This window comes from Patella vulgata, chromosome 5 (assembly GCF_932274485.2).
Source record: "Patella vulgata chromosome 5, xgPatVulg1.2, whole genome shotgun sequence".
Lineage (NCBI taxonomy): Eukaryota > Metazoa > Mollusca > Gastropoda > Patellidae > Patella > Patella vulgata.
In genome coordinates this window covers 4,179,705-4,444,877 of record NC_065883.2, presented here as the reverse complement: position 1 = coordinate 4,444,877, position 265,173 = coordinate 4,179,705, and the positions used below count along the sequence as shown (strand labels likewise).

The 265,173-nt window shown below is 37.6% G+C and overlaps 9 protein-coding genes across 11 annotated transcripts in view; 6 read left to right on the top strand and 3 right to left on the bottom strand.

The window, feature by feature from the left end:
* The first annotated feature begins 23,592 nt into the window (after positions 1-23,592).
* LOC130012958 (von Willebrand factor D and EGF domain-containing protein-like) lies at positions 23,593-121,325 on the top strand. The gene is made up of 20 exons (XM_056101214.1): positions 23,593-23,731; positions 24,711-24,893; positions 32,358-32,528; positions 33,745-33,762; positions 34,224-34,353; positions 46,266-46,386; positions 46,727-46,813; positions 55,863-56,204; positions 56,756-56,841; positions 59,065-59,131; positions 90,854-91,051; positions 92,416-92,621; positions 108,701-108,971; positions 110,219-110,368; positions 111,237-111,420; positions 112,033-112,223; positions 116,028-116,276; positions 116,956-117,055; positions 118,853-118,958; positions 119,486-121,325. Exons 1-20 carry the CDS (start codon positions 23,605-23,607, stop codon positions 119,643-119,645), a joined length of 3,147 nt encoding a protein of 1,048 aa, XP_055957189.1. The 5' UTR covers positions 23,593-23,604; the 3' UTR covers positions 119,646-121,325.
* Positions 121,326-124,693: 3,368 nt separating this feature from the next.
* Positions 124,694-140,928, bottom strand: LOC126822604 (multiple epidermal growth factor-like domains protein 6). The gene is made up of 7 exons (XM_056101448.1): positions 140,803-140,928; positions 133,644-133,802; positions 132,405-132,644; positions 130,286-130,702; positions 129,152-129,400; positions 128,839-128,938; positions 124,694-125,878 (listed from the first exon to the last, which is right to left on the bottom strand). The coding sequence occupies exons 1-5, from the start codon at positions 140,876-140,878 to the stop codon at positions 129,360-129,362; spliced, it is 933 nt and encodes a 310-aa protein (XP_055957423.1). The 5' UTR covers positions 140,879-140,928; the 3' UTR covers positions 124,694-125,878; positions 128,839-128,938; positions 129,152-129,359.
* A 2,533-nt stretch (positions 140,929-143,461) lies between these two features.
* LOC126822581 (uncharacterized) lies at positions 143,462-166,670 on the bottom strand. The gene is made up of 12 exons (XM_050551541.2): positions 166,523-166,670; positions 162,156-162,387; positions 158,475-158,678; positions 156,330-156,457; positions 154,021-154,153; positions 153,176-153,352; positions 151,028-151,224; positions 150,086-150,209; positions 149,260-149,556; positions 148,299-148,424; positions 147,544-147,701; positions 143,462-145,125 (listed from the first exon to the last, which is right to left on the bottom strand). The coding sequence occupies exons 1-12, from the start codon at positions 166,651-166,653 to the stop codon at positions 144,987-144,989; spliced, it is 2,046 nt and encodes a 681-aa protein (XP_050407498.2). The 5' UTR covers positions 166,654-166,670; the 3' UTR covers positions 143,462-144,986.
* Positions 166,671-171,258: 4,588 nt separating this feature from the next.
* On the top strand, positions 171,259-182,360 carry LOC126822598 (carbohydrate sulfotransferase 4). Its single transcript, XM_050551568.2, has 5 exons — positions 171,259-171,402; positions 175,375-175,462; positions 176,481-176,582; positions 177,910-178,129; positions 180,526-182,360. Exons 2-5 carry the CDS (start codon positions 175,384-175,386, stop codon positions 181,307-181,309), a joined length of 1,185 nt encoding a protein of 394 aa, XP_050407525.2. The 5' UTR covers positions 171,259-171,402; positions 175,375-175,383; the 3' UTR covers positions 181,310-182,360.
* A 14,290-nt stretch (positions 182,361-196,650) lies between these two features.
* Positions 196,651-201,945, bottom strand: LOC126822596 (carbohydrate sulfotransferase 4). Its single transcript, XM_050551565.2, has 4 exons — positions 201,891-201,945; positions 199,686-199,786; positions 197,975-198,281; positions 196,651-197,696 (listed from the first exon to the last, which is right to left on the bottom strand). The coding sequence occupies exons 1-4, from the start codon at positions 201,923-201,925 to the stop codon at positions 196,883-196,885; spliced, it is 1,257 nt and encodes a 418-aa protein (XP_050407522.2). The 5' UTR covers positions 201,926-201,945; the 3' UTR covers positions 196,651-196,882.
* Positions 201,946-203,710: 1,765 nt separating this feature from the next.
* LOC126822589 (carbohydrate sulfotransferase 4) lies at positions 203,711-209,051 on the top strand. The gene is made up of 4 exons (XM_050551554.2): positions 203,711-203,800; positions 204,645-205,037; positions 206,437-206,680; positions 207,879-209,051. Exons 1-4 carry the CDS (start codon positions 203,713-203,715, stop codon positions 208,672-208,674), a joined length of 1,521 nt encoding a protein of 506 aa, XP_050407511.2. The 5' UTR covers positions 203,711-203,712; the 3' UTR covers positions 208,675-209,051.
* A 3,657-nt stretch (positions 209,052-212,708) lies between these two features.
* LOC126822599 (carbohydrate sulfotransferase 1) lies at positions 212,709-227,462 on the top strand. Of its 3 annotated transcripts, XM_050551569.2 has the most exons (4): positions 212,709-213,330; positions 221,465-221,557; positions 223,257-223,458; positions 225,396-227,462. In XM_050551569.2, exons 2-4 carry the CDS (start codon positions 221,473-221,475, stop codon positions 226,210-226,212), a joined length of 1,104 nt encoding a protein of 367 aa, XP_050407526.2. In that variant the 5' UTR covers positions 212,709-213,330; positions 221,465-221,472; the 3' UTR covers positions 226,213-227,462. The 3 variants fall into 3 exon arrangements, with proteins under 3 accessions (XP_050407526.2, XP_050407527.2, XP_055957172.1); XM_050551570.2 differs by lacking the exon at positions 221,465-221,557 and having other exon boundaries at positions 212,716-213,330; XM_056101197.1 differs by lacking the exon at positions 212,709-213,330 and having other exon boundaries at positions 220,979-221,557.
* Positions 227,463-238,819: 11,357 nt separating this feature from the next.
* Positions 238,820-245,501, top strand: LOC126822597 (carbohydrate sulfotransferase 1). The gene is made up of 5 exons (XM_050551566.2): positions 238,820-239,032; positions 239,899-240,013; positions 241,147-241,236; positions 242,344-242,569; positions 244,668-245,501. Exons 2-5 carry the CDS (start codon positions 239,914-239,916, stop codon positions 245,464-245,466), a joined length of 1,215 nt encoding a protein of 404 aa, XP_050407523.2. The 5' UTR covers positions 238,820-239,032; positions 239,899-239,913; the 3' UTR covers positions 245,467-245,501.
* An 18,729-nt stretch (positions 245,502-264,230) lies between these two features.
* Positions 264,231-265,173, top strand: part of LOC126822585 (uncharacterized) — a 2,821-nt gene continuing 1,878 nt past the window's right edge. Inside the window, exon 1 of the mRNA XM_050551547.2 lies at positions 264,231-265,173. This exon is cut by the window's right edge and continues 1,878 nt beyond it. Coding sequence (XP_050407504.2) covers positions 264,282-265,173 — 892 coding nt within the window. The 5' untranslated portion in view covers positions 264,231-264,281.

Here is a 265,173-nt window from a genome sequence, read left to right as displayed (position 1 = left end):
AAATTAACAAAAAACATTTTAGGTGGTATCCTATAATAACTACTTTTGCGCGGATTCGGGGGAAGGGGAAGTCTGTAGGAATTCGCAGTACTATGTGCGGAAAAAAATTGACCACATTTCTCGCATAACAATAATTCTCATTAATATATAACATTATTTACAGTGGGGATGTGTACATCAGCAGTGGAAGACAACGCGGCAATGAAAAATGCCAGAAGGCTGTCATTGTGCAATAAACATATTCTGACATATCCCATTAGAACCTGTGTAACTTACGCGTTTGAGGTTTTATGATCGAAAGGACATACTTATTACAAAACTCCTAAAAATTCGAAATAGGAATTATGTATTGCTTAAATGTGTCGTTAAGCAAAATGGGCAGTAAAAACCATAAATAGTATATCGTTAAAATCAGCCTACTCTTCGACGAATTCAAACTTACAAGGGTTATTTACGTGCACTTTTATCGTCCTATCTGATCAACTGAGGTTTTTCCCTGTCCTGTATCGCGTTTATCGGCTGGAAATGCAAAAAATTAAGTGGCCATCACGGGGATCGAACCCGTGACCGCCTGGTTAATTCAATTAAATTCGTACCACCCTACGCTCGACCAGAATCCGTTCGGGTCTTAAGTAGAATTGACCCACTCACTAACTACTAGGGCTAGCCGAAAATTTCTAAGCTTATCTACGAAAGACATGTACAAAGTTGATGGCTTCCATTTATTTTCAGGTTGTTCACACTTTTGCCGACGATGTTGCAAGGCCTGGATGTCGATCAGGTAGAAATTTTCAGAATTAAAACATGGTTCAATTTTATTTCAAGAATTCGCTTACGCGTAGAGGGGTTTAGCTGTTGGACAGGCGAATCTACTCCTTGTTGCGCACAATGGGGAATCGAAACCGCGCTATTTGACTGAATTACAGACCTTATGAATTAATGGGTACTCGTTAAAGCATCCTCTCTACCCCCTCTAGAAAAGGGTATGAACAATACTCTGGTATAAGTGAGCGGATAACACAGATACACGTGACTAATTAGTGTGTGTTTTTCTTGCTTCCATCAGCATGCCAATTTAATCACTTCTCTTCGTGTACATTTTATCGCATTTATTTATTGCATTTAGATGATATTTTGGATTGTGAAATACAATTTAAATTGAAATAAATAAACCAGAAATTTAGAAACCGACAAATTATTCTTCCTTGAAGGGATTCGGAACAATATGTGTTAGAAAGAATTCCCCAACCACTGCTGATAAATTGACGTTTACATTAATGCCAATAGATCAGTCATGGAGTTTCGATTCATAAGTGAGTCCAAGGTTATTTTGAATATACTGTACACCGTCTGTCTACGAAAGGACAAAAACATTGCAAGGGTGTAACGTTGATTGTTTTCTTCAGTCTTTCTTTCCCCAGCATAACCTCAGTCTCGTGATTTATCCTACACTTAGATAATAATAAAGTATTATATATTATTCAAAAAAAGTAGGGGATATTCAGAAACAATACAAAACCAGATACACCGTAAAAAGTGAAAATAGACGTTTTTGATTTTTGTCTTAATAATGAGTAATTGCTCCACCAATCATCAGACATTCAGCAATTCGTCCTGGCATGCTCCTAATCAACCGTCCAATCACGATTTGGGGCAGTCTGACCAACTCCTCTTGCAGTGCCACGGCCAATTCTTGCAGTGTTGTTTGTAGACGTTGACATCGACGAACACGTCCCCGGTCATGTCCCAGACATGCTCTATAGGGGAAAGGTCAGGACTCATGGCTGGCCAAGGCATATGGATAATATGGTGACGCTTGAGGTAGTCATTCACGACACGAGCGCGGTGGGCACGGGCATTATCATCTTGGGAGATGAAACGTCCACCTGCACGTTGCGCAAAGGGCAGAACTATCAGTGCCAGGATGTGGTCACGGTAGTACACACCAGTGACCCTTAATTGAACAATATGCAAGTCCGTTCTGCAAGTCATGGTGATTCCTCCCAACCATAACAGACCCACGCCCGATTCTGTCATGCTGTCTGACGTTAACGTTAGCATGACGCCCATTTACACGCCTTCAAACGCGAACACGCCTATCGGTGAAATCCAGAGTAAATCTGGACTCATCTGAGAACATTGCACGCGCCCATCGACGATTACCCCAATTTCTACGCTGCCTACACCATTGACGCCTGTTTGCCATGTGCTGGCGAGTTAATTGAGGCACAACACGCTGCATGTAGCCGATTTCTAATCGTTTGGGGTGTAACTCAAATTCCTGTAACTTGGTACAAGTTTACAGAAAGCTGATTGGCCGCTTGTCCTCGATTTCGCAGGACCTGTGTACGAATGTAACGATCCTGGGCTTGTGTAGTGGCTCTAGGACGACATGAACGAGGTCTATCATCAGCATTGTGTGTTTGTTTGTACCGGTTCCACAGTGCTGATCACAGACTGTGACACATTAAGCATGTTGGCTACTGCTCGCTGTGTAGAACCCATCTGAAGCATGCCAATAGCACGTAGACATTCATCATTTTGAAGACGTCTCATTAAACGTAGCACACTAAAGCAAAGATACACTAAACAGTAAATCTTATGCAAGAACTGATAGGAAAGCAAACATGAATGGGATAAACCAGCACGCGGCAGTTTTCATCAATCCTTCTTTGAAGTGGCAAATTTGACAATGAACCCCTCCCACGTGTATGTCGCTATTGCGTGTCGCATGTGAAGCTCAGTGATTCTGTTGGGGCGATACGTTCTTCATCTGTGAACATACTCTCAAAGCATGTCAAGTGTCCATGACTATTTATCATGACACAACCTGCATAGGTATTTGCATTTCAATATCACCTACTTTTTATGAAGAGTCAATAAAAAAGACAAAAAAAACCCCAAAACAAAAAAACCGTAACATAAAAAAATCACCACAACGCTATATATCACATGTGACATCATGCGCAAAGCAGTTGGTATTGCATTACATCCTGGTTTGTATATGTATCAAACACGTGATTCCTAATAGACATTTTTTTATGCGCGACCTAAGGCTCGCTTTACCAATATACACGTAGTATAATAAATTATAACCAGAATTTGCTATGGTAATTTAACGAATCAGATTTATAGAATTATTAGATACGTTTTACCACGAGGCCTGATTTACTGATTATTTAACAAAAGAATTTTGAAATCGGGGACCCCTAACTCCTCTTTACATGACTCCTGAAAGTTCATATCCCTATCTTTTCGTCAGAAAGCTGTTTTTGACGTAGAACCCATATATTGTGTGGTACCTTTTTATAGGTTTTTAGTGACGGTGACTTCGATGTTATTTTCGAGAATAAAATATGGTGGAAATTGCAAATGGCGAACAATATGGCCTCTATTTTCTTTGTACCCTGTGCTTATACCGTATATATATATATATATAATTTTCCTAAGTTTACATTTAGTGTCAACGACAATATGAACTGTGACACACAAAAAAAATCTCATTTATGTCTTGACTTACAATGGGTGTCTAAATTTTTACATAGGTGAGACGTCCACGCATCTACGGGATAGAGTACGCAACCATCGACGGGATTGTAATATTGAAAATGGGCCCTTATTTGTAAATAGACATATTTTTAAATGTGTCCAACACCTACATGTAAAATTCAAAATTTTCCCTTTTTATAAAAGTCGACGACACCACGAAAAGGAAATTAATGGAAAACCATTTTATTAAAAAAATACGTTCCTCAACTTAATAGTCAATAAGTAACAATTTTCTTAAATTTATCCCATGATTATCGTCCACTCATTGTTCCTAAATTGAACCCTTATACTGCAGATTAACACACGTGTGTACATGTTTTCTATTAGTTAGCGATATACTATGTAACCATAGACAATGGTAACTATAGCCAATTAAAACCACAGTATTACTATGTAAATATGTATAAATATACTATACTGTCCATCTCTATACAATGACATTATTTATGAATAATCCCAAGACGGACGAAAAGTACTTTAAAATGTTATTAAACCAGCGTTGAAATCAGTTTGTGTCGGCATACCTTTTATCTTTTCATCATTTACTGTGAAACAAAGTAGTGCAGCTTTGCGGTTGTGCTAATAATTTTGGATATATATATTATATACTCAGCCAAATTAAAAACTTAACACTCGGGATTTTTGGGACTAGATTTTTAATATTTGGTTTAAGGCAACTATTTTAGTGTTATGTTGTGCACAGACGACCTTGACATCAACAGAAAGCACGAATACGTCTCGCCGAAAGTCCTTGACATTGATAACGTTCGTGATATCACAGTACCCCCCAAAATGAAATTCACAGACTTGGAGAACAATTGGAATAAAGTGTTTAGTTACGGGTGTGGCCTCCTCTAGCGTCTCGTACTGCCACACAACGTCTTCTCATGGATCTCAGAACATTAGTAAACACTACCCGAGGAAAACGTCGCCACTGCTCAGCAAGAGCATGTTGAAGGTCCTGCAACGTCAGTGGTGGATTCACTTGCTGACGAACACGTCGACCCAGTTCGCCCAGATGTGTTTAATAGGATTAAGGTCGGGGCTAAGCGACGGCCAATCCAGGACTTGGACACCGGCATTTCTTAAAAAATTGTGGGTAGCAATTGCTGTATGGGGTCGAGCATTGTCTTGTTGAAACGTTAGTCCAGGCCCATGTCTCTGCATAAACGGAAGAAGAACAGGTTGCAAAATCTGATCCCTGTACTGGACAGCATTTAAGTTCCCTTGGACAACAACATGAGGAGAACGTCCATGACGCTGCCGCCACCAAACCGGTCAACTTCTCTGACGCATTCTTGAGCGTAACGTTCACCTCGTCTGCGGTACACTCGGGCCCTGCCATCGGCAAATCTCAAAGTGAATCGAGATTCGTCACTAAAGACAACCGAATTCCACTGTCTTGAGTAAATCTTATGTGTCTTGTGGCCCACACAAGTCGGTTACGGCGATGAAGAGGTGTCAATATTGGTCCATTATAGGGCCTCCGAGCTCGAAGACCAACAGCCTGCAAGCGATTTCGAACAGTTTGTGCAGTTACCCTTCCACCAAACATCTCTCTACTTGTGGAGGTTGCAGTGGCAAATCTGTTTCTAAGATGACGTAATCGTATTGCTTGATCTTCCTGGAGTGACGTCACACGTGGCGCTCCCGCCCTTGGGCGGTCGGCAATAGTTCCAGTTTGAAGCATTCTCATTCTAAGATTAATTATTGTCTGGCTTGAACAATTAAAGGCTCTTGCAACAGTGACCACAGACTGACCAGCATAGAGCTTACCTATAGCACGTAGACGTTCTACATTTGAAAGGCGCGGCATTTTCTAACAAAGATGAAAATAACAATTTTAATTTGTTTTTCCAGTTCAAGTTACGTGTGCGTGTTCAGTTTAAGCAAACTTGCATCGATTGACCTCACGAGTTTGTGTTTGCGCGTGTTTTTCATCTTTATATGCTCAAAAGTCACGTGATCCACGTGACTTTACAATTTTATGAAATTAAAGGCTTCTTACTACTTACTATCGTTAGAAACACTTTAAAATTTATTTGACTTACCAGAAAAAAAAAATTTGTTGGAATTCATCATTTAATTTGGCTGAGTATATATAGCTTGTGATATAACGTTTTAAAATACTTTTTCGATTCTGCATACGCCTATGAATCTGCCCACTTTTGTATCGAATTCCAACTGCCAAGGGATTTTTACGTGCACGCCAATATGTACACGGGACCTCTGGTTTACGTTCCTTCCCAATGGCTATACGTTGTCCCTTGCCAGGCCCTCTGTCCTGCACCACAGACAAGAGGGAACCACACCGGAAAATCCAGATTAACTTTCTCGGCCAATGCAGGGATCGAACGCCTGACCTCCAGGTTAGCGAGCCAACGTCCTACCCACTGAGCCACTGTTCCCCCCCTCCCCCCGAAGATTAAATCATTTAATAAACATTATTATGTACCGAATATATACATAACTTTCGTCGAGTTTCGAAGGCAAGGCGAGATAAGGTGAAGTCAAGCGCCTGGTGGAAATTCATTAGAATAGAAATTATATTAAAATTTACTTGCGTGATAATTATAAATATTATAAAATATAAAATATGGTTCGGGTGGGAATTAAAATGTTTTCAGGTGAAAAATTACGAAAGCGTATAGGGGTCGTGCAAAATTTTGTAGAAGACCTCGAGATCCTGCGATCCTGTGAAACTTTCTCGAGATGTCAATTTAATGTTCTCGAAATCCCCTAATAATTTTCTCGAGAATCTCCCATCCAGAGTTAATGTTCTCGGGATCTTGCCATCCTGTGTAAATTTTCTCGAGATCTCGGGTATTTTTATGTGTGCGCGTAGTTTTCAGCGCCACACAACCTGTCGTTTCGGAGCCCCCCCCCCCCCCCACTGTCCCGAAAACCTTAATAGCACGATAGAGCCTACAGTTTTGAACGGATTTGTTTCAAATTTAGTGTAAAGCATTGGGGCCATGAGAGGACGGTCCATGTCGCTTCTAGCGCACCTTATCGTTCTAGAGTTATTCCCTTTGTCCGAGGGGATCACGCGGCTAAGTGGGTAAGACGCTGGCTCGCTAGCCTGGATGTCGGGTGTTCGATCCCTGCATTGGCCGAGAAAGTTCATCCAGATTTTCCGGCGTGGTTCCCCCTTGTCAGTGATGCAAGACGGAGGGCCTGACAAGGACAGCTGTCTAGTCCTACGGATGAGACGAAAAAACCGAGGTCTGGTGTATGTATTGAAATGCACTTAAAAGATCCCCTGGCAGTTGGAATTCGATATAAGAGTAGGCGATAGTGCCGCTGCCCGGACAACATTTCCCCCATAGCACACTGTATGGCGTATGCCCGTCTTCATTAGCCCATTATAGGAGCAGAACAGTAGGACGTTAAACCCCATTTCATTTCATTTCCCCATATCCGAAAAACTTGTTCACGAAATAGAGGTTATAACAGTTTTAACTGATTTTGTTTTTCAAATGTGGTGTGAAGCACTAGGACCTTTCGATTTTCAGTAGTCCGCAAACTTCTGTTCGAGAGTTACCCTCTTTGTATTTCTTTCAACTATGTGACGATGAGAGGACCAACCCTATCGATATTCAGCATTCTGTGACCTTCTGTTCCTTAATATACCCCCTCCCCGCCCGCTCCCTGAAAGCCTTGTTCACGCCATAGAGGCTTCACTTTTAAAATTTTGTGTGAAGCTTTGGGGTCATGAACTTTATAGATATTCAATGGTTAGCCATCTTCCGTTCCGGAGTTATACTCTCCATTCTTTGAAAACCTTGTTTTTAACGGATTTTCGAAATTCAGTGTTCCGCGACAAGGATGACCCTTGTTAATTTTCAGCAATATAAGGTTTTCTGTCCCAGAGATATAACAAGCACGTGCACACGATAGAGATTAAATTTCTTGAAGAATGCTAGATCCTTATTCAATTTATTAAACAACCAAGTTTTCCTTTCGAATAATCTGCTGTAGAGACATAGATGTTCGTGGGCGTATCTCTACACTTTGCGTGGCTATCGTTCAAAGAGGAACCCTATATATGTTCGGCGGAACAATGAACATTATTGATTTGCAGCGATCCCTGGCGTTTTGTTATGGCGGAATTCCTATTTTCCGGTAAACCTTGTGAACGGGTTAGAGCCCAGAGGTTTTCAAGATTTTCCATTTAAAACCAGCTCCGAAGTATTTGTGCCACACGACAATAAACTCTGCGTCTAGTTTTATTCTAAAACAAAATATGGTCTGAAAACCATGCAAAACATGACATTTTCTATTAAACGTCGCCCAAACATAAAATTGAAATAATTTAACAAGCATGTCTGTAACTCAAAGCTAACGTAGTAGGGTTTTGAATTTCATATTTGGTGTGAAGTATTTGGGCCAAAGGACGATGAACCCTATCGATTTTAATCATATTTCAAATTTAGTGTAAATCATGGGTACCCTATCGATTGTCCGTTTATTCTTTCATTAGTTAGCAGATTTCCTTTGTAACAAATGTTAGAGTATTTTTTTTATCAAATTTGGTGCGAAGTATTGGGCCAATGGTTGCATCACAACGTGGAGACACTTCAATATAAGGTTTCATATTAACTCGGGATCTCGAGAAAATTTACCCAGTATCTCAATATCTCGAGAACATTAACTCGAATTCTCGAGAAAATTTACACAGGATGTCAATATCTCAGGAAAATTATCAGGGGATTTCGAGAACATTAAATTGAGATCTCGAGAAATTACCAGGTGATCACGGGATTTCGAGAAAGTATACTATTCAAAAAAAGTAGGGGATATTTGATTTTGGGGGCATAATACTAAAATATGCAAATGACTACGAAAAAAGTCACTATAGAACCTAACAGAAAAAACATTTCCAGTTACATGTGACGCCCAAACGCACCAATAGCTACCGCATGGAATGCAGGTGATGCTTGGGATCATCATGGGGGTTCAACCCAAGATTTGCACGACTCTGACTTTGAATGTTACAGTCATTGTGCAATTGAATTCCAGGGTGGAAACATCAGTTTAATTGTTTTAGTGACCAGAAAACAAATTTTGATATGCGTCGGCTTACCCAAAATGAAAGGTTACGTGCCCTTGGCATGCTACAGATCGGCACAACACAGGCGGTTGTGGCGCGGACGATGAATGTTTCTCAGTCTGTCATAAGCAGGCTATGGTCCAGATACCGTGATACACAATCTGTACAGGACAGACCACGCTCAGGTCGACCAAGGGCGACAACTCAAGCCCAGGATCGATTTATCCGTACCTTGGCCTTGAGAAATCGTGTCATCACAGCAAATCAGATCAGCGCTCGTCTTCAAACAGACACTGGTGTGAGAGTGAGTGGCCAGACGATTTGGAATCGACTGCATAGGGGTCACCTTCGCGCCCGACGTCCTCGCGTGATCCCTTGTTTGAGAGATCATCACATTCAGGCAAGACGTCGTTGGTGTAGGGATCGTCAACACTGGGATAATCGACGCTGGAGCAATGTGATGTTTTCAGATGAGTCAAGGTTCACTGTTGATTTTTTGGACAGACGTAGGAGGGTGTGGCGTCGTCGAAACGAGCGCTTCCAAGACGTTAACGTCATCAGACATGATCGATTTGGGGGTGGTTCTGTTATGGTGTGGGGAGGCATCACTGTTGCTGGAAGAACGGCTTTACATGTTGTTGCAGGGCGTGTTACAGGCCAGTACTACCGGGACAACATCTTGGCAGTCCATGTTGTGCCGTTCGCACGACGTCATGGCCGCCGTTTCATCTTCCAGGATGACAACGCAAGATGTCACAGGGCCAGGATCGTTACAGGTTACCTCCAACAACAGAACATCACCACATTACCTTGGCCAGCACTGAGTCCCGACCTCTCCCCCATCGAGCATGTCTGGGACATGCTTGGACAGAGGTTACGTCAACGTCAACAACGCCCTGCCAATGTCCAAGAACTTGCTGCTGCGTTGCAACAGGAATGGGACAATCTGGACCAAAATGACCTTAGACGTCTCATTAGGAGTATGCCACGTCGGATCAATGCTTGTTTGGCAAACAGAGGAGGATTTACCCGTTACTGACTTGGTTGTGATGCTGTGGTAACTTTGCTGTTTGACCCCGGGTATCATTTTACCCTTATAATGGTCAGTCTGTGCCTTACTTAGTCTAACGATCATTTGGAATAAATCGATGAATGTGAACTTCATTTAATTTTGTCATTTGTTTCTTCGTCAGTTTCATTAGGTGACTTTAATAACACTTAAAAATCAAATATCCCCTACTTTTTTTGAATAGTATATCACAGGATCTCGAGATCTTCTAAAAAAAATTTGCATGACCCCTATACGCTTCCGATGGAAAATTACTCAGGTGAATATTTACCGTAGAAATTATCTATAAAATAAATTATATTACAAATGATTTGGTTGGAAATTATAAAAAAAACGAACAAATTAATATTTAAATTGACTTGGGTGAAAATTATAAAAAAAAAATTATATTAAAATTGACTTTGTGTGAAAATTATAAAATAAACCCAACAAATTATATTAAATTTGATTTGGGTGAATATTAAAAAAAAATAAATTACATTATTTTTCATGTCCCTTATCAGCCACCGTACCTTTCATTTGATTTCAGTGAAACACGAAACTACAGCCTTGTTGCAGCTTGATACCAGATCTGGGTAGGCTACCCGTACACGAGGCAACACATTATTTCTAGTATTTGTAACCAAATACCCGCATATGGAGAGAATTTTGTTTTTATCTCTGGGGACTTTTTGAAAATGAAACACGATCGATCTCGGTTTGGTATGCACACTAATGTGCTACAGATATATTTATATCGTGGTTTATTTTATTGGGGGGTTTTATGTTATGGGTATACTTCCTGGTCTGGTTTGGCACAAGCCAATCAAAACGGCATATTATTTATAATCCCACTAACTGTGAGATACATGGTTTGTAATATTAACATAACCCTATACAAAAACAAATCATTGAACCGTTGTATATTATGGTATATTATGAACCTATGATTGAGGAAGATACCAATTTAGTCGTGTGGTAATTTTGTGTAAGTTTGCCTTTGCTTTATGTCAAGGAATTCCCCCAGTGACGTATGTAAATCATCACTCGTGTTACATTTTAGTTTTATTTACCATTACGCCTTAAAGGGATGTCGCTAATCAATACCACTGTTCTGCTTAGTATTGTCAAAATAACTGGCCACAAATGGGAGTTTAGGGTCTCTTGTCCAACGTAGGGCTTCTAGGGAAGTGGAACGGAGTGTCGAGAAAGAAGGAACAAATACAGAATTGGCAGTTTTAGGCAAAAAAGAACCTTATACGTGGAAAATGTGCACATGATTATTATGCTCCATTCCAAAGCCGTATATAGATAAAGTTGCAACAACTGTGAAGCCAAAAATTTCTCATGACGTCATGAAAATATGACGTCAAGTGTACAAAGACGCCATCTTGGGTCCTAAGTATATGCACCTACTCACTATCTATTTTATGTCCTATCATCCTGTTGCGTCGTGGTTGGCTGCTTCCGACAGTGATGTAGATAGATGTCATAGAATTCCTCGAAAAAGAGATAAAACATACATTTTTTAAACGAAAAGTATAGTTGGACAAACTATTATTGTTCTATCCTGAAATTCATGAAATTCCATGATGTTTTGGTCTGGAGCCATTCCGGATTGTGTGTCAGTTTTCGGTATTCGATCTTTAAATGTATCATCAAATTTTCGAAAATAGCAATGTCTTTAAATTGACTAATAGATAAACTTTTAAAATCAGTGCAACTTAAAATCAGTGTAATTTAAATAAAAGGTGTCTAGCGTGACACGTGTTTCGGGCATATGTTTCATCAGTGACATGTGATACGACAAATCGCCTCGAGCTATTCCACACATCTTAACATTTATCAGCTTTTTTCAATCTATAAAAGCCTAAATTCCTACAAAATGTTTTGTTTAGTCAAGTGAAACAAGAAAATGCATAGGCTAAATGGAACAATAGAACAAGTGCAACTTAATTTCGACAAATACGTAAAACTATGAAATAAGATACCTTTATGATATGATTCAACTGAAAGGTCCTCTAAATGCAACACGGATATATAATATCTACATTCAAGTTAAACGAACTGCATCTATTTATTTTAAGTCTTGTATCATGCTGAATAAAATATATGATTTATTGTCATTAAAGGATCTATGGGTGGCTGGTTAAAAATGTGTAACTAAAAACTTTGATATTATCTTTATTGCCAACATTTCAATGTACGTAGAACTTTCGACGCCAAGTCTATTGCATCTAGATATTTAAAGCGCGTTAACAATATATGTAATTTCTGGATTAATATACCACATATTACAAGTCATACCCAACGGAAAGAAATGTCGATTAATTAAAATTCCACCATTTTAGATTTCATTTTGTCAAATTCGATTTTTCGACAAATTTCGCTTGCATAACCACTCTGTTTGAGGAATTTAAAAATGAATTATTTATTCTCCCACCACTGAAAGACACTGCACTGAAAAAACACTCGTGTTGAATCAACACAAACTTGTGCTGTTTTCAACACAAGTAAGGTGTCTCTATTTAACAACACAAACGTGTGTTGAGACAACACAAACTTGTGTTGAAACAACACAAACCTGTGTTAAATGTTGAAACAACACAAAACTTGTGTTAAAATTTATCAAACAACACAAACTTGTATTGAAACTTGTGTGAAAATCTACACAATACTTGTGTTGAAACTTGTGTTGAAATTTCTGAAACTTGTGTTGAAATTTCTGAAACTTGTGTTGAAATTTCTGAAACTTGTATGGTTTCATACAAACTTGTGTATAACCACCAAAAACAAATCATTGAACCGTTGTATATTATGGTATATAATATAAGAAGGAACAAATACAGAATTGGCAGTTTTAGGCAAAAAAGAAAACAAACTTGTGCTGTTTTCAACACAAGTAAGGTGTCTCTATTTAACAACACAAACGTGTGTTGAGACAACAATTTATATCCAGTATAGCAATCTTTCCCATGCAGCCCCCCCCCACCCGCCCCCGTTTGCTCTGTTTAACCTGTAAAGTTAGATAAATGAGGTAACAATATTTTTTTTTGTTAAATTAATATTTATTCATAAAATGATAGGAAAAAGTAAATTAATACCACCAAATCAAAACTAAATAGACATTTGAAATGTTTACAGAAAAAAAACAGAGATATAATTCTAATACTAATAAAATTGTGTTATATATTGCTTCCCCCCCCCCCCCCCATCACAAAATACAAAATAGCTGTTTAAATTTTTCTTTACCCTAAAACAAGAACTGACAAATAGAAAGATCCCTACCCCATACCCCAAAAATATATAATTCAAATATATCTAAATTAATAACATCCAAACCAAGCCCTAATAAAATTAATTATGCACTAAATTGAAATACTTTCAGAAACTGAAAAGTGCTACAAAGTAATATTACAAGTGATTTGTGAGGCATCTAGAAATAACTAGCATACCCAGAAAACTAACAAAAGAAAAATGCACTATTTTGCAGGAGTAATAAAATGATGTAAAACCTTTTCCTTATTAAAAAAAAAACAACAAACAAAATGAATATTTTGTACATAAAAGGAGCAAAACATCACGAGTACAGGATTGAAATATAAAAATATCAGAGAAAATCGCAAATATTAAATAATATGTAAAAAATATATACAAACAATCACAAGTCAAAAGCCAGGAGGACCCACTGTGGTTCAGTAAGTATAAGGCATTGGCCGAGAAATTTCAACTGGATTTTCCGGCATAGTTCCCACATGTCGGTAGTGTAGCACATGACAAGGGGTAATTGGGTACAAGCCCGGAATTAAAACTACCCCCACTGCGTTCACTTTTAAGAATCCTTGACAATTGAATTATCTGACTCAATGACAGACCTTCTGGTCCAATGTGCGCGTGTTAACCATTCGCCCCCCCCCCCCGGGTTCCCTTTAAACAACCCTAGACAGTTGAAATATTTGATATAAGAGTAGGTTGTAGGGCAGAACCACCCTAATAACACGGAAAAGTAGTATATTAAACCCTATTTCATTTCATAAGCAAGGGAAAGTCACCTTAATGTAGGTCAAGGTTTTTTGTAATTCTGGGTATATTTGATCTACATTTGGTTTCTAGATAATGCCTATTAAATACTTTATGATTTCCGACCAAATTGTAAGTGATTTATACGTCACTTTACTTTCTATATTATACATAAATTTCTGAAGAGAATTAAAATCTAATTGTGCTTGGGAAGAATATTTAACATTAAAAACAAAAAATAAATATTCAAAAATTGGGTCAAATGCGTTCTTTTCCAGAATTATAAAATAAATTGATGCTTGTGATCTCTTGTTGTTATACATTAAATACTGTTCCAGCCTAAAAAATAAAAAGTAGGCAACAATGTTTAAATAAACAATTTATTTTGCCACATCGAGACTGAGTCTCCATTTTGTTTCAACTTTGGGTAACACTTATTGTATCCAGTAACAGACCCAGGCAGATTATTATGCTCAAATCAAATGGGTTAGAAGTCAGAAAAAAGTCTTGAGATTTGGGACTGAATTCTCATAATAGGTCAACTATTCACCCGGTTCATACATGTACTGTGTCTCCAAATCTAGATTCGCTACTACATCATGGCAGCACCTATTTACTTGGCAATGTCTAATTATTTTTGGGCCCATTCATATTTTATATCCATCGACAACTAATTGGATATTACCTTTTAAAGTCTATTGAAATCTATTTGAAAAGTAAAATATTGTCCATCATTTGTATACAGCTCTTTAATAACTAGATTACCAAGCAAGTGCATAGAACTAGTTGATGATTAACAAGCCAACAGTGAGGCTGATGTCCCCCGCCGAAATAGGAAAATAATTAGAGAGTTATTGTGTTCCAAAGTCTCAGCAAATCAAATTGCTTATCGCTCTGCTTAATCTGAGCAGAAAATGCTCATTATCGATCTTAGTCAAGGTATTACTGTAATGAAACTATACACCAAGTTTCATCACTCTCACTTAATTAGAACTAAAGTTATAGTGTCCCAAAGCATCAACCAATCAAATTGTTTATCTCTGCTTACCCTAAGCGGAACGGACAGACAAACAGACAGACGGACGAACCCATTTTAATAGTTCCCTGCTTTCTTTGAAAGGCGGGGGACAATAAGCATGAACATTTACTCAATTCGAAGATCAACCAATCAAATTGTTTATCTCTGCTTACCATAAGCGGAACGGACAGACAGACAAACAGACAGACGGACGAACCCATTTTAATAGTTCCCTGCTTTCTTCGAAAGGCGGGGGACAATCAAAGTAGGAGAGTTATTGTTTTCCAAAGTCTCGACCAATCAAATTGCGTATCGCTCTGCTTACCCTGAGCAGAAAATGCTCATTATCAAACTTAGTCAAGGTATTACTGTAATGAAACTATACACCAAGTTTCATCAATCTCACTTAATTAGAACTAAAGTTATCGTGTCCCAAAGCATCAACCAATCAAATTGCTTATCTCTGCTTACCCTAAGCTGAAAATGCTCATCTTCGAACTCCATCAAGGCATTGACCTAATCAACACATACACCAAGTTTGAACATTCTAGCTCAATTAGGAAGAGAGTCATCGTGCCCCAAAGTATCAACCAATCAAATTGCTTATCTCTGCTTACCCTAAGCGGAAAATGCTCATCTTCGAACTCCATCAAGGCATTGACCTAATAAACACATACACCAAGTTTGAACATTCTAGCTCAATTAAAAGTTATCGTGTCCCAAAGCATCAACCAATCAAATTGCTTATCTCTGCTTACCCTAAGCGGAAAATGCTCATCTTCGAACTCCATCAAGGCATTGACCTAATCAACACATACACCAAGTTTGAACATTCTAGCCCAATTAGGAAGAGAGTTATCGTGTCCCAAAGCATCAACCAATCAAATTGCTTATCTCTGCTTACCCTAAGCGGAAAATGCTCATCTTCGAACTCCATCAAGGCATTGACCTAATAAACACATACACCAAGTTTGAACATTCTAGCTCAATTAAAAGTTATCGTGTCCCAAAGCATCAACCAATCAAATTGCTTATCTCTGCTTACCCTAAGCGGAAAATGCTCATCTTCGAACTCCATCAAGGCATTGACCTAATCAACACATACACCAAGTTTGAACATTCTAGCCCAATTAGGAAGAGAGTTATCGTGTCCCAAAGCATCAACCAATCAAATTGCTTATCTCTGCTTACCCTAAGCGGAAAATGCTCATCTTCGAACTCCATCAAGGCATTGACCTAATAAACACATACACCAAGTTTGAACATTCTAGCTCAATTAGGAAGAGAGTTATTGTGTCCCAAAAAGTGTGACGGACAGACAGACGGACAGACAGAAGGACAGACAGACGGACAGACAGACAGACAGACAGACAGACGGACGAACCCATTTTAATAGTCCCCTGCTTTCTTCGAAAGGCGGGGGACAAAAATACAAATATGTATGTTACTGACATTTTGCCTGATTATCAAGCTCTGTGAGAAAAAGTTTCCACAATATGAATAGCCCTTTCCAACTGTCTTGATCATTGTGATGTAGTAAACTGAGAAAAAAAAACATACTATGTTTTAGTTGACATAAATCGACTCGACAGTTAAAAGATGAAAGTTTTAATTTAATAACATTGTATTGTAATGTGTTGGTTTGCTTTGTCACAGATGAGAAATGAAATGGAGTTTAACGTCCTACTGTTCTGCTCCTAAACTGGGCTAATGAAGACGGGCATACGCCATACAGTGTGCTATGAGGGAAATTTTGCCCGGGCAGCGGCGCTACAGCCTACTCTTATATCGAATTCCAACTGCCAAGGGATCTTTTACGTGCACGCCAACATGTACACAGACCTCGGTTTTTCGTCCCTTCCGAACGACTAGACAGCTGTTCTTGGAAGGCCCTCCGTCCTGCGTCACTGACAAGGGGAAACCACTCTGGAAAATCTGGATGAACTTTCTCGACCAATACAGGGATCGAACAACCGACCTCCAGGCTAGCGAGCCATCGTCGTACCCACTTAGTCACGTGATCCCCGTCACAGATGAGACAGAATGAAAAAAATGACATGAAATGGGGTTTGGCGCCCTACTGTTCAGCTCCGACTGGGCTAATGAAGTTGGGCATATGCCATACAGTGTGCTACGCGAGAAATGTTGCCGGGTACCGTGATCCTAAGGCCTACTCTTGTATCAAATTCTAACTGCCAGGGAATCTTTTAAATGCATGCTAACGTGTACACGGGACCACGTTTTTTTGTTCAATCTGAACGACTAGACAGATGTCCTTGTAAGACTCTCCATACTACATCGGGAGCAAACCCGCGACCTTAAAATATGCGAGCCAGTGTCTAACCCACTTGGCCACCATGGCTCCCCACAGATGGGACAGTCATATCTACATGTATCTGGATATAAGTAAGATTGCCTGTGTACATACATGTACGTGTACAGTTTTACTATACTAAACTGAATTTTATATTTCAAAATAATAAAATGAAATGGAGGTTTATGTCAAATCAGCTCCAACCGGGCTATATTGTGCCAAACACATTATTGTGAGATTCTAAAATACCATAACAACAATCTTTTCTATTAGAATAGAACACCCACCCTCCAAAAACACCTATGAGAAATTATAGGTGCCCAAATCACCATTTCTTCAGCTCTTTCTTTTCCCATATTTGTTTTTTTTGACTTATTTGATTATAATCTTTGATTTACTATGGCATCTAATATTGAAACTGAAAGATATGAATACCTGACATATAATTAACTGTTTTAGATACCTTAGCATATACAAACTGTGTGATATCAAATTGAAACTAAAATATCTATCTAAAACCATTTGAATCCCGAAGATCTTACCCAAGACGTGAAAATCCGTTTTAATAACCCTTGTTTGTCATGTGACTGTGCATTTACGAATGGGGGCATGGTAGTTGGAATTTGTTGGCTGTAGCACCCATGTCACAGTTCGACTGCCAGTTTGCGATACCCTTAATTTTTTTGTTCTGTGCAGTCCCCATTGTTAATTTTTAGAAAATCCTTTTTTTCTAGTAAAGCGGTTGACATACTACCCGAATAATGCGTCCGAATCGTTTGCCCAAATCAATTGGCACAGAATTGCGGATGAATGAGTGGACACTCTAGACGAATCCTTTGTCAAATTCACCACTCGATTGCATCACCTTTTACGTCACATGATTTAACATATGTCTTCAAACAAACACGTGACTTCTCGATATGAATGAGTGGTGATTGGCTAATAAATTCTAAAATCAGACGAATACAATTCCGCCAAATATTACAAACATACATCTTTGTTTCGGGCGAATGTCAGTGGACACACTAGGTGAATTTTATCGCTGATTGATTCAGCCGAATCCTTTGGCTAGTTTGTCCAGCACTGACGATTTAAGTCTGTACTATCTTTATATGCAAATATAATAGTTGAAAGAGGCTATAGGCGTACTTTCTTTATATGCAAATATCATATTCGAAATAGGCCATACTATTACGTCATTCCCCGCTTGAATGTGACTAGGAATAGGGTCGCCTGTCCAGCCTTGTTGGTTTTCTCCTGTTCCTCCGGTTTCCTCCTTTTGCTAAATACTCCTAGAGTGTATTCGAAACAGTTTTCCGGTGCGGAGAACGGACGGAGAATGGATTCTTGTCGCACTTGAGCAGCCTGGAATGCGTTCGCTAACGCGTTCCCGTTCTCAAATCCCACACTACCTCCTTAGCTGGTGTAAGGCGAGAACAAACATGGTCGACCCGTCGATAACTGCCGAGAATACAGCATAATGAGTGCATTTATTAATTTAAAAGTTTAATACCGTTCGAAAATTGGATGTAGTATGTGGCCAGTATAACATCAAGTAAGATAGGTTGCCAGGCAACGAAACATACGCCCACAGCCTGCGCGGTCAACAGGGATTGTCGCATATTCATTCTTTTGTAGGTAATGGGGGCATTTACAAGAAAATGTCATACAAGATTGTAATTTTTGTCGTTTGTGGGTTAACAAAGGTTCTACAAACCGAAACAAGGGCCTTAATTGTTGAATATTGACAGATTTTTTTTTGTTTTTTGTTTTACTAATTTAAATAATGCATACAAATTTCATACAGATCGGATGATAATTTTGTTGTTCGCGCGTTCACAAGGTTCGACAAAGTGAAACAAGGGCCACAACTCTAGACGTAATTCACGGAAATTGCAGAAATTTAATAGGCGTCTTCGTTTCACTAATTCAAATGATGCAAATGAATTTCACAAAGTGAAACAAGGGTCATAACTCCAGAAGAAACTAACGGACGGGAGAGACGATAATATGCGACCACATTTCCATGTGGGCGTATCAAAAGGCGATGTAATCGTCACCGGAAGAATTGAAAAGGAGTAAAACGGAGTCATAATTTATCAAAATTATGCTTAATAGCGAAGTCAGTACTAAACAAGTTATCGTAACAGATTGTATAAATTTAATTCATCTTGTTACCATGGATACCGTTCTCTCATGTTCGAGACTCATGAAAGTGTTCTCATGTTCTTCCGCCGTTCTCGAACCTGTGCGAACACTGTTTCGAATACACCCCTACGCGCAAGCAAATCATTCAAATAAAACTGAACAATATTTTAGTCTCGAAATTACCTAGCACTAGTAAGTATAAAGGATCTATCCGACAAACTCTAACACCAACTCTAGGTTTATGCAGAATTAATATAACACAACATGCACAGATGGCAATAGAATGAGACGAGTGCTCAGGAAAAGGGCGGAAACGGAAGAATACTACCTGACCTACTTGATTCTAGGACATATATATAGCATGGACCTACTTGATTCGACCAATTTAATACAAGAACATGAATGGCATAGTTTGTGTCAAGTGAATTTAGTGAACTTTAAACCCCATTTCCTCTCCCTCTCTCTACAGAGATAAATACTTTTCGTGTTACATACAATAGCAATTATTGGGCATTATTAAATAAAATATATTAAAAGGAAATGAAATTTTGTTACCTGGTTTTCTTTGTGGAGTACATGCTAACATCAATGACTGGGGAAACAAATAACGAAACTATAGTTGGTGGTTTCTTGCAATTATAATATATATCATTTCATTTTTGTATTTAATATTTATATGCATAAAAGTTGTATTTTATTTTTAATTTTACTAACTGTGATATTGTTTTTATTTATGCATATAATGTTTTTCTGTGATATAATTTAGCCTGTCTTGTAATATTAACCATATGGTTGGCGCAATATAGCCCGGTTGGAGCTGACGTGTCATAAAACCACATTTCATTTCATTTCAATTCCACATTTTGACCATTTTCTGGATGTCAATGATCCGTTTCCCTGGATAGTATTCGCCCCAGAATTCTCATTCTCATCCAAATTTAACATTTCAGGTCTACATCTCAAAACCTGGTGACCTCCTGGACTGGCTTTAGTAGAACGATGATGTATATCAATTTCATCCCTGATCTCTATGACACCTGTGGTGGAAGTGGAGGGCAAATCGTAATCAGTTTGGGTTCCAGCCCCGAGGACCTCTGTAAACTTTGTTTTTTGGTGATGACTTCATTTCCGAGCTTGAAAAGGACGCCCTTGTGTTTATCATGACCTCTCATATTGGAAGATAACATAAATGGCATGTGTGTTGACGGTTGTGCATATCTCTTGGTCAGGAAAGTTGTAGGCACCATCGCTATTGTAAATCATTTGACAAGCCAGCGTGAACAGGGAGACCTATGATTGGTCAGCAATGTATCAGATTCCATACTGGGAGTGGGGGTGAAAAAACTGTTGTAGTGTTACATAATCAGATTATTTCAACTTACTTATCCTGCGGAAATACAGCTATATAGGAGATATTTTGAAATTTATAGGCACTGCATGTTTCAACATTTTAGATTTGACCACAATTTGGCACTTGAACCTATGTTATACAGAGAAAAACTGCGTGGTTTTCGATGAAAGTGTTAAAAGTCTAATATTGCATCATGATTACTGTTTTAAAGTATTTTCGTGTTTGATTTATATTGAATTCATTTCATCTTTTTGAAGAATGCATTTATGTTCAAAAATAAAAATGTTCTGTGGAATTCAAAATTCATGTGCTTCTAAATTATCAGATTCCAATAGGGGAGTGGGGATGAAAAAAGCTGTTGTAGTGTTACATAATCAGATTATTTCAACTTACTTATCCTATGGAAATACAGCTATATAGGAGATATTTTAAAATTCAAAGGCACTGCATGTTTCAACATCTTCTTAGATTTGACCACAATTTGGCACTTGAAACTACGTTAACAGAGAAAAACTGTGTGGTTTTCGATGAAAGTGTTAAAAAGTATAATATTGCATCATGATTACTGTTTTTAAGTATTTTCGTGTGGAATTCAAAATTCATGTGCTTTTAAATTATCAGATTCCAAACTGGGGAGTGGGGATGAAAAAAGCTGTTGTAGTGTTACATAATCAGATTATTTCAACTTACTTATCCTATGGAAATACAGCTATATAGGAGATATTTTAAAATTCATAGGCACTGCATGTTTCAACATCTTAGATTTGACCACAATTTGGCACTTGAAATTACGTTAACAGAGAAAAACTGTGTGGTTTTCGATGAAAGTGTTAAAAAGTCTAATATTGCATCATGATTACTGTTTTAAAGTATTTTCGTGTTTGATTTATACTTATCCTATGGAAATACAGCGATAAAGGAGATATATTTTAAAATTCATAGGCACTGCATGTTTCAACATCTTAGATTTGACCACAATTTGGCACTTGAAACTACGTTAACAGAGAAAAACTTTGTGGTTTTCGATGAAAGTGTTAAAAAGTCTAATATTGCATCATGATTACTGTTTTAAAGTATTTTCGTGTTTGATTTATATTGAATTTATCTCATCTTTTTACAGAATGCATTTATTTTCAAAAATAAAAATGTTTTGTTTAATTCAAAATTCATGTGCTTTTAAATTTCTGTCTGAAATTCCGCAGTTTTCTGATGTATTATAGTGTTTGCAGAATGCCGCACAGCTCATCTGAAAATGCATAGATTTTCATAATCATTGGCCAGGGCATTGCATATATGTTTTTTTATTAGATAACAAATGATTTGTTTAAACTGCAGAAACATGTGAGTTATATAGGACTAAGCCTAGTAATTATTTCCCCTTATTTCATGATGGACGAATGTAGTGCGGGTTATAAATAGACAATTTTTCCCTTATTTTTTTCTCCCCTCTTCCTGCATTTTTGTGTTGACATTTTGGTCTAGAAGTGGAGAAAAGGGATCAAATTTGCAATTTCATAGCAGTTTAGGGTAATACTGATGATATTACAGCGGAGTGATAGGGGGTTTAAAGTGTCTTTCTGCAGAGCAATCATTGTGTCGGAAGTGAGATTTTCACCCCAGTCAACATCAAATCCCCCGTAGCAAAAAATGTATAGCTTGTGATATAACGTTTTAAAATACTTTTTCGATTCTGCATACTCTTATGAATCTGCATGAATCTTAACTTATGAATCAAACTTCTTTTGGCCACCCAATATGGCGGAAATTCAAGATAAACTAGGTACATCAACTATGAAAGAAAGACCTAGCAGATCGATGTAGAACTTTTGAAGTGCCAAACAAAAAGATGGTCATAGATAAAATGATGTACCAAACATCAGAGAATTATGGACTGTTGGACTTTATTTAACATTTACACAGTTACAAGAAAAACGTCTTGAAACAGTATCAAGAATAGGACGGTATTAGACCCTGCACCACAGTTGACATTTTTAAGAAACAAATTGAAAACAAATTCATAGAAGCATTTCATATTAAGAGTCATTCCACGAGAAAACCATGCGGAAGGTGGGGGTCGGCAGATCAAGTTCATCTCTGGGGCATTTTATGGACTCCTCAAGACTACTTCACAGCCAGGAGGGCCGATCTCAAAATTTCACCTATATTGAGAAACAGTCTCTGGGTGATTTTTGGCCAATTTTGCCATTTTTCAAGTCATTTTTGGTCAATTTTCATCCACCTATTGTAGCGAATCTAGGGTTTGGATGGAAATGGTGGTGATTGGTGATGTTAGTGGGGGTCTTCTTGTGCCCCAGTGTGAAGACCATAAATTCGCATCTATTCCCTGGGAGTAATGCTCAGCAAAATTGTAACATATGGCGACTAAAACCGAAAATATACACCTGCGAAAATTAGCTCTATTTTCTTTGATGCGGGGGTAGGTCAAAATATCGGAATGGTTTTATGCACAGCTCGACACACTCTATTGATATAAACAATAAAATCTCTGTCACCTCTCTCCAATCAATGCGAAATAATAAGTCAAAGTTGGTGAATTTTCTCTATTGTAATCTCTCATTCTCTATGAAATGGCCAACTACTTTCCTTCAGGGTAAGCTGATCATTGCTCCCAGAGAATAGATGCGACTTCATGGTCTTCACACAGGGGCACAGGAAGACTCCCACTAACATCACCAGTCACCACCATTTTCACCCAAACACTAGACTCGCCACAATAGGTGGCTGAAAATTGGCCAAATATGACCTGAAAAATGTCAAAATTGGCCAAAAATCACCTAGAGGCTGTTTCTCAATAACGGTGAAATTTTGACATCGGCCCTTCTGGCTGTGAAGTAGTTAAGGGGAGTCCATAAAATCCCCCGGGGATGAACTCGATCTGCCGAAGCCCCCATCTTACCGATTCTGCATGGTTTTCTCATGGAATGACTCTTAATGTTTTCTAAGCATGTATTATTTTGTTTTTCACAGCCTTACTTTTCACATTGTAGGAGGAGCGAACGTATATCATTAATGTCCTATCGACAATCTTCGCTCAACTGAATCAAGTGACATTAGCATATTGAATGTTATATGCGGAGCTTAAATGCTCGTATTTCATTTAGTGAACACGACAGATAAGGACATGGATACATTCTTTAAGATGTTGCTATATTTTATAGGTTTAACAACATTATGGACAAAGACAAACTGTTCTACTACAGAAAAACCAGGTAAGGTAGTAAAATTTATCTTCGAAAACTGGGGAAAGGTTTTTGGGTGACGACCTTAACCCAAGATATACCAGTTATGGCCACCGGGGGTAACGCACATAAAACAGTTCACTGATTTCTGAATTATCCAACATCTGGACCGAGAAAAAGATTTCGGTTGTTAGACTGAACAACATCAGATGACCAGTGTAAATATTTGGGAATTATACATTTGGCAGATAATGTTTCTCGGGATTTTCCGGTTTCCCCATGTCAGTGGTGCAGGGCGGGGGGCCTAACAAGGCCAGTAGTCTAGTAGCTCGGTGGGACGAAAAACCGAGGTCCCGTGTACACACTTGCGTACACGTGAAGGAACCATTGACAGCTGGAATTCGAATTAAGGGCAAAATGTTCCCCATAGCATAGTCTATGGTGTATTCCCAGCGCCGAACAATAAGACGTTAAATCCCATTTCATATGATTTCAATTCACTTCACTAATGCTAGCTTCCCATTGTCGTGTTATGCGTTACGATAGGATTGTAACACGAGCGGGAGATCTTCCTTTGTTCTTTTCGTTGAATAATCAGATTTTTTTCCCGCTACTAATCTTACTGGAGCGTCACTGTGCAATAACTAGACATTTTCAGTGTTATTGCATACTTTTGCTGGTTTACACTAGGTTTAGTAGAAATCATCTAGAGAAGTGGGATGGGTTTTCTGTGCAATAACAGAAAGCATGTTGAGCAGGTGTCAATGTCATTTATAGCAAGCTTCATTCGTTAACAGGTTTAACACCTCGGCCTACAGGTTAAACCTGTTAACTCATGAAAGCCGTGCTATAAATATAACTTGTCCCTGTTCAATACGATCAACACGATTGTTGCAATTGACCTCAATATAACATATAATAATACCTGACAGGATCACCACGATTACTCCACGATTAAAACCACAAACATTAGTTTGGTTCAAATTATGCTAGAATGCATTCGTTTCAGATCCGTGCATCACTGCCTCGCCGTTTCCTCATGTCCAGAATAGATCAACTACGTACAATAAAACCTTTAATATTAATGATAGATTCATAACTCCTGGTTGGTATGGAACGCGGGGTTTATCAATACCCCACACACCTCCCGAATACAAGCATTGTGGTACAAAATATCCCATATATCTAAAAGGTAAGTCTTATTATATAAAGTTTCATGTAAAACGAAGTAGGAGAGAGATAGAGAGAGGGGGGGGGGAGAAACTATTTCGGAACTAACATGTGGTTCAATTAATTTTAATTCAATAAAACACTTTAGCGGTGGAAAGGAACCGGAGATACCCACGAGATTGGAAAGGCACCCCTACTCCTTGCCACTTACAAACGGAGAATCGAAACCACGCCACTTGACTCAATGACAGACCTTATGACGCAACGTTCACGTGTTAACCATTCAGCCACCCCTATTCCAGGGTGGTAAGCTGCCACTGGTTGCTCTTATTGCTGTCATTTATCATCTAGCGAATAATCTGGCGCGTATTATCCCAAATAGCTTCGTTATGGTCTTTTAATGCCAAATGCGAATCGTTGACATGTTTAACCAGCGGCTGCCAGGCAGGATACGCCCACATTTTTGAGAGATGGATAGAGAACTAGCTACAAAAGTGATTTGTCCTACAATCAAGGGCCATAATTCATGAAGTTACAATTCGATATGCGCAAGTATCGAAAGGAACCAAGATCTTTGGGTTATAAACATGCATTTCAAGTTTCATCAAAATCAGATTAAAATTGTAACCTCTACAGGGTCCACAACCTTGAAATACCATATTTTTACACCTTTCGCGTACAAGCGGCGGCCACTTTGTCCGGCAGTTTTGGTTTGATTTTCAGGAAATTTGAACTCAACCTTTATTATGGTGTTACGGTGATATATTCAAACGATTTTTAAAATCAGATAATAAGTGTGACCTTCAGAGGGACCGCAAGCTAAAAGAGGTGATTTTTCGTATAATCAGGGGCCATAATTCATGAAGTTACGATCCGATATGCGACAATATGGAAAGGAACCAAGATCTTTAGGTTATAAACATGCATTTCAAGTTTACACCTTTCGCGTACAAGCGGCGGCCACTTTGTCCGGCAGTTTTGGTTTGATTTTCAGGAAATTTGAACTCAACTTTTATTATGGTGTTACGGTGATATATTCAAACGATTTTTAAAATCAGATAATAAGTGTGACCTTCAGAGGGACCGCAAGCTAAAAGAGGTGATTTTTCGTATAATCAGGGGCCATAATTCATGAAGTTACGATCCGATATGCGACAATATGGAAAGGAACCAAGATCTTTAGGTTATAAACATGCATTTCAAGTTTCATCAAAATCGAATTAAAATTGCGACCTCTACAGGGTCCACAACTTTGACATATACCATAGTTTTACACTATTCGCGTACAAGCGGCGGCCATTTTGTCCGATTTTAGTCCGATTTTCACGACATTTGAACTCAACCTTCATTACGGTGTAACGGTGATATAATCAAACGTTTTTTTAAATTGGATAATAATTGTGACCTCCAGAGGGTCCACAAGCTAAAAACGTGATTTTTCGTACAATCAGGGACCATAATTCAGGAAGTTACGGTCCGATATGCGCGAATGTCGAAAGGAACCAAGATCTTTGGGTTATAAACTTACATTTCAAGTTTCAACAAAATCGAATAAAAATTGTGACCTCTATAGGGTCCTCAACCTTGATATACCATATTTTTACGTTATTTGAGAACGAACGGCAGCCATTTTGTATGTCAATTTTTGGCCGATTTTCACGAAATTCGAATTCAGCCGTCCCTAGGGTGTAACGGTGATATAATAATACGTTTTTTTTTAATTGGATAAAAATTATGACCTCTATAGGGTCCACAAACTAAAAACGCGATTTTACGTACAATTAGGGGCTATAATTCAGGAAGTTACAGTCCGATATGCGCGAATATTGAAAGGAACCCAGATCTCTGGGTTATAATCTTACATTTCAAGGTTCAACAAAATCGGATAAAAATTGTGACCTCTATAGGGTCCACAACCTTGATATACCATATTTTTACGCTATTTGAGAACGAAGGGCGGCCATTTTGTCTGTCAGTTTTGGGCCGATTTTCACGAAATTCTAACTCAGCCGTCCTTAGGGTGTGACAAGAACAGCTGTCTAGTCGTTCAGATTGGATGAAAAGCTGACGTCTCGTGTACACATTGGCGTGCACGTAAAAGATCCCTTGAGAGTTGGAATTCGATAGGCCTATGTATAGGAGTCGGCCGTATAGTGCCGCTGTCAGGGCAAAATTTCCCTCATAGCACACTATATGGAATGCCCGTTTTCATTGGCCCAGTTCGGAGCAGTAGGACGTTAAACCCCATTTTATTTCATTTCAGTATAGGCCTACCGTATGTTTGAATGTTTTGACAAGATTTATTTAGCCTAAATTACAATGTTTTGAGAAGGATTTGAAGCAAAATTATGACAAATTAATTAGTTTGAATATGTGTTTAGTCCTATTATAATACCATAAATCACCCAGTTTGTACACAGGAATGTATCTTTAAATAGGCATAGGTACATGTACTATTGGATTGCTATGATAATATTAAACAAAGTCTCGGATACGTCCAATTAAATGGCATGGGTGCTAAATATTTAAGAACAGATTTTTATTGACTCATCTTAAACAGGTAAACACAATATCAATATGCATTGCACATCTTCATAACATCACAACAATATTCATAAAATTTAGGTTACCGGTACAATAATTTACATACCTGTAATTAATTAAGAAATAGATAGATATGGTATATCAAGGTTGTGGACCCTCTAGAGACCACAGTTTTTATCCAATTTGGATGAAACTTTAAATATATGTTTTTATCATTAAGATCTTGGTTTCTTTTGATAATTATTAACATTAGTGTTACTTTGCTCTTATTTTTTGAAAAAATTTTCACAAGTTGATTTCCTTTATTTTGTTAATGTAGAATGGTAACGAACTGCTCTTTTCATTTTCTTTGTTTTGTTTGTTTCGTTTGAATTTGATTTATCTGTTTAGTTTTTGATTGTTTAATTTTTGTTAATGAAGTTGATTCTTTTAAACTTCGTTTTTATTTTTGAACTCTACTTGGTGTAGGTGTTCATCAGGTAATACCTCGACTGAGTTCAATATTGAGATTAGCCGGTTGATTTGTTGGATATAAACCTTTGAATAATAGCGCCTAACAGGCAGCTGTGTTTAATTATGTTCTCCTGATTTTGATTGTTTCTGTGTGTTTGAAGTATATGTTTGTGATATGCGCTTAGAAACACTTCACGTGTAATGAAGCGCTATATAAATCGAACAATAATAATAATAATAATAATAACGGTGATATAATAATACGGTTTTTTAAATCGGACAAAAATGATGACCTCTATAGGGTCCACAAGCTAAAAACACGATTTTTCGTACAATCAGGGGCCATAAATCAGGAAGTTACCGACCGATATGCACGAATATCGAAAGGAACCGAGATCTTTGGGTTATAAGCATACATTTCAAGTTTAAACCAAATCGGATAAAAATTGTGACCTCTACAGTGTTCACAAGCTAAAAATGTGATTTTTCGTACAATCAGGGGCCATAATCCATGAAGTTACAGTCCGATACATGCCAATATCGAAGATCTTTGGGTGATAAACCTATATTTCAAGTTTCATTGAAATCGGATAAAAATTGTGACCTGTAGACTGTTCACAAACAATTGTGGACGGACGTCCGGACGGACGGACGGACAGGGGCGACGACAATATACGTCCACATGAAAATGTGGGCGTATAAAAACATGCGACTGGCATGTAGGATATGCCCACATTTTGCAAAAGATGGACGGAGAACAGGGACAATCAACAGGGCTTATCCGCTCATTGTCCTAACGCTTATTTTCCCAAATTGCTTCATTATGGTCTTTTAATGCCAAACGCGAAGAGGTGACGTATTTAAAAACAAGTGGCTAGCATGTATTTTTCAAGAGATGTACAGAAAACAGGGAAAATCAATAGGGCTCATCTGCTTATTGTCCCAATGCTTCAAATCGTATTTGAAACAGGGCTGTATTTCAACCGTTGTTTAAATCGGATAAAACTTAACACCTGTACAGTGTCCACTAGCAATTGTGAACAAACACACTGACGGATGTATAAAAGTGATAGTTTAACGGATTACTTAAACTGCAGGCTAATGACATAACTTAATCCAGTTCTGACAGTTAACCAAAATAATAATTTTTTATACGCCCACATATCATAAATGAGGATGTCTGGGCAGTGGATTCACATACAAAATGCTATTTCTCCTTGTTTTTTGACATTGGCGAATCGATATTCAAACTTGAATCTCAAAAAAGCAGATTTAATGGATGTATATCTACAGAATGTCTCCAAAACACATTTGATGAACTCGTTTTCCTAATGCCAACGAAAGATATCATAAATGAGGATGCCTAAGCAGTGGATTCACATGAAAACTGCTCTTTCTACTGTTTTTTTTTAATATTGACGAATCTCGAAAAGCAGATCTGATGGATGAATATCTACAGAATGTCTCCAAAACAGATTTGATTAAATCCTTTTTTCTAAAACATATCATAAATGAGGATTCCTGAGTACTGGATTCATATAAAAAAAAATGCTATTTCTCCTTAATTTTTAAAATTGGCGAATGTCTTCAAACTTGAATCGAAAAAAAAAAAAAATTTGATGGATGTATATCTACAGAATGTCAATAAAACACATTTGATTCAATCAGTTTTCTATAACGAACTAAAGATGTCATAAATGAGGATGGAGACTTGAATCTCAAAAAAGCAGATTGATCTATGTATAGCTACAACATATCTCCAAAACACCTTTTACTAAATTAGAGCAGTTTTTATGTCAACCAACTGCTCAGACATCCTCATTTATGATATCTTTAGTTCGTTTTAGAATACTTAATATTTCATCCAATGTGTTTTGGAGACATTCTGTAGATATACATCCATTATATCTGCTTTTTTGAGATTCGCCAATATCGGAAATCCAGTTAGTTGTTTTTCGTTATTCGCCAATATCGAAGTTCACCAATAACGACAAACGAACATCGAGCTTAATATTCAGCGTTTGTGGCCTTTCGTTCCTGAATACCCCCCCCCCCCCCACCTCCACCTTTCTCCGGAAACCTCGTGAACGGGGTAGCGGACAAACACTATCAACTCAGCTTCCGTCACCCAGCTCTCCATTCCGTAAACGTCGTGAACGTAATTTGGTGTACAGCATTGGCAACCTCTCGTTCCAAAGCCTCACACCCCTTTCCGACTTCCGTGTTTGAAATTGTTTTGAAAAGGTTAGGGATGAACACTGATGATTTTTAGCATCCCAGAGACATATTACCTGTCCAGAAAAGCTTGTGAACAAGATGGAAATCAGATTCCGTGAAGGCATAAGAGAACAGTGGGGTTTAACGTCCACTCGACAAATACTTCGCTTGTGCGTGGATGTCTTTAGTAGTGGGAGGACACTGGGGGACCGGGAGAAAACCCACCATGGTAGAAAAGGCGACCCTACACCTTGTCACATACAAGCAAGGAATCGAAACCACGACACTTGACTTAATGGCAGACTTTATCATCTAATGCGCAGGAGTTAAACTGTTAAAACGTATTGTCTGTTGACACATTACTGTATTTGTACAGCGTGAATAGTTTGAGACCAATAACGTTATCGATAAACCCGACAGAGAAAGAAAATCTACCGTATAGTGTCGCTCTGAAACTATTGCGCATTAGTAAAAACTGAACTTCTGAAAATTCTTCAAACTTGTTTTGTTGAACTGTTTGGTTTGTGTTGTAGATGTGTGTAGCGAGACCTATAGCTGCGTTTAGCAATGGTAAATGTTTTAAATTGATCTTTTTCGTCGAACCTTAACACCACGAGGTCCCATAAACTCTACTATTCTCTTGTAAATGTCCCATATTCTAACATAGTCGAATTCTAAGAACATCGATATAACCATTGTGCCTGGGTAAAAATTGAAAATTGGCATCTGGCGTAGGGGTAAAGAGTGGTGCATAATTTGGGTGCATTCCATTAGAAATGTCTAGTGAAGCCGTTAGATAATAAGGTCTGTAATTGAGTCACGTTGCGTGGTTTCGATTCCACACTTGGTACAATATCTTATAATTTTAAGGATTTACAGTAGTTTGTGACCAGATTCACATACCGTGTCAGGCGGTCATTTAGCTATTTCGAAAACCAAAAAAAAAAAAAAAAAATAAACAATATGAACGTTTTGAGGTTGACGATTTTTATACGCCCACATTCTCATATCGTCGCCCCTGTCCATCGGTTCTTTCATATTTTATTTGTGGACACTCAACAGGTCACAATTTTTATCCAATTTTGACCAAACTTGAAATCATGGATATGGCCACTGACTGTACGACAAATCGAGGATTTAGCTTGTGGGCTTTCTAGAGGTCACAACCGTTCAAATATATCACCATTACACCACAATGACGGTGGAGTTTGAATCTTATAAAAAAAACGGACCGAAATTTATGGACAAAATGTTATTCCAATTTATGGACAAAATGTTATTTGATGAAACTGAAAATGTATGTTTATAATTTGCTTCCTTTCGATATGGGCCCATATCGGACTGTAAACTTCCTGGATTATGCCCCCTCATTGTATGCAAAATTGCGTTTCTAGCTTTAAATCCTCTAGAGGTCTCAATTTTTTTATCCGAATTTTAACCTTTAAATTTTCGTTACCTGTTGATATTAACGCATGCCGGACCGTACGATTCTGGATTATGGTCCCTTATTGTACGAACATCGCTTTTTTAGCTTGTTGTCTGCTCATCTCTTACAAAATGTGGACATGTCTTGTATGGCTTGTTAGGAACTTACGAAGGATAAGGTTATATAGATCGATATCATATTATTTGCCACGTGATATAATGTAAAGTGAAGAAATGTCAGGTTTATCACTAAGTGTTAGCCAATTTAATTTAAAAAGAAGAAATGGCATACACGGTTGATTTATTAGGACTTAAAATACAGATGTGACGTCATCCTTTGATGTTGGCGTACCATTATTTCCAATAATGTACGGGCAAGTTGCCAATCGTACATTATCTATACTAGATGAAATATTGGTCTCGCGTGACGTATTTCATTGAAAAGCACATGCGGGATAGTGTCTGTATTTTAAGTTGTTTAATGGTCTCGAGCTAAAAACATTGCGTAATATAGTGAAACAACACTCGGCTTAAGCCTCGTGAAGTATCAAATATTACTTAATGTTTCGCTCTCCACCATTAAACCATACATACCCATTTAGAAATTTGTTCAAATTCTATCCGTTCTCCCGCCAGTATGACGTCATGTTGTCCAAGGTGACCCAAACTCGGTCATTTCGTTACTAACATATGGTTCAATTTATTTTCAATAATTCGAGATTGATTATGACCCTACTCCTTGTCACGTACAAGCGGAGAAGAAGCCACGCCACTTGACTTGATGACACTTGTGATTTCACGCGCACGCGTTTTGCTAAGTTCATAATAATAAATTTGATTTCAACAGATAGACCATTGCATAATACTACACAGATACAGACTATTGGTACCTACATTCGCCGTTCAGCAGACGTGTATAACGTTACGGGTCCGGGCATCAATGTGAAAGTATGTTCTCCATTTTTATTGGTATTTAAATTGGTTCGTACAGGAGTCGAACAGACCGGATATTGCATTGGTAAGTGTGTATTTTAGCAAGGTTTATGAATAACTTACATTAAGAAATATGTTTTAATAATTCAGTGTCAATGCATTGATTTATATTCGGATAAATAATGAGTGACGCAGTTTCGTTATCTAGACAGTGGGAAGCACCGGTAGCCAGTTCTGGCTTACCTTATACGAATAATAATATGTGGTCATTGTGAAATAGGACTTGTGGCATTTCTGAAAATAATTGTGGATAAATTATTTTACAGGATTTTTAAAAAGACTATAGAAAAATTAATTGACAATTGTATTGAAAATAGACCTGGGACCTCGAAAATATAGCCTTTTCGTCGACGTTTTGGTCTAGAACCGAAGAAGAGCGTTTGAATATACATTATCTGACACAGTTTTCATCACAGTGGGTTAGTTCCCGAAGGAAAATCCGGGGAATGCTTGAATTTATCCTAACATGACACCACCAATGCTTCATACCAAATTTGAAAAGAGTCCGCTACAAACTAGCCTGGTTTCGGCAAACTGGGGAGGGCGAGGTGGTGGTGGTGGAGTAAATCCGAAACGGGAGGTTTAATCCTCTCAAGACCTAAGTGCTTCTCACAAAAGTTGAAAAAGAAATATGTTAGACATTCCGCCTTATGAACGCTTTGCAGGCTACAGTACGTAAATTTGGCGTGAGGCAGTGGGCAAATGAGAGAACAACACTTCTCGATATTCAGCGTTCCGCGAGCTTCTGTCCCGAGTTCTCATTTTGCCGAAACACCTAGGTGGTGTGAAACATTGTGGTCATGCCTCGACGTACCCTATCAAGATTCAGCTGCGTCGTCCTGCTCCCCCCCCCCATTCCATTTGCATGAAACTTTATGGACGCAATAGAGGATACAATTCTTTTCAAGTTTGGTGTGAATCATTGGAGTCATTAAAGAACGAAGCGTGTCAATATTCAGCGTTATAGAGTTACGTCCCTTTAAAAAATAAAAAAAAAATAAAAAAGACTTGTGGGCATAATCAAGGCTTTCCGTGGTCATCGTTTCACCTTGAGTTTATATTTCCCTCTCATAAAAGGTTTAAAACATCCAATCGAAACTTGTGATTTCTCGTTTTGACGTTATCATCCGCTCCATCCAGAAAATATTGGCAACAAGCTAAAGGTCTTCCGGGTTTAAGAAGTTCGCGATTGTTGCGTTTTTTAAATAAACAACAAACGATAAATCGTACCTTTATTTCAGGCACCCTAGAAGGCGGTGGTAAGTTTTTCTTGATTTATCAAAATCCAGATCATAACAGCTCGACACGAACTAGTCTTTTTGGGACTAACAAATGGTTCAATTTTATTTCAATAATTCGCTCGCGCTCATGGACTTTAGCAGTGGGAGGAAACCGGAGGACCCGGAGAAAACCAACGAGGTGGGGCAGGCGACCCTACTCTTTATCACTTACAAGCGGGTAATCTAAACCACGCCAGTTGGCTAAATGAGATACCTTATGATTTCACGCCCATGCGTTAAACCACTAGTCCCACCAACCCCCCTATACATGATTGACGTGTGACATGATCGTAAACAATATATAATATATTGTAAAACATTCTAAATTAATGTCCTTACTTGATCGAGTCCATCAACAGTTTCTTTAGAACATTCTACAGATTAGTATAGACCATTTTGTTTCATTCCATACGATTATCTATAGATGCATTGTTTTTAAGATATACCTGATTTTAAAACCGCACCTACTGTCACCTATGATCAAGATGTGGTGGCATCTGAGGCACAATTCCGGTTCTCCTGCAACTTCCCCGAACCTACAAACGACGTATTATTTTATCAAGCACACTGGTACGTACTTATTGATACAATCACTATAATATTGTGTATCCTACATTACATGGTATGGGTGTGTGTGTGTTCGGGGGGGAGGGGGGTCCAACGATTGCCATAAAGATAATGCAGCGGGGGAATCACATCTTCGGTTTCCATTGTGGTATGGTTGACAGCCGTAGTCTACCTTCTCAGGGTTTTGAAAATAGCAATATATTTGGTGTAACGGGGGTTCGTTTGTCAGCCATGTCCAGGCCAATGTTGATGTTCACTCATACCCCTCGCAGAGTTTCGTTTGATTAATTATAACTAATACCATTCAACACTGGTGGATTTGGTGGTTAACAATCAATCGCGATTTATTTATGTTAACGTAAATGTGTATGATAAAAATCGAAAATACATTACATCACAACACCTAAATTTCGTTCGTTGATGTTTATCGTATCCCTGAAATTTACATGGTCTGCTTCTAAACTGCCGCCGAACTAATACAACAGTATTCTTATCCTGACGACTAATGATAAGTTCCACTCTTTTCCATCCTTGATATTCATTATGAACGGTTGACCAGAGAATAGCAGAATATTGCAGAAAAACATATTGTATGACAAATGGGGATATCAAAAATAGCTGCAACATTAACCATTGGGTAATTGTCACATGTAAAGGCTGTTTATTATCTGCTGGACCAGGGAGAATAATATATTCTTCTCTGAAACGCCGGACAGTTGATTTATGCTGATGTGACTAATGGGGATGAAGATAGCATACAAAAATAAATTGAGCATTTTAGCGACTACAGACCTACACACTAATAATAACTGCAATAAGTTGTTCCGATACTGCTCGCAGTGTTTCATTTGATTCGAGCTAATCCCACTTAACACTGCTGTAATGAGGGCAAATTTCCGTTCCAAATTGTGACCGGTCAGTAGTCCATGTAACAACCAAGAGCTAACTCCGAAACAATATCATTATGCTTTAAACAGAGCTCCAAATTGGACCAAATATGTTTACATAACGTTAAGTCATGACTCACGATTATATTACGCCCAATTAACCAGTGCATAGAATATTGGAGAAGAACTAATTGAGTGACAAACGAGGCTATGTAAACGAATACAATGTAAACAATACTGTTTGGCGGCAAACAATATTTTCACCGTTTTAATACCTTAAATCACTGTCCAAATGTTTAGGTAAGAACACAGATTAAACGAAGGGCTGTCATGTTGCTGTACTTGGGATAGATTTAATTGAACGGGAAGAATAGACACACTTCCTCAAAAGCTCGGGCCATTGCTTTCGGAATATGAGTTGTTCCAGATATCCATGAATCCTTCATATATTGCACTATATAATAATGTATTCCGCCGTATGACAACACGTATCAAGATTCTATTTTGAGTCATGTGTTGGACTTGCGCACTCAAATTCAGAATTATTGCTATTTTGGACAAATTGTTTAAACACTGAGAAATAGGGCATCGGGTGTGTATCATATAGACAGCAACTTCCCAGTCACTACTTTGTTATGGAAGACCATTAGCTCTTTATTCGGTCTTCTTGATTCTTAGTTCTTAATTCATAGTACACTAAAATTAAAATTTGTATCCTAAACTCAATATTTGTTTCACAAATCAGACATTTATCATATCAGATTTGTAAATGATATTTTTGTTTGATTTAAAGATACATTATGGGAGATTAGATAAAGAGCTGACAGCTCTCATTATAATAGTTAACAACTAGATAATGTAAACGGAATTTGCTGAAAATTTCAGTCAAATTGATCCACGATGAACCGCGATTTTGAGCGATTGAAATTTCGGCCTAGCCTCGATCATCATTACTAAAGTCGGTAGGATAAAAAACATAGTCTTGATTATCCACTTCATGATTTAATAATGAACGGAAGTCGAACAGCAAATTGGAACATAATCAAATAAAGATCGCAGCCTAGCGATTCCATTTAGATAACATTTCAGGACTAAAGAAAGACCTACAATATGCAGATTTAGCTCTTGCATAATGTATGTTTAATTGTATTTTAATATAAAGATAATTTAATAAAAAAATAGTCTACATTTACATTTCATCATAGACATACAACGAAAAACAAATCTCGAACAACAAATTTCCAAATACAAATCTTGCAAAACATTTCTCCAAAACAATTTCTCCAAAACCATTTCTCGAAATTCGTCGAACGGGAACATTATGCCGACATGAGCCGAAATCAACCTGGCATACAATAGGTCACCATATAATAATGGAGAACCAAACAAGCATACAATAAGAAAAATCGCTCGAGGACAGTGACTATGGCTAATCCATAGAGTTATGTTTCTATATATATATATTGGTTAATTTGATCGAACATTAAATAAAATAAATTGAAAGTAGTCTATTTTTAGTAATTAGGTTTAAAAAATTTTATAGCGACAGATTTCTTTGGACAAACGAAAGGGTTTTTTATTTTTTCTAAATCATATAATCATGAATGTGCCAGTAAATAACTAATACTCGTGTATTCAAAGAGCGACAGAAAAATACTTTCCGGTGATGCATTACAGGATAACTGGAATCGTGTATTAAGACCCGTATTTTGACTTTTGAATATCCTCCCCACTCACTCAACAGAGTTCAGACGATCTAAATTTTATCTGCTTTAACAAGGTACGTATATATGAATATGTCAGAAAATATTTTAAAATTTTGAAAAGGCATTTGGACCTTTTTAATGGTATACATCCCGATTTCTTGTATCTTGTGTTATGACCCGTATTTTGACGTTAAATACCCCACACCCTCCTCATTTAATACAGGTTAGTGCCATTCAAATTTGTTCTGTTTTCAAGGTATATAAATATAAATGTGCCAGAAAATAATTTACATTTTGTAGCAAGCAATAAATATACTTTCCAGTAGTATATTTTTATAAGCCCTCATTTTCATGTGGACGTATTATATATGCCGTCGCTCCTGTCCGTCCGTCCGTCCACAATTTGTTTGTGGACATTCTACAAGTCACAATTGTTATCCGATTTTGACGAAACTTGAGATATAGGTCTATCTCCCAACGATCTCGGTTCTTGTCCATATTGGCATGTATCTGACCATGGATTATGGCCCCTGATTGTTCGAAAAATCACGCTTTTAGCTTGTGGACACTCTAGATGTCACAATTTTCACCCGATTTTGATAAAACTTGAAATGCATGTTTATAACCCAAAGATCTTGGTTCCCTGCGATATTCGCGCATATCGGATCGTAACTCCCTGACATATGGCCCCTGATTGTACGAAAAATCGCGTTTTTAGCTTGTGGTCCCTCTAGAGGTCACAATTACTATCCGATTTAAACAAAAACGTGTGAATATATCACCGTTACACACTAAGATCTTGGTTCCTTTTGATAATCTCGCATATCCGAACGCAACTTCCTGGATTATGGCCCCTGATCGTATGACAAATTGCATTTCTAGCATGTGGATTCTCTAGAGATTACAATTTTTTTCCGATTTTAAAAACCGTTCAAATATATCACCATTCCACCAAATTGAAGGTTGGATGCGAATTTCGAGAAAATCAAAATGAAACTGCCAGACAAAATGGTCGCTCTTTGTACGCAAATTATGTATATAAGTATATGTAATATAAATGTTGTAGATCCTCTAGAGGTCACAATTTTGATCCGATTTTGATGAAACTTAAAGCAAATCTTTATATCCCAAAGATCTCAGCCCCTTTTGATATTTGCGCATTTCAGACTATAACTTTCTGAATTATGGCCCCTGATTATACAAAAAATCGCTTTGTTTTTAGCTTGTTCTCTATCCATCTCTTGCAAACCGTGGGCGTATCTTGCCTGGCAGCCGCTGGTTTTTTTTTATTAAGATCCGGGTTTTTTTGACATAATAAAGTTTAGTACCGTGAAACTTTGATCTTTGTTCAAGGTATGTAAATATAAATGTGCCAGACAATAACTTGTAAAGCTGTACAGTACTAAATTCAATTAAGTGAAGGGGGAGGGTTGTGGGGTCTTAAATGTCAACATACGGACCACTACGTAATTCCAGATATCACACTGAATACCACCGAAAAGAAATTTCATTTAACTTTTCAAAAATGTAAATTATATTCTGACACATTTAAATTTACATAGGCCTACTTTGAAAAGGGTATTAAAGTTGAGGTGTTTTAAATACATTACTTATTCCATGGAACATTCATGATTACATGATTTAGAAGAGATAAGACGCTCTTTCGTGTGAGAAGTGTTTTCGGAGAACTGTTTTGCAAGATTTGTATTTGGAAATTTGTTGTTCTAGATTTGTTTTTCGTTGTATGTCTGATGAAATGTAAATGTATGCTATTTTTTTATTTTCTAAAATAAATTTTATGTTAAAGGAGCTACATCTTTAATGTTTGGGACCTAGAAATTGACACAAATGGGTCGCAACGCATATAATAATGTAATATGAATGTATATAAACTGATTTACATTCAATCGTTTCCGTTTTTACTCTAATTTCAAATCAGTTATGTTCGGCGAAATACGTCAGAAGTCTCAATCTGGTTGTTGCAGTCTACATAGTATTCATTGCGCACGCTCTGCAGATAGGAATATGCCGTCACCGTTTGACATGACTTGTGGAATATGTCTAGCCTCGTTCTTCGAGTCCCTTGTTAGAAATGGGATTGAAACGCATTATGGTATACGATTCGTGTACCAATGGTAAAATGTTTATTTTGTCTTGAATATTTGACATCAGAAAACCATCTTTTCCCGGTAAGATTACAACATCAATGTTGATTTAAATTGACAAATAATTCGCGTTTTCAATGTCGAAGACTTTGGATGATATTGAGTTAGAGACTTAGCTACTTTAATATTAAACTGCAATTGAATTAAACAAAAATATAATTTACAAATCTGTATGACAAATGTCTCATTTATAAAACAAATATTGACTTTAAGATACAAATGTTAATTTTAGTGTACAAATGTCGAAATACGATAACAAATGACGAAATAAGAATTAGGGACTATGAATTAAGAACACTGAATAAAGAGGTGTTTTGACTTCCATACTTCACAGCCATGTCCAAGAAGTGATGGGTGATTCTTTAGTCTGCGATGCAGAAAGATGTAGGATTACTAGTTAGCTATTTTGACTTTTTGCCTTATCTATCGCTATCTAGTGGTAAACGCGTGGTACACAATACCACTTGTATGCTTCGGAATTAGGACATTCATAGGCTTTTAAAAAGAGTATTGGCATTCAAGGCCCAGCACTGTTGGCCAACAATCTTTGGTGCATTAAAATTTGCCAACAACCCTACCTACATAATCAGAACTGTCCATCCCCATGGGTTTTCCTCCGGGTTCTCCTGTTACCTCCCAACGCTAGGGAATTATGTAAATAAATTTGAAGCATATGGTAATCCCAAACTTACATAGTTTCTCTCTTCGTCTTTACAATACCCATGCCAGCTGTCAGTCAACGCAGAACTGTCCATCCACATGGGGCTTTCTCTGGTTACACATACCCCTTCTGTCTCTTCCTTTCTACCAAAACATTATCAGTTTAATTCTACATTTAAATAGACCTAGGCCTAATCTGCTGAAGTTTGAAGTAACCAAGTCTGTAAGATAGAATACATGATTAGTATTAATGTTGTGCAAATTCTGATACTAAATGTTTAAGGCTGTCATTAATAACAATTACGGTATCCAGTTTCGTAAATGTGCCAACTCTCCTAAATATATATGTACAGTCATACTGCATTGCCTACAATTAAATATGAGCTGGTAGCCTAATTTTAGTTATATGTATATATATTCTATAACAATAATTTAAACAATGCGTTAAATTTTCTACTTGTTGGGTAAAAACGGTTATGAACTCGTATCTAAACTTTTTATCAACCAAAGGGGGTCACAACTACAACTGAACTAACTCACAATCTAAATGCGCCGTTATCTTTGTATTTGTACTGTGTGCTGTAAACACCACGCTCTCTTATAACATAATTTCAAATCTGGATTGGACATCAATTTTATTCTATCAACATTATTACAATGTTAGAACATCGAGAGACCCTTCTCTTGTGAGCTTCCCAGCTCCACACTGATTTGTCTTAAAACCCCAGCTAATTTATACCAAACTTTGATATCTTAAGAAGTTAATTAAAACGTGCATATACATACATTATTGATATTAACTATATAAAATAAAGAACTACACAATGAATAACAAATTGAATGCTGGTGATGCTGCAGTCAACAAACGGCCAACCTAATATAATCATATTGATTTTGGTGACACAGCGGGTTAGCGATCGGACAAGTATTGTTTAACTTGAACTCCCTCACCCTGTTTCAATTCCTCCCCTTGTTAATAGTTTGTGAAACAAACAAAAAAAACATAACCACCCAATCCTTGAAAAGTATATAGCAAACATATATATATAATATAATATGTATAAGTTGTATTTGAAAAGTTCTTCTGAAAAATTGTCATAATGTCGATCCAATTTTAACACATTAATAGTTCACAATATACACTAACCAGCTACGGAATATAAAACAATAAAACACACATAACAGCCACCACAGGATCCACAAACAACAAAAAAAAATTATCAGCACAAAAGAAAAACGTTTCATGTTCTGTCAGGAAATATTTATATTCCTATAATTCGAACAGCTATTATCGTCCATAGTTTATCCATTTTCTTCTTAATTTAAAGTTAAAGAAGGGTAAATTGATCTTTCCTTTGGTGGTGCAGAGGTAACATCTTCTCCTTTCAGCGTAATTTCGCCTTCGGTCTTCGCCGACACCATCTTGGTCAGAGCAGAATACGTTGCTCTGACATCTTTGTTATTTTCGTATATCTTGGCTGTTTTTTCATTTCGGTTTTTTATACATTTTACTAGTAATTAAATAGTAAGTAATCATATTGAAAATACACAACAATTAAAAATAAAACCCCCAAAAAACCAATTAAATTAAAGAATTTATAGCTAATACTAAAAATAGGGTCTTGTCAAATTGCTTTTACTTGAGATAATCGATCATGAATATTTTGAACACATATAATTATCTTCAATAAGATAGTTTCTGTTTTATAAAGCATCAAATTTTCAACTGATTTATCTTCCTATACAAAACAAACGACAATACAAACTAAAATTCTACCGTAACGCTCTTAACCTGAGCTAACCCTTTCACTGAGGGTAATACACATTTAAAAAATCTACCATAATGCTCTTACTTGAGCTAACCCTACCTTTGAGGGTACATATTCCACTCTTTTAGGAATTCAATATAAATACGTCCCATTAATAGTCGGGAAAAATATACATGTATACATAAAAACATATTTATAGGAAGATAAAACATTAATTTTGGGATTGTCTCTCTAATCAAAAACCGAAAATTAACGGAAGACGTCTTAAGCATTTTACAAAAATCTTTGAGACAAGCACAAAACAGTTCAATTCTTTTAAGAATACATATTTATTCTATTTCTTTTAACTAAATATTTCTCATATTATGCCGAAAGATGTGTTCAAAATTAAACAAAAATCAATTATATTCTTTTAAAGCAAAACGACTCACCTTTATACTACTAATATTTTACATTTTAACGATTTACAGTTAATTTGATTCTTGTTTTTTTTCTTTCATGGCCATGCAGTCCTCTTTTCTTCTGTGTCCGTACCATCCTGTCTTTCTCGCGTAAAATTATACTAAAAACATTCGCCTCCATTTCTGCATTTGCTGTTGTTATTTTCATAACTGGATATTATTCAGCTATCACCGCCTTCTGCATGTTTTCGTACAACCTCAGTTGTTCGCTGGACACGGTCACCAAGCTTATGTTTATAACATAATTTCAAATCTGGATTGGACATCAATTTTATTCTATCAACATTATTACAATGTTAGAACATCGAGAGACCCTTCTCTTGTGAGCTTCCCAGCTCCACACTGATTTGTCTTAAAACCTCAGCTAATTTATACCAAACTTTGATATCTTAAGAAGTTAATTAAAACGTGCATATACATATATTATTGATATTAACTATATAAAATAAAGAACTACACAATGAATATCATATTGAATGCTGGTGATACTGCGGTCAACAAACGGCCAACCTAATATAATCATATTGATTTTGGTGACACAGCGGGTTAGCGATCGGACAAGTATTGTTTAACTTGAACTCCCTCACCCTGTTACACTCTTCCGGCCATAGTCGTGCTTAACATGCCAAAATCAACAGTATATCACATGACCCGTGCATTCGCACAACACTACACTACGGCAGGTTTCTTTTTTTTTAAAGTTTTTTTTGTTCTCTTGGGGGCGGGGGGGTCGACTGTTTTGAGTTCGTTTTCTCTCTTTTTTTCGTGCTCTTTTTACTCGGTATCAATCCACGCACAGCGCCGCATAAATACCGTTCCGTGATCATTGATCCTTTATTTGTAAATATGTATATAGATGTGATTACCAATATTATTGTAAATATCTATATTATTTTCCAACGTATGTAAATGCTCAAAATTATTTTCAATGTACATCACCAAGTAATTACGTTTATGTGTGTCTTTCTGTTGTTTATATTTTTGTCTGTTGTTTGTTATTTTTTCATTATGTCCCAAATATTATATTTATGACCCTCTTAGTCTCTGGTGATATCGAAAGCAATCCTGGCCCTCCCCGCAACTATTCTATCGTCCATCTGAATATAAGGAGCGTCCGTCACAAAGTTGATACTTTAGCAGCTGAACTCTCCGAAAAATTTGACGTTATTCTTTTAACCGAGTCATGGCTTGATAAATCAGTAGACAAAAGTACATTATTACTAAGTTCTTTCCACGCACCTATAAGAAATGACAGGACGTACGGACAGGGTGGGGGTGTTGTGGCTTACATACGGGACACACTTTCTGTGAAAAGAAGACCTGACCTGGAAGTCAACGGTACAGAGTGCATATGGTTACAATTAAATACCCCAAATAAAACTATTTTAATAGGAACTTTTTATAGACCTCCAAATTCTACTGCCGAACAAAACAATAAAATTTTTGATTCGATTGCTAAGTCAATATGCCATAATGTCGATAATTGTTTTATATTTGGCGATTTTAGTATTGATTCATTATCTCTAAATATTTTCAATTCGAAACTTATGGCTCAAGATTCAACACCACCAAAAACCTTTTCGTTTGGATCCCGCACAAACCAAATTATTCATTCTAAACTGCGTCTCTCTTGCAGCAATCTAAACGGCCATAAAATTTTTACGTCACATTTCTGACAATCCATCCTGTAATTGTGGACATCAATTTGACGACACCGAAATAAAACAATAAATAATTTATCGACTAGTCATCGAAACACTACTGTTTTATTGTACGGAATTGACGACGTGGAAGACTCACTCAATATTTTTAAAACTGTCCATTCGTTTTTTGAAATCACCAGACGGTTCCAGGGACAACTATAAACACTCAATGTAAATATATTCTCACTATAATCATACTTGCACGTGTACATTGATTATTAATTTCTAAAATGTAAATACATGTATCTATATCTGACAGGGAGGGGGGGGGGTAATATAGGCTATGCCTGTTCCCCAATCCCTATTCAGATACAAATCTGAATAAAATATTGCTTATAAAAAAGGCCCAGCACATTTAAGGGTTTAATAGATGTTATTGTACAAAATCTGCCTTTTTGAATGGCTGAATGGATTTATCTGAAATGTTGTAAGGATTACCCTGAGATTATAAAGATAAGAGTCTGTGTGAAAATATTTGAAGAATTTGGATAGATATTGGTATAAATGCTACTTAGTTTGCGGTTGTTTAGATATAGGTGCAAAGACACCTTGATTGTTTCTAGAAAATTTGGCAGGTATGTTGATTGGGGAGAGGGGGGGGGGGTGCTTGCCCAGATCCGTGTTCATCGAAAGGAGCAAGAAATGGGATTATTTCATCGATTTTACATATTTGAAATGTTTTGTTTTTTCTCTCAGTAGTAGGCCCTTTTATTCAGTATATCCGATCTTCATTAGCCCAGTCGGAGCTAAAGCCCATTTCATTTCAATTTATTGAGTACTAGCAGGATACCCGCCTTCACTCGGGGGTCATAACTCCGAAACCGGAAGTGGTAGACTAACGCCACCTGGCCTATGTTACTCCCCGGTCCGAGCTACCCCTATACCCCAAATTTCAGACTCGGGGCAGACCTAGTGTAGCCGCCGACCCCGAACAGAGACAGACAAACGACAGTCTCAAATATTAGTATAGAAGATAGATGGGATTGGCGGTCGTGTCATATAATGGCCCCAGCATAATCATATCCCTGTAGAAATGGGCACTGTGAAGAGACATTTTTAGACATTGTGGACTTCGTGATTCTCCTCAAACTCATGGTGAATTGCAACTAAATTTTGAACCTATTGCGAGGACCATGCGGGAGCAGCTTTTTATGGAACATTTTGAATTTAAATATTTCAAAAAATATTTCTCTTATAAGCTGTTTCTGCATAATCCTGGCATTAGATTCTGAATTTAGCTGCACTCCATCATGAGTTTTATGAGAATCACCACAACCCCCACCCCCACGCACCGCATCATCCTTTTCCCGCAAGTGCACACCGCTGGTCCATTTCCAACCCAGCTGAACAAACCAGGGCGCGGTTCCTAGAAAATTCTTTAAGTAAGCACACAATCGTGCTTCACTTTTTCTTACATAAGAAACTTATAAAAATACCGTCCCTAGAAAAACCTCAAGACCATTCGTACGTAAGCGCAAGTCAAGTATAAGTCTAAGCACATTGTGACTGGTAAAGTTTACCATAAACTGAAACTACGACGCCCTTTAACGTCATTAAAACAACTTTGGTATGCGAATTACGTCATAAATTTGTCGTCTGCTTCATTGACGTCATGGTTGATTTAGATGCATTTGACATGTCCCCTATACACATATAAAATGTGCCACAAGATAAATAACGCAGACACATACAAACTAACTGAATAATTGTGGGAGCGCCTGATCTAAAAGTAGTCGGTGTGTTCTTAATTTCTTTTGGAGAAGGATTTTCTCTGTCTTGTAATTGTCTCTTTGGTATCAAAAGGTGTCGTAAATGCCGTCGAATAACTCTACGGTCAGCCATCTCTTTGAATCAGAAACAGACTTTAGGTTGGTAAGCAAGCCATATACCTTGCTTGGGACTTGTGCTTAGATTGACTATGTTTAAGAACGAAGTTGTGCTTAAGTTTTTTCTTGGAACGCATCATAACGTTCTTGTGCTTACAATGAAGTCTACTTAAAATCTAAGCACAAGAACGTGCTTAAGAATTTTCTAGGAATCGGGCCCTGGACAAGCATCACACAATCAACATACCTCCCAAACTTTGTTGAAGAGGAGTCAAAAATTTGCTCAATCAAGGGGCTGTTTCACCCAAACTATGGGTTCGAGCAAATGCATTCAATTACTTTCAGACAAACTCTTATATTTATAATATTAGGGTGATCCTTACAATATTTCACGGAAATCCATTCATCCATTATGAAAAAAAGCAAATTGTGTATGATAACTTCTATTTGATCCTTAATTGTGTTAGGACTTCAGTACGTAGACAATGGCCCAATTTCGAAGCGGTCATTATTATTTAAAAAAATAATATTCAGTAACTTTAATGTAAGTTGCTATTGGTATTGAAAGAATACATTTCGCGCCAATTTCTGTCACCATTTTGGATTTTGGCCTCTATTTTGAATCCACCATTTGTGAGATGATTCGGAAACTGTCCAGAGTGAATCGGATGGCCAACAAAACCTATAAAATGATATATTACACCACAAGGTTTGACGCTTGTTGCTGTTTTTATCCAGGTACGTGAACAACCGATTTATATACAGTTCACCTTTAGCTGCTTATGCTGATCCGGCCAACGAACGAGTTCTGACAGAAGCTAAACTACGGGAACAGCGTGTGGTCACGGTTGGCTTTGATGTAAGATTGGATTATAATATATTTACATCTACCAAAATAAGTAAAATGCAACCTAATTAAAATACCTTGAATAATAGCATTATAATTACAGTAATTCACACAACCACCTTTGTCCTTAAATGAAACCATTATTGGTAGGGTTTGGCCATATTAAATTCACACCAATCAAGAGTAAAATCAATTTTTGTTCATGCTCCTACTCCACTACAGAACGGGCAAATAATTATGTGTTCCCTTAACTTGACATGGCATTATGAACTCTTGCGCTGTTTCTGTAAACCACCTGGTACCGATTCCCATAATATTTTTTATTACAATTTAATATTATTTTTCGTTCAAGATTTATTGTGAAATTAGAGCAGGCAGAGGCGTCAACGGACCGGCAGGAATTCCATCTACGAGTAAACCAATATTTATTGGAATAGAGGTTAGTTCCATCCTGTTAATTTCTATATATATGTCGACCAATTGTGATGTATGACAGTAGGAAAAAAGTGTCTTGTGAGATCATTAAATTTTCATGAATTTTGTTTTATTAAATGTTAATTATGTGACATAATGGTACGAACAACGCGCCAATCGTACATTATTTTACATAGATGAAATAGTAACTCACGTAAAGAATTCATTGAAATGCAGTGAGAGATAGTTTCTGTATTTTAACTTTCTACTATTCTGCTCCGGCAGGGCTAAAGCAGACAGTCATGCCCCGTACAGTGTGCTATGAGGAATATTTTGCCGGAACAGAGGCGCTACGGCCTACTTTTATATCAAATTCCATCTGCCAAGAGGTTTTTTACTTGCATGCGAATGTGTACAAGGGACCGCCGTTTTTCGTATCATCCGAACGACTATATATGGCTTCAAAGAAGGGGAAAGTCGGAGCGGCCTAAAAAAAAATCATCATATAAGTTTCAGTCTCATCTCCTGTAATACATGCAAACGTTGGTTTCATTCCACATGTGCACATATTAAAGAGCTACTTCCGGCCTAGCGAAAGGCAGGTTACTTTTCGTGTGGACTTTGTGCCTTTAGTGTTGACTCTACTTTCAACTTTGATGGATAATTACTTATGTGAGCAGATTACTACGAGTTTCATTTGAAATTTTAACTCTTGTAATCCCCGAGTGAAAGATTAAGATATTAGCCATAAAGTTTAGCTGGATTATATCCGTATGACGCTACCGAAGCACACTCGCAGAAGGGTCTCTGGATAGAATGAAGAAATTATCTCACCGCCTGCTTTTTAGAGAACATTTAAGGCCATGAAAGTGTCAAAATTTTACCGAGCAGTCACAAAAAGACATACACGGCCGTTTCGGCGTTGATAGGGGCCGGTTGTGGAAACATGGACTTTTAAAGTTACTCTACTCGTCCTGATTTTAATTATGGATGCAATATTCAGGCGAACCGATCAACTTTCAAGTCTATCATAGTACACCACTGATGATCTGTGGCCCATTATGATATGTGGCCCAGTTCACCAGTGATGGATCAGTGTGGACCAGTCTACCACTGAATGTCTATTGTATCATAGTCCACAACTGATGGTATGTGTGTCCCAGTTCACCACAGATGGTATGTGTGTTCCAGGCTACCACTGATGGTATGTGTGTTAGTCCTCCACTGATAGTATGTGTGTCCCAGGCCACCACTGATGGAAGTAAATGAAATGAAATGGGGTTTAACGTCCTACTCCGATGGGTTACTGAAGACAGGCATACGCTATGAGGGCCATGGTGTGGACTAGCGGCACCACGGGCTACTCTTATATCGAATCCCATATCTTATACGTGCACGCCAATGTGTACACAGGACCTCTGTTTTTCATGCCATCCGAACGACTATACGTTGTTCCTTGTTCGGTCCCCTGATCTGCATCACTGACATCTCGATGAACAGTCTCGGCCAGTGCAAGGTTCGAACACGCTACCTCTACGTTAATCAGCCAACGTCCGACCCGCTGAGCCACAGTAGCTGCCAACCACTGGTATTTTGTGTGTCCCAATGCATCAATGATGGTCTGTGTGTTGCAGTCCACTACTGTTGGTCTATGTCCAAGTCCACCACTGGTGGTCATTGCGTCCCAGTCCACCACTGATGGTCTGTCGCCCAGTCCTCAAATGATGGCCTGTGTTCCATTCCACCACTAATGGTAGGTGGGCCAGTCCACCGCTGGTGGTCTGTGGCCCAGTCGACCAATGATGGTCTGTGTGTCCCTGTACACAACTGATGGTCTGTTGCCCAGTGCACCACCGAAGGTATGTCTGCCGTAATCCGCCACTAATGGTCTGTCTTTGATTGTCTATTATGTCATAGTTTACCACTGATGATCTATTGTGTCATATCCAGTGCACTAAGGCCTAAGTTGATTTTGAAAGTTGATCAGTTCGCCTGAATATAAAATTTAAATCAGGGTGAGTAGGTTAACTTTAAAAGTCCATATTTCCACAACAGGGACGCTTATCAGCGCTGAAACAGACATATTTGTCTTTCTTGACTGTTCTATAAGATTTTGACACTTTGATGGTCCACTGACCCGTTTGCGAGCGTGCTTCGCCAGCGTCATACGGACTTAATCCAGCTAAATTGTATGGCTAATATATGAAATATTCACTCGGGGATTACAAGAGTTAAAATTTCAAATGAAACTCGTAGTAATCTACTCATCTGGGTAATGATCCATTATAGTTGAAAGTAAAGTTATCACTAAAGGCACAAAGTCCACGCGAAAAATAACATGCCTTTCCCCAGGCCGGAAAGTCTTCAATATTTACCCATGTAGAATGAAACCAATGTTGTATTTATACAGTGAATAAAGTCCTGATCCCTTATACATTTTTTCTGCATGTAGGGCATGATCTTTTACCAGGATCAAACTCATACTAATTTGATGAACTTTTAAGCTGCTCCGACTTTCCTCTCCTTTTGTTTGTTACTAAAAGAACAAACGCCACCGAAGACTGCTTACAACTTGCATTGGGATGCTTTATACAGAAAATGACGTGCTGAATGGTGTAAACGGGAGAAATTATCGTCTGAAAAACACTTACCTATGACCCACCTAGAGTGCCCCACAGTTTTTATAAGTGGCCTAGCTTGTCACCTGACCAACCTACAGTGCCCCATAAGTCTTATGCGGGACCTATTGTGATCCATGACCAATCAAGTGTCACACTATATTTATGTATGGCATAGCGTGACCCATAACACGGTAACATGCATAGTGTGTAGAACCTATCTCTAAGTATTGATTAACTGGCCTATGTGTTAGAATATCTATATATGAAGTAGAAAGGGTTCATTGTGGTTACTATTCATGGGAATTCGTGAGAAATATACGTGTTGTCAGTAGTCGCTAAAACCCGTCAGTATTTGTACCGTACGTCAGTATTCCTATAAATGGTCAGTAATAATCAAAAGGTGAGTATTTAAGTCAATTGGTTAGTATTCCTTACTTGTGCCAGTATGTAAAAATAACGTGAGTAATTAAACAAACGTGAGTTAAGCCGATCATATCACTAGTCAGGCGCATGCGGGAGAAATTGACAAAAGCGTGACTAATTAAGAAACCGTCACTATTTGAGGTCTACGTCACTATCAGAGTGAAACCGCCAGTTATCTTTGATGTGCGTCAGTAACTGGACCCAACGCCAGTAGAGCGTGAAATCGTTAACTATATAAATTTCTGGCGAGTATTGTTAGTGAGTATCGTCGCTTATAAATTATTAATTAACTATTTACTAATATTTACGAATCGGGAAATGTTTTTAAACAATAATAGATGGCATTCAACAATAGGAATATTTGTCGGCTATTTCGATTACCGCCGTAGTCTGCAGAATGCGGCGCAATGGGTAGTGTTATTTAATTTACAATTTATATTTATTCTCGTTATATAACATGCGGATTGGCACATGTTTGGGACTTGCGGCACTTTGATTTCTGTATGGATTAAATTTGGAATCAATGTATGGATTAAATTGTTAAAAAAAGATCAACACCAATCTGTTTTCTCTAATTTGATTGAAACAGATAATATGATAGCAGATAACAGAAATAATGAATTTCATATACGTACATACAAGCTGAAATTCTGATCACTGAACAATCGTGTGAATATCTATATACATGTACATTATTATTGGTATCTTCAGATTTGCAACATATTACAAACCGATTCCTGTTTTAAAATAAAAACCAATATAATTCAAACGTCAACACGACCATTTCAAAAATAATTGTCCGTGTCAAGGCGACTGCAGTTCGATTGCTTTATTTACAAAGATAACTGATAGGGTTCATATTGCAAATAGAGTGTCAACCATTTTTATGTGTGACCTAGACTGACCCATGACCCATGTCACGGTGCCCCACATCTTATGCGGGACCTGTTGTGATCAACACCAATCTGTTTTCTCTAATTTGATTGAAACAGATAATATGATAGCAGATAACAGAAATAATGAATTTCATATACATACATACAAGCTGAAATTCTGAGCACTGAACAATCGTGTGAATATCTATATACATGTACATTATTATTGGTATCTTCAAATTTGCAACATATTACAAACCGATTCCTGATAAAAAAAAACAAAAAAAAACAACATATAATTCAAACGTCAACCCGACCATTTCAAGAATTGTCTGTGTGAAGGCGACTGCAGCTCGGTTGCTTCATTTAAAAAGATAACTGATATTAAACTATACAATTGACTGAGCTATTCAGGTTTCATATTGGAAATATTTTGGTGTCAAGGCAACTGGAGTTCGGTTGCTTTATTTAAAAAGATAACCAATATTAAACTATAAAATTGACTGAGCTATATCCGTTTGAGGAAAAGCATGTTCTAAAAAAAAATCACATAGCAACCACGCCATATATTTGTTAATTTTTGTTTAATATTTCTCTCGGTGTTAAAATTTAGAGCGAAAAAGAACAGTCCATACATTAGTAATGTAGGTCTTGTATATTAAACTTTTATGGGAATAATTTTTTTCTAATCTCAGAAGATTAAGAATGTTGATTGGGTAATCGAGCTAAACGTATCTTCTGTGACCTTCGTAACATGACTCAATTAAAATAAGGTTTTGCGTGTACGATAGGTCTACTTTTATTTTCAGGTACCGGAATGGTATCAGAATCCGAACCCCAGATAGGGTAATGAACGTAGCCATGATACCACAATGGGCCGCGCCGGGTGTCTGGACTTAAAATTGGGATTATCGGTAATTCATAAACTAGAGATTCACGGCTTCACAACGATGCCAAGTATTACTTAAGGAGACTGATCGGTCGGCCCTCTGCATTGTCTATTTTTGAAATATAGTAAGAATGGCCAGCTCTTTATCTTAATCTTAGTATTGAACATGCTTTACGTTTCAATATTCCAAACCCACTGGTTGACGGCTATCTTAAAATTTTGTGGTTTAGTTAACAGGAATAGAGATGAGATAGAGCGCGGCCATTGCTCCGACGATGGTAATCTTTATGAGGAAAAGATTGTCACAACAATGAAAACGCAAGAAAGGAAATGCTTAATGTCCTGCGCTTATGAAGACTGTCATATGCCATACAGTGTGGCGGTACTATGGCCTACTCTTATATTGAATTCCAACTGCCAATTGACCTTTTACGTGCACGCCAATGTATGCACAGGATCTTGGTTTTTTGTCGCCCCGAACGACAAGACAGCCGTCCTTCACTACAGACAAGGGGGAATCACGCCCGAAAATCCAGATGAACTTTCTCGACTATTCATGCATCGAACACGCGACCTCCTCCCTGTCTAGCGAGCCAGCGTCTTTATTTTTATCTTACCCACTTAGCCACCATGGCTCTCTGAAACATACAGGAGCGAATTTACGAACAAGTGTACGTAGAAGTAAAACGGTGATTTATTTTGTGGAAGAGTTGCAAAATTGATTACAGCTCACAGGAAACTAAAATTTTGTAATGTGGAATCGTTTTACTATTATGTAAGAAAAGAAAATATGAATTCAAAGAACTATATTAACTTTCGTTTTTTATCCGCGCCTCTCTTGCACGCGTACCAAGATGATAAATTGTGGAAACTCTCTCTCCCTGTCTGGATAGCCATAACGTGGATGGGTATGCTGTGGCGGTCTTCATTTGATTTTATGAATTGTTTTTATTGAATGAATGATGTTTTCAAAGGGTAATAAAATTTACTGCCATCCCGTCAGGTAGCAGATGTTTGTGCGTAGAACGTTTGGCAGTTCAAGTTATGATTTTTTGTATTTCAATCTTTAATAATTATTCTTTTAAAGTAAATAAAATAAAGTGTCAAACGAACGATTTGTTACCCCGTCGGGTAGCGCATTCATGCGTAGAACGTTTTGCATTGTATATTATACCATATAATATGTTATTACTATTTTCATCGTTATAAATATTTTTTAAAAATTGTTATAAAAGCTAATTTCTCAAAGGTAAAAAGATATTTACATTTAAACGGACATCGTTTTCTCAGGCATATTTCTGACAGCCCAACATGCGATTGTGGTCAAGCCTTTGAAGACTCTGAACATTTTCTTTTAATTTGTCCCTTACGTTCAGATGCACGATCTGCAACAATATCAAAACTTCCAAAACTTTATCAAAATTCTCAAAATTTATTATTCGGAACTGAAGACAGGAACAATTCTGAAGAAATTTTTTCGGCAGTACATAACTTCCTCGACATCTCCCAAATATTTTGAAAATTCGGTATGTAAATTTATGAAATATAAAGATTCTGATTGTGGTTTGTACATATCGTGTATATAGTGTATATAGCCATCTTATATTTAAACCGTTTACTTTACTTTACTTTACTTTTCATTATATATTTATGTTTGTACTTTTATGGAGAGGGGGTATATAGGCTTTTGCCTGTTCTCCAATCCAGTTTCTGTCAATAGATATTGTTTAGAAAAAAAAATATTTACATGACTATTCTGTTCTCATATATTCAGCTTACATATTTGTTTCAGTAAAAGCAGTGAAAATATATTTACTTTGTTCTTTCTTAACCATTAGGTGTCATCCCAAATTGAATCCATACAGATATCAAAACATAATAATCAAGAGGCTAAACTCGATTACCCAATCAACATTCTTAATCTCCTGATATAACACCAAGGTGCTAATTAAGTGGTGAGATTAACAGAATTTATTCCCATAAAAGTTCAATATACAAGACCTACATTACTAATGTATGGACTATTCTCTTTCGTTCTAAATTATAACACCGAGAGAAATATCAAACAGAAATTAACAAATATATGGCGTGGTTGTTATGTGATTTTCTTTTAGAATATAACGATATCTTTAACTTGCTTTTCCTCGAACAACCTCAAACGGATATAGCTCAGTCAATTTTTTAGTTTAATATTAGTTATCTTTTTAAATAAAGCAACCGAACTCCAGTTGCCTTGACACCAAAATATTTCCAATATGAACCCTGAATAGCTCAGTCAATTGTATAGTTTAATATCAGTTATCTTTTTAAATGAATCAACCGAGCTGCAGTCGCCTTCACACAGACAATTCTTGAAATGGTCGGGTTGACGTTTGAATTATATGTTTTTTTATTTTTTTTTTTTTTAATCAGGAATCGGTTTGTAATATGTTGCAAATTTGAAGATACCAATAATAATGTACATGTATATAGATATTCACACGATTGTTCAGTGCTCAGAATTTCAGCTTGTATGTATGTATATGAAATTCATTATTTCTGTTATCTGCTATCATATTATCTGTTTCAATAAAATTAGTGAAAACAGATTTGTGTTGATCTTTTTTTTAACCATTAGTTGTGATTCCAAATTTAATCCATACAGAGATTCCAAATTTAATCCATACAGATATCAAAGTGCCGCAAGTCCCAGAACATGTGCCAATCCGCATGTTATATAACGAAAATAAATATAAATTGTAAATTAAATAACACTTCACATTGCTCCGTATTCTGCAGACTACGGCGGTAATCGAAATCGCCGAAAAATACTCCTAGTGTTGGCTGCCATCCATTATTGTTTAAAAACATTTCCCGATTCGAGAATATTAGTAAATAATTAAATAATAATTTATTCAGAATGTAGCGACGATACTCACTAACAATTCGTTCGTTCGTTCGTTCGTTTCTGGGGTTTTACGTCCACTTCCACCTAAGGTGATATCGTAGACAAACACTAACAATGATGATGAGTTAGTTGTATTTTACGTCCGCTTCCACCGAGGTGATATCGCAGACACTAACAATGATGATGATGGGTTAGTTGTATTTTACGTCCGCTTCCACCGAGGTGATATCGCAGACAATACTCGCCAGAAATTTATATAGTTAACGATTTCACGCTCTACTGGCGTCGGATCCAGTTACTGACGCACATCAAAGATAACTGACGGTTCACTCTGATAGTGACGTAGACCTCAAATAGTGACGGATTCTTAATTAGTCACGCTTTCGTCAATTTCTACCGCACGCGCCTGACTAGTGATATGATCGGCTTAACTCACGTTTGTTTAATTACTCACGTTATTTTTACATACTGACGCAAGTAAAGAAAACTAACCAATTGATTTAAATACTCGACTTATGATTATTACTGACCATTTATAGGAATACTGGCAGACGGTACAAATACTGACGGGTTTAAGCGACTACTGACAACACGTATATTTCTCACGAATTTCCATGAATAGTAACCACAATGAACCCTTTCTACTTCATATATAGATATTCTAACACATAGGCCAGTTAGTCAATACTTAGAGATAGGTTCTACACACTATGTACCCAGCAATGTAACCCAGCTAGAGTGTCAACCATTTTTATGTGTGACCTAGACTGACCCATGACCCATGTCACGGTGCCCCACATCTTATGCGGGACCTGTTGTGATCCATGACCAACCTAGTAGGAGCAGAACCAGTATGACGTTAAACCCCATTTTATTTCATTTCATTTCTTGGTTAAAAGCAACCAACATAAACTATACCATAGCATTAATGAACGAATGAGGTAACAATCTTGGTACTAATTCGAATACATGTACACCGAAGCTGTCCATCTGAATGTTATCTGAAGGTTGTATCCTACTCACTGTTTGTAAGGAACCCTGTCTGGAATGGTCTTATATATATATATATGACCTGTTCGCTAAACAAATGACAGATAGTTACTTTAATGAAATTAAATTGATATAACTTACACGCTGATGGGCGATTACACCCACTTGTGCTCTTTTTGGGTTCCCATGTTTTCATTTAACATATATGCACCCTTCCGTAGTCAGTCCGATAAATACAGGGCCTAAAATAGCTATATAATTTCATCTGAATTACTTGAGGTACCACTCGTGAAATTGAAACTGGCCTCGGATGGTTATTCAGCCCCCGAAGCTTATTTATATATTTCTGAACCATTGATGTTACAACTTATACAAAATATGCTTTGCAGGTTTTGACGCCCACGATTACCGTTACAGAGGGTAAATCTGGCGAGATCCGTATAAAAGCTACAGCAAAGATAGGATGTCCTGATAGTGATTGCACATATGGTGTCATAGCGAATATACCAATAGGGACTGATACCTGCTCTCCAACAGTTCGTTCAGATACGGCTTGTGGGGTGAAAATTAATCCTGACAAATGGGAACAGATTTACAGTATCAAGGTTACTGGTTCAATTACTGAAGGTGAATATCGGCAACAGACCAATGTTATGAAAATCACACTTCGTTCCCCAGTTCAGTACTTTGGACACCCAATATGGGGAAATTATACTTTAGCTCCGGTTACGGTAAGTCCTTTTATTTTACAATTCAAGTGGGACAGACGTTCTAGTGTTAAATCATACATGCAGATATAGTCAAATCAGACAAATCGTTACATATTTATTTGAAGGTCGTGATATTGAGAAATGTCTCGTTCACTTCTTGCATCTGAACAGTTTTATTCCATAAAAGTAAATTTTGCTGCTCTTCAATTAAACTACCACGTGAATTATTTGTTATAACTAGATTGTTCTAACGTTAATTTCTTCTCTTTATTACTTAAATTTCTCTGATAGTTTGACTGAACATAATGAGCAGGTGGTGTAGGTTGGTAACTTATCGTGGAGTTACTACCCCTAACAGCAATTCGTTCTCCCAATAAGAGTTTCAGAAGATTTTTTATTATAGCTTGGTGTAGATCTACTGACCAGATCATGAACTTATTTAAAAAGGGTGGCAGGATTATGTATCTAAGATGTATTTAACATCATGTACAAAAGTTATGTCAAAATGTACTTTTCGGCATCCATCTGCTGTTCGATATAAATATTGGATTAATTGCTGTTGCCTTTTGTAGGTGAATGTAATAAAAGACACGAAGGCTATAGAAGGGAGGAAATGCGTTGTATCTGGTGATCCGCATGTTGTAACTTTCGGTAACAGGTAACGTTTTATATACTGATTAGATACGTAGATCTATTGTCGTCATTTCACTTAATCATGTCTTGTTCGTCGCTCTGTTCGATGATAAAAACGCAGCAATCAATCACTAAAACTTAATACCAGTGACACATTCAAGATGACGAGTTGACGATGGTTATCCTGTTATGAGCTTATGTATTTCAGTTTGATCACAATAATAAAAGAAAACAACCTGTAACCCTTAAAAGTAACATTTTAGTATAATTTGTTTAACAGATAATCAAAATATCATTTCTGTCTCCCCGATTGTCCACATTGCAATTTCATATAATAACTACAAGTGTATATACTATCTTTTATTACTCATAATTCGCTAAGATTATCATTATAACAGTCAATACCCATACAGTTGAAATGTCGTAAATGATCAATGAATGATATGAGCACGTGTGATTCTCCCAAAATCCACCATTAGAGTGACTATACAAATGTATACCACCACGTGAACTACAGGGCTTGTGAGAGGGGTATACAGCTGAGATTCTTATCCTGGGTAGAGGGTCCCGGAGGTATGCCGAATTGTTTAGTAAGATATTATCATACGTGACAGTTTATAATCGGAATTCCTAAAATTTTACTGGATTTGACAATGCCCATAGAGTACAGCTGTGTGCGTAGTCCGAGTTTGTATTCTCCCATATTTAATGTGTTCGTCCAACTTTTTTTTGGTGAACGCTCCACACTCTTACTGCTCTTGTTCAATATGTTAAAACTTAAGGGATTGTTCGAACATTTGGTCGTAAGGAAGAACCCTGTCCAAATTTACATTTTGTTCGTTCTGAAATTCAGTGTTATCTCCCTACTTACACTCGGACGAGCGAAATATTAAAATACTTGTTTAAAACTCGGCGAGATGGTTCTTTAGGATATGATCATGGGAAACTATTTTGCCCGTTTCCCTTACCAGTCATCATTTAAATTTTAAAGTTTCTGAAACGATACGTCTATACCTGGTTGAATTATTCACACTACAACGTCAGCAGCACGGCAGCTCAGAGAAACCAGGCGCTTGGAAGACTCGACGCTGGCCACACTGCCCAAGCCGTTGCCAATCACTTTCAGGTCAATGTTCGGACCATCTAAGGCTTCAGCAAAGATTTCGGGCCACCAACACCACGGTTGATCGCCCCCGAACTGGTAGACCAAGGGTTACCGCTAGGCGACAAGACCGCCATGTTGTGCGATAGCACGTGCAGAATCCCTTCACACGGGCATCTGAGACAGCACGTCAGACAGTGGGAACACACGGAAGAGCCATCACTACCAATACAGTGCGCCAACGTCTCAACAGACAGAACATCCATTGCCGTAGACCTCACCGTGGAACGAAACGATCCTCACCCCTGCCATCGACGTGAAGATCTTCAGTTTGCCCAACAACACCAGAACTGCCGACACAGATAAGAGTCGGAATTGCGTATAAACTGCAGATGGCAGCACCAGAATATGGCATCGACGTGGCCAGCGTTATTCTGACCAATGTGTCATGGAACGAGGTCCAAGCATAATGCTTTGGGGTGGAATCGGCCTGAACCAGAGAGTGGGTCCCGTGGTGTTCCAAAATCTTGGTCAACGGAGAGGAGGCGGCATCACAGCAGTGCGCTACATCGATCAAGCTCTCAGACCCCAAGTCATACCACATACCACGTCATCGGAACAACGTTTTTCAGCATGATAACGCCCGTGCCCACACCACCATAGTTACTCGTGACTTTCTACAGCAAAACGGTGTCAACGTAATGCACTGACCAGCTCTTAGTCCGGACTTAAACCCGATTGAAATCTTTGTGATGAAATTCAGAGGAGACTTAATAACGTCGTATCGAGACCAAACACAGCCGATGGATTGCGCCAGGCTTTTCTAAAAGTGTCGTTCCAGGTGCCAATGGCGTTTATCAATCGTCTTGTCCACTCCATATACAGACGCGGTGGACACACCAGATACTGATGAATAGACTGTGTAGAGACTCTAAACCTTCTCGTAATGTTTTGGAATTGTGATGAATTAATCACTAACGTGTCAACATACTGTTCACAAACAATTGCTTTGGTCCATTTAGTAAGTCGTTTTCTAGAATGCTTGATTAAAGTGCCTCTCTGATTTTGAAATCGTACTGACGTTTTTTTTTTTGTTTGTTTGTTTTTTTGCTGTTTAGTATATATTTGTATACTTTTACATTTCAGACATGTGGAACTCCAAATTCCTGGAACATTTACCATGTATCGGAATGATGACTATAATAATATAGAGGTAAAACTATATTTATTGTTAAATCTCATGACGGGTTCAAGCCACGCGGTCTTTCAGAAAAGTAATATTTTTGTAAAACTTAGTAGTGATCTGATGCGTATACTGTAGATAATAATTAGGGTTATTTGTAAAGTCATGACTGTGACCCCCCGCCCCGGGTTCTTTAGCGTTATCACACTGCTAATAAAGTAATGATACATAATGATACTAATTTGGTTCGGCCCGAGAAACATTCGAGAGGTTGACGACGCAACTGGCAGCACCGTGTGAAACAGCAGCAAGACTACGAGCTGAAAGGAAAGACCGTTGATTGTCGAATGAAAGCTAGCCAGTGGAACGATTTAAATTCTCGAGGCAAAAACTCGTATCTTCCGCAATATCGTTACAGAATGCATAAAAACATTACCGTAAATTAGGTAAAACACCTAATATATGGGTAATGTTAATGATTTAATCTTTTAATCGAAACCTTTTGCAACATTGGGTAAATTTAACTATTCTATCCAACACAAAATATAAATTGATTAATAATTCATTTCTTAAGTTCGAATTTCGTGAAAATCGGACCACAATTGTTCGACAAAATGGACGGACACTCCAGAGGTCACAATTTTTTTCCGAGTTTAAAAACCTTTCAAATATATTACCGTTACACCATAATTTCAGCTAGTTGTGTTTGAATTTCGTGAAAATGGGACCGAGACTGTCTCTCCAGGTCATAATTTTTATCTGATTTTGACGTTATTTGCACGTATCTGTATCGGACTTTAACTTCATGGATTATTGCCCCTGATTGTACCCCAAATCACTGATTTAGCTTGTGGACCATCTAGAGCTCATAATTGGTATTTGATTCGAAATAACGGACCGAAACTTCCCGTCAAAATAGCCACTCCCCTTTACGCAAATAGTGTAAAGCATGTAATACCAAGGTTGTAGACCCTCTAGAGGTCACAATTGTGATCTGATTTTGATGTTACTTAAAATGGTTTTTACAACCCACAGTGCTCGGTATCGGATGGTAAATATATGGATTATGGCTCCTGATTGTACGAAAAATCATATTTTAACCTCGTGGTTCCTCTACAGGTGACAATTTTTATCTGATTTTAAAAACACGGTTCAAACATATCACCGTTACACCCTACACGGTTGAGATACAATTTCGGGAAACACAATTTTTATCTGATTTTAAAAACACGGTTCAAACATATCACCGTTACACCCTACACGGTTGAGATACAATTTCGGGAAAATCAGACCAACACTGTCTGACAAAATAGCCGCACCTCGTACGCAAATAGTGTAAAAGTATGTAATACCTGATGAACCTTAAAATGTATGTTTATATCCAAAAGATCTTGGCTCCGGTCGATATTCGGACCGTAACTTCATGCATTATGGCCCCTGATTATACGACAAGTCTCTTTTTTCGCTTGTGGGCGCTCTAAAGATCACACAATTTATCCGATTTTAAAAACCGTTCTAACCGTTACAACCTAATGGTGGTTAAAAACCAAAATATGTATTCAGAAACAAACAATTAAAATTTACAAAAGGGCAACTGTCTAACTATAACTCGAAGGCCTGACTGCTTCTGGATAAATCAGTATTTACTGGACAACTGCCGTTGGGTTACTTTTTACGAAGGTCGAAGCATCATTTGCTGATTACACTATTTTGCCTATAGCGTTTTTTAGGACTTCGAATTGTGTCAAATGGTTTGGATTTTTCGCACTTGGTTTTATTTTATGACACGCGTGTAAACTCTGTCAAATATGTCTTGAAAATAGTTTGTCCTATTTTATTCTCCTTGCAAAAGATAAACAATAGTATTGTATACAATAGTGAATATATTGACAACGTCCATCATCTGATCTCTAGTCTAACATCAATAATAGAGAACAGTTATGGGATCATTATAAGCAATTTTGTTTCCAGCAATACGTCATTATTTATATAACCAGAAACAGAATATATTTAATATTCAAAATACAGTATTTATTCAACAAACTAAGTCATTTCAGGACTAACAATTTTATTTCATTAATTCGCCCGAGGTTGGACAGGCGACTCTACTCCTTATCACATACAAGCGTGGAATGGAAACTACGTCACTTGACTCAATGACAGAACTTATGTTGCAGCACGCGAGCGTTAACCATTCGACTACCCAATCCAAACATATAATTTAATGCAACTTCTAAACTGCAAAATAATATAATAATAGCCTGCCGTTAAATGCGAGGGGTGTGACGCGAACGGGCGACGATGCGAGCTCACAGATTAGCGGTACGTATTCGCAGGTGGGATTGGTGACTCAATGAGGAACGGGGAATTACCTAGTGGATAGAGAACAAGCAAAAAAGAAAGTGATCTTTCGTACAATCAAGGGCCATAATTCAGAAAATTACAATTCGATATGCGCAAATATCGACAGGAACCGAGATCTTTGGGTTATAAAGTCACATTCCAAGTTTCAACAAAATCGGATAAAAATTATGATCCCTATAGTATCCACAACCTTGATATACCATATTTTTACGCTATTTGAGAACGAAGGGCGGCCATTTTGTCGGTCAGTTTAAGCCGATTTTCACGAAATTCGGACTCAGTCGGCCTTAGGTTGTAACGGTTATATAATAATACGTTTTTTTAAATCGGATAAAATTAAGACCTCTATAGGGTCCACAAGCTAAAAACGCGATTTTTCGTACAATCAGGGGACATAATTCAGGAAGTTACGTTCCGATATGCGAAAATTTGGTCAAAAGGAGATGGACACCGAAAGACTTCAAAACATTTAGAAATTAATGACCCTTGACCCAGACAGGGGTCAACCTAAGGACAAACAGCTGGCCTCTAACACAGAAGATATTCAATGTATAGAACAGAACAACACGTCAACACTGATTATGTCCAATCCGCACGCCAAAAAGTACCCCACTACTGATATGGTCATTATCTTTAATGTTATTTCTCCAACCTGATCACACTACTAAACTAAGTTTGTATTTTCTGGAAACCCGGGGTCTCGAGTTGAAGAAAAAAACATATCAGTAGTGGGGTAGTTTTTGGAGTGCAAAAATTCGCATAGTTAAATATTTATAGAAGCACTGTGTTTTATTGTAGCATGTTAATGCCAAAGACACCCATTCGTACTGTAAAAGTACTGGTAGTTCAGAAATCGTCCTGTATTTTTTACTCAGTCACTATCAATTGTATCACTGACGCTAAGCAGTGTCAATAAGAGAGAATTGCAAGTTTTGGTCAAAAGGAGGCAGACCATTAAATTTCGCTATCCCACAATTGGTAGTTCGTCTATTCGTAGAAATTATTTCTCTCAACCCTATTGCACGTTCATTGTTATTGAATTTTTTGGCCTGCAATGGAAGAAGAGGGGTTGAATTAAGATGTGTTGCCAGGTTAGCATAATATCGTTACTGGAGAACCTTGTGATTTGAATAAATATCGTAAATTTCAATGGCGACTTTTGAGATGCATATGTCTACCTATTGTCGCGTTATCGGTGGTAACGAAAACTCTCATTGATTTTAATTCTTTTAATGATGAGGTAATAGACGACAAAGCTGATTCATCGAGGCCAGGAACTCTTTGAGGGACATATTCGGTAGGGTTGTACCAGAAAAATCCCACTGAAATATACCAGCGGCTGCCAGGCAGGATACGCTCACATTTTGGAGAGATGGATAGAGAACAAGCTAAAAAGAAAGTGATTTTTCGTACAATCAGGAAGTTAAGGTTCGATATGCGCGAAAGGAACCGAGATCTTTGAGTTATAAACATACATTTCAAGTTTCAACAAAATCAGATAAAAATTGGGACCTCTATAGGGTCCACAAGCTAAAAACACGTTTTTTCGTACAATCAGGGGCCATAATTCAGGAAGTTACGGTCCGATATGCGCGAATATCAAAAGGAACCACGATCTTTGGGTTATAAACTTACATTTCAAGTGTCAACAAAATCGGATAAAAATTGTGACCTCTATAGGGTCCAAAACCTTGATATTCCATATTTTTACGCTATTTGAGAACTAAGGGCGACCATTTTGTCTGTCAGTTTTGGGCCGATTTTCACGAAATTCGAACTCAGCCGTCCTTAGGGTGTAACGGTGATATAATAATACGTTTTTAAATCGGATAAAAATTATGACCTGTATAGGGTCCACAAGCTAAAAACGCAATTTTTCGTACAATCAGGGGCCATAATTCAGGAAGTTACGGTCCGATATGCGCAAATATCGACAGGAACCGAGATCTTTGGGTTATAAACTTAAATGTCAAGTTTCAACAAAATCGGATCAAAATTGTGACCTCTATAGGGTCCACAACCCTGATATACCATATTTTTACGCTATTTGAGAACGAACGGCGGCCATTTTGTCTGTCAGTTTCGGGCCGATTTTCACAAAATTTGGACTCAGCCATCCTTAGGGTTTAACGGTGATATAATAATACGGTTTTTTAAATCGGATAAAAATTATGACCTCTATAGTGTCCACAAGCTAAAAACGCGATTTTTCGTACAATCAGGTGCCATAATTCAGGAAGTTACGTTCCGATATGCGCGAATATCGAAAGGAACCGAGATCTTTGGGTTATAATCATACAATTCACGTTTAAACTAAATTGGATAAAAAATTGTGACCTCTACAGTGTTCACAAGCTAAAAACGTGATTTTTCGTACAATCAGCGGCCATAATCCATGGAGTTACAGTCCGATACATGCCAATATCGAAAGGGACCGAGATCTTCGGGTGATTAACCTATATTTCAAGTTTCATTGAAATCGGATAAAAATTGTGACCTGTAGACTGTTAACAAACAAATGTGGGCGTGTAAAAAAAACAGTCTTCTGAGGTTTAAAAGATTAAAAAACTCCGAGATGCCGAATATACGCTCCCATATAATGTGGTCTCATCCGAATGCACATACTTTGTGACTACACGAGGGTTTCTTTTAGTAGACAAAATTTCAAGAATGACAGTATTAAATTTCAAGGTAGCGTGAAGTTGTTATTTCATCTCCCATTGTGATATCTGATTAACCCTATACAATAATCAAATAACATAAAGTTTTAAGAGAGATAGATAGAGGGAGAGAGAGAGAGAGATGGGGTTTAACGCCCACTCGACACAAACTATGGTTTAATTTTATTTCAATAATACGTTTGCGCGTAGAGGTCTTTAGCAGTGGGAGGAAACCGGAGGATCCGGAGCAAAACCCACGAGGTTCGACAGGTCACCCTACAACCCGGGATTCGAAACCACGCCAGTTGCTCAATGACAGGCCTTATGACAGCCCCCCCCCCCCCAGCAAGATAAAGTTAGGTTCACACCAACGGCGCTTTGATGGCACTTTAAAGCGGCGTGCAAAGCGGCACCAAAGCGTAACCAAGCTCGACTAAAGCGTCAGGGTCGTAATAGATGGTTGGAAAGCTTTGAGCAAAGTGGGACATTCGGCAAGAGCGCCAAAAAATTTTAAGACTGTTTCAAAATTTTGGGAGCTCTGTCACGAATTGATTAAAGCGCCGAGAGCGTATCAAAGCTTAACAAAGCGTAACAAAGTTCAGCAAAGCTTGACTCAAGGCGTAGGAAAGCTTAACACGAGCTTTGTTCAAAGCGGGGACCCCAGTCTTCACGGTCTGTCACCACTTGACACGCTTTGTTAAGATGTCTCAAGATTTGCTACGATCTGGCATGAAGATCGGACACGCTTTGTTACGCTTTCCCACGAATTGAGACGCTATGATCAAGGATTGACACGCTTTGCTAGGCTTTGTTACGCTTGGCAAGCTTCCTCACGCTCCCTCACGCTCTCCTACGATATACAAGCTCTGTCTCCAGCGCTGCGACTTGAGTACCAATCATTGCATTGTTTCAGAAAAAGTATTCTGAACCTGAAAAAACAACACAAAGATGGTACCCAAGAGAGGTAGAGGTGCAGCAAAGATATATAATAACATGAATAATAATCATAGCATCTTCCAAAGTACATATAATAACATAATAATTTCAAATTTCCAAGTCAATATTACAAAATAATGTTCATAACACACTAGTCTTCATCCTCAGTCTTGCGGGCTCTCTCTCTCTCTCTCTCTCTCTGTCTTCAGTCTTCATCTTCAGCCTCGGACCCACTCCTCTCTTCAACAGCACCAGGAAGTACAACACCAGAGAGAAAGTAGTTTTTGAGATGTTCTCTCTGACGTCTGGCATCCACATTGGCGCGGCCCCTTGCAGGTGGCTGTGGAACATCTTCCCAGTGGGGTTCAGGTCTCCAGGCCCCTGGTATGATATTGTGCTCTTCATCCTCGTGATCCACCTCATTGGCTGCCATCACCACCCTCTGTCTCAGCAGGTTGTGCAGCACCACAGCAGTCTCCACCAAATGTCTGACGGTCACTACCGTCTGTTCCAGTGTTCCCAGTAGGCACCTGGACCTGTTTGCCAGGACGCCAAAGGCATTCTACCCCTTGAGATCCTGTAGTTGTAGATTCTCTGCTCATCTGTCATCCCTCTTCTACTGTATGGCTTCATCATGTAGCTCTTCAGCGCAAAAGCATCCTCAACCAGGATGAAGTATGGAATATCTGGCCTAGTTTCCCAGATGAACTTGTACTGTGCATCTACCAAAACCAGCATTGGTATGGGGAAGAACCACTTGTAGTTGTGGTAGAGACTGCCTGTGTTTGCTGGCTGCTTGATGTTTATATGTTTTCCATCCAAGGCACCAACTGCATGGGGGACATTCCACCTCTGTTCAAACTGCTGGGCAAGGTTTCTCCATGCTTCAGGGGAGGTAGGTGGGTTGAAGACCTCATCTTTATACGCCTGTACAATGGCCCTGCACACTTCCGGAATCAGCTCTGATATGGTGGAGATACCACATCGGAATCCATATGCCAGTGACCTGTAGTTGTCCCCAGTGGCCAGATGTCTCAAGGTGATTGCCAGCAGCTTGTGGACAGGGGGTGCCTGTAGTTAGTCTGCTGCTTCTGGATGACTGGTGCCACTCTCTCCAGGATATCATCGAACACCTCAGGGGTAAATTTGGTGAAGTTTCTGAAGGCAGCAGGGTCTTTTAATCTGCGTTGTGTATCCAGGAGGCTAGTGTATCCCAGCTAACAAAATTCAGTTTTCCGAACGTTTTCAAAACATTATTTTTTCGTTATTTAACGTTCGTTGTGAATGTTTGTGGCACGTGACTCAGGAAAGTTTTGTTGTCGTAACGTTAACGTTTTTACAAACGTTACAGAATACCTTTACTGAACATTAATGTTAACGTATTGAAAACGTTAACGTTAACGTTTTGAAAACATTAGTTATTATGCTTATTTCACGTTAGTTTTGAATGTTCATCTGACGTAAGCCAGGAAAGTTTTGTTGTCGTAAGGCCAACCTTTTTTACAAACGTAACAAGATAAGTTAACTGAACATTAATGTTAACGTTTTAAAAACATTAGTTATTCTGTTATTTCACGTTCGTTGTGAATGTTTGGGGCACGTGACCCAGGAAAGTTTTGTTGTCGTAACGTTAACGTTTTTACAAACGTTACAGGATACCTTTACTGAACATTAATGTTAACGTATTGAAAACGTTAACGTTTTGAAAACATTATTTATTATGGTTATTTCACGTTAGTTTCGAATGTTCATCTGACATAAGCCAGGAAAGTTTTGTTGTCGTGAGGCCAACGTTTTTTAAAAACATAACAGGATAAGTTAACTGAACATTAATGTTAACGTTTTGAAAACATTAGTTATTCCGTTATTTCACGTTCGTTCTGAATGTTTGTGGCACGTGACCCAGGAAAGTTTTGTTGTCGTAACGTTAACGTTTTTACAAACGTTACAGGATACGTTTACTGAACATTAATGTTAACGTTTTGAAAACATTATTTATTATGGTTACTTCACGATAGTTTTCAATGTTCATCTGACGTGAACCGGGAAAGTTTTTTTTTGTCGTTCTCCCAACTTTCTAAAAGAACGTTATAAATTAAACTCGTGGCACGTCAATAGCATGTGTTAAGTTCTCCTAACCTAAACGTTACAGATAACCTCTGGAGAATGTGTTAAATCCCTTCATTGTAAGGTTTCAGATAACGTCTATAGCATGTGTTTTATTTCCCTCCTTGAACGTTACAGATATCATCTAGTGCAGGTGTTAAAATCCTCTCGGTAAACGTTCCCTATAACGTCTAAGGCATGTGTTAATTTCTAACCGCAATACGTTACATACAATTTACAATTTAAAGACATTATTTAATCACAATTTTCACAAAATATTGCTAATCAAAACCGAAAATTGCTAATCAATTGCCTAAATTTACCTCATTTGATTGGCAGTTCTGCAAATCATGTTCGAAAAAATATTGAGAACCATGACCGCAATAACATTTGAATATGTGTTATGATTCCTGATAAATGCTTTAAATACTTCTCAGCTAAGATTTTGGCAAGTCTGTTTAGATCTCATCATAGATAAGACAAATCTTTGGACTAGAGTCACACTTAAGTTTTGGACATATGACTTTCTCTGGCCCAATGAAGTTTCACAAATACTGGAATTTTACAGACTGATTGACTGACTTTTATGGTAACAATATTCTCTAAAATTGAATATATGATAAAGTTGATTACCTGAGCATATTTGAGGGTATCTCCAATGAAATCATTGATCTCTTTAATAGTACTGTTTATATGTAATTTTCTACAGGCTTCTGAAATCAAATTTAAGATTAGTTAAACATGTGTTAGTGTTAGAGTGCATTTTAACCAATATTTCTAATAACAGCTTTTCTACTTCAACAAATTTAATTTTTTTCATTATTTACAGAACAGACAATACATGTTTTGCTAAACTTCTATTAAAGCTTTATGTTTCGATAGCAATTGTCACAAGTTAAAACCTTAGCCTACACAAAAATTTTCAAAGTTATCAAGGGCAATAACCTGGACAGTAATTATCCGAAATCATTGAAACTCAATAGAATTCTTCATCTCATGACCTTAAACGGTGTGTATGATACATAAACTTAATCAGATTATGATTTTGTTGACAATCAATAGGCCTTCTTCTTCTAGGTGTTGTGGTAGAAATACAAAAATCATTCAACAGAGAAATTTGTTTCTAGGAAACTTCTAATTAGCAAAATGCACTACCACTATAATAAATAGGTTTATGTTTGTACAAGCTTAAAAGCTTATCATGTATGCTCTGGAATACAAAATTGTAAAAGGAACAAGCGGTTGTCATGCAAGACATGCAAGAGATGGACAGAGAACAAGCTAAAAAAGTGATTTTTCATACAATCAGAGGCCATAATCCAGGATGATATGGTCCGACACGCGACAATATCCAAAAGGAATGACGAGTTTCAGGATATAAAATTGTGACATACATGTAGATCACATCTATACATGTTCGTGGTCCAATACCTTGGTGTTACATAATTTTACAGTATTGATGTACAAGACGCAGTCATTTTTTTTTGTCTGGCAGTTACGGTACCATTTTCACAAAATCCAAAACAATTGTCATTAGGGTGTAACGATGATATATTTGAATGTTTTTTACAATCAAATAAAAATTGTGACCTCTAGAGTGTTAACAAATTAAAAACATGATATTTCGTACAATCAGGAGGCATAATCGAGGACGTTATGGTCAGATATGCGCTAATATTGATTCAATAATCACGTTTTAAGTTTCGTCAAAATCGGATACAAATTGTAACTTTCAGAGGGCCAATAACCTAAAACGTGATTTTTCGTACAATCAGGGGCTATAATCCCAGAAGTCACAATCCGATATTATACGCACTAATAACTAAAGGAACCAAGATCATTGGTATAGAAACTTATAAAGATTTATGAAAATCAGATAAAAATTGTAACATACTTTTATACTATTTCTTGTGTACAAGGACTGAGGATCTAGAGGCACCACAAGCTAAAAACATGAGGGGTCATAACCAAATGGAACCAATATTTTGGGGTTATACACATACATTTCATGTTTTATCAAAATCAGATAAAAAAAAATACTTTTATACAATTTGCATACACAGGGACAGTGTCCATTTCGTCAGGTACATGTACATGTAGAAATTCGAATGGAACTATTAGGATGTTAAGGTGATATAATATATTTAAATGGTTTTTAAAATTGAATACAAAAGTGATTTTTCGAACAATCAGGAAGATGCAATATGATATGCGCAAACAAGGAACCAAGATCTTTGGGTTATAAACATACATTTCAAATTTCATAATGAAGAGCGGCCATTTTATCAGACAGCTTTGGTTTGATTTTCACAAAATTCAAACTCAACTGTAATTGGGTGTAACGGTGATTATGTTTAAACAATTTTTGAAGTAGGAAAAAAATTGTGATCTCTAGAGGTACCACAAGCTAAAAATGGTAATATGTTTGAACGATATTTTAAGTCCTATAAAATTGTGACCTTTAGAGAGACCACCATACAGCCAGTGGTAAATATCCAGGTAATTCATCATACTGCCTTGCTTAATTATCGCAAGGAACCAAGATCTTTTCGTTATAAAATTTCCAGTTTTCTCAAAATCGGATAGAAATTGTGATTCCTACAAGAGGGTCCACGTGCTATAAACATGATTTTTCGCTCAGTAAGGGGCCATTATTTGGATTCCACAAGTTACGGACTGATAATGCCAATATTAGACCAAGGTTGCATCTTTACTGCAATGCAACGGCGACAAAAAATGGCCTCAGAGCGAGTCAATATTGCCATAAGCGTGGTGGAAACGCCAGATATCGTGCTGTGGTCTCCATGGGTGCCAATGAATGCCGAGTCACAGGGTCTGTTTTGGGCGAATTGACCTGGAGAGCTGTGATACCGTAGTGGGGAAGCGAATATCGTGAGACAAATGTGCGAACATCTCCATGAACGTAGTACATGCACAAAATACCACAATAATACAGGATATGATAACAGTTTTCAGGCCAAATAGTCATTTTTAACTGAAAACCTTCAAGTTTCTGTGTTAAACAGACCCTCAAAATGTGATTTCCAAGCAAGTGATTTCGTGTAAAACACGAGTTACCACTTACGTACCTTGGTTACAACTTCCTCCAAAATTTTGAAGGGCATATTTGACGCAGTTTTCAATTAAGGGCGTTGAGCAGTCTAAAATGCACATTTTAAAGCTAGCACTGTAATTTTTGTTGATAAAGATATGACATATTTTGTTACATGGGGTGATAAACTACATATTAATCACCAAAACAATACCAATTTTTTCTTATCAGCTATGTTCCAAACTTGGCCCAAAAGTATGATAACAAGCCAACGGTGAGGCTGATGTCCCCCGCCGAAATCCCAAAATAAATAGAGCACACATATATTAATCGCACATTTTTCAAAAGTATCAAGCAATCAAACTGATTATCAACTATACACTAAGTTTCATCAATTTATATCAGACAGAATCAAAGTTATCTTGTCCCAAAGCATTGACCAATGAAATTGCTTAAGTAGCTTTGCTTAGCTTTAGCTTGAAATGTTAATCATTAAACTCAGTCAAGACATTCACCTAATGAACATCTGCGTCAAGTTAAAACATTGTACATGTACCTCAATTAAAAGCAGTGTTGTTATGTTCCAAATTCTTGACCAATCAAATTGCTTATGGCTCCTTAGCCTAAGTAGAAAATTCTCATGATCGAACTTAGTCAAGGTAATGATATGCTGAATCTATACTCAAGAGTTGCATCACTCTCACTTAATTATAACCGCTGTTATCGTGCCCCAAAGCATCAACAAATCAGATTGCTTATTTCTGCTTACCGTAAGCAGACAATGTTTATCACTTAACTCCATCAAGGCATTCGCCTAATGCACGCCTACACCAAAGTTTGAACATTCTACCTCAATTAGAAGGAGAGTTATTGTGTTCCAAAGTCTCAACCAATCAAATTGCTTAATGCTCTGCTTACACTGAGCAGAAAATGTTCATTATCAAACTTAGTCAAGGTATTGATGTAATAAAACTACCAAATTTCATCACTCTCACTTAAAGATACATTATGGGAGATAAGATAAAGAGATGGCAGTTCTCGCTATATATAATAGTTAAAAACTAGATAGTGTAAAGGTAATTTGCTGAAAATTTCAGTCAAATTGATCCACTATTAGCCGAGAAAGAAGCCGGTGAAATGTTTGCATAGTCACGGTTATCATTACTAAAATCATTAATATAAACAGCATAGTCTCGATTATCCACTTTTTCTGATTTAATTATCTTTGGCCGTTAGCGGCATATAGGAATCTAATCCAGCCTACATCGAAGGCTAGCCTTGACATCGAGAGTTAAATATGGTCTGGATAAGTTAATTAATGTCTAATTGATAATTTAGATAACATTTCAGGCCTAAAGAAAGACTTGTAATAAGCAGATTTTGCTCTTGCATAATGCATGTTTAATTAGAATTAAAGTTATCATGTCCCAAAGCATCAACCAATCAAATTGCTTATCTCTGTTTACCCTAAGCAGAAAATGCTCATCTTGAACTACATCAAGGCATTGACCTAATAAACACCTACACCAAGTTTGAACATTTTAGCTCATTTAGAAGGAGAGTTATTGTTTTCCAAAAAGTGTGACGGACAGACAGATGAACCCATTTTAATAGTCCCGTGCTTTCTTTGGAAATGAAATGGGGTTTAACGTCTTTGAAATTCTATTAGTACAGTACATGCCGAATAGATTTAATGATAATCCCCCCAGTAGATCGAAAGTAGCGGTTATAAGCGACATTTCGACACCAAAAATGTAAAATATCACCTCAAAGTCTTTTAAAATCTTTTTTCATTATTTACCTTCAAACGAGATTTTGTGATTTTCGGTCGATTTGTTGAATACATCCACAACAAGTTCTAAAATACAACAATTCTGACGTAAAAGTAAATATTTACTTCTGTGCACTACTCTGCCGCTCTAAAAATCCATTTTATACATTCAAAAATGGTAATCTTTGATCATCAATATATGAAATTCAGCCATGTTCCAGTCCCGATAAATGGTAGACCTGGATAGTTGCGCCCTACAGCGAATTCCTTCTGATTTATTCAAGAACTGATCTATGTAGGTCGGGGAACATGTAAATTTTGCCCGGGCAACGGCCTACTCATATCGAATTCTGTCAAGGGATCTTTTACGTTCACGCCAATATGTACACAGGCCCTCGGTTTTTGCTTGTGGGTGTATCCTGCCTGGCAGCCGCTGGTTTGTTATTTTGGGTTATCCGGTTTCCTCCCACACTGCTAAAGACCCCTACGCGTAAGCGAATTATTGAAATGTTTGTCCCGAAATGACCTAGTTTGTGTCAGTGGATATTAACACCCCCCCCCCCCTCTTTCTCTCTGGGGTGATACATTGACATTAATTATTAATCACATTCACCCAAAAACTGTAATTTATATGAATATTTGCTGTTCTTTATACCAAATTTTCATTTTTAATTTTAAAAAATAAGTCCTCATTTATTTAACAGTTTTGGTGTCTAATAGCGCTAAGTGGGTAAGACGCTGGCTCGCTGGCCTGGAGGTCAGGTGTTCGAGCCCTGTATTGGCCAAGAAAGTTCATCCAGATTTTTCACGTGGTTACCCCTTGTCAGTGATACAAGATGGAGGGTCTGGCATGGACAGCTGTCTAGTCATTCAGATGGTACGAAAAACCGAGGGCCTGTGTACAAATTGGCGTGAACGTAAAAGATCCCTTGACAGAATTCGATATGAGTAGGCCGTTGCCCGGGCAAAATTTACATGTACCTCATAGCACACTATATGATGGCATATGTCCGTCTTCATTAGCCCAGTTTGGAGCAGAACAGTAGGACGTTCAATTTCATTCCATTGTCTAAAGGCTCCTCCAAATTTGATTTCCAAGTAATTTGTGAAGTTCAACTTTTAACCAAATCCACTATTATTTCAAATCGTATCACAATAATTTACATGTACATCTATATCAATGTTGGATAATATAAGCTTACTGTTTTTTATATGCCCACATTTTGGAAGTTTCTCACATTTTCATGTGACTGTACCGGTATATCATGTCGTCCACCTGACTTGCCCCCCCCCCCCCGTCTGGACAGCAGTCCAGGGGGATCATGTGGGTAAGACGCTGGCTCGCTAGCCTGGAGGTCGGGTGTTCGATCCCTGCATTGGCCGAGAAAGTTTGTCCAGATTTTCCGGCGTGGTTTCCCCTTGTCATTGATGCAGGACGGAGGGCCTGACAAGGACAGGTGTCTAGTCATTCGGATGAGACGAAAAACCAAGGTCCTGTGTACACATTGGTGTGCGCGTAGAAGATCCCTTGGCAGTTGGAATTCCATATAAGAGTAGGCCATAGCACACTGTATGGCGTATGCCCATCTTCATTAGCCCAGTTTAGGAGTAGGATGTTAAACCCCATTTCATTCATTCATTCATTGGATGTCGGTCCACAATTTGTTTGTGGGCGCTCGACAGGTCACAATATTATCCGAAATTTTCCAAAGATCTCGCTTCCTTTTGAAATTGACATGTGTCGGACCATTTTATTGTTTATGGCCACTTATTGCACTGAAAATCACGTTTTTACTTTAGCTGGTGGACGGTCACAATTTTTATCTGGTTGTGATGAAACTTGAGGCTTGGGTGGAAATGTATCTTTATAACCGCAAGATCTTAGTTCCTTTCGATGTTTGTGCATATCAGATGCAACTTCCTGGATTATGGGCCATGATTGTAAAAGAAAATCATGTTTTTAGATTCTTGTCCCTCTAGACGTCACAATTTGTATTCAGTTTAAAAAAACAAAAACGTTTTAACAATTACTATCCTGATGAGTTCGAATTTCATGAAAATCGGACCAAAACTGCCCGACAAAAAGGCCGCTCTGTCTACACCAATTGTGTAAAAGTATGTAATACCAGGGTTGTGGGCCCTCTAGAAGTCACAATTTTTAACCAATTTTGATAAATCTTGAACTGTATGTGTATAACCCAAAGATTTTAGTTCCTTTTGACATTTGCTCATATCAGATCGTAACTTCCTCGATTACGGTGTGGCCCCTCCCTAATTTAACAAAAAGTCACGTTTTCAGCTTGTGGTGCCTGTAGAGGTTATAATTTTAAGTTTAAATATATCATGGTTACGAACAAATGATGGCGGAGTTCAAATTTTGTGAAAATCGGATTGAAATTACCCGACAAAATGGCTGCTCCTTGTACACAAATAGTGTAATACTATGTAGCCTAATACCAAGGTTGTTGTGGACCCTTTATAAGTTGTAAACTTATTAAAATTTTATGTTTATATCCAAAAGATCTCGGTTCCTTCCAATGTTGGTGCATATAAATTGCTGGTTTATGGTCCCAGATTGTACAAAGATCACTTTAATTTTTTAGCTTGTTCTCTGTCCATCTATTCCAAAATGTGGGCGTATCTTGCATAGCAAACGAGAAGGCTTCCCCGACCTACATAGATCAGTTCTTGAATAAATCAGAAGGAATTCGCTGTAGGGCGCAACTATCCAGGTCTACCATTTATCGGGACTGGAACATGGCTGAATTTCATATATTGATGATCAAAGATTACCATTTTTGAATGTATAAAATGGATTTTTAGAGCGGCAGAGTAGTGCACAGAAGTAAATATTTACTTTTACGTCAGAATTGTTGTATTTTAGAACTTGTTGTGGATGTATTCAACAAATCGACCGAAAATCACAAAATCTCGTTTGAAGGTAAATAATGAAAAAAAGATTTTAAAAGACTTTGAGGTGATATTTTACATTTTTGGTGTCGAAATGTCGCTTATAACCGCTACTTTCGATCTACTGGGGGGATTATCATTAAATCTATTCGGCATGTACTGTACTAATAGAATTTCAAAGAAATTTTTAGAAAACTCATCGTTTTTTGGCGTTTCCATCGATACCTGACAAACCGCAGACTATAGCCCAAAATTGTCCAGTGTTTTTTTTTTAACTTGCAATTAGAATTGTTCATTGTTCATGCCAAATTTAATGAAAATCCATGCAGGTATAACTAGAGAAAATTTGACTTTTGTTCTCATCAACCCTTTTTATTGTCCCTCGCCTTCCAAAGAAAGCGGAGCAGAACAGTAGAACGTTAAACCCCATTTCATTTCCAAAGAAAGCACGGGACTATTAAAATGGGTTCATCTGTCTGTCCGTCACACTTTTTGGAAAACAATAACTCTCCTTCTAAATGAGCTAGAATGTTCAAACTTGGTGTAGGTGTTTATTAGGTCAATGCCTTGATGTAGTTCAAGATGAGCATTTTCTGCTTAGGGTAAACAGAGATAAGCAATTTGATTGGTTGATGCTTTGGGACATGATAACTTTAATTCTAATTAAACATGCATTATGCAAGAGCAAAATCTGCTTATTACAAGTCTTTCTTTAGGCCTGAAATGTTATCTAAATTATCAATTAGATATTAATTAACTTATCCAGACCATATTTAACTCTCGATGTCAGGGCTAGCCTTCGATGTAGGCTGGATTAGATTCCTATATGCCGCTAACGGCCAAAGATAATTAAATCAGAAAAAGTGGATAATCGAGACTATGCTGTTCATATTAATGATTTTAGTAATGATAACCGTGACTATGCAAAAATTTCACCGGCTTCTTTCTCGGCTAATAGTGGATCAATTTGACTGAAATTTTCAGCAAATTACCTTTACACTATCTAGTTTTTAACTATTATATATAGCGAGAACTGCCATCTCTTTATCTTATCTCCCATAATGTATCTTTAAGTGAGAGTGATGAAATTTGGTAGTTTTATTACATCAATACCTTGACTAAGTTTGATAATGAACATTTTCTGCTCAGTGTAAGCAGAGCATTAAGCAATTTGATTGGTTGAGACTTTGGAACACAATAACTCTCCTTCTAAATGAGGTAGAATGTTCAAACTTTGGTGTAGGCGTTCATTAGGTGAATGCCTTGATGGAGTTAAGTGATAAACATTGTCTGCTTACGGTAAGCAGAAATAAGCAATCTGATTGGTTGATGCTTTGGGGCACGATAACAGCGGTTATAATTAAGTGAGAGTGATGGAACTCTTGAGTATAGATTCAGCATATCATTACCTTGACTAAGTTCGATGATGAGAATTTTCTACTTAGGCTAAGGAGCCATAAGCAATTTGATTGGTCAAGAATTTGGAACATAACAACACTGCTTTTAATTGAGGTACATGTACAATGTTTTAACTTGACGCAGATGTTCATTAGGTGAATGTCTTGACTGAGTTTAATGATTAACATTTCAAGCTAAAGCTAAGCAAAGCTACTTAAGCAATTTCATTGGTCAATGCTTTGGGACAAGATAACTTTGATCCTGTCTGATATAAATTGATGAAACTTAGTGTATAGTTGATAATCAGTTTGATTGCTTGATACTTTTGAAAAATGTGCGATTAATATATATGTGTGCTCTATTTATTTTGGGATTTCGGCGGGGGACATCAGCCTCACCGTTGGCTTGTTATACTTTTGGGCCAAGTTTGGAACATAGCTGATAAGAAAAAATTGGTATTGTTTTGGTGATTAATATGTAGTTTATCACCCCATGTAACAAAATATGTCATATCTTTATCAACAAAAATTACAGTGCTAGCTTTAAAATGTGCATTTTAGACTGCTCAACGCCCTTAATTGAAAAATGCGTCAAATATGCCCTTCAAAATTTTGGAGGAAGTTGTAACCAAGGTACGTAAGTGGTAACTCGTGTTTTACACGAAATCACTTGCTTGGAAATCACATTTTGAGGGTCTTTTTAACACAGAAACTTGACGGTTTTCAGTTAAAAATGACTATTTGGCCTGAAAACTGGTATTAACTGTTATCATATCCTGTATTATTGTGGTATTTTGTGCATGTACTACGTTCATGGAGATGTTCGCACATTTGTCTCACGATATTCGCTTCCCCACTACGGTATCACAGCTCTCCAGGTCAATTCGCCCAAAACAGACCCTGTGACTCGGCATTCATTGGCACCCATGGAGACCACAGCACGATATCTGGCGTTTCCACCACGCTTATGGCAATATTGACTCGCTCTGAGGCCATTTTTTGTCGCCGTTGCATTGCAGTAAAGATGCAACCTTGGTCTAATATTGGCATTATCAGTCCGTGACTTGTGGAATCCAAATAATGATCCCTTATTGAGCGAAAAATCATGTTTATAGCACATGGACCCTCTTGTAGGAATCACAATTTCTATCCGATTTTGAGAAAACTGGAAATTTTATAACGAAAAGATCTTGGTTCCTTGCGATAATTAAGCAAGGCAGTATGATGAATTACCTGGATATTTACCACTGGCTGTATGGTGGTCTCTCTAAAGGTCACAATTTTATAGGACTTAAAATATCGTTCAAACATATTACCATTTTTAGCTTGTGGTACCTCTAGAGATCACAATTTTTTTCCTACTTCAAAAATTGTTTAAACATAATCACCGTTACACCCAATTACAGTTGAGTTTGAATTTTGTGAAAATCAAACCAAAGCTGTCTGATAAAATGGCCGCTCTTCATTATGAAATTTTAAATGTATGTTTATAACCCAAAGATCTTAGTTCCTTGTTTGCGCATATCATATTGCATCTTCCTGATTGTCCGAAAAATCACTTTTGTATTCAATTTTAAAAACCATTTAAATATATTATATCACCTTAACATCCTAATAGTTCCATTCGAATTTCTACATGTACATGTACCTGACGAAATGGACACTGTCCCTGTGTATGCAAATTGTATAAAAGTATTTTTTTTTATCTGATTTTGATAAAACACGAAATGTATGTGTATAACCCCAAAATATTGGTTCCATTTGGTTATGACCCCTCATGTTTTTAGCTTGTGGTGCCTCTAGGTCCTCAGTCCTTGTACACAAGAAATAGTATAAAAGTATGTTACAATTTTTATCTGATTTTAATAAATCTTTATATGTTTCTATACCAATGATCTTGGTTCCTTTAGTTATTAGTGCGTATAATATCGGATTGTGACTTCTGGGATTATAGCCCCTGATTGTACGAAAAATCACGTTTTTGTACAATCAGTGGTCATAATCCAGAGAGTTATGGTCTGAAATGAGCAAATATCAAAAGGGACTGAGATTTTTGGAATATAAAGATGTTTTAAGTTCCATCAAAATTGGATAAAAATTGTGACCTCTAGAGGGTCCATAACCTTTGAATTACATACTTATATACAATTTGCATACAAAGAGCGGCCATTTTGTAGGCAGTTTCATTTCGATTTTTGAAAATTCCAATTTCAATACGGTGGAATAGTGATCTAAACGGTTTTTAAAATCAAAAAAAAAATTGTGACCGCTAGAGAATCCACAAGCTAAAAATGTGATTTTTCGACCATTCAGGGACCATAATCCAGGCAGTTACGATCCGATATGCGCGAATATCGAAAGGAACCAAGATCTTTGGGTTATAAACATGCATTTCAAGTTTCATCAAAATCGGCACAAAATTGTGACCTCCAGAGGGTCAACAACCTTGTTATCTATACTAATATTTGTGACTGTCGTTCGGGGTTGGCGGCTACACTAGGTATGGCCCGAGTCTGAAATTTGGGGTATAGGGGTAGCTCGGACCGGGGAGTAACATAGGCCAGGTGGCGTTAGTCTACCACTTCCGGTTTCGGGTTTATGACCCCCGTGCGAAGCCAGGCATTCTTCTAGTACCAGATATTTACACTATTTGCGTACGAGGGACGGCCATTTTGTAGGTCAGTTTTGGTCTGATTTTTTACGAAATTCAAACTCAACTGGGGCGACGACAATATACATCCACATGAAAATGTGGGCGTATAAAAATGTCATATCTTATCAACAAAAATTACAGCGCTAGCTATAAAATATGCACTTTAGACTGCTCAACAGCCTTTATACTGGTGAAACTTAAACATTATTAATGTGGGCATTTCTAATACGGACCTCCAACTTTCACATCACCCCAGAGTACTATAGACCTACCTACACAATATTCTACGATTTTAGTCTTGACCAGTCAAGTCCGCAATATGGTCACAGACAGAGCTGCACTTGTATTCTTGTAAACAATTTTAGCCTGTCCCATTTGTTTCATGCCTACTATTTGTCATTCAGAATGAAGCAAAAATGACTTTTTTTTTTTGCATTCCTGTCCTGGCCCGGGGTCTTCGTCTATCTTGCAAAGTAAATCATAGAATTTAATTAACAATTTTATTGAGAACCGATTTGAATACCGGTAAGGTACTTTACTTACACGAGACCTGCGTCATATAGATCTAGGCCTAGCCTACAAATTGAAATTGGAAGCAGTAATCAAAACCAATTTTTTCTTTTCGTAAAAACTTCGAAGAATTCTGTTGAATTTTAAAACAAAATTGACTTTTCAATATTCTGCCAGAGATCTAAATACATGTATGATCTACTTCTATCTACTAATCTAGGCCTATCTAGAAATTAGACATACAAAAAGGGTAGTTATGGGTTTATAATCAAACTATTACTATTGGTATTAGATCTAGACTAGTAATACTCTATAGGGCCTAATACTCATCATCTAGTCTAGGCTATTTATTATTTTTTGGCTAGGGCTAGGCCTACTGACTTCTAAAATTTAAAAAGTCACGAAGTGTTTGTTGTTACACAAGGCTGCCTACAAAAGCCCACGTAAAAAAAAACCTAACACGCAGTTTTATTTGCAATGACTTATGGTTTAACAATAAATAAATTATACTCACCGTCTAATTTCTTTTCTGAATGTCTTCGCATTAGATATTGGTGACAGTAAGTAACTCACTAACAACACTGTGACAAAAATACCGCCTTATTTTTGAACGAGAACGAGAATTCGGACAACGTCGGTTTTTTTCCCAAGAATCCATGACCACTCGGACCAAAGATCACTCGGAACAAGATCAGTCGGACCAACTGATAGACCACTTGGACCAAACAATATGACTACTCGAACCAATAATAAAGTGTAGTTTAAATTGTTGTTATAATAAATTGATAAACACTATTGTTTTTGTTCGGATTATTATTCTTATTAGGGTTACACACTGCGTAGCTTGTGTGAAACACTATTGTTTTTGTTAAAATTATTCTTATTATTATTCTTATTATTATTATTATTATTTTTCCAATTTGATTGTATCTCAGAAACTACTTGTCGGATTGATTCGATGTCTTCGGTTTCACTAGAAAAGTGGGTGTGACTTAGAGATTAAAGCTATTTCGAACGTTCTGCGACAATGCGAAATGTCCGAAATCGTCGAATTTGTCGATTTTTGAAATATTGCCGTAATATTAACAATAATCGTCGGATTTTAACATTGGATACATTTTGACATAGCCAGAGACAAGGCACATAGCCAAGGTTCTTTAGATTTTTGATTTTCCACCAATCGTCTGAGATATTAGGCGCCAAATTTTGAAAATTTAAATTTTTACAAAAAACTTTTTTATTTATGAATATTTTAATGTGGTATTTTACCCAGGGTTAAAGAGTCATCTGATTTGACCAAAAATGGCACCATTTTTTGTCATCGTAATTTTCCTTGGCCGCCATTGGCTAATTCAGTTTTTCAGTCCTGGATTAATTATTTATTGCTCGATTTGTATAAAACAAAGTTCATATGCTCCGTGATCCAAAATGTCATTTTTTTTGTTACCGGTAAAGTTACCTTTCGGCAACGGAAGTGACGTAAATTTAGCAAAAACTACAAATTTGACAGTTCGGTACCACTTTTTGAAAGCAAATATTATTCTTTTCAAATCTGGTATGACTGAAAGTGTGTGCCCTGTAAAGGCGCAGAAAACATCGGGCTCAGTTTTTTTAATTTTGATTTCGTTTTCGGGTCATTTTGATTTAAAGGTGAAAAAAGGTGAAAAAATGAGCTATTTACAACCCATTCAGGCTTTTCATATTTTAAAATATTTCTTCGCAACTTTCATAAACTAGTAGTAATATTACATACGAAGAGAATGTATGTCAAAAACTAGTTTGTAATATAAGCAGTTGCCGAGAAAGGGGCAATTTTGCATGAGTCCCTTTTACACTAGTTTGCCTGTAAAAGTGTCAATTATTATTCGATTTTCATAAAAGTGACACCATTTGATGTGTAATGTCAATTTTAACTAGGTCAAACCAATTTAACATTTTCAATGTCACCGGAAATGACGTAATTTGGGCAAAAAATGTATTTATAGCCTTCAAACCAGTAATTTATTCAAACGAGTCGTATTTGTTATTTCTTTAGAATTTTGATATTTGATTCCAATCAACTAATAGAATGAACCCATACAATCATATAGATATCACAAAATGGTTTCTAACTTGTTCAGTTGCGGAGAAATAGACGATTTTCAACAGGTAACTTTTCAAGGTTTTTGCTTCATAAAAGTGTCAATTATTATTCGATTTTCATAAAAAATTTCCAGTGTGTGATACCTAATGTCATTTACGATTTCATACAAGTAATTTAACGCTTTTTCTGTCACCGGAAGTAACATCATTTTGGCAAAAACTGTATTTTTAGCCTTCAAAACATATTTTATTTAAATGAGTCTGATTTGTATTGTTTTTCAAATTATGATATTTGATTCAAATCAACAAATAGATTAAACCCACACGATCATACAGATACCAAAAAATGGTTTCTAACTTGTACGGTTGCAGAGAAATAGACGATTTTGTACAAGTCCCTTTTCAAGGTTTTTGGTCTATAAAAGTGACAATTATTATTCGATTTACATAAAAATTTTCCCTATCTGATGCCATATGTCATTTCTGATTTCATAAAAGCCATTTATGATTTCATAAAACTAATTTAGAATTTTCATTATCACCGGAAGTAATATAATTTTGTCAGTATCACTTACATGTAACAAATGTATACAATGAATTGATATTGCTGGATTTGGTTGATTCTGTGTACATTTTATTTGATGTGTGCAATGCTTATATGGAAACCTGTTTAATGGTTTCATCGGTACCGGAAGTGACATATGTTCAAGGGTAACGGGGCACCGGTGAAACCCGTCATTACTGCGTCGCAGTTCTAGTTGTGTTTGTTTTAATAAATTGATAATTGTGTTTGTTTTAATATGCACCTGTTTTCTTTGAAATAATGAAGTGTTATATACTTACCAGTGGTATTTTTTCATCATGAAGCACGCCATGAGTTTTATACTCATAACAGAGTAGTGATTAATTCGTATGTATCTGTATACTCACCCGTGTTATCTACGACTACAATTGATACACTATTCGAGGCTTTGAGCAAGTTAAATTAGGTTCTGTTCTTAAGGACTGTATAGACGAAGTTATTCCAGTTTTTACCAAAATTATTAATTCTTGTATATCATCCTCTACTATTCCCAACGTTTTCAAACAAGCTTATGTTACCCCTTTAATTAAAAACTAGATCCTAATGTTTTTAAAATATTGGAGAAATGTATTGCTTCTCGGATAAAGGCCCATCTACATGATAACTGTTTGTATGAACCATTTCGAAGTGCTTATAAATAATTTCACAGTACCGAAACAGCTTTAACCCGGGTTTCAAATGATATTTTAATGGAAATTGATAATAGAACATGTACATTTCTAATTTTATTAGATTTATCTGCTGCTTTCGACACGATGTACCGTTCCATTCTTCTACGTAGACTTCAATTTAAATTCGGTAGTTGTGGCTCTGCATTAAATCTTTTAGAAAGCTATCTTGTGGGTAGAAAGCAGTGTATTATAGTTAATTGTAAATCGTCGTCTGAATCTGTTTTGTCATCTGGGGTTCCCCAAGGTTCTGTTCTTGGTCTGATTTTATTTACCCTCTATACGTCACCATTAGGTGATATATTGTCAGAAAATATGGTCTCAGCTTTCATTTGTATGCCGACGATACTCAATTATATATTTCATTTACACCTAATTGTCCATTTCCTTTCAATTTATCAAAATTGCAACTTGAGAACTGTATTAGTGAAATTAGAAAATGGATGTCAAAGAACTTTCTAAAATTGAATGATGATAAAACCGAATATTTGTTATTAGGCTCAGGGCATCAATTAAGTAAATTTGCACATGATACCCCCCCCCCCCCACACACACACACACACCCTGTTATAATTGGTAATTGTGATATATTTTCATCTTATTCTGCTCGTAATATTGGGGCAATCTTTGATAGTTTTATGCTTATGGGAGCTCAAGTAAATAATATTTGTAAATTGTGCTATTTTAATATCAGAAATATAGGTAAAATACGTAAATGTATAACTGTAGAGGCCACCAAGTCACTTGTCAATTCTCTGGTCACTTCTCGATTAGATAACATTAATTCACTTTTAGTTAGTTTACCTTTAAAGCTTATAGATAAATTACAAAAAGTACAAAATGCCGCGGCTAGACTTGTTACTTTAACTAAGAAATAAGAACCACATAACTCCTGTTTTATATAATCTACAATGGTTACCTGTTAAATATCGAATTGATTTTAAGATTTTATTACTTAGTTTTAAATGTTTAAATAATCTAGCTCCTGTTTACCTCTCAGATCTTTTAGAACTGTATACACCTGGCCGAACATTACGTACATCAGATAAACTACTTTTAAAGCCCAAAACTGTTCAACTAGTCTCTTACGGACAGCGCTCTTTTAATTATCAAGCACTTGTTTTATGGAATAATCTACCATTTAGTTTAAGATGTTGTACATCTCTATATTCTTTTGAAAAAAAACAACTTAAAACACATTTATTTAATCAGGATACAATCGTTAACATTTCCATAATCTTGTTGTTTATGTATTATTTACATTGTCACTTTGTAAAGTGCCCCTGAACATGTTATATGAAAGGGCGCAATATAAATATGCTGTAATAATAATAATGATAATAATAATAAATAAAACATTAAGATTTTTCGACTGTTTCGTTTAATTTAACGTTTTTAGATTATGAAACCAACGTTTAAAAAATAAGATCCAATAGAATCAATATAAAAGGCATGCATAGATATAATAATAACGTTCAAAGAATTATAAGTTATAACGTTACATACTTTATTTTATAAGAAATAGTTTACTAATGTGTACAGGAGGTCTGATTAGGCTTAGAAAATAACTTTGTATCAGATGGTTCATTTGATGTTCTTGAAATAGCTTATTTGAACGTTAGTAAAGTAAACGTCAATAGATCAATACCAATTAATGTTTGGTAACTTCTCACAGTTTCAACGACGAAACGTCAAATAAAACGCGCTTGAAACATTAATCGTAAGTCTAAATGCAGTTCTTTTCAGTTAAAAATTTAAAAAAAAAACCATCTAAATATAAAACGTTTTACAAACATTTTCGGACGGTTATTTTTGTTCGTTTAATTTAAACGATTATTCTATTAGGAACATGGAACGTCTTTAAAAACTAAAATCCAATATAATGTCACGAACATAATATATACTTATAACGTTCAAAGAGCCATAAGTTAAAATGGTACAAATATACACTAGAAGAACATAGTTTACTAACGTTTCCAGATTGTCTGACCAGGCTTGAGATAAAACGTTGAATCAGACAGTTCATTCGACGATGTTGGAACAAGTAATCTGAACGTTTCTAAAATAAACGTCACTAGAAGGATATTAATTAATGTTTAGTAACGTCTCGCATTAATCTAAAGTCTTTATGCAACGATTGTCTAATGCAACATCAAAAAAGCATTGGAGGTTTATTTTTATTCGTTTAATTTAAACTTTTTGGAAGAGGAACACGGAACGTTTAAAAGTAAGTATAAAATCTAACGTCTAATGTAACGTCTAATAAAACGCGCTTGAAACATTATTCTAAACTTTAAATGAAAATTGGGGGGGGGGGTGTATTTTTATTTGTTTAGTTAAAAGGTTTTAGATTAGGAAAACGGAACGTTTTAAAAAGTAAGATCCAATATAAAAATTATAATTCGGAAATAATTCGGGGTTATATGTTCAATCTTATTTAAATTAGAAGAAACTAGTTTACTAACGTTTACAGAATGTCCGAACAGACTTAGGAAATAAGGCCGTATCTGATGGTTCCTTTGACGTTCTTGGCATAACTAATCTGAACATTTCTAATGTAAACGTTCATAGAACAAGTTTAATTATTGTAAAATAACGCCCACAGTATCACCGACGTAACGCCAATAAAACGAACCTGAAACATAAATTTAATGTTTCAATGGAACGTTTTGTCAATGAAACATTACAAAAACATCTCAAATAACATTAGGTCATTGTCAAAGTACAGGAGAAAGATGTAAAATAAAAATAGAACGTTTTACGAACTTTATTGGAGATTATTTTTGTTCTTTTAATTTAAACATTTTTAGATTAGGAAAACAGAACATTTTGAAAACTCGAATCCAATACAATCAATATAACGTTACAAACAAATATATTAATAACGTTCAAAGAATCATAAGTTAAAACGCTACAAAAGTTAGAAAAACATACATTAGTTTACTGACGTTAACAGGCTGTTTGACCAGTCTTGTGAAATATCCTTGAATCAGGTGGTTCATTTGACGTTTTTGGAACAATTAATCTGGACGTTTCTAAAGTAAACGTCAATAGAATTACAGGAAAACGATGTAACATGGAAATATAACGTTTTTACGAACTGTATTGAGGGTTATTGTTTTCGTTTAATTTCAACGTTTTTCGGTTAGGAAACAGAACGTTTTAAAAACCAAAATCCAATATAACCAATAGTACGTTACAATCAAATATATTAATAAAGTTCAAACAATCATAAGTTAAAACGCTACTATAGTTACGTTAGAAGAACATAATTTACTGACGTTTACATGTTGTTTGATCAGGCTTGGGAAATAACGTTGAATCAGGTGGTTCAGTTGACTTTCTTGGAACAACTAATCTGAACATTCTAATGTAAACGCCACTAGAACGATATTAATTAATGTTGTGTAACGTTTCACAGTATCAAGGATATAAAGTCATAATAAAACGAGGTTGAAACATTAATCTAATGTTTTAATGCAACGTTTGCGAATTTTATTGTAAGGTTGTTTTCATTTTCGTTTAATTTCAACGTTTTTAGATTAGGAAAACAGAACGTTTTAAAAACTAAAATCCAATAATCAATGTACATGTAACGTCACAAACAAATCTATTAATAACGTTCAAAGAACCATAAGCTAGAACGCTACGAAAGTTATGTTAAACGAACATAGTTTACTGACGTTTACAGGTTGTCTGACCAGGCTTAGGAAATAACGTTGAATCAGATGGTTCATTTGACGTTCTCGGAAAACCTAATCCCAACGTCTCTGAAGTAAAAGTCGCTAGAACGATAATAATTAATGCTAGCGTCTCACAGTATCAAGGGTATAACGTAAAAAACAGGTTTGAAACATTGGTCTAATGTTTTAATGCAACGTTTGCTAATGATTTAAGATGTAAAGAATATGCAAAATAGAAATGCAACGTTTTACGAACTTTATTGGAAGGGTTAATTTTTCGTTTAATTTTAACGTTTTTAGATTAGGAAAAAAGAACGTTTTAAAAACTGAAATTAATTTAACGTCACAAACAAATATATTACTAACGTTCAAAGAATCATTAGTTAAAACGCTACAATAGTTACGTTAGAAGAACATAATTTACTGACGTTTACAGGTTGTCTAACCAGGCTTGGGAAATAAAGTTGATTCGGGTGGTTCAGTTGACATTCTTGAAACAACTAATCTGAACGTTTCTAAAGTAAACGTCACTAGAACGATATTAATTAGTGTTTAATAACGTTTCACAGTATCAACGATATAACGTCACAAAACACGGGTTTGAAACATTAATCTAATGTTTTAATGCAACGTTTGCTAATGATGTGAGATGTAAAGAACATGTAAAATAGAAATACAACGTTTTACGAACTTTATTGGAAGGGTTTATTTTTTGTTTAATTTTAACGTTTTTAGATTATGAAAACAGAACGTTTTAAAAACTGAAATTGATATAACGACACAACCAAATATATTACTAACCTTCAAAGAATCATAAGTTAAAACGCCAATATAGTTACGTTAGAAGAACATAATTTACTGACGTTTACAGGTTGTCTGACCAGGCTTGGGAAATAACGGTGCTCTAGGTGGTTCAGTTGACGTTCTTGGAACAACTAATCTGAACGTTTCTAAAATAAACGTCACTAGAACGATATTAATTAATGTTTAGTAACGTTTCACAGTATCAACGATATAACGTCATAAAAAACGGGGTTGGAACATTAATCTAATGTTTTAATGCAACGTTTGCTAATGATGTAAAATATAAAGAATATGTAAAATAGAAATACAACGTTTTAGGAACTTTATTGGAAGGGTTTATTTTTCGTTTAATTTGAACGTTTTTAGATTAGAAAAACAGAACGCTTTAAAAACTGAAATCAATATAACGTCACAAACAAATATACTACTAACGTTCAAAGAATCATAAGTTAAAACGCAACAATAGTTACGTTAGAAGAACATAATTTACTGACGTTTACAGGTTGTCTGACCAGGCTTGGGAAATAATGGTGATTCGGGTGGTTCAGTTGACGTTCTTGGAACAACTAATCTGAACGTTTCTTAAGTAAACGTCACTAGAACGATATTAATTAATGTTTAGTATAGTTTCACAGTATCAGCGATATAATGTCATCAAAAACGGGGTTGAAACATTAATCTAATGTTTTAATGCAACGTTTGCTAATGATGTAAGATGTAAAGAATATGTAAAATAGAAATACAACGTTTTACGAACTTTATTGGAAGGGTTTATTTTTCGTTTAATTTTAAAGTTTTTAGATTAGAAAAAACAGAACGTTTTAAAAACTTAAATCAATATAACGCCACAAACAAATATATTACTAACGTTCAAAGAATCATAAGTTAAAACGCTACAATAGTTACGTTAGAAGAACATAATTTACTGACGTTTACAGGTTGTCTGACCAGGCTTGGGAAATAACGTTGATCAGGTGGTTCAGTTGACGTTCTTGGAACATCTAATCTGAACGTTTCTTAAGTAAGCGTCACTAGAACGATATTAATTAATGTTTAGTAACGTTTCACAGTATCAACGATATAACGTCAGAAAAAACGGAGTTGAAACATTAATCTAATGTTTTAATGCAACGTTTGCTAATGATGTAAGATGTAAGGATATGTAAAATAGAAATACAACGTTTTACGAACTTTATTGGAAGGGTTTATTTTTCGTATAATTTTAACGTTTTTAGATTAGGAAAACAGAACGTTTTAAAAACTGAAATCAATATCACGTCACAAACAAATATATTACTAACGTTCAGAGAATCATAAGTTACGTTAGCAAAACATAATATACTGACGTTTACAAGTTGTCTGACCAGTCTTGGGAAATAACGGTGATTCAGGTGGTTCAGTTGACGTTCTTGGAACAACTAATCTGAACGTTTCGAAAGTAAACGTCACTAGAACGATATCAATTAATGTTTATCAACGAACTTTATTGGAATGGTTTATTTTTCGTTTAATTTTAACGTTTTTAGATTAGAATAAAAGAATGTTTTAAAAGCTGAAATCAATATATCGTCACAAACAAATATATCACTAACGTTCAAAGAATCACAAGTTAAAACGCTACAATAGTTACGTTAGAAGAACATAATTTACTGACGTTTACAGGTTGTCTGACCAGGCTTGGGAAATAACGTTGATTCAGGTGGTTCAGTTGACGTTCTTGGAACAACTAATCTGAACGTTTCTTAAGTAAACGTCACTAGAACGATATTAATTAATGTTTAGTAACGTTTCACAGTGTCAACGATATAACGCCATAAAAAACGGTGTTGAAACATTAATCTAATGTTTAACTGCAACGTTTGCTAATGATGCAAGATGTAAAGAATATGTAAAATAGAAATACAACGTTTTAGAAACTTTATTGGAAGGGTTTATTTGTCGTTTAATTTTAACGTTTTTAGATTAGGAAAACAGAACGTTTTGAAAACTAAAATCAATATAACGTCACAAACAAATATATTACTAACGTTCAAAGAATCATAAGTTAAAACGCTACAATAGTTACGTTAGAAGAACATAATTTACTGACGTTTACAGGTTGTCTGACGAGGGTTGAGAAATAACGGTGATTTAGGTGGTTCAGTTGACGTTCTTGGAACAACTAATCTGAACGTTTCTTAAGAAAACATCACTAGAACGATATTAATTTATGTTCAGTAACGTCTCACAGTATCAGCGATATAACGTCATAAACAACGGAGTTGAAACATTAATCTAATGTTTTAATGCAATGTTTGCCGATGAAACATTATAAAAACATTCAAAATAACGTTCGGTCATTGTTGAATGAAAGTAAAATTAAAACATTCTGGCGATGTTTCTGGAACGTTTATAACAAGTACAGCCTATCTCTGAACCTTTTTCGAACGTTTGGAGAACGTGCTTAAAAAAACATTCTGAACGCAACCATATTAGACCCAATTACGAATGTTACCAAAACGTTTTGTGTTTGCTGGGATTGACCATACTGTTGTCTTCTTTCTTCAGTGAGCCATGGCCTGGTCCAGCAGCTCATGATGAATAGTCTTCTCCCTCCTGCTGGTAGATCAACCTCCCCTTGTCTTTGCTGTTCTTCCTCCGACTCAAGGGCTAGGATGTATTTATTACAAGAGGGAGACAAACATCATGTCTTCTTCAGATAGATTATGCTCTGGTACATCTGGAACTTCTGGATCTTGTAGTTTTGCCATCGTGTTGTGGAGTGAAAGATACAATGATTTTGTGGATCTGATCTGGATCAAAAGCGGCATGAAATTTTCCAATGCGTAACAAAGCTTAACAATGCACAACAGAGCTTGATAATCGTATCCGAGCGTGATTTAAAGCGTCATAATCGCATCAAAGCGTAATTAAGCTTATCAAAGTGTGATTTAAAGCGTAACAAAGCGTAACAAGGCCTGATCAAATCGTCCCCCAAAGCGTAACCAATTCGTATCAGAGCTTATCAGAGCGTAACATTACTTAGGAGATCGTGATATTTTTGGAAAAGTAAACAAAAATGATGGCGCTTTGCTCGCCGATTTAAAGCGCGACATTCGCCGTTGGTGTGAACTAGACTTAAAGAGTTGGCCAATAAATAATAGCCTTTGTTTTCCTGTCATTGAACCCTCCAACACGCATAGTGTGTTTTGTAATGCTACGATTAACTAGTACGCAATCCTAATGGGAACTTTCAGGGTTTAGCTAAATTCAAACATGCTGACAATTACCCGATTTTAACGAGGAGTGCGCTAACCCGAATTCCATCAGCACTGCCCATATTTATGGCTCCGTGAGTAAGACACTGGGTTGATCACATTTTCGAGTTCCCACGTACACCTTGGCATACCCGTAATAAAACCCTACACAGTTGGAATTCGAAATAAGAGTAGGCTATATCGTCGCTGTTCGAGCATATTTCCCTCATATCACACTATATGGCGTGCATCCGTCTTTTTTAGCCCATTCGCTGCAGAAACGTGGGACGTTAATCCCATTTTATTTCATATCTTCTGTATTATTTTGCTTTTCCAGGTTCAAGTAAGAAGCCACGCGTGTACAGGCGGTAGGTTTGAGGATTACTTCTGTGCTTGTGGTATAGTCGTTCGAGTTGGACAGACAGTTTTTATGATTAATCATTGCTCGATTGATTATTGGGTTATTGATTATATTCTGTGTAATGATGGTGGTGATATTCTTGACGTCAAAAAATTAAATTCTGGTGGTTACAAGGTAATAGTATATATTTATATGTTTATGTACTGTGTCGCGTCTGTCCTTGCAAAAGTGGACAATCCAATCTAAGGCTGAAATGACAGATATACTTCTGCTTTAATCACATAAACCTCGTATATCAACCTGATAAAATACTTTAAAATTACCAACGGTTTAATTGTATCGTTTTATTTTAATAGCGATGACTTATCGAAATGGTGATATCTGAAGAAAACACCTCAAACAAACAAACCTGTTTCAATATTTGTGTTATTGTCCCCCGCCTTTCGAAGAAAGCAGGGGACTATTAAAATGGGTCCGTCTGTCTGTCGGTCCGTCCGTCTGCTTGTCACGCTTTTTAGGACACAATAACTAGCAGAGCAATAAGCAATTTGATTGGTCGAGACTTTGGAACATAATGCCTTGATGGAGTTTGAAGATGAGAATCGGTGGATGTTTTGGGACACGATAACTTTGGTTATAATTAAGGGAGAGTGACGAAACTCCGAGTATAGATTCATTATATCATTAACCGTACGTAACTAACGTACAAAAATTAAATGGTAGCTAGGGTAGGTCTGTCGTTCAGATTGATCATTACCTTGACTAAGGAACGATCAGCAATTTGACTGGTCAAGACTTTGGAACATAACAACTCTGCTTTTAATTGAGGTAGAATGTTTAAACTTGATGTAGATGTTCATTAAACATACATTATGCAAGAGCTAAATCTGTCTATTGCAGGTCTTTCTTTAGACCTGGAGTGTTATCTAAATTATTAATTAGACATTAATTAACCTTTCGAGGCCATAATGAACTATAGATGGTTATGCTAGTCTGTGATCTTTAGTGGATTATGAGCCGATTTACTGCATAACTTTCCTTCACGATTAAATGGATAATCGAGACTATGCTGTTTATCGTACTGACTTTAGTAATGTTGACCGAGGTTAGGCGGAAATTTCAACCGCTTAGTTCTCGGTTCATAGTGGATCAATTTGAATGAAATTGTCTGCAAATTGCCATTACATTATCTAGTTTTTAACTATTATAGCGAGAACTGCCAGCTCGTTATCGAATCTCCCATAATGTATCTTTAAGTGAATGTCTTGACTGAGTTCAATGATTAACATTTGGAGCTAAAGCTAAGCTGAGCGAAGCAATTTCATTGGTCGATGCTTTGGGACAAGATAACGTTGATTCTATCTGATAGAGAGTGATGAAACCTAATGTATAGTTAATAATCAGTTTGATTGCTTGACACTTTTGAAAAAAATAAATGTGCGATTAATTAATATGTGTCATCTATATATTTTGTTCTTTCGGCGGGGGACATCAGCCTCACTGTTGGCTTGTTAATGATTATTTTTATGGATTTTCAGATTATGTTACCAACGGGAGCATATCTTGAGATAAAGTTTTGGTATACAGCGCTGAATATATTTATGTATCCGTCCGTGATAGATGTCGGTGTGAGTAGAGGGCTGTGTGGTAGTTTATCTGGGTTGGATTACAGTCAACAAAATGAATTAGTATTAAGAAGTGGAAGTACAACCACTGACGATACATCTTTCTTGAATTCCTGGAAGTAAGTAAAACTATTACCATCAAATTCAATTTGATTAAAACACAGAACCTATTTCGTTTTGTTTATTATAGTTCAAAATTTCGTTTTACTTGTCTTTACTACCCTTGAGATCTGGAGGAATTGTTAAATAACCCCGGTTCTGGATGATGTGAGGTAGCCAATGAAAGGGTCTGTTGCGGCGAATTTTTGGCGTAAGGTGCAAGGGAACTGTGGATTACCCACTTGAAACATCGACGCTGATTGGTTAATCAAATGTCTGACGTCATACGGTTAAAACCCGCTCGTATGACCTCTGATGCGACCTTCCACTACAACCGACCAAATCTTCATGTAGTAGTGGGCGTCGAAAGTATAAAAAAGGAAACGAAATGTAGATCTGGGCCCTATTTCTCGAAATCCTAACTAAAGATAAAATCCAAATTTTAGTAGACAATTCAATTTTGTTTGGCTAAGCACTAAAATCAACCTAATATTATCCAATCAAATTACTAAAATTTGGATTTTATCTTAGTTAAAATTTCGTCAAACAGGCCCCTGTATTTTAATCAGATTGCATCCAATTGTTTTTTTTTCCCAAGATGGCTTCAATGGGTTTTTTTCAATATAACCTGGGAACGTTTGTAGTAAGTGGCGAGTTGGTTATAACCAATACACAATATTAATAACATATGAATTGAATAATAAATGATAATAGCATAATTATCTTTGGTGGGATTTAATGCCCAAAATTAAACATATGTTGAAAGTATACATCACAGAAAATACCTAATACCAAAGATGCAAAATACAAATGTCGTTATACTTATAATGATAAATACATAATGCCGTCAATGTTAACGTCAAATGTTAAATTACAAAGGTGTTTTTTTTAGATAATTGCACTGATGTTACAAATAAAACAACATAACCTATTCACAGGTACACTTCAACAAAGCAACTTTCACAATTGACATGTGTCTTTTAACACATCGTAAGTTCTTGAGATCAACGGTCAATGGTCGCTCGCTTATGTGTAAAATTGTTAAAATGAAAGCTTCCAAGAAGGAAAGATAACTCCTGATGATTTGTCCGTCTTCCCAGCGAACTTACCTGAATAGGTTTTTGTCAGTTTTATTTACCTAAATATATATAAATTTAGTCTAAATCCACATGAAAGTAATATTTAAAAAAAACAACTCTATCTGAAATATTATCGTTAAATAAAATAATCATGTATCTCAGCATCTGTACATTCCAAAGTTCTTCAGAAGGGAACGTGTAAATAGTGTATGCGATACTCAATATTGAGTTACTTGCATAACTATGTCCGATATCGCATATATCATGTGATGTAAGTAAATACAAAATAACATTTCAAAACTATGCTTAATATAAAAATAATAATCTTAATAGCAAAAAAATATTACACGCATATTATTACTAATACGAAATAAAATAATATTAACTAACCTAAAACTAATATAGTAGAGTTCCAAATAAAATATATGTACTGGTGGCAGTGTAAGGAATACTGACCAAATTTCTCCAGCGGTATATAAAGCAAACCTTCTCATCAGTTCAGAATTTTACTTTGAATGAACTAAATTAAACATGTTATGATAAACATGTTATAGATAAGAACATTTAAACAACAGGGTTGGACCATGCCCCCGCACCTGCTCAGCTACATAAATAAATTGTAAAACAACACATGTCAAGGTCGTGTACATCAGATGTTGGGATGGGATTGTCATGCAAAGCGCGAGGTAATAACATAATAAAAGTCATATTACATCAATGAAATGTAATTGAAGACGATGATGGCATCATGCATTTTCAACTGTCAAATTTCCTTAACAGGAACCTGACAAACCCCCTCCTGCAACTTAATAGGTTAAGCTAAAAGCCAGTATCTCAGGCACTGATCGTTAAGATAAAGTGTCAAACGAACGGACTTACGAACCTCGACGAAGCCCACTCACAAGCGCCAAAGTAGGGAGTCATTGCGGAGGGTATTAGGGACCTCCCCAAGAAAATTGGAAAAATAGACTACCGGAAATGCTGTCTGACGGTATTCAGGCACCGATTATCGAGATAAATAGTTGTAATCAGATAGCGTCTGTCGCCTGATCACTAACTTTTCCACCCCAGAGAGGAAAGTGTCAAACGAACGGACTTGCGAACCTAAACGTGTGACACTATGAGGTGTCCGCAGTCCCCAGAGACCGGCCAGTGACGCTATCGCTCGTCTCGGCAGGACTTTACGCTATGATCAATTATTTCAATGATCAAATAACTCTGGAACATTCTGTTTTGTTATAACTATGTTTATATATTAAATATAGGAAACTACAAACATCTATGATAGTACATTATGAGTTAAATAAAGTTCTCTAGCGCGTTTTCTGTGGCGAGAGCCGTCCCGGACTCTGAGCCAACCAGCTAGACGTACGGCTAAGAGCGCCGGATGATGTCTTCCTTGGGAACCTGGAGTGGTGTCTCTAAAACTTAAACCCCACACGTTCCTTATAAAGAGGATTCGTGCATGAGTCATGTATTGACCGTTGGGAAATTGGCCAGTTACTTCCTTTGTCTGATTGGGCAGTTGCACAGAAGCTACCCTGGATTTGAACACAATGGTCTATTATGGGCACCAAGGAGGAGGAGCAGATGACAGTTGTCCACATTTCTAAAGCGTGGGATTTGGGATTCCATATCTGGATAAGTGTTTCATTAACCGATGTTTATCAAAAAAATGAGGTAATTTGTACTCCAGAGTTCTCCAATCTGATTTCTTATCGTACCGTACATTTAACACCTCGAGATAAATTGTGGCAGGGCATCATTAACGTAAAAGGATATCCTTTAACACCCCATTTGTTTAACCACTTTAATATATTAAACAAAACTTACTGAAATTTAGAGTACTGACATAACCTCTACAGTGTATAATAGTTTTACAAACGAGGCCCCCGAAAATTTAAACAAGAGCATCGCTAACACTACAATATACGTCCATATTCCAGCTTTGATCGATATGGTACTTTTTAAAATTGAGAGAAATAAATATGAAATGGCTGTAATATGACAAGAGGCAAAGCAGGTTAATCGTTGGTCGTTTGGTTTGTTTTGCCAAATTTACAGACAAAATATTAACAAAAAAGTGGGTATGACACTACCCCAGGAGGTCGTGGCCTTACACCAAGTTCGAAAGCACAACCACAAATCAGCTACAATTCGAGGCGCTATTTCAATGTTTCTCGTTCTGGGTCCCGTTTCACAAAACTTAAGCTAAAATCTTTAAAATACATTTTAACTAAAATCAAAATGCAATTTTAACTTAAAATTGAATTTTAATCGATTTTAACTTTAAAATTGAATTTTAATCGATTTCACCTTAAAATTGAGTTTTAATCGATTTCATCTTAAAATTAAATTTTAGTTAAAATTGATTGCACCTGCGCAGTTCCGTTTATCAACATCCTGCCACAGCTTTTTCCTCCCTCGATCTCGACATTTGCTTTCCGGTCCTGTTTAAGGGTAAATGAAGATCTGTGTGACAGTGACCACTTTCCTATTTTGATTGATAATAGACCTCAGAGATGGAAGTTGCATAAGGCTGATTGGGCTCTGGTTGAATCTTTGTGACTCATCTTTTTTGATACAAAGGAGTTAGAAGATGCCGATGAACCCATGGCCTCATTCACTTCAATCCTTTAAAATGTAGCTGAGCAGGCGATTCCAAAAACCACGACTGCACCAAAACGTTTCAATAAACCATGGTATAACGAAGATTGCAAATCTGCTCTTAAAGAGCGTGATCGTATCCTCAGACGGCTAAAGAACCACCCTTCCATGGAGAATATTGTGGCATACCAAATGGTCCGGGCAAGGTTACGTCTCAAGGATCAATTCCCGTACCACATTTAAGTCGGTATCGGATATGATTCGTAGGATTAAAGGTAAAGGTAGTGCTTTATCAGTTAACCATCTAAATGTTGATTATACCACCTTAATAACATTTCCTGATATAGCTAAATCTCTGGCCAGTACAATGTCATTTAATTCATCATCCAATTTCTCCCCAATGCCTTTCGAGGCATTAAACAACATCAGGAGAAAAGACGACTCAGTTTCAAGTCCCGCAATGATGAATGCTACAATGATACCTTTTCCATTGCAGAGCTTCGGGATTCGCTAAAGCGAGCTCGGGATACTGCAACTGGTTCAGATGAAATACACAAAGAGCTCAACACAACAAAATAGCTTCGGCTACTGTGACGCCATATGAGACCATTTCCGTTTGTCCCCCCCCCCCCTGCTGCTTGTATATTTACAGCTGAGCTTCAAGCCATACTTCAGGCTTTGGAGTTCATTCAATCATCAACTGTACTTAAGCACGTCATCTTTCCTGAGTCTCTGCCCTCGCTTCAAGCAATTAACAATAAACAGCTTAAGCATCCACTGGTGGCAGATATTTACTGTCTGCTACTATCTTATGAGTTTATCAGCAAAGACATCGTCTTTTGCTTGCTCCCCAGCCATGTTGATATAGAAGGGAATGATCAAGCAGATTTAGCTGTCAAAGCTGCTTTGGATCTTCCCCTATCAACATTTTAATACCATACAAGGATTTTAAACATTGTATTGATTATTGCATTGGGATCGTGCAGGCACAAATAAACTTCATCACATAAACAGGAGAGATGAAGTTGTTTTGTGTAGCTCTCGCATATGTCATACTTTTTTAACACATTTTCATCTTAAAGTGAGAGCCTCAACCAGAATGTGAACACTGTCATGTTCATGTGACAGTTGAGCACATTTTGATTGAGTGCAAGCATCTCAAATATACAAGATTGCGATATTACCGTTGCTAATCACTACATCAGTTGTTTGCCCAACTGGGTCTATATAGTAGAGGGCTAGATTTTTTAAAAGAGACAAATTGTTATCGAAAGTTTTGATTGTATATATCTGATTTTCTCTTTCATGTTTTAAATACTTGATTTCTTATGAAGCGAAAAACACAAACACTACACGATACAAGCTGGACACAGCTTCTGCTTTACTTTGTTGTGATGATATAGACATTACATTAATTAGAACATTCTACGATTTACTGCCATAGATTGTCATCATTTTAACCCCAATGTCCACCACCTAGACTTAATGTCCGTTTTACACTATATACAATGTCACCAAGACCATCATTCGTCACCAAGACAAGAAAATACACATATCACCAAGACTATCATTTGCCATTTAAAGAGAAGAAAATTATGTCACCAAGACTTCGTTTGTCATCAAGACAATAAATATTAACCTAGGATTTTTACACAAATACATTTAAAATTACATGTAACAAACATTCGTGACATTATACATGTTGCTTACTCCCTATTAAACCACAGGAACAGCAACTAACAAATTCGGAATTACTTCCTTAATACCCTACCTCAAACTAAAACTCAAACACAGCAAAACTCGATTATGGATGTATTGTGTATGGGTGTGCCCGGGAGTCTTATCTCAAAGAGTTCGACACCATACATAACCAAGCACCTAGAATAAGTTTAGGAGCATATCGTACCTCTCCAGTGTACAGTTTATACGTCGAGGCACACGATAAACTGGCTCTTCAGTATGCTACGAAAATAGCATCTTTACCGAATCATAGAAAACTTCTCCGCCAACTTTAGAGGTGTAAATTCTCTCTTCGGATGTAACAGACTTCAAATGATTCTTCAATTCTTTAATATACCGGAACATAAATATACATATATCGCCATACAGTACTGACAGGCCAGTTACTGCACTTAGTGAGGGATCCTAACTAGTGACTGCCTTTAATGTTCAAATTTTGTTATATTTAAGGAAAATCAGATAATAGGATAAAGGTAAATGTTGTAATTAAAACTGACATGTAGATAGATGAACAATGCATAAAAGATTAAACAATATAATAAATCAACAAAAGCAATAGATGGGATTAACGTGGTTACCCATTGACGGCTTGAAAGGGGTGACAGGCTAACGACTTGCTAGCCAGTTGATCTTAAAGTGGTTAATTTAAGAAACATTAATTATCTTAGCGATTGACAAATTATCACACCATTATAGTATCAGCGATTGACAAATTATCACACCATTATAGTATCAGCCTTGACAGTATTGCGAACACCAATTTCTTCAGGACACCAACGTGGGCTATATCTTCTCCTAAAATCGATTTCAATCTTACACAGCATAAAAAGAAGGATACAAGCTGTACGGTGTTCCCGTCTGTCTTTAGAGAGCCAGTGTCTAAGTATGGTCGTTATGCTCCAACATACGCAGATCGTTCGAAAGAACGTTGATCGGGTAGCTTCGGCTGTTGTGACGCCATCTAAGACCATTTCTGTTCGTCTCCCCCCTGCTGCTCCAAGCCATACTTCAGGCTTTGGAGTTCATTCAGGGGGTACTCGATTGAGCGTTCCGGAATTGAATTCTCTCAGTTCTAAAAATAGTGACAATCGAGTGAAAAGGTGGATTTCGGGCTACAACGCATGCGTCGATTGCATCAGAACGCATCTCAACCAACCATACAGCCGAAGCATAATCGTTGTGTTTAATTACGTCACGATTCTACTCACACCACCTCCGTTGTCGGGACTGACAGAACTGTGACAGAACTGAATTCCGCGTTACTCGATTGCAATTCTGTCAGTTCTGGACGTTCTGGACTGTGAATCGAGCATCCCCTATATGATCAACTATACTTAAGCACGTCATCTTTACTGATTCGCTGTCCTCGCTTCAAGCAATTAACAATAAACAGCTTGAGCACCCACAGGTAGCAGATATTTACTGTCTGCTACTATCTTATGGGTTTATCAGCAAAGACATCGTCTTTTGATGGCTCCCGAGCCATGTTGATATTAAAGGGAATGAGAATGATCAAGCAGATTTAGCTGTCAAAGCTGCTTTGGATCTTCCCTTATCAACATTTTTAATACCATACAAGGATTTTAAACATTGTATTGATCATTGCATTGGGATCGTGCACGCACAAATAAACTTCATCACATAAAGCCTCTCCTTAGACATTGGCTAAGCTCCTACAGGTCTGACAGGATAGATGAAGTTGTTTTGTGTCACTCTCGCATAGGTCATACTTTTTTAATACATATTTTCATCTTAAAGCGAGAGCCTCATCCAGAATGTGACCACTGCCATGTTCCTTTGGCAGTTAAGCACATTTTTATTGAGTGCAAGCATCTCAAAGAAACAAGATTACGGTATTACCGTTGCCAATCACTACATCAGTTGTTTGCCCAACCCGGCCTATTTTGCAAAATTTTAATTGTATATATCTGATTTTCTCTTTCATGTTTTAAATATATATACATAAAGTTTATATTTATTTTTATTTGATATTTACTGTGATATTTGTTTAAATTTATGTATATTTATAGATAATATTGTGATTATTTGTTTCTAGTTTGTCTCGAGAAGCGCAATATAGCCCGTTTGGAGCTGACCTGCCATTAAACATTTATTCCTTACACCCTATTAACCCTATTGTTTTTGCTGCATGGCAGAACCTAGAGTCCGCAAGTCTGACTGAATCATCTTGGAACTTATCATGCTGCCTCCTTACATCCTAAGGATGATGCATATTGTTTTTGGTACCATTTTTCTTTTTCTGCATCGCCTGGATGCCGCAATTCTGAATGTATTATCTTGAAACTTAGCATACGTATTCCGTATACCCCAAGGACGCCAACTATTGTTTTTGGCGCATGTCCAATATATATATATATATATATATATATATATATACACACGTCCACTACATATATGCACGTATTTAATTACAGACTTAATAGATCCCACATGGTTTGCTAATGTGGATATGACCTGTATACATTTATACCAGTTAGCGAAATTGATATGTTTAATGACCAACTTGTGTGAGTAGACCTAGTTCCTTATAAGACGTTCGTATCAACTTTCCCTGTTGTGGAAAGGTATATATCCATAAGTTTGCTGACGGTTAGACAGACGGGAGGAGCAGGGAAGAGCGGAGACGGGCGTATGGACGCCCCGGAGTTCAACCGCTGCCGTGACAGAAGAGCGGAATGGTTGTGTTAATGTTTATATTCCTGATGTAGTTTAGTTCCTGTTTTGAGTTATGTTCCGGTTGTATTTATGTAGTTTTTTCATATTCTGTTCCCGATGTAAATAAATATATCTAAAGGACAATATTGGTTCCAGTCATTATCACATATGTGATAGAACTGGTTAAACACGTTCCAAATATAATTTTAACACAGAGATCATTGCTACGATAGCTGAGTAATACAGGTTTCCTGAATCGGAAGTGACGAACGCGAACGGAAAACGAGAGTTATCCCTCTATATAACTGACCGAAGTGACGAGTGATAACAGATACATGGACGAGTTTCTGCTCACTAATAATTACTTCGAAGACTAAAAGTTGTTGTGTGCGACTGTGAGAGGATATCGGATAATTCATAAAAAGAATTGACTCTTACTAGATAAAAGAACACGAAAGAAAAATAGAAAAAGTCTGTACATTACCATGCTTTTATAAGATATAAAATGAATAAAACCAAGGGAATGTAAGGACTATTTCTATTTTTCTCCTGTTCTCTTATCTAATGCCAGTCAATTATTAACAGATAGGATTCAAATAGGTATGACCAATAATTTCAATAACACAATTACTGAGTTTAATATTAAGCGACGTTTCGATGAGGATACCCTAGTCTTTATCAAGCAAATGATACGGTTATGTGAATAGTAGGCAAATATATACAGAATATGCAACAAAATAACAAACACATACAATTTATAAACTAAACACCTTTGATTAGGGGACCATTTACAACTAAACCTACACCGTGGAAACTCGTGTAGGGATTAAAAACAGTAGGGGAGGGGGAATCATTATAACAATTAATGTATTAACAACATTAATGGGAAACCAATTAACAATACTTAAAAGAGAAGTGTGTATGTATTGGGGTATGAGTGAACAAGAGTGATGGCTAATGCAAGGAAAATAAAAATTATTAATTCAATAAACAGAAAATCATGAAAGATAAACGTATTATCAGTTTATGAAACTGGACGGGTGAAACCGTAAATATATTAATTCAATAAACTAAAAACCACAAAATGTGAACTACATCATCGGAATGTAAAAAAGTGGATAAGTACTGAAAACTAAGCGATGTATAATGTAAAATTAGACTGTGAAAAAAAAACTAGATAAACACAAAGATATGTGAATCAGTGTATAAGGTCGTCATAGGCTCCTGGGCAAGAGTGATCGCTGATGCAAGGGAAACCATACACGTATTGATTTAATAAGCTGGAAGTCATGAAGGGTAAAACCTTTTATAAGACTGTAAAACCTGGACGAGGGAAACCGTAAATATATTAATTCAATGAATTGAACGTCCATAAATGTGAAATATATTATCAGACTGTAAAGCTGCATAAGTACTGAAAACCAAGATATCTAAGATTTATAATTAGACTGTAAAACTGGATAAGCACTGAAATGTATAATTCATTCAATAAGCTGAAAATCATAAGAGATGAAACATTTTTTTGGACTGTAAACCTGGATGAGGGAGAAACGTATATGTATTTAGTCAATAAACTGAATGTCAATAAATGTGACATATATTTTCAGCCCGTAAACCTGGATAAGTACTGAAAATTAAGATATGTAAGAATGTATAATTAGACTGTAATAAACTGAATAAGCACTGACATAGGCAAATGTATAATTTGGTCATAAGCCCTTGGTATAAAGAGTCCCACATCACGGTTTAACTTGTGCTTGATGCGTTTTAAATTGACGGTTTTCTTTTTCTTCTGGTGACGATTTACTGCAAGCTGTGATTACGGGGGGTGGGGCTCCAAATCTAGGGCGCCATCCACAATCCCACCCCACAATGAATGTCAACACAATACTGGCTATAACACTGTCTGGGCGACCCGGTAGGACATATATATATTGTATTGCCTATAAAGTTGTTCGCCGATCGTTATGTCGGTGGAAGCGGACATAAAATACAACCAACTAACAACAACAACGTTATGTCACCGAAAATCAGTTTTATTCAAGTTAACATAAAGTTCATGTCATATTATGATTGTTATTAATTATTAACTTTGTTTTTGATTTTTGGTCAACCTTAGAGAATTTGTAGTCTGCCGCCCCATGCACTAGTGGTACTACAATCTGTGCGAGTCACTATAACCATGAATATGATAGCGATGAGATAGTATAAGACCACAGAGGTGTGGAGGAAGAATGATGCTATATAATGGAAATGAGCGCCGTAGCCCCCCCCCCCCTCCAACCCCTAAATCCGCGAATGGATGTAAATCCATAGCCAACCACGACTGTCATAATACGACATGGTTTCTTTGAATCGCATTTTCTTTGATCGTCTGCTTTCCTTATTTTCAAGTTAAAGGAGCTAAGTCGCTAATATTTGGGACCTAGAAATTGACACAAATGGGTCGCAACGCATACACTAATGTAATATGAATGTATATAAATTGATTTACATTCAAACGTTTCTGTTTTTACTGTAATTTTTAATCAGTTAGGTTTGGTGAAATACGCCAGTATTCTCAATCGAATTTCAATCTCTAGCGTCTGGTTATTCCAGTCTACGCCGATATTATTTATTGGGCTTACTCTCCAGATAAGAATATAGCGTCACCGTTTGACATGACTTGTGGAATATGCCTAGCCTCGTTTTTCGAGTCCCTTATTACAAATAGCGCTGAAACGCATTATGGTACACGATTCGTGTACCAATTGTAAAATGTTTATTTTGTCTTAAATATTGGATATCAGAAGCCCACCTTTTCCCGGTAAGATCACAACATCAATGTTGATTTAAATTGACAAATAATTCGTGTTTTCAATGTTGAAGATTTTGGATGATATTGAGTCAGAGACTTAGCTACTTTAAGTGATGATTCAATGGAACAAACATTTTTAGTAAATCAACAATACGGATTCAAAATACGTAATATACTATTCAAAAAAAGTAGGGGATATTTGATTTTTAAGTGTTATTAAAGTCACCTAATGAAACTGACGAAGAAACAAATGACAAAATGAAATGAAGTTCACATTCATCGATTTATTCCAAATGATCGTTAGACTAAGTAAGGCACAGACTGACCATTATAAGGGTAAAATGATACCCGGGGTCAAACAGCAAAGTTACCACAGCATCACAACCAAGGCAGTAACGGGTAAATCCTCCTCTGTTTGCCAAACAAGAATTGATCCGACGTGGCATACTCCTAATGAGACGTCTAAGGTCATTTTGGTCCAGATTGTCCCATTCCTGTTGCAACGCAGCAGCAAGTTCTTGGACATTGGCAGGACGTTGTTGACGTTGACGTAACCTCTGTCCAAGCATGTCCCAGACATGCTCGATGGGGGAGAGGTCGGGACTCAGTGCTGGCCAAGGTAATGTGGTGATGTTCTGTTGTTGGAGGTAACCTGTAACGATCCTGGCCCTGTGACATCTTGCGTTGTCATCCTGGAAGATGAAACGGCGGCCATGACGTCGTGTGAACGGCACAACATGGACTGCCAAGATGTTGTCCCGGTAGTACTGGCCTGTAACACGCCCTGCAACAACATGTAAAGCCGTTCTTCCAGCAACAGTGATGCCTCCCCACACCATAACAGAACCACCCCCAAATCGATCATGTCTGATGACGTTAACGTCTTGGAAGCGCTCGTTTCGACGACGCCACACCCTCCTACGTCTGTCCAAAAAATCAACAGTGAACCTTGACTCATCTGAAAACATCACATTGCTCCAGCGTCGATTATCCCAGTGTTGACGATCCCTACACCAACGACGTCTTGCCTGAATGTGATGATCTCTCAAACAAGGGATCACGCGAGGACGTCGGGCGCGAAGGTGACCCCTATGCAGTCGATTCCGAATCGTCTGGCCACTCACTCTCACACCAGTGTCTGTTTGAAGACGAGCGCTGATCTGATTTGCTGTGATGACACGATTTCTCAAGGCCAAGGTACGGATAAATCGATCCTGGGCTTGAGTTGTCACCCTTGGTCGACCTGAGCGTGGTCTTTCCTGTACAGATTGTGTATCACGGTATCTGGACCATAGCCTGCTTATGACAGACTGAGAAACATTCATCGTCCGCGCCACAACCGCCTGTGTTGTGCCGATCTGTAGCATGCCAAGGGCACGTAACCTTTCATTTTGGGTAAGCCGACGCATATCAAAATTTGTTTTCTGGTCACTAAAACAATTAAACTGATGTTTCCACCCTGGAATTCAATGCCACAATGACTGTAACATTCAAAGTCAGAGTCGTGCAAATCTTGGGTTGGACCCCCATGATGATCCCAAGCATCACATGCATTCCATGCGGTAGCTATTGGTGCGTTTGGGCGTCACATGTAACTGGAAATGTTTCTTCTGTTAGGTTCTATAGTGACTTTTTTCGTAGTCATTTGCATATTTTAGTATTATGCCCCCAAAATCAAATATCCCCTACTTTTTTTGAATAGTATATTTCTCTTTATTACCCTGTGAATAAGAGCTGTGAATCGTTTTCCGACACTACTTCTTCTTATTCGAGGAATAAACATAGTAATTAACTTTGGTCCTGCTATCGTAATGTTACATTATTTGAATAATACCAAATATGACTTACTTTTGAACAAATTATTAATCAAACTTTTCCTATTATCCCTTGTGTACCAGTCTATTGTATTTATCTACTCTGCTTCTTACATGATGTAATGATTCCGGAGTGCTTGCAAAATTGTAGAAAGAGGCTAAGGCGATAAGTCGACATCAAGTCGTTACGACGACAATCACGCGATAATATCACAAGTCTATTTTTTCGTATAATTGCGTCAATACTGTCATGATGTCGTGTTATGCAAAGCGCGATAATTTACATGGCCACTATCATCGACCATACGACACTAAATCCCTCTTCTAGTTACGAATGGATGGTAACGTTTATCAAATATCTAAACGTAGGCCTACATTTGGTAACGCAAACACTACAAAATAATAATATGAATTTTCTGACTTTTATATCACTTCACAAACTGATGACACTCACTCAAAACTCACTCGGACTCAATGGTTTGTCCTAGCCCTTTTTTCTTTCTTTTTATAAAGTGCCATTGTTTCTTTCTTTTTATAAAGTGCCATTTTTTCTCAATAAAGTATTAAAAGGATAATGTTAAAGTACAATGGCATTTTTAGAAAAATGAAACAAATAATAAAATGAAACGGGTTTTTTAAAGTCCTACTGTTCTGCTCTGACTGGGCTGCTCTGACAGGGCTAATGAAGGCAGGCATGCGCCATACATTTTGCTATGACAGCAATTTTGCCTCGACAGCACCGCTACTCTTATATCACATGGTTCTTTTTCCTGCACGCCAATGTGTACACTGGACCTCGGGTTTTCGTCCCCTCCATCCTGCACCTCTGATAAAGGTGAAGTACGCCGGAAAATCCTTATGAACTTTCTCGGCCAACGCAGGGATCGAACACGGGATCGAAAACTTTATAACAATTTAACTGCAAACAAATCGATCCAGCACATCCCCCATAAGCCACACATGTTATATGAACTCCAAACTCATACAAACTGTTTAATCGAGTGAACATAATATTCAAAAAGAAAGTAGGGTGTATGTTTATAATTACTCGCGCAGGAATCAACTTGACCAAACCCCAAATCGTCATTCTGGCAGTCTATCAATAAAAAACATCCTTTCCTGATAGTGTTTCCCCTAATGCTAATGTTAACAACATTTAATATTGCTAGCTCATCTAATTACCAATTGTTTGAATCGTATGTTTGTTTTTACTGTATCCTCCAAGCCATAGCACTGGAAACTGGACAGAGTTTTCTACAATGACATCTTGTTGGACAGGATAGCCTTAGTAATATGACTAAAGGAACTGGTGATATTCGGATACAGTTTTAGAATTTTTTTTTTTAAATTTTAGAATCTTGAATGCATCTCTTAAAATATATGTCATTAGGTTTAAACTTCATAGTAGATGGACCAAGTTTGGGAATAAGATAGACATAATGATGTAGATATTGGTAATAATCGTTGGTCTAAATTATTTAACCAGAAAACAGTGTAGTGTCTGATATCAAATAAATGATGCAGTATAGCAACTTGATCAATTCAGATGGACTGAGAGCATAAGTACTCTGTTATTAGCCTCAACATAAAGATTGCCTGTCAAGTTGTATCAACGTGATCAAAAAGTATGAGCTAAAGAAACCGCATGTCCACCTACCGTTTCAGTCTTTGTTTTAAATACTATCGGGGTTTTATCTTAAATCTATAAGCATAAAGGGTTTACAGTTTCCGAGTCAAATCTGGTTTTTTGTATCTTTAACAAGATTTTTAACAAATAAAGCTAAAAATCATATTTGATTGCAGCCTTAAAAAGGGAAAGCCTTTTATTGTAAGATGATGAATAACATCATTTTCTTTAATGTTATGTAGAGCATCATTAACATTTTCTTTAGTTCGAAGTGATATAGGGTTCTCTATATATGCTTGGTGGGTCGACAGGCACTATTTACACATGTATTCTGCATCTGAAACATTCGTATTAGACCCCTCAATGAAATGAACCCGAAGGTTATCACCCACAGCACAAACAAGATTAGCGTTAATCAGAGTGTCATCATTCAAGATAACCCTAGTTGATAATTCCACATTTACAAAGCATAGCTAATGGTATTGGGCTAATTTTAGACTTATGATGAGGATAAATAAATGTCTAGACAAGTAGGGTGTAATTTAATCCAAGGAGTTTGAACATCCTTCGAACTGAACCAAGAGGGTTTACCAGCTCAAATACATCTTGGGATGTCATTGAAATATTTATTAGTCTTAAATGACTGCCCATTTGTAACATCAGTGAATATGTTGTGGCCCAAAAATGTTTTTTATACTGACTGTTCAAACTTACATCATTCAGCAGTGTCTCTTTAAAGGACAACATTGGTGTCAGCCAATATTATGTTATAGAACTAGTTAAACACAGTCCAAATATAATTTTAACAGAAGAGATTTTTGTTACGGCTAATCCCTAACAAGGATTTGAAGATTCTAGAAGTAACGCAAAAAAGGAAAAACACGCGTTATCGTTCTAGTGAAGTAGAGAGCGATAACAGACAGACATTAAATTTTCAGCTGACAGATAATTCCGTTGAAGTTGAAAAGTCGTTATACCGTGAGGGGATATCTATTCTGTTAATATGCAGTTCATATTTTGTAATCTGACATATGATTGAGTTTCTACATTACATTTGTCGTTTTAAATGTAAGTTAACAAATCATGTAATCTGACATATCTGATCTGATAATGTAATTTTACCATCCTTATAAATGTAAATTTACATATAATTTTAACAGAATAGTAAAAGCGTTATATTCTAGATTTGTTAGCTCTGGTGTAAATCTTAGACCACTTTTAATTGCACCCATTTTTAATAGGGTGTTGTTTGGACGGCTATAAGACATTACACATTATTAACTACTTGTCAGTCTCTAAAAATGACAGTAGGTTCAATATATTTTGAATATGTTTAGCTATGAAACGAGATTTGGATACCAGGGTGTCATCTTACGTAGACCTACCTTGTGACAAATTACCGTGCATAAATTTGTTTTATTACATCATAATATTGAGACGTTAGTTTAAGTTTAATGTCGAATATTTGAGGGACCGGACCGTCCTTTTATGAATTGTATATCCAGTTCCATTGGGCCCCTATATATTTAGAATAACCACCAGTTTAGGTCACTAGAATTTGAATTTAGCTTTGGCCATGAAAAACATTTTGACATTGCATGTGTTACTGAAGTGGAAGTGGCATTTTTAAAGATTCCCGCAGAAAATATAATGCGACTAATTCCAATATCGACTGGATATTGTTTATTTATGAGGTAGTTTAAACGTTTGTAAGACATAAATACTTGTAACCTTGTCCACTTCACATTAATATTTCTAGGACTCCTGTTGTTGAAGATATGTTTGATCCAGACAACTTGGGTAGGCTCAATGCTTGGTCTCGTAATTATACCACATGTAAATGCAATGAGGTGCGTGATGGTGTCGTCAAAAATGAAATCGATTGTTCACCATACAACGAACCAGTTATTTGTAATGAGGATGTAGAATTTAGAACAGTTCACAAGAAACGCTGCATTTCACCATCCCGCAAGAAGAGATCGATACCCACAATAAGAAATCGGCCCGAGAATCATAGACGAATTAAAAGGGTAATGTATACATACATTATTTTGTCAGAAGATAAGCAATAACTCGCTTAAAAACAACACCTTGAAACTTCCGTGTGGCTAACGTGATGTCATTTGTTTTTACAAATTGATAACATTTCTATTAATGTTTATCAACGTGTAGAAGAAAATTCAACTTTAGTAGCATGGATGTCGTGTACCAGGCAGGATGTTTACTCTCTCTAAAACACCTTATGACAAGTACCTTATGCTGTCTTTATTTTAGAATACGAGTGAAAAATAGATTATAACCCCTATCGTTACACACCGATGACCACTGGCCCTACGCCTATTACAATACATGAGTACAACACAAATTTGTAAGCCATATGAACTCGTCAAATCAGAAGTTGTATTATATTATAGTATAATACTATAGGGCCAATATATACTGTAGAGGTTACCCAAGTTCTGTAATAGATGTTCTGGTTAATGTATTGAAGTCCTTAGCTAGTACTAAAGGCAACAAGAACTAGGCTAACAAGGATAAGTCTGGTAGTTGAAAATCGGACAATGACATCATAGTCTGATAATCCAAATATGGTAATCCCAAGCGTTAGAAACGTGGTTAGCCGCCCTCCTAGGTGCCCATATAAGTACTCTGTGTTGAAATCCAGGGTAGCGTCTGTGCAGCTGACCAATCCGATAAAGGAGGTACCTGGTGAATTTCCCAGGGCCCAATACATGACTATGCACGTATCATATTTATATAATAAGAGCGGGGTTAACTTTCCCTTCAGACATCATGATGAGACCGTACAGAAGACATCATTTGTTGGTCAGGGGGACATCATACCCAACCCACAGCCTCTGGTTCGAGGCTGGGATAGAGACAATATGTAGTGTTTCAGCCGTTAGGTACGAGTGCTAAGCTTGTTAAACTCAGACTATATATATTATAATAACTCCTAGTGTATTATTATAGATGTTGTGTATTTTGATATATATATTTTACGTTAACTATGTATATATATATATATACATAGTTAACGTAAAAAGTGTTCCAGAGTTAATTCATCATATGCACAACGCAAAGTCAAATAAAGTGTCACGGGCCGTATACACAACGTGGGAGTAATTCATAATTCATCTATTTAACGACACCGTATTGTTACAGTTTTCTCGTTTTGGTACCGCGACATAGGATAGTGCCACAGTCGACCCTGCGGCTTGCAGGACAAGGCATTACAATGTCATCGATGTTTTATAACGATTTCGAACTATTACAGGATGTAAGCTGGAAGAATGGGTGGACCAATGAGTCTGCTACGGAATATTGCGAGAATCTCTTTAAATCTTCAAATATGGTTAATCTGTGTAAAGAGGTACCTGGCGTCGATGTTTCATTTCCCATGGCAAATTGTGTTCTTGATATTCAGGTAAATAAAAGTCACGTGATCAAATCTCCTATTAAATACATAGTATAATGTCCTTTGGTTGTGCAGCTTTATAATAGTTTAAATAACCCCAACAATGTCAAATGTAGAATAATTTAAGATTCGTTTTTCTTTCAATTTTGCCATATTCCATAGTTTATACACCTTTGGATGTATTTTATTTATTACTTTAATTAGTCTATGACTTAACACAGCATTACAAGTAAAATCAAATGTAGAATACTTATATATTCCATAGTTTATACACCTTTAGATGTATTTCATTTATTACTTTAATTAGTTTATGACTTATCACAGCATTGCAAATGAGTAACTGTGTATTGAAAGCGATTAATCTATTCATTATTTAGCTTTAATTGTACATTTTTGTGTATACCTGACCGTAGATAGAAATATCTTGATATAATTCCGAAACTTCACCTGTTGGTCATTATCTTCACATCTACATAATCAAAACAGATTAAATTTCCCCCTTACAGACTACAGTTCCTTCAAATTCCACGAAGTGGTTGTAACTATGTGTGCATCGTATTTAACTCAAAATTATTATTTTTATTATTTTGTTTAATTATATTATGATATCAATACATCAGTTAAATTTACTCATAAGAGTTGAATGTTAGATAGCCAACTTCCGTAAATTTGAACTAAGTATGGCTCATATTTGGCACAACAATTCGTTGGTAATACCACATTACCAAAACAAAGCATTACATTTGGAATGGACGAAACAAGCTAACATGATTTCACGGTCTGTCGTTTATTCCGTTCAATATTTTTTTTTCTATTTTATCTTTTCAAACTAGGCTGCTTTTCGTATACATATTCTTGTTTTTATTTTGAATTTAAGCTAAGTGGAACAACCAATTTTTCGTTGACTGCTATCAATTCTATAAGAAGTCAGTGTTTACGTGAGGCTAGTATGAATGTTACTCTTCGGCAGGAAACTAGTCCAGATAAACCTTCAGTGTTAAAAATGGTGAAAGCTGTAGCTTGTCCAGCAGAGTGTTCAGATAGAGGTGTCTGTGTTAATGGTAAGAACGTGTATTCAATTGATTGAATTCTCTTACAGGGCTGCTGTAGCTAGGTATGATTTGAACATTGTAGAATTGAATCTCAACCAAACCCTGTATTTTCACCAAAGGCTATGGGATTTGAAACATTCAATAGATATCCAGTGCTTACTAGTGATATGAAATCTTCAATTTACACAGACAGGTCTGAAAATTCATTAATGCTAACACTAATGGATTATATGCCTGCAGATACAATTTTCTATCTTACTTTGAAACACAATTCCGCTACAAGGTCCTCTCTCTGCTAACAGGAATCCCGAGAGTGCCAATCATGCGATGCATTCATCCTCGGCAAAAAAGAGTATTAGTTAAATTTGGACTTAAACCAAGATGCAGAACAAATAATGGATAAGAGAACATACGGGATTGGGGAAATCCATTACCAGAACAAAAAAAATAGTTATCTCCCTTTCTGTCAAATGTCTGCAATCAATTTGAATAATTTTTTAACATAATACACTTTGGATTGTGTATGCTCTTAAATTCCATATGTAACTCTTATTCTGGCAGATCATCTCTTAAGCATGTTTTTTTTAAAAATTAGTCTGCATGAATTTGTGTAATCAACAGGTACCTGTGATTGTAATGATGGTTATTCAGGACCAGATTGTTCTGTTGATCTAACTCAACCACCTCTGGCCGATAGTCTAGAAGCGAACGGGTATTGTGATCGCAAAGATGGCAGTTGTGAAGAGATTGCCATATTTGGTGGACCTTTTGTAGAATCTGACAAATTCAAATGCCGACTGATGCCGCTCGAGGTTCGGAGATCTATCGCATTTATATAATTCGGAAGTGTATTGTCCGTCTGTCCACAGTTCGTGAAGAAGGTCAACAGGTCACAATCCTTGAGATTGTTCTTGGCTAGTAATAGGGATGTTCCTAGTCACGGGCTTAATGCCCTTTTACTGAAACTTTGGAAACACTTACGTGTTTTGCTGGATTTGTTCAGTTAGCCATAAGTCATTGATCGGGAAGTCAGTGCGTCTGTCGTCAACAATTCATGTTAAATGTCTAGAAATTACAATTGTCATCAGTAAAAAAAGAAACCTATAGATATTTTAACAACTTCTGACGGCAACGTTGTTTTTCTCAATTTTGTACTGGATTCACGATTGTATCCCCATATTCAATATTATTTGTCTAATCTGGACATTTCACAATTGAATAAAATAATATCCCTTGAAACAAGATCTCTTTGGTGGGTTGATTTTCAAATAGTATATGCACTAGAATTCTCGAATTATTTTTAATTATAACTTCAAGTCCAATATTCTCGAATTTTGTTTTTATATTAGAACTTACAAACCAGCTACATGACGACAAAGTTCTAAGTGGACGTATGTTCTTTATTGAAGCAGAAATTAGAAATTTCCTAGATTCTGATTGGTCGATAAGTGTGGTCGAATGGACAATAAACACCCTCTATATTATCAAGGCGAATTACTGCGTATAAATATGACGGTGTACTTGTTTTTAATTTTTGTGTTTAATGATCTTCCTCAACTCAAATCTATGTTGGCAAATATCTTCAAGAAATTCTGCACACATGATTATCACACCATTTTCAAACATCATCTTTTATGAAATCACATTCCTGAAATACATAAAACAGTAAAAGATCAGTCATGAATTAATTAAAACAGTTTTCAGGTATCAATATATTCGTAACTAGGCAGTGACAATATGGACAAATTTGTTTTCTTTTTAGGTAGGCTAGCTTCACTCACCAATTTTTACATAATCAGGTGGAATTGTTTCAAATCATGCTGAGTAGCATAATCTGCCTAATAATAAGTCATTAGTCACAAGAACTCGCTTGAAAATATAATGTGGGAGTCGAAAATAGTAGCTCAACTAGGCTTAATAACAGGAATTATATGCCAAAATTGACAAACAACACGTCAGAACGGTATACATAGCAACCGATAGAACCCTAGATATCACATTGTTTTATAGGGTATTTTTGATCATGTAAGCACGAACTGCAATTGTCTGAACAAGAACTAACTACAGAATTGTGGTAACGATCTAAGTAATAAAAGCTAAAAACTCACCCAATGTTACACGAAATCTTCGAAGTGAAGTCACCTTACATGTACATAAATTATTAACAGTCTCATCCAACCCAATTTCCCTAATTGGATTCTTGTGTGAAGTAAGTATATTTGGTGTCCACTTCCACTGAAGTGGTGTCACCGACAATAACAATTGATTTACAATTTACAAAAGTGATAATACAGATTAATGTAAAAGCAAATGCACGAGGGTTGTCCCAATAGTTTCCGCTTTCCCTTATTTTCAAAATATCCACAAGCACCCGGATCTCTCCGATACTCTCGAAGAATCTGTTAACTAACCATGTTCTTTAGTCAACATGGTAGACATCTTGTGCAAATGTTCATGGATTGTTCATTCCACCGATCTATTGCTATTGAAATGTGTAGTAGCGAACTGTTTCCCTCACATCAACCTGAACACGGGTTATAAAACAATCCATCCAAATCCTAGTGTAGTACAGACAAGTAAAACGAAATTTTGAACTATATAAAACGAAACGAAATAGGATCTGTGTTTTAATCAGATTGATCTGAATCGGAACAAGAATCGGGGGGGGGGGGGGTCCATCGTACACATCTCACAATTATACGTAAAAGTTAGGGGGTCATAACTCAAGCAGTTGTGTTCCGATTCGCACCAACACCGAACCTATCCGTGGTGTGGGACATAAACATATATTTCATAAAATCAGATAACAATGGTGATTGTGCACTATTGTGAACGGACATCTAGATGTTCAAACGTCCGGAAATGCGCGTATAAAATGTGGGCGGATAAAAATCATCTCAATCGGTCCAGTGGGTAAAATTCGGAGAAATAATGGCCAAATATGGCAGCCATTTTAAAAATGCAAGTGGCTAACGGGGTTTTCTTATAAATTACACCCATGCAAAGTTTAGTGCTTGTATACAAATTTGGAATATCTTTACACTTATCAGCCCACAGGCATAAGAGTTTTGCCACTGACAATCATAATATGAACACATTAAATTTAAATATATATAGTATAAAATATCTACAATTTAGATAATATGTTAGGATTTCTTAACAGGACACTCCACACATTTCATCGATGGAGTACAGACATGCAAAATTAGCCCTTGCATAATGTATGTTTAACAGCGCCCAAAAGCCGTCACATGGCCATTTATTATCTCTAATTAAAACTTAAACTCTTCACGTCGATTTAAGCACAGTTCGGCAGTTTCCGCGGCGAGGTGACTTGATCCCGGAATTCGATCGAATTAACCGCCCAACACCATGAATGTAAACACAATCATTGCTACTTTGCTTGATTTGTCCATACAGGTGCATACCGGCTAAGCACAGTTCGGCAGTTTCCGTTACTTGATCCCGGAATTCGAAAAAACTTCAGCTGCGGCGTAGGCCGAATGCGCCGCTTTGGCGGCAGCGGCGATCACCGGCGCAAGATGATGAACATGTCAGCCAGATAAAATTCATGTTATTTAGGAATGCCATAAAACACTAATTTTAAAGCGTTAAAATTAAAGCAAATGTTTTGAAGTTGAATTGGACCATCGTAAAACCAGATGTTCATGTATCATTTATTTTTTCTGGATAATATTGCTAATAATAATTTTCTGCTTATATTGCGGTCACTTACTGAAAGTCATACTTTCAAGAATTCTATTTTTGATTAAAACATATCATGTAAACGGTTTAAAGATGGGTTCCCAGAAAAGTATTTATCGGGTGGTTATTTCCAATAACAGTATGGCAATTTTGGTATATATGGAAAGTAGAGATATCCAATCTTACTAGAAAAATACTGGATTCCCCGAAAAACACTCATGGAGCGTACACAGGACAAAAATGTAAGGGTTCCCCTAATCAACAGCCCGACAATTAAGAATTTCTGCACGCGTGATGTCAAAGGTAACACGCGAACATTAAGCGCTTGATGTACAAGTTGATAAACTTTATGAAGAGTTAGACGTACAACATTCTCTGAGATAAAAATGACGGAAAAAGACGCGGGAAGTGGATAATCCGAGAATTTAATTAGGAATTGATATTTTTAATAAATAGTAAGCGATTAAAGACAACATCGTCTTATGTATGCAATGAATTCTCCTCTGACTCCCAAGACGTGATCGAATTTTAATATCAGGGCATTCCTTCGCAATTACAATGTTTGAGAAGGATTTGAAGCATAATTATGACAAATTAATTAGTTTGAATATGTTTTTAGTCCATATATACCATTAAATCACCCAGTTTGTACGCGGGAACCCATCTTTAATATATACATGTAATATTATCCGCCGTCATATTGTTTATCAGCCAGGTCACTTGATTTGCTTTAATACGGTAACCTGAACGGCGTACGCCATGTAGAAACTGGCTGGCCTATCGAAGATAAATCAAGCAATATCGAGTTGTAAACATCCGGTTGTGACCACCCCAGGCATTTAATGTGTTCACAAGCAACTAAATGGTTGATTTCTAGACGCATATATTTATAACTGATTTGTATTTAATAGTCAAACGCAGAAGCAGAGATAACAAATGCTCCAGTTGTTGAAAGTATTGGTGAAGTGACGTGTCCACTACCTGTTAATAGACAAAAACGATCAACAACCGTTCCCGTTGTAGACACAACAGTACCAAGCTACAGGGTAGCTGTGTCCAATGATGGACAACTCTTCAGTCGACAGTTAACAGTGGTTGTCATGGATTCCAATTGCATGGACTGTACAATTGATGGCGAGACCGTGACATGTAGAATGTTTGTAAGTATATGTCTTTATTGTATGAACTGTACAATTGATAGCGAGACTGTAATATGTAGGATGTTTGTAAGTATATGTTTTTATTCTCCCCACTCACGTTGCCATTATTATTTCAATGTTTACAGTCCAAAATGCATATGTCAGCAGTTCAAAGTACTTAGTTGATATTTACCATTTTCAATTTCCATTGCTCTACAATACCAATGTCGCAGTGTTAAAAGTACAGAATACACTTTTCAATAATACAAAATACAATACAAGAGAGTCATGTGTTAGTTATTTTGCCATTACACTCCTCCACTCTGTATTTTGCATTATATACAAATATATTTGGGATTTTTGCATAATAGACATACCTTATATAGAAACTGCCAGAATCTAGTTTGCATACGAAAAAGGGTGCGGACTAGGCTGGGAATTAATGAAATACAAGATCAATCAAGAAGGTCAAGGTCAATAAAAGGCGGTGGTAGTCTGTTCTCTGGTTGTGAAGACCCAGGATTTGTCTGAAAGTGTAGCTAGTTTGGACGCGGACATTCAATGTGTTAAGCAATACAGGCACCCATTGGTGTTAAATTGTTCTCAATAAGTTTAAACCGGACATAAATAAGCCATTAAGATTAGGGAAAACCCCAATTTAAACCTTGACGATATCTATTAATTTCGGCTTCTATTATAGGACGATTATTGTTATACGGATGAACGCTGTTATAAAACTGGTGAAAAGTATATATATAATGAAGACTATCAATGTACCAACGGACAGTGGCAAACCATAAGTATGTAGAAATTTACGATTATTTGTAGTACGTTCTAAAATACAATACTGCTGTTAAAGAGATTTAATTTCGGGTCGGAAAAATCGAAGTTACATAAATACAACCTAAGTTATGTCAACTTCTGTCCTGGTCAAGAGAGTTTACATCGGTATACGGTTTGGCATTTCCTTTCCACACTGACCGATTTTACAACGATTAGAAAAGGCGCTCGAGAAAAAGACTTCGCACACGCAATTTAAATTGGTCATTGTGTCTTCAATATTTTCATAGTAAGACCTAATCGGCAACAATTTCCGTTTTGGTGGACAAAAATATCGGGAGCCATCGGGAGGAATTTGTTTATTTTCACATCGCCGATGATTTTTACCCAATGGGGCCTGGGCATTAACTGGTGTAAACTAATTGCGTCACAAGAGTGCAAACCTTACCGATTTTCTATACTCCGCAACGTTGCATCCCCTTTACCGAAAGCCTCGTTAACAAGATAGAGGCTGTTGGTTTTAAAGAATTAAAGAATTTATATCAAATGTGCGATGTGAAGCATAAGGGTAGTGAGAGCAATCGTCTGCATTCGATGACTATCTGTTCCGGGATTTTCCTAAACGTTTCGTGAAGCTTTACGGTCAAAAGAGGAGGAACCCTATCAATGTCCAGTGTTCCACGACCCTCGGTTCCGCAGTTACCCAAATTTTTCTGAAAGCTTGTTAACGCTAGAGAGGCTGCAAATTTTAACAGTCTTTTTCCAATTTGTTCTCATACAGTGGGGTTAGGAGGGGAACAACGCTATCCTCCTACGATGTTCCATTCACAAGATTTCCCGACTCACCAACATCAAGGTTTTCCTTTCGGATAAGCTGCTGTCTCTAGGGATATAGCTGACAAGTGGGCGTATTTCCACATTCGCAGAGTGTATTGTCCATTTTACAGTTTTTACAGTTAATTAAAACTTTATTTAACATGGAACCCCCGTTCGAGAAGTAACCCTAACGATATCCGTAGTTAACCCCGCTTTTTTGAAAAATTGTTAGTGCTATAGGGGCTATAATTTTCAACCTTAGAGTTACGACAGGAACAACGCTTTCTTGTTAATCAGCCTCTCGCGACCCTCATTTTTAAAGCTTTCCCCATTTTTCAAATAACTTTTCATTTTTAATAATATGGTCAACATCCAAGGTGTCCCTTCTGATATACTTTTTCTTCGATAGATAGCTGGTGTGCAGCCGAGAAATTGTCTGTCCGTGTCTGTTTTATACTGTGTGAGATGAACATTTTCATGTGGGTAACGATACCTTTGATTGATTTAAATTGGGCGAGCTGGTAGAATTAAGTGTAGATCTTGATTGAGTTGGATGATTAACATTTTCAGCTAAGGCTAAGCCGAGAGCTGCAATTCAGCTGATCCATGCTTTGGGGTAGAGTGATGAAGCATTGGTAAAACACCATTGTTAAATATTATAATTGTACTTGCTGTACGTGTCATGTTAATCAACAGTGTCGTAGCCATGATTTTTGTAAGGGGCGGATGAGATGCCAAAGTCATCCTGCGTTTCCTGGCATTTAAATTCATTGCTGGCACATAATTCTTGTTAAGGGGGGTGGGGGGGTCAGAAAAGGTACGGAATCTACCTGTTAATCCTGCATGCTTTGTGAGAGTTAGTATAAGACAAGTACTGCGGAATTAATAATGATGACATAATGGAATGAGTGAGATAATTGACAGGCAGTGACCCATAAACATGTACTTTACTGAGTTTTTAATTGACGATACGAATGATTATTGATATTATATTTGGACAGAATCAACACCAGATGATAAAGTGCCAGCCATTGTTGGTGGAGTTGTGGGTACAGCTTTACTGATCTGTATTTTAATTATCATTATATTAGTGATATACAGGAACAGGTAAATGACATTCTACTGAATCAAGTTCTACAATAAATAACTAAAATATGTTTCTGTAGTATTTGTTGATAACGCTCTTGAGGGCTATAATAATTCCTCCCCTATAAAGTGTTCCTTTTGCTCCAGCCACAGTAGTGGGTCGTTCTAATACACCAATTCCCATTGAAAAAAAAGGCGAAACCTTACCGCATCAATTCATAAATTTAAAACCATTCAACGGCTACGCGATATTTCTGTCGTTTTGAAAATGTCCGCGGAACCAGAATTAGAACATCAGTGTACCGCACTTCTGTATTTGTGACATAATTCTTTATTTCCATCCAAACTGAGATCATATGTGTTGCAAATTTTGCAATTGAAACTTGCGCAAAGGCTCGTATCAATTGTAGCGGTGGATAAGACAACTATCCCCGCTACAAATATTGCACCTACCCCCCCCCTCGCTCTCTCTCTCTCTCTCTCTCGCTTCGTGATAAATCCAGTATTTGTTAGATAACCGTTTTATTGTATATCTGATTTATTTGTAGTTGCAAACGATCCAGGACTCCCACTGACCAAGTTAATGAACATACATATGATTCAACTATTGGAGGTGGACCTGTAGTTGTTTATGATACATTAAAGACAACAGAACAAACTTGTTATGATAATATGGGGAACACCAACACCATTGGTACTCGAATATAAGTTATCGGAATGCCTGTTCACTTTTTTAAAAAAGAAAGTGGTTTGGAGGTAGCTTGAGTGTTGTACTGGCAATTTAAATATTAGGAGCTTAAACTAAATGTTTTACCCAAATGTTATTATATTATATATTAGTTGTGGGTAGCCATGGCAACATAACTTTACCTGGTGATGTCCGTGTTCTATTATACTGTTATATTTTTCACCTTTTGTAAATACAACTTCTTCATCCAAAACAATATATTAATGTTTATACGTACATGTAGTCAGATGTTCGACTCATCTATACCGATGTGGTCTTAATCCTATAAGCAATGCAGTTAATTAGAATTGTTTAATTAAAGATACATTATGGGAGATTAGACAAAGAGCTGGCAGTTCTCACTATAATAGTTAAAAACTAGATAATGTAAAGGGAATTTGCTGAAAATGTCAGTCGAATTGATCCACTCTGAACTGAGAATTTAGCGATTGACTTTTTTCGGCCTAGTCTCGATCAACATTACTAATGTCGGTACGACAAAAAAACATAGTCTCGATTATCCATTTCAAGATTAAATCATGAATGAAAGTTGAGCAGCAAATCGGATCCTAATCCAATAAATATCGCAGCCTAGCAATGGCATCGAGGGTTGATTATGGTCTGGATAATTTAATTAATGTCTAATTAATGATTTAGATAACCTTTCAGGCCTAAAGAAAGACCTGCAATAGGCAGATTTAGCTCTTGCATTATGTATGTTTAACAGGATTAACCACTTTCAAGTATAGTGTATAGATGTAGTAGGTAGCAACGCGGGAAGGTTGTTTATGAGTTTTTTATAGTTTTTACTTGTCAACGTGGGATATATAAATCCAAGAAACATATCTACTAGCCATAAACTTATTAGAGCCTTACCAGTTGTTCCTACTATTAGGTCTATATTATACTGTATATGATTTTTTATATTTAGTATTTCATTACAAGTTGCAGTTTCTACCTTCCGTAAATAGTTCTTTATTTTATAGTTCAAACGTAAATAGTTTCTATATTTCATACTTTAAACGTATAATTATTATTTCAATTATTATTTCATTTCCATTTATATTTGATATTTTATATTTCTTTGTTTTTCTTATATTGAATGATACAAACTTATTATAGCCTTACCAGTTGTTTCTACTTTTAGTTCCAGTGTCGTGTAGTATAGAGACTGATTATTACACAGCTATCGTCCTTATATTAATACCAATTTGCCATCTTGTATTTTACTTATTTAATTACTTTCAATTTGAATGCTCCTAATAATTACAAGTTTATAACCAGACTGTATAGATAGAGTTTATAATAAAAAATTGTCCTTGTTTTATCGCTGGATTCTCTTTTTTTCGCTCATGTAATGAACAGGGTAACCTCATTTAGGCGGGAATGGATGTAGTTTTACCCAAAACAAATTGCAAAAGAAGCCAAAAACAATATGTACCTATGACATATGACATTTTCACCCCAAATCAGTCTTGTTATGTGAATCAACTAGCAGGACATCCGGTTAATGTGATACCACATATGTGGGGGTGGAGCACGGCGACCAAGCATTGTTCGCCTGGGGCCCATATTCCCGAAATTGTTCTTGACGGAATTTGACCCATTTTATGTAAGGTTAAAAAAAGACTTAGAGCAAACGTTTCTAAGAGAAAAATGTAATTATTATTTTAAGAATAAAATTTGCTGCACTGCACTTTCTCGATCATTTCTACATATAAACATTTAAACAATATAGATCGTTTTTTTATGCTATTTAATAATAATAATAATACGGAAATTTATATCGCGCACAAATACCATAGTAACAAGGTCCCTGGTGCGCTTGCAAAGTTTATGATGGATCTTCGGTACCAAAGTGCAACTGGAACAGATATGTTTTAAGTCTACGTTTGAAAATGTCAGTTGATTTGGAGTTTTTAAGAGGATGATTAGGATCGATCGAGTTCCATAATACAGATGAAGCATATCTAAAAGAACGTCTACACATTTGGAGATTCACTTTTGGTACGACAAGGAGGTTTTTGTCATTTGATCGCAGAGTTCGAGAGTGTTGTGGTTTGACAAGTAGATCGGATATGTAATCTGGAGCGGTGCCATTTATTGATTTAAATGTTAATAATAATATTTTAGAGTTAATTCGAGATTTAATTGGAAGCCAGTGAAGTTCGCGCAATACTGGAGTAATATGATCTTTTTTCCGGGTGCCTTTGATCAACCGTGCTGCAGCATTCTGAATATGATTATGATTGTTTCAAGGTAACAATATTGTCACTATGGCCGATTATTGGTTCCACATATATCGACAAGGTATATATCACGTATGCCGACGGAAATATGAGAAAATGTAGCAATAAAATGCAGGTTGTTTTGATAAGTTACTGATCTATAGTTTAATAAACATGTTCTGTATGCGGGTAATTTGAACCGATATTAAATTGTTACTGTTTAATATAAGTTCTAGGAATATTGCTAAGGGGAAAGTTCCGGTGCGTCATCATGTCCATATAAGGAGTTTCTCGAAGTCATGTGACATAAGTAAACAATCACATAATTAAAAGTTTGGACAATTAAATAATTAGAAATCTGATCATATAAAACGTACGATCTGATTCTCTAGAGAGCAATCATTGTGTAGAATTCTTTAAAGAGTTTGGTGGGGTTTTGAGAAAATGACTGTTATGCCTTTGTACCGGTTGAAATTGATTAGCTTCGGGGGGTTCGGGGTCGTATGGAAAATGCTCCCCAACGTCACATGAAAGCTTCAAGGGCGTCGCGAGCCATGTGGAACCGTCGGATCGGGTGACCGCGGGAGAACCGAGGAAAAGGGTCAAAGCTTGCATTGAAATTCTAGACCCAGAAGATCAAGACTGGAACAGCTATCCCAATAATGCTGAACAAAACTAAACCATATAAATTCAAGACAATTTAAACAGCAAGTAATATGGCATAAGTAAAATGTGCACCACCTAATAGAGCGGGAGCCCAGGGGTCAACCTAGCTAAGAAGTCGACCAATTTTCTCCTATATGGTATCAATGCATGCATATCTTGTATCATGAATTACTTACGGCGGGTTTGTTTTATTGGAGTTTGTTTGGTGCACTTACTATTATCCATGCAGCAGCATTCTTTCTCAGCTCTAGTGCGAATCGCGAATCACCCGCGTTCTACTAGGGAGCTGCGGTGGCTTGGTTGGTAAGACATTGGTTCGCTAAACTGGAGGTTTCCTGTTGGTTGAGAAAGTTTATCCGGATTTTCCGGTGTGGTTCCCTCTTGTCATTGGTGCAGGATGGAGGGCCGCACAGAGAGCCTGGCAAGGGACAACGTACAGACAATCGTTCAGATGAGACGAAATACCGTGGTCCCGTGTGCACATTGGCGTGCACGTAGAAGAACCCTTGACGGTTAGAAATCCATATAAGAGATGTCGTAGTGCTGCTGTCTGGGTATAATTTCTCTCATTGCACACTGTATAGCGTATGACCAGTCGGAGCAGAACGTTAAACTCCTTTTTTATTTCATGTCAGTGCGTTCCACTATCACATTCAGATTAAGATTCTGTACTACAAGTAATATTCAACATAATATTCAAACATTTACGTCAAGTAATTTCTTCCAAACAATTTCTCCAAATACCCAAATTCAGCATTTGAAATTGAAATAACTTTTCACTTTCAACCAATTTGATTCTGTGGAGAGAGAGAGAGAGAGAGAGAGAGAGAGAGAGACAGACAGATAGAGAGAGAGAGAGTATAACGTCCACTTGACACAAACTAGGGGACTAACATATGGTTCAATTTTATTTCAATAATTCGCTTGCGAGTAGGGAACATTAGTAATTGGAGGAAACCGGAGGATCCGGAGATAACCCAAGAGGTTCTGTGGAGAAGGTGAATAACAAATGTAGAACCACTCCTCAATTAACCTCCTTCATCTTTATGGAAACTACGGTTTGTGCACAAAATATGCGTATAAATCCATATCAGGGATGAGTTCAAGAAAGTCGTGCCAAATAAATGTGTGGTTTGAATAAGCTTCCCATATTCTTTTTAAAATGTGAGTGTCATCTCTGTTTGCCACACGGAAAATGTCAGATGCTTATCGTATACAACCAATATGTCCATAACATGAGGTTAAGCTTCCTACTTTCTTCTCCGACCTGATTAATGAAATAAGCTAAACGGTAAATTTTACCCCGATAGCTGTAGCTTTAATTGTCTTAAAAGGTTTTCGAAAAATGGGAGATAACTCCAAAAAGAACGCTGGAACTAGATAGAGTTCGTCTTCTCTCCTGAACATGTACGTAAATTAAAGTGAGGGTTAAATCCATTTCTTAGACATATCTTCACGCAATTTCAGAATTTAATCATTACCATCGCCAAGCACAACATGCGCATCTGTTTTTTTTTCTCCTGTACTATCATCTTCTCGTTCTGTTTCACTCAATTCCGCAAAGTTCAAGAAGCCCCTAACGCCATCCAAGCGCTATCTCCCCTGTGTAAGATCCCGGTTTGTGTGACATCACGTATTGGGGCGGGGGGGGGGATAATAAAATCACGGTGTTATGGGATTCTTTTAACACGTTTAACACTATCGGCTAAATACTTATGAGCATTAGATCGCTTCTTGGACTTCTTCAACGTAAATGTATTGTGAATTTCAAACCCGAATTAAAATTGATATATTTACACCATTATTGATGTTGTTATCTTACGGTGAAAATGAACAATTTAACATCAGTGTGCGAAGTCGTTTTCTCGATGGCCTTTTGTAATATTGCGCCTTGATAAACGAGGCAACTGTATACCAATGTGGACTGGACTAATTAGGCACAAATCCATTCTATTTGAACTGCTGAAGTTTTTCGTCAAACATAACCGATTCGAAATTACAAGAATAATTTAAAAAATATATTTGTTTGTGCCAAATTTAGTTCATATTACCAATAATGCTTTGAGTATTCAGACGACAAATGATTGAGGAAAATATATATGTAACATTAAGCAGGTGAAATACATAAGAACGTTATAAAATATAATTTATTTCGAAGGTAAAATACACAAGAACAATATCAAATATTCAAAAGGTAATAAACACAGAAAAGCTATAAAATATTTGTTATTTCTACATAGGAAAGCTATAAAATATATGTAATTTATACACAGGAAAGGTCAAATACACAAGAAAATATCAAATATTTAAAGATACTTTCCCCGCAAAAGTATTTATCGGGTGGTTATTTCCAATAAAAGTATACCAATTTGGGTATATATGGCAAATATACTCGATTCCTTGAAAAACATCCATGGAGCAGGCACAGGGCAAAAATGAGAGGGTGTCACGAATTGACAGTCTGACGATTAAGGGCTGTCTGCTCAAGTGACGTCAAAGGTTGCACGCGAAGAATGTCTGATCTCTCAGCGTTAAGGACCGCTTGATGTATATGTTGATAAACTTAATGGTGATCAGACTAGGAAAAAATGAGAGACTTAAACGTACAACAGTTTCTGAGATTAAAGCCACGGCGTGGGAAGTGGATAATCCGAGAATTTAATTAGGCTTCGATATTTATGATAAATGGACAGCCATAAAAGACAACATCGTCTTTTATACTATGAAATTTCCGCTGTCTTCGCAACCGTTGCTTTGTACCGCGACAGTCAAGTCACGTGACACAAACATGACTTCTTTTAATAGATTTGGATAGCTTGGGGTATTTCCTTGCTAATACAATGTTTTGAGAAGGATTTGAAGAACAATTTTGATAGATTAATTAGTTTGAATATGTTTTAGTCCAAATATATGATCACATCACCCAGTTTGTGCGCGGAAAGGTATATTTCAAAGATAAAATACACAGGAAACTTATAAAATATTTGGAAAGTAAAATACATAAGAAAGTTATAAAGGGCAAAATAAACAAGGACGTTATTAAATATTTGTTATTTGGAAGGTAAAAAAAATACAAAAAAAAAATATAACATGAAAACAAAAAATTGTATTAAAATCGGGAATTTTCTTTCTTGGGTGAGAGCAATTTCAATATCCTCCCACTCATAACGTCGTTGGACCAGTGATTAAATATTAAAGCATGTAGGCTGCTGAACAAAGAAGTATCATTATTAAATTGAGTTGTTATATAGCGGAACAAGAATCCGCGCCACTCTTAGGAGTTGTGCCACCTTTGGAGCCTGTGTTGCCACCATTAGAACCTAAAAAAGAATATTGTTTGTTTGCAGTTATGTACATAAGGGTTAAAATGTTATATTACAATTTAGAATATTTTATTATTTTACACATTTGCATACTATACATTAAACATTCTGAACCCAAAGCAAGTTTCGACCCGATTTTCATCAAAATCGTATAAAAATATTGTGATCTCCAGAGGGTTGTTCCACAAAATGATATGAAATGATAAGTGTTTTAAAATCCTACTGTTCTGCTCCTACTGGGCTAATGAAGACGGGTGGGTCGGTTCACAAGCTACCAATGCGATTTGTTTTTACTATTATGGGCAATTATTCATAAAGTTACGGTCTGATACGTGCCAATCCCTCAAAGATCTTTGGGATATAAACATAATTTTAAATTTCATTAACATCTGATAATTGTGACCACACACAAATGTGAATGGATTGAAGGACGTGGGCCAATGCATGATACGTTCACCTTTTACAACACTTCCTAACTAAACACAGCTTCATGTCAACAGATCCTTTTGACATTTGTAAATCCTGACAAGGATAGTCCTTCGAGTGTACGAAAAACGAGGTCCCGTGTACACATTGGCGCGGACGTAAAAAAGAATCCCTTGGCATTTGGAATTCGATATAAGAGTATGAGCACAATTTTTATCATAGCACACCACATGGTGTATGCCACACTCATAGCACACCACATGGTGTATGCCCAGCTCATTAGTCCAGTCGGAGCAGGACGTTAAACCCCCATTTCATTTTCAAAATGTTAATAGGTCATCCAAAGACACCCACACAAGTTTATACTACCGAATAGCTTTCAATTAATGACAGCCGATTGGCACATATATTGTACTAGCGAGAAGTATTTGCTTCTTGACCAGAAACGCATAACAGTTGGTCAGCAAACTCGGGTGCAAAATATCAACTAATGTATATGTGCGTTCCTGGGCCCTGTTTCACACAAACTTAAACAAAAATCACTAAAATAGATTTTAACTAAAATCAAAATGAAATTTTAAATTTTATGCGTTTCACCAAGATCGATTATAACGTAAAATGCAATTTTAATAGATTTTAGTTAAAATTGCTTGCGTCCGCGCAGTGCACAACTCCGGCGAGGGCACTTAGGGTGTAAGCATGAACGCTTCGAAACTGAAAACTGTTGCCAGGTTGAACTAACGGTTACAATACCAATGGGGAGAGTTTCATACGTCGTGGTTATGTTTGCACAAGGTCAGACTGTCGTAGAGAGATGAAATAAATGCGTTTATTGCGTATTATTCGTTTGAAATGTATCGGTGGATTGACCTCGAACTTGCATGTCGCTTTCGTGACCTTGGCATTTGATTTACTCGCAGGCTTCAATGGAAATAATGCGTATCGATAAACTAAATCGCTTGAATTTCCGCCTAGACACACCGGGTGCTGTAGACGCGAACATGTTTTTCCAACCTCGTGGGTTTTCTCCGGGTCCTCCGGTTTCCTCCCACTGCTAAAGACCCCTACGCGCAAGCGAATTATGTAAATAAAATTAAACTATACGTTAGTCCCGAAATGACCTAGTTTGTGTCGAGTGGACGTTAAACCCCATTTCTCTCTCTCTCTCTCGCGCTTGAATTTCGTAGTTTTATGGTATTTTGGTAACAGAAACTATTGAGAATTGACACAAACATGTGATATTTCTGACCCAAACGACTAATCTAGACTGTAAAATATTGTCGAATTGTAAAAGTATTTAACAACTTTTAACTAATACACCCAATAGTCAATGTTCCGATGCCTAAATTTGAAATGTCTGCCCCATGGACCCTTTCAATAATACTTTGAAATGCCAAAGTGCCACACTCCTTACTGAATAATGCCTATTTATCCTATCTAAATTAAAATGATTTTTCCCCAATATAAAATACTCTTGGCTTCTATATAAAACTTCTCTAATTTACGCTGTGTAATTAACGAAAGCATTTATTAAGAAATAATAATAAATTTATGATATTAAAATTTAATTTCAAATAGGCCTATACAAGTTTTCAATAAAAACATTTGAGATTATTGATTTACCTTTTTATAAATCATCATAACCCCAAAACCATATGAGTAAATACTTTGCATATGGCATGTCTAGTATTATAGGTCCGTAGGCCTTCTAATACCAAGAAATTGGCAATTTTGAACCATTGTAAGACCACACGAAGATTTATTTTTATAGATAAGAGTACTGTTCTTTCCATGAGATTAGATATGAAGTGGGTTCACATTTTTTAGTTTTTTTGGGGTTTTTTTATCTATTAATTATTTGAAAATTGTATAATTTACACTTGAATCATATGGTATTAGATACAATAGTAACAAAGAGTTTTGTTTATTGGGGTTTTGGGTGTTTTTTGTTTTTGTTATTGGGGTTTTAATTGGGGCACCATCTAATTACTTAAATTGCCTTAAAATAACATAAACGGTTGGGCCCGGGTCTTTGGCAATATTATCATTATTCCAAATATATCTATATGTCGCACTAGATCTAAAACGTAGCTCTAGTCAATGATTTTAAATTAGGAGAGGGTGACGGTTAAAATTGTCCCTAAAATAGTTTTGTGAAACGCCACTAATTTAAGTTAAGATAAAAATTTTAACTTCAAATATTATTTTAGTGTTTTTTTTATCTAAAATGCTTAAAATCGTTTTGTGAAACGGATCTATCTTAAGTTAGGATGGAATTTTAGTTTAAGAAGATTTAAGTTTTCGTGAAACAGGGCCCTGGTCGAAATGTATCTTGACCTGCAAGACTAAGTACTTATGGGTTGGAGTTAAAGTAAAGATAATAATACCATAAAATCTGTTGATCAGGACATAAGTTGACATAACTCATGTTGTATTTATGTAACTTTGATTTTCCGACCCGAATATCAATCTCTTTAAAAGTAATATCACATAAAAGAGCACATTATAAATAATCATAAATTTCTACATACTGGTGAGTTGCCACTGCCCGTAGGTACATTGGTAGTCATCATCATTTATATACCTTTCACCAGTTTTATAACATCGTTGTTCTGTATAACAATAATCGTCCTATAATAGAAGTCGAAATTAATAGATGTCGTCAAGGTTTAAATTGAGGTTTTCCTTACTCCCGTGTTATGTTCATTCACTTTTTAATTCCCTTTGTTTCATTCCAATAAGGTTTGTTATATTAAGAAATCTAGAGACATTTGGATATGTGCATTGTATACAGACTGATGATATCAGAATGTGGGTGGGGATTATGAAGACATGAATACTTACAAACATCTTACATTTCACGCTCTCGCCATCCATCGAACAGCTCATGCATTCAGAATTCATGATAACCACTGTTAACTGTCGACTGAAGAGTTTTCCATCATTGGACACAGCTATCCTGTAGCTTGGTACTGTTGTGTCTACAACGGGAACTCCTGTTGATCGTTTTTGTCTATTAGCAGGTAGTGGACACGTCACTTCACCAATACTTTCAACAACTGGAGCATTTGTTATCTCTGCTTCTGCGTTTGACTATTAAATACAAAACAGTTATAAATATCTGCGTCTAGTAATCAACCATTTAGTTGCTGGTGAACACACTAAATGTTAGCAGGGGTGGTCAGAACGGGTCGTTTACAACTCGATAGTGTTAGCAATGATTGTGTTTACATTCATGGTGAGGTTACTAGTTTAAGTTGTAATTATGGATAATAAATGGTCATGTGACGGCTTTTTTGGAGCTGTTACTTGACCCATCGTTGCTACAAAAGGCGGCGTGTTTAGTTTTGATTTGACTAGAACTTAATACTTTAAGAAAATTTTAATACATTAGTATTATGTTTATGGTTCCTGACATTCATAAAACACCATGATTTAAAACTCATGTACCACTATTTGTCGTGTATTTTGTACACGGTGAACAGTCCATATGCTGATTACACTATTTTGCTTTATTAGACTATTTTGCCTATACCGTTTTTTTAGGACTTCGAATTTTGTCTAATGGTTTGGATTGTTCGTACTTGGTTTTATTTTATTTTTAACAAGGGACTCGAAGAACGAGGCTAGACATATTCCACAAGTCATGTCAAACGGTGACGGTATATTAATATCTGGAGAGATGCGAATTAAATACTATGTAGACTAGAAAATAACCAGACGATAGAGATTGTCATTCGACAGAGACTTCTGGCGTATTTCGCCGAACATAACTGATTTGAAATTAGAGTAAGAACGGAAACGATTGAATGCAATTTATATACATTCATATTACATTATTATATGCGTTGTGAACTTGTGACCCATTTGTGTCAATTTCTGCATCCCAAATATTAGCGATTTAGCTCCTTTAAGCACAGCTGCTCAATTAGACAACATTATGTTTTTACTTCAGCATGAATCTGGAATATAACTTACCCTTGGTGCAACTATCTTCACGCGCATTATTACAATCGCCATCTGCTATTCGACATCCACCGGAAGTACAACTAGAACATGTCTGTAAGCACAGCCCATTGGATCCCCAATATCCATCCATACAGCCAATCAAACAAACGCCATCTACTTGTCGACATGTACCATTACAGGTAGAACATGATTCTTCACACACATCACCGTAGTAACCGTCTTCACATCCAAAACATCGCCCCGTCCTGTCATCACATTTACCATCCTTACAGTGGCTACTACAAGTAGACTGGCATTTTTTACCATAGTGATCACCATGACAACCGTGAGAACACGATCCTCCTACCTTATCACATGTGTTGTTCAGACAGGATGTTGGACATCGTATGTTACAGTTGCTACCATAGAAACCATCTGGACAGTTATCTAAAGTTGATAGAGATACCTATTAGACACACACGCATTTAGTAATAGTTATTAGCACACTTTCCGAGGTGTATCGGTGAATATCAGGACAGTTTTGGTCGAGGGGCCCAGCCGAGGCGGCCCCCGACCAAAACTGTCCTGATATTCACCGATACACCGACTAAAGGTGCTAATACGTTACTTACATCACATTTCTATCGAGTATTGTGAAGCAAAATGTGAAAAATAGTATTTATTATCGAGTCGTTTCAACCGAAAAGTGACAAATACTTTCTGCTTTTTCATTTATCCCTTTCTGAGCCTCACGTTACATGGGGATCACGTGGCTAAGTGGGTAAGACGCTAGCTCGCTAGCCTGGAGGTCGGGTGTTCGATCCCTGCATTGGCCGAGAAAGTTCATCCAGATTTTCCGGCGTGGTTCTCCCTTGTCAGTGATGCAGGACGGAGGGGCTGACAAGGAAAGCTGTCTAGTCGTTCGGATGGGACGAAAAACCGAGGTCCTGTGTACACATTGGCGTGCACGTAAAAGATCCCTTGGCAGTTGGAATTCGATATAAGAGTAGGCCGTAGTGCCGCTGTCCGGGCAAAATTTCTCTCATAGGAGCAGAACAGTAGGACGTTCAACCCCATTTCATTTCATTTCTCACGTTACATTTCATGGTAGAATGATTTCGCAGTGGAGAGACGACCTGAGTAGTATTTACACGTGCGTCTTGCTATGATACTCTGAGCGTAAAACAATCACGTGTTTGTTTAGACCACATCATCAAAACAACTTATCTATGGCGTAGAGGACTGCGATATTATTAAATGTAGTGTAAAGGAAATGCGAAACGTGGGTCATTCCTGGTGAAAGTATGTATCGGCGGATGGCTCTTCCGTTGAAATTTATTTGTAATAAAGTTTATGACTTTCTAGGCGGTTTTTTTCATCCTGCTTATTTTCATCACAATTAATTAAAAAAATTATTCAATATTCTAATTTATATATTTTGCATATTAATATAAATCAAACCAAATTATGAAATAGATGCCAATTGATATGTATAATAATTGATTTTTGTAATATGTTATGTTAATTTAATGTCATTGTATATGTTTTTGAACTGCCATGTAGTTCCCCCCGGTTTGTTTTGTTACTATGATTTTGACTAGTTGTTTCATGTACATTACCCTTGTGGATTGTATAGAGCCATCGTTATCAATTGCGATCTTTGTCGGACTAAACGTCCGCTACTTATTGCTTGATAGGTATCTAAAACAGTATAAAAGTATCCGTGTATCAGAAATGAACAGTACTCTTTCTGTATATTTCTGATACACGGATACTCTTAAGCATGTATTGAAAATAAACAGGACAGTTGTATCAAAGGTTGCCAGTGGCAACGATTAGAAGTGGGATGTAATATATATTATAGACATACCAATTAATCAAACATAGCTTTGTAGGGAGCAGCTTTGCAATAAAGTTTATTTTTCTTAAAATGGCATGCTACATCAGCTAAATCAGCCTAATACTGGTCTTTATTTTGACTTCAATTTTCCCCTGGTCCTGCAGTTTCCTCCCACTGTTAAAGATTTCTACGCGAAAGCTACCTCTCTATCTCACGCCATTAAATCATCATAATAGGCCATGCAATAAGACGATCTTGAACAGTAAAATTGATTCCCCCCCCCAAAAAAACCAAACAAAAAAACTTTACCTGCAAATACTTGAACCTCACAGATGTCCAATCTTGCATCAGTGCGTTTAACAGATATAAAAATATATCTAGCGGATAATGATGGTATTGCTGGATGATTACACCTCTCTATGGTGTATACAGAATCTGTTGTTGATGCTCTACCTTTATAACAAGGTGTAGCTGCTGTAAATCCTGCTTTATCACACTGACCAATAGAACTTATTCTCATCTCAAATCCGTCTAGCAGAATATTTCGACCTATTTGAACAGACGAGATAGTTGACTGAATTGAATACAAATGAGGTTTAACGACCTACTGTTGTTCTGTTCCGACGCTAATGAGGGACATTTTGCGCTACGGCCGGCTCTTATATCGAATTACACCTACCAAGGGTAATTTTGCGTGCACGCCGATGTTTACATGGGACCTCGGTTTTTCGTCCCAACCGAACGACTATACGTTGTCCCTTGGTGGGCCCTTGACCCTGCACTACTGACAAGGGGCAACCCGATGAACATTTTAGGTCAACATAGGGATCGAATACAGGAGCTCAAGGTTAGCGATCTAACCTTTTATCCTCTCGCCCACTGAGCCACCGCGACTTCCGAGATCGTTGGCACTTAAATCTGTGCTAAAAACATGCGATTACTATTATAGAAAGTGTAGGGGGGCCACACTACACACAAGACAAAACCGACAAGACACACATTCTGACAAGATACAAACTACATATACACATCGCAATAAATAAACAGCAGGGTCATTCCATGTGAAGTGGACCAACTTTCGGAAAGTTGGGAACATGAACCCCTCCAAAAATTTATAAAAAATATATGTTTTAGTATATGGCCTTAAGCTAACACATCCAAAATTTACTTCTCTAGGTCAAAAATTCGCTGAGATATAGCCATTTGAAATTAGGGTGCTGAAACGGATCATAAATTCAGTTAAAATTTCGGATTTGTTAGTTTAAGACGATATAATATAACATATATTTTTTATAAATTTTTGGGAGGGGTTCATATCCCCACCGTTGGTCCAGTTGATATGGAATGAATGACCCAGCAAATATCAAATCAAGTGAATGGAACCGGGGCCAGTCATAAGAGTCCACTGCGCTGTACAGTCTTGGGCTTGTAATTGATATACAAGCTTCACTGAAAATGAAAACAAATATGTTTTACAAGAATGACGGTGGTTGTCTCTTGAATGGCGACACATTCGGGGTACCTAAAATTATATTTGAGTTTACATACCATCCTGTATTGGTTTTGATATTTTAACGGTGTTGATATGAAACTCCTGTCCTAAATCTATACACCACCACGCTGTTAATCCAGCCCAACTTGAAGTATTTACACCCAGATTAATCGTACTCTGTCGTGTTGGTTTATTAATAGCAACATTGATGGTACCTGGAAACAAGAAACAGTACATACTTAAAGAGAGAGAGGGCAGTGTGGGGGTGGGGCCTAACGTCCACTCAACACAAACTAGGTCATTTCTGGACTTACATATGGGTCAGCTGTAGGGGTCGTTATCAGTGTGTTACATAGTGGCAGATGTAATAGATAGTTATCGTGCCATCTTGACACTTGAAAGCAAAATAGATTAAAATATCTTTATGTCCGCTATTGACATCCATGGTTGTTCAGATTGCACACATTAGTCATTACCATAATATAAACTTATAGCTGGCCTGTGTTATGTAATGTCCTATGTCTTGTAAAGCAATCTGTACTGAACGTTTAAACTGGTATATGATGCAATATAGCCAGCAGGGGCGTACATAAAGATTTTGTTTGAGAGGTGTTTAGCAAAAATGCGACCGACTGATGCACATGTCCCTAATACAAGTGACGCAGTCAGGGGCCGAGCACCACAGATAATAGTTTTCTAGGGGCCAGTAGCTGATCTGGAAGCTGGGAATATGGGGTGGGGTGGGGCGGTTCCAAATCTAGGGCGCCATCCAGAATCACACCCCCACAATGAATGTCAACAAAATACTGGCTATACTATAACACTGGGCGTCCCAGTAGAACATACATCCTATTGCCTATATACATGTAGTTGTTCGCCGATCGCTATCTCGTCGGAAAGCATAAAGTTGACATAAAGTTTATGTCATATATGATGATTGTTATTGATTTTGTTATTAAATTTAGGGGCAGTGGCTATAACACTGAGCAACCTGAGAAAAGTTTGAAAAATTGAATCGATATCCAGGCATTTGAGGTCATTGCTGGGAGCAAATTCTTGTGAACAAGAGAACCAGAAATAGGACAAGCACTGGTCTATTTGACATGGAATATTAATTGTATCTTGACTTAAGTTGTATCTTGACTTATAGTTCAAGAATGGGTCTCATGTAGTAAAGTAATATGAGCATGCTAATTTATTCATTAAAGATACATTATTCATGAGCTAAATCTGCCTATTACAGGTCTTTCTTTATGCCTTAAATGTTATATAAATTATTAATTAGACATTTATAAACATGACAAGACCATTATAATCAACTTTCTAGACCATCGGTTGCTTTGATTTTCAACGGATTTAAAAACGATTGGCTGTTATTGGTTAATTTAACCAGCGGCTTTATTGGGATATAAAGGTATGTTTTAAGTTTCATCAAAATCGGATAAAAATTGTGACCTCTAGAGGGTCCACAACCTTCGTATTACACACTTCTACACAATTTGCATACAAAGAGCGGCCATTTTGTCGGGCAGTTTTATTTCGATTTTCCCAAAATACGACTTAATCCTCATTTTGGTGGAATGGTGATGTATTTAAACGGTTTTTAAAATCGGAAAAAAATTGTGACCTCTAGAGAATCTGCAAGCTAAAAATGCGATTTTTCGAACGATCAGAGGCCATAATCTAGGAAGTTAAGGTCGGGTATCCGCGATTATCAAAAGGAACCAAGATCTTAGTGTGTAATGGTGATATTCACACGTTTTTTTAAATCGGATAAAAATTATGATCTCTACAGGGACCACAAGCTAAAAACGTGATTCTTTGTTCACTCAAAGGCCATAATTCAGGAAGTTACGATCCGATATGCGCGAATATCGACAGGAACCAATATCTTTGGGTTATAACATGTATTTCAAGTTTCATCGAAATTGGATCAAAATTGTGACCTCTAGAGGGTCCACAACCAAGATTTACTAGATGTTAACACTATTTGCGTACGAGGGGCGGCCATTTTGTCCAGCAGTTTTGGCCCGATTTTCATGAAATTTGAAGTCAACAAACATATTGGGGTATCGGTGATATATTCGAATGTTTTTTTTTAAATCGAATAATAATTGTGACCTCTAGAGGGACCACAAGCTAAAAACGCGATCGATTTTTCGTACAATCAGAGGCCATAATTCAGGAAGTTACGATCTGATTTGCGCGAATATTGAAAGGAACCGAGATCTTTAAGGTAATAACCTTGCATTTCAAGTTTCATCAAAATTGGATCAAAATTTTGGCCTCTACAGGGTCCACAACTTTGATATACCAGATGTTTACACAATTTGCGTACGAGGGGCGGCCATTTTGTCTGGCAATTTTGGTCAGATTTTCATGAAACTCAACCTCAGACAAAATTATGGTGTAACGGTGATATATTCGAACGTTTTTTTTTAAATCGGATAATAATTGTGACCTCTAGAGCGACCACAAGCTAAAAACGCGATTTTAAGTAAAATCAGGGGCCATAATTCGGGAAGTTACTATTCGGTATGCACGAAAATAGACAGGAACCAAGATATTCGGGTTGTAAACAAGCATTTTAAATTTCATCAAAATCAGATGACAATTGTGACCTCCAGAGGGTCCACAACCCTGATACACAATATTTTGACACTATTTGCGAACGAGTGGCGGCCATTTTGTTCGTCAGTTTGGGTCCGATTTTTTTACTAAATTCGAACTCAACCATCCTTAGGGTGTAATGGTGATGTATTCAAACGTTTTTTTTAAATCGGATAAAAATTGTGACCTCTATGGGGTCCACAAGCTAAAAACGCGATTTTTCGTACATCAGGGGCCATAATTCAGGAAGTTATGGTCCGATATGCGCAAATATCGAAAGGAACCGAGATCTGTGGGTAATTATAAACATATATTTCAAGTATAAACCAAATCGGATAAAAATTGTGACCCCTACGGCTACAGTGTTCACAAGCTAAAAACGTGATTTTTCGTAGAATCAGGGGCCATAATCCATGAAGTTACTTTCCGATACATGCCAATATCGAAAGGAACCGAGATCTTGGGGAGATAAACCTACATTTCAAGTTTCGTTGAAATCGGATAAGAATTGTGACCTGTATAGTGGACGGACGGACTTCCGGACGTCCAGAGGTCCGGACGAATGGACGGACAGAGGCGACGACAATATACGTCCACATGAAAATGTGGGCGTATAAAAATAGATAATCGAGATTTTAACAACGACAATCGAGGCTCCACTATTTTTTAAACAATATTTTTATTTATTAAATCTGAATTTGGATTGGGGATCAGGCTATGCATATGCGCAACCCCTCTCTCTGATTTAGATACTTGTACACATTATAAATATTTACATATAATTACATAAAATATAGAGCATATATGATACATCATGGATAATATAGCGACTTGGATGATTATACAGAGTGCAGAGTTTGGAATGACTTAAGAGTTGTTTATGGAGATTCAAATCTTTTTGATAAGAGAATAAATTGTTGGACTTCTTCAAAAATGAGTGTGTTTATCTCAGGACTTAATTTTGTTGAACCATACATCAGACAACTGATTGTTTTATGATTATGTTGAAGGTTATGGATTGTCTGTTTTCTTGCAACTGAATATAAGTGACATACGATTAAGTAGTGTTCGGGATCTTCGAATTTGTGATCACAGAGGCAAGCAGGGCTATCATCGACGTGTCTGAGGAATTTATGGCCTTGTAGGTTCGAGCAGCATAATCTTAGTTTACAGTGGATTATTTGTAAATTTCGTATCCCTGTATAGTAATATGATGGCACGATGGTATCTAATTTATTTATTTAGTGAATTTCCAAAGATAGCAAGGGATCGAGAGTTTCTAATTTCAACGTTAAGTTTGTTTCATTCTCGTATACTGGCAGGGATGAAGGACTCGGAGAAAATTTCGGTTCTGCATCTGGTTTACTTTAGTTTATCTTTGTTTCTAATGGTATAATTGATCAGAGAGATATGATGACACGAGGTTGTTAATAATTTTATACATTAATTTTAATTTATGATGTCGACGTCTTTCCGAGAGTGGAACAAACCCAGTCTCGTTATAGATTAAGGCATGGCTAGTACCTCTTACCGCCCCACAGATAGTGCGCAGTGCATCTAATTGTAGGCATTCTAGTTTGTTAGCTAAATAATCACTGCACCCATCCCAGATAATATCGACATAATCAAATTGTGGAAGGATATAAGAAGAGTATATTTTCTATTTAATCGATATGTTAGAGAACGGAGGCAATTTACTAGTTTGGATACTTTGCTTACAATGCTATCTATATAATTATTCCATTTACAGTTAGTTTGAAAGATTAGACCTAGATGTTTATATTCATATTATACTTCTTTGATTTGTACCTGGTTCATAAATAATGGTGGGTTAACTATGTGGGGTTTAGTAGTAATAGTCAGTGTCTCTGTTTTTAGGGGGTTAAAAGTTACCAGCCATGTCTCATCGTTTATGGTAGCAGCACAAACTTCGGGGTCTTCAATTTTTAAGTATAAAGAGGTATCATCAGCAAATAATCTAATGTTTGAATTTATATTGTTCCCAATATCATTTATGTATATTAAGAATAAAAGAGGCCCTAGTACAGATCCCTGCGGAACACCAACAGCTGTGCTTCTGGGGTCCGAGGAGGTACCACTGATGGTTACACATTGTTGTCTATTTTTTAAATAATCTACGAACCAGAGCAGTACATCTCCTGGAACTCCCACAGCATCCAGCTTGTGACAGAGTCCGGCATGCCAAACCCTGTCAAAGGCCTTGCTGATACCACAGAAGACTATTCTAGTATATTGATGTTGGTCGATGGCGCGACAGAAGAAGTGTGTTAGGTCGATTAGTTGAAATATGGTAGAATCACCAGGAAGAAGGCCACTCTGGACAGGTGTTAGTATTGAGTTATCTCTAAAGATTATCTCTAAAGAAGTTAAAGACATGTTTGTGGATGATTTTTTCAAACATGTTGACTATTATACTTAAGAGGGAGATTGGTCTATAATTACTACAATCGTTTGGAGAGCATTTTTTGAATATAGCGACCCCGTTTGCAAATTTCCAAATGTTTGGTACAATGTGTAGATCTAATGATAGTTTAAAAGGTTGGTAAAGTGGATGATTAATTTCGTTAAAGGTGTATTTTAGAATTTTCGTGTTTATTTCGTCGGGTCCTGAGGCTTTTGTAGTATCTAGGCTTTCTATTATGTCTTTAACTTCCTCTGGATTTGGTACAATCTTATCGATGCTGTTAGGGTTCATAACAAGCAGTGGTAGAGATTTATTAGTATTATCTAGCTGTGATTGTTTGATAAATAATGAGTTTAAAGCCATTTGCTTTTTCGGATTGAGTAAACAAAGTGTTACCATTGACTGTTAATGGCGGAGGTTCGTTTGTAGAAGCAGCGTGTGTTTTACATGTAGTATATGAATGATTAAGTTTCTTTCCTGTTTCACTAATTTGGTTGTCTATTTTGTCAAAGTAATCATTTTTGCTTTTTCTAATTAAGTCTATGTAGTCATTTCTAATTTTCCTAAAATTTTGCCAATCTATTTTTCTTCTTTTTCATGCGTCTTATTGCGCCACAAACTGCACGCAGCGATCCTTCTACGTCATACTTCGAGATTATGATCACTGCCCCAGTTAGACTCCATTTAAAACGCTCACGTGATCATTTTGGGGCGGGACTTGTCGACGGGACTACTGCCTTGTGTACACAACAGAGTAAAAATAACCCGATGAAGCACATGTATTATGTAAACACGTGTCATTGGCAAAATCTCAACTTCTGCCACTACGTTAAAAGCGGTATAGAATATGTGCTAGTGGTTAATATTGCAATACATTCTTTGTCATTGTAAACTGTCTTTAGTGTTTCAATCTGTTTATCTTTCAAAACAAGGTTAGATACTCCTAAATTTGTCTTCACAAACAAAACCGCCTCTGTGAAATTATGTTTCATGGGCGCCGCCATATTTAATAATTAGGACTATTTTGTGATTCGGCTTTGATTAGTTTGACATCTTTCATACACACAGCGGCTTAATAAACATATTTAATTTCATTTAATATGACAATAGAAGAGAAATAAATACTAAAAGCATACTCAGTATTTTCCACTAAAATCGTCGATGTAGGAATTAAAATGTCGGGTAATTAGCTTAGGGTCTGTTCTCAGGCGGAGCTAGCTGTAGACAGGCAGCCTAAGTTTGGGATGATTGCGCCATTCATCCAGGGTTTATCATGTTGCCTAATTGTCACTATTTTGCATGGTATATTTGCTTTTGCTATAATGATCAATGAGCTTGTAAATTGGACACACGCTGCTTCTATATTTGAACTATTGATAAGATTGTACCATTTAGTTGCTATAACGTCCCTTTTTATGCCCCCAAGGTCTGCGTGTTCGTAATTCCATACCGTTCGCTTGAAGCTGTGTTGTTTTTGTACGTTAAATGCCAATTCTCCAAACAGCCCTAACTTAGCTTAGAATGAAGTAATTTGACTGAAATTTTTTCAACATATTCTCTTTTCCTTTTCTAGTTTCTAACTATTATAGCGAGAACAGTCAGCTCTTCATCTAAATCTTACATAAAGCATCCAATCTGATTAAAATATAGATCTTTATTTCGTTTCTTTTGTTTTTATACTTTCGATGGCCTCTATTAATTATAGTAAAGACATGTAAAACGAAATTTTGAACTATAAAAAACGAAACGAAATAGGATCTGTGTTTTAATCAAATTGTAAAGCATCTCTCGGTGAAATATTTTGAAGAAAAATAAAAAAAGACCCCAGTAATAAACAAAATTAAATGTGTATTGAACTTACCAAATATAGAAATGACTTGACAGAACAAGACAATGTGTTTTGAACTTACCAAATATAGAGGTAACTTGACTTGGCAGAACTAGATAAGGTGTTCTGAACTTACCAAATATGGAGTTAGCTTGACTAAACAGAACATGAAAAAATTTAATGTGTGTTGAACTTGCCAAATATAGAGCAAACTTGAGTTGACAGAACAAGAAAAGCGTGTATTGAACTTGCCAAATATAGAGTTAACTTGACTTGACAGAAGGTGTTTTGAACTTATCAAATATAGAGGTAACTTGATTTGACAGAACAAGAAAAGGTGTTTTGAACTTACCAAATATGGAGCTAACTTGACTTGACAGAACAATAAACATCAACAATTTATCTGCAGTTATCATTTTATAACACATTATTATTAAATCTATGGTAATAATAACATTATATACTGAGCTATGACCTGTAACTGACGTTGATAGAAAGAATTACTAGCTTTTTATTACAGCATTATATTGACATAGCTACAGGGGCGTAAATGTGGGGGTGGTTGGGTGGGTGATACCCCCCCCCCCCCCAGCGAAGAAAAGTAGTCGGTCGCAAAATGAGTGCTGTCGGTCTAAAAAATTATGCATCGGCGACTAAATGAATTAATGACGTGATCGAATAGCGTATTTGCGTCAATCTGTACGCCTAAATTGCATACGTCAAGCTCCTCAGGCAAAACTATAGTATAAAATAAACTTGTCAACTTGTTTTTCAATCTTATTCTGTTGTGCGATGTTGCCATGTTGGTCTAAGAAATGTTTTCCCCCAGGGAGAAAAATAGTCGGTCTCAAAATAAGTGTTCACTGTTCACTAAATGAATTATTGAGGTAAACAAAAAACCTTTAAATAACCATGTCATGTTTGAAAAAAAATGTTTTTTGCTCTTATTCTGTTATGAGTATGTTGGTATAAGAAATTAAGAGAGCTTGTTACAAAGATTTTTATACTTTAAAATATATTCTTGATTGTCATACGAATAATATTAGTCGAACAGTTGATAAGAAGTTACCGGAAGCATAGTTTTATCTTTTGGATTGGTAAAAGAAATGGTAAGTTGTTTTGAGAAATACGTAAAAATATCTTTAAATTATGAAATGTTAAGGCAATCTATTGAACTTAAGAATTTTTATTTGTTGCATATTCAATCCCAGTAGAAATATTAAATCGTATTTACTCATGTTATAAGTGTTTTCTGACCATCAGAATTCTGCAAACTCGCACTAGCGGTGCTCGACTCCTGGCTGCATCACTATCGTATTAGGGGCATGTGCATCAGTCGGTCGCATTTTATGGGGAGTGGATGACCGAATGGTTAGCACGTGCGCGCTGTATCATAAAGCCTGTCATTGAGTCAACTGGCGTGGTTTCGAATCCCTGGTTGTACGTGACAAGGAGAAGGGTCGCCTGTCCAACCTCGTGGGTTTTCTCCGGTTCCCCCCACTGCTAAAAGACCCCTACGGGCATGCGAATTATTGAAATAAAATTAAACCATATATTAGTCCCGAAATGATCTAGTTTGTGTCGAGTGGACGTTAAACCCCATCTCTCTCTCTCTCTCTCTCTGTCGGTCGCACTTTTGCTAAACACCCCCCCCCCCCTCCCCCAAACAAAATCGTTATGTACACCCCTACCTAGCTATAACTTAAAACTCGGGAGCTTGGTACAAACAATTACCAGTTTTATACGGAAATATCTGATGACGATACTTAAAATTCGAGTGATAAAAAAGTAAGAGTTAGCGGCAACTAATTATTTACATCCGTACAATTAGATCGCAATGCTGATTAGTTAAAAGAAAAATTGCGTAGACCATAATTTTAACATTACAAGATCCTGTGAGACTGCATCCTGTTTCCTGTTTTCGATTTCAGATACGATTGTGTGTTATAAACCAAACTGAGAGAAAGAGAGAGAGACAGAGGGAGGCGGGGCGTCTCCGGCTCATCTGGTTTCCTCCAACAGCCAACGACCCCCTACTCGCAAGCGAATGATTGAAATAAAGTTGAACCATTTGTTAGTCCCGGAATGACCCAGTTTGTGTTGAGTAGACCTTAAACGCCATTTTTTTTCTCTCTCTCTCTGATATTTAAGCTGTTTTTAGAAAAAAATTTAAAATAGTATGTGTTAATGCCAGATTAGCATAAAGTGCTAAAGTTTCTGTGGGTGAATGGTTAACGCGTGCACGTTTGATCATAAGGTCTGTCATTGAGTCAACTGGCGTGGTTTCGATACTCCACTTGTACGTGACAAGGAGTAGGGTCATCTGTTAAACCTCGTAGGTTTTCTCTGGTCTCCACCCACTGCTAAAGACCCCTACGTGCTAGAGAATTGTTGAAATAAAATTGAAACATGTGTTAGTCCCAAAATGACCTGGTTTGTGTCGAGTTGGTAAGTGAAAAGAAAGTTTTTTGCCCACCAGCCCCAACCCCCTCCTCTACGGCCCCCACCATTTGCGTATTTTTTTCAAAATACGTTTCCTTTTTAGAACTACAACACTGTATAAAGCTATATGTAGCAAGACACCCTCCAGGAATGTAGAATATAAATGAAATGAAATGGGGTTTAACCTCCTATTGTTCTGCTCTGACTGGGCTAATGAAGATGAGTATACATCATGCAGTGTACTGAGAGGGAAAATTTGCCAGGAGAGCGGAGCTACTGTCTACTCTTATGTCGATTTCCAACTGCAAAGGGATCTTTTACCTGCACGCCGATGTGTACATGGGGCATCAGTTTGACGTCCCAACCGAATGACTATACATTGTCCTTGTCAGGCACTCCCTTCTTCCCTACTGACAAGGGGGAACCTGGGACCTCTTGGTTAGCAGGAGCTAGCATCTTACTCACAGACCCACCACGACTGCCCATAAAGATATGTAAATGTCTCAAAGTGCATAATACTATAGTGGTATGTACTTACAAACAAGAACAAATACATTTTTATACATATTAAATTTATTTATAAAAATGAAAATGATACATGAAAAACCTTTTAATATGTAATTAATTTTACAATAGCTCCCACTACTTGTTATAAATATTTCCAAATTCCCAACAAAATACAAATATTTACATCAGATGATAAAATTACAATGGGTATTCATTCATATAATGAACAGCTTCATGATGTTGACTGCTAGTTCTACAGTTCTATCTGGTAGCTCTACAGCATTAACAGGTCCATCTGCTAGATCTACAGCAACAAAAGTTCTATCTGCTAGATCTACAGCAATAACAGATACATGATTTGACTGCTAGATCTACAGCAACAACAGTTCTATCTGCTAGATCTACAGCAACATCAGTTCTAAGATATTGACTGCTAGATCTACAGCAACAACAGTTCTATCTGCTAGATCTACAGCAATAACAGATCTACGATGTTGACTGCTAGATCTACAGCAATAACAGATATATGATGTTGACGGCTAGATCTACAGAATTGACTGCTAGATCTACAACAATAACAGTTATAATTTTGCACATGGATGGCTGAACTCCTGTCTCAGTTGTTGCATTTAATCTAATTTGAAAACACTCTCGATATAGCTGCATAGTTAATGCCCGGAAATCAAAGGAAATAATGCTAGACCGATCTAATTTTAATTATTATACTTCAATATATGATTAATACCAATGATTACTACAGAGAGAGAGAGAGAAAGAGAGAGAGAGAGTTAGAGAGAGAGAGAGAGATAGTTTAACTGTCCACTCAACACAAACTAGGTCATTTCTGGACTAACACATGGCTCAATTTTATTTCAATAATTCACTTGTGCTTACGGTCTTTAGCAATGAGAGGAAACCGGAGGACCCGGAGAAAACCCACGAGGTTGGACAGGCGACCCTACTCCTTGTCACATACAACTGGGGAATCAAAACCCCGCTATTTGACTCAATAACAGACCTTATGATACAGCACATGCGTGCTAACCCGTTGGCCATCCAAGCCCCCAATTTCTACACATCATAGATACTATTATATCTTTGATGTCATGAATTATACCAGAAAATTTTAAGATGCAATACAAAGGTCAGTTATCACAACGGGTGACATTCTCTCATAAACATAAAATGAAATGAAATGAAATTGGGGTTTAATGTCGTCCTACTGTTCTGCACCGACTGTGCTAATGAATTCTAACTGCCAAGGGTTCTTTCACGTGCACGTCAATGTGTAAATGGGATCTCAGTTTTTTGTCCCTTCCAAATGACTATACTTTGTCCCTTGCCAGGCCCTCCGTCCTGCACCACTGACAAGCAGGGGGCACGCCAGAAAAGCCCAATGAACTCTCTCTGTCAACATTGAGATCTAACACATAACTTCCAGATTAGCGAGCCAACTTCTTACTTACTAAGCCACCGCGACTCCGGGCAAGATACAATACAAAACAAAAGTTCTAATTCTCTCGTAAATATCCAATCACACCATGATACAAAGATGTATCACAAGATGTATCTTTCATAACCAAGGTTTCAATTTGTCTTCGACTGAAACGTAACAGGAAGTAGATCTTTGGCTGGAAAACCGTGATTGATGAGTAATATGGTTACCATGGCAATGAATGGAGCTAGAAGTAACCATTGAAGATCTTGAAGAATAAGCTGGTTGAAACTAAATGATAAAAAAGAAATTGTATAATAGTTAGGTTATAATATCGGAACTACTCTAGGACACTTTTCTAATAAAATGGAATGGGGTTTAACGTCCTACTGTTCTGCTCTGACTAGTCTAGGATATACGCCATACAGTGTGATAGGACAGTGTCGCTGCGGCCTAATCTTATATCTGAACAGATATTGTTCTGGAAATCTCAATAAATTTGACAACTAGCACACCTTTCTAATAATGAAATGCAATGAAATGGGGTTAGACGTGGTATGTACTGATCAACTCCGACTGGGCTAATAAACAAATGAAATGAAATGGGGTTTAATGTCCTACTGTTCTGCTCCGACTGGGCTAATAAAGACGGGCATACGCCATGCAGTGTACTATGAGGGAAATTTTGTTCGGACATCGGCGCTACAATCATATATCGAATTCCAACTGCCATGGGCTCTTTTACATGCACACCAATGTGTACACAGGACTTCCTCCCACTTATTTAGATGGTTAACCATAAGAGAATTATTGAAATAACATTGAACCATGTGTTAGTCCTGGAATTATCTAGTTTGTGTCAAGTGGAAGTCAAACCCCATTTCTCTCCTTTTAGCAGTGGGAGGAAACCAGGAGACCCAGAGAAAACCCATGAGCACCTTACACCACCCAACCCACGTAAGATAGCCATGAATTATGTATAATCCTATAAAAATATCATAATAATAAGGCAACACAAATAAAATAACTTGTTTCTCGGGCACCGCCCGCACGCAAAATTGGTTGCGCGTGCAGTCTATTTATTAGTCTTGATGAAAAAAAATAAATATGTAACGCCCGCCCGCACATCGACAAGCAAGTCTTAAAAAAAATATCCCGCATGTACCTACATCCGCCATACATGTATATCTATTCAAATGTATTAAAACTGATTCAGATGAACATGCTGTCTTTTTTATCCGAACAATGGCGAAGTTTGGCAGATTTGCCTTTTTTATTGATATCGAAAGAACCTCCATTTTGTATCACGTGATATTAATTACCTCCCCTGATAAACTAGAATTTGATTCGTGTTAAAAGTCATTGGCGACAATATTTCAATCATTCGATCGTAATCGGCTCATTATTGCCGGCTTCAGTCGGTCCTTGTTTGGAAAATCCTATTGATAAAATAATGAACCGTAGAACAGGTTAATTAATTATAGCTAAGAATACGATACGATGACGATAGTCGTCATAATGCATACCTTAGAATCTGGGTCATTATTAGCACATTTACGGTAGTTTCGATAATCCGGAAAATAATAATTGGATTACCGATTTGATGGTTTTACTGACCAGTTGTTAGTTAGATTTAAATAGCCATTCAATATAAACACCGGATAGAACACCGAATATCCTGAGAAACACACCGAATATCCTGAGAAACACACCGAATATCCCAAGAAACAGTATTTCCGGCAATCTCCAATACCGATGACACGGTGTGACATGCATTGGTTGGAATTCGGTAAATAATTATAAATAAACCGGCGATACTAGATTTAGTTTTAAATACTGTTTACCATGATTATTATTTTTGATACACCTGGTGAAAGAGGCTTAGTTTTTAAAAATATTGTTGTCTTTATGGAGGGCTATTACATAGTCGTATGGAATTTTATTTTAAACCAATTTCAATTATGTGAATTAAATATGGAAAATTATTTTCCTTTCAGTCAGTGTTCAGTCTCAGTGTTTTAGTAGACTTGATTTTGGGTTTATGTTTTAAGTATGTACAATAAAGTTGAATATAACGGAAAGCAAAAACGTAAACAAGTAATGACTTTCTCATTTAAAAAAAAAAAAAGAAAGACCGCCCTCCCGCCCCAACAATTTTCAGCAATAGCCAAATTTTATTTTGCACCATCAATGAGTAAAAAAAAAAAAGAAACCGCCCTCCCTCCCTACAGTTTCAGCTGTCAGTTGCCCGAGAAACAAGACATTTATTTTGTGTGGCCTAATAATCTTCTATTTATATAGCGCGATAATCAAGATTCACTGATGGTTGATACAGAAATTGTTCATCTGTGGATCTAATAGTTCTTGTAGATTTATATGGGGTGAGAGAGAGAGAAATGGGGTTTAACATCCACTCGACACAAACTAGGTCATTTCAGGACTAACATATGGTTTAATTTTATTTCAATAATTTGCTTGCGCGTAGGGGTCTTTAGCAGTGGGAGGAAACCGGAGGACCCAGAGAAAACCCACAAGGTTGGACAGGCGACCCTACTCCTTGTCACGTACAACCGTGGATTCGAAACCACGCCAGTTGACTCAATGACAGGCCGTTTGATACATCAAACACGTGCTATAACCATTCGGCCACCCAACCCCCCTTTATATGGGGTAATCAGATCTTTGATATATTTTGGTGACTAATCTTACCGTATTCCAAATGTATCCATAAAAACCTGTCCATAACGATTGGTTACATAAATTGTCACATGACCATGTCCTGGTTTAGGCCAAACTTTGATATACTCTCTGTAGACGCCCGGTTTATTATAGGTGTAGGAAGCCAGAAGATTTCTACCATATAAAATCTTTAAATAAAATAATTATAATTTTGATATCTGAAATAGGTCTTAATGTTTGAAGTTCACTGAAAAAATATAACATTTGAGCTAAATTTAGTGAAATGAAATGAAATGAAATGGGGTTTAAATGTCCTATGGATCTGTTCCGACTGTGCTAATGAAAACAGGCATACCACATACAATGTGCTATGAGGGAAATTTTGACCGAACACACACAGCGCTACCGTCTATTCTTATATCAAAATTCCAACTGCCAAGGTTTCTTTTAGGTGCTCTTCATTGAGTACACAGGACCTCGTTTTTTTTTTTGTCCCATTCGAACGACTATACGTTGTTCCTTGCCTGGCCCTCCGTATCATTGACCAGGGGAACCACAACGAAAATTCCTGATCAACTTTCTCTGTGAACAGGTTTGCGAGACCACGTCTTACCCAATGAGCCATCATGGATCCACAAAATTTAGAGAGTGTTGTTAGATATGTCTTATTGACTGAACCACAGCGGCTCCTGAATAAACAGATACAAGATGAATAAACAGACACAAGATGAATAAACAAACACAAGATGATGAATAAACAAAATCCGATAAAACAAGGCACAAACCTTTACAAAATATTGATCTGAGTTCCTTCCGGTGATCAAATCATCAATTATTTCAAACTCAAACCAAAACGAACTGCCTGTGACTTCTTTAATGTGACGTATATGGAATGGGATATAAACAAATGGCTGAAAAATAAAAATAATATTGTCTAAATAAACTATAATACATACATATGGTAAAACACAGCTACTACAATAGTAGGTTGATAATATTAAGAGAATAGTCTTCTAAACCATGCCCAGTAGCTGTTTTTCCACAAGTTATAGCGTAGTTCAGGGTCAGAAGAAAATCTATCCGACACACAATATTTGAGGTTTATTTTAACATTCAAAATTCCTGAAGCAATGGCCCGAGAAATCCCTCTCTGGTCATCGATGGATTGGCTTCTGATACTTGAGCTTTTGAGGGAGTGTGTCTATTCTTCCCGTTCAATCAAATCTATCTTAAATCAAATCTATCCCAAGTACAGCAACATGACAGCCCTTCGTTTAATCTGGGGTCTCCCCTAAAACTTTGGACAGTGATTTAAGGTATCAAAAATGGTGAAAGTATTGTTTACATTGTAGCCGTTTGATAGCCTCGTTTGTAACGCAATTAGTTTCTCTGCAATATTCTGCTATGCACTGGTTAATTGGGCGTTATAAATCTGGTTAATTCTGTGAATCATGATGTAACATAATGTAAACATATTTATTTAGTTATTGGTTGTTAATCGGAAAATTGACCAGTCATAATTTGGAACAGAAATTTGCTTCCTTTACAGCAGTGTAAAGTGGGATTAGCTCGAATCAAACGAAACACTGCGAGGAGTATGCCCTTACAGCAGTGTTAAGTGGGATTACCTCTAATCAAACAAAACACTGCGAGGAGTATGCCCTTACATTCGTTCCCGATATTCTAAATGTGACGATATATTATAACAGTGGTTCTATCATCAGAATTTATAACTTTTACCTTTACCTTTTTAGGAAAAAAACTAAAATCATTAATAGATTTAGTAGCAGACGGCCAAGCAATCATCTGATTTCTTTTCACCATCTTTTCTCCGATCCACGCTTCAGGTGGCGTCTCCATTCCCGATCCAAGACAAATCAACGAGCCATCCTTCGTCGCAATTAATAACTCCACCCCTTCCGACATTATCACAAGATCATGTGACAAGACTTCCACCAACGAGGTTTCACCAATTGGAATGTGAACCTTACAACGTTGGTCACCGGCTAGAATATGTAAACTTCCATCATCTGTTGTAAATACCTAGCAAGGAAGGAAACAAGACATCAATGATTGTTTTGAAAGGAAATAACGACCTACTGTTTTGCTTCGACTGGGCTATGCCTTACAATGTGCTATGAGGGAAAGTTTGCCTGGACAGCTGACAGTTGAACATTGTATGTACTGATCTGCTCCGACTGAACTAATAAAGAAATGAAATGAAATTGGGTTTAACGTCCTACTGATCTGCTCCGACTGGGCTAATGAAGACGGGCATATGCCTTTTAGTGTGCTATGAGGGAAAATTTGCCCGTACAGCGGCACTATGGCCTACTCTCATATCGAATTCCAACTGTCAAGGGATCTTTTATGTGCACACCACTCTCATAATAAATTCCAACTATCAAGGATTCTTTATCCCTTTCTTGCTGTGTCTTCTGTCCTGCACCACTGACAAGGGGGAAACCCGCCAGCAAATCTTGAAAAGCTTTACGGGCCAACACTGGGAGTTTTATCATTTTAATAAAAAATCATTCAGTCTTTACAACATTGAATGAATAATTGTACTTACAATATCAGGTGGACCTCTGGGTGTGAATTTCATCAAGAGAACATTAGCCGTTATTCTACTATTAAACTTGACTGGCCATCCTGGTAGAACATCCCCATTTGTACCATTTAATACAAAAATATCACTGAAAACATAGTAATATATAAATATCACTGAAAATATAGAAATACAAAAATATCACTGAAAACATAGTAATATATAAATATCACTGAAAATATAGAAATACAAAAATATCACTGAAAACATAGTAATATATAAATATCACTGAAAATATGGAAATACAAAAATATCACTGAAAACATAGAAATACATTAATATCACTGGAAACAGAATTAACAAATTTATGACCTTATGGACTTTTAAATGAAGCGGTTTATCATTTGTTGCCACAATACTCTTTTCCGTATTACCTAACCAAATATTTTGACTGATCGGAGACAATGCAATTCTTTTCAACCAATCATTGCTTTCTTCCCATCAATGTCTAAATGTAAAACAAGAATTTGATAACCATGTCAGACCAAATGAAAATCTCCCGTTAAAATTTAAATATCCCTTTAAAAATAGAACCAACAATTTCACTGGGATATGGAGAGAGAGAGAGAGAGAGAGAAATGGTGTTTAACATCCACTCGACATCGACTAGGACATTTTGGACTAATATGGTTCAATTTTATTTCAATAATTCGCTAGTGCTTAGGGGTCCAGTAAAATGGAGGTCCCGGAGAAAACTCATGAGGTTAGACAAGTGACCTTACTCCTTGTCACATACAACCGGGGATTCGAAACCATGCCAGCTGACTCAATGACAGACTTTATGATACAACGCGCACGCGTTAACCATTCGGCCACCCAACCCCACCTTGTATTACGTACATCATTGTATATATACTAGCCCATTATTATTATTATTAATGTTTTAACGAATCATCCTATACGAACCCATTATTAGTAGGAATAATTATATCAGGAATGCCATCATTATTTAAATCAGCGATTCTACTTCCAGGAGAAGAAGTTCCAGATATTTCCGATTCCCACAAACTGGTTCCATCTGAGGTTAGGACGTTGACATTTCCACTGGTATCTATGGTAACCATTTCCAAGTTACCATCGTTATTTATATCTGCTACAGTTATCTGAAAGGAAAAACAAAATATTCATGAAAGACTAATATATGCTTTCGTTACTATGGTGACCAGCTTAAACATACATTATGCAAGAGCTAAATCTACCTATTGGGGGTCTTTCTTTAGGCTTGAAATGTTATATAAACTATTAAACATACATTATGCAAGAGCCAAATCTGCCTATTGCAGGTCTTTCTTTAGGCCTGAAATGTTATCTAAATTATTAATTACACATTAATTAACTGATCCAGACCTTAATCAACTAGCGATGTCATCGCTAGCCTGCAATATTTACTGGATTTGAATCATTCATGATTAAAACCAAAAATGGATAATATAGACTATGTTTTTTTATTTTACCGACTTTAGTAATGATGGCCGAGGCTAAGCCTAAAATTCAATCGCTAATATCTCGGTTCAGAGTGGATCAATTTGATTGAAATTTTCAGCATATCCCCTTTACATTATCTAGTTTTTAACTATTGTAGTGAGAACTGCCAGCTCTTTATATCTAATTTCCCATAATGTATCTTTAACTATTACAGTGAGAACTACCAGCTCTTTATCTAATCTCCCATAATGTATCTTTAACTATTATAGTGAGAACTGTCAACTCTTTATCTAATCTCCCATAATGTATCTTTAACTATTATAGTGAGAACTGTTAACTCTTTATCTAATCTTCTATAATGTATTTTTAACTATTATAGTGAGAACTGTCATCTCTTTATCTAATCTTCTATAATCTATTTTTAACTATTATAGTGAGAACTGCCAGCTCTTTATCTAATCTTCCATAATGTATCTTTAACTATTATAGTGAGAACTACCAGCTCTTTATCTAATCTTCTATAATGTATTTTTAACTATTACAGTGAGAACTGTCAACTCTTTATCTAATCTTCTATAATGTATCTTTAACTATTACAGTGAGAACTGTCAACTCTTTATCTAATCTTTAATAATCTATTTTTAACTATTATAGTGAGAACTACCAGCTCTTTATCTAATCTCCCATAATGTATCTTTAACTATTACAGTGAGAACTGTCAGCTCTTTATCTAATCTCCCATAATGTATCTTTAACTATTATAGTGAGAACTACCAGCTCTTTATCTAATCTTCCATAATGTATCTTTAACTATTATAGTGAGAACTACCAGCTCTTTATCTAATCTCCCATAATGTATCGTTAACTATTATAGTGAGAACTGTCAACTCTTTATCTAATCTCCCATAATGTATTTTTAACTATTATAGTGAGAACTGCCAGCTCTTTATCTAATCTCCCATAATGTATTTTTAACTATTATAGTGAGAACTACCAGCTCTTTATCTAATCTCCCATAATATATCTATAAGTAACACGTGATGACTTGGTTACCGAAGCCTATGCAAGCCTGGAAATAAAGCATCTGTCACAGACAATGTCAGACACAGATTCAGGCTTTGTCAGGCATTAAACCTCTCTGGTGTCTGTCATTTTGACTGACACTCATTGGTCTTTCTTATTCATATTATTAATACATGTCTGGCACTTAGTTGAAAATGTCAGGCACTATTTCATTAGTGCCTGACATTTTGTCAGGTACATCTAAAACCATTACTTCCAGGCCTGCTATGCAATGAAAATTTGCTTTTGACATTTTGGTCTCCCATGGAAACACTATGTATGGTGTTGCAACCTCCATAACTATGTTATTTTCAGGAATAGCCAAGACAAGATACCCCACTGTATGATGTAGCCTATATACTTTTAAAAATAACCCAGTCAAGCTAACTGGATGTAGCCTATATATTTTTAGGAATAACCCAGTCAAGCTAACTGGATATATCATATATATATTTTTAGGAATAACCCAGTCAAGCTAACTGGATGTAGCCTAAATATTTTGAGGGATCACTCAGTCAGGCTACCTCAATGTATTCAACCTGTGTTATTTTTTAATAAATCTATTACCTGGCCATGAAGGGGATTTCCATTATAAGGAAACCCTTTTCTCTGTTGACCTTTTGAGGTCAAAACATGTACCCCTCCTGTAGATGTTCCGACAACTATTTCAAGGTCACCAGCTTTTCCATCAAGGTCAATGACAGTTGGAGTAAATAGATTGTACGCTGGAAGCTCAGCAAAAACCTTCAAAAAAAGAAGAGCGAAAGTTGTGGTTTTTATGTCTACTCAACACAAATGGGGTCATTTTGGGACTAACACATGGTACAATTTTATGTCAGTAAGTACAAACAAAGAAAGCAGAAAAATACGGAACGAAATATAGATCTGTGTATATATATATGATGAGACCCCCCAACTACATTTAGTCAAATCGCAATGTTGTGGAGGCTATCGAAGTACAAAAAAACCGAAAAAAAGTATAGACCTGTATTTTAATCAAATGGCAAAATGGCGCTGGAAATGAAATGAAATGGGGTTTAACGTCCTACTGTTCTGCTCCTAAACTGGGCTAATGAAGACGGGCATACGCCATACAGTGTGCTATGAGGGAAATTTTGCCCGGGCAGCAGCACTATGGCCTACTCTTATATCGAATTCCAACTGCCAAGGGATCTTTTATGTGCATGCCAATGTAGGCCTATACACGCGTCCTTGTTTTTTCGTCCCATCCAAACGATAAGACAGCTATTCTTGTCAGGTGCTCTGTCCTGCACCACTGACAAAGGGAAACCATGTCGGAATATCTCAATGAACTTTCTCGGCCAATGCAAGGATCGAACACGGGATCTCCAGGCTAGCAAGCAAGCATCTTACCCACTTTTCTATTTATATGAAAATGATGTAAAATTTACCTGGGTTAGTTCTAGTTCAACACTCCAGATAATTTCTAGCTTTTTCAGATCAACAACCATTACCCCAGCAACCAGATATTTACTCAATTCAGGATGTTGTAAAACTTCCAATTTTTCTTGTCCTTTTTCTAGCCTATAAAACCAATATTTTGGATTAACATATGCTATGGAGAAGAGAGAGAGAGAGAGAGAGAGAGAGAGAGAGAGAGAGAAATGGGGTTTAACGTCCACTCGGCACAAACCAAGTCTTTTCGGGACTAACATATATGGTTCAATTTTATGTCTGAGAGGGCAGTGACGTCTAAGGAGGGTAGTGATGTTTGAGAGGGGCGGTGATGTTTGAGAGGGGCAGTGATGTCTAAGGAGGGTAGCGATGTTTGAGAGGGGCAGTGATGTCTATGGAGGGCAGTGATGTTTGAGAGGGGCAGTGATGTCTAAGGAGGGTAGTGATGTTTGAGAGGGGCAGTGATGTTTAGGAGGGGATGTGATGTCTAAGGAGGGCAGTGATGTTTGTGAGGGGATGTGATGTCTAAGGAGGGTAGTGATGTTTGAGAGGGGCAGTGATGTTTGTGAGGGGATGTGATATCTGAGGAGGGTAGCAATGTCTGAGGAGGGAAGTGATGCCTGAGGAGGGAAGTGATGTCTGAGGAGGGTAGCGATGTTTGAGAGGGGCAGTGATGTTTGTGAGGGGATGTGATATCTGAGGAGGGTAGCAATGTCTGAGGAGGGAAGTGATGCCTGAGGAAGGAAGTGATGTCTGAGGAGGGTAGCGATGTTTGAGAGGGGCAGTGATGTTTGTGAGGGGATGTGATATCTGAGGAGGGTAGCAATGTCTGAGGAGGGAAGTGATGTCTGAGGAGGGTAGCAATGTCTGAGGAGGGCAGTGATGTCTGTGAGGGAAGTGATGTCTGAGGAGGGCAGTGATGTCTGTGAGGGAAGTGATGTCTGAGGAGGGTAGCAATGTCTGAGGAGGGTAGCAATGTCTGAGGAGGGTAGTGATGTCTGAGGAGGGCAGTGATGTTTGAGAAAGATACAATTTCTTTTCAACTGACCTTAAGGACAGGGGCTGGCATCAGTTTTTTCTCGTTCAGGGTGAGATTTGGGATTATGATGGGCTGTTTTGTTTTCCTTTGTATCATATATCTCTCCTGATCCAACAATGTTGGTCGATACTTTTTAGGAATATATCTGTGACATTGCCTTTCTTTTAGGCGCTTAATTATAAGCTAACAGAAATGAAATGGGGTTTAACGTTGTACTTTTCTGCTCAATGGTGTGCTACTGTATGAGGACAATTGCACGCAGACAGAGGTGCTAAAGCCTACTTGTCTAAAGGTTTCTTTAACAAGCACGCCACTTTGTACACAGGGCATCGGTTTCCATACCACCCAAATGACTAGATTCTGTTTCTTGCCAGACCCTATGTCCTACAACACTGTAAATTAATGAGGAATTGTTTCTGCCAACACAGAGAGAGAGAGAGAGAGAGAGAGAGAGAGAGAGAGAGGGTTTAACATCCCCTCAGCACAAACTAGGCCACTTTGAGACCAACACATGGTACAATTCTATTTCAATAATTTGCTTGCGCGTAGGGGTCATAAACAGTGAGTGGAAACTGGGACCCGGAGAAAACCAACGAGGCGGACAGGCGACCCTACTCCTTGCCACATACAACCGGGGATTCAAAACCACGCCAGTTGACTCAATGACACCCCTCTAAATTATCCTGTTACGTCACAACATTTTCATTACATCAAAATGGATTTCTGTGGTTTTTACGTTATCAAAAACTGATTTGCAGTTTGATGAATTTTGAAATTTACACAATAAAATAAGTTCTTTTAAAATCCTAAAAAATAGCAAGTTACAATGTCGATAAACACCTTTTGTTTCACATTTAGAGGGGTGTTATTGTCCATTAGACATTTCCTGAGATTTTATATTACAACGCATCTTTGGGCCTTATGATCTCAGGAAATGTCTATTGGACAATATCACCCCTCTAAATGCGAAACTGGAGGTGTTTATCTCCTAAATGGTTGAATTCAATATTTACAGAGATATACAGAAGTGAAATTGCATCCATCTATGCCGCCATTTTGTTGTCAACATAAATTTAATGACAGGCCTGTTTTAACCCGATTGAAATCACGCCGGTATTTTGATTTTATTTTCCTAATTAAATGTTAAATAATCAATCTGATCATGAGTACATATTAGAATTGATTAAGTCGTGAGCCATTTGATATTTTAGCGTAAAAAAGCAAATGGTGCTTTGTTACTTTAAGCAGACAGACACCCCAACTCACCTGTAGTCTTCTTCATCAAAGAGATAACTAACGGATAAAACAAGTTCCCTTATTTCACCATCATTGTCCACATCAGCTAATACAGGTGTGCTAAAAACATGACCATCTACAGGTAAATAATCACCAATCTAAACATATAAAATCACAAAATACTGATTATTACAAACACAAAAACAAAATATCATGTTACCTACATTTACCGTAGTAAAATATTGAAAAGTGTCATCAAGTGTTCCAGATGTGCATTTTACACCATAAGATCTGTCATTGCGTAGGTCCCCCCCCTCCATTGTTAATAAAGACCCATACAAATCTATCAAGCACTGTGCTAAAAACATGACCATCTACAGGTAAATAATCACCAATCTAAACATATAAAATCACAAAATACTGATTATTACAAACACAAAAACAAAATATCATGTTACCTACATTTACCGTAGTAAAATATTGAAAAGTGTCATCAAGTGTTCCTGATGTGCATTTTACACCATAAGATCTGTCATTGCGTAGGTCCCCCCCCCTCCATTGTTAATAAAGACCCATGCAAATCTATCAAGCACTGTTTGGGTTTCCCTGTCACTGTGGCGTTGTTCAAATACCCTTAACCCTTTCAATGCTAGACGTAAATCCACTGCCTGTGCTAGACTCTTTTTTGAGGAAAAAAGGGAGGTTGGAACTGAATGCCAAGCAGTACTTATGGAAGCTTTTATGAAAAAATTTTTTGTCTGTTGGGATGGGCATGGGGTTGGGCTAAGAGGAAAAAATAGAATTTTGGAAATTTGCATAATAATGTAGTCACGTGACGTCATGGTGGCCATTTTGGATTTCTCATTTCTCACTAAAGCTAACACGAAAACGAATTTTTCTCCATGAAATACTTAAAAGATATTGTTTTTTCACTGGATTTTGATAAAGATATATAAAATGAACAAAAATATCAATAGCAGCCATGAGCAATGCCGCCACGAACACGCGCATCACGTCTCCCGCTGCCATGACCACGTGCGGATTGCAATAGTTTGTTTTTACTTTCACTTTCATCCCCAAGTCCCATATCATTATCAATATAGTCAGTCAATAGATCTACACGTTCGGGACTCAGGAATTGCCTATGTCTTTTACGATCCAGCAGGCCAGCATTATTATCAACATCAGAATTATTGTCAGAATCTACTGCAGACACAGGGCTATTGTGTTCACATTGGGCTTGTTCATCATGCACGGGAGACATAGCTAGCCATGGGCGGAACATCGCGCAACAAATCACACACTTCATAATACCAATCACTGTCCTGACTACTTTCATTATCGAGTAACTGGAAACGAATTATGTGTATCACCCGCCTCGAAATTGTCCACGTGTTGGTCAGCAAGACGTCATTCACGACTTCGCCGAGAGTGCATCGTCTACGTTGTCACTATGCACTCCGCCATTTTACGGTTTGCCGCTTTGAAACACGTGGAAATATGTTCTAGTGTATAGAAAATACAATAGATGGCACTTTCAGTTACGGTACTAATTTTAGCGAGGGCTTTACTGAGTACATGGTAATACCAGGTACGCGCATTTTACCGACATTTTATAATACCTGGTACTACCGGGTATACGCAGTGAACGGGTTAAAGTTACACTAGGCCATATCAAATAGCCTTAAAGGTACCCTAGGCTATGTCAAATAGCCTTAAAGGTACCCTAGGTTATGTCTAATACCCTTAAAGGTACCCTAGGTTATATCAAATACCCTTAAAGGTACCCTAGGCTATATCAAATACCCCTTAATGGTACCCTAGGCTATATCAAATACCCTTAAAGGTACCCTAGGCTATATCAAATACCCTTAAAGGTACCCTAGGCTACATCAAATACCCTTAAAGGTACCCTAGGCTATATCAAATACCCCTTAATGGTACCCTAGGCTATATCAAATACACTTAATTGTACCCTAGGCTATATCAAATACCCTTAATTAAAGGTACCCTAGGCTACATCTCATACCCTCAAAGGTACCCTGGGCTACATTATATCAAATACCCCTTAATGGTACCCTGGGCTATATCAAATATCCCTTAATGGTACCCTAGGCTATATCAAATACCCTTAAAGGTACCAAGGCTATAAAAATAAAAAATGTTATATTATACCTGTTCTGGGAAGATTTCTTTAGGAATAAACTTCTGGATGTCAGAGTATGGTACAGACAAGACTTGATTATACCAGCCTCTCAATACTAAAGTTGGTGGTATTTGGAACTGTGCTAATTGTCGTGCATCATGACCATATATAAGTATCTGTCCAGAAGTTGTTGTAAATACCAAGTCTAATAAACCATCTCCATCATAATCATACTGAAAAATAAAGATACAGGAGATTAGATAACGAGCTGGTAGTTCTCACTATAATAGTTAACAAGCGCATCGCTAACGCTGCAATATACGCCCACATTCCAGCTTTGAATGATATGGTACTTTTTAAAATAAAGAGAATGAAATATCTAATGTCTGTAATATGACAAGAGACAAAGAAGGCCACCTAGGCGTTGGGTTTGTTTTGCCAAATTTACAGACAAAATATTAACAAAAAAGTGGGTGTGACACTGCCCCAGGAGGCCGGGGCAAGCTCAACAAAATAAATAGTTGCTGTCTTTACGGTATAAGGAATAAATATGCGAAGTTCCAAGATGATCCATTCAGAATTGCAGTCTGTAGACCCGTCTGTAGTCGGGTTGGATATGGAAGAATATAAATAGGCATCACCTAGTTGCCGTCCTTAGGGTATAAGGAATAAGTATACCAAGTTCCAAGATAATCCATTCAGAATAGTGGCCTTCGGAAGCTAAAGGCAAAAATTAGGCATGCTCTGCCCCTAGGGGTCGGGTCATTCAATAAAATCAATAGTTGACGCCCTTAGACTATAAGGAATACATCATGCCAAGCTTGTACCAAGTTGATCCATTCAGAATTGCGGCCTGTAAACGATAAACACAAAAATTGGGCGTGGCTCTGCCCCTGGCAACACACAGAAACACAAAGAAAAAATGGGTGTGGCTCTGACCCTGGGGGTTGGGCAATCACCAAAAAACAATAGGGGTCATCTTTAGGGTATAAGGAATAGGTTTGCAAAGTTTCAAAAGGATCTGTTTAGAATTGCGTCCTGTCGGCGACACAAAAGACACACAAACAAACATTTGGCGTGGTTCTGTCCCAGGGGGTCGGACATGCACCAAAAATAATAGAGATCAACCTTAGAGTATAAGGTATAAGTATAAAAAAGTTTTCAAGACAATCGATTAAGCATTGCGGGCTGTAAGTGACATACAGACACACAAAAAGAAAATGGGCGTGGCTCTGTCCCTGGGGGTTGGGCATTCACCACAAACAATAGGGATGTTCCTTAGGATAGAAAGAATAAGTATGCAAAGTTTCAAGGTGATACCTTAAGAAATGCGATCTGTAGATGACAAACAAATAAATACAAGAAATGGGCGTGGCTCTGCCACTGGGGGTCAGACATGCACCAAAAACAATGGGGATCATCCTTAGGGTATAAGGAATACATGTAAGTATGTATTTAAAGTTTCAAGATGATCACTTAAGAATTGTGGCCTGTAGGCGATACACACACACAGACAGTGACAATGGCAATATACATCCACATTCATATAAAAACTACATGTAGATAATGTAAAGGGAATTTGCTGAAAATTTCTGTCAATTTGATCCACTATGAACTGAGATTTTAGCAATTGAATTTTCGACCTAGTCTCGATTATTATTACTAAAGTCAGTACGATAAAAAACATAAGTCTTGATTATCCATTTCGTAATAAATAATGAATGGAAGTCAAACAGCAAATCGGATCCTAATCCAATAAACATCACAGGCTAGAGATGGCACAAGAGTTGATTATGACCTGGATAAGTTAATTAATGTCTAATTAAAAATTTACATAACATTGAAGGCCTAAAAAAAGACCTGCAATAGGCAGATTTAGTTCTTGCATGATGTACAGTGTATGTTTAATAAAAGGTAATTAATAAATAACAAGCCAACAGTGAGGCTGATGTTCCCCGCCGAAATTCCAAAATAAAAAGATGACACATAGTAATTAATCGCACATTTTTTTTTTTCAAAAGTATCGAGCAATTAAACCATACACTCAGTTTCACCAATCTCTATCAGATAGAATCAAGATTATCTTGTCCCAAACCATTGACAAATGAAATCGATGGGGACATCTCACTGTGCCCCCTGCTATTGTTCTCATGGGGGGATTAATCAAGCAAGGGGATTATCGAATACAATGGTGTTAAAAGTATAGTCTGGTTTTTTTTAAACTACTAGGTTTAAACTAATTAACAACTTTATTCACAATAAATTTCATAAAAGTAACAACAAATACATGTACATGTATCAAACATAAATCATAACCCTACTAAATGTGATATGGCAGAGTATATTCAATTGCACTTTTTACTCCATTTAACAGTTTAATTTTTAGATCATTAATAGATTCTTCTACTCTTTTATATTATCGTCTTTTAGGGGGCAATCGTCCCCCATTATCCAATTGAACTATTGTATTTTCAGTAAAAGTCTGCTGGTGCTATTGGGTTTTGTATATTTTACTCTGTACTTATACCCCAAATTAACTAAATTTTGACCTCCTTGAGAATTAGGAATAAACCCTATGCGAACTTGAGCCAATTTAAAAGATATAATGTAATTGGGGGTGACAACTATCCTTATATAATGATAGTGAGTTTCTAATCATATATTTGATTGATTTATGAGTACTGTCTGAATGAAAGGTATGTGAATAATATTTAAGATACTCGTTAACCAATGACACGTGAACTTAACTTATATATTTTAATCATTAAAATAATTAAATTTTAACTAGGGGAACAGTACTAATAAGGATACAGTCTATAATCCTTTGTTTACTTAAATTTTCACACCACTACCCTATAACACCAGTTGATTGGGGGGGCACAGTGAGATTAAACCAAATCGATTAGCTCTGCTTATCGTCAGCTCGAAATATCAATCATTGAACTCAGTCAAGACATGAAGTTTAAACATTCACCTAATGAACATCTACATGTACATGAAGTTTAAACATTCACCTAATAGACACCTACACCAAGTTTGAATATTCTACATTAATTAGAAGGAGAGTTATTGTGTTCCAAAGTCTCAAGCAATCAAATTGCTTATCACTCTCAGCAAAAAATGTTCATTATCGAACTTAGTCAAGGTATTGATGTAATAAAGCTATACACCAACAAGTGTCCTCACTCTCACTTAATTATAACTAAAGTTATCGTGTCCCAAAGCATCAACCAATCAAATTGCTTATCTCTGCTTACCCTAAGCAGAAAATGTCCATCTTCGAACTCCATCAAGGTATTGACCTAATAAACACCTACACCAAGTTTGAACATTCTAGCTAAATTAGAAGGAGAGATAATTGTGTTCCAAAGTCTCGGCCAATCAAATTGCTTATCGCTCTGCTTACCCTGTGCAGAAAATGCTCATTATCGGACTTAGTCAAGGTATTGATGTAATAAAACTATACACCAAGTTTCATCACTCTCACTTATATAGAACTAAAGTTATCATGTCCCAAAGCATCAACCAATCAAATTGCTCATCTCTGCTTACCCTAATCAGAAAATGCTCATCTTTGAACTCCATCAAGACATTAACCTAATAAACACCTACACCATTAGAAAGAGAGTTATTGTGTGACGAACAGACAGGCGGACGGACAGACAAACCCTTTCTTCAAAAAGCGGGGGACAAAAAGCAATTAAACTTACCTGAATAGGAGTAGAATGTACTGAATCATTCAAGTTTTGTACAGGCCATTGATATTTTCCACTCGATAGAGTCTGTCCAGTTTCACCTTTAATGATATTGAAAACTTCGCTGAAAGGAGAGGCAACCACATCTAAATCACCGTCAGCATCCACATCAGCTATAAGAGGAGCGGAGGAAAATGGTGTATGACTGATCTCTGTGTGCCATAAGGTCTGCAACAAATACCGACAACTGAAATAAACAAAATCGTGCCAGATTATAGAATAAACAGGCTGTAACATTCCGTCAACGTTTTATTTACGTGTTGGTCAATCAGACACTAACATATACTGTACATCATATACCGCAGTGGACGCTTATGCCTAGCCCCCGGATCCATTCACTTTTTTTTAATTGTCTGTATGTTTGTGTTTTCCTGAGTATGATGTCTTGTCCGTGTATTTGTTTTTGTGTAAATTTTGTGTGGTGCAGTCCCCCCTGCACTTACTATTACAGAGGCCTCAAATGTTTTTCTGTGTTTTGTTTGATGGTCCCTGAGTTAGTAGACTGAGGGTTGGACAGCCCATAAATTTGAAAGTCTGTTATCCAGATAATGACTTGCATTTAATAATAAATAATAAACGTAATGCCTAATTCGTGAAATATTTCTGGTAAACGTTTTCTTAGGCTTTCCTATCCTACGGCACACAGGTGAAACTTGTGGAATTTTGTGTTTGAACCCAATATCAGTTCTCGGTAATGTACTTTGTTCGTGTAAACGCAACACTTGTCTTTTTTCACAATTTTAAGCAGTCCCATGTCACATGTTTTGCTTGTGCATTCCCTGCACTTTGGCCCTTTAAATACAGATCAAAATTTCAACATTCATTACTTCGGAAAAATGCCAAGCCATACACAAGAAAACAGGAACAGAACTATTGGCATGCTGGATCAGGGGGTTTCACAGGTAGCCGTCGCCATACACTTTGATGTCCTCCCCCCACTGACCAATCCACTCCACTACAGCAACTGCGCAACAGGTTCCTGTCAGCTACTGCTACTGTGAGGTGAACTGTTGGAACGCGGCAACGTCAGACCAGCCCTCAAACAGTCCGAAGACGTCTGGCTGCTCGAGGGTTACAAGGTCAAATCCTTTTGCATCATCAACGACTTGCCAGACAGCAATGGGCCACAAATCAGGGGTATCTGCGCAACACACCATGACGAAATGTCATCTTCTCGGATGAATCCCGATTCAACCTCAGTTTTCCTGATGGACGTCCCCGTATCTACCAACGTCGACATAAACGCTTTGCCCGTAACTGCTTGGGGGAAAGGGATCGTTTCGGGGGAGGCGGCGTCATGTTTTGGGTCGCTATCAACATAACTTCCGGTCACAGTTGGTGGTGGTCCAAGCAATCTCAACGCTCAACATTATGTTGACGCCATCCTTCGTCCGGTGTTGCTTCCGTTGCTGACTCAACATGGGGTCCATCGACAGATGGTTTTCTAGCATGACAATGTCCGACCCCACACTGCCAGGCTGACAAGAGACTTTCTTAACAATCATCATGTCCATGTTATGGATTGGCCCGCTATGTCTCCTGACATGAACCCGATCGAATACCTTTAGGATGAACTTGAACGACGGGTTTGAACTCAAGCCATGCCACCTTGAACTGTTGCAGAGTTGGCACAGGCACTCCAAAATCATTGGCAAACAATCCCACAGCGTGTAGTGAGACATCTGTGCCAGTCCATGCCAAGGCGATTTCAGGAATGTGTAAGAGCTCAGGGTGGACATACCCGATAATGACTTCAGCTAACCTCTGCTTTTTTTCATGGTTCTCTGACATTTCTGTTTTGTGCATTTGTAGTGAATTCCTTCATGAAATTATCCACATATGCTTGATATCTCAATTTTGTTATGTACATTTGTTAAAAGTTGTTGCAGTAAAAAAACTTCAAATTTTGCATTTAATGGCTTTGAGTGTAGATTTGATGTGAATCAATCTATGAGGACATAGTTATAAACTCATTTTGCTTATGAATGCCTTTAACGTCTTTGTTTCAAGTAATTATAATGATACCATATTATTATGACTACTGTCTGAACCGTGGTAAATTATAAACGGATTTCGTCGATTGTGAACAAACTACTGAATAATTGTTATTAAAAACTTGCCTATGTGTTTGAAATCGCCTCCGGTTGAATAAAATCCATTTCACAATTGAATATCTCAACAAAAAAAAAGTTCTCTCTTGAAAAGTCAATTCTTTTTGCTTGTATTTTCGACTAAGTTCATCACAACATTGTACATGTCACGTGATGAACTAAATCATCTTAATATGTTGAAGGGGGCAATGGTTGACAAATTTTGACAGTTACGTGTGTTGCAATCACAACAACGCGCGACCTTTCCGATCGTTTGAGTTTGGGCAACAAAAATGACATCTGAAGACAATAAAATTAATTTGGAAACAATTGATTGTCAGTTTACTAAATTTTATTCACAATGAATATCACCGATTAAAGAATACTCGTACATGTAAATATTGCTTTTCACATCATCAGCATCATCACCCTGTATATTATATATATATTAATAAATTATATTAGGCCCTACATCCCTGTCAATTATATGCATCTCTGTGACTAACATTTATAAATAAATACACTTTATTTCATAATTTTAATTGATAATATTTCATAACGTGGCATCTGATCCCAATGCTCTGTGGTTATAAGTCCATTTTCAAAGTTTTATGATTGACACAAAAACTATGAAAAAAGGCCACTGCTTCTCAATAATTTCCATATTTCATTCACGTTCTGACTGTTCACGACTGTTCACATCAATAATATTCCTGATTAAATTACTTTTTTTGGGGGGGGGGGGGTATTCGAAAGATACTGAAATCGTAACATTTTTTATAAGAACAGTTTGGGATGTCTAAACATTGTTTATCGTCTTTATAAAAATGTATTTAAAACAAAAAATCACTTGTTAAAAGAGGTATCGCAGATTGCATGTATTATTGGGTCTTGTGTGTTAATTATGCAGACTGTGGGAAAAACTCGGGCAAGTTTTGCGCCAAATTTAACCATTTTCACTGCATCTGTGTAGCATACAATAGAATTCCAAGCGTTGATTGGCTGAGGCATGATCGAGATCTACAAAATGCCATCAGAAAATTCCAGTATCTGTGGATTTCAAAATGGAGTTGTACTTGTGATTAATCTAGGCCTGTACTTAATAATAGAGAGTACAATCCTATGGATACATTGCCCTGTGAATTTCAAAACGAGGCCGGGATTTTCAGAAATTAATTGTGTTACCGAGACGCAAAATTCTGAACAGTTTTTGTACAATGGAAATAATATTCGAAGAGAAATAGAAAGACATGGAACTATCTGCCGATAATTAAACCGATGCGCTGTATGATTTGTTGTTGATAACAACTTTTGGTATTTATAAAAAAAAAATAAAGAAATGATTCAATGGCCTCAGCTATTAATTTTGCCGAGGCAAATGTAAAATACATCAGCATTTACGGATTTACCCTGGCTACGGCAGATTGCCGAGGACAGGAAATATTAAAGGAATGTCGTTCTTTTTGATCTGCACCTGTGTTCAAAAGATATAATCCCACCCATGACATAAACAAAATAATGGACTATGTCGGCGGTAACAAGGAATCATTAAGCATTTGGTCGGCGGTAACAAGTATTTGGTCGCCGGTAATTATATTACGATCGAAAGTAATTACAATGCGGTCGGCGGTAAAAAGGTATTTGGTCGGTGGTAATTTCACGACGGCCAGCGGTAAAAGTATTGGTCGGCGGTAGTCGGCGGTAAAAAGTACCACCCCTGGTTACCTCTAATAAAAACAGCAGTGCATTTCCGCAGTTTTGTATTGTTTCTGAATATCCCCTACTTTTTTTGAAGAGTAGGCCTATATATTATGCATAAAGCCGCCATGATTCAAACAGAAATGAAATTGGATATAATACTCTACTTTTCTGCACCGACTGGGTTATTGAAGATGCAACTAGTGTGCTATGTCTACAAGGGCAATTTGCTCGGACAACAATGCTACAGATTACTCTTACATGTACATGTTTTTTTATATTGATATTAAGATATTTGAATTTCAAACTGTCATTCAGGGGCTTTTTTAAGTGCATGGTAATGTGTATCGCCCGACTTGTTTTTCGCCCCATCCGAACAACTAGACATCTGTCCTTGTCTGTCAGGCCCTCCATCCTGCTGACAAGGGCCGAAGAAACCCAGGGGAACTTTCTCGGTCAATAGTGAGTCTGAGTCAGCTTCATCAACTGTGTCGGTCCCTTCTTGTGAGAATAAATTGCTGCTAATTCGCTAACCTGGCAATTTGTGTCTTCTCTGCCTGTAATTTGGAGGCTACAAAGTCTTCATCGCTCAATGATACTCCTAAAAACGCGAAAAATATAAAAGAAAAAATCAATTTACATTTTGTTTCAATGGGCGCAGACATATTGTATAGAGCGCCATGAGAGCAGACGCGGTAGATAACTCTAGGTTATTTTATCACGGAGTCAGCCCACTGTCGATGGCCTACTTCTTTGACATAATATACACAGTACCTTGAAACAGATCTAAGAAGACATACTCAATATTGAGTAAAAGTCAAAAAGAAATAAATAAGTATCAGAACATTCAATCAAATATACAAACTTTCTAGAAACGTTTTCCATATTTTAGACAATTTAAAAAAGTGAAGGAACCGATTTTTTCAATTCTCGGCCGATATAAAGCCGAGACATTTTAAGTACCATCGAAAAGTTAATTTCAAAGTATTATCTGAGCAGGGTCCGAGAGAATATGAGAAGGGGTTTTAAGTCCTGCTTTTCTGCAAACACCGGACAAATAAAAACATACAATGGCCAAGCAGTTTGCGATAAGGGAAATTTAGACCTCCTCTTGTTTTGAGTTGTGTTGTACGTACGCTTTAGATCATGAAGTCTGTCACTGTGATACGATGTGAGCTCTCTCTCTCTCTCACCTGACTGACACTCGTGTTTCCGCCAACTCGTTATTGAATACAAGCACGCAAATGTATTCACGGGATTTATTTCTTTCTTCCAAACGAACGACTAGACCGGATTCCTTGCCTGTTCATCCGTCCTGTAACAAACCAGGCAAGGGTAATTCCGATGAAACTTTCTCTAGTTTCCAGCATCACCGGGATGGAGTGTAGTACTATATATAGGGTACCAAAATCTTTTGGGGATCACGGTGGCTAAGTGGGTAAGACGCTGGCTCGCTAGCCTTGAGGTCGGGTGTTCGATCCATGCATTGGCCGAGAATGTTCATGCAGATTTTCCGGCGTGGTTCCCCCTTGTCAGTGATGCAGGACGGAGGGCCTGACAAGGACAGATGTCTAGACGTTCGGATGGGACGAAAAACCGAGGTTCCGTGTACACATTGGCGGTCACGTAAAAGATCCCTTGACAGTTGGAATTCGATATAAGAGTAGACTGTAGTGCCGCTGTCCGGGCAAAATTTCCCTCACCCTAACCCTATAGGCGTATAGCGTATGTCCGTCTTCATTAGCCCCGTTCGGAGCAGAACAGTGGCACGTTAAACCCATTTCATTTCATTTCATATCAAAATCTTTTAAATGCTTAAGGTCTCCGTGGGTCTTAATCCGGCCCTGCAGGTATCAGTTTTTAATATGGGTCTATTCAGCTGCATATCGAAGGAAATATTTACACGCCGCCAGTCCAGCTGTGACAATAAAACCAAAAAATAGCATGAAAAAACGTCAAGGATACGGACAATATCGATAAATGTGTGTGTTAAATGTAGATGTATTGTATCGATTATCCACATGTTTTCGTGCTTTATTTCATTCATGGTTATTGATTTCTTCATGTTGTAGTTAAACATGCATTATGCAAGAGCAAAATCTGCTTATTACAAGTCGTTCTTTAGGCCTGAAATGTTATCTAAATTATCAATTAGACATTAATTAACTTATCCAGACCATAATAAACTCTCGATGTCAACTCTCCTATATGCCGCTTAACGGACATTGATAATTAAATCAAAACAGTGGATAATCGAGACTATGCTGTTTATATTGATGATTTTAGTAATGATGACCGAGACTATGCGAAAATTTCACCAGCGTCGTTCTCGGCTCATAGTGGATCAATTTGACTGAAATTTTCCGCAAATTACCTTTACACTACCTAGTTTTTAACTATTACAGCGAGAACTGCCATCTCTTTATCTTAACTCCCATAATGTATCTTTAAGTAACAGAGTAGGCCTGGGTTAGAATAGTCTGGGTTAGGCTGGATGTTTTGTTTTTTGTTGTTTTGGGGTTTTTTTGTTGGTTTTTTTTTTTTGTTAATTATTTTGTTTTCCAATAATGATTGTTAGGCTGGATATTTTGTGTTTACCTTGTTGGTTTTTTTTCAAATCTTAATTAATTAATTAATTTGTTTTAAAATATGATTGTTAGACTGGATGTTTGTTTTTCCCCCTTTTTTCAAATCGTAATTAATTAATTTGTTTTCAAGTTATGATTGTTACACGGGATGTTTTGCACTTTTCTTTTCTTTTTTCAAATCTTAATTAATTAATTAATTTGTTTTCAAATATGATTGTTAGGCTGGATGTTTGTTTTTTCCCGTTTTTTGTCAAATCGTAAATAATTAATTTGTTTTAGTTTGTTTGTAAAGGCATCTGTCACCAGGGGGGGGGGGGGGGGATGGCTGAATGGTTAGCGTGCGCGCACTGTATCATAAAGTCTGTCATTGAGTCGACTGGCGTGGTTTCGAATCCCCGGTTGTACGTGACAAGGAGTAGGTTCGCCTGTCCAACCTCGTGGGTTTTCTCCGGGTCCTCCGGTTTCCTCCCACTGCTAAAGACCCCTACGCGCAAGCAAATTATTGAAATAAAATTAAACCATATGTTAGTCCCGAAATAACCTAGTCTGTGTCGAGTGGACGTTAAACCCCATTTCTCTCTCTCTCATCTGTCACCAGGGTTTAACCTCACTTTCCCCACATTTGATTGTTTTGATAAAGGATTAGAAGGTTACTGGACCGTGGATGTAGGACTATAGTCTGTTCTAATTAATTCTCACTCTAATTATTGTTACTGGTGAACACAATCAGTAGATTGGGCAAATTAATGAAATCAGTTTACTAATAAATTTACATTGTGATCTGTTTTGATGTAATAATTATTTGAAATAAAAACAAATAAACTACTGATATATAATCACAGCTTATCAGTTGATATATATAGCTCCTCTGAATCACAAATGGTCATTCCAAAATGGCGAACGCTCTGGTTAACTTTAAATACATTGGTAATACTAAAGGTGGTCAGAATTTAGTAACTGCCGCCTTGATGAAAGAATCGTAAAAGAGAAGAATTTATTAATAACTGGTGCCAAGACCCCCATTGAATACCTCAACACTGTTATGAATTTTGTTGGACTGTGAATTGTCATGTTTATCAACCTGTTTATAAATATTTATACTATAAAAATGTATTTATTTATGTAGTTAATATGTATTTATTTATTTATTTAGTTAAATGCATATATAATTATTTATTATATATTTGTACTTATAATATATCAAACTGTTTATAAATATTTATACTATAAAAAATGTATTTATTTATTTATTTATTTACTATGTTGAAGTGTCACAAACCTGTAACAGACTATACTTTAAATCCCCTTAAACTCCCTTTGTTGGTTAATTAGTCATGGCCGGGTGGACCTAGACTCTAAACAATAGATGTGGGGAAAGTGAGGTGTCCCCGTCACCAGCAGAGTAGACTTAGGTGTCACCAACAAAGAGCGTAAATAAAATACCATCAGGATTCCAGACAGGGGCGTGGTGACTAATGGTTTTGCATGATTAACATGATCCGCCCGGGCACCCCGAAAAACAATATTTATATGTGCGTGCGGAGGAGTGGGTGGGGTGGCAGTCCCTCCAAGTGCCCCCGGGTAATATTGGGTTGTGTGGAACATGCTATAGAGTCGATTTGTTGCATATCTGACCCACGGTATATGTTTGACAACCATGACTTATGTTAGATTCCCGCATTGACCGAGAAAGTTCATCCAGATTTTCCTGCGTGGTTCTCCCTTGTCAGTGATGCAGGACGGGGGGGGGGGGGGGGACAAGGACAGCTGTCTAGTCGTTCGAATGGTACGAAAAACCGAGGTCTCGTGTACACATTGGCGTGCACGTAAAATATCCCTTGACAGTCGGAATTCGATATAAGAGTAGGCCGTAGTGCCGCTGTCCCAGCAAAATGTCCATCATAGCACACTGTACGACGCATGTCCGTCTTCATTAGCCCATGCAGTTCGGAGCAGAACAGTAGGACGTTAAACCCCATTTCATTTATTGTGACATACATTATACCTTGATATATCACCTTTTAAATTCGACTGAATCCAATCTGAGAGATTATCCACCATTGATATTATGAATTTGTCTGCTTGATTACATTTAAAAGCAGATTTAGCAAGTAATCTTTAATATTTTCAGAAATGAAAATGATTTTAAACAACAAAATAAAATTCATAACAACGATGCTCGAAGATAAGGTGGTTTGAATCCCGCACATGTACGTGAAGCTCGTCTGCTCTAATCTTGTGGGGTTTCACTATATCCTTCCACTACTGTTGAAGACACATTGCCGCAAAGTGAAATATTACCTCCTCTCTCTCTCTCTCTCTCTGTCTCTCGCTCTCTCCCTCTCAGCGAATTATTAACCCCACCCTCTCTCTCTCTCTGTCTCTCGCTCTCTCGCAAGCGAATTATTGAAATAAAATTAAACCATATGTTAGTCCCGAAATGACCTAGTTTGTGTCGAGTGGACGTTAAACCCCATTTCTCCCCCTCTCTCTCTCTCTCTCTCTCGCGCGCGCTCTCTGTCTCTCGCCCTCTCTCTCTCTCCCTTGTTTACGAGTAGTTGACTGTGTGTGTGAAAAACGTGCTGATTCGATGATCCAACCAATATCGAACAGGTAACGTTTAAAGGACGGATCAATATTTACCTTTCACAAGTTTAAAACAAACGCTTGGACGACGACGACAACACAAGGGTCAGTAGTTTACTCAAACTGACCAATTCATTACTGAGGAAATTACGGAAATAGTTTTAAAAAGACAAATATCAGCTAACCGTGTGTGTATTTTACGAACTATTCGTAATTTATTGAAAGTAGATTGACTGAAAGGTAGGAAAATTTTTATAATTTATGACATGGTAAACTGAAAAGGGGCTGGTTGCTCAAAACTAAGGTATTTTAGCGATCCTTTAAACTATAACGGATCGTTATCTTGCTAAGGGTTCGTTTGTTAACGATCCGTTAAATTTCTGTAGATGGAAGGTCAATTTTATTATCCGTTAGCTAACGGACTGATTAAAGTTAATCCAAGAGAAGACTGTTCAGTGGCTGAGTTTAAATTTTTAAATTCAATGTACATGTATAAACAACTTCACAGAAATGAAATGAAATGGAATGGGGTTTAACGGTGGGATGACTGTGCAGGGGGTGGGGGTGGTGGTTGGATGGCCGAATGGTTGGATGGCTGAATGGTTAGCACGTGCGCGCTGTATCATAAGGCCTGTCATTGAGTCAACTGGCGTGGTTTCGATTCCCCGGTTGTACGTGACAAGAAGTAGATTTATGCTAAAAAAGTAATCTGTAGTAAATTCAACAGTTATCTTTTTGTCTTGAAAATGTTATTCAAATTACTTTATTGAAAACCGAAGAGCTGCCTGAATATATTACGTAGATCGTTCATTATCATAGCAACGATACTTAGTCTCGATTGTCTATTTTATCATTAAAGTTTTAAATTTCAGTCATCTGATGATCCAGAGAGTTGATTATAGACTTGTCATGTTAATAAATGTCTATATAATAATTTACGTTTACATTTGAAGCCAAAAGAAAGACCTGAAATAGGCCGATTCATCTCCTACATAATGCACCTTTAATATTATTGGATTTAAAAAGCAGTACATTTCAAGCAATGAATTTTTTGATGGGTATTAAACATAAAATTGAATATTTTTTAAAATATAAAATAGTGAGTTCCGTGTGTTGCTTTCTGTAAACATACATTTATAGCTAAATCTGCCAATTGGGGGTCTTTCTTTAGGCATGAAATGTTATCAAAATTATTAATTAGATATTGAATTAAACACACATTATGCAAGAGCTAAATCTGCCTATTGCTGGTCTTTCTTTAGGGCTCTGCATTGGCCGAGAAAGTTCATCCAGATTTTCCGGCGTGGTTCTCCCTTGTCAGTGATGCAGGATGGAGGGGCTGACAAGGAAAGCTGTCTAGTCGTTCGGATGGGACGAAAAACCGAGGTCCCGTGTACACATTGGCGTGCACGTAAAAGATCCCTTGGCAGTTGGAATTCGATATAAGAGTAGGCCGTAGTGCCGCTGCCCGGGCAAAATTTCCCTCATAGCACACTGTATGGCGTATGCCCGTCTTCATTAGCCCAGGTTAGGAGCAGAACAGTAGGACGTTAAACCCCATTTCATTTCATTTCATTTCTTTAGGGCTGAAGTATTTTCTAAATTATTAATTAGACATCAATGAACTTATCCAGGCCATAATCAACTCGCGATGGCATCGGATTTCTCCGATATTAAATAGGTTAGAACAGTTCAGCCATATTTTGATTTAAGCTAAAAATGGAGGAGACATAGCTTCGAACAGCCAGTATGGTGGTTGAAATTATTTCACACATCTTGTCAAACCTTCAAAGGCTAATATCTTCGCTAGCAATAGAGTAATTTGAATGAAATTTTTCAAATCATTCATTTTACATTATCTATTTTCGAACTATTATAGCAAGAATGGCTAGCTCTTATATCGAATTCCAACCGTCAAGGGATCTTTTACGTGCACGCCAATGTGTACACGGGAACTCGGTTTTTCGTCCCATCCGAACGATTATAGACAGCTGTTCTAGTCAGGCCCTCTGTCCTGCATCACTGACAAGGGAGAACCACGCCGGAAAATCTGGTTGAACCTTCTCGGCCAATGCCGGGATCGAACATCCGACCTCCGGGCTAGCGAGCCAGCGTATTACCCACTTAGCCACCGTGATCCCCAAAGAGTTTATTTATATTACATTAATATGTGCTTTTAGAACCACTTATTGTCACGGTAAGGTTCAAGAGAATAAATGAAATGAAATGAAATGGGGTTTAACGTCCTACTGTTCTGCTCCTATACTGGGCTAATGAAGACGGGCATACGCCATACAGTGTGCTATGAGGGAAATTTTGCCCGGGCAGCGACACTATCGCCTACTCTTATATCGAATTCCAACTGCCAAGGGATCTTTTACGTGCTTTCTAATGTATACACGGGACCTCGGTTTTTCGTCCGATCAGAACGATAAGACAGCTGTTCTAGTCAGGCCCTCTGTCCTGCATCACTGATAAGGAGAGCCACGCCGGAAAATCTGAATGAGCTTTCTCGGCCAATGCAGGGATCGAACACCCGACCTCCAGGCTTTCAAGAGAATAGAGCCGTACGTCCGTTAATATAAATTATGTAAAACGTTATTTTTATACGTCCGTCAACAATTGGAGAAGGGCTACAGTTTTTAACGGATTCTTTTCACGTGTGAAGTATTGGGGTTACGAGAGGACGAACTCTATCGATATTCAGCGTTCAGCGACCTTCCGTACTAGAGTTATTCCGCCTTTACCCAGATCCTTGGGGCTATAATACGTTTAAAATGGATTTTGTTTTGTCAAAAATTGGTTGGAAGCGTGGGGCCATGAGAAGACGAGCCATATAAATATTCAGCATTCTGCATCCTTACCTTCCGGATAGAGGCTAAATATGTTTAACATATTTGTTAAAGTTTGTGAATACGACACAGATCAGATTTCGTTAAAGCATAAAATATCTTTTTCTAAGCCTTCCTTTCGACAAGGGAGGGCTGGGAGTAAGACTGTATTTATGACAGGCTTTAATAAATGAGTCCCCTACAGAAGTTAATAGTCACGCGTTGTTTGAGGGTTCTTTTTAATCTTGAGCTTTCTTTTCGACAAGAGTGCACTGGGAATAAGAACGTGTTTATAGTAGGCTTTGGGTCACCTAAAGGATTTAATAGTCTCGCATTGTTTGAGAGTTCTTTTTAATCTTGAACTTGCATCGTTTTGGTAAAATTTCGCTCGTATCACACGCTAAATGTGTGCATAAACTAGAAACATCAGGATACGAGGGTTGACTGAAACGTTCTAAGCCTGCAAAGGATAGATCAATTGGATTAAAACAAACTATTGCCACCAACAAGTACAATAAGTGAATGAATCTGCAACTGTAGATTATTATTGTCTTGGTACCAGACAATATTGTGAACCTATCCACTGAAACCAACAGAAATGGACAAAACTGGCTATAGGGCAGTCATCAAGTGCCTGCCACCGAAAGGACTAATCCAAACACAGATACATGCCGACGTAGTCTCTAGATAAAAGGATGACCCCCCCCCCCCTTCATTTTCCTCAGTGGGATGCGGAATATAATCGTGGCTGGCAGAGAGGGCCACCAACCGGAACAATTCAAAAAACAATACCTGGGTGCATGACATGCTGATGGCTGATAGACGATTGATCACTCGACATATTGCCAGTGCTGTGGGCATCTCTCATGAGAGAGTTGTGAGCACATTATGGCCAAAGAAATAGGAATGACAAAAGTTTCTGCAAGATGGTTGCCAAAGTTCTTGACAGCGGATCAGAAACGCGTTAGATTCCTGACGTTCCGTGACAATCTGCGCCGTTTTGAAGCAGATCCCGATAATACTTTGACTAGATTTGTAACCATGGATGAGACCTGTTTCCAAAAATGAAAGGAACTAGCCGGTCGTCATTTTCAAAGTAATGCTGACGTCCTGTCAGCTGTGAACGAAAATTCCTTCCTGACCGGCATCCAGGCCTTGCAACATCGTTGGCAAAATAATGTACACTTTCGCTCGTAAATGGAACCCATCGACTTTGTATAGGTCTTTCACAGATAGACTTAGAACTTTTCAGCCGCCCATGTACCCCTGGAGTGGTGGCCCCTCGGTCCCTTGTCCACCCTTGCTATCAGGACTATGCCGCTATGATGGCGTATTTTCATGATTTGCGTGACTATGTTTATGCCTCTATATGTTTTTCCAGCTTTTCAAGATGTCCATTTTAACTCCACGACGATTAGCTGCCTGCATCATGGTGTTTATGTTGATGTCAATTCAGTTCTTGTCCACAGGTTAGTCTCCTCTGTAATGGATTACCCAATACACAAGACGCCCACAACAACCGTGAGTTATCAGCAACCGCGAGTTATCAACAACCGTGAGTTAACAACAACTGTGTAAATCGAACTTAAATGAAACGGGGTTTTAACGTGCTACTGTTCTGTTCCACTGAAGACGGGAGAGAGAAAGAGAAATGGGGTTTAACGTCCACTCGACACAAACTAGGTCATTTCAGGACTAACATATGGTTTACTTTTATTTCAATAATTCGCTTGCGCGTAGGGGTCTTTAGCAGTGGTAGGAAACCGGAGGACCCGGAGAAAACCCACGAGGCTGGACAGGCGACTCAACTCCTTGTCACGTACAACCGGGGATTCGACCCCCCCCCCCCCAGTTGACTCAATGACAGGCCTTATGATACAGCACGCACGTGCTAACCATTCGACCTTCCAACCCCCCTAATGAAGACGGACATACGCATACTCCAATATTATGACATATCTTCTCCACGTCCTTTAAACATCTACGACATATTTACTTCATGTCATTAAACATTTACGATGTTTCTTCTCCACTTCCTTTAAACATTTACGATGCATCTGCGCATTTTTTAAAACATTTACGGTGTATATTCCCCATTTCTTTGGGGTGGGGGGCTGAATGGTTAGCACGTGCGCGCTGTACCATAAAGTCTGTCATTGGGTCAACTGGTGTGGTTTTGATTCCCCGGTTGTACGTGACAAGGAGTAGGGTCGCCTGTTCAACCTCGTGGGTTTTCTCCGGGTCCTCCGGTTTCCTCCCACTGCTAAAGACTCATACGCGCATGCGAATTATTGAAATAAAATTAAATCATATGTTAGTCCCGAAATGACCTAGTTTGTGTCGAGTGGACGTTAAACCCCATTTCTCTCTCTCTCTCTCTCCCACCATTTCTTTAGACATTTTACGATGTATTTCCTTTAAACATTTACGATTACATACAGAAAGACACTGGAACTCCTGTAATACATTTAGCGTTCTTATTTACAGGTCATTTACAGCATCTCCTTTCATTTGTCACCACATTTGTCAATTCAAATACCCCGCTGTCATCAAGTAATGGTCACGAAACATTCATTTCAGATCACAAAGGTACATTTCTGAACTTATTTTATTTCTTTCTGGACCAGCAGAAATGTGACCCCAGGCGCTACTAGTCTTGTTGCGCTTTGTAGTCTTGCAGGTGACGCTCCTCGAAACAAAAAACAAACCCAAAAACCCCAAGGCTCCCCCAATTAAGCTAGGATCAACATGAAACTTTGCAGAGTTGTCATCCCTTGCAGTTTAGCCTGAATCTCGGTCACCCCAGAACCTCCTAGTCGTCAACGTACAGAGGGTCTGAGAACATTGTCAATATTTTGACGAAAGTTCCATAGTCCATGCGTAACTGGGAGTTGATTATCCAGTATCTTTGGCTAAGTCAAGTAAGAGTTGCGCCCCTTCCCGCAATAAATCCCAGATAATTGTCGCATTATTATAAACAAACATGAATCGTGACAACGAATTAGGATTAATAATACCTTGTTTTAGGACTAGTTACCTCCCTTAAACTTTGTTTATGTTAATATAAAAGACCGGATAATCTAGCCAATGACCTATTATTCTGAGGAATGCTGCATTCTGGGGAATGTTCACTGATTCGCGGTTGCACTAGTCCGCTGCTATAAAAAAAAACTATAAACATTGGTAGCAAAAACCCCAGCAGAGATGGTGGTGGTAACATGTCATGAGGTCATCTTTCATACATAGCTGACTAGCCCTAATGCTTACCCTAAACCTAACCTACTATCTCACCAAGAATCACCTGGCCTAACCTTATTTGCATCCCAGCGACCTTGACGAAAATTGAGTTAGCCTTAACAAAAGATATAGCCGGTCGAATGCTGGATAGCGAGACTTGCGTGTACATAGATTGACGGACATCGATTCCAAGATGGCTGCGAAATGAAATGAAATGGGGTTTAACGTCCTACTGTTCTGCTCTGAACTTGGCTAATGAAGGCCGGCATATGCCATACAGTGTGCTTTGAGTGACATTTTGCCCGGACAACGGCACTACGACCTACTCTTATATCAAATTCCAACTTCAAGGGACCTTTTCCGTGCACGCCAATGTGTACACGGCACCTCGGTTTTTCGTCCCATCCGAACAACTAGACAGTTGTCCTTGTCAGGCCCTCCGTCCTACATCACTGACAAGGAGAAACCACGCCGGAAAATCTGGAGGAACTTTCTCGGCCAATGCAGGGATCAAACACCGACCCCCAGGCAAGCGAGCCAGCGGCTTACCCAAGATGGCTGCGATAGCGTCATACCTAGTTCCTGGTCCATAGTATGCCCATACATGTACTTATTTTTATTTATTTATTTATCCTTTCATTATTGTATAATGATCATGAAACTCTTTTTTACGTAACAGAAACCCACCATATCGGAAATCATCGACACGATAAGTGGAAGATTAAGCCTCCTGAAGGACATGTGCTGTTACTGGCATACATGCGCAGTGGGTCATCTTTTGTTGGCAATGTTCTCCAAAACAGTCCCGATGTTGTCTACATATTTGAGCCATTATATTCCTTGTATAAATTATATCACAAGACGGAAAGACCTTTAACATTTCTGTTTAAAAAACCTTTGTAAGTATTTTGATCATATAGAAGAAAATCCGATTCTACTGCAATTCCATAAGAGAGAGAGAGAGAGAGAGAGAGAGAGAGAGAGCGAGAGCGTTAAACTAGGTCATTTCGGGATTTATTTCTACTGCAATTCCATGAGAGAGAGAGAGAGAGAGGGAGAGAGAGGGAGAGAGAGAGAGAGCGTTAAACTAGGTCATTTCGGGATTTATTTCTACTGCAATTCCATGAGAGAGAGAGAGGGAGAGAGAGAGAGACAGAGGGAGAGAGAGAGAGGGAGAGAGAGAGAGAGAGAGAGAGAGAGCGTTAAACTAGGTCATTTCGGGATTTATTTCTACTGCAATTCCATGAGAGAGAGAGAGAGAGAGAGAGAGAGAGAGAGAGAGAGTTTAACGTCCACTCGACCAGTGTGCCGCGAAAATTTCGAACGGCACACTAAGAAAATGCAAACAACCATGAGATCCGAATTGAGTTTTTACTGGTGTCTACTGATAAGTTCATAGCTGTTTCTTTATTTAGTTTGAGTCACTCTATGTGCCTATGACTAGTCTGTATCTACGGTTGTGTGCCGTCTATGACTTGCCATGTTATTATTTTGCAAAATTCAAATATTTTTCATATATATATTTAGCCAGCTGTGTCGCTATTTGTTCATGTGTTCCAAGGTGTGCCGTTGGCAAAAAAGGTAGAGAACCACTGATTTACGTGCATAGAACATGATATTGACTTTCCAACTCTGTATATACTTCTGTTAGTCACGTTCTAATTAAACATTTTATAAAATACGAACTATTATTTAGATTCTGTGAACTTATTGATCCCAGCTGGTTTTGATGATATTGATTTTTCAACTCTGTATTTACTTCAGTTCAGTCACGACTGTGTTGTAATTAAACATGCAATTAATTCAATATGTCCTTTACAAGCTACGCATGATCTGTGTACAAACCTCGGCATGACTTCAAAGGAAAATCCAGTAGTCAGTGCATCATACCATGACCTTATGGTACCATAATCTGATAAATAAACAATACCATATTGTCGGACGCTATATAACCAGGATTTTACGTGTGTAAGTCAGGCTTGGAATAGAGCCTTACTAAAGGTCTTACCATTATGCTGATCTTCTGTTATTTGTAGTGTTACACTATGGAGCCGAATCGTTGCCATATTGACAATTGACAAATTAGATTTTTACATTGTTAATTTTTGTCGAGCAATTTTTGTTTTGATACTAATAGTGATTTTCATTATGGTAAATATCCTTTAAAATGTATTAGGTGTTATGTGATATTTACAAGTGAAAAATCTCGAAAATGGCCATTTTTACCATTTTGACTATGATAATTTTTCAATTTCAACCATGATATTTTCTCTTAATATGGCAAAGATTCGGCTCCATATTGCACATGTAGCCTACGTTTGCTAGATTCTTGTTTTGTAAAATTGAAGATTCGCGAGATTTATCTGATATAAATAATTCCAAAATTGAATTGTATATTGTTTAGGCCTATAGGCATCCTCGGTTACCCAGTGTACTCATTCCGCTCTACCCTGGGTTAATCTATGGGGGGGGGGGGGACACGTTTTCAAGTTATCCGCCCTTGATGATTGTGCTATTTTTATCGACCAATCCCATAAATTGTTATTTGAAAAAGAAGTTGGCAAAGGGAAGTAACTCTCATCGGACAATGTTAGGAGTTGGCCTATTCTAAATGCGTAATTATTAACAGCCAATTATATATTATGTTAATGAAGACCAGACGTTCATATAATAATGTAGGGTCATTAGTTTCATTTAGACTAGTTCGTTCGTTCCCCGAATTTTATGTCCACGTGATATCGTAGACAAGTTATTGTGAATCAAATTGCCAAGTACAAGTTCAATAATAATAAACATGACAGAATGACACATTTCAGATAAAGAACGAATAGTAATAATAATAACAAAAGTCAAACATATAAATGTTATACATATTTGAAATCAACAACACATACTACAGATTTTCATAATACAATTAAATATAAATAAATTATAAATATATACATTATTTACATAAATCATTCAGTAAATGGACATGAATATGGTTATCTACCCTTATAAAAACGAAGGCGAAACGATTGGTTTGTAAACTGTTTTCTGATTGGTTCGTAGACTGTAGCTACATTCTAGGCCAGGGCAGATAATTTGAAATCGTGGAAACCCTATGGATTAACCCAGGGTATAGTGGAGTAGAACGGAATGAGTACACTGGGTAACCGAGGATGGCCTATAGGTAGTACTTTTTACAACAATGACCCAAAAATTATACGAATACTGTCCAAACCGTATTTCACACTCCGCCGATCAGCTAGATACTTTACTATAGGTGTGTCTAAATATACAAATCTTTTTACAGTTTCCTTAAAAATGAAGAATTTGGAGATATGGAAAACGAAGTCTTGTCAAGTTTTCTGTCGTGCAATTTTACCAACCTGGATCTTGAAACCTTAACACAGATCCATTTTGAAAGAGGACGATTCCTGCCATATGATGTTTGTCTGCGTAACGGATCTTCCAAACTACCGGAAATCGTCAGATGTTTGTATCATCTCTATGACGAATGTCGTCATAGAAACGTGTCAGTGGCTAAAACCATTCGGTTGACCGTGGAGAAAGCGGAATTATTAATGCAGAAGGATCCCATGTTAAAAGTCATCCACCTTGTACGTGATCCAAGGGCAATTATATCATCCAGATTAAAATTAGGAAAATTGGACGGCGTTATAAATATCGCGGAAGAATCAAAACAACTTTGTAATCAAATGACTGAAGATGTTATTTTGTTCCGCCATCTTGAAAAAAAATATAAGCAACGATTAAAGCAAGTTCGTTACGAAGACATTGTTAGAGAACCAGTTGCCATTTTTAAAGATCTTTATCAGTTTGCTAACATTTCTTATACCGGATTCCAAAAAGATTACATTATGCGATTAACGAACAAACACGCAGGCACTCCCTGCACATATTGTGTCGAGAGTAAAATGGCCTTAAAAACAGCGCATGCGTGGAGATATAGCATGCCAATCCGGACTGTGGAAATAATTGACAAGAATTGTGGTATGTTGAACAATTTATTGGGTTACGTTAATGTGGAGAATGAAAAACATTTAGTCAATACTAATGTCCAGCTTTATAAATAAAATGGCAGAGACAGAATTACCGTTGTCATGGGTAACACATACTTTTAACGAACCTGACCCTGTCATAGATAAAAAGAAATCAACATAGGCAGCATTACTATTGTCATGGATTTTAATACAACGGATGTCTGCTGTTTAAAACACGTTTAATAAGACTAAGACTAGTAATTATTTCCCCTTCTGTAGTGCGAGTTATAAATTTTTTTCTCCCCTCTTCCTGCATTTTGGGGTTGACTTTTTGGTATAGAATTGGAGAAAAGGGATCAAATTTGCAAATTTACAGCAATTTGGGGTAATGTAGATGATTTTACAGCGGAGGGATAGGGGGTGTAAAGTGTCTTTCTGCAGAGCAATCATTGTGTCGGAAGAGTGAGGTTTTCACCCCAGTCAACATCAAATCCCCGTAGCAAAAAATCTAAACGATCAACCCCCCTACAAAATTATGATTAGGAAATTGGAACCAACAGTATGTTGAGCATAAAGCTACAGTCTGTGATGTTACAGCCATTTAACATTGAAGTCAATGGGCAAATAATTGCTAGTCTGAGTCCTGATACATGTTTGTAAAAGTGTGCATTTATGTCCCCTTGATTTAACTCTTTGAGTCCCGTTGGATACGTGTGTGAGATTTTAAAAAAATTCGCTGGTATCTCGCAATCACAAGGTTTTAGGGGTCAAGCAATCTATCAACAGCTAGATGGAAAATGCATGACGTCATCGTGAAATCCAAGATGGCCGCCATATAAAACAACGGTTAGTGCTAATGATAAGGCCAGCTCAATTTTGTCGTCATAGGCCACAATGTAAACAGGGCTAGCGCTAATCCCAATCCTATCCCTAACCCTGGACCTAGTCCCAATGATTACCCTAACTCTAACCTAGAATCTCGCAAACAATCACGTGCCCAAACCTTATTTACATCTCAACGACCTTGACAAAATTTGAGCTGGCCGTAACAAATATCCATTAAAACCGTTCTCCATGTCAAAAACATATGGCATAGTCGTGAAACCAAAATGACCACCATAAATGCAAGATGGCATTTTGATAAATTTCATTTAAGAATAAAGTTCTATTTCACGAATCATCCTAATTGTGGTATAGAGGATGTATTGATCGGTCATGCGATGGTGGTCTAATATTAGAAATAAATGAAATGAAATGAAATGGAGTTTAACGTCCTACTGTTCTGCTCCGAACCGGGCTATTGAAGACGGGCATACGCTATACGGTGTTCTATGAGGGAAATTTTGCCCGAACAGCGGTACTACTGTCTACTCTTATATCGAATTCCAACTGTCATGGGAGCTTTTACGTGTACGCCAATGTGTAGGCCTACACGGGACCTCGGTTTTTCCTTCCATCCGAACGACTAGACCGCTGTCCTTGTCAGGCCCTCCGTCCTGCATCACTGACAAGGGTGAATCAAGCCGGAAAATCTGGATGAACTTTCTCGGCCAATGCAGGGATCGCACACCCGACCTCCAGCCTAGAGAGCCAGCGTCTTACCCACTTAACCACCGTGATGCCGGTCTATATTAGAACAAATATTAAGGGCCCATTTGATTGATTGAATTTCTTACGAAACAAACTCCTCGCAGTATTCCGTTTGATTAGACCTAATCCCACTCAAACATTTCCATACTCAGCGCAAATTTCTGTCCCAAATTATGACTGGTTAACAGTCCGATCAACAACCAGGAGCCTCTTTCACGAAACTTTAACTAAGATAAAATCTAAATTTTAGTAATTTGATTGGATAATATTAGATTGATTTGAGTGCTTAGCCAATCCAAATTGAAGTATCTACTAAATTTTAGTAATTTGATTGGATAATATTAGATTGATTTTAGTGCTTAGCCAATCAAAATTTAAGTATCTACTAAAATTTTGATTTTATCTTTAGTTAAGATTTCGAGAAACAGGGTCCAGTACATTACTACGTAATAAAATCAATCCGAATTAACCAGTGCTCTATGTTAACGTAAATTGTCTGGTTATAAACGCGGCTAAATTTACCGATGTGAGTATCAATGCATCCAAGGGTAAAAAAAATTCTTGAAATCAGCACCAACAAACACTGGAATATTTTTTTTTTTAAAGAGTCCAACCCCGTTAAGTCATGAAAATTCCCCTTATTTTACTCAGGAGAGATTTGATTGGACGGTGAGAATGGACACGCTCCGTCAAAGACTCAAGTTTTCAGTCTCAATTTCTGGGGCCATTGCTTCAGGTATATATACGAAACAGAGCGTCATAGGTTCTAACTGGATTTTTTTTTTTTTTGGGGGGGGGGGGGGGTCGATCCCCACTTGTACGTGAAAGGCGTAGGGTCGTTTGTTTAAACTCGTGGATTTTCTCCGGGTCCCCCGATTGCTTCCCAGTTGACTCAATGACAAGCCTCATGATACAGCGGGCACGTGCTAACCGTTCGGCCATCCAATCAATCAATACAAATATAAGTATTAATCAATCACAACAAATATTGGTACTGGTCAATCGATACGATTATATTGGTACTGATCAATCAATCAATATATTTCCCTAATAAAATAACACAGATATTGTCAGTTTCAACACATTATCCCAAAACAGGGAGTCTGGGTGGTACACGAAGATCTATAGTCCTATCTCGGATATGTCATTTCCTCCTGATACCGGTAAATATTCATAACAAAACACAACACAAGATGTCATTTAAAGAACCGGTAAATACCCTGTCATTCGGTACACTAGCTACTTTCTGACAATTCTCATCCACGGCTAACACACCTTTATGATTTATCTCCTGTCGCCAACGTAACGCGGTTTTCGTCGAGTTCTTCCGACTGACACACGTGACACATTTGCCGTCCCTTTTTCCGTTTGTAATGGCTTTAATATGATCAGTTACGTCGTCATCGTATTCTTATCCGATAAATTCAAACATTCTTCTGGCTATTTTATACGGATCGCGAATTAAATCCTCATACATCAATCCTATAATTCTATCCGGATGCTGCTTCATTAGTTTGGTTGCCATGACGATATCTAACCACCTCGTGTAACAAAGTTTCTGTGACGTTCTGTTGTAAGAGGAGGGTCCGCGCGCTTTAAATGTAATAGGAGGCAGACCACCATTAAATTTCACCATCTCGGTACCCACGAATTGTAGTTCGTCTATTTATAGCAATTCTCTCTCTCTTTTCTCCCCTTTTGCATGCCCATTTTTGTTGATTTTTTGGTCTAGAATGGACGAAGAGGGTTTGAATTAACATTTTCTGCCAGGTCTTGGTAAATATTTATGATTTTGAGGCGGAAGGATAAGAGGGCTATCAGATTAACTACGGCGATATGTACGGCAACTAGTTACATGTTTTTAGTATGCTTCTTCAAGTTTGTGTATCTCAAAATTTTAGTGGTCAACCTCATACAAATTTTAGTGCAAAGACATGACCATTTGTTCCTCTGTCTGTAGTGAAAAGCATTCAGCCCAACGGAAATTTGGGGAAAAGTTGGAGGTGGGCAAAGAGGCCAGAATTAACATTGAAGTCAATGGGGAAATTAATGGTGGTCTGCCTCCGTAAAGTTGGGATAGAGTTGTCGCCCTTGGATCACGGAGCAGATAGATGACTTTAAGGTTTGTGTCTATTTTTAAAAGTTGCCTGATGGTGTACATCGATGTCCTGGTGGTTTTTATTGCTGTTGCGCTCGACTGTGCGCATTGTTTATACAATGTTGCTAGACACTGGACAACGCCCGTCAACCCCGGATTACTGCAACTACAAGCCGTAAACGGGCTAGTTTCAAAAAATTAAGATAGGGAGCCGACAGTAAGACTATTCACTGAGCCACTGTGGCCCCTACTCTTAATACATCGGGACACAAATGTTTATATAATGTCCATTCTGCACACACAGAGCTATTATCCTCTCTACTTTGAGAATAGAGGTCTCCGCCCTATATGGCCGCCATATCCAATAATTAGTATACTGTTTCGTAATGCGATTCTACTCCGTTTCACATCCGTTATACACATAAAGAGTAATTAAACCTTCTCAATTTTATTAAATGGAAGCAGAAGAAATACTTATCAAAATTCTCGAAGTATACTTAGTGTTTTGATCTACAATTGTCGATTCAGGACATAAACTGTTTTACATTTATATTTCTAATTTAAATTATGGAATATAATGTACACTCACCCAAACAAGAAAGACCTGCCATCTTCATTTATGAGTTACACAAACAACAATGACCTGTTATCTTCATACATAAGATACACAAACAATAATGACGGTATCCAGAAAACCCATTTCAAAGACAATCCGGCCCAGATATTCAAAGATCACTCATCCCAACAAATAAAGTGATAGTTGTATTTATTTTAATACAATTGTTTTCTTTGAATACCACTCGGACCAAGATTAGAAGACCACTCGGACCAATCTGATTTTGAAATAAAAAAACTGTTGTTTTAATAAAATTGATATTGTTCTTTTAATAAATTGATAGTTGTGTTTGTTTTAATACATTTGTTTTCTTTGAAATACTAAGGTGTTGTGTACTTAACCATGTTATTATTTCATCATGAAGCACATGAAAGAAAAACAATTAACAAAACATTGATGAACAAAACATTTTTAGGAAAGTCACGGCTCCGTCGTTTGTACCTGCAGATGTACAGCCAACATTCCATAACATACAGTAGCCTCTACTGACCCGGTAAAATCGGTAATGAACTTAGGGTGACCACCCGTCCCGCAAAATGTTTCCAAGTCCCGTGTCCCGAAAACCAGCCAAAATGTCCCGCAATAGCTCACATGGAAGACTTCTATAACAGTAATATGCGTGAATCTAGTCTCGCGATAGTCTATTGGAGTATTGGTCTGGTCAAAATACTGACAGACCCACCACAAATTGCTTTAGAAGGTTTTTTGGTACCAAGTTGTAGATATAGATGACCTTTCCATGTGCATCATACTGAAAATCCACCGAAATCCACCGGCGTGGTTCCCCCTTGTCACTGGTGCAGGACAACGTATACTCATTCGGATGAGACGTAAAATAATTCTTGGCAGCTGGATTGGCGCTGGTCTCGGGCAGAATTTCCCTTATCTATAGGACACGATATGGCGTATTCCTGTCTTCATTAGCCCAGTCGGACGTTAAACCCCATTTCGTTTACCTTTAACTCAAAGAAATAAATGTTATAAACATAAGAAATGGAAAATATTGCTCGCCGCCATGACAAAAATCAACGGACATAATGACACCCATACCCTTCTCTTGCACTACAACTACAACAACTACCCGACAACACAACGACCGCCTCCATACTCCAAGAAAATAAAATTAAATAAATATTTTTAATCCACATCTTATGTTAAAAAAAAAAATATTGTAAAATCTCAACTACATGCAGTAGAAATCTCAGTTCTAAGACAAAAGATTTTCTAAAATCTCCAGCTATTCAATTACATATTGCAACTTGGAAAACGTACTTTTTCGTATGCTGGGCCTTTATTATAGAATAAACAGCCAAAGCCAATTATTGTCAGTGGGCCATTTCAAACTCAAAACAGTCGAGGGAGAGAGAGAAACAGACACACTATAATTCGATTGCACATAATGTCGTTAGCTATGGTGGAAACCAGGGGAGCAGGAGAAAATCCACGAGTTTAGACGGCGAATCCATTCCTTGTGACGTACAAGTTGGTAATCGAAACCATGCCAGTTGACTCAATGACAAAACTTAACCATTCGGGCAACCTCCACCACACCCCCTTACCCAAAGAATAATAAAGAATCACAGCAACCGAGAATATTAGCTGACTACTGTGGCAATTTGCCGTGACCGAACGCCATGCATTTCTATTTTATGTACAATAGAAAGCTATTGGAGGGCGATGGATGTATCGAATTGCTTGTTCCTTTATTTGAAGGTGGGGATGGATGGTCGAATGGTTAGCATGTGCGCGCTGTATCAAAAGGTCTGTTATTGTGTCAATTGGCGTGGTTTCGATTCCCCGATTGTACTTGACAAGGAGTATAGTCACCTATCCAACCTCGTGGGTTTTCTCCGCCCTCCCCCCCGGTTTCCACCCACTGCTAAGGACCACTAAAACGCGCATGCAAATTATTGTAATAGAATTGAACCATGTATTAATCCCGAAATGACCTAGTTTGTATAGAGTGCACGTTAAACCCCATTTCCCTCTCTCTCTTGGATGACGAGTAGTGCCTGTAGAGTATCCTGATGTGAAGCGTAATTGAGAGAACAATAAGAACCAATATTGACGTAAAGGGTTGGCACAAATGAATAAAACAGAGGACAAGAAAACTGTTACTAACCTTATCGTATAATAGCGTATAAGATTAAGATATGAGTTACTCGGGTAGGAGACGGTCCACGTCATATTTTTAACTTTATCATTGCTTACAAAATGGCGGATATCTGATTCCGGCAGATTAGACGTACATCTAGTTGTTGATTTGATATACAGTACCGGTGTATAAGTTCATTGTAGATTATTGATATTTATTTTTAATGTTTAATTAAATACGAAGAAACAACAATTAATGATTTAAGACACCGCAAGGTAATAATTGGACCACAAAACCTGGTCATTGACTGCAGAACAAACCCCATTTCGCATTTGTTGGATGGGAAATTTCCGGCGCTATTGCACTTTCGTACCTCTACCAGTTCCCGTGGTCGTAGGAACTTGAAATTATTAGAGGATGTTAAGGGGGACTAGCAATGACCACACACCAAATTTCAGCCGAATCGATCAATAACTTTTTATTTTACTGACCTTTTAATTTCTAACGAGAGAGAACTTCATCTGTTTGACGCCATTTGCTTTGTTTACTATTTAGACTCGAATAACAAGACACTAAGACGGAAACCGACACACTGCACTAGCTGCCTATCTCTGCAGTTCATAAAAATTAATATAATTTTCGTATACTTTAATTTTTGCGCGAAGCCACCATGTTCTATAAAATACTATTTGGTGTTGATCAGTGGATTGGCCTTTAGGTGTAAACATTGCCGTGACCTTGATTTTGACCTTGAGTCTTAACTTCCCATCCATATCAGGGCCTTTGCGTTTATGATTGCCGTGGCCTTATTTCTTACTGTATTTTCAAAGTTAATGTTCGAGGTGAAAGCAGAGACGACGTCCTTCAGAAAAGATAATTGGGTCAAAGTCGTAGGTCAAGGTCATAATACAGAAAACTAAACTCAAACTTTTCAAAGTCATTTTTTGAACATTTGACCTTGACTTACGACCTTGACCCCGTAACCGTTTTCGAAGGCTATCATCTTGGCTTGAATCATGGACGTTTACCTTGGTTCTGTCACACACTGCTCGGTCAGAAAAGGGTCAAACGCAGAGGGGCCGTGTCCGAAAGGAAGTCAATGGGCGTGGTCAATGTGAAAGGTCGTGGTGACCTCCACTAGTCACCGTTAACCATCCGTGACCTTGACCCTGACCTAGTGTCCGAACTTCCCATCCATCTCGGGCCCTTTGCGTTTATGCGTGCCGTGACCTTATTTCTTACTGTATTATCAAAGTTAATGTTCGAGGTGAAAGCAGAGACGGCGTCATTCAGAAAAGATAATTGGGTCAAAGTCGTAGGTCAAGGTCATGTTACAGAAAACTAAACTCAAACTTTTCAAAGTCATTTTTGGGACAGGGCCAGGGTAAACGTCAATGGTTCAAGCCAAGATGATGGGCTTTGAAAATGGTTACGGGTCAAGCTCGTAAGTCAAGGTCAAATGTCCCAAAACTGACCTTGAAAAGTTTGAGTTCAGTTTTCTATAACATGACCTTGACCTACGACTTTGACCCAATTATCTTTTCTGAGGGACGTTGTCTTTGCTTTCACCTCAAGCATTAACTTTGATAATACAGTAAGAAATAGGGTCACGGCAAGCATAAACGAAAAGGGCCCGAGATTGATGGGAAGTTTGGACTCAAGGTCGAAGTCAAGGTCACGGATGGTTAAAGGTGACTAGTGGAGGTCAGCACGAACTTTCACATTGACCACGCCCTTTGACTTCCTTTCGGACACGGGCCCCTCTGCGTTTGACCGTTTTCTGACCGAGCAGTGTGCGACAGGGCCAGGGTAAACGTCGATAGTTCAAGCCAAGATTATGGGCTTTGAAAATGGTTATGGGATCAAGGTCGTAAGTCAAGGTCAAATGTCCCAAAACTGACTTTGAAAAGTTTGAGTTCAGTTTTCTGTAACATGACCTTGACCTATGACTTTGACCCATTTATCTTTTCTGAAGGACGTTGTCTCTGCTTTCACCTCAAGCATTAACTTTGATAATACAGTAAGAAATAGGGTCACGGCAAGCATAAACGAAAAGGGCCCGAGATGGATGGGAAGTTTGGACTCAAGGTCGAAGTCGAGGTCACGGATGGTTAAAGGTGACTAGTGGAGGTCACCACGAACTTTCACATTGACCACGCCTATTGACTTCCTTTCGGGCACGGGCCCCTCTGCGTTTGACCGTTTTCTGACCGAGCAGTGTGCGACAGGACCAAATTAAACGCCCATGATTCAAGCCAAGTTGATAGCCTTCGAAAATGGTTACGAGGTCAAGGTCGTAAGTCAAGGTCAAATGTCCCAAAACTGACTTTGAAAAGTCCGAGTTTAGTTTTAGTTTTCTGTAACATGACCTTGACCTACGACTTTGACCTTTTTAACTTTTCTGAAAGACGTTGTCTCTGCTTTGACCTCAAGCATTAACTTTGATAATACAGTAAGAAATAGGGTCACGGCAAGCATAAACGAAAAGGGCCCGAGATGGATGGGAAGTTTGGACTCAAGGTCAAAGTCAAGGTCACGGATGATTAAAGGTGACTAGTGGAGGTCACCACGAACTTTCACATTGACCACGCCCATTGACTTCCTTTCGGACACGGGCCCTTTGCGTTTGACCCTTTTCTGACCGAACAGTGTGCGACAGGACCAAAGTAAACGTCGATGGTTCAAGCCAAGGTGATAGCCTTCGAAAATGGTTACGAGGTCAAGGTCGTAAGTCAAGGTCAAATGTCCCAAAACTGACTTTGAAAAGTCCGAGTTTAGTTTTCTGTAAGATGACCTTGACCTACGACTTTGACCCAATTACCTTTTCTGGAGGACGTCGTCTCTGCTTTCACCTCGAACATTAACTTTGATAATACAGTTAGAAATAAGGCCACGGCAAGCATAAACGCAAAGGGCCCGAGATGGATGGGACGTTTGGACTCAAGGTCAGAGTCAAGGTTACGGATGGTTAACGGTGACTAGTGGAGGTCACCATGACCTTTCACATTGACCACGCCCATTGACTTCCTTTCGGACACGGACCCTCTGCGTTTGACCGTTTTCTGACCGAGCAGTGTGCGACAGGACCAAGTTAAACGTTCATGATTCAAGCCAATGTGATAGCCTTCGAAAATGGTTACGGGGTCAAGGTCGTAAGTCAAGGTCAAATGTCCCAAAAATGACTTTGAAAAGTTTGAGTTTAGTTTTCTGTAACATGACCTTGACCTACGACTTTGACCCAATGATCTTTTCTGAAGGACGTCATCTCTGCTTTCACCTCGAACATTAACTTTGATAATACAGTAAGAAATAAGGCCACGGCAAGCATAAACGCAAAGGCCCCGATATGGATGGGAAGTTTGGCCTCAAGGTCAAAATCAAGGTCACGGCAATATTTACACCTAAAGGCCAATCCATATAGAAAATGGTGGCTTCGCGCAAAAATTAAAGTATACGAAAATTATATTAATTTTTATGAACTGCAGTGTTAGGCAGCTAGTGCAGTGTGTCGGTTTCCGTCTAAGTGTCTTGTTATTCGAGTCGGTTTCCGTCTTAGTGTCTTGTTATTCAAGTCTAATTAGTAAACAAAGCAAATGGCGTCAAACGGATGAAGTTCTCTCTCGTTAGAAATTAAAAGGTCGGTAAAATAAAAAGTTATTTATCGATTTGGCTGAAATTTGATGTGTGGTCATTGCTAGCCCCCCTTAACATCCTCTGAAAATTTCAAGTTCCTACGACCACGGGAACTGGTAGAGGTACGAAAGTGCAATAGCGCCTTTTCCTTTGTTCTTTACGTTGAATAAGCAGATTGTTTTCCCTCTAGTAGATTGGGTGGAACTTTTAACCGTGCAATAACTAGATATGTTCAATCTTATTGCACACTTTTGCTGGTTTACACTAGTTTTAGTAGAAATCACATAGAGAAGTGGGTGGGTTTTCTGTGCAATAACAAGCATGATGTTGAGCAGTTGTCAATGTTACAAGTCATTTATACCACGCTTCATTCATTAACAGGTTTAACCCCTCAGCCTATGGCCTCTGGTTAAACCTGTTAACTCATGAATGCCGTGCTATAAATACATTAGAAATGGTGCCACTAATGATGTCTTCCGTCTTACTCCAGCCACAGTAGTGGACCGTCCTAAGGCCTTCCTTTGCGCAAGTTTTGTAGTCATTTGACTACAAAAAAGTTGCTGGCCTATAACTCCCTTAATTTCCAATTACACTGACCCCAAACTGTACTGTACATAGCTTAATTAACATGTAATAAACCAATTCTCATTGAAATAAAGGTGAAACCTTACCGCATAATTATATGATTTGATTTAACCCAACTGCTACGCGAAATTTTTGTTCAGTTAAAATGGCCATGTACCAGAATCACGTGATAATTATATCACTCGAAAATACAGAAAATCTGTTCGGTATGATAAGATTAAGATTTCTGTGTTCCACTCTTCACTATTTGTAACATAATACATGTATCTTATTTCCATGCAAACTATGATGATATGTGTTGAAAATTTTGTAACTGAACCTAATTTTACTTGCTCAAAGAGTCAAATAGTGTATCAATTGCAGCCGTAGATAAGACTTATCTCGGCTAAAAATTGCAGCTATAAATACATGTATAACTTAATCATATTCTATAGATAGGATTATAAGTTTTATGGTTGATAATTTATGTCACTTGATGAACATTATCAATTAATATTAATTATTTACTTTATTCAGGTTCAGTATTGGTCCTGTAGTAGTGATGTAAAGGATGAAACTGATGTTTACAAGCTAACAACTCAAGAGATTTCAAGTGACTTTATAGCTGGAGGTAAACTATTCTGAGGTCAGTTGCTAAATAAACATCTTCACAACAAGAGACTTTATAGCTGGATTTATTACTGTTAAAGGTAACAACTCATGAGATTTACAGAGGCTTACTGTGAAAGGTAATATACCGTAACTTGATTAACATGATATGTTTCATCTAAATGAATCTTTAACAAATATTTTCTCAAAATATACTCTGTATTTCATGCATTGAAGTGTTTAAATAAAATTTTCAGTAATTAATGCATTATGCCCGATAGTGAACCAGTACTGGTAGCGAATAAAAGTGCAGAATAATCATTCTTGGCATCGACATTAATAACAAACAAAAGCCCAAGCTCAATCAACTGTTCATTTATTGTATTTTTTCTTAAACTTAATAATGATTGGGTGAGAAAAATTAACTATCCAATGAAAACTAATGTTATATTCACTGATTGTGCAATAAAAGCAAGGTGTTGAGTGACCGAATGGTTAGCACTGACATGTTGTATCATAAGATTTGTCAGTGAGTCAACTGGGGTGGTTTCAACTCCCCAGTTGTACATGACAAGGAGTAGGGTTGCCTTCCAACCTCATGGGTTTTCTCCAGGGCCATCCAGGTTTCCTCCTACTGCTAGAGAACCTTACACACAAGTGAATTGATGAAATAAAATTGAACCATGTGTTAGTCCCAAAATGACCTAGTGTGTGTCGAGTGAATGTTAAACCCCATTTCTCTCTCTTTCTCCATCTATAGGTCATAATTTTTACCTTATTTGTTAAAATTATATTTGGAACATGTTTAACAACTTCTATCACATATGTGATAATGACTGACACCAATATTGTCCTTTGAAGATACATGGGGGGTTGGATGGCTGAATGGTTAGCACATGCGTGCTGTATCATAAAGTCTGTCATTGAGTCAGCTGGCGTGGTTTTGAATTTCCGGTTGTACGTGACAAGGAGTAGGGTCGCCTGTCCAACTTCGTGGGTTTTCTCCAGGTCCTCCGTTTTCCTCCCACTAATAAAGACCCCTACGCGCAAGCGAATTATGGAAATAAAATTGAACCATGTGTTAGTTCCGAAATGACCTGGTTTGTGTCGAGTGGACATTAAACCCCATTTCTCTCTCTCTCTCTTGAAGATACATTATGGAAGATTAGATAACGAGTTGGCAGTTCTCACTATAATAGTTAGATACTAGATAATGTAAAGGCAAATTGCTGAAAATTTCAGTCAAATTGATTCACTACGAACCGAGAATTAAGCGATTGAAATTTCCGCCTAGCCTCGATCATCATTACTAAAGTCAGTACGATAAAAAGCATAGTCTCGATTATCCATTTATTGATTAAATCGTGATGGGAAGTTATGCAGTAAATCGGGTCATAATCCACTTAAGATCGCAGGCTAGCAATGTCATAGAGAGTTGATTATGGTACGGATAAGTTAATTAATGTCTAATTGATAATTTAGATAACATTTTAGACCTAAAAAAAGACCTGCAATAGGCAGAATTAGCTCTTGCATAATGTATGTTTAAGTTACAGTTTGTGTATCTCAATATTTACCTTGTTAACTTCATACTTCATCTATACTTTATGGGCAAGACCTTGCCACATGCTGCTCCATATGTAGTAAAAAAACATTCAACCCAAATAAAATTTGGGAAAATGTAAGAGATAAGAATTCATGTTAGTTGTTTGTAGCCTTTTAATGGCTATAGAAATGAAATGAAATGGGGTTTAACGTCCTACTGTTCTGCTCTTGAACTGGGCTAATGAAGACGGGCATAGGCCATACAGTGTGCTATGAGGGAAATTTTGCCCGGGCAGCGGCGCTATGGTCTACTCTTATATCGAATTCCAACTGCCAAGGGATCTTTTACGTGCGTGCCAATTTGTACACGGGACCTGATATTTTACCTGAAGTTGGAAAAGAGAGAGAGAGAGAGAAATGGGGTTTAACGTCCACTCGACACAAACTAGGTCATTTCGGGACTAACATATGGTTTAATTTTATTTCAATAATTCGCTTGCGCGTAGGGGTCTTTAGCAGTGGGAGGAAACCGGAGGACCCGGAGAAAACCCACGAGGTTGGACAGGCGACCCTACTCCTTGTCACGTACAACCGGGGATTCGAAACCACGCCAGTCGACTCAATGACAGACTTTATGATACAGCGCGCGCACGCTAACCATTCAGCCATCCAACCCCCCCTGAAGTTGGAAAATATACCTATGTTTATGAATAGCGTTTAAATTAATGTTATTTTTTTTTTACAGAAAGAAGATCAGGAGAAAAGCTGCTGAAAATGTCAAAGCATTCTGTCTCCAAAAAGAACTATAAATGTGATATTTGTGGTAAATCACTAAGAGACTCTACTAGTTTAAATAATCACATTATGATTCATACGGGTGAGAAGCCATATAAATGTGATGTTTGTAGTAAATCATTTATCACTAGTGGTCATCTACAGTCACACGTCAGAACCCATACGGGGGAAAAACCCTATTCTTGTGATGTTTGTACAAAATCATTTTCCGATAGAAGTAATCTACAGAAACACGCCAGAACCCATACGGGTGAAAAACCCTATTCTTGTGATGTTTGTTGTAAATCATTTACGACTAGTAGTTATCTAAATATACACGCTAGATCCCATACAGGCGAAAAACCCTATTCTTGTGATGTTTGTAGTAAATCTTTTACCGCTATTAGTGACTTACACAAACACACCAGAATCCATACCGGTGTAAAACAGTTTACTTGTGATGTTTGTTGTAAATCATTTACCACTAATAGTTATCTGCATGTACACGCCAGAACCCATACCCAAGAAAAACCCTTTTCCTGTAATGTTTGTTATAAATCATTTACCACTAGTAGTTATCTACATATACACGCCAGAACTCATACCCGAGAAAAGCCCTTTTCTTGTGATGTTTGTTGTAAATCATTTAACACTAGTAGTAATCTACATTCACATGTCAGAACCCACACCGATCAAAAACCCTTTTCTTGTGATGTTTGTGATAAATCATTTAGTAACAGTAGTAATCTAAATAGACATAAAATAATTCATGCTAGAGAATAAGATACTATAATGGTGAGATAATCTGCTATCGCTAATATAATTAATGCTTCTTAAATTCACCACTTTAAGGTCAACTTCCTAGCAAGTCGTCAACCTGTCACCACTTTTCAAGCCGTCATTGGTAACGACGTTAATCCCATCTATTGTTTTTGTTGATTTATTATATTGTTTAATCTTTTATGCATTGTTCATCTATCGACATGTCAGTTTTAATTACATTTACTTTTATCTTTTTATCTGATTTTCCTTAAATATTACAAAATTTGTACATTGAAGGCAGTCACTAGTTAGGATCTCTTACTGAATGCAGTAACTGCCCTGTCAGTACTGTATGACGATATATGTATATTTATGTTCCGGTATATTAAAGAAGTCTGTTATACCCGAAGAGAGAATTTACACCTCTAAACTATCAAATGTTCTCCATTGCATTTTCACTTATCCAAAAATCTCGAAAATGACCATTTGTATTGTGATAATTTTGCAATTTTAACCATGATATTTCCTCCTAATATGACACCGATTCGGCTCCATATAATATTTATTTTACTCTGTTGAAATTTTACCACAATATTTCCTCCTAATATGACACCGATTCGGCTCCATATAATATTTATTTTACTCTGTTGCAACTGAGGGCCATTCGTCTACAAACCGGCATGTTCGTAAAAGAATAACCATGGCAGTTGGAAATCGTAGACGAGCATTTGTGAACATAATATCGCTGCTGTTCGGGCCAAATTCTTCTACCGTGCATTGCATTCGTAACCATAGTAATATAAAATTACCAAATGACCGAAATACTGGTGAGAAACATTTTACATCTACAGCAACACAAAAACTTTTACTGAAGAAAAACATGTTTGTACCACCAAATCTATTCGAGAGGGAGAGGGTCGTTTGTCTAAACTCGTGGGTTTTCTCCAGGTCCCCTAATTCCCATCGATGATACAGCGCGCACGTGCAAACCATTCGGCCATCCAAACCCCCTCAATCGATACAAATATAGGTATTAATCAATCACCACAAATATAGGTATTAATCAATCACTACAAATATTCGTACTGATCAATCGATACAAATATTCGTACTGATCAATCTCTTTTTATTATGACAAAGGGAGAAGATGACCCGCCCTCTCTTCTCACGACAGCGATTTTATAAGTGTGCTTTAAATTGACTTTTTAATATACAAGGACTTTTTATTTTGTGTTTTTACCAATTTTAAGGAGACTTTTAATATACACAGACGTTTGTATTGCATGTTTTTACCAATTTTAAACAAATTAAGTGTAAATAATTTAATTAAATCAACCTGTTCGTATCATATCAACACCAAGAACTGTCAGTTTCAACACATTAAGCCAAAACTGGGAGTCTAGGTGGTACACGAAGATCTATAGTCCTATCGCGGAGTACGTCACTACCTGATACCGGTAAATACCCAGTCATTCGGTACACTTTCTGACAATTCTCATCCACAGCTAACACACCTTTATAATTTATCTCCTGTCGCCACCTTAACGCGGTTTTCGTCGAGTTCTTCCGACTGACACACGTGACACATTTTCCGTCCCTTTTTCCGTTTGTAATGGCTTTAATATGATCAGTTACGTCGTCATCGTATTCTAATCCAATAAATTCAAACATTCTTCTGGCTATTTTATACGGATCGCGAATTAAATCCTCATACATCAATCCTATAATTCTATCCGGATGCTGCTTCATTAGTTTGGTTGCCATGACGATATCTAACCACATCGTGTTACAAAGTTTCTGTGACGTTCTGTTGTATAACTTAAGAGGCGGGTCCGCGCGCTTTAGGTAAAGTTGGGATAGAGTTGTCGCCCTTGGATCACGGAGAAGATAGATGACTTTAAGATTTGTGTCTATTTTCAAAAGTTGCCTGATGGTGTACATCGATGTCCTGATGGTTTTTATTGCTGTTGCGCTCGACTGTGTGCATTGTTTATACAATGTTGCTAGACACTGGACAACGCCCATCAACCCCGGATTACTGCGACTACAAGCCGTAAACGGAGTCGTTTGGTGATACAGGAAAGGGAACCTATCTTGTAAGGTCTTCAAATCTAGTTTCAAAAAATCACAATTGAGGTACGATTCCAAAATTTGCTGAGTTAGTTCTTCAGATGAGCCCATATCCGATATGTCCCTGAAATATATAGTAAAGATAAATTATGTAATTTCGGGAATAACACATGGTTCAATTTTATTTCTATAATTCAATTGCGCGTAGGGGTCTTTAGCAGGGTGAGGAAACCGGAGGACAGGCGAGCCTACTCCTTGTCACATACAACCGAGGATTCGAAACCACGCCACTCAATGACAGACCTTGTGATACAACACGTACGTGCTAACCATTCGGCCACCCCCCCCCCCCTCCCCCGATGAAAAGGGCCCTCTTCCTAAATAATAAGTGAAATAGTTTACCTGGCATTATCTAAAATAAACATGGATGGTCTGGAGCGTCTAGAATTGGCTTTATATTTGTGCATAGAATGAAGAGGTTCAAAAAAATAAATCACATCCGGGTGTGCGCCTATTATACTTCCGGTAAAGGAGGAACCACTGCGCATGTATGTAACTATGATAACTCTTTTCTGGGGTCGTGTTGCTGTCCATCCAAATTGTTCCAATATTTTATTCCTGGATTTATAATCGAGAATATTTGACAATATGGGTAGTTCATCTGCTCGTTCTTCCATTGAACATTTTGTTTGTCGTGTATGGATGTTATCTGAAATACAAATAGATGCCGATGATATCATATATCATAGCGAATCTTACCCCACTCTTCTTTCCGGGGCTCCCTACCCACCCTTCATCCCCATCGTTCATCTTCCGCTACCACTGCTCCTTTTCCATTGACCCCTCCTCATCTGTTCGTCCCTATCCCTCCCCACCCATCCCCTGTTTTTTTGACCCCACCCCTCTTCTCCCAGCTGCTTTTCTTTCCCAAATCCAAGATTTGTTTACACACAATAATTTCTACCCAGTGTGTCTAATTCATGATTAGTCGAATTAACAAATTCTTTATATTCTGGCACAAGAAATGTAAACAAACAGAGAAACTGACGGACAGAATACCCCTACCGCACCCCAATTAAAGTGTATACGTTATCTCCACATGTTCACAGGCTGTATATATAACTCTGTGTATAAGATATATCCGATTAAACATGTGTATAAGATATAATGTTGTATATATGAGTGTATAAGATATAATGTGTATATGACCGTGTATAAGATATAATGTAGTGTATAAGATATAATTCTGTGTATATTAACGTGTATAAGGTATAATGTTGTGTATATGAGTGTATAAGATATAATTCTGTGTATATTAACGTGTATAAGGTATAATGTTGTGTATATTAACGTGTATAAGATATAATGTTGTGTATATTAACGTGTATAAGATATAATGTTGTGTATATCAACGTGTATAAGATATAATGTTATGTATATTAACGTGTATAAGATATAATGTTGTGTATATTAACGTGTATAAGATAAAGTGTTGTGTATAAGATAAAATGTTGTGTATATTAACCTACCTGTTAAGAGTATAAGATATAATGTTGTGTATATGAAAGTATATAAGATATAATGTTGTGTATATGAGAGTGTATAAGATACATCCGATTTAACATGTGTATAAGATCTAATGTTGTGTATATTAACCTACCTGTTAAGTGTATAAGATAAAATGTTGTGTATATTAACGTGTATAGGATATTGTGTTGTGTCTATGAATGTATATAAGATATAATGTTGTGTATATGAACGGGTATGCAAGTTTATAAGATATAATAATTATTGTGTATATTAAATTGTATACGATCAAATGTTGTGTATATGAACGTGTATGCAAGTATATAAGATATAATATTGTGTATATTAAATTGTATAAGATCAAATGTTGGGTATATGAACGTGTAATAGATATAATGGTGTGTGTATGCAAATATATACGATACATAACGTGTAAAAAATAAAATGATGTGTATATGAAAGTGTAAAAGATATACTGCTGTGTATATTAACCCAACTGTTAAGTGTATAAGATATACTGCTGTGTATATATTAACCCAACTGTTAAGTGTATAAGATATACTATATACTGTGTATATTAACCCACCTGTTAACTGATGGTACATCAACAATAACATAATAACAACACATACTGTTATTATTAAGTTAGAATTCATCCAATATCTCTCAACCTTCCGGGATACAAATCTACAATTAAAACAAATTCATTTATATAGATAACAAGTTCAGGTCGTAAACTGGTTGGGATTTGTGCGGCGGGATCTACCTTGCGAGTGCCTTGGTATTTGACGGAGAAACTAGCAAGTAGAAGGCCACAGATCACCAATGATTTCCCCATTGACTTTAATGTTAATTCTCGTCTCTTAGACCTGCTCCAACTTTTTCCCAAATTTTCGTTGGCTAGAACGCTTTCTACCACAGATGGAACAACATGTGGCAACCTCTTGCCCAAAAGCACGTATGAGGTTCATCATGAAAATTTTAAGATATACAAGCTGGAAGTAGAGACACTTAAACATGCAATTTTCCGCAGTACATTTCAACCTAACCAACCTCTCAACTCTTGTATCCTTCCGCCTCAAAATCATGAATATTCAGCAAAACCTGGTAGAAAATGTATATTCAACCTTCTTCATCAATTCTATACCAAAAAATCAACAAAGATCGCCATGCAAAAAGGGGAAAATGAGAAAGGCGGAGAAGGACTAAAAATAGCCCTGGCCTTTGTTTCGTGGGTGACAGCCCAGGAATAGTGACGGTCCAGGAATATTTGGTGAGCTGTGCCCAGATCGCAACGCCGCTTTCTGTCAACAAGGGTTCGTTTACGGGAGAACGCTGGACCGGAGACGGTGCTGCGCATTTTAGCAAATATGACGACATATGTAGATTGTGGGTTAGGTTTAAGAATATGGGGGAGAGGTTAAGTCTCCACATAAGCACTGATATAAGAGGATGGAAATTTAGTTTGTGATATTTCCTAGCGCTAACCCTGGGCCAAGCCTAACCTAGCCCTAACCCAACATATGAAGTCATATGTGCAGGATCGTCTCTTCTCCGATCTAGCGTTCTCGTTTCTGTGCACGCTAATGTGTAACCGTTCAACAATCATTGGCAGTTTGATATGCATAGGCGTACGAAAAAGGAGGGGGTGGGGCGGAAGCTGCCCCCCTCTAACTTTCAGGCAATGTGACTTTTCGGGCAGACGGGTAAAGTGAAAAAAAAAAAATACTATTTCATATACATGTATTTGGCAAAATAATGTGGTCGAAATCTAATAAAACACTAATTTTACTTTTCTTTTAATTGAATACCACAAATGGATTAAAACATTTTGTCTGGAGCCACTCTACTTTGTGCGACATTTTTCGAGCATCGGTTATTATTTGTGAATGCAGTTCCAACAGTATGCCTGGATGGTTGGAAATGAAATCGGCATTTTCGGGCATTTCAGGTTCTGCCCCCCTAACATTCATCGAGCCCGTACGCCTATGGTTATACGAATAGGCCATAGCGCCGCTGTCACGTAAAACATGCCCTGACTGACTACGCACGGCATGGCGAATGTCCGACATCATTAGTCCGGAAGAGGATGTAAAACCCCAAATGGATTTCCTCACACCAAAGCTATATTATAGACACCATTTTCTGTCCTAATATATACAATCTGATTAAAGTACAGATCTATATTTCGTTTCGTTTTTTATAGTTTCGATGGCCACTACTATATGGAGATCTGACCAGTTGTAGTGGAAGGTCGCGTCATAGGTCATACGAGCGGCTTTTCACCCTATGATGTCCGACATTGATTAATTAATCAGCGTTGAAGTTTCTAGTAGAATACCCACAGTTCTGTGCACACCAAGAACGCGGGTTACACAGCAACTTCTCCAGATCACAGTGTAGTAAAGATAAATAAAGCAAAATTTTGAACTATAAAAAAACGAAACGAAATAGGGTCTGTTTTATAATCAGATTGAGCATTGTTCTTTTAGAATATTGCCTTGAAAGTAAAAAAAAAAAGTGAAACATGGTTTCTTCAACGTCCTTCTTTTCTGCAGCAACTGGGCTATTGGTTTACCCAAAGATTCGTGTATCAAAAGGCCGCCTCATTGGCCAATTCCTCACAGCATCCAGAACACGTCAATGATAACAACTCTTCCAGATCCTAGTGTAGTAAAGACAAGTTTAACGAAACTTTGAACTATAAAAACGAAACGAAATAGGATCTGTGTTTTAACCAGATTGTAATAGACACAGACAGGTTAATTAAGCATGTGATAATATATCTTACCTGATAAATTTCTTGTTATCTGTAAACTTCAACATATTTGGTTATAAGAAGTAAACCTGGTAATTTTACACTTTCTACAATAAATAATCAATGAATCGATATAAAGATCGATTTTATCGTCATTCATACTACTATATGTGAATATACATATTCGTGTATTATTGATGTGTAATATCAATACGGATAAAATATGTATAATATACAATAGTCTCTCGTGTTAGAAATTTGAGAACCCGATCATGTTGATTGAAGGTGGAGGGGGGGGGGTAATTTTAAATATGAAACATGCAACTACTACAGTATAAAATCATGTTGACCGTTACATAGCGCCAACCATCATGTATGTCGTTGCTATCTCGCATGTTTCCTGGAAACAACTCTGCTCGGCCATTCTTCTCCTTATTCTTCTCTCCTTCCGAGGGGGGGGGGATCACGTGGCTAAGTGGGTAAGACGCTAGCTCGCTAGCCTGGAGGTCGGATGTTCGATCCCTGCATTGGCCGAGAAAGTTCATCCAGATTTTCCGGCGTGGTTCTCCCTTGTCAGTGATGCAGGACGGAGGGGCTGACAAGGAAAGCTGTCTAGTCGTTCGGATGGGACGAAAAACCGAGGTCCCGTGTACACATTGGCGTGCACGTAAAAGATCCCATGGCAGTTGGAATTCGATATAAGAGTAGGCCGTAGTGCCGCTGTCCGGGCAAAATTTCCCTCATAGCACACTGTATGGCGTATGCCCGTCTTCATTAGCCCAGGTTAGGAGCAGAAAAGTAGGACGTTAAACTCCATTTCATTTCATTTCCTTCCGAGGGGGAGAGAGAGAAATAGAGAGAGAGAGAGAGAGAGAGAGAGAGAGAGCACGTAAGGGCCATCAGGGTTTCTCTTCGATAATCAACTATATTCTGAGCTGTAATTATTCATCGCTTTCCATCAAGACCGACGCCAACATGGCGCCTAACTAAAGTGGTTTCTGTAGGGAGTTTTATTCATTGACAGGAAATATAGTGTTCTAATGACTTTTTAACAATAATAAAAGCTATTGAAACATATAGTACTGGTATTGGTTTATCATCTATTTTAACTTTAACTAACCATTTATTTTGATATTAAGCCATCGATGACGTGTGATAAAGTATAAACTATGTTTAAAGGCATCTATTGATTGATCTAGCATCTGGCGGTTAGTTTTTGAATATTTCTGTATATTGAATGAAACTGGATATAGTTTTACAGGTAAATATATATAGTCCTAATTCTTTTTTAAAAATCAGTTTGGACCCGGGACTCGTCCCCAAGCACTGCCTATCGTTTTGGGCATCTTCTTTTTCTTGGGGGCGAAGCTCTTGGACAAAAGCCTAAGGCTCGGTCAGATAAAGTGCTATCGACATAAAACTTGGAATGCTTGGTCCTGTGAGGGACGGACTTCGATTATACCCTTACGTCACAATTCCAAGATGACGGCGATGACGCCATGTTCATTTCCTGATCTATATCACTCTCCCAGGTAGAGTTCTCTTCCTTTGTAGTTCACACTACCTGGATGTCGAGAACCTACTTGGATATTTATAAACCAGCGTCCCACTTATCCGCGAAAGGAATGATACGATTTTGGACATGTAAAATATATTATTGTACTTTGAAATCTGCAGGTTAGAAGTTTACACCTTCAACTTACTCGTCCTCAAACGCCAGTCGCACAATATCTACACTGGTCCATGGTTCCCTATAATCGCAACCAAGAAGATCTGACATTCACAATGAACTACAAAATAAAATACGGTGTACTGATCTTACAGTAATTTATATATGTTTTTTTTTGTTCCAGGGATGAAATCGAGTATATATGTAGCGTTTAGACTGGTCTTAATCTTGTCCCTGACCGTTTTAATTATATTTATAACATATACACACATCGGTAAGTCTAAACATTATAATTATATTTATAGCTTCAGTAGGTCAAAAAAATATAATTATATTTATAACATCAGTAAGTCAAACAATATAATTATATATATCTAACATCGGTAGGACAAACATTTTAATTATAATATTTATAACATACACCGCTTTAATTATAATATTTGTACAATATACACACATTGGTTAGTCAAATTACCATAATTATATGTTATAGCATATACACATCAATAAGTCAGCGTATCTAAATTATATTTATAGCATATACCCATTTCTCAACAATATAACTATCTCTTTTGGACGAAGTATGAGAATTAATTAGTGTTAAGACATCAAACTCTGATATTAAATACATACAGCTTTCGTTTGTCTTCTGCGGGGGGGGGGGGGCGAATGGTTAGCGCGTGCGCGCTGTATCATAAGGTCTGTCATTGAGTTAACTGTCATTGAAATACAATTGAACCAAGTGTTAGTCCCGAAATGACCTAGTTTGTGTCGTGTGGACGTTAAACCCATTTCTCTCTCTCTCTCTCCCTCTCTCTCTCTCTCAATCTCTTGTCTTCAGTAGACGTCGATATCTAATTTATTTCATTTAAACGAAAACAATTATACCATGTATTCGACCTGTCATCGAGCAGCAAAATTGTCCCTCAAGAATTCACTCATATTTGTTATGTTCGAAATAAACACCGTTTCGATGTTCAGCGTCGGTAATTCCTGGTAATGAGAACAAAGGGAGTTAAAAGGTCAGCGGCCTTGACATTTTCAAAAGACAGTTTACTTTAAAGAGTGGGGTTACTTCCTTAGTCATCTTTTGAATCAAAGTTAACATTTATTTGTAGATACTAGATGGAGAAGGCGATATACTAATAGAATACGAAATGTTCAACTTGAACCCAGCAGTTTGTCTTATGAAGGAAGTTCAGAAGCAGCTGTACGAGACACAGGGGCCCGGGTTTACCACAAACATCACACAGAAACAGTTGGCGAGGCCGAGGCCCGGATTTACAGCACAGAGACAGTTGGCGAGGCTGAGACCCGAATTTACCACACAGAGACAGTTGGCGAGGCCGGGGCGAAGATTCACCACAAATATAACCCAGTGGAGATTAATCCATTTACGCGGGAAAGTGATGAGCAATCCACTTTACTCAAGGATCCGGATTCGAGCGATGAAACCGTAGAGATTAATTCAAATAAAGCACATCGTCAAGTCGCTGAATATGCTTCTGATGGTAAGTGTTAGATCTTTTGAGTAACCTTGATGCAGTGTAAGCTCACTATTAACGGACTATCTGATACCATCTCTCAGATGAAATGGGATTTAACGTCCCACTATTCTGCTCCGTTTGGGCTAATGAAGACATACAGTGTGCTGTAAGGGAAATTGTGCCCGAACAGCGGCACTATGGCCTACTCTTATATCGAATTCCAAGCGCAAATGGTTCTTTTACGTGCCCGAAAATGTGTAGATGGGAGCCTGCTTTTTTGTTCCATCCCAACTACTATACGTTTTGCCTTGCCAAACCCTCCGCCTTGCACCACTGACAAGGAGGATTCACACCGGACGGAAAATCCCGCGGAACTTTCTCAACCAACATCGGGAACGAACTCGAGACCCACAGGCTAGCTAGCAAGCTCCTTATTCACTGAGCCACCGCGGCTCCCACCAACACGCTCAATTTATCTTGTGGTGGAATCGCGTAGCTAAATAATTTAGTAACTTGGACTTTTAGTGATAACACGTTCATATTTTGTTTAAAGGAACTATCATTCATATTTAATTTAGGTCAATATAGAATATTTAAAGGACAATATTCCTGTCAGTCATTATCACATATGTGATAGAACTCGTTAAATACATTCCAAATATAATTTTAACACAGTGATCATTGCTACGATAGATGTAGATGAGTAATGAAGACTTTTACAATTGGAAGTGACGAACGCAAAAGGAAAACACGAGTTATTCTTCTATATAACTGACTGAAGTAATGAGCTATAACAGATACACAGGCGAATTTCTGCCCACTGATAATTCCTTCGAAGACCAGAAGTTGTTATGTGAGACTGTGCGAGGATATCTGACAATTCAAAAAAGGAATTGAATGTCACTAGATAAAAGAGAACGAGAAAAATAGAAACAGTCCGTACATTCACGTGTGTTTATTCATTCTATACTTAATAGGGTCGGTGTCATGCGTTATTACAATATATATAACGTTAAATATTCATTCTGTTTCCATAGTTTAAACGGAAATCGGTCTGTTAACAACAGTTAGTTTTATGTATTGCTACACACATGTCTATATATGGGCATGAAATTTGAACGAAGACAGATGAATCAAATGACACAAACGAACACATGCAATGAAAAGTCTCTGTAAACGATAATGTTAATATTGATCTGACCATTTGTGCTGTACTCGAGTACTGTTGCTTCTATGTTGTATTCGTGTATTTCTACTCCACAAGCGTGGGCCCCCGCCAACCCCAACACACACACTCCCACACAGTTGACTTCAGATGTTGTTTTGATATTGATGTAAACTAAAAATTAAACCTACCACCGAGAGTGCTTTACGTTACTCCGTGTTGATTTGTCTATAATACAATGTTTTTCTTCGGTTTCAGATGCCTTTATATCAGATAAAATAAACAGCCTCAACAAATATTTCAATCATTTAAACTCTGCCAACTTGAAATCAAAAAGCAAACTTCTGATTGTGACGTACATGAGAAGTGGATCATCTTTTACCGGGGAAGTATTACAACATCACCCGGATGTATTTTATATGTTTGAACCGTTATTGATGCTGGAGAGGCATAGATCATTACATTTACCACTTCCATTGATGTTTATCAATCAACCAAGTATGTAAGTTAACTTATTACTCTATCTAGGGGTGTGGGGGTTTGGATCACAAAGTCTGTCATTGAGTCAACTGGCGTGGTTTCGATTCCCCGGTTGTACGTGACAAGGAGTGGGGCCGCCTGTCTAACCTCGTGGGTTTTCTCGGGTCCTCCGGTTTCCTCCCGCTGCTACAGACCTCTACGCGCAAGCGAATTATTGAAATTTAACCATGTGTTAGTCCCGAAATGACCCTGTTTGTATCAAGTGGACGTTAAACCACATCTATCTCTCTCTCTCTCTCTCAAGAGGAGCCACGGTGGCTCAGTGGGTATAACGCTGGCTAGCTAGACCGGAAGTGGCGGATTCGATCCCGGTGTTGGCCTAGAAAGTTCCTCTGGATTTTCCGGTGTGGTTTTCTGTCTAGTCGTTCGGACGATCACATGAGAAATTGAGGTCGTGCTCATAAAAGTTCCCTTAACAGTTGGAGTTCGATATACGAGTAGGCTATAGAGAAGCGATCTGGGCAAAATTTCCCTCATCACACAGTATGGCGTATGCTTGTCTTGATTATCCCAGTAAGAGTAGAAAAGTAGGACGTTAAACCCCATTTATTTCATTTACTCTTTCCGGAACACCCGATATCACTTTCTATTAGTTTGGAACAGTGACGGATGTAGATGAAGAGAGGATCCTCCCAATCCCACAACAAGAGGAAGATGAAATTGTCTTTTAAACACAATGTACAAATCCGAGGATGATGCCTGATATCAGAAAAGCGTATGACAGTGTCAAAAAATTATACACCTGGGCCCCGTAGACTTCGAAGACCTAGACAAGGACAGCTTCTGGTTGTTCGGGTGGGAAGAAAAATAACTCTTGACAATTGCAGTTCGTCTTCCAAGCCTGGAAATAAGGCACCTGTCACAGATAATGTCAGGCACAGATTCAGGCTTTATCAGACAAAAAAACCTTTATTGCCTGTCATTTTGTCTGGCCCTTATTTGTCGTTTGTATTGATATTATTAATACATGTCCAGCACTAAGATGAAAATATCAGGTACTATTTTGTCAGGTACATTTAAAACCATTATTTCCAGACCCGTCTTCATTAACCCAGTCGATGTTAACAAGTAGGACGTTTAACCCCATTTCACTTCATTTCATTTCATTTCACTTCCATCCTTATTTGAATTACATTAATTTCGGTTTATTTCTCTTTCAGCGGAGAACTAACCGAACCTTTGTATCTCGACGAATCCTTAAAGACCCTTGACAATCTCTTAAACTGTAGATTTACACTGATGGATATCGCCTCGTTCTATAACGCCCATCTTGACCGAAGTCGATCGACCAAACAGTTCTATTATTGTTCATACAGACTTCCCGGAGTGTTCGGCATCATCACCTGCTTATCGTTTCTCTACAACCATTGCTTGAAGGCCTCCGTGACGGTTATTAAAACAATTAGACTACCCATGAAATGGGCCCCGGTGTTAATGATGAAGAATCCTGGCCTGAAAGTTATCCATTTAGTAAGAGATCCAAGGGCTACTCTAAGATCACAGGCTTATTATGGAGGCTTTGATCTAAATAGTATTGGTTTATATTCTAGTCGATTTTGTCAAAGGTTAGAAAAAGATGTTAAAATGGCTGTAGCTCTGAAACGGCATAAAAATTCCGTCATTTTAAGATATGAAGATTTGAGTCGTGATCCAATAGGCGTATCGCAAACGATATTTAAATTTATTGGCCTCGATATAACCGATAATGTCCAGATACATATTATAAATATCACCGCTTCTGGACACGATGAACATTGTGCCTTGTGTGTATCTAAAGCGAACTCTGCACTCGCGTCTCAACAATGGAGACTAAACATGGACATCAATCATGCTCGAACAGTAGACTCGAACTGTCTGACCGTATATAACACGTTAGGATATCTTCCGGTGACAACACTTCAAGATTTTACAGATTTAAAAATAAGTCTGTTAAAAGATTCTGAAATAACCCTTTAAAGGCCGTTTTCACAAATTGATACGTACCATCGTACTATGAACGGAGTATGACGTCATCGCAGCCATCTTGTAATTTTGACGTCATAAAACAAGCATGTAACGTTTTATGTTGACCGTCATTGAATTGACGGAAAGTTAGACTTTTTCTCGAAGAGCGTCGCTCCCAAGAATGACATGAACAACATTTTAGTAACTGTCGGGGCCCATTTCCAAATCCAGAAATGAAAGCGGCGTGAAACAAAAAATGTATTATATATGCAGTCACTTTCAATTATTTCGCCTAGTGGACAAACTGAAGTGTCTTATACTGAGGCCTATTAACCCGCTATGGAAGGGTTTCAGATACAAATATATTAAATGCACTCACTTTCAGTTATTTCACCTCGTGGACAAATTGGAGGAGTTCTAGATACAAATACAGTTTGTAATACACTCTGCACTCACTTTCAGTTATTCCGCCTGGTGGACAAATTGAAGTGTCTCCTTATACTGATGTTTAATAAACTGTTTCAATGGCGTTTCTACACAGGTCAGACACAGGACACGATGAACATTGGTGTGCACGTAAAAGATCTTTGGCAATTGGAATTCGATATAAGATTAGGCCATAGTGCCTCTGTCTGGGAAGAACGTCTCTTATAGCACCCTGTATGGTGTATGTCCGTCTTCATTAGCCCAGGTTAGGAGCACAACAGTAGGACGTTAGATAGGGTTGTGCATTGCGGCCAAAAATCGTATTGCAATATATTGCGATACTTGAAAAAAATTTATTGAAATACTTCGATAAACTCAAGAGTTTATCACAAAGAACAGTTTTATTTTGAATAGTTTTTTGTTTTTACAACATTGGTCTTGGACACTTATTTTTTACTGCAAAGCCAATAATATGACTGAATCACGTGAACAAACATTTCTTTTTATGTCATTGTCGATTCATTGTTTACTGCACGGCCTAAATAATATGGCTGATTATCAAGTCTTTATAAACACTCTAGCTAACATTTAAAATTAAAATAAAAGTAGAAAAATCTCGATACGACAAAAATGTATCGATACAATGTATCACAGACGATCGTATTGCAATATATCGATATAGCAATATTTTTGACAGCCCTAACGTTAAACCCCATTTCATTTCATATTTATTATTTTCAGTATACTTAAAGGTGTGACACCTGTCTGATTCAGGTAAAAATAATTGAACTTAATTGGTTTGATTGATCAGTAAGCTTACCAACCAGCTGCATGGCATTAAATCTTCATTTCACCAAAAAAATTGGCCAATTTCACTTAATTCAGTTTCATCGTTGTGTGCTTAAACTGTTTACATAAAGACAGATGCCCACTTCACAAATCGATGATTATAATTTTCATCCAAAACAAATGAAATGAAATGAAATGAAATGGGGTTTAACGTCCTACTGTTGGCTAATGAAGATGGTCATACGCCATACGTACAGTGTGCTATGAGGGAGATTGTGTCTGGATAAAAGGCGCTACTGCCACTCTAATATCACGTGTATCACCATCCCAAGCTGAGGCTGCAAGTGTACAGTTAGCTACGTCATTGGCAGTAAAGTCGATAAGCCCCACCCGAAATGATAACGTGAGCGTTTTAATTGGACGGCATTTAGCGCAGTGATGTATTCTCGATGCATCGCTATGGGCAGTATCGTGTATCACTTCCGTGGAAGCGGTCGTTAAATAAAGCTATTTCACACACACACACACACACACCCACCCACACCCATATCGAATTCCAACTGTCAACGTGCACGCTAATCTATACAACGGACCTCGAATTTTCGTCCCATCCATTGTCTCTTGCCAGGCCTCCCCTACTGCACCACTGACAACGAGAACCAGAACGGAAAATCCCGATGAACTTTCCCGATGAACGCAGGGGTCGAACACTGGACCTCCAGGTTAGCAAGGCAAAATCCTACTCACTGAGCCATCGTGGCTCCCTCATCCAAAACAGAATGGTCTTGTTTGAAACGTTTGCTAGCAGAAACCTTGTATGGGGGAGGGGGTGGCATAACGTGTGCGCTTTAGATGACGTGAGTCAAGTGGGGTTTTCAATTCATTTATTGTACGTGACAAGGCATAGGGTTTCCGTGCAAGTTCTCCGGCATCCGCAAACAGCTACGGCGAATTATTGAAATATTAAATTGTAGCACGTGTAAGGCCCAAAATGACCTAGCTTTTGTCGAGTAGACGTTAAACCCAATTGCTCTCTTGCTCTAGACACTCCTATTTTCATGTTCGAACGCCGAATTATGTACAGACGGTTTGCCATTCTAATCTGACTTGGTAAGTAATGTATTGACTTGGTAAGTAATGTATTGACTTGGTAAGTAATGTATTGACTTGGTAAGTAATGTATTGACTTGGTAAGTAATGTATTGACTAGGTATATACAGGTATATACAGGTATATACAGGTAACAATGCTATAGAATACAATTCCTATTTATTACTGAGTGATCCCCGGTTGTACGTGACAAGGAGTAGGGTCGCCTGTCCAACCTCGTGGGTTTTCTCCGGGTCCTCCGGTTTCCTCCCACTGCTAAAGACCCCTATGCGCGAGCGAATTATGTAAATAAAATTGAGCCATGTGTTAGTCCCGAAATGACCTAGTTTGTGTCGAGTGGACGTTAAACCCCATTTCTCTCTCTCTCTATTACTGAGTGAATTTTTGAGACACCCTTCTGAATACCTTGACGGAAACCTAACTTAATTAAAATGTAATCTTGAAAGTGATCACGGTTGATGAGGGGTAATACTAAGAACAACATCAAATATGACATAGACCACTTTACCTGAAAATAAAACAAATTGGTTAACTTGTTGTGAACTATTCACAATGATTTGATCAGAAAAAAGATGAAATTTAATTAATATTATCAGTGAGATAAATGTTGATACAGGCATGTAGAGGTAACGTGATTCAACGTAAATACAAAAACCATTAGAAAAATGACTCCATACACCATTAGAACAATGATTTCACAAACCATTAGAACAATGATTTCACAAACCATTAGAACAATGACTCCAAACACCATTAGAACAATGACTCCACAAACCATTAGAACAATGACTCCACACACCATTAGAATAATGACTCCTCAAACCAATGGTCTATTGAGAGAGAGAGAGAGAGAGAGAGGGAGATGGGGTTTAACGTCCACTCGACACAAACTAGGTCATTTCGGGACTAACACATGGTTCAATTTTATTTCAATAATCCGTTTGTGCATAGGTTTTTTTATTAGCAGTGGGAGGAAACCGGAGGACCCGGAGTAAACCCACGAGGTTGGACAGGCGACCCTACTCCTTGTCACGTACAACCGGGGAATCGAAACCACACCAGTTGACTCAATGACAGACCTTATGATTCAGCGCGCATGTGCTAACCATTCGGCCATCTACCCCCCCCCCCCCGGTCTATTGAGAGATGACTATGTTACAGTTGTAACTGAGTTGAGACCACGTGTTTATATCGACAACATGATATACATATTATACATCGATAATCTATAATAATACAGGTAGAATAACCTGTTTCTATGTAGATTGAGTCAATATATATGCTAAGTGTGGGATATGAATTTAAATATAACAGTTGCTAATTAAGTGGGTATGACGCTGGATCGCTAGCCTGGCGGTCGAGTGTTCGATCCTTGCATTGGCCAAGAAAGTTCATCGGGATTTCCGGCTTGGTTTCCCCTTGTCAGTGGTGTTGGACGAAGATCCTGATAAAGCTAGCTGTTGTCTAGTCGTTCGGATTGGAAGAAAAAACGAGGTCCCGTGTACACATGGGGTTTAACGTCCTATAGTGTTTTTCTCCGACTGGGCTAATGAAGACAGGCATACGCCATACAGTATGCTATGAGCGAAATTTTGCCCGGGCAGCTGCACTATGGCCTACTCTTATATCGAATTCTAACTGCCAAGGGATCTTTTAAGTGCACAGGACCTCCCATCCGAACAACTAGACATATGTCGGTGTCAGGCCCTCCGTCCTGCACCACTGACAAGGGGGAACCACGCCGGGAAAACCCCTATGAACTTTCGTGGCCAATGTAGCGATCGAACACACGACTTCCAGACAAGTGAGCCAGCGTCTTACCCACTTAGCCACCGTGGCTCCGCACATTCAAAGAGACCATAGCACGTTAACATAAAGTTAAGGAAACATATGCATACAGCTGTTGAATGTCGATAAAGTATAGCATACATAAGTTATTATCCAATGTGGCAGATCATTGTAAAACATTTAGTTTCAATAAGGATAAGACTATATGGCCGTATTTAATGTTGAAACCCGTATATTCAAGAAATATCGACCAGTTCACTTAAAATACCGCGTTGGAAACATTTATTTATTTATTTGCCAGTTAATTCTAAAATATTTAGATCCAATAGGGATAAGCCGTTTTGAAATGAACTTCATTGTTGCTAAAATGAGCATAGTCAAGAAAAATCGACAGATCGAGCAAATATGCAAGAATTATCGATCAGTTTACCAAAAGATCTGTACACTTTAAATACCGAGCTAGAAAGAGTGATCAGGATGTATATAAAACTAACATAAATCACAGCTGTATACCAATAACTTCTTATGATTAAAATGACTGTCAAGAATTTTATGGTAAGTCAATGATGTTTATTGTTATTTTATTTTCATCTGACAAATTGATTGATTAAAATATAAATGCAGATTGACTGACGTTCTACATTTTCATTTGGAAAGGTTTGTATTCGCTGAGGTAAACGGTCTTTCTAAAACTAATTCTACTCTTTAATGGCGAGAATGTTGTAAATGGCATTCTGGAAATGTAAATGGCACTACCAAGCTAACAAAATTTAGTTTTCCGAACGTTTTCAAAACATTAATATTTCGTTATTTAAAGTTACAATTTCATATTTTCTAAGCAAGTCAAAACATAATTATATCTATGTCTTTTGCTCAGTAGGTTGTCAACTCACTATTATACGATCATAGGTGTCATTCTCACACTTAAAACTCATTTACACCGGAAATAATAACACAATTACCTCCCAATTACCTCCATTGTTTTCTATTCTCCACCATGGAGTAGCTATCTTCAAACGTTTGAATTTGAAGAGGAAAATGATATTTTTGCTAATTTCTCAACTGTCAATAGTGAATTATAGGATTAATAGGATTATTATTTAACAAGGTAAGACCGTTTATAGATACCATCTATTTTAAGGCTTTATTTTAATAAATTTTAAAAATATAACTTAAAAATATGAAATTGCAACTTTAACGTTCGTAGAGAATGTCTGTCCCGGGTTGAACCAAGAAAGTTTTTATGTCGCCAGTCCAACGTTACAAGATTCGTTAAAGGGACAATGACACTCTTGCTGGCTTGACAGCTCCAGAAAATAAATATACTATTCAAAAAAAGTAGGGGATATTTGATTTTTAAGTGTTATTAAAGTCACCTAATGAAACTGACGAAGAAACAAATGACAAAATGAAATGAAGTTCACGTTCATCGATTTATTCCAAATGATCGTTAGACTAAGTAAGGCACAGACTGACCATTATAAGGGTAAAATGATACCCGGGGTCAAACAGCAAAGTTACCACAGCATCACAACCAAGTCAGTAACGGGTAAATCCTCCTCTGTTTGCCAAACAAGCATTGATCCGACGTGGCATACTCCTAATGAGACGTCTAAAGTCATTTTGGTCCAGATTGTTCCATTCCTGTTGCAACGCAGCAGCAAGTTCTTGGACATTGGCAGGACGTTGTTGACGTTGACGTAACCTCTGTCCAAGCATGTCCCAGACATGCTCGATGGGGGAGAGGTCGGGACTCAGTGCTGGCCAAGGTAATGTGGTGATATTTTGTTGTTGGAGGTAACCTGTAACGATCCTGGCCCTGTGACATCTTGCGTTGTCATCCTGGAAGATGAAACGGCGGCAATGACGTCGTGCGAACGGCACAACATGGACTGCCAAGATGTTGTCCCGGTAGTACTGGCCTGTAACACGCCCTGCAACAACATGTAAAGCCGTTCTTCCAGCAACAGTGATGCCTCCCCACACCATAACAGAACCACCCCCAAATCGATCATGTCTGATGACGTTAACGTCTTGGAAGCGCTCGTTTCGACGACGCCACACCCTCCTACGTCTGTCCAAAAAATCAACAGTGAACCTTGACTCATCTGAAAACATCACATTGCTCCAGCGTCGATTATCCCAGTGTTGACGATCCCTACACCAACGACGTCTTGCCTGAATGTGATGATCTCTCAAACAAGGGATCACGCGAGGACGTCGGGCGCGAAGGTGACCCCTATACAGTCGATTCCGAATCGTCTGGCCACTCACTCTCACACCAGTGTCTGTTTGAAGACGAGCGCTGATCTGATTTGCTGTGATGACACGATTTCTCAAGGCCAAGGTACGGATAAATCGATCCTGGGCTTGAGTTGTCGCCCTTGGTCGACCTGAGCGTGGTCTGTCCTGTACAGATTGTGTATCACGGTATCTGGACCATAGCCTGCTTATGACAGACTGAGAAACATTCATCGTCCGCGCCACAACCGCCTGTGTTGTGCCGATCTGTAGCATGCCAAGGGCACGTAACCTTTCATTTTGGGTAAGCCGACGCATACCAAAATTTGTTTTCTGGTCACTAAAACAATTAAACTGATGTTTCCACCCTGGAATTCAATGCCACAATGACTGTAACATTCAAAGTCAGAGTCGTGCAAATCTTGGGTTGGACCCCCATGATGATCCCAAGCATCACCTGCATTCCATGCGGTAGCTATTGGTGCGTTTGGGCGTCACATGTAACCGGAAATGTTTCTTCTGTTAGGTTCTATAGTGACTTTTTTCGTAGTCATTTGCATATTTTAGTATTATGCCCCCAAAATCAAATATCCCCTACTTTTTTTTAATAGTATAATAGCTTTATTCTAAGTACTAGATGTTTAAGTGTCCTACCTGCTGTGTAAATTATCCATTACATCCTATTTTACTTGTCCAGAGGGTTCGAAAATATTTTAAAATCCAAGTCACATTTGAACAGGTTTACGTTAGGCTTTTCAAATCATTTAGTTGAATTTTTCCATTTTTTTAAATTAGGTGTGTTAAGATGAAATTTGTATCATCAATTAATTGGAATATTGTAAAATAGTACAATTGTTGACCAGAATAAAGATTGGGATATATTATTCAGTTACAACAAGAGTGGTATTGAGCCTTTAACTGAACAGTAATGTTGACGTTTTGATTGTTTGTTGGCTATAACCCAGGAAAGTTTTTTTGTCGTAATGTCAATTCTTTTTATAAACGTTACATGATACGTTAAAGATACATTATGTAAGATTTAGATAAAGAGCTAGCCATTCTTGCTATAATAGTTCGAAAGTAGATGATGTAAAATTAATAATTTGAAAATTTCATTCAAATTACTCTATTGCAAGCGAAGATATTAGCCTTTGAAGGTTTGACAGGCGTGTGCAATAATTTCAACCGCCGTACTGGTTGATCGACGCTAAGTCTCGGTCCTCCATATTTGATTAAATCAAGGTATCGCTGAACCATTCTAATCTATTTAATATCGGAGAAATCTGATGCCATCGAGCATTGATTAAGGCCTGGATCAGTTAATTAATGTCTAATAAATACTTTAGAAAACATTTTAGAACTAAAGAAAGAACTGCAATAGGCAGATTTAGCTCTTGCATAATGCATGTTTAACTGAACATTAAGGTTTACATTTTCAAAACATTAGTTATTTTGTTATTTGACGTTAGTTTTGAATGTTTATCTGACTTAAGCCAGGAAAGTTTGTTTTTTTTGTCATTATGCCAACGTTATTGCAAACGTGCGTTTGTCGTTACAGGAAACGTTAACGGAACACAACTGTTAACGTCTTCAAGACATTATTTATTTTGTTATTTGACGTTTGTTTTGAATGTTTGTCAGCCAAACGTTATTTACAAACGCTACAGGATACGTTAAAGCGGAAATTGCAAATTTTTAAGTTATATTTTTAAAATTTAATAAAATAAAGCCTGAAAATAGATGGTATCCATAAACAGTCTTACATTGTTAAAGAATAATCCTATTAATCCTATAATTCACTATTGCCAGCTGAGAAATTGGCAAAAATATCATTTTCCTCTTCATTTTCAAACGTTTGAATATCGCTACTCCATGGTGGAGAATAGCAAACAAGGCAGGTAATTGGGAGGTAATTGTGTTATTATTTCCGGCGTAAAGTGTGAGAATGACACCTATGATCGTATAATTGTGAGTTGACAACCTATTGAGCAAAAGACATAGAAATAATTACGTTTTGACTTTCTTAGAAAATTTGCAATTTCCCCTTTAACTAGATGTTTCTGTAAAGGTTCGTAGCACGAATTTAAGTAATCTTCTGCCTGTTTGTCCAAAATGGTTTTAGAAAATGTTTCTGAAACGTTCCCGTAACACAAAGGTTCGCTTGACGTCAACTGGGAAAGTTTTTTTTTATGTCGTTCTTCAAACATTCTACAAGAACGTTATAAAATATATTCGTGGCACGGATTTGAAATGTTTTCATAAAATACTCCCAAGACGTTATCTAAACCTTATTTTTTCGGTTCACTTTATGTTATGAGGAAGTTGCCGGTAACGTCTATAATGTGTGAAAATTCACCCCCATTAACATTCCGGATAACGCCAATAACATGTGTTAAAGCGAGAATTTCAAATTTTCTAAGAAAGTCAAAACATAATTATTTCTATGTCTTTTGCTCAATAGGTTATCAAATCACTGTTATACGATCATGGGCATTATTTCCCACCCTTAAAAATCTATGACACAGGAAATAACACAATTACCTCCCCTGTTTTTCTATTGACAACATGGGGCAGCCATTTTCCAACGTTGGAATTTGAAGTTAAAAATGATATTTTTGCCAATTTCTCAGCTGGCAATAGCGAATTATAGGATTAATGTCTAGGAAGCCCCCCCCACCCACAACCGAACCCCCACACCCCCTAGCTAGTATTTATAGAAAGCGTTTAGTGTGCAATAATAAGCATAAAATTGGCTAAATAGACACTACTCAGACACTCCCGAAACTGGATTAATATCACTTTAGCAACCTTTTACATAAACTATACAAGACACTTAACTTTTCTGTTGACGGTCTTACTGTCATGGCCGCATGATCATCATGTTCCCACTATTGTTTTAGTGTCTCGATGTCTTTCACGTCAGTCTACCTGTAAACATTAACATTAATAATAATAATAATAATAATAATAAAATAAATCTATTTCAATTGCAATTTGTCTAAACCAGTGTGGTGTGTTGTATGTATCTAAGTGTTGTGACGATCTACCCAATCAATAGTTGCACGGTGATCAATTTTATCGGAGATGGAATGTAAAAATACTTTGGGACTCGTTGCATTAATTACTCAATATAAGCCAATAAGCACAATTTAATAGCCTATAACGATGAGTACAATAGCCTACAGTATATTTAGTAATCTTTATTGTAGTATTGTCAAATCACACCTTGATTATTTTTTTGTGCAAAATCCAAAATAATTACAATTGTGTTTAACTTTCACAATCACATATTTGGTTCCCGGCCATTCGGTCATCTGTTGTATATATGTTTGCGTGATATGAAAGAACTGAAGTTGTGGTTGTTATATTGTACTGTATAAATGGCTGTACATTTGACATTTGTTATTAATAATTACGAAAAATGTGATCATAAATCAAAAGGGGTCCAGTTGAAGGAAGTATACTAGAAAACCACACATGTTTTAGAAGTGTTTCCAAACCTGGGATCTGAAAAATGGAAAGTGTGTGAAAAGCGAGGATGGGGTGGGGGAGGGTATAGAGAAAGGAATAGAAGATAAATGATGACAGAGAGGAAGAGAAAAGATAGAGATGGAATTTAACTCGACACATTTCGGAACTAATGCATGGTTCAATTATATATATCAATAATTCACTTGCGCGAAGAGGTCTTTAGCAGTGGAAGGAAACCGGGAATGGGGTTGAAGGTACTGTAGAGGTCTCACCTCAGTATAGAGAGAGTTGTCATTTCGTAATATTACAGGATATGATCAGAGATATTTTATCTACAATACGAAACATAATTAATTTTAGAAAAACTTGTGTTGTGAAAGAACCCCCTATTAGTTTTATAGAAGGTAATTTCTTTCTATCTTGAAATAAAAAAGAAAATTAAATTCTGAAATAATAATTGTAATTCTGTATGGAAATTTTCACCAGTATGATTCAACGTGGACGTAAACAGAATCAAAGTACATGGGTTGGTAACATATTGTTGTGTTAATCTAACAAAATACAAGTAAATACATGTAAAACTTTATGTTAAATTCAGCTTGATATTTTCAAATAATCAATAAGTTTATGTAGTATTGATTGTATTTGGCTTAGGTGTCTGGTCCAGGTTCGATTCTCCTTTTAGTTATCAAATCGCTGGATTTTCTCGTCTTTCTTTGAGGTATTGCATTTTTATCTAGACAGGTTTGCATACAACGAGGTAAAGAAATTTTTTTTTCGAAATGATTATGTCCTTACATGGCGGAAACTGTTATAAATTAAGGGATGATTGTAAATGACACTAGTTTCTCCTTTATCCTGGAGATTTTGTAAATGACTCTCTGTAGTTTTGTAAATGACATTAGTTTCTCCTTTATCCTTGTGATTTTGTAAATGACTCTCTGTAGTATTGTAAATGACATTAGTTTCTCCTTTATCCTGGAGATTTTGTAAATGACTCTCTGTAGTATTGTAAATGACATTAGTTTCCCCTTTATCCTGGAGATGTTGTAAATGACTCTCTGTGGTATTGCAAATGACACTATTTTCTCCTTTACTCTGGAGATGTTGTAAATTACTTTTTGTGGTATTGTATTTCCCTTTGGAAGGGTGTGTATTCGATGAGGTAAAGACCTGGGGTTTGTTTTTTTTTAGAAAATACCCTTAAATGGCGAAAAATTTGTAAATGGCAGTAGCTCTTCATTTGTCTAGGTTATTTGGAACGATTTGTCTCCAAAAAGATAAAGAACTCGTTTCTAGAAATAATTCTACCCTTAAATGGCGGAAAGTGTTGTAAATGGTACTAGTTGTTTTCTTTGTCCAAGAAATTCACACAGTTAACATTTTTTGTTGTCATTTACTGGTACAATTCTTGATATTCAAGACCAGACTCGAGAAAAGACGTGCTTGTGTTTTCTTAAACTTCTGATGCTCAAATATCTGCTGTACTTTTGATACAAAGTGCAGCTTTGATCCAGTTTTGTAAGATTTGAGCTTGACTCCATACCTTGTAGTAATTCTGCTATGGATGTTGAGGCAATTTTGTAAAACTCCAACTCATACATTTTATTGCATACGTTTCGTTTCTTCCAATCATTTGTATTATACTATATCGGAATTCATGACATTAATTATCACCAGGCTTATCTGTGGCAGAGATGCAATCTGATTAAAGCACAGATCCTATTTCGTTTCGTTTTGGGGGGTTGGATGGCTGAATGGTTAGCGTGCGCGCGCTGTATCATAAAGTCTGTCATTGAGTCGACTGGCGTGGTTTCGAATCCCCGGTTGTACGTGGCAATGAATATGGTCGCCTGTCCAACCTCGTGGGTTTTCTCCGGGTCCTCCGGTTTCCTCCCACTGCTAAAGACCTCTACGCGCAAGCGAATTATTGAAATAAAATTAAACCATATGTTAGTCCCGAAATGACCTAGTTTGTGTCGAGTGGACGTTAAACCCCATTTCTCTCTCTCTCTCTCTCTCTCTCGTTTCTTTTTTTATAGTCCAAATTTCGTTTTACTTGTCTTTACTCCACTCGGATCTGGAGGGATTAGCCAATGAAACGGTCTGTTACGGCCAGTTTTTGGCGCGAGGTGCACGGAACTGAGAGTAACCAAATAGAAACATCAGCGCTGATTGGTTAATCAAATGTCTAACGTCATAGGGCTAAACGCCGCGACCTTCCACTACAACCAGTCAGATTTTCATGTAGTGTGGTCCATCGAAAGTATAAAAAAAACGAAACGAAATATAGATCTGTATTTTAATCAGATTGGCAGAGATGTTGTCATGTGGCAGGATGGCGATTATGTGAAAGATATGATTGTACGTTGCGGGTTCTCGTAACCGTGAAATATATGATTTGTTCACGGATGCGACACAGAGATGATGTCGTAGGGAGATGCTATTTGTAGGTCGGTTGGGGAGGTTCGGGTGTTTCCGGAATCCAAAGTGGCCGCTTTATATAAATGAAAATTTTTAGAAATACTTACCCTATAATCCTAACCCTAACCCTTTTTAGAAGACTGAACTTGGGTCTAATTTAACGTTTACCCCTCTTAAAAGGGTTAGGGTTAGGGTTCGGGTTAGTATTCCCCAAAATACTCATAAAAAGCGGCCATTTTGGGCTCCGGAAATTCCCGAACCTCCCTAACCGGCCTACAATTAGCATCTCCCGATGTCGTGTCCCGATGTCGTTCTCGAACCCGCGACAGAGATGATGTCGTGAAGACGCGGGATAACGTACCTGACTGTTCGGTACTCATCTTGGCGTTAGTTTTTCTGTGGCAGGTTCTCGAACCCGCGACAGAGATGATGTCGTGACGACGCGAGTTCACGTATCTGAATGTTCGGTACCTGATCTTATCATTAGGTTTTATTCAGGTATTTTCTGAAGGGAATGAAATTAGGTTTTATATATGTGTTTTATCTCTGCTAGGAAGTGCGATGATTTCCAGGAAGTTGATGAGGTGGTTGTTCTATCTTACCATTGGTGTCATGGTGTGGATTATTACAACCAAAACAGCAGATTGTAAGTAAAAATACTATAACGGAAGTGACCTCTTCATGAGATGGAAATAAAATGAAATGAAATGGGGTTTAACGTCCTACTGTTTTGCTCTTAATCTGGGCTAATGAAGACGGGCATACCCCATACAGTGTGCTATGAGGGACATTTTGCCCGGGCAGCGGCGCTACGGCCTACTCTTATATCGAATTCCAACTGCTAAGGGATCTTTTACGTGCAGGCCAATTTGTACACGGGACCTCGGTTTTTCGTCCCATCCGAACGACTAGACAGCTGTTCTTGTCAGGCCCTCCCTCCGTCCTGCATCACTGACAAGTGGAAACTACGCCGGAAAATCTGGATGAACTTTCTCGGCCAATGCAGGAATCGAACATCCGACCTCCATATCCCTGAGGGACAGAAAATGTGTGTGTGTGTGTGTGTGTGTGTGTGTGAGGGGCGGGGGTGGAAGAGAAAGCCACTGCATGCAACGTATCTTCAAATTATGGATTACCGCTTTGTGTAACATCACACATGCGTCTTATTGTACATGCCGTCTTCATTAACCCAGTCGGAGCAGAACAGTTGAACGTTAAACCTCATTTCATTTCATTTCTACTGTATATGAAATAAGCTTTATTCACATCAGGGAACAAGAATAGTTGTTGCCAGGTAACCTATTCCAAGTTTATTTAAACTGTAGTAAAACACCAACAAATAACTGTAGTCTGGAGGCTCAGCGCGAGTGGGGGGGAGGGTGTCCATCAAATGGGCCCAAAACCAGGCCCAACTTTTCTAAGAGTAAAATTTTGCGTAGCCGAGTGGTAATCAGTCCGCCGTTGGAGTCCAACACTAAAACTATTCAATTGTTTTTCAGATAACTAGTATCTTTATGTATAACAATCGTTGTGAAAATAAATCGGAGAGATTTCGATTTGACAGTTTTTACGTATTTTTGAAACAGGTTTCAAAGTGTGTTGGTTCTGTTATGCAAGATGATTTTCGACATTCCAAAGTAAAAGTTCGGTGCTAAGACCACAGTGTGTGTGGTTCGTCATCTGTTTAATGTTACTGTATTTATATATAAAAAGTGTGAACTACGAATCCCTTTAAGTTTAATAAAAGTCATGAATTACACGAATCACTTTCTCACATGAATTTCATTTATACACACAGCATCGCGCATGTCCGTCTTCATTAGCCCAGTTCGGAGCAGAACAGTAGTACCTTAAACCCCATTTCATATTTGGGGTAAGACGCCGGCTCGCTAGCCTGGAGGTCGGGTGTTCGATCCCTGTATTGACCGAGAAAGTTCATTCCGATTTTCCGGCGTGGTTTCCCCTTGTCAGTGATGCAGGATGGAGGGCCTGACAAGGGCAGCTGTCTAGTCGTTCGGATGGGACGAAAACCCGAAGTCCCGGGAACAAATTGGCGTGCACGTAAAAAAATCCCTTGGCAGTTGGAATTCGATATATGAGTAGGCCGTAGCGCCGCTGCCCGGGCAATATTTCCTTCGTAGCACACTGTATTACGTATGCCCGTCTTCATCAGCCCAGTTCGGAGCAGAACAGTAGGACGTTTAACACCAATTCATTTCATTTCCCATTTCATTTCATTTTATTTCAAGCAAAAAATCTGCAGTGACGATTGTTTAAATGAAACTTGAGAAATTCCGGGGAGACAACCCCTACTTACAATTTAATGTATTTTTAATTTTTTTCAGTTCGGATTCCAAGAGACCTCCCTGAACGGAAGTCTAACGTTATACTATTGACGTACATGCGAAGTGGTTCGTCATTGGTTGGTGACATCATACAACAGAGCCCAGATGTGTTTTATGTGTTTGAACCACTGATTATGCTGGGCAGATATCATAAATTAAATACAAGTGCGATTCCTCTAATATTTCTCAACTCTAGTTCGATGTAAGTAGATGCGGGGGGAGGGGGGAGCTGCATTGGCCGAGAAAGTTCACGTGGTTTCCTCTTGTCAGTGGTGCAGGACGGAGGGCCTGACAAGGACAGCTGTGTAGTCATTCGAGTGGGACAAAAAACCGAGGTCCCGTTAAGGCAAATTTAATTATTTTTTAAACATACATTATGCAAAAGCTAAATCAACCTATTGCAGGTCTTTCTTTAGGCCTGAAATGTTATATAAACTATTAATTTATTAACATGAAAAGAACTTAGTCAACTCTCGATGCTATCTTATGTGTTCGATTTTCACTTGATTTGTATCCGATCAGCTGCTCAACGCTTATTGATGATTAAATGCAAAAATGGATAATCGAGACTATGTTATTTATATCACGGTTCAGAGTGGAGCAATTTGACTGAAATTTCCAGCATATTCTGTTTACTGCCTATTAAAGATACATTATGGGAGATTTTAATAGAGAGTTGGCCATTCTTGCTATAACAGTTCAAAAATAGATGATGAAAGAAGAATATATTGAAAATTTCAGTCAAATTACTTTATTCTGAACAAAGTTATCACTATTGTAATTTTTGACTAGAAATAGGAGTCAAATCTCTCTTCACCGTCTCCGAGAATGAACGATCGTTTGATTGACAGGCGTTAACTCCACCTACATAATCTCGATTATCAATTAACGTTTTCAATGGCTGTGGTTTGAGACGGGGTTGCAATTCAATTCGTATCACATTTATTTTTACTACAAATTAAAAATAAGACTTTTAATATATAGATAAGAAGCGAAAGTTTGAAAGGAATGGACCAAATCAATGAGGCATAATTATAGCCGACTTCTTGTTAGCCTGCGTGTACTCTTGTACTGTAACTGGTAGGTCTACGTAACTCCCGAACAGTGATCCAATGGAGCTGCAATTCAACTGGGGTGATGTTAGCTGCGATGTTTATCAATTTCTATAATTTTTCTGTAAACGCAAGTGACAAAAGAGCGTATAATACCGACATCCAAACACTCATTTTAACCACAACTAAACATAATATCAAGGCCGTATATATCGAACTTTCAATCAAATTGACTGACATGCGGCCTCGCTCAACAGCGGCCTCGCTTCGTACAATCTATCATTTAGCCTCGATCTAAAATTATTTCCGGGAGTATGACGTCAACATAACGGTTAATCTCCGCTTACGACGCCATTAAAAATTTAATCAATCAACAAAATCTTGTTTAAATCCAAGCCGAATCCAAGCCATCCGTGGGTCTACAGAGTTGATTTTGTGCTTGTTGTGTAAATACAGATCTAATTTATAATTTCTATGACATCTGAAGCCTAAATAAAGACTTGCAATAATCAGATTATGTTTAATGAGCGACGTGTCGACTAGGCGTCTCTAGTCGAAGCGTCCCTCAGTATTAAGCAGTAATTGTATTCCAGTTCAATTACTAAATGCCATTAAAGCAATTCATTATAACAAGACATTTTAAAATTTATTGGGGATCACGATGACTAAGTGGGTAAGACGCTGGCTCGCTAGCCAGGAGGTCGGGTGTTCAATCCCTGCATTGACCGAGAAAGTTTATCCAGATTTTCCGGTGTGGTTTCCCCTTGTCAGTGATGCAGGACGGAGGGCCTGACAAGGACAGCTGTATAGTCATTCGTATGGGACGAAAAACCGAGGTCAAGTGTACACATTGGCGTGCACGTAAAAGATCCCTTGGCAGTTGGAATTCGATATAAGAGTAGGCCGTAGCGCCGCTGCCCGGGCAAAATTTCCCTCATAGCACACTGTATGGCGTATGCCTGTCTTCATTAACCCAGTTTAGGAGTAGGACGTTAAACCCCATTTCATTTCATTTAAAATTTATTTATTTTATTTTCCACATCGTTTAGGTTACATAAAATAATGTTATATATTTATTCTCTTTCAGACGGAAAATAAAAGATAAGAAATCATTTCACCAGTTGTCCGAGAAAACTATCCAGTCTTTTCTGTCCTGTGATTTTGAGGAAATCGACATCTCCACCCTCCGTACCGGTTATTATTCTAAAAGCCTTTCTACAAAACTTTACAATCGATGTTTACAGACAAACCACGGGGTATTTGGTTTAATTCTGTGTTTGATCGATCTACAGAAACGTTGTTATGCATCGAAAACGACGTTAGCTAAAGTCATACGCTTACCGATGCAGACGGTCTCGGAAATGATGGCGAATAATTCAAATTTAAAAATAATTCATTTAGTTCGTGATCCAAGAGCGGTGTTTGTGTCTCAAGTGAATATGAAGAAATACAAGTTAACCGACGTATTTAAATTTACTGAAACGTTCTGTGATAGATTGATAGATGACTTATACGTCACTCTTGATATTGCCCGGAGATATCCTGGGAGAATCCATCTTTTATCGTATGAACAGTTGTGCGACAATCCAGTGAAAATTTCCAAAACTCTTTACAACTTTCTCGACCTCCATTTTACATCAAAAGTAAAACAGTATGTGAACAATATCACTTCCAGCGGCAACGAAGACGGTGCAAAGTGCGCAGTGTGTACGTCACGCGCCAATTCGTCATTAACGTCACAAAAATGGCGGTATTCTATAAGTTTCGAGGGTGCTAAGCAACTAGAGGAGAATTGTAAAATAGTATTTGATATATTAGGATATAAAAGTCTAGAAGCTAAGGGACAGCTGGTCGATCAAAATATAAAATCATTTCAAAATACTGAAATATATGATCTGGTCTGATTTTCAATTTCACAGCAAGTGACGTCATTTGGGCAAAATGAGCCTTGTTTCGAATGGGTAAATTGTTTCAATACCGCTAAATACCTAATTTATATATGCACGGGTGACTCTTTAAAGCTTCGCATGTTCTTAAGGCTTTATAAAAGCTTAAAGGAGCTAAATCGCTAACATTTGGGACCTAGAAATTGACAAAAGTGGGTCGCAACGCATATAATACTGTAATATGAATGTATATAAACTGATTTACATTCAATGGTTTCCGTTTTTACTCCAATTTCAAATCAGTTATGTTCGGCGAAATAAGCCAGCAGTCTCAAGCGAGTGCAAATTTCTAGCGTCTGGTTATTCCAGTCTACATACGCCGTTTGATTTGGTGAAATGTGTCTAGCCTCGTCCCTTGAGTCTCTTGATTCAACTGGGGCTGAAGCGCATTATGGTACACGATTCGTGTACCAATGGTAAAATGTTTATTTTGTCTTAAATATTGGATATCAAAAGCCCATCTCTTTCCGGCAAGATCACAACATGAATGTTGATTTAATTTGACAAATAAATCGTGTTTTCAATGTTGAAGATTTTGGATGATATTGAGTTAGAGACTTAGCTACTTTAAACTTGTCCACTTTTCGGACCATGAACTGGGGAGTAAGCACTTTTCGCACTGTCGTCTTTGTCATTGGGGTGACGCAATTCTAAATAAAAGCCTAATGGTAACTGCAGGGGGAGTGCACCACACATAATTTACACAATACAAATCTACGGACAAGACACAGTACGCAGAAATCACAAAAACAAAACGAACATATCAAATTAAGTGAATGGATCCGGGGGCTAGCCGTAAGCATCCACTGCGCTGTACAGCCCCGGGCCTGTAGTGATTCAGACTTCACTCAAAATTGTAAACAATCAGGAATATTACCCAGAGGAAAGCATTTTGTAATGCCAGCATTAGTCATGCTCTGCTGTATGTTACAAGAAAGATGAATCTAAGCATATTGAAGTAAAAATTTACCTATTCAAGTAACCATATTGGTATTGTCTATCTATATTATAGTGAGAAACATTTTAAGTCTTCAACAGAATTGAGGCATATGTTCCATTTACCACAAAAAAAAAACAGAAGAAAAAAAGAACAATTAAGAAAACTGAAGGATATTCGAAATTATTAAATTTTTATAATCATCTTAATTATTTTGTTTATAACAAAAGTATACGTTTGTAAATAAAATTAGTACCATTCGGAATGTTAATTAAATTGGATGTTTTAAGATAACTTGGACAGTAGAGTCTTTGTTTTTGTTTTTTTTGTTTTGTTTTGCGTTTGTTGAAACCCCTGCTTGACATCTCCAGAGGCCTTTTAACGGATCCATGGTGACACAATTAGCTCGCTAACCTGGGGGTCCCGTGTTCGATCCCTGCGTTGACCGAGAAAGTTCATCGGTATTTTCCGGCGTGGTGCCCCATTGTCGGTGATGTAGGACGGCGGGCCTCGCAAGGCACAACGTATAACCGTTCGGGTAGGACGAAAAACCGAGGTCCCATGTACACATGCGCGTAAAATAACAGTTGAGAGAGAGAGAGAGAGATTCATTGGCCGAGAAAGTTTATCGTGCTTCTCTGACGTGGATTCCCCTTGTCAGTGGTGCAGGACAGAGGGCCTGACAAGGGTGTGGTTTAACGTCCACTCGACACAATCTAGGTCATTTCGGAACTAACATATGGTTCAAATTTATTTTATTTTTATTTATTCACTTGCGCGTAGGGGTCTTTAGCGGTGGGAGGAAACCGGGGAACCGGGAGAAAACCCACGGGGTTGGACAGACGACCCTACTCCTTGTCACGCACAACCGGGGAATCAAGGCCACGACTCAATGACAGACCTTATGATACAGTTGTCCAGTCGTTCGGATGGGACAAAAACCGAGGTCCAGTACACGTAAAAGGTCTCTTGACAGTTGAAATTCGATATAAGAGTAGGCCGTAGTGCCGCTGTCCGGACAAAATTTCCCTCATAGCACACTGTAAGGCGTATGCCCGTCTTCATTAGCCCAGTTCAAAGCAGAACAGTAGGACGTTAAACCCCATCTCATTTCATTTCACGTTCTCAGTTTTCTCCCTTAATATAAATTTCACGTGCTTTTTAGAAAAACACCAAAACATTTTTTTAGAACTAAAAACTTTGTTGGCACCGGAAGTGACATCATTGTAGATCTTCTGATGGTGGCAAATATTAATTTATATATTTGTAACTTATACTTGTTGAAACTACATTAGTTTCTAATTTCAGCCTTGTCAAGATATGGCCAATTTTGCTTGTGTCATCTTTCGAGCTTATGTGCCGGTATAGAAATAAATATTGTTCAGTTTTCGCAAAAGTTTCACAATTTGATGACAAAGGGTTCTTATTGTCATTCAATTAAAGATATGCCTTGTAATAGGAAGAAGAAATGGGGTTTAACGTCCACTCGACACAAACTAGGTTATTTGGGGACTAACATTTGGGAGGAAACCGGAAGACCTGGAGAAAACCCACGAGGTTGTACAGGCGACACTATTCCTTTTCACGTCCAGTCGGAGAATCGAAACCACGCCAGATGACTCAATGACAGACCTTATGATACAACGCGCACGAGCTAACCATTCGTCCATCAAACCCCCGCCTTGTAACAGGAAGTGACTTCATTTTGGATAATCCTAGACAGCTGACCACCCAAACGTGCTTGGCGTTAAACGTATATCAATGTACAAAAAAATAAACGACCCCAAACCCCCTGGTTAGCGAGCCACTGTGTGTTTTTCTGGGCCACCGTTGATTCAGACTTTAGTCGAACAATCCTAACAACCTTACAGTCGTAGAGCTTTAAAAATGCTGAACGTTTACAAGGATCGTAGGCGTGTCGGACGGGTGTAACAGCGGGGGAACTATATGCACGCGCATGAAATATTTACTGGAATATTTAACACTCTCAGTCCTATCTGTTTCCTCGCATACAATATCTGATATATGAATATATTACAAATGTTAGGATCAAATTTAGCTCATAATATATTATAACCCATATATCTATCCATAAACCAACAACTGATCGACCACGAATTGTAAGCAATACTGATTTATTGCAGATCTATCTATAAATACAACAGTTCATAAACCAACAACTGATCGAGCATGAAATGTAAGCAATACTGATTTACTGCACGTTTTAACGCGATTTCAATAGATTTGATATCTATCGATGCAACAGATAATAAACCAACAGTTACTCTCGTAATATAGGCTACCATTAAGATTCGAAATCCTTTGATACAGTATTTATTAAACAACTAACTGATCAGGAACATATAGAGAATCCCCTACTCGTCTTTTTGATATCAAAAAATATCCACACAATTCTGTCAACTGGGGACGTTCTGGGTTGTGAATCGAGCATCCAAACAAGGATTAACTTGATTGGTTTATAAAGATGCGTCGGGTGAGTAAAAGTTTGAATTACATGTAACTGCATAAGTTGAACTTCCACTATCTGATACTATGCTATTAAGGATTTCACGATTCTTACCGCATGTGAAAAACTATTGTTTTTATATCTGTATTAGGGCCTCACAGTACTTAGCCTATGTGAAAAACTATTATTGTTATATTAGTATTATCGTTTTACGGTACTTCGCCTAGTTGAAAAACTATTGTTTTTATATTAGTATTAGGGTTTCATGTTACTTAGCCTATGTGAAAAACTATTGTTTTTATATTAGTATTAAGGTTTGACGGTACTTCGTCTACGTGAAAAACTATTGTTTTTATATTAGTATTAGAGTTTTGACGATGTTTAGCCTACGTGAAAAACTATTGTTTTTATATTTGTATTAGGGTTTCACGGTGTTTAGCCTACGTGAAAAACTATTGTTTTTATATCTGTATTAGGGCTTCACAGTACTTAGCCTATGTAAAAAAACTACTATAGTTATATTAGTATTATCGTTTTACGGTACTTAGCCTAGTTGAAAAACTATTGTTTTTGTATTAGTATTGGGGTTTCATGTTCCTTAGCCTATGTGAAAAACTATTGTTTTTATATTAGTATTAGGGTTTCACGCTACTTAGCCTATGTGAAAAACTATTGTTTTTATATTAGTATTAAGGTTTCACGTTACGTAGCCTATGTGAAAAATTATTGTTTTTATATTAGTATTAAGGTTTGACGGTACTTCGTCTACGTAAAAAACTATTGTTTTTATATTAGTATTAGGGGTTTGACGATGTTTAGCCTACGTGAAAAACTATTGTTTTTATATTAGCATTAGGGTTTCACGGTGTTTAGCCTCCGTGAAAAACTATTGCTTTTATATCTGTATTAGGGTTTCACGGTGTTTAGCCTCCGTGAAAAACTATTGCTTTTATATCTGTATTAGGGTTTCACGGTACTTATAGCCTACGTGTAAAACTATTGTTTTTATATTAGTATTAGGTGCGGTGGCACATGCCAGAATCGATTTGACGTATATCTGAGACGTGACATATCATATATTGAGGAATTATGAGTAGGCGAAGTCCATGAAGATTTGAACATGAGCATAACCATCAAGAACTGAACGACCTACTAATAAAGAAAAAAACAAGAATCATAAGATTCGTTCCATTCTCGTCTAAAGTGTTAACTGACTTCAAATTTTCAGTCATAGAAAACGGAAACTCTACTCATTTCCGCACTTAGGACGCTGACTAACCGAGATTTTTCCAGCTGGGTTTCTCTATGTCAGTGATACAGGTCGCAGGGGGTGGGGGCTGACAAGGAAAACATCTAGTTGTTAGGATGGGTATAGAGCCGGAGGTCACGTGTAGACTTTGCCAAGCACGTTGAGAAAATCGATGAAGTGCAGGCAATATTATTCTCGCTAGCAGACTGCATGGCAAATGCCCCTCTTCATTATCCCGGTTGATGTAGAAAGCGCGTGTTTGGGGGGGGGGGGGTAGTAAACCCAATCTGATTAAAACACAGATCCTATTTCGTTTCGTTTTTTTATAGTTTTACTTGTCTTTACTACCGTAATTTTATTTCACTAATTCGCTTGCGCGTAGGGGTCTTTAGCAGTGGGAGGAAACCGGAGGACCCGGAGAAAACCCACGAGGTTGGGCAGGCGACCCTATTCCTTGCCACGTACAACCGGGAAGTCGAAACCACGCTAGTTGACTCAATGACAGACCTTATGATACAGCGCGCGCATGCTAACCATTCGGCCATCCAACCCCCCGGGTGATGTGAAGGATTAGCCAATAAATGATCTGCCGTGCGGTGCCAAGAACTGTGGTTGGTATCCCACTAGAAACACCAACGCGGATTCGTTAATCAAATGCCTTATGTCATAGAGTCAAAAGCCGCTCTTATGACCTCTGACGCGACATCCCGCTACATCTGGCCAGATCTTGATGTAGTAGAGGTCATCGAAAGTATAAAAAACAAAACGAAATATAGATCTGTATTTTAATTGAATTGCTGTATAATCATATAAAAAGGTAATTTTTAATATTTTCGCAATGGTGCCTTTCAATTGGCTAATTTTCAACAACAAACTTTTGCTACATTTAAAGGATATTTTATATGGTTATTTCTATAATTCTATTTAAATATTTTGTTGGTAAGGGCATAGAAATGAATTGAAATGAATATGGGGTTTAACGTCCTACTCTTCTGCTCCGACTGGGCGAATGACCTTACACAGGATCTACAGGTTAGCGAGCCAACGTCTTACTCACTGAGTCATCGCGGCCCCGATAATGGAAGAGGCGTCATCTTCTATTGACTTTGATGTTTAGAGCATGTTTTGATTTTGTCCGGTAGATATTTTAGTCGATCTTATTATTTTCTATAAGGATTTTTCCTTCTTTTTTTTAATTCAAAATAATTCCATTCGTAATGTGACCAAAGTGATTATTTAAGGTAACTTGGACATTAGAAGTCTAGTGTTTACTGTGGCTGATAATTAAGGGACTCCTTTTTTGATCTTTAAATAACCATTTCAGGGGTAAAATTTAACTGATATTTCTGGACTTCTGTTGACAAGATTCATGGGCACGTATAAGGTTTAAAGGCATCGTGCCCAACTAAAATGATTCATCAAACATGAAACATGCTACATACTGATGTAAGGATAAATCTCACAATCGGTAGACAGGGTTAGTGCTAAATGATAAGGCCAGCTCAATGTTTCGTCACAGGTCTCGAGATGTAAATAGGGCTAGCGCTAATCCCAACCCTGGACCTCGCTCCAATACTTACCCTAACCCTAACCTACAATCTCGCCAACAATCACATGCCCTAATCTTATTAACATCTCAGCAACCTTGACAAAAATTGACCTGGCCTTAACAAATAGATTTGGTCCACGTGCTGCGGTTATGTTCTTTGTCATTACAACATTATAGGCTTACAATATGGGACTATAAATATATCATTTACACATTATTCGGTGGCTATTATTGACATATGACGACAACCTGCCACATTATTTGAAGTAAGAACTTGATAGCTAATTTTAAAGGGGCATTATGGAAGATTATATAAAGGGCTGACAGTTCTCGTTATAATAGAGGGGGGTTGGGTGGCTGAATGGTTAGCACGTGCGCGCTGTACCATAAAGTCTGTCATTGAGTCAACTGGCGTGGTTTCGAGTCCCCAGTTGTACGTGGCAAGGAGTAGGGTCGCCTGTCCAACCTCGTGGGTTTTTTCCGGGTCCTCTGGTTTCCTCCCACTGCTAAAGACCCCTACGCGCAAGCGAATTATTGAAATAAAATTAAACCATGTGTTAGTCCCGAAATGACCTAGTTTGTGTCGAGTGGACGTTAAACCCCATTTCTCTCTCTCTCTCTCTCGTTATAATAGTTTCAAAATAGATAAGGTAAAGAGGATAATGCTGAAAATTTCAGTCCAATTGCTCCACTATGAACCGAGATATTAGCCATTGAATTTTAGGCCTAGCCTCGAGCATCATTACCAAAGTCTCGATTTTCCATTTCGACGTTAAATCATCCATCAAAAAATGTATTTAAATCCAGTAAATATCGCATGCTAGCGATGGCATCGAGAGTTGATTATGGTACGGATAAGTTAATTAATGTCTTAATTAATAATTTAGAAAACATTTCAGGCCTAAAGAAAGACCTGCAATCGGCAGATTTAGCTCTTGCATAATGTATGTTTAATTTTTTTATCTGAGTTTAATTAGAGGAGGTGGATTTATGGCATAAATACAGAATCACCGGGGACATAATTAACACCAACCGTATCTGGATGGAGAATCGCACCGTTCCGCAAAGTGACAGCCATTACGTAATCGTAAGAAATAAATGAAATGAAATGGGGTTTAAGTCAAATCGACATAAATCCGGGACTAACATAGGAGGTTGGGCGAGCGTGATTTTTCATGAAAGGGAGAGAGACAGACAGACATAGATAGCGACAGAGAGAGAGAGAGAGATACAAAGGGAGGGGAGGGGTAACGTACGTCATTTCGGGACTAACATATGGTTCAATTTTATTTCAATAATTCGCTTCTTGCGCGTAGGGGTCTTTAACAGTGGGGGGAAATCGGAAGACACATGACTAGCATTAGCGGGTCTTGCGAAAAAGAAGGACACCTGAGTACCCAGAGAAAAACTACCCAGTCGACCCTACTTCTTGTCAGGCAAAACCCCTAGGGTCTTGCATGAATGGATATCAGTCCGTATGATCGTACTATACGTCCTCATTAACGTAGTATGGTGTTTTGTAAATGGGACAACGGTGGCTCAGTGAGTAATCTGGAGGTGACATGTTCAATACCTCGGCGTTGGCCGAGAAATTTCATCGGGATTTTCCGGCGTGGTTCCCATTTGTCAGTGGTGCCGGAAGATAGACCAGCAAGGGACATATTCCTCACAGTGTTTCGTTTGATTAGAGCTAATCCCACATAACACTGCTGTAATGGAAGCAAATTTCTGGTAAATAGTCGGAATATGGGCATAGGGCAACATATAGTCCTTCGGATGTTCCGTGTAGACGTTGTCGTGTACGTAAAGGAACCCTTGGTAGTTGGAATTGGAAATAAGAGTACGCCGTAGCGCCGCTGTCCAGGCAAAATGTCCTCCTGTTTGGCGTACGTTTTCATTAGGAAGTTAAGCCCCATTTCATTTCGTTTCATTTAGTAAATAACTATCCTATAATTAAAGCCGTATCAACAGCTGGCGTGGTTTGTTGCTTAGGTTTAATTCTTGGGTTGAGATCGATTAATCAATGTGGCGGCGAATAATTGTCGTATTAATTACAGATTTAACAGGATATACAGTACTTAAATAATTAATATCAATTTATACAAGAAACATATGGCCACTCAGTTTCATGATATGCGACCAGATGATCGAGGCTTTTTTAGAACGCTTCAACATCCAGTCTTCCCGTGTTTATTGAAATTACAAGAAATCGTAATCGTTCAAAAATTGATATCTAATATTAAAAGAGAAGCTTTCACACAGTGAACAAGAATGTATAACCAGTGTTAGCGTAGTGTTAGAAATGATAAAAAGATCGGAAAACGGCTATCGACAGTAAGTATACATGAAATGAGAGAGAGAGAGAGAGAGAGAGAGAGAGAGGGGTTTAACGTTCACTCGACACAAACTAGGTAATTTCGGGACTAACATAGGGTTCAATTGTATTTCAATAATTCGCATGCGCGTAGGGGTCTTTAGCAGTGGGAGGAAACCGGGGAATCGAAACCACGCCATTTGGCTCAATGACAGAACTTGTGATACAACGCCCACGCACTACCCAGTCGGCCATGAAATGAAATGGAAGGGGTTTAACGCCCTACTGGGCTAATGAAGACGGGAATACGCCATGCGGTGTGCTATGAGGGAACATTTTTTTATGAAAGCAGCAATAAGGGCTACTCCTATATCGAATTCAAAGTGTCATGGGTTCTTTTATGCGCATGGCAATGTATACACAGAACCTCGTTTTTTCGTCCCATCCGAACGACTATAGGTTTTCACTTGCTAGGCCCCCTGTGCTGCACCACTGACAAAGGGGAACGACGCCGGAAAATCTAGATAAACTTTATTGGTCAACATAGCGATCAAACATAGCTACAATATTGTACCCGTGTCCTGCCTTATTCGCGGCTACAATTGATACACTATTCCTCGTCTTCATTAGCCCAGCTCGGAGCAAAACAGTAGGACGTTAAACCCCATTTCATTTCTGATACACTATTCGTGGCTTTGCGCAAGTACAATTAAGTTCAATTGCAAATTTTCAACACATATCACCACAGTTCGCATGGAAATAGGTAGCTATGTTACAAATGGTGAAGAGTGGAACACTGAACTCTTAATCTTATCTCACCGAACTGTTTTTCTGTATTTTCGGGTGACGTAAAATCACGTCATTCCGCTTCGGCGACCATTTTAAAATGAACAGAATTTTCGCATAGCAGTTGGGTTTAATCAAATCATATAATTATGCGGTAAGTTTTCACCTTTATTTCAATGGGAATTGATTTATTGTATGTTAAGCGATGTGCAGTACAGTTTGGGGTCAGTGTAATTGGAAATTAAGTTATAGGCCAGTAACTTTTTTGTAGTCAAATGACTACAAAACTAGCCCAAAAGAGCTCTCAACACCGTTTTGTTTTGATATCCCTTCTGAATGAATGATGCGGTGAGTATATTTAATTAGGCGATTCGATTGCAGGTTATAACATAGAGAGAGATGGGGTTTAACGTCCACTCGACACAAACTAGGTCATTTCGGGACTAACACATGGTTCAATTTAATTTCAATAATTCGCTTGCGCGTAGGGGTCTTTAGCAGTGGGAGGAAACCGGAGGACCCGGAGAAAACCCACGAGGTTGGACAGGCGACCCTACTCCTTGTCACGTACAACCGGGAATTCGAAACCACGCCTGTCGACTCAATGACAGGCTTTATGATACAGCACGTACGTGCTAACCATTCGGCCACCCCCCTCTTTATTCAGTGTTCTTAAAACCTTATTTCTTAATTCATAGTCCATAATTCTTATTTCTTAATTTGTTGTCGTATTTCGACATTTGTACACTAAAATTAACATTTTTGTATCTTAAAATCAATATTTGTTTTACAAATCAGACATTTGTCATATCAGATTTGTAAAATGTATTTTACTTGTGTTTTAATGTAAAGATAAAATTTATTTTAGAAAATCAAAAATTAGCCTACATTTACATTTCAGCAGAGAAATACAACAAAAAACAAATATGGAAAAACAAATTTCTAAATACAAATTTCCAAATACAAATTTTACAAAACATTCCTCCAAAAACATTTCTTCAATAACATTTCTCGAAATCCATCGAATCGTGCATACAATAAGTCACCATACAATAATGGGGAATCGAGCAAGCAAATGAAATGAAATGAAATGAAATGGGGTTTAACGTCCTACTGTTCTGCTCCTATACCGGGCTAATGAAGACGGGCATACGCCATACAGTGTGTTATGAGGGAAATTTTGCCCGGGCAGCGGCACTATCACCTACTCTTATATCGAATTCCAACTGCCAGGGATCTTTTACGTGCATTCCAATATATACACGGGACCTCGGTTTGTCGTCTTATCCGAAGGACTAGACAGCTATCCTTGTCAGGCCCTCCGTTCTGCACCATTGACAAGGGGAAACCACGTCGGAAAGAATCGAGCAAGCATATACACAATAAGAAAAATCGCTCGATGACCGCATCTCTAGTGAAACCACGTGCGTACTATGGCTAATCTGGTCGGGCCTTCGAAAATGAAAATAAATGGAAAGTAGTCTATTTCTTTTCTCAAACAAAAGAGTGTTTAATCTCTTCTAAATCACGTTATCATGAATGTTCCAGGGAAAAAGTAATATACTGATCGAAAGAGGGATAAATAAATACTTTCCGCTCATGCATTACACGATAACCCGTATTTTAACTTTTAAATACACCCCCACCACCCGGCCTCACTAACTTAATAGTATTTATCGTCATTCAACTGTAATACCCTTTTTCAAGCTATGCAAATTTAAATGTGCCAGAATATAATTTACATTTCTGAATAGGTAAATGAAACTTGTTTTCAGTGGTATTCTGTGTGATATCTGGAATGTCGTAGTATGATCGGTATTTTGACATTTAAGACCCCACCCATCCCCTCCCAATCAAGTAATAGAGTTTAATAGCGTACACATTTTTAAGTTATTTTCTGGCACATTTATATTTATATACTTTGAAAGGAGATCAAAGTTCCAAGGTACTAAACTTTATTAGGGGCGGGATATTTAAAGTAAAAAAAACCCATCTTAATAAGAAATTCTCGATATCTGTTCATATACAGCTGAAAGTATGTGTATTGTTTGCTATAAAATGTAAGTTATTTTCTTGCATATTTATAATTACATACCTTGGAAAAAGAACAAAATTGAAATGTCTCTAACATGTATTAAATGAGGAGGGGTGAGGTATTTAACGTCAAAATACGGGCCATAACATAAAATACAAGATATCGGGATACATACCATTGGCAAGGTCCGAATACATTTGGAAAATTGTAAAATATTTTCTGACATATTCATATTTAGGTACCTTGTTAAAGTAGATAAAATTTGGATCGTCTGAACCCTATTTAGTGAGGGGGGGGGGGGGTATTTAAAAGTCAAAATACGCGTCTTAATACGAAATTCAAATTATCGTAAAATGTTTCACTGGAAAGTATTTTATCATTCTCTCTTTCTGCCTTTACTATGTTTTCCGCGCGTTATTCATTCGTGTTCTGGCGACATTTTGTAGCAGTAACATTTATCAGTGACCAGATGTAAATAGAGTATTAATATGATATTTGGATGAACCTATTTGTGGGAAATGAAATAAAATGGGGTTTAACGTCCTACTGTTGTGCTTCGACTGGGATAATGAAGACGGGCGTGCGCCTACAGTGTTCTATGAGGGAAATTTTGCCCGGGCAGCGACACTAAGTCCTACTCTTATATCGAATTCCAACTGCCAAGGGGTCTTTTACGTGCACGCTAATGTATACACGAGACCTCGGTTTTTCGTCCCATCCGAACGACTAAACAGCTGTCCTTGTCAGACCCTATGTCCTTCACCACTGACAAGGGCAAACCACGTCGGAAAATCCAGATGAACCTTCTCGGCCAATGCAGATATCGAACACCAGACCTCCAGACTAGTGAGCCAGTATCTTACCCACTTAGCCATATGAATTAATATAATTTAATCTCACACACAAAAGTTATTTTTAAAAAAATATTGCGGAATATTAAAATAATCACACATATAACCTATTGTTGTATCTACTGAAAAAAATATATGTGTTTACCTTTTTTTAAAACGAACATGTTTGTGGTAATATTAACCGTAGTTTCGTATTATTAACACGTCACGTAACCCGGCAACAAGATTTAAATCCGTCTTAACCTAAATATATCACACGTCTACAACACATGTTGTTACTTTTTTAAAATTGATATTTTTGATGTTTGTATGTAAAGATGATATTTACCTTTTTATTGTATTTTAATATTTTGGTGTATATAGACTATTTTAGATATTTTGACTTATATACATTGTTTTGGGGAGGTGAAAAGATATGCGTATATTTTGGTCTATATACACTGTTTAGGAAATTCTAAACGATATAAGAATATTTTGGTCTATAAACACTGTTTTAGGAAAGGTTAAACAATAAAAGTATACTTAGTTTTCTATACATGTAATGAATTGTGAATTCTAATAATGATAACTGGATAAGATCAATTTGTCCGGTAAGTATATTTTATCTTAAAATACAGATATGACGTCATCGTTTGATGTTGGATTACTATTGCTGGATGTGCCAAACATACATTATATTCATACTTGATGAAAATATTGGACCAGCGTATTGAAATGCACGTGTGTGATTGTGTCTGAATTTTAAATTTTTTTTAATGGTCTCTGGCATTGTATAATATATTGATACAACTCTCGAGCAAACGCCCTGGTACAGTACCTCTCTATATAACATAATGTCGCTCTCTGGACCGTTGTTGTTGTTGTTTATTAATGATTTAACGTCCAATACAATGAATATGATATTATGGACGGATTGATTTAATTAAATTATTTACACTTGAAAATTGTTAAAAACACAAAATAAAAAGGTCCTCGGATACCAAATGTTTCTTAAAGCACACTTATAAATTCGCTGTCGTGAGAAGAGAGGGTGGGTCATCTTCTCCCTTTGTCATAATAAAGTTAAGACAAAGGGAGAAGATGACCCGCCCTCTCTTCTCACGACAGATCTCTGGGCCGGCAACCACACCTTTTATGTAATTGTTTAATGTATAGTGATAATGTGCATATAATCGTGTTTTTGTTGTTAATAAGTTATTGTTGTTGTTGGGTTATTGCAGTTGTTTAGTTATTGTGGTTTAATGAGTTGTTGTTGTTGATAAATTATCGTTGTTGATAGGTTATTGTTGATGATAAGTTAGTTTTGTTGATTGGTTCATGTTGATGATGGTTTGTTTGTTGTCAGGTTATTGCGGTTGATGAGTTATAGTTGATGATGGATTAATGTTGATGATGGATTGTTGTTGATGATGAGTTATTGTTGATGATAAGTTATTTTTGTTGTTTATTTTTACAGATTGCTATCAGAGGAATGGGGTGCACTTGCAAGAGTTCATTTATTGTGATATTTCTGGTAGCAGCGACGAGTTTAGCCTTCCTCTACCAGACAAGTTTTATCAAAGACATCGGTGGTAAGAATTTAAAAATCACCGAAAATTTTTAAGTATACGTTTTAGAAGTGGTGTGGATGGAGTCTTGGTTCTTTATCCTATAGTATTGAAACGAAACAGACCGACACACAATCTATTTAAATTATATCTTTATTTCATTCCCAATTTATCGTTTTGGTTTTGTATACCTCTGCAAAAGATCTAATAATTTTTTTATAACGGCTGACATTGTCCACGATTGACGTCGGTTGGGGTATGTATGATACATACGTGGGTTTTTAAATAGAGTAGGGAGTTAAACCCCATTTTATTTCATTTATAAATAGGGAGAGTGAGAGAAATGGGGTTTAACGTCCACTCGACACAAACTAGGTCATTTTTCAACTAACATATGGTTCAATTTGATTTCAATAATTCGCGTGCGATTAGGGGTCTTTAGCAGTGGGAGGAAACCGGAGGACCCGGATAAATCCTACGAGGTTGGACATGCGACCCTGCTCCTTGTCACGTACAGCCGGGGAATAGAAACCTCGCCAGTTGACTCAGTGACATACCTTATGTGTCTCGCAGCCTAAACAAACTGGATGCCTAAAATTACGGAATTTACTTAATGTCCAGTTATTTCAAATGTATTCTGGCGATTAGATATTAAGCTAAAGATAGCACATTTATATATGAGGCCATCTTCGTTACCCCAGTTGGAGCAGAACAGTAAGACGTTAAACCCAGTTACAAGTCAATGACTGGTATATAAACTGCACAGATATGTTACAAGACAATAACTGGTGTATAAACTGTATAGACATGTTACAAGTCAATGACTGGTGTATAAACTATATAGACATGTTACAAGTCAATGACTGGTGTATAAACTGTACAGACATGTTACAAGTCAATGACTGGTGTATAAACTGTATAGACATGTTACAAGCCAATGACTGGTGTATAAACTATACAGACATGTTACAAGTCAATGACTGGTGTATAAACTATACAGATATGTTACAAGTCAATCACTGGTGTATAAACTATACACACGTTACAAGTCAATCACTGGTGTATAAACCGGTATATAAACGGTGTATATTGACGATTGCATTACTAGTACATTCGCATTCTAACATGTTTTTTCTCTTGTGGGGGTTTTATTTCAGAACGAACCGGTTATTTAGCCCTCAAAGAACCTTTGATTCAGCCGATCAGGAATGGAACAGATAATTTAATAGGATTAGCTTCCACAATCGGTAAGTCAGTAAGATACCTGGTATGTTATTAAGATTATTACGTCTAGTAAGTCAGTAAGATATTACGTCTGGTAAATCAGTTCGATATCACGTCTGGTAAGTCAGTTAGATATTACGTCTGGTAAATCAGTTAGTTATCACGCGTGGTAAATCAGTTAGATATAACGTCTGGTAAGTCAGTAATAAACATGACTAAGGCCATGCGCAGTGTACGTACCATTCTATTGCACATAAAAGATCCCGGGTATTTTTATTTTTAAACATCTTATAACGAAAATGAAATGAAATAGGGTTTAACGTCCTACTGTTTTGCTCCGAACTGGGCTAAGGAAGATGAGCATACGCCATACAGTGTGCTATGACGGAAAGTTTGCCCGGACAGCGCCACTACGGCCTACTCTTATATCGAATTCCAACTGTCAAGGAATCTTTTACGTGCACGCCAAAGTGTGCACTGGACCTCGGTTTTTCGTCTCATCCGAATGACTAGACAGCTTTCCTTGTCAGGCCCTCCGTCCAGCATCACTGACAAGGGGGGACAACGCCAGAAAATCTGGGTGAACTTCCTCGGCCAATGCAGGGATCGAACACCCGACCTCCAGGCTAGCGAGCCAGCGTCTTACCCACTTAGCCACCGTGACGCCCCCACCTTATAACACTTCTTAATATTATTAAAGATACATTATGGGAGATTAGATAAAGAGCTGGCAATCATCACTATTAAAGTTAAAAAACTGGATAATGTTAAGGCAATTTGCTGAAAATTTCAGTCAAATTGATCCACTATGAACCGAGATTTTAGCGATTGAATTTTCGGCCTTGCCTCGATCATCATTACTAAAGTCGGTAGGATAAAAAAAAAAACAACATAGTCTCGATTATCCATTTTTTTAATTTAATTATGAATGGAAGTCGAACAGCAAATCGGATAATCCAATAAACATCGCAGGCTAGCGATGACATCGAGAGTTGATTATGGTCTGGATAAGTTAATTAATGAGATAACATCCCGGGTCTAAAGAAAGACCTGCAATAGGCAGATTTAGCTCTTGCATAATGCATGTTTAACTGTTTGAATACATATATATGAAATATTTTACTTTATAGAGAATGTTAAAACAGTCATTGCGCGGTATGAACAGACCAACAGAGGACCGGAAGTAAATGTACTTCTGTTGACGTACATGCGTAGTGGGTCTACATTTACAGCGGATCTACTGCAGCAAAGTCGTGAGGTGTTCTACGTGTTTGAACCGCTGACTACATTGTCAAGATACAACGTCATACCACCATTTGTGTACATACCCATGGTAACATTTGATCAAGCTCCAATGTAAGTTGAAATTGGGTAGCACTGGGAATGGATCCTTTGGCTCCATCCAACTTGCAGGAAAATACTCATGGATCTCCTTCTAGTCTTGGTTGTTGAGAGGTGCCTCACAAAACATCTCGCCAACAGGGGCTTGTGACCCATGATTTTGCATGAAGAACAAGATCCCGCCCGGGCCTCTAAAAAACAATATCTATATGTGTGTGCGGGGAGGAGGATCCCTCCAAATGCCGGGCTGTGTTGAACATGTTAGAATCGATTTGTAGCATATCTGACCTACGGTATATGTTTGACACTGGTTAAGCATTATGATTATAATGTTGAAAACCGCATTGAAACCGTGTGCGAGGTGCACAAAAACATGGCACAAAGATTGTCATTGGGTCCCTCTCAATAAGCCACTGCTCGCCACACTAATCAGCAGTGAATATTCGCTAGACCTCTACAATCACTGATATAGTCTGGAGGTTCAGCGCGGGGGTAGGGGTGTCCATCAAATGGGCACAAAACCAGACCCAACTTTTCTGGAGTAAAATTTGCGTAGAATACGATGCCGAGTGGTAATCAGTCCGCCGTTGGGGCGTTTATGAGATATTCGGGGTCAAAGGTCAAATGGGTTCATTTGCACTAAAAGTGAATGGCTGTCTTTCTTGTATCATGAATATATAAGCTGAAAATGATTGAAAGTAATCACACTTTCAATAAAAATGTAAACTTGCTAATTTCACCTTTGTTCAAAAGGTCATATTTTCCGTTTTAGCACTAGGAAGATTTAAAGTAATAAATGCCAGTGTAAAATATAAAAACTAAAGCGAAACTTGTTCTACTTAATAATAGGATCATTTAAAATTTATGAATTAGTTTTACAACGAATGCTATACATAATGATACTAGTCTGAAAAAAATAATTGAAAAGTTTCATTGCTGGACTCCAGCCTGCAGGCCGCGTCACAAAGCCTGCCAAAATTTCCCCGATAACATTTATCAATACGACATATACATCCTGTGAACTATTATGCACAATGCATCCGTCGGTTTTATCTGCGTCCATGTTCGGGCTAAATTCATAAAAATTCATAAAATATTTGCAAACTTTTAATCTCGTCGTCAGATACGTGTTTTGCCGTCACAGATTAACGTCGGTTTTCCTAGACTGGGATTCTCGGAAATCCACGCGACCTGCAGACTGGAGTCCAACACTGAAACTATTCAATTGTTTTTCAGATAACTAGTATCTTTATGTATAATAATCGCTGTGAAAATAAATCGGAGAGATTTCGATTTGACAGTTTTTTACGTATTTTTGAAACAGGTTTCAAAGTGTGTTGGCTCTGTTATGCAAGATCATTTTCGACGTTCCAAAGTAAAAGTTCGGTGCTAAGACCCCCTAAAGATAAATTTTAAATGTTCCTATTATTAATTAGAACAGGTTTCGCTTTAGTTTTTATATTTTACGTTGACATTTTATTGCTTTAAATCATCCTAGTGCAAAAACGGTAAATTTCACCTTTTGACCTCCAGGGTCACTAAGACTAAAGGTCAATTTAGCACGTTTACATTTTTATTGAAAGTGTGATTACTTTCGATCATTTTCAGCTTCTTTTCATAATACAAGAATGACTGCGCATTCACTTTCAGTGCAAATGAACTCGTTTGACCTTTGACCCCGAATATCGCGAAAACGCCCCAACGGCGGACTGATTACCACTCGGCATCGTATTCTACGCAAAATTCTACTCAAGAAAAGTTGGGTCTGGTTTTGTGCTCCTTTAGTGCCCCCCCCCCCGCGCTGAGCCTCCGGTCTAATAAGGATAACATCGATGCGACTTAATGAGCCCCAAATATTAAAAAGCTACATTTTTAGTTTAAGATTTCATGAATAAAGTCCATTTTCGCGCATTAATTATCGTCATGCTGATATTTAAAGCATTTCTAGTCGGACATGGGGCAGGGGGAACAAAAATGAATGTGATCTAGACTCCCGGAATTTAAATATTACCTGACCCCAAATAGGTGGAGGGCAATTGTGAAAATACTTAACTGGATTCTTCTTAAATATACAGATTAATACCAATGATGTTTGGTGTATTTTACTTTTCAGATATTATCTACAACAAATGGTTAATTTCAAGATGTTATCAAAACGACTTCTGAACGCCTTCCTCACTTGTAAATTTTCTCAAGCTGACATGGCAACTCTCATACAATTTCATCTCAGGAATAGTCTAACAACGATACCCTTCTATAATTGCACAAGACAATACAAAGGTATATTCGGAGTATTTCGGTGTTTACCTCATCTGTATGAAAGGTGTCTAAGATCCCGGATAACTATCACTAAGACGATTCGTACCCGGATGCAAACGGGCGTGGAGATGCTACAATCAAATCCAAATTTAAAAATCATACATTTAATACGAGATCCAAGAGGAACATTGATGTCTGAATTCCGCTTTGGAAAGTTTCCAAAACAGGAACTGTTATCCTATGCTACGACATTTTGTAAAAACGTGACAGAAGATTTGGAGATTGCGCAGACTTATCCAGACCGTGTTAAAATAATTCGCTATGAGGATTTGTGTGACAATCCGTTTCTTTTATCGAAAAAATTATATGATTATATTGGAATGGAATTCACCTCAGAGATCAAGGAATATATTCACAGTATAACTTCCGCCGGAAAGGAAGTAAATTGTCCTCTTTGTACGTCTCGTGCTGATTCTAAGATGGCGTCCAAAAAATGGAGGAAACAGATAACAATTAAAGACGCGCTCACAATTGATAATGTATGTTCTAATGTGTTTGACAAACTGGGGTATAAGCCAGTTAATAGTTTAAATGAACTGCGAAATTTGAATGTAAGTTTTGTAGCCAAACCAAAGATCAATGTTTTGGGTTAAAGGTGATTTTAATATTATACGAAATCAAGATTCAATTCTGTGGTTTAAATTCTTCCATGCAGTTATAAATGAATGAGGAAATGGGGTTTAGCGTCCTAGAAACAGTATGAATGAATGAAATGGGGTTTAACGTCCAAGAAACAGTATGAATGATTGGATGGGATCGGGTTTAACGTCCTAGAGACAGTATGAATGAATGATTGAAATTGGATTTAGCGTCCTTGGGATAGTTATGGTCAAACACCCGAAATTGGGGTTAACGTCCTAGAGACAGCTATGATGAATGGGTGAAATTGGGTTTAACGTCCTATAGCAACAGTATGAATGAATGAATGAAATTGGGTTTAACGTCCTAGCAACAGTATGAATGAATGAATGAAATTGGGTTTAACGTCCTAGCAACAGTATGAATGAATGAATGAAATCGGGTTTAACGTCCTAGAAACAGTATGAATGAATGAAATTGGGTTTAACGTCCTCGAGACAGCTATGATGCACGAATGAATGATGTGGGGATTAACGTCCTAGAGACAACTATGATGAATGAGTGAAATTGGGATTAACGTCCCAGAGACAGTATGAATGAATGAAATTGGATTTTACGTCCAAGAGACAGTTATGAATGAATGAAACTTGGTTTTACGTCCTAGAATCAGCTATGATGAATGAATGAAACTGGGTTTTACGTCCTAGAATCAGCTATGATGAATGAATGAGATGGGGTTTAACGTCTTTAATTTTATTTCAATAATTCGCTTGCGCGTAGGGGTCTTTAGCAGTGGGAGGAAACCCACGAGGTTGGACAGGCGACCCTACTCCTTGTCACGTACAACCGGGGATTCGAAACCTCGCCAGTTGACTCAATGACCGGCTTTATGATACAGCGCGCACGTGCTAACCATTCGGCCATTCCCCCCCCCCCCCCCCCTGCTAGAGACAGATATGGTCATATATATCATGTAACATATTAACGACAAACAGTCCTGAACATACCATCTGCTTCTAAATCAATAATGAATTCAAATGAAAGAGGATTTAACTTCTTACTGTCCTTCACCACTGATAGGGGGAAACCACGCCGGAAAATCACGATGAACTTTCTCGGCCAATGTAGGGATCTAAAACGCGACCTCCAAGCTAGCGAGCCAGCGTCTTACCCATTTAGCACAAACCCACCCCACCCGCCCAATAAAACAAATGAATAATGTGTATAAATCACAAGGAGGGATTAAATGATGCGAATTTACGGAATTCGAGTGACGCGGAATTCAGTCCTGTCACAGTTCTGTCAGTCTGTACAACGGACGGAGGTGGTGTGAGTAGAATCGTGGCGTAATTAAACGCAACAAATTTGTTTCAGCTCACATGTTTGGTTGAGATGTTTCTGATGCAGTCGGCGCATGCGTTCTAGCCCTAAATCCCTATCTTCACTCGATTGTCACTATTTTTGTGTTCAACAGAATTCAATCCCTGACCGTTCAATCGAGCATCCCCAATATAAATATCTGGCATAATGTTCATTTGTTAAATTGTGTGTGCGTATGGATTTTTGCAGCGGGAATGAAACCGGTTAGTAACCATTAGACCGAGGGACCAACCATGGATGAATAACAGTATAAGAAAAATGAGTAAACTCCACAAAAAAGCAGTAAAGGAAAACTCAGACATAGCCTGGCAGAATTTCAGAACTATTAGAAACAACTATATTGACTTTATAAGAAAATGCAAACGCGAATATTTTACAAAACTTGACGATAAGATTAACGATAAGGACAATTTTGGTAACAAAAAACTGGTGGCAACTTTTTAATTCATTTATGAAAAAGACACAACAGACATGTAATGAATTACCTCCCTTTACACATGGCGACAAAACATTCTTTTCCCTAACTGATAAAGCTGACTGTTTAAACAACCATTTCATAACTCAATCATCACTTGACAGCACAAATGCATTTCTTCCCACATTAAGACGCAACGACAACTCATTGTGTACAATTGAACTAATTCCCAAGGAAGTTAAGGACATGCTCCTAACAATTGATTCAACAAAATCTAACGGCCCAGAAGAAATAAGCGGAAAATAATTAAAACCAATATCTGAAGAAATATCTTAGCCTTTATGTAATATATTTAATCTATCCCTAAAAAGTAAAATGGCGCCTCCTCCGCCCCAGAAAAGTTCCATCCGGTGTTCCGGAGGGCTCTGTTCTCGGTCCCCTTTTATTTCTAATCTACATAAACGATATCATAGAAAATATAAATTTCAACATCCGTCTATTTGCAGACGACACTATAGGCAAACATAACATAACTTATTACATTTGATATAGCGCACATTACTGCCATTCAAACTGCAAATGGCAGTAATTATTAACAAAACAAGCAAACTAATTAACTCTTTAAGGTCACTCAAATATAGACTTAATAGAAAATCCCTGCACACTTCCTTTATTTTACCCCATTTCGATTACTGTGATGTTATCTTTATCGAAAATCCCTGCACACTTCCTTTATTTTACCCCATTTCGATTACTGTGATGTTATCTGGGATGAGCGCACTGATGATCATACTAATAAACTAGAAAACTTACAATTAGATGCACTTAGAACTATATGCGGGGCTGTAAGGTATACCAGCCATAAACTCTTATATAACGAAACCGGGTTTATTACGCTACAAGAGAGACGCAAACGACACAAACTGACACTTATTTATACAATCATCAATAACCTGACACCCGCTTACCTAAAGAACTTAATATTACACCGACCCAATAATTATCATCTTCGTAACAATGACAATCTTTCAGAATACCGATGTAAAACAAAAAAAATGTTCGAACTCTTTCGGATCCTCCTCAACAAAAGAATAGAACAAACTTGATATCGATATAAGAATTTCTCCGTCTCTCACTACTTTCAAACAAAATCTAAAACTAAACGATCCTATTATTCCAAATTCATTTCTACAGGGCAAAATAAAGAATCAGATCATACACAGTAGGCTGCGGCTTTGTTGTAGCGATCACACCAGCAATCAATTAAACCACTTCTTTTTGGCATAGAAAATCAGACTACATCTAAAAACATCTTTAAAATAGTGCATGAATACTTCGATGTTACCAGACGCTTCAATATCTGTTTCTATTTATAGAACCCTTTTTATCATGTTATAAAACAGCACTTCCTCTTTTTTTTCATTTGTTTAAAATAATGTGTTTATAAATTATTTAATTTATATGATTTTCGCCATTATCTTATAATATGTACAAAAACCTAACTGTCGGGTTTACACTACTTGCTCCTTGTCACCAACAATTTCCAGGGACGGTTGCATCGATTATATGCCATATAATCTACATCATATGAAGTAGACCCCTTGTCACACTGTAACCTCAAAGCACAAACGATAGACTAGATTGGTGATCTAGAACCTTGTAGATGACCGGTTGTTAAACTCGTATATTATTCCTTTCGTTTGATGATGTAGTGGTTCAACGATAGCGCGTGAAATCACAGGGTCTATCATTGAGGCAAATGGCGCAGTTTGTGTCGAATGGGCGTAAAACCCAATTCCCCCCCCCCCCAACCCCTCTCATTGATGGGGGAGTTGGATGACTGAATGGTTAGCCTGCGCGCGCTGTATCATAAAGTCTGTCATTGAGTGGACTGGCGTGGTTTCGAATCCCCGGTTGTACGTGGCAAGGCGTAGGGTCGCCTGTCCAACCTCGTGGGTTTTCTCCGGGTCCTCCGGTTTCCTCCCACTGCTAAAGACCCCTATGCGCAAGCGAATTATTGAAATAAAATTAAACCATATGTTAGTCCCGAAATGACCTAGTTTGTGTCGAGTGGACGTTAAACCACATTTCTCTCTCTCGCTCTCTCACTTAATGAAAAGTTTATTCCATCTGGTTTTTTTTTAATATTTAAAATGCCCTTCTTTCTCACATCATTGGGAGCATAAAACCAAGGAGTTGGCCTCGGGCATGACCAAATCTCAATCTATTTGTTAAGGCCAGATCAAGGTCGCTGAGATGTAAATAAGGTCAGGGCACGTTACATCTGTTTACATCTCGTGACATTTGGCCAAACTTGAAGTTGGCCTTATCAAATAGACCTAACACATGAACAAAACCCTTCACGTCACTGAATGGTATTTTGTCACATGTATAAATCGATGTTTAACAAATCACCGTTGATACGTCAGCGTTTAATGCTACTGTCATAGATTCACAATGACAATTATATGGCGGTGAGACTAGCTTCCGGTAAACACGCTTTGTGTTTCTCTTCAGTATGGAATGGTTCTATAATCTCCCCTATTCTCGTCGGTGTCAATATCCAGTGATATTTCCGGATTGTATATGTGATAATTGACGTGTGATCGATAAATAAATATCTCTAATCGATATCTGTGTTTTACATACGAGTGTGTCAATGTTAAAATGAAATGAAATGGAGTTTAACGTCCTACTGTTCTGCTCCTAACTTGGGCTAATGAAGACGTGGTCAATGTTAAAAAAGATAAGCATTTTGTCGAACTGTTAAACTCGTCGAAGCTCAAGCGAAGTGTTACGCGAACTAATAAAAAAACCACATATGTAATGTCTAATATTTTATTAATATATCGCGACATGAAACAGATATATGAACAGTGAAAAAACTAACACCGCCCCCCCACATTCACACACACACTTATATATCCATATGCTAAGAAGAAATTTACGGGCATGTTGCACTTATAATAATAGATATAGAAATCTAAATCTTTAATAAGATACTGTACATCATTGTTATAAATATACATTCTACTTTCAATGTATTGTTATACATATACATTCTACTTTCAATTTATTGTTTCAATTTATTATTATGCATACACATTCTACTTTCAATTTATTATTATGCATACACTTTCAATTTCGTTTTCATCTTGGAATGTGGAAACGTGGTACTTGTGATAATAATAACAATATATGTAGAAATCTACTATTAAGAGACATAATTGCTGTAGCCTACACACATCTTATATTTTCAATTTCGTTTTCATTTCATAAATGACCTTTCCGTAAATTTGATCAAAATGTCAATTTTATTTACAAACTCGGAAAGTGGTCAAAAGGTATCAAAATAAAATATTTTTCATTCGATATGGTGTGTAAGGGTTGTAATATGTACAAAGGGAGTCGCCTTAACGGGGTGAGATCGAAAACTCCCGAAACAGAAAGGGCAGGGACCTCTTTCACGAGAGGAGGTTCTGTGCCATCGGAACGTAGCTTGCCAATGTCAGCGATTTGATAGCTGTTTATTGGCCGCAGTCCCATTGGCTAGCCTATCGTGCAAATTCAATCCATCTTAATGTATCTATAAGAGACATTTATTCCTACTGGCGATTTACAAATATTGCATTCTAAAATTGAAATCATAAGAATATTAACACGACTTAACCGGTCAGGTACAAAACTCGGAAAGCTCGGAAAACTCGGAAAATATTTTCCGACTTTTCCCCTCTCTGAGTTTTATGAATTGACTCGATTGAAAACACAAAACTCGGAAAACTCGGAAAAAATTGTCCGCCTTTTTGTTTCAAATTGAAAAGTCGGAAAATATTTTCCCAGTTTTCTATTCAAACAAAAAAGTCGGACAATTTTTTCCGACCTTTCCGAGTTTTGTGTTTTCAATCGAGTCAAATCATAAGACTCGGAAAGAGAAATAGTTGGAAAATTATCAAAAATATTATTTTTTTTAAATTGGCGAAAGTAGTTGTAGTAATACATCTATTTAATAAGTTGGACATAATCTGTAACTTTTCAGTTATATTTTAACTAAATAAATGAAATATGGCAGTTATAATCGAATATCCGAGTTTTCAAAGTTTTGTATTTTGGCCTATACGTATACGGAAAACTTGGAAAGTGGTCAAAAGGTATCAAAATAAAATATTTTTCATTGGATATGGTGTGTAAGGGTTGTAATATGTACAAAGGAACTCAACTCGCCTTTACGGGGATAACTTGGGTGAGATCGAAAACTCGGACATCCAAAAGATGAAATGATTAAAACGAGGTGTGTATATAATTTCAATTTGACACATGGCCCCAAGGCCGAACCTGCCCCGTTCTCCCATACTATATACGTCGTGTCGAGAATAGGCCTACCTAACTTTTAGAAATAAAATTGGCGAAAGGAGTAACAGTAACACATCTATTTAATAAGTTGGACATGATCTAAAACCTTTTCAGTTAGATTTTAACCAAACTACTGCAATATGGCAGTTATAATTAAATATCCGAGTTTTCCGAGTTTTGTATTTTGGCCTATACGAAAATACAAAACTCGGAAAACTCGGAAAGTGGCAAAAAGATATCAAAATAAACTATTTTTCATTGGATAATTATGATTATTATACAGCGGATGTCTCCTTAACGGGAATAACTTGATATTTAGTGTAGCCCACTCAAGTTTTTGTTGCATCGAGACAGACATCACAGGCAGTAGGCCTACTACGTGTCGAGCATATCTAATTGGATAATTAAGTGATAGTAACACATCTATTTAATAATTTGGACATGATCTATAACCTTTTCTGAACCATATGTTAGTCCCAAATTTTCCTAGTTTGTATCGAGTGGACGTTAAACTCTCTCTCTCTCTCTCTCTCTCTCTCTCTCAGTAAAACGTCATTTATCAGCTTCTAAAACCCAAGTACAAGATCTCTCTATCGCTCCCGTGAGACAGAAATCAAACTTTGATCACAATTCCGAAGAACAACCGGAAATTTCTTCTTCAGATTATTTCCATGTGGTTATTCAGTTCAAAGATTAGCTTAATCATTACTTACAATGGTGAAACGAGTTACATCCCCCTGTAGTTCCGCACGCATCATAGAACACCGGTAGTTAATTTGTAATTTCCAGTACAGTATTGTTGCTTTCAGCAGCTTGACACGTGACAAGATGGTGTTTAAATGTTTTGTTATTGACGGGATTCGTTTTTATATGTGCTATATGACAAGCAAAAAAACAAAACAAAAGTCGCCATTAAGTCTGTCTAGAGTTTCATGTTGTGTTCTGCGATATGTTGGTCTTGTTTCTATGTTTTGTCTTTTTTGAAGGTAAGTTTTATTTAAAGGTGTATTATGGGAGATTAGATAAAGAGTTGACAGTTTTCGCTATGATAGTTAACAAATAGATAACGCAAATAGAATATGCTATAATTGCTCCTCTCTGAACTGAATTTTAGGCTAGCCTCGATCATCATTACTAAAGTCAGTACGATAAAATACAAAGTCTCGATTATCCACCGATAAATATCGCAGGCTAGCGATGGCATTGATTATGGTCTGGATAATTTAATAAATGTTTGATCAATAGTTTATAGATAACATTTCAGGCCTAACGAAAGACCTGTAATAAGTCGATTTAGCTCTGTATGTTTAATTATGGAAATTTTAATTAGTCTTAAATTATATAAAAGAAAGATTTCTTATATATATTTTAACGAACTTTTATTAACGAGGGCGCGTATTCAGAAAGACACGAATGTCTGATGTGACTATCGTATTTTTTGGCAGTTCCAACGGTCTACCCTCTAACCTGAGGGGTTCTAGGCCCCTCTGTTAAGCACGCCTGCGTGTAGAGTCATCTCTGCTAAACACCAATGAAATGTTTGCCTCGGCGAAACACTTTTACACGTAAATGGCGTTCGGACATAAAGATACAAAGTGTTGGGCGTCAAAATGGTGTAGCTTGCGTTGAGTGGAAGTTAAACCCCATTTCTCTCTCTATATATAAATATTTGTCATTGTTTACACATGCTTGTTATTGTTTTACAACTACTTCCAACCTTGTAGGTATTCTCCGGTTTCCTCCCACTCTAAAGACCCCTACGTACAAGCGATAATTATTGAAATAGAATTGAACCGATATGTTAGTCCCGAAATGTTATGTTTTACGACTGCTTAAAGCCTCGTAGGTTTTCCCCGGTTTCCTCCCACTGCTAAAGACCCCTACGTGCAAGCGAATTATTGAAATAAAATTGACCAAATTTGAGTCGAGTGGACGTAAAACCTCGTTGATCTCTCTCTCTCCCTCTCTCTCCCTTTTCTCACTCAGCCCAATCATATATTGTAGTACCGAAAAAGAAGTCCAAAGACAATGTCCTTTTAAGGCTTGTGAGCCCTATACAGTTCTTGTTGGTAATTGGAGCAGTTTGGCAACCCTAACGATGATTGGCTGCCCTCTCTCTCTCTCTCTCTCTCTCTCTCTCTCACACACACACACGAGTACTGTAATATTTATTTCAGGAATCGCTGGTGTTTGTGTAAATAGTGATCCAGATATTATCTGTGATGGTTTAGCTGCTAATGGACAGTGTTTATTAAACCCAGCCTATACTCAGTGTAAATGTCAGAAATCATGTTTTGCACCCCCATACTGCAATGGTATGTATTATAATGGTTTAGGGGTTTGGGGGTTGTGGTTGGGGGTTTTAACATGTGAGAGTTAGACCACAAGGTCCGTAATTGAATCAAGTCGCTAATGAGAAAGACTGTTAATATAATATTTTATATTTTACATTTGTAGGCAATCATGATAGATATTTTACAGATGTAGGCAATCATGATCAATATTTTACAGTTGTAAGCGACCGTGATCAATATTTGACAGTTGTAGGTAATCATGTAGGTAATATTTTACAGTTGTAAGCGACCGTGATCAATATTTTACAGTTGTATGTAATCATGGTATATATTTTACAGTTACAGGCAATCATGATATATATTTTACAGTTGTAGGTAATCATGGTATATATTTTACAGTTGTAGGCAATCATGGTATATATTTTACAGTTGTGGGTAATCATGGTATATATTTTACAGTTGTAGGTAATCATGGTATATATTTTACAGTTGTAGGTAATCATGGTATATGTTTTATAATTTACAGTTGTAGGTAATCATGGTATATGTTTTATAATTTACAGTTGTAGGTAATTATGGTATATGTTTTATAATTTACAGCGGTTGGTAATTTAGATAAATATTGTGATTGTACAAGTGTGGCGGCTTATTGCGATTTCAACCCTTTAACAGTCAGTGATTGTCCTACCACGTGTTCTTATAGAACAGGTGAGATAATTATATATAGAGAGATATAAATGTCAGGTGTGCGAAGGGGAGGGGTGAGATTATTGTGGGAGTGGTGTGGGGTTATTTTATGTGGTAAGGGGGCGGTGTAGGGATGAGATCAATGCGCGTTGTTGGAGGGGTGTACGGGGAGATTATGTTATTTGATAATTATAATTGCGCCATGCGTGCGGGATGTAATGTGCGATGGCGTGGGGGATTATTTTATGAATGTGTGGTATGGAGCCGTGAGATTACATAATATTCATATGCTGTATGACAAATGTCTGGTATGGGAGGGTGGATGGTTTGAAGGGGTTAGGTTATATAATAATATGTTTTATGGTAAATGTGCGGTGGGGAGGGGGGTTGCAGGGGTGAAGGGGTGAGATTATGTAATATTTTATATGTTTTATGACAAATGTACGGTGGAGTACGGGTGGGTAGCTATATAATATTTCAAATGTTTTTGATAAATACTCGGTGTAATTTATAAATATTTATTATACAGGACCCAACTGTGTCGCTCCAGTAATTTACAAATGTTTATTATACAGGACCCGATTGTGCTGCTCCAGTAATACAGTATGTGGATATATCCTCTCCACCACCATATAAATATGGTGATGTGATCACTATGTCATGTATGAGTGGTACCGTCAATAAGGGTGGAGCAATAGGTAAACGGGTCTGTGGAGCAGGTGGTTCATGGCTGTATAGTTTATCAGAGGGTGAACCACCAATCTGTGAACGTAAGTTATATTATCTCCGTTATAAGTCATGCGTGTACAAAGAACCCATGACAATTAGAATTCGTTATATAAGAAACCTTGACTATTAGAATTCGTTATAAGATACACGTGAAATGCCCTTGAAAATTAGAATTCGTTATAAGATGCACGTGGAAGAACCCTTGGCAATCGGAATTCGTTATAAGAATAGCGTACAATAACCCTTGACAATTCGAATTCGTTATTAGAGTCACGTGGAAGAGCCCTTGACAATTAGAATTCATTATATAAGATGAACGTAGAAGAACCCTTTTGATGGCTATGCGATACTTTAAAGATACATTATGGGAGATAAGATAACGAGATGGCAGTTCTCGCTATAACAGTTAAAAACTAGATAGTGTAAATGTAATTTGCTGAAAATTTCAGTCAAATTGATCCAGTATGAGCCGAGAAAGAAGCGGGTGAAATTTTGGCATAGTCTCGGTCATCATTACTAAAATCATTATTATAAACAGCTTTGTCTCTATTATCCACATATAGGAATCTAATCCAGCCAACATCGAAGGCTAGCCTTGACATCGAGAGTTTATTATGGTCTGGATAAGTTAATTAATGTCTAATTGATAATTTAGATAACATTTCAGGCCTAAAGAAAGACTTGTAATAAGCAGATGTTGCTCGTGCATAATGCATGTTTAAGCGGTTATGCTCGTCGTTCGGGAATTCGTTATAAGAACCCTCTATGATTGCTATCCACCACTTTAAGCGGTAATGCTCATAATTTGGGAATTCGTTATAAGAACCATTTTTGATTGCTGTGCACTACTTTAAGGGGGAATGCTTATCGCAAGTGAATTCGTACCCATCCGGTTGAGTGTAATAAGGCACACAGCAATAACTTATACGGTGCTATTGGTTGTCAATGGAAACTCAGTGTTCCGCCATGTTGTGTATCTCCCCAACCCTTTAGTACATGCGCGTCGCCCGGTTAGCACCATTTTAACTACGGCCCCCATTAGAATTCGATATAAGAGTAGTAAGCAGCGAGAGATAATATTTGATCCACACACAAATTGCAAAAAGAAATCAAAATCAGTTGTATTTTAATCATACAATTATCAGACATTATATTCAAATTCGGTAGAAGTCGGGCACCGCAAGTAATAAACATAATTCAATATGGCGGTCCTCAGGAAGTTTCAGTGCCTGGACAACATTTCACTAATAGCACAGTGCATGATGTACGTCCGTCTACATTACCCTGTTTGTGCTAGAACAGTAGGACCTTAAAACCCATTTCAGTTCTTTTTTCTTTTGTTTGTGTATTTATCTTCATTTTATTTTACAGTGCCTACTTGTGGCCAACCGGATATGATACCATACGCCAAACCTTCCCAGAATACAGCTGTATCAGGTGACACTGTGACGTATTCGTGTCAGGATAAAGCTGTTCAAATTGGCGGGGGTAATGGTGCCATTATCTGTGGCGGTCCATCGTGGCTGGTTGTTGTTGGTCAGTTTCCACCTATATGTCGAGGTTAGTAAGATCAATTTTGTTTTATCTTGTCCGCAGGTTGGTTTTAATAGGGGGCGGGGATGGCCGAATGGTTAGCACGTGCACACTGCATCATAAGACCTGTCATTGAGTCAACTGGCGTGGTTTCGATTCCCCAGTTGTACGTGACAAGGAGTAGGGTCGCCTGTACAACCTCGTGGGTTTTCTCCGGGTTCTCCGGTTTCCTCCCAGTGCTAAAGACCCCTACGCGCATGCGAATTATTGAAATAAATTAAACCTTAGGTTAGTCACGAAATGACCTAGGTTGTGTCGAATGAACGTTAAACCCCATTTCTAGAAAAAGAAATTGTCTTAATTGTGGACTTCTCCTAAATCTTATTAAAACACGGATCCCTTTTCGGTTTGGTTTTTATAGTTGTTATATAACCCGCGTTCTGATTCATGTGAGGGGATTAGCCAATGAAACGGTCTGCTACGACGAGCTCTTGGCGTGCTGTGCACGGAACTGTAGGTAAATGAAATGAAATGAAATGAAATGGGGTTTAACCTCCTACTGTTCTGCTCCTATACTGGAACTGTAGGTAAACCACTAGAAAAGTTAACGAAATGAATGAAATGAAATGGGGTTTAACGTCCTACTGTGCTCCGAAACTGGGCTAATGAAGACGGGCATACGCCATACACTGTGCTGTGAGGGAGATTTTGCCCAAGCAGCAGCGCTACGGCCTACACTTATATTGAATTCCAACTGCCAAGGGATCTTTTACGTGCACGCCAATATGTACACGGGACCTCGGTTTTTTGTCCCATCTGAACGACTAGACAACTGTCCTTGTCAGACTCCCCTTCCTGCATCACTGGCAAGGGGAAACCACGGCAGGAAATCTGGATGGACTTTCTCGGCCAATGCAGGGATCGAACACCCGACCTCCAGGCTAGTGAGTCAGCGTCTTACCCACTTAGCCACGTGATCCCCCAGAAACGTTAACACTGATTGATTTATCAATGTCTGACGTCATAGGTTCAAAAGCCGCTCGTATAAATCCGACCTTCGAGTACAACCGGTCAGACCTTCATGTAGTAGATGGCATCGAAAGTATAAAATAAAAAAAAACGAAACGAAATATAGATCTGTATTTTTATTAGATTGAGTTCTCCTACACTTACTATTATAGAACCACTTCAAAATTAATGCAAAACGAGTTAAACATACATTATGCAAGAGCTAAATCTGCCTATTGCAGGTCTTTCTTTAGGCCTGAAATGGTTTCTAAATTATTAATTAGACATTAATTAACTTATCCAGGCCATAATCAACTCTCGATGGCATCGGATTTCTCCGAAATTAAATAGATTAGAACAGTTCAGCCATATTTTGATTTAAGCTAAAAATGGAGGAGCGAGACTTAGCTTCAAAAAACCAGTACAGTGGTTGAAATTATTGCTAAACCTTCAAAGGCTAATATCTTCGCAAACAATTTGAATGAAATTTTCAAATTATTCATTTTACATGATCTATTTTAGAAATATTATGGCAAGAATGTCCAGCTCTTTATCTAAATCTTACATAATGCATCTTTAAGAAGAATAGAAGACGTATCGGCCATGGGAGGATGTTAACCAGCTGGCTTTTATTAGAGCCAGTTAAAACATAGGTAACCACCATGGCCTTAAGATATGTCCTCGAACTATCAGTTAAAGCAGCATGATGGAAGATTAGATAAAGAGTTAGGACTCTACGTATAATGTAACAGGAATATGCTGAAAATATCAGTCAAATTACTTCACTATAAGCCGAGAAGTACTCATTTTAATAACACTTGAGCCTCGATGGTTACGATGATAAACAATTCGATTATCCATTCTTACGTTTAATTATCAACGGCCGTTGGACGGCAGATCGGATTTAAATCCAATGAAACTCGGACCCATCAGATGGCACCGAGAGTTGATTATGATCTTGTCATGTTAATAAAAAAATGTCTAACTCATGCCTAAAGAAAGACCGGCCGTAGGCAGATGTAGCTCTTGCATAATTTATGTTTAAAACAGGCAAATTAAAGAAAGTCTTACCCATGGGCAGTGATCTGATATTCACTCACGCCACTTGACTTCTAGTGATTAATTAATCAGATTTGTTAATGAGATATGAAAAATGAAAATGAAATGGGGTTTAACGTCCGACTGCACTAATGAAGACGGGCATACGCCATACAGTGTGCTATGAGGGAAATTTTGCCCAGACAGCGACACTACGGCCTACTCTTATATCGAATTCCAACTGTCAAGGGATTTTTTAAGTGCAGGCCAATGTGTACACGGGACCTCTGTTTTTCATCCCATCCGAACGACTAGACAGCTGTCCGTATCAGGCCCTATATCCTGCATCACTGACAAGGGGGAACCACCCCGGAAAATCTGGATGAACTTTCTCGGCCAATGAAGGGATCGAACACCCAACCTCCAGGTTGGCGAGTCAGCGTCTTACCCACTTACCCACCGTGGCACCACAGAGTGCGGAATAAAAGGTATATGACATAAAAGAATTCTCTTTAACTCTTTGAAAAACAATTTATGTCTTCATTCTTCGACTAATACATCGGATTTTATTTTTCTCACTTGGATTGCTGGAGTGTGTAAGGGCAGTGTCCGCCGTGAGGAACGATATTGTTATCACGTAATAAAAAAAAATATTTCATCTATGAATGAGGAAGGATAGTTGTCTACTTTGGTGTGGGGAAGGATATTTCCTGCCTTAGTTTAGTTGTGAGGTGGGACAGGGGTGTGAGGAATAACCGACAGAGAGAGATGGGGTTTAACGTCCACTCGACACAAACTAGGTCATTTCGTAACTAACATATGGTTCAATTTTATTTCAATAATTCACTTGCTTGCGCGTAGGGGTCTCCACCCCTTGTCACGTACAACCGGGGAATCGAAACCACGCCAATTAACTCAATGACAGACCTTATGATACAACGCACACGCGCTAAACATTCGCCCCATCCCTTTCACCACCCCACACTCCCAAGGAAGAACAGAGGGCATACTGTGGGAAAAGGGTACATTATGAAGTAATATACACCCCCGCAAATAATATCTTTGTAAATACAGAACGGATATATGCTAGGTTCCCCACTGTCGTGCGATGCGTTACTATGGGATTGTCCCTAGGGAGTCCACGACCTTGTACGTTCGGATATGTTTCGATACCGTCAACACGATTGCTACAACTGGCCACCATATATGATAAGACCTGATAGGATCACCACGATTACTCCACGATTAAAACCACGATTTAGAGTTCCAGCTATCACAATTTGAAATTGCGTCATTTCAAGTGATAACAACAAATGTTTTATTTGTTTTAGCAACGGAAGCCAAGTTTAAAAGGGCGACCAATATTCAGCCTACGGTGACTAGTCTAGAAGTAAAACCCGCTAGAAGTTCTATAGAGTGTAGTCTACAGTGTTTATACGATTATACATGCAGTGGATACACGTATACAGCAGGTGCGTGTCAATTAAATAGAGATGGCGTGACGAGCACCAACGTATTAACCACTTATGTTAGAAACATACCAGTACAAAATGAACCTATTAGGGTTACCTAAACGGTTATTTATTTAAAATGACTATAGTGTCATTGATGTTGAATTTAACATGACAGATATGCGAGCGTATGTATAACACAAACGCAGAGTTAAATCTCTAAAATTTGGGACCTAGAAATTGACACAAATGGGTCGCAACGCATATAATAATGTAATATGAATGTATATAAACTGATTTACGTTCAATCGTTTCTGTTTTTACTGTAATTTCGAATCAGTTATCAGTTATCTTCGGCGAAATACGCCAGAAGTCTCAATCGAATGGCAATCTTTTCCGTCTGGTTATTCCAGTCTACACTGATAGTATTTTTTGCGCGTGCTCTCCAGATATGACTTGACATGACCCGTGGAATATGTTTAGCCTCGTTCTTCGAGTCGTTGTTACAAATGGCGCTGAAACGCATAATGGTACACTAATCTTGAAAACGTGCAACACAAATTTCGGAAGTATTATTATAAATATCTGCCATTCCAGAATCAGTAGAAGCGCTCCCGGAACACCCCTCCAGAAATGCGAATCGAGTAAACAACAGGAAAAAATATGGTTGGGGTTTTGTTGGGGGGGGGGGGTATTTTTTATTTTTATTTATTTTTAGAAATGGGGTTTAGCACAACTCGACACAGACTAAGTCAGCTCGGGACTAACATATGGTTCAATTTTATTTCAATCATTCGCTTGCCTCTAGGGGTCTTTATCAGTGGGAGGAAACCGGGGGACCCGGAGAAAACCCACAAGGTTGGACAGACGACCCTACAACCGGGGAATCGAAGCCACGCCAGTTTACAGACCTAAAGATATAACGCGCACGTGCTATCGATTCGGCCACTCCCTCCCCCCAAATATGGTTCATAGAACCATTACCACTGACATCATATAGGTCAATGTTATCTTGTGTTGCTATCTTCCGAAATGTTGTCTTCTCTTTTTTCTGGGCCGTGCTGTAAGAGAGCAATAGGGTCCAAATCAAGTTTGCGGTAGATTTCTTCAGTTTCAGGAAGATGACAAATCGAGTCGGCCCCGGGATAACATTGCGCGGGTCATAGGTCACGTTTACCACCCATACCACGGACTACCGATGTTTTCGTTAAACAAAATGTCGGTTCTCTTCCATCTTCCAGTACAGAAAGAAGAAGACAAATCGCCTCGGCCCAGGGATAACATTGTACAGGTCATAGGTCACGTTTACCTCCCATACCCGCTCCTTACCACGGACTACCGATGTTTTCGTTAAACATAATGTCGGTTCTCTTCCATCTTCCAGTACAGAAAGAAGAAGACAAATCGCCTCGGCCCAGGGATAACATTGTACAGGTCATAGGTCACGTTTACCTCCCATACCCACTCCTTACCACGGACTACCGATGTTTTCGTTAAACAAAATGTCGGTCCTCTTCCACTTCCAGTACTGAAAGAAGAAGACAAATCGAGTCGGGCGCGGGATAACATTGTACAGCTCATAGGTCACGTTTACCACCCATAACCACTCTTCCATCTTCCAATACAGAAAGAAGAAGACAAATCGAGTCGGCCCAGGGATAACATTGTGCGGATCATAGGTCACGTTTACCTCCCATAACCGCTCCTTACCACGGACTACGGTTAAAGCGAAAGTCAGTTTTCCTCCATCTGGTATCGTGTATGTAATTGTACCATATCTACTGTAACATGTGTTGTGTCACCAGGTGTTCTAGGAAAAGTAAGCAGACCCTGGCTCGTGTACATCACTTATCACTAGTTATATCTCAATAGCAAGTGGTACCAGGTGTTCTAGAAATAATAAACACGCCTTTCTCGGGTACATCAGTCACCACTACTTATAGCTCAATAACAAGTAGTTGTATCGGGAAATGAAATCGTGTTTAACGTCCTACTGTTCTGTGCGACAGGGCTAATGAAGATGGGCATACGCCTACTCTTATACCGAATTCCAACTGTTAAGGGTTTTTTACACGTCAATGTGTACACATGAACTCAATTTTCGTCCCTACAAATGTTGTATTGCTCTGGGCTGTTTTATATTGGATATTATCTTCATTTGTCGATTACGAAACAGATCCATAAAACAATGATTTTTAATCTATATCTATATATATACCAATTATTTAAACTTAAAGGAGCTAAATCGCTAATATTTGGGAGCGAAAGAGAGAGAAATGGGGTTTAACGTCCACTCGACACAAACTAGGTCATTTCGGGACTAACATATGGTTTAATTTTATTTCAATAATTCGCTTGCGCGTACGGATCTTTAGCAGTGGGAGGAAACCAGGGATTCGAAACCACCTAATATTTGGGACCTACAAATTGACACAACGCACATATTAAAGATACATTATGGGAGATTAGATAAAGAGCTGACAGCTCCAACTATAATAGTTAAAAACTAGATAATGTAAGGGGTACCGAGAATTTAGCGATTGAATTTTCGGCCTAGCTTCGATCATCATTACTAAAGTCGGTACGATAAAATAACATAGTCTCGATTATTCATTTCATGATTTAATCATGATCGAAGGTTGAGCAACAAATCGGAGCCTAATCCAGTGAATATCACAGGCTAGCGATGACATCGAAAGTTGATTATTTATATAACATTTCAGACCTAAAGAAAGAAAAAACTGCAATAGGCAGATTTAGCTCTTGCATAATGTATGTTTAATGTAATATGAATATATATAAACTGATTTACATTCAATCATTTTCGTTTTTACTCTAATTTCAAATCAGTTATGTTCTGCGAAATACACCAGGGGTCTCAATCAAATGACAATCTCTAGCGTCTGGTTATTCCAGTCTACATCGATAGTATTTATTACGCATGCTCTTCACATAAGAATATGCCGTCACCGTTTGACATGACTTGTCGAATATGTCTAGCCTAATTCTTCGAGTCCCTTGTTACAAATGGCGCTGAAACGCATTATGGTACACGATTCGTGTACCAATGGTAAAATGTTTATTTTGTCTTAAATATTGGATGTCAGAAGCCCATCTTTTCCCAGAAAGATCACAACATCAATGTTGATTTAAATTGACAAATAATTCGTGTTTTCAATGTCAAAGACTTTGAATGATACTGAGTTAGAGACTTAGCTACTTTAATTGCGAACCCGCTTTGGATGATATTGAGTTAGAGACTTAGCTACTTTAATCTATGTATTTAAACACTTAAATTTAACATATTTGATCAATGATAATTCTACGTCATAATTACACTAGACAATCCTATATCAAATATTTTGATGGATGGTCAAACCATGAACTCATTTAACTTTTTACAACTTTTGTTCGCATGGCTGACAGTTAAAAACCACGATAGATATATTTTGAGTTGATATATTTACGTAAGAGTTGTAACGTACCTGCTATAATTGACACGAGTTTATTATAATGACATGGCTGTTTTTTTACAACCGAGGGATAGACCAATTAATATTCATTATACTAGGTTTGTAAAATGTAGAGCCTATTAAGTCAACTGTTATATTTATATAGTAATTCATTTCAAATCAAATAGTCAGTTAGTTCAACGTTCACCATGTGTATTTAAAGCGTATAATCGAATCGTTCTAGTCATAAAACTCCCAGCTTTTAACAACCTCACTGTTATTCGATTTCAGAATTAGTGTACTGTTTAAAATCGAAAAAAGAAGGAAGCTGTGTTTTTTTGCTTTTGATGAAGATAAAACTTTTTCCACTAGTTTGTGAATTTAAATGAAAGTGATATTTTTGACGCAGATAAAATACAATTCAAATAGTTTGATAACATAAATGAAATTGATATTTTTGACGCAGATCATTTGTTTGAGAACTTGAATGTAATGGATATTCTAGAAAAGACGATGATTTCGGTACTTATCGGTTTCTGTTTTATAACTATGCCGATGGTGAACTGTGGTGGAAAGAATGTGGAATTTATATTGGAAACTGAAGCATTTGTGGATGTGTCCTGGACTGTCGATCGTCCACTCGCTTCCGGTAACAAAACAACTCTTTTAATGACCGGAAAACGGATAAATTTTCCATTCTGTTTACGGAAAGAGAGTGCAGTGTTAGTTAAACAAGTGCTGTACTCGAAGGATGATCCAGGGAATTCGCTTACAGTTCAATTCGACGCAGAAACCGTTGCCAAAGGAGAAACGTATGGAAAAACTAACGGTGGCAATCAGTGGAGCGTGATTAACTCGATGAGTCTGGCAGGTAACGAGGTAGTGCTACAACGTGGACGACACATCATGTCTGTATTCCCGGAGTCAACGGATCAGAATGGGGTGGAACTCGATAAAGTTGTCCTAGTAGTTGATGATGATTTATTAAATGAGGACATGTTCACATGTAAGACCTATTGTCTTCCAGAAATACCACAACATAGATATACACCAGTCGAACGTCTCCCAGTTGGACGACTCGTTCAAAGAAGCACCACGACAAATTGCACTGAAAAGAAGAATGTCGTAATGGACTTGTATCACTCGAGTATTAAAAAGTTCCGAATCACCGCCCAGCACCCATCCTACAGAAGTCTCTTGAACGTCCGAAAAGCCAATTATACAAACTGTGACGTTCCTAAGCCTACAATTTGGGAGTTTGGAAACTTCAGTCTAACCGATGGACTAGCAAATAAAGCTTTAGTTGACGCTGAAGGGGTTTTGCTGCAGCTGGAGAAGACCCCAGACGCTGTGGGATGTTTCGATCTGGGAACAAATTTTAACA

What these genes read in the sequence shown, in the direction of transcription:
- LOC130012958 (XM_056101214.1), top strand. Translation starts at nt 23,605, where the DNA reads ATGCTCGTATTTCATTTAGTGAACACGACAGATAAGGACATGGATACA. An exon ending in ATACTTTAGCTCCGGTTACG is followed by an intron (nt 56,205 to 56,755) that starts GTAAGTCCTTTT and finishes TGCCTTTTGTAG; the next exon opens with GTGAATGTAATAAAAGACAC. An exon ending in ATTGTGTTCTTGATATTCAG is followed by an intron (nt 110,369 to 111,236) that starts GTAAATAAAAGT and finishes TTTGAATTTAAG; the next exon opens with CTAAGTGGAACAACCAATTT.
- LOC126822604 (XM_056101448.1), bottom strand. Translation starts at nt 140,878, where the DNA reads ATGTGTTATAAAATGATAACTGCAGATAAATTGTTGATGTTTATTGTT. An exon ending in TCAAGTTAGCTCCATATTTG is followed by an intron (nt 133,803 to 140,802) that starts GTAAGTTCAAAA and finishes TCTTGTTTCCAG; the next exon opens with GTACCATCAATGTTGCTATT. An exon ending in TGAGGTTCAAGTATTTGCAG is followed by an intron (nt 130,703 to 132,404) that starts GTAAAGTTTTTT and finishes TATCAACTTTAG; the next exon opens with ATAACTGTCCAGATGGTTTC.
- LOC126822581 (XM_050551541.2), bottom strand. Translation starts at nt 166,653, where the DNA reads ATGTCTGCGCCCATTGAAACAAAATGTAAATTGATTTTTTCTTTTATA. An exon ending in TTTGATGAAGAAGACTACAG is followed by an intron (nt 154,154 to 156,329) that starts GTGAGTTGGGGT and finishes TTGGTTTTATAG; the next exon opens with GCTAGAAAAAGGACAAGAAA. An exon ending in TTAGTTTTTTTCCTAAAAAG is followed by an intron (nt 148,425 to 149,259) that starts GTAAAGGTAAAA and finishes TTTATTTTTCAG; the next exon opens with CCATTTGTTTATATCCCATT.
- LOC126822598 (XM_050551568.2), top strand. Translation starts at nt 175,384, where the DNA reads ATGTCCATTTTAACTCCACGACGATTAGCTGCCTGCATCATGGTGTTT. An exon ending in ATTCATTTCAGATCACAAAG is followed by an intron (nt 176,583 to 177,909) that starts GTACATTTCTGA and finishes TTTACGTAACAG; the next exon opens with AAACCCACCATATCGGAAAT. An exon ending in TTTCTGTTTAAAAAACCTTT is followed by an intron (nt 178,130 to 180,525) that starts GTAAGTATTTTG and finishes ATCTTTTTACAG; the next exon opens with TTTCCTTAAAAATGAAGAAT.
- LOC126822596 (XM_050551565.2), bottom strand. Translation starts at nt 201,925, where the DNA reads ATGTTGAAGTTTACAGATAACAAGAAATTTATCAG. An exon ending in GATGTACCATCAGTTAACAG is followed by an intron (nt 198,282 to 199,685) that starts GTGGGTTAATAT and finishes TTTGTATTTCAG; the next exon opens with ATAACATCCATACACGACAA. An exon ending in TTTATTTTAGATAATGCCAG is followed by an intron (nt 197,697 to 197,974) that starts GTAAACTATTTC and finishes TATATATTTCAG; the next exon opens with GGACATATCGGATATGGGCT.
- LOC126822589 (XM_050551554.2), top strand. Translation starts at nt 203,713, where the DNA reads ATGAAATCGAGTATATATGTAGCGTTTAGACTGGTCTTAATCTTGTCC. An exon ending in TATAACATATACACACATCG is followed by an intron (nt 203,801 to 204,644) that starts GTAAGTCTAAAC and finishes ATTTATTTGTAG; the next exon opens with ATACTAGATGGAGAAGGCGA. An exon ending in CGCTGAATATGCTTCTGATG is followed by an intron (nt 205,038 to 206,436) that starts GTAAGTGTTAGA and finishes CTTCGGTTTCAG; the next exon opens with ATGCCTTTATATCAGATAAA.
- LOC126822599 (XM_050551569.2), top strand. Translation starts at nt 221,473, where the DNA reads ATGATTTCCAGGAAGTTGATGAGGTGGTTGTTCTATCTTACCATTGGT. An exon ending in TACAACCAAAACAGCAGATT is followed by an intron (nt 221,558 to 223,256) that starts GTAAGTAAAAAT and finishes AATTTTTTTCAG; the next exon opens with TTCGGATTCCAAGAGACCTC. An exon ending in TTTCTCAACTCTAGTTCGAT is followed by an intron (nt 223,459 to 225,395) that starts GTAAGTAGATGC and finishes ATTCTCTTTCAG; the next exon opens with ACGGAAAATAAAAGATAAGA.
- LOC126822597 (XM_050551566.2), top strand. Translation starts at nt 239,914, where the DNA reads ATGGGGTGCACTTGCAAGAGTTCATTTATTGTGATATTTCTGGTAGCA. An exon ending in TTTTATCAAAGACATCGGTG is followed by an intron (nt 240,014 to 241,146) that starts GTAAGAATTTAA and finishes GTTTTATTTCAG; the next exon opens with AACGAACCGGTTATTTAGCC. An exon ending in ACATTTGATCAAGCTCCAAT is followed by an intron (nt 242,570 to 244,667) that starts GTAAGTTGAAAT and finishes TTTACTTTTCAG; the next exon opens with ATATTATCTACAACAAATGG.